This window comes from Chaetodon auriga, chromosome 10, assembly GCF_051107435.1.
Source record: "Chaetodon auriga isolate fChaAug3 chromosome 10, fChaAug3.hap1, whole genome shotgun sequence".
In the NCBI taxonomy this organism is placed as follows: Eukaryota; Metazoa; Chordata; class Actinopteri; order Chaetodontiformes; family Chaetodontidae; genus Chaetodon; species Chaetodon auriga.
This window is the reverse complement of record NC_135083.1, coordinates 12118589-12380426: the sequence shown is the minus strand read 5'-3', so window position 1 is coordinate 12380426 and position 261838 is coordinate 12118589. Positions and strand designations below refer to the sequence as shown.

The 261838-nt window shown below is 42.6% G+C and overlaps 15 protein-coding genes and 1 non-coding gene across 19 annotated transcripts; 15 read left to right on the top strand and 1 right to left on the bottom strand.

The window, feature by feature from the left end:
• Window positions 1-63340: 63340 nt before the first annotated feature.
• ngfa (nerve growth factor a (beta polypeptide)) lies at window positions 63341-65372 on the top strand. The gene is made up of 2 exons (XM_076741821.1): window positions 63341-63413; window positions 64379-65372. The coding sequence occupies exon 2, from the start codon at window positions 64390-64392 to the stop codon at window positions 65278-65280; it is 891 nt and encodes a 296-aa protein (XP_076597936.1). The 5' UTR covers window positions 63341-63413; window positions 64379-64389; the 3' UTR covers window positions 65281-65372.
• A 5310-nt stretch (window positions 65373-70682) lies between these two features.
• Window positions 70683-83772, top strand: LOC143327279 (tetraspanin-2-like). Its single transcript, XM_076741544.1, has 8 exons — window positions 70683-71050; window positions 77622-77724; window positions 80068-80165; window positions 80268-80342; window positions 80432-80515; window positions 80616-80672; window positions 80800-80883; window positions 80970-83772. Exons 1-8 carry the CDS (start codon window positions 70982-70984, stop codon window positions 81033-81035), a joined length of 636 nt encoding a protein of 211 aa, XP_076597659.1. The 5' UTR covers window positions 70683-70981; the 3' UTR covers window positions 81036-83772.
• A 2891-nt stretch (window positions 83773-86663) lies between these two features.
• Window positions 86664-90618, bottom strand: slc25a55b (solute carrier family 25 member 55b). The gene is made up of 10 exons (XM_076741548.1): window positions 90545-90618; window positions 89554-89722; window positions 88901-89026; window positions 88473-88528; window positions 87875-87965; window positions 87675-87793; window positions 87373-87568; window positions 87126-87283; window positions 86913-86988; window positions 86664-86823 (listed from the first exon to the last, which is right to left on the bottom strand). Exons 2-10 carry the CDS (start codon window positions 89574-89576, stop codon window positions 86664-86666), a joined length of 1005 nt encoding a protein of 334 aa, XP_076597663.1. The 5' UTR covers window positions 89577-89722; window positions 90545-90618.
• Window positions 90619-104461: 13843 nt separating this feature from the next.
• camkvl (CaM kinase-like vesicle-associated, like) lies at window positions 104462-141526 on the top strand. Its single transcript, XM_076741113.1, has 11 exons — window positions 104462-104827; window positions 131508-131614; window positions 132778-132909; window positions 133254-133328; window positions 134191-134329; window positions 135627-135747; window positions 136418-136493; window positions 136666-136802; window positions 137108-137186; window positions 137281-137368; window positions 138963-141526. The coding sequence occupies exons 2-11, from the start codon at window positions 131520-131522 to the stop codon at window positions 140439-140441; spliced, it is 2421 nt and encodes an 806-aa protein (XP_076597228.1). The 5' UTR covers window positions 104462-104827; window positions 131508-131519; the 3' UTR covers window positions 140442-141526.
• A 451-nt stretch (window positions 141527-141977) lies between these two features.
• uba1 (ubiquitin-like modifier activating enzyme 1) lies at window positions 141978-156613 on the top strand. Of its 2 annotated transcripts, none has more exons than XM_076740753.1 (26): window positions 141978-142180; window positions 145287-145403; window positions 145485-145543; window positions 145671-145839; window positions 147204-147338; window positions 147433-147539; window positions 147641-147731; window positions 147852-147984; window positions 148065-148162; window positions 148275-148421; window positions 148790-148966; window positions 149162-149269; window positions 149371-149451; window positions 149956-150108; window positions 150693-150858; window positions 150984-151180; window positions 151612-151676; window positions 151942-152137; window positions 153363-153437; window positions 153545-153734; window positions 153879-153964; window positions 154050-154142; window positions 154400-154591; window positions 154986-155087; window positions 155186-155286; window positions 155380-156613. In XM_076740753.1, the coding sequence occupies exons 2-26, from the start codon at window positions 145287-145289 to the stop codon at window positions 155513-155515; spliced, it is 3174 nt and encodes a 1057-aa protein (XP_076596868.1). In that variant the 5' UTR covers window positions 141978-142180; the 3' UTR covers window positions 155516-156613. The 2 variants fall into 2 exon arrangements, with proteins under 2 accessions (XP_076596868.1, XP_076596867.1); XM_076740752.1 differs by lacking the exon at window positions 141978-142180 and adding an exon at window positions 143618-143857.
• Window positions 154714-154832, top strand: LOC143327708 (small nucleolar RNA U6-53/MBII-28). Its single transcript, XR_013077752.1, has one exon. It is a non-coding gene; the product is annotated as a small nucleolar RNA U6-53/MBII-28 (small nucleolar RNA).
• Window positions 156614-157131: 518 nt separating the features above from the next.
• On the top strand, window positions 157132-162964 carry arhgef3l (Rho guanine nucleotide exchange factor (GEF) 3, like). 2 transcript variants are annotated; one of them, XM_076740292.1, is made up of 13 exons: window positions 157132-157312; window positions 157667-157715; window positions 157834-157884; window positions 158468-158524; window positions 158674-158781; window positions 158869-159030; window positions 159337-159399; window positions 159532-159628; window positions 160193-160269; window positions 160457-160714; window positions 161436-161606; window positions 161871-162063; window positions 162449-162964. In XM_076740292.1, the coding sequence occupies exons 1-13, from the start codon at window positions 157275-157277 to the stop codon at window positions 162694-162696; spliced, it is 1572 nt and encodes a 523-aa protein (XP_076596407.1). In that variant the 5' UTR covers window positions 157132-157274; the 3' UTR covers window positions 162697-162964. The 2 variants fall into 2 exon arrangements, with proteins under 2 accessions (XP_076596407.1, XP_076596408.1); XM_076740293.1 differs by having other exon boundaries at window positions 157837-157884; window positions 162449-162963.
• A 156-nt stretch (window positions 162965-163120) lies between these two features.
• Window positions 163121-168972, top strand: usp21 (ubiquitin specific peptidase 21). 2 transcript variants are annotated; one of them, XM_076740294.1, is made up of 12 exons: window positions 163121-163246; window positions 163690-164095; window positions 164496-164552; window positions 164657-164774; window positions 164875-164989; window positions 165141-165260; window positions 165365-165429; window positions 165513-165700; window positions 166847-166925; window positions 167023-167130; window positions 167826-167940; window positions 168118-168972. In XM_076740294.1, exons 2-12 carry the CDS (start codon window positions 163940-163942, stop codon window positions 168221-168223), a joined length of 1227 nt encoding a protein of 408 aa, XP_076596409.1. In that variant the 5' UTR covers window positions 163121-163246; window positions 163690-163939; the 3' UTR covers window positions 168224-168972. The 2 variants fall into 2 exon arrangements, with proteins under 2 accessions (XP_076596409.1, XP_076596411.1); XM_076740296.1 differs by having other exon boundaries at window positions 163137-163246; window positions 163904-164095; window positions 168118-168346.
• A 382-nt stretch (window positions 168973-169354) lies between these two features.
• LOC143326603 (rho-related GTP-binding protein RhoA-C-like) lies at window positions 169355-173142 on the top strand. Its single transcript, XM_076740297.1, has 5 exons — window positions 169355-169421; window positions 170013-170168; window positions 170830-170950; window positions 171055-171185; window positions 171280-173142. The coding sequence occupies exons 2-5, from the start codon at window positions 170013-170015 to the stop codon at window positions 171451-171453; spliced, it is 582 nt and encodes a 193-aa protein (XP_076596412.1). The 5' UTR covers window positions 169355-169421; the 3' UTR covers window positions 171454-173142.
• A 192-nt stretch (window positions 173143-173334) lies between these two features.
• rbm10 (RNA binding motif protein 10) lies at window positions 173335-183561 on the top strand. Its single transcript, XM_076740811.1, has 23 exons — window positions 173335-173480; window positions 174077-174144; window positions 174228-174771; window positions 174842-175012; window positions 175101-175170; window positions 176585-176658; window positions 177598-177684; window positions 177825-177885; window positions 177995-178153; window positions 178731-178891; window positions 179120-179217; window positions 179465-179552; window positions 179677-179878; window positions 179996-180099; window positions 180185-180266; window positions 180372-180463; window positions 180585-180773; window positions 181227-181421; window positions 181645-181701; window positions 181882-182079; window positions 182192-182239; window positions 182358-182413; window positions 182749-183561. Exons 2-23 carry the CDS (start codon window positions 174128-174130, stop codon window positions 182837-182839), a joined length of 2844 nt encoding a protein of 947 aa, XP_076596926.1. The 5' UTR covers window positions 173335-173480; window positions 174077-174127; the 3' UTR covers window positions 182840-183561.
• A 360-nt stretch (window positions 183562-183921) lies between these two features.
• lrrc23 (leucine rich repeat containing 23) lies at window positions 183922-186367 on the top strand. The gene is given in 8 exon segments (XM_076741404.1): window positions 183922-184133; window positions 184752-184861; window positions 184949-185067; window positions 185167-185310; window positions 185547-185677; window positions 185772-185908; window positions 186034-186238; window positions 186326-186367. Coding segments are annotated over 8 exon segments (972 nt in total). The 5' UTR covers window positions 183922-184049.
• Window positions 186368-187254: 887 nt separating this feature from the next.
• Window positions 187255-194824, top strand: tktb (transketolase b). Its single transcript, XM_076740937.1, has 14 exons — window positions 187255-187607; window positions 189576-189693; window positions 189795-189908; window positions 190012-190109; window positions 190846-191037; window positions 191463-191590; window positions 191676-191872; window positions 192103-192267; window positions 192562-192718; window positions 192800-192930; window positions 193016-193099; window positions 193208-193304; window positions 193477-193596; window positions 193877-194824. The coding sequence occupies exons 1-14, from the start codon at window positions 187501-187503 to the stop codon at window positions 194047-194049; spliced, it is 1881 nt and encodes a 626-aa protein (XP_076597052.1). The 5' UTR covers window positions 187255-187500; the 3' UTR covers window positions 194050-194824.
• Window positions 194825-197409: 2585 nt separating this feature from the next.
• On the top strand, window positions 197410-208324 carry LOC143327177 (extracellular matrix protein 2). Its single transcript, XM_076741403.1, has 9 exons — window positions 197410-197538; window positions 197633-197848; window positions 198241-198262; window positions 198648-198763; window positions 200436-200568; window positions 200644-200801; window positions 200951-201087; window positions 206817-207143; window positions 208156-208324. Exons 1-9 carry the CDS (start codon window positions 197410-197412, stop codon window positions 208322-208324), a joined length of 1407 nt encoding a protein of 468 aa, XP_076597518.1.
• A 5309-nt stretch (window positions 208325-213633) lies between these two features.
• Window positions 213634-231370, top strand: bgnb (biglycan b). Its single transcript, XM_076740579.1, has 8 exons — window positions 213634-213850; window positions 221688-221952; window positions 224830-224942; window positions 225567-225780; window positions 225921-226031; window positions 227365-227458; window positions 229658-229796; window positions 229892-231370. The coding sequence occupies exons 2-8, from the start codon at window positions 221703-221705 to the stop codon at window positions 230087-230089; spliced, it is 1119 nt and encodes a 372-aa protein (XP_076596694.1). The 5' UTR covers window positions 213634-213850; window positions 221688-221702; the 3' UTR covers window positions 230090-231370.
• Window positions 231371-232342: 972 nt separating this feature from the next.
• Window positions 232343-240239, top strand: b4galt3 (UDP-Gal:betaGlcNAc beta 1,4- galactosyltransferase, polypeptide 3). Its single transcript, XM_076740578.1, has 8 exons — window positions 232343-232633; window positions 233203-233296; window positions 233387-233943; window positions 234047-234282; window positions 235207-235397; window positions 235493-235615; window positions 236529-236633; window positions 237678-240239. The coding sequence occupies exons 3-8, from the start codon at window positions 233661-233663 to the stop codon at window positions 238033-238035; spliced, it is 1296 nt and encodes a 431-aa protein (XP_076596693.1). The 5' UTR covers window positions 232343-232633; window positions 233203-233296; window positions 233387-233660; the 3' UTR covers window positions 238036-240239.
• A 3729-nt stretch (window positions 240240-243968) lies between these two features.
• atp6ap1lb (ATPase H+ transporting accessory protein 1 like b) lies at window positions 243969-256765 on the top strand. Its single transcript, XM_076741169.1, has 7 exons — window positions 243969-244171; window positions 251503-251540; window positions 252183-252265; window positions 253575-253813; window positions 253918-253968; window positions 254057-254300; window positions 254650-256765. Exons 1-7 carry the CDS (start codon window positions 244038-244040, stop codon window positions 254884-254886), a joined length of 1026 nt encoding a protein of 341 aa, XP_076597284.1. The 5' UTR covers window positions 243969-244037; the 3' UTR covers window positions 254887-256765.
• The last annotated feature ends 5073 nt before the right edge of the window (window positions 256766-261838 follow it).

The window sequence follows — 261838 nt, the reverse complement described above, 5'->3', positions numbered from 1 at the left end:
TTCAAAGACCTTACAGCATGTGAACCACATCACCTAAGTGTATATTTATACGTACAATACATTCTCACAAAGTTAGAAGAAGTGAGGACAATCCAAGGTGTGGACATTGTGCTGCTCCTCACTTCTGCAAAGAGCTGCTTCGGGTTTCGAGGTAGATGTAGCCAGTGAGAAGGTCCTTATAAGTAATATTACTGCCAATGCCAAACACTTGTGTATGTGTGTGGGGAGGTGTAGGTGGGTGGGTGGTGGTGGATATGTGAGCTGAGAATAAACTGAGACAGAAAGCATGAAAGCTGAGTGGTTACTGAGCTGAAACTGCTAAGCAAAGAGAATACCAAATATTAAGAGTGTCATGAAACCTTTCAGCAGCTGCTTTTGAGCTGCTCTGATGTCTTGAGCAGATGGAGTCGACCCTGGAGATGTTCACACTCTATATCTTACCTTCATATTCTTTGCTCCACCCTCATGCAAACACACTCTCAGACAACACATCAACAAGTAGTGGAAAGAGACTTTGGCTTAATTGTGTGGGATGTCAGTGTTTGCTGCTCATGAGCATCTGCTTCCTGTGCATGAAATGAAATGAGTGTCACATGACTGGACTAATCTGACATCAACATAGGCAACGATTGGCAACACCCAACCTGCCCCACCCTCACACTAATTTCATTTTTTCCCTGCAGGCTTACCCTAAGTTTAATCATGTGCATCGAGTGCATCGTGACTAGCTGCAGCCTTAACCTGAACTCGTTCAGTGTCTTTTTTATATTAACACCGGAGAGCAAAAAGTTTACTTTGCAGAGACCAGCCTTTTGTTCCAGATGGGAAGAGAGACATATGTAGTTTTAACAGCACTGAGAAACAGTCAAAAAAATTCAATACATTTCCAGTAGCAGAGATCTAAATGCCTTAGATCAGGCATGTCAAAACCATTCCATAAAGGGCTGCGTTGCTGCAGGTTTTATTCCAATCAATGAAGAACACACCTGATTCGACCAATCAACTGTTTGAAGACAGAGATCTGCTGATTAAATGAGTTGAGCTCAGTGTGTTTGGTTGGAATGAAAACCTGCAGACACACGGCCCTTTATGGACGCGCCGTCTTTAGAGTGTCAAACAACCAGTGAATATAACTTCATACAACTGCTTAAGTTTTGTCATTACTTACAATTACTTGTACTTGTCATTCCATGCTACTTTAAACTTATTCCAATACATTTCCTGAGGATTTCAATTGTACTTTTCACTCCACTGCATTTATTCTTCAGTCATTATTATTTTCGGATCAAGAAATGAGAACAAAACACATTATCGGTATCTAAAATGTGATGCTGTTGTTAAAATTACCTCCAAATTGGCTACAATTAGTGACACATTGAAATGCTCCTGATTTATTTATGCATCAATAATAATTATCCGTTATTGTAATATAACTCTGACAGATCATTCTGCTGCACAATAAATACTTTCACTTTTGATATTTTAAGCGCATTTTGTTGATTGTATCTTCAAGTTTTCCTTCAGTAAGACTTTGAATGCAGCAATGCTTGTGGGTATTTTTACGTGGTGGTATTGCTACTTTCATTTAAGCAAATTATGTGAATACCTCTCCCACCAACATCCCTGTTGAATATTTTTGTCTATATAACATTGACACTGGTTCTAAAAATGCCCTGACACTGAACTGAAGATTGTTCAATGCAGTAGTGGAGACATGCATCTGTGGTTATCATAATAATAAAAAGAACAATGCAGCAATGCAGGCAGAAGAAATTAAAATCGGGTTAATTAAAACAAAGATTGCAGTGACAGTTAGATCCCTGCTCAGGGTCTGTGTGTAAAATTTATAATCAATTTCACAGGCATGATGACAATGATTGGTAAGGACTGTGACTGTGACTCTGATACATTCAGTGTAAAGCCTGTTTTCCAATTGAGGCCACATTGAAGCTGTCTTGTATTAAAAGGGCCAGTCAGTCCATGGGGAAAGAGCTCAGGGACAGCCAAAGGGCCTTTTAATGTGGTTTCCACTCTCCATGTTAAATATAGGACCACCCCAACTCCCTTATTAACCTAGGAAATTAGGCTACCTTGCGCATTGCACTTGAATGCCTCAAACTGGAATGTGGCAGACTGAAAGGCATTGAAACATGTCCAAAGAGCATGTGAGGGGGAAGTGGGTCATTTTGTAGAAAGAACAGCTCAGCTGGCTGAGGTCATGGACATCTGGTTGCACTTGAGAAAATGGGCTGGTTTGGATCTTCTGCAAAGGATGAACAGCAGCATCCATTTGCACAGTTCCTGGAAAAAGGGTGAAGAAAATGTCTTTAAGAGATGGGGATCATGTATCTGGCAACCTGTCCCATTGTCTATTGGTCAAGATTTATGTGTGGTTGTAAGCCCTGACCTCACAAGTAGACTGCATGTGCCTTAGTTTGCACTCAGAAAGTGTTTCAGGCCATCTCCTCAGGAAATATTTACATTTCCCTCAGTACCACCCATTACACTATTGAACATTTATTTAATAGAACATTTATTTTGCTTGTTGTTTGTCTAATTTGCTTTGTATCCAATTAGGCTATGCTGCTGCCCATCCGGCTGAGACTTCAATTTCTTTCCTCATAGGGTGTTGTTGAGCATGTTTTCTTGCCTTCACAATGGGTCTAAGGTTGGTGCAATGCCAGTTTCCTTGTGTGAGCCAGTTGTGCTTGCTGAGCAAAGCTGGTTCTAATAGCAAAGAATACGACTAAGAGTCTACAGCCATAGCGGCTCTGTGAGGCTGTATTTAAATAGAGTGGTGTTTTGAGCTAAATGCTTACATACGCATATTAGCAATACTTACATTCTGATATGTAGCACATGCAATCCTCTCAGGCTTAGTTCAGCAAATTATTTAGCATATTAGCATGCTAGCATTTGCTAATTAGTCCAGTACAGCTGAGGCTGATGGTAATGTCAGTAATTTGCAGATTAAAATTGGGACCTAAAGATGGCATTTGATGAGAAGTCAGATGACCACTAAAGTTATTGTGGCCTGAGGGGACATGAATGTGTCTACCAAATTTAAGGCAATCCGTCAAGCAGTCGTTGAGACATTTCACTCAAAACCACAAATATCAGCCTGCTGGTGGCATGAGAGGAAAAGTCGGGAGATCATCAAAGTCACTGAGATTCACCCTATCTGCATCATTGATATCTGTATCAAATGTCAGAGCAAAGAGCAGTCATGGGGTCATCAAAGGCGGCATGAATGTGTGCACACAGTTTCATGGCAATCAATCCAATAGTTATTTAAATTTAGACCAAAGTGATGACCGACTGAGAGATTTTGCCAGTGAGGGGGAAGTGCTAGCAGCATTGAGCTATCCCGCTAGCATGGCTTGAAAAGTAATACTATTATTACATGTGTTTTTGCTTTGAAGCTTCAAGGATACAGCTTGTAGCTTTAGGAGGAGAGTCAAATGATAATGATATCCCTGAGCATGTGTGAACATATGAATCTAAAAGATATGTTTCATTGTATGATGGGAAAACTTTGTGGAAGGTGTGGTGGGATAGTGCCGAGATATCCCATCAGTGTGGCTCCGGAAATACATGTCGGTTGAGCACACGTCCCTTGAGCTGTGGGGAAAGTTTAAGTGCTTCTCTGGTGATATTCCCTGGGAGAGGCCTTAGGGAATGGCAGGAGGACTAATGTCAGAGAAAGAAAGAGATCTGCAGACAGACCTCTTTTACTCACAAGGGAACAGCAGTAGGAGTTCAATTTATATAGTGACTGAGTCATGCCATGCAGGATTTATATAGAACATTAAAATTTTACAGTTGTATGCAGAATTTTTTTTTCAATGAGGAAAGTCTATCTACATTTAAAATAATTCACATGCCATTACCGTTATTGCAATAAACTGACCAAGCTAATGCAATTTCATGCTATTGTGAGACGCCATAGACAAAAGTCTTTGTTATTGCCCTCCAGACATCTTATTAAATCCACCAGTAATCCATATGATGAATTAGATCCAGATTCTAATCACTCCACTTTTTACAGGCAGTCTCCTTCCTGTTACTCAGCCAGTGATATGTCCCCATCCATCCCACATCCTTTTCCTATCCACATGCACATGCAGTAAAACCACACAGGGGTGCTGTAATCTGAATATTCACTAATGAAGAGGGGGTCCATATGGACAAAGCACCTGTGCGTGTTGACAAATTAATCAACTGCTCATATTAGCATAACTATAGATATCAGGGCTGGAGTGCAGCTGCACATGACAGAGGAGGCAGACAGGAAGAGGGGGAGAGAGGACAGAACCATCTGTAGAACAAAGCCTGACTGGCCAGAAGCTGCATCAGGTCCTGCTGTAACCCCGGCAACAGGGAGCGAGATGGGGGAGAAAGGGTGAGGGGAGAGGGAGGAAGCTCGGCTGGCTGTGGCACTCTGTTATTGTTTGAGCCTGATGATCATTTCTGCACGCTGGGTAGAGACAAAGAAGTAAACAAACAGTGGGCGTACAGGTAAACCATGCATGTGCACAAACACAGAAAAAACACAAATATACAGAGAAGTTCCGTCTTTGCTTGGTTGTACTTTTTTTTATATCATTTTTAAACTGACTTTGCCACTTAAAGCATCTGCATTTTCCAGGTTATATTGGATCCAGCAAGGGTTCCAGTATGACTGGAGTGTCATAAATATTAAGATGTCGTGGCAGGCGATATGTTTACATAAAAGATACAGTCCCACCAGAGATCAGCTGTAGCAGCAGGAGAGAGGGGCTTCCCTGTTTCACGCACCGACCATCAGCTCCATTTAGATACAGAATGAGGACAGAAATAGAAAAAAACCTTCACATTTGCAGGAGAAAATACTGCAAGGCTGACGTTGATTGAACTGTTATCCATGCTGAAGCTCTGGAGACCGGGGCAGGACTTTGATGAATTATAAAGCCTTGTAATTATCTATTAATTAGAGTGTTTGTCTTTGTTTTCTGCCCTACTTAGACTGTACTTAGAAACCAAATCTTTCTCCGAATGGAGAGTCAGAGCGAGTAAGAGGTACAACCATGAGAACAGCTGCCGGATAATTGCATTACACTATGTCAGTCTATAAAACATAAACTGGAGTGCGTTTGTTTCTTTCCCATGATGGCAAATCTGGGGAAGCCATGTTTGTGGGAGTCTGAGGTTTACAGAAGTAGAAATGGGTGAGCCCCGTCACATCCCTCCCCGTCTCCACGTCAACATTGCTCACACTTTAATTTCTCACATCATATTCTCCTCCTCCATGTCTCTCACCTCCGCTCATCCCTTTCAACACCTTATAATCTTTTTCTCATCTGCCTAGTTTCCTGTCCTTACTTTCATGAGGACTAAGGTTTCAGCTGTATATTACATTTTGTAATACATCACTTTCCTGGGATATGTCCTTACTTGTCACTACTCTGGAAAAGCAGGTGCAATTAAAATCAAGACATAAGCGCTCATTGGCTGATGAGATTGACTGATAATGTTATGTTATGCATTATCTTATGATGTATTTTGATACTGCCAAATCAGCTCAGTTATGTTTTTCTGATTTAACCATGCACGCTGCTTATTTATGTATTTTGATACGTTTGTTGATGGAATATTTTTATAAATGGAGCATATTTGCGCCCATCTGTGTTTACCGTTTACCTCTGTTTGACACGTTCCTCTCTGCACTGCTGTCTGACTCCATCTTTCCACCAAGGCTCTGATCAGGAAAGCCACGTGTCCCCAGTTGGTCCAGATGGTTGTTGGTACACGCAGTGAAATACTGTATGCTCCAGTGCATCCACAGAGGCCTACTGTCCTCCACATTACAGAGTAAATTTCCTCCTCTCTCAGCGACAACATGAATCCATTTCAGACATTGAATAAAACATTGCTTGAAATTCTTTTGGTTGCTAATTGTGGGTTTTGTCTTTGCAAAGAGGTACACAGATGATTATGTTAGAATAAAATGTAACAGGAATATACATTTAGACTTTCCCTCAAGCTGTATGTTAAAGCAGCTAATATAATACATCTGCTTTTAATAACAGATTGGGGTCAAAACAGAAGACTGCAGCTTATCGACTGATGTACAAACGGTGCATTCACTGTGTTTTTCCAAATCAATAACGCGTGGAGCTGAAACAGAGCGAAACATTAAGGCTGTTTCCCAAAACATCACTGAGCCTGTACTTCACTGAGAGAAGCTTTTCAGATTCATCATGGCAAACAGCAACTAAGAAGATTTCCATCAAAGTTATGTCAAATGACCTCCAATAATGTAACGTGTCAGAAAAATTTAAATCCTATCATTGACTGCCTCATAGAGCCATCAGACTGTGAAGCTTTAAATACATCTTGGCTAAAGAATTTAAAATGCAAAAGCATTGCGATACCTGTTGAATATAGTGCTAGGCAAAGATAGGCAGCAGCTGCATGTAACAGTGACCTAACTAAAATAAGATTGTACAACACAGTAAAAAAAAAAAAAAAAAAAGTGTAAAAAAGTAAAAAAGCTTATGGGTTTCTCTACTCCAACATGCCAATCTACCTTCTGACCTTTTCAGCAGACCCAACAAAGTTTGTGCAGATACACTTGTGAAAAGTACTTGAGTCAAGACGCATTAACAAGACTCTACAGTCATGCTTGTGGCTCTGTGAGCCTGTAATTAGGCAAAGCAGTGCTTTAGGCTAAATGCTAATGTTGGTGTTACAGCGTGTCACGGAAGAAACAAGGGACTGAACCCAAATGCAGACAAAAAAAAAAAAGGAAAAAAAAAAGGCAGAGCTGGTGCAGTTCAATGCATTTATTTGAATTAAAGTAAACAAAAACTTATGGGAGGGTGAGGCAGGTGAGGGTCAAAAGCAAAGTAATAAATCCAAAGGCAAACAAAACCCACAGAAAAATGGAACAGAGTCGAAGATCCAAAAACAAGCAGCAAAAGGACAAGCTGGCAAAGACAGAGGCAATGGCAATGCTAACATGCTCATAGTATAGTAGGTATAATGTTTACCTTCTTAGATTAGTGTGTTAGTATGCTAATATTTATTAATTAGCACTGCACCCATGTGAATTTGGTGTGAATTTAGTCATAAACCAAATTGTTGGATAAATTAAAATGTTTAACCTGATGATGGCGCTTGAGGAAAAGGAGATGACCAAAGTTGGAGTCTTGGTTCTCCAAAGAAAGGGTTATAATACACAGCGTTATTTGGAATGAACAGAGGCTAGCTGCAGGACAAATGCATGCTGCAGCACTGCAGGGAGGGATGGCTTCCACTGTAGACCAACCATCAGCCCCATTTCCATATTTCTCTTTCTCCTGCTGTGTGTTTTACTGATAAATGAAAAGGGGAAAGGGAGGTGTTAGAGCCACAGGATGTGTGTGCGTGTGTGGTGTGTGCTTGAGTGATGGTACCATGGGAGGTTCAATACCTTTTCAAAGCCTGCCTTGACTCCACAGAGGCAGAGGCAATAAGTCATTAATAGAACTGAGCTGACACACACACACTTTTGTGGCTGGAGCTCCTTGGTGGCCTTGCTGGCCTCCATGTGCGCTCTCTCTCAGGCCGTTCATCCTTGGTAAGTGGGTCAGCCTGTCTTTGCCAACAGCGACTGTGCGAACATACACTTTTCTCCCTTAGTTTATTTTTCTTTTGCTTCTTTCACCTCCGATCACAATCTTCACCTCTTCACATCAGTGTATATTAATCTTGAGTCTATTTTTACCATCAACTCCTGAATTTTCAGACCTCTGCGGTACATCTTGTGCGTTCAACGAATGAGCGCGTGAAGGTGTAGAGGACGTTTAAGTAATCCATGGACTAATTGTTAATTCCGCTGAGCCCAAGGTCACACGGGAAACATTGCTATCATGCAGATTCAGCAGTCTTTGGTAGAGACAGTTTAGTTTCATTAACATACTACAACACACATGACGAGTCAGCTTTTTTGTAGCCCACGAGTTACTAGCTTGTTCTTTGTAAAACCCACTGCAGTTATCATGTTTATGCAAATGAAGGTTAAACTAAAAAGTGAATTGACTTCACGTTCATTCCCTTTATCCATCGATACAGTCAAGGTTAAGTTTGCATGATGAGGGTTCAGAGCAGGGGAGGGGAACCTTTTTCCTATCAAGAAATTTCTGTTTTTATAACATCCGTCGAGGGCCATGCTAAATTATTGAACACATATATCACACTAACATCTGCGATGGCTGGAGCTGCTTCTCTTTGGCGAGGCGTCTGATGTCAGATGGTGGTGATGATGATGCTACTCGCAGCTGGTTTTCCAGGTTCATGTTTCTTGCTTCATAATAATCTTATTTGTCCTTAGTAAAGTTTTGAAGCTAAGATCTCTGCTTTTGCTGTTGTTACTCTGAAACTGTGAGTTTTATGACTGTGGCGACTTGCAGTTACAATTAGCACTGATTCCCTGCTGCCAGACACTTGTAAGGAGGGAGGTTTCCTCTCTTCTGCAATAATAAAATAACTTTACAGGACTCAGGATGGTGATATTTCACACACAAGTCATATACATCTGGCTTACTGCTTCCCTGTAGAAACATCTAGTTGCACTCACTGCGTTCCACAGAAACTGCACATGATTAATGCATACAATAAAGAGATGACAAGTAGATTACTACTACTACTACTACTAGAACTTTATTCCTGTCCAGCATTTTCAATGTCACCCGTATACTTGGAATACACCGAATGGTTTGTCTTCTGGTTGCAAAGTAAGGTCCATTGAAATAACCTGGCTAAGTCGTTCCCAACTGTAGAATAAGACTAAAAGAGACAACACCGTTAATATTAAAAGTATGCTTAATTCCTATGTTATTATGTTCATTTTGTTGTAATTTAGTTTGCCTTCTTTTAATTCATACATTATACATTTGAATTATGTCATACGCAATGATTCAAAGCGATTAGTTCTGCCTCATTTTGTTTAGTACTAGAACTCCTAGTTCCTAATTAGGATCCACTACCATCAAATCAGAATGAAGAGGCTTCACGAATAAGAGGACAATAGTGAGAGAAGGTGCAACTGCTGTGTATCTTTGACCACAGGGTGCCCTTCAACTGCTGCAGATTAACATGCACATCAGGACTGACTCAGGAGCCACTCCAAATACCAGCTATTCTCCTGGGCTGTCAATGCATGTGCACACAATGAATGTGCAGCCACACACACATTCACACACTGAACACATGCACGTCATGTAACTGCAGTTCCTGTGTGTGTGTGTTTGTTTGTGTGTGTGTGCTGTCCACTATTATTTTCTCCTCCATCATTCATTCTTTCCCCTTGACCACCACTCACTCATTCATCAGACTCATTTTCTTTCCATCTCTCTTCATCCCTTCATCAGTGGTCTTTCTGAGAGGTGTTGCCTTGATAAATTATTCAGTTTTGGCATTTAGAAATCTCTGCCCTTGTGAACAGAGAACTCACATTCAAATGTGTGTGTCATATAAACCCTGCCCTCAGCATGTGTTACATCCCCTCCCAAAAGCTACGTGTCATCTTACGCTTTTTTTCCTCAATAAAATTAGCACATTAAAACTACTCACTCCAATAACTGCGTGTTCTTGCTGAACATCAACATATTTTCTAGAAACATCGCTAAAACAGTAACAAGAGAGGCACATCTAAGAGAATACTTGAGACATTTTTCAAAGCATTCCTTCTGTATGCAATGGAAATAAAGGACAGGAAGGCCTGGCACTAATTACAGTAAAAGGGAATATTGGGGGAAACTATATTTCCAGTTGGCTTCTTTCAAGGGAGACATTTTGACAGTTAATTCCCATCTCACATAGTTGTCATGCAAGTTGAGTTTTACTGCAGAATAAACTCATCTCTTATTCCACAGATGTCTCTTCAACAGTCTGACTATTACTTTAACTTCATTGCTACAAAGCCTTATTACTCTCAAACCGTTCACTGTCACAGCTTTGTCATTTCTACAACAAATCTATCAACAGATTGCCAACCTGTTTTTAAATAAATAAATGTAAAATAAAAACCCAGACAGTTTTTAACTCTCTTATCACTGCCCCTTTTTTTTCTAAACTCTCTTTGTCATTTGGTACATTGTGTGCCTGTGATTTGGTGCTCATTAATTAGACACACAAGCTTTCTGCTCCCTGTTGTGCGAGAGGACAATGTGATGAAAGAACTAACCCAATTTCTCACAGCTTCCCATAAAAGGCTGCTGATGTGCATGCGCGCATACACACATGCACACACGCATGCACACATACATGATCACACGTATGATTATTGTCAGCTCTTGTAGTGTAATGATTTATCCTTCAACATGTATGTAAAGTATGTATAACAAATCTGATACAAACTCATGCTGCAGTAATGACAAGACTGTTTTTATCAGCCCAGTAATTGGAATTATTAGAGAGTTGTGCACGTCTATAAAAATAGAGAAACTTCCAAAACAGTCCAAGAACTTACTGTTAGATCATGAGTGCAGCATGCTATTTTAGTGAGTGTCATCATTCAGAGATGATAAAGTCAGTGCATCTGTGCTTTTCACTCACCTCTAGTGGACTAAATGCCACTGTCCTGGGACCCAATGCTATTTCTATTCAGAGAAAGAGGAGGACACGAGGAGAGAAGAGAGGAGAAGAGAAGAGGAGAAAAGAGGAAAGAAGAGGAAAAAAGAGAAGAGAAGACAAGAGAAGACAAAAAGAATAAAGTTATATTAAGTGTGTAGGGTAATTTTGGTCTGTCTTCCCCTTCAGAACAGGGCAAAGGGCTAATAGCACTGAGACTGCGGAAAGCCAGAGCAACTGGAGGAATCAGAGCAAACAAAGATGGCCGCACAAAGACCCACAGAGACACACACACAGACATACATGCTGTAGAGACACATACTCACTCACCACAGACCTCCCCAGCTACCCACTTTGACAGATGACTTCCATGTGCTTCTAGGGGATGTGAGACAGTGTGAATTGAATTTCAGAGAAAAGAAGGAAACACACACACACACACACAAATGCACAGAAGTACACACTCAGTGCGCACAGCCCATAAACAGAATGACATTGGCACAGTTAAGTCTCAATTACATTGCAGCTATGGTGTCCTCAATCTCTATGAAACCATGTGTCATTTTGTTCAAGACTCTCAACCCTTCCTCCATTTTTCACTCTTCGTCCCCTTCATCCTTCAATTAACTCACCATCTCATCAACTCTCCTCCCATTCCAGGCTTATCCTGGATATATCTTCTGCGTGTGCGTGCATATCTTTGTGTGCTCTTTTGGATGCATGTGATTTTGCGCATCCATACGTGTTCACATGAGTGTTTATCCTAAGGGAAGAACCGTGTATGAAATATTAAAAAAAGCAATCTGAGGCAGAGCGGAACTGAAGCTGCAGGAACTATGACTGTTCTCGGGGAAGTAATTTCAGACGCATGTAGCGGAACGGAGCCCTCAGAGTTGTAATTCTCATTGTCATATTTCTGCCTGACCCCATTTACATAATCACACAGTGGCTGAAGACCTGCATTGCTGAACACATAAGTTATATAGGGGGCTTAACACACCTGGGAGAAACAAGCTCAGGTTAGGCACCCTAGATGTAATGTGGGTTGGGGACTTGCTCTGTCATGCAAGTTCACTGTTGAGATGAATCATCATCCTTTGCAACAAGTTCCTGTTGAATCTGTTTGGTAGGTGGAGCGCTGTATTATGCAATACACCCAATGCTTCTTATCCATTACCTTTTTCACATATGCTCATCTTTTTTTGTGAAGTAAAAGAATAAAATGCCTCAAATTTGGCTGCAAGTTTTTTCAATTTTTTTGGTCACTTGGGGGCAGCAGAAGCAAGCTGTAAAGAACGCTGACACGTTATCACCTTTTAAGTTGATCCAGCAAAAAGCTTTTATGGTGTTAACAAGCAGTTGCCTGTCTACATCCAGCAGACTTGGAGGAATATTAGCATTCATTTAGATTCGTAGCAACCTGGCCAGTGTAAGTCCAATTTTCAGTCTTCTTTTCGCTGTTTCTGCTCTCTACTAACTCCTGAGGGAAATATCTGGCTCTTCAGCAGCAGCAGGAGCAATTTTCTCCGATGTTGACCAAATTTGTCTGTCTGTAGTTCGGCGCTGGACAGATAGCATGCATTATGGCTTTTAGAGCTTTTTCACCTGGAACTGCTGCATGCTGCAGTCAAAAATGTGGTGAGACCGAACCAACACATTAACACATTAATCTATTATTTTTCCAGTCTTATGCACATTATGTATGTCCAGACTGGCCAACAAAGTCATTACAAATATACTTGACTTCTGTGCCTGTTAGTGGGCAGTCACACTAACTACAGACACATCAAAGGGACACCTGAAGCTCATTTGTTCAGCCCTGTGTGCTCTTACCAAGCAGTGACCTTCAGGAGGACAAACCAAACCATGGAGGGAAGAAAGGATCATGGAATCAAGGCTGGAGGGCTAGAAGGAGAAAGAGATGAAGGATGTGCAACTGGGTGGGAAGTGGGGGGGGGGGGGTCAGTCATTCCATTAAACTTCTGACTCTCTTCTGGCCTGTGATGGCCTTTACCATAGCAACAATGCCCGATAGAGGTATGTTAATAATGTAACAGACAGGAGAATAAAGCTGCCAATCAAAGAGCTTCAGTCCCCACTGCACTGAGTGAATTATTCACCACAGGCACTGATTAGAACAGGGAGCGAGAGCGAGAAAAAGGGACTGACAAAGGTGTGGAGAGCGTGACAAAGGAGAGTGATGTGACTGGAAGGGGAGGGGGGGATGCAGACAGAACAGATGAGGGGAAGAAAGAAAGGTATTCGCTTGTTACGTAACTCAGGGGTTGAAAGGAAAGAGCGGTGAGTTGTGGCTCATTTCAAATAGCTCAAGACAAAAAAAAGTCTTGTTGAAAGAGACAGTGGCAACCTCATGGTACAAGACCGCTCTGCTGGAACACAGTGTTTGTTGGGCTTTATATGTTCCCGTGTGCAAAAACTTGTTGTTCTGTAATGTCAGATTTAGAGTACCATGGAGATTCACCTCTGTTAACCTTTTCTTGACTGCTACTTCTGGCCTCTGTCTTCATTTCCTCTGCGTGCTCTGACGGTTGCGGCTAAATGCTAATCACTCAAAGGTGGAGAGGCGCACAAGCCCACACAAAGGAAGCATTTGTGACATGTCATCTTGTAGTCACTGATAGGAATGTAGATCTCAGACAAGCAGCTGCAAACACTGTGAAAGACAATGACACATGACATAGTCATTCAAATGAAAAGCATGGGCACTAGCCTGCCTGTGTGTGTGTGTTAGACAGTGCTTCCTTAAAGAATCTCATTTACAAACGGATAAAAAGGTGTAAAGTAAAGATAGTTGATCCCTTTTCCCTACAAACTCAAATTCTATGAGATTTTCTTTCCTGTTCTCCTCCCTGTTTGTCTCTCTCTGTCTGTCTCCCTCCTTCACACACAACACCACTTCCTGCCCTTTCAATTAGCAATGCTTGAAACACAGCGCTTCCTGGCAAACCTTTAGTCATTAGGATGCAATTAGCGACTTAAACACATTGAGCTCATGTATAAATTTAGCCTTTATATGATCACTTCATGCTAGCAAAGGCAATGCAGGGATGGAAAGAAGCTGGTAATTAGAAGCCTGTGGCACAAAAGGAAATGTGCCACATAATCATTTACACGTGCATGCATACAAGAGAGACAACGAGGAACACACACCCACACACCCACACAAATGTATATTTTTCCATAGGCCGAGGTAAATTTATACTTTTAATTATCAGATCTTCAGGTTTGCTCCTCTATGAGAAAACTTTGAAACAATGCAGATATGTAGTATTTCTATCAGGAAAAATATTTAAATGGTTTTTATTATTGTAAATATTCTGGAAATTGGCCCAATATGTATACTTTTGACTTTACATTTTGAAACGTTTTGCTTTTGATTTGACAGTCAATCCAGGGTGTGAGTTATCTAACAGAGCAGTGATTCCTGCCCAAGTTCATTAGTTTTGACGTTTCTGGTTAACTAACATCTAACACAAGTGTGTGAAAACACACCAGTCCACATGTGCCGTCTAGGTCTTTCCTTCATGATTGTTTTTTCCAGGATTGTGGGCGATGAAACATCATCTCTCCACATGTTGGACATGTGTGCGTGTGTGTGAGTGTAAGTGCGAGATAGATAAAGAGAGAGTTTGTGTGTGTGTGTGTGTGTGTGTGTGTGTGTGTGTGTGTGTTTTGAGGGTGGAAAGACACTGCTGAGCTTTGTTTTTGTCATGATTACACATGGTGGAATAACGCCTCAGGTAACCAGATGGAGTCTCTCTGTATGAGAGCTCCACAATCAAGTTAGTTTTTGCAGTCCACCATTTATTCATTGTCTAAGTATGGACACACAGCAGTGAAGCTGACTGTCAAACAGCCCTTCTTTGAGTAAATAAGTCAGATTCTTGACAGGGAAAGCTTATCAAAATCATACAGTTAGTGAAATAATTGGATGAACAAGAAGAAAGATAATAATGTGTTTGATGGGGGTATGGTGAGGGAAATACCCAACAGCTTGACATATTATTAATACCCAACTCCAGACAAGGATTGTTGTCCATGACCAAAAACAATATTACATCAGTTTAGATTTGCTGTCTTTCAGCTTTTTCCTGTTTACTCTCTAAGCAGGAAGCTGACGAATCTCAGCATCTGTGGGGGGTCCGTGTTTGTAATTGTATCTCTGTTTGGTGAGGCACATTGCAAGAGGATGTCATATTCCCACAATCCTTTTCGTGGTGTTCATATTTACTTATTGTTCTTTCATTTATGTTGGATATGGGAGGTTGAAATTGGAAACATGTCTTCCCTGTGATTGAGCCACCAATGTGGGGAAAAAATTGGTGTATGTGGTGAAGTGTTTGTTTGGCATTTCAAAAGCACATCAAGCATTTAATTGCACAAAGAGCATGTTTCACAAACAAATTGCTGAGGCAACTGAGATAAAACCTGAAACAGCTCTTACAGGTTTGAGAAGTTTTACTCTGCAAAGTTATGGGGTAATTTAACATGTAACATAATCCCCATAATATACCAAACCACAGGTCCAACTCACAGTAGCTGGGAAGCTGAATCCAGATAAACATGAACACAATGATGAGGTCACACTGATCATGAGTTTTATGGTTAAAACCCCCTCCTTTCAACCTTTAAAAAGCCCCACTTTGAAAACCCTGAAAGCATCAGTGTATACAGATGAGAAGACACATGTCAGTGATACTCATTTCATGGCCAAATCTGGTCTGCAATAGGCTGCTGGGCGGCCCACTGACAATCTTCTAATTCACACTGACATTCACAATTCACTTGGAGATCTTCTGTTTGTTTATACCAATTAGTCAGGGCTGTACAGGGGGACAGCTATAGCAGTTTTATATGATGGAGTAAATGAAGCTGTTAGTAACAGAGTGAAGGCTGATCTTCATGTGATGGCCTTTCAGGCTGTACAAAGTGCAGGAGGATCAGACAGTGAGCGATGCAAGCAAAGGCAGCTATTAGCTGAAGAGGAGCAAAAGCTATGCAGAAATGAGGATAATTCTCGTGTCACAAACGTATATCTCACATTACAAGAGCTTAAATATGCTGTTCATTTTGTCCCTGGTAGGATCAGTTTATATTTATGAATCACTCCAACATGCATGATGCGTGATTGCATGATGGAAGAGGTTCCAGCTATGTTTGATTTTGTCTAAACTCCTTTAAATGTATCCAAGGCCTTGACAGCTAAAGCTATTAAATGTGGAAAAAAGAAAAAGATTTATCTGTCATAGAGGCCCAGTGTCGATCCTTGTAGTTAATAAGATAAAAAGTCAGTTAATTTGAAAATAAAGAATTTCAAAGAAAGTGACTTATTGCACTTTCATGTTTCATTTATTCATGTTCACCTTCAGACATTCACAGGAAATCTTGTACTCTGCCCTGATGTTGGGTAACACATGTATTTATGTGTTTATGCTGATTCAAGAGATTCAACAGGCTTGATCGATCTCCTGTAAGAATATTCCCATTAATGAAGTGATAAGAGGCTTCATTAGTGAGGCCTGTGTTATGACAACAAGACAAAACAGCTGAGCATATTGATGCCGCTGCCCCTGAGCCTGATGTGTGCTTTAATTTGGACGAGCTTCAGTTTCCTGTTAGAGGCCGGAGTGTCCCCCATGAACACAGACCAACACAAATACAGGTTCCAAGCCCTCTCTCCTCCTTTCCTGTCTCTCTACAGCTGTTCTGTCCAATAAAGCTTAAAAGCCCTGCCCCAAAAAGACACACACACACACACACACACACACACACACACACACACACACACACACACACACACACACACAAGCACTTGAACATTGTGAGTAACGACTTCAGTGTGGCTGTCTGTAGATTTGCCTTGTGGTTGACAGAGTAACCCTCTCTCACTGAACTATTAGCACAGCATCTTAAAGGGACTCCAGAGACTCATGCAGCCTTAAATAACACTCACACACTCCACATCCTAAACAGATCATTTAAAACATGCAGCCCTAATTCAGCATGACACTAAAACACACAAGCTCAGTCTACAGAATTCGATTATGATCCTTGTGGTTTAAGAAGTTTGATCGAGGTCTTAGACTGACACTCAGATGAGTTGTTGACTATACTGTGTTCCAGCCACCTTTTTCCACTGAGGTTGGCATATCGACCTCTGCTGCCCCCCAGAGGTCAGTAAAGGGAACTGAACCTGGTGCACTTCACCAAAAGTAGAGAAATAAAGCGGAAAGTGTTGCACATCACAGCAAGACAAGAGCAAATGAGGAGCGACGTGGTAAAAAACAAAATTATGACATTAAACAGAGAGAGAGGAGAAATAAGGAAGCCAAAGGGAGTACATTTAAAAAGAACAACAAAGAAAAAGAGAAGTAGAGGGAGACAGCCTGCCTTTGTACTCCAGTACAAAAGAGCAGACAAAGAACCGTGGACACCTGATCACCAAGGCCTTGGACCAGAGAGGGAGAGAGCCTGCAGGAATAAAGAGAGAGACGGACGAGGCCATGAGGTGCATTTGAGTATACAGGTATGTGTGTGTCTGCGCAAGTGTGTGTGTTATCTGGGGAAGGGGTGAAAGCCAGGAAACAGGTCCCCATTGTGCAACATGGAGTAATGAGGGTGGTAATGAGGGTTTGGGTTTCCAGAGCTGCCCATTACAAGTGCACCATGGCTGGGCCCAAGAGAGGCAGGGGACTGAGGGAGCACAGGAGGGGTGACGGGTATCAATGAAGATAGGGGAGCTTGATCCAGATAGCAGTGAACAGCCGTCAGTCTCAAACTACCACACAGGGAGTAGAAGTGACACTGTGGATTTTGATAATAGAAGATAATGATGATTTAATATGCTGAATGCACATATTTATTATTTACATGTTAAATATAGCTATTCTGTTTCTGAAAAATCTGAAAATTCACATTTCACACAAATAATGTTGCCACTTTGTGTTTGATTGGCATTTTTCTTTCTCTCTGTGCTTTTCTCTGTAGTATTACTATTGACCACCTGGGGGAAGCAAACAACACTGATGCTGCAATGTTTCCTCCCAGGCTCTGAAGATAGGATGATGAACCTTGATCTGCGACATCAGGCAGTTTTGGATTATCTAAAGACTTACCACTATAGTTAAGTGCAGACATACAGCTACACTTATGGGGACCCTTGCTGACATAGTATGTCAGCAAACCCCAACCTTAACCACAACAAATATACGCCTGACTTCCACCCGTGCCAAAATTCAGAGGTGGAAGAAGAACTCAGATGTTTTTCTTGTGTAAAAGTAGAAATACCACAATGGAAACACTAAAGTAATGTAAAAGTACCCCAAAATGTGCTGAAGCTAAGTGTTTGAGTACTTAGTTGCTTTGCACCACTTCCAAAACCTAACCCATATCTAATTCTAAACTTAACCCTAAAACCTTATATCAACCTCAATTACTCTTACAAAGAGGTGAGAACTGGCCAAAATGTCCCAACTTTTAAATTTCACTCAATCCTCATGAATATAAGCAGATAGAAACTGATCATCTTTATTCTCGTTGTGCAGGGGTTGACATAGGGAACACAAAAGCCAATATGACAGGTTTATCGGGAATAAATGAAGAGCTGAGAGTGATGAATAGATAACAAACACACACGCACACACACCTGCAAACACTTTGTGTGCATTTTTACGGTAAGACAGAGGCGCAACTTCCTCTTCCACTTTAATAGTTAAACAACCCCTATAATGCAAACAGTATATTTTGCCTAATCTGACAGGCTGAAAGGCCGCGGTGGAAAAACAACAACACGTTAATAGGTAGGTGAGGAGGGATTTACTGTATAATACATGTGTGCTTTCTGTATGTATACACGGTGAATTAGAGAGCTGTCATCTTTATGAAACAAGTCTATGGGCAGTCGGCCCTGTTGGCTGGGATACAATGGAAGATTCAACAGCAAGTCTGGTTAATCTGACCTTTAGTGAAGTCAGTCCAGCAACATGACTCTTTGATGGCTTTAAAGTCTCCCACCCCTCCGTTCCCTCAAGGTGTATGTCTTAGAGAGCTTTAACATCCCAGCTTTACAAGTGTTTCCAAGGACACAAATACCACCTGATTCATCTCTGTGTGTATCCATCAGAGCTGTAAAGCCTTGGATGTCACCTTGTCATCCCCTGGCCTGGTCGTCTCACTGTGTAAACTCAGGAGACTGACACAGAGACCGGGGGAGAACGAGCTAGCAAGTGGAATGTAAGCATTTGAGAAATGTGAGAACTTGCCTGCGACTTGCACTCTGTATGCAGTCCAAAGCACCATTATAGTCTGTGCCCGTGCCTTTGCGTGTGTGTGAATGTGTGAGTCGAGCAGTCTGAAACCTCAAAGTTTATCTGACTTGTTTTTACAAAGATCTCAGTTGCTCCTGGTGACCACATTAACGCAAAACAGCAGCGATCACCGGGAGAGTCTGCTCACTTCGTGTAAGACTCCAAACATGAGAGTTTTCTTTAGACTTATCATTTTACAGTAACCCCCTCCCCTGTCTCATGCTACACTTTTTCAACATTAGAATTGATATGTTCAAGATGAAAAAAGGAGGAAATGCTGTCTTGTCATGACACTTTCCATCGCAGTTAAAAAAAAAAGCTGTGAGTGTGTGCAATTTATTATATCTTGGGGACAAAATCTGTTCACATCATCACATGTGGAGACCTGTCTACCATATGGGGACAAGAATCCAATCCCCATAAGAGTGACAATTTATTTTGGGGATAAGAATTAGTTTCAGGCCTGCTTGAGTGCACTCACACGCTTCTATCTTTGTGTGGACTCATTTGAATTTTAGACCTTGAGACATTTTTAGCAGCGATAGAGCTCTAAGGATGGCAATGTCATTCGGTTGTTTTCTCTTATATGTCTGAGAAACTATTGGATGGATCACCGTGACATTTGGCACAGACGTTCATGGCGTCCACATGATGATTTGTTATGTCTTTGTTGCTTCAGTGACTTATCTACTGCTATCATCAGGTCAAACTTTCAGTTTTGTCCAAACTTTGGTTTGCAACCAAATACCTGCAAAACTACTCCCGTCAGCCTCAGCTGCACTTTGTGTTTAGTGGTAATTAGCAAATGTTAGCATGCAACAACACTACCATAAGATGGATAAACACTACCTGCTAAACATCAGCGTGTTAACGTTGTCATTGTGAGCATATTAGCATGCTGACATTAGCTTTTAACTCAAAGCACACTCTGTTTAGGTACAGCCTTACAGAGCTGTTAGCAGTAGTGGAAGAAGTACTCAGATCTTTTACTGAGGTAAAGGTAACAATACCACAGTGTAGAGATACTCTGTTACAAGGAAAAGTCCTGCATTCAAAGTTTGACTTTTGTTCAAAAGGCCTAGCAGTAATATATACTTACATAGAAAATATATATTTTTTTAATTTGTAAAACAAACAGAAACAGACTGATGATTTGCGAAACACTGAAACTCCATATTTAATTGAAAATTGCACAAAGACAATGTATCGAATGCTGAAACTGAGAAATTTGATTGATTTTGAAAATCCTATCTTCATTTATTTCACAGGACAGTTTTCCACTTTGTCTCAGTCCATCTTAAATGAGGTCTAGACCAGAGAAGGCGGCAGCGGCGTTTCTGGATCTGGTTTATATATGGTTTCCTCTTTGCATGGTCGAATTTCATCTTGCATTTGTGGTTGCAGCGACAAACTGTTCGCAGACGATGGTTTTTGGAAGTGTTCCTGAGCCCATGCAGAGATGTCTACAACAGAATCCTATCTGTTTTCAATGCAGAGCCGTCTGAGACCTGAAGATTGCGGCTATCTTCTATTTTTTTTTCGATCTTGTCCCTTGTGTACAGAGATTTCTTCAGATTCTCTAAATCTGTTAATGACATAATGCACTGTCGGCAATGAAATCCCCAAATTCTTTGCAATTTTACATTGAGACAGATTATTCTTAAATTGTTGCACTATTTGCCAGCACAGCCTGTCACAGAGTGATGAACCCCTCCCCATCTTCACTTCAGAGAGACTCAGCCTCTGTGGGAGGCACTTTTATATCCAAGTGACAAACCTGTTGCCACTTAACATTATTGACTGTGAGATGTTCCACCCGGTGTTTTCTTTCAGCATTTCACAACTTTTCCAGTCTTTGGCTGCCACTGTCCCAACTTTTTTGAAACATGTTGCTGGCATCAAACTCAAAAAACAATTAAACTTGATGACATTTGATATGCTGTCTTTGTGCTATTTTCAATTACATATGGAGTTTCAATGTTTTGTAAACCATCACATTCTGTTTCTATTTACGTTTTACACAGCATCCCAGTTTTTTGGAAACGGGGTTGTATATCAAAACACACAATTTATCATAATTTATTTATTGATTATATTTTTGTGATATTAATCTAAATCTGAAACACGGCTTTAGTCATCAAATAAATGTGCTGGCGCAATAAGTGCAACATTTAAAGTGAAGCCGAAATAGAGATTAACAGAAAATGGAAATGGACATTTCAACTTCAACTTCCTTGAAATTGTACTTAATACAGCACTCAAGAAAAGTTCTTCATTAGACTCTTGACTAGTTGGAAAGTGAGTACAGTTTTGCCAGACTTGAAAGGGTGAGGTCTGGAAATTACTTAAAACTCAGTGTCAAGTTTAAGGATTAGGTCTGGGTTGAGGTTGAGCATCCGGTAATAATAGTTAAGGTTGGTACTGTGAGAATGAATGGTACCAACCATCAAGAAGAGTCCCCAAAAGTATACAGTAGAAGTAGAAAAACACATAAATCTGTTGCTATTGTCACGTGCGGGGACAAAAATGACATCATTAGAAGGCTACGCAACTATTTTTTTGAATCAATCATTGTTTGGGCATCCATCAGTGTGCTGCAAAGAACAATAAACAACACATCACCGACCATACTAACCATAAATGTCGTCTTTGGCAGTCTACCGTAGAACGTACAATATAACATGTAGGCAGAGATTTTTCCACAGCGCACAACTCCTACTGCATAGAACAACATTATACCACAAAAAACACAAACAAAATACGATCCGTCTGTATCTCTTCATCTTTCCACAGCTATGATTCAGAATCTAACATGCCACTGTAATTGACCACAAAACAATAACTAAATTGCAACTTAGATGAGCAGAACCATTAGTTCAGCAGAAATATCTGAAAAAGCGGAGAGAGCCAATCTGAAAACAATTACCGGGGACAGGAGACAGACGAGAAGAGAAACAACATGCATTTCACTATATGGTTATTTGGCTTTTTGGTCTCTGTCCATAGGCTTGTATTTCTAGAACTCCAAGCAAAGCTGACTCCGAGCAAAGCTGACTGATTTGTGTTGAGCTACGAGGCTGACTGGCTGGACGGATGTCCACGTTTGATCTGAGGGAATTATTTTATTATCAGTTTTCTGTGCAAAAGGACTCCAAATTCTTCCTTTTTATTTTTTATTGTGTGGGGATTTGGAAGTCCTCCCAAATTACATACTGCCTTTGTGAATTTTGCTCTTTGAATGCATTCCTCGAATGGCTCTAAACTGTGAAATCTATGATTAGCCAATACGCTCCAGATGTGTGTCTGCAAGTTGAGCTTCGCCACAAAAGATTAGCAAACAGAGAAGACAGCAGCCTCCCTGTCATGCCTCCCTATCAGCCTATTAGCTCTCAAATATACCCCTGACACTTCAAGCACACACCAGCAGCACATCTCCACACTGTAAATTTCCCTCTCACTCATTCTTCTCTTCACACACACACACACACACCATTTGGCCCAGCTCCCGGTCATGCTACTCCTCCACTCAGGGTCCTTGTGGCAGTGGGGCTGCGCTATCGAATGCCTGGGTCCTGTTTGATCCCATCCAAGATTTCAAAGGGAGACACCTGATCCCCGCCCTGGGTGAGGTGGGTGAAGTAGGAGGGGGGTGGGCATGGGGAAGGACGTTGGGCAGGGAGTATTTGTAATAGATGGGTATAGACAGAATCCTGGTCCCCTCTCTGCCTTTTTCTCTCTCTGTCTGCCTCTCTCTCCCGAGGATCTTATTTCAGCGGGCAGGTAAAGATGGACAGGCAGGTGGGTTAGGGTTGAGCTGGTGGTCTTCTCATATGTCACATCCTCGACATCAGAGGCCTCATTTATCAACCATTTCGTGTGTAAACAGTACATGCACCCTCTTACCTTTTGTGCTTGAATCACAGACACAAGCTGCCGACTTTCAATTGTCAACTATGGTTCAAGATATGGGTATTTGTTTGATTTACTGCTGTAGTGCCAAGTGAGTCCCACACACGCTTTAATACCAAATAATATATTTTGAATCTGGAAGCAGCATCCCAATCTTATTCTCTGTGAAATACATCTTCTTCTGTCCTTCTCAGTTGCTGCTTTTTTCCCCACAAGTAATCCTACATTAAGTCTACTAACCTTTTTAATAGGATGTTCTTGACAATATGTGACATTTTGGGGCCATGGTTCATTTACATTATGACACATGCTCAAGCAATTGCATATATGCAGAATGTGTTTATGCTAAATACTAACTTTTTTGTGTACAGGCAGCTCTTAAGATTATCATCATTTTATTCCCAATGCAGCATTTCCTTCTTCCTTTTCTCTGTTTCTCAGCAATTTCGCGTGTGGAAAGTGTTTTTAATGAAATTCTTTAGTCAGGGCAAGGTCAGGTTGGACGTGTTATAAATGTGGACCCTCGGGGCCAAATGTGTTCTGGAGCAATGGTAGGAATTTTTACAGTTTAAAAACAGGCCCAATCGCCTTCCCAGCAGGTGGAATTTCTGCCAGTGGATGCGGCTGTTTCAGACTCAGGATTTATGAACCTGAAAGGACTACCTTTGCCACTATTGTTGACACAAGGCAGTAATCTGAAGTGCTGTCTTCATCTGTCAGACATGTAAACAGATGAACAACACTTTGTTTGTCCAGACACAAACACAAACGGTGTGCAATCATACAGCATATGCAGTACAAAATATGCTTTACTGTGTCCACGCCTGAATTGGTTGTTTCCAGCATTGTTGTTGACACTGACATCCTGAAGGTGAAACACCATCATAGCTATAACACTAAAGGCAAATTACCAAGTTTGAATAAAAATGCTTTTGCTGGACACAGACTAATTGTTTATCTCTTGCATTCCACTAAATTCATCATTACCTCCACCCAATTCCTAAATCATAAACAAGGCATGAACTTGTCTGCCTTATAAAGCAATTGAAAAACCTTGTCACTTAGTCCAGTGGTGCATAACTCACTGTTCTAATAAACTACGGCCTAAATGTTTTTTTAAGGACTGAAGTGAGTCCTGAAAGGATCACAAGGAGTCCTAAAGAAATCCATAAAAGAGCAATCTGCAGTGCACATGAAAGAACTCCAAAAATTATTTCAATTGAGTAATCAGAGAACATAATCCACCTATGTGCACAGCCATATTTCAACCATTGTTAGAGCCTTGGTCTGTAAAGGGATCCTGAGAATCTGTGGTACTATGATTCCTGTAGACTCTTAAATCAGCCATGCATCCATAAAAATTCTGGACGGCAATCAAGAGGAAACCTCTGATGTCAGAACCTATGTGCATGTGTGTGTGTGCGTGCCGGGGTGGGGGGTGTATTACTCACGCTGTGGGGACATAAATCTGTTTACACAGTACATTGTAGGAACTCGCCTTCCTTATGGGGACAAAATGCAAGTCTCCATAACGTAAATCATTACATTTTAGGATGAAGACTTGGTTATGGTTATACTTAAGGTAAGTCTCCAGGAAATTAACGTAAGTCTATGTAATGTCCCCAAAAGTGATGGAAACACGATGTCTGTGTGTGTATGCACGTGTGTCTGTAAAAGGTAAATCATGCAGGGTCAGACCCAGAGGTGTCTCTGGGGCAGGTTGCACCACAGTGTCATAGAGTCAGAGACGCCAAACATGCACCTGTGTCTGGAGCTGTGCCTGTAATCTGCACACAGCTTTCAAGTCACAAAATTGCTCTGCCTGCTAAAGAGGATTTCCCCTGCAGTTTTAATTTTATCAAGGACAGAAGTCAATTTTACATATTTGATTTAGCAAAAAGCAGCTGAAAAGCCACATGTTAACTTAATGGTTAAGAAAGCAGCTTACTAATACAGGGCCGCATGTTGGGATCCATGGTGGTCTGCTTCCTTTTCTTTATGAGGTGAATTAATGAAACAGACAGACTCATTATATGAGACCTTTACTTCATGGGTTTAGTCAGCAGCAGCTAGCACCATCTTTCATTTGTACAGTGCGCATGCTCTTTTACATGCAAGCACACAATCACGTGCACGCACGCACGTGCGCACGCACACACGCACACGCGCACACACACACACACACACACACACACACACACACACATTTGTAGCATTCCTGAAAGGTTAAGTAATTATCTGTGATTAAGCAGTGAGAAAGTTCACGCAGTGGAAATCTAATGTTACATCAATTAACCTGAACTCCAGCCAAGCGATTCCAACATTTCTGCTTCAAGTAATTAAATTAGCATTTACGTCATTCACACTTTGCCCAGGCGTTGTCTCCACTTTAGAATTTCCATATGTAATACCCATAAAGCAGTTGGGTTTTACACAGTTCTGCTTGTTTTGCTAAATAGGGCAGTAACGACATTACTGTGGTTAAGCATGCAAACGCCTCAGCTTTACAAGACCCCCTCTGTGCCATTAGCATTGTACTTTACCATATCACCACCAGTCATGCTTGAAAGATTTATGGTAAGAGCATGACAGCCTGCGCATTCATTACAGCGGTGTTAAAACCATTTGAAATGACTGAGGGTTAATAAAAAGTATGATCCACAGTGAGGACAAACAGATCTGTCTGTCTTTGGGGTTTTATGGTGCTGCATAATCGCTCCTTGTAAACAGTTTATTTATCCAATTAAAGGTAACGAGCCACACTGAACAAAAAGAAAGTTGGGGATACTTTTCCAAAACTCATCTCATAATTTGTCATTATGGAACACGTTTATATCCACTTTTGCCTTGTGAGCCCTTATTGTCTCCCCTTATCTCCAGCCACATTCCTCCAGATGGGACAGGGTGTGTTTGGGTCTGCGCTCCAAGTTCTTGTGCAACTTCAGCACATCACCTGGCATATCAAAAGACATGATTTCCTTCATGTTATCGGGCTCTTGAGTCGAATGGGCTGTCTGGCTAAACAATAATGTCGCTGGCAGAAAAATCAGCGGTGACAAAAATCCATGTGATTTCGATTAGCTGGGAAAGCGGTAACTTCCCTCCTCTGCTCCGACCTGTGTTATGGTTTCCAAATTGAAACTCAAGCCCGCAGAATGTCACACAGCAGCACAATGCAGCGTGCTGCCCATGCTGTGCTCAGCATATGTGGGCAGGATTGGTTTACTAGAGTCCGATGTTTTATTTAGCATGTGTCAAAGTGGTTGTGTGTGCGTTTGCTATGTGTGTGTGCGTGTGTGTGTCTGTCATGAGGGCATGTACCCGTGTGATTAAAGGAGCATCAAGGAACACTAATCAACAGTCTATTACAAATGTGACTGATGAACTTTGGGAGGCTGCTGTAGCCGAAACTTGCACAGGCCGCATTGCTTTTGTGTGTGTGTATCACCGCGTGCAAGCACATCTCCGTGTATCCATATGTGGATGATATTTTATTCAGCAGATGTCACTGCCCCTGGTCACACTCATCTGAACAAGAAGACACACAGATGCAACCTAAAACCACGGGCTTGGATGGCTCTCTTGTAATAACCCTGACATCATTAAAAATAAAGGGTGGAACATGACAATTACCACCTATTAGAGTCTGTCTTCAGTCACACACAGGCTGCAGTGAGTATTTAGCCATGGCCAGTGGTTTGAAGGCCTTCTGTTTAGACTGATTTGATCTAAAATATAGCTAATTATTATAATTACAGCTTTTTTTATAGAGGAAATTTCAGATAATGTTCTTTTCAGCTTTTAAGGTATGATGTCTGAATTATAGCGTCTCTGATTACACAACTGATTAAACGGAGATTTGCAGGTCACTTGAAAGCTTTTAAATTTGATTCTCTCTACTCACAAAGACATAAATAAACCTAATTCAAGATGTAACCCAGCCATAAATGTGTTTTATAAGCACATTCTTCACCAACATGTTAAACGGCATAATCAGAGCAGGAATCCTTCAGTGAGCCGACTTGAGAGGAGGGAGGAAGTCATTTGGTCTGAAAGCTGCGCTCTCAAGCCAAAACGCTACTCAGAGATGAATCTCTGGGTTACATTAGCTCTGATCTTTGTTTATCTCACTGTCCACTTCAAAATTGACTCTGATGGATGTTAGTCTCTGGATATATACCTCTCTGCTTGCATTTTAATTCTGCTCTTTTCTATCACCAGTCTGCTCTCCACCCGTGAACCCACACTTTTTCCTCTCCAGTTGCGCTTCCTTCACATCAGTTGCTTTAACTTGCATGTTTTCACTGTTCATCTTCTGCCAAACGCGGGGTGTGCATGCAGCTGACACTGGAAAGCCATTAATGTAGGCACTCTAAGAGTTCTGTAAACACCTTTCCTACCTTTAAAATGTAAACACTTTAAATGGTTCCAAGTGTATTTCCCACACAGTGTTTGGCACTGAATAACAGGAAGTAAACTGGAGCCAAGCGGTCTCAACGTCCTCTCATCCACTTCAAGTGCATAGATAAACACCTCTTTCTTCATTTTTGCCTAATCTGTGCTGGCATTGATGTGTAACATTATTGCGAGTGTCCGGTCATATGGTAACAGTGAGCTACCCACTCAAGATGTATGACAGCACTTTTTAGGCTTTGTTTAATTGATTGCCTCTGAGAGCATTGTGGCAGTGATTTTCCATGGCTATCTACCCGGCCGCAGACATCAGGGCTAAGCTTCCATCCTTGTGTGAGTGTGAGACAGAGCTATAAACTCATGTTAATGGCCATGGACACCTGTGAATACTTCACTGTAGGGCCTCTCTCTCTCTCTCTCTCTCTCTCTCTCTTTCTCTTTCTCTCTCTCTCTCTGTTTCTCACACACACAATCGTTCATATATTTCTGCTCCAAGCTGCCCAAATCACATCTGCGTCTGTCAGAGTGGGTGTACATAGTGAAAGTTGGTGGTTTTCCATGTGAATATTCTTTGCGGATTATTCTTTGTGAGTCATCCCCATATGTGCGCAAGCTCGCACACACACAATCTCTCCTGCAGACTAGCGATGGAGGCCACCTGGTCACAATCAGTCAGGGCCAGGGGTTAAAATCATTGTGTCTTTAGTGTGATGGAAAAGGCTCATGGAGGGATTGGCAAGGCAGGAAGCAGGATGGAGTTGGACTTGACAAAGCCTGATTCAACCACACTTACCAAGTTTGAACATCTTCAAAATGCATCATCACGAATCTGCCTCTGAAACTTGCCAGGCGCTCAGCCATGACGGATGTGGTTACTATGTCATGCCATTTTTGTGCAACAGCATTTAAGGCTTCAAAGTCATAGCCCCACTTCCATTGCTCTGACGTGTTAAAAAAAGAAATAGCTGTGATCAGGAAGGAATTTTATAGCTCACAATAGGATAGATGACACATTTCAAAGAGCTTCCTGCGAGAGAGAACGGGCAAAGATTAACTGGGCACCAAGCTGTCTGATATTTACTTTAAAAATGTCTGACATGTTACATCATCAACTCAGGAAGTAACGCTAATGTCACAGACTATGGTATCTGCGGCCATGACAAACCAGGTAATCATCTGCAGCTGTCCACAAACATTTGGGATTCTTTCAGGATTTGTTTTATCAAATCAACAGTTTTAAGAACAGACCAGCTTATTGAAACTGACAACTGACAAGAGTGGACAGTGGAACAAAAGATGGCAGCCATGGGGTTGATCCAAACAACGGCAGCAATTTCCTGCCACCTCTGGCCGCTTACTGACCCCCCCCCAAGCCACAAAAGTGTCAATCTCTAGGTAAAAGCTGGAGCTCGTCAAAGAAGAAGAAAAATAAAGGTGGCCTTGAGAAACGTGTTTTCTTTTTGCAGCTCTGTCATGTTGTAAATGCTTGTAAGGTCGGACAAGGGCCAGTGGAGTCCATACGGGTTTCTGCAGAGCATGGACTGTTTATGACAGCACCTGCCTCTCACCATTCTTCTCTGTCTACACACTGAAGCAATGCTGATTAGTTGTGTAGTTTGGGCGTTGATTGAGAGTGTCTGTAGGTGTGCGTAGACACTTAGCTGTAATTGTGCTTTTTAAAGAGTTTGGCACAACTGACCCATCACTCTGTTTTTGTTTGCCCTCCTCCCTTCAGCAGTGCTTAGAGTTTCAGAAGTAGCTGGAAGTCATTGGCTTAAAATAGCTGTCGGTCCCTGTGTTTCATCCTGTACTTACATACTCCTCTGCCTCTGCCAGACGGAGCTCAACCGCCATCTCTGATGTGGCCAAATCAATCAGTGGGATTGTCAGCTGGTTTTAATGGCTGCCTTGTCTCTGTGCCATGTCATTCTTTCCTAAAGTGTTTCTCTCTTTTTTTTTTTTTTTGTCTGTCTTCTGTCTCTCACTCTCTCTTCTTCTCTGTCTTCATTTCTTCCTCTCTCTCTTGTAGCTCCTTTTTTTCAGTCAAGATGTAAAACAGAGCTGGTCCCGATGGCAACACATGAGTAGGTTGTTGCTACAATAAGCATCTCTTGACAAACAAAGAAATAAATGTGTGGAGGCCAAGGCTGTTCGCTGCATCCCCGCTGACATGTGGCCGACGCTCTGCAGACCCTCGACGTGGCAGCAGGAACACGTGACAACAAATTCAACAAGTTGCAGGACATAATGCAAACAGGACATTTGTCACTAAGACACTGTTTTGTCAGGTTGGGCTGAACTTCATTCACTATTTTCTTTCTTTTGAGCCTACTCAATTACTTCCTTAAAATATAGCCCCTTCTTTTTCACTGCACTAAGAAGTTTATATCCCAATGTGCTGAGCATACACAACTGTACGAGACTGTTCAATTTTACTTTGAGGTCCTTTGTACACATTTCCTGCAACCAGAATTTACACAAGGGCATCATAAAGTCGAAACTTCAATCTTGTATCTTGTCCATGTTTTGAAACCCCCAGTTAAGGACCGTGAAGCTACCTTCATCTCATCCCTGCGAAGGAGATTCTGGATTTGTCTTCCAGTTTTGGCAAACAATGGTGTGCTTGAGCAAGATGGAGTGATTAAGTATTACCTGGGGTGCTGCTGAAGAGCTGATCCTGAGCTTTGAACTCCCCAACAATGAAATAATGAAAAAGAACAAACACCCACATGAGGATTACTTATATGCAATATTATTTTTGCGTTTAAAACCACAAGCCACAAGTTTTTTGAAAGAAGTTTCTGAGTCATCTAATAACCAAGGTCTGGTTTGTCGTTCACAGGGCTACTGGTGCTGACGATGTCATATAAACACATGACTCACACCAGTACATCATTATCGATCATTGCACTTCCCATTTCCATCTCTCTCTTTCACACACAGACATACTGCGCAAACACATACACACATGGACGTGCACGCTCATGCACGCACGCACACACACACACACACACACACACAAAAGCATGTCTAATTTGTGGTTTGGTTTATGGTGATGTCATTTTACAAACATTCAGTGCTGCATGCTTGTCTAGATTGAGGAGATAAAAGCACAGGAAGTTGGTAAGAAACTTTAAATCTTGTCCACAGGCAGAGGGGCTTGACTCTAGAATTACATACACGATGATGCATTCTTATCTTCATGAGCACAGACCTCAAACAGTAGCTGTCTACAGCCATGAAACTCTAACTCATGCTGAACTCTAGCTGACTGGAGAGTCGAGTTACAGGCTGCTCTACTGACATCTGAAGCATTGCAAAAATGTTAATTTACATACACAAATTATGAAAGTAAGCCTGATGGCTGAGCATCATCAGAACCATTGAACGCTCCTTACAATTTTGGTCTCACTTTTTCTTCACAGTTGAGATGTGGTTAAGGGTGCATGGCTGAGTGTTAAGATTTAAAAAAAATAAAAAAACAACAGCTTTTTGATGAAGGGTAGGAAGGTTTTGGCATAGTGGCCATACATTGATTGAGGAGTGGTCTTGTGTGGTCCCACTGGGTTAGGATGGACCTAGTCAGAGGTTTGTGGATAGAGTGGAAGAGACATCTTTATGGCTCTGAGGGCCTCTCTCACCGCGAGATAATACTAAACACCGGGAGAGCTCGGTTCAGCAGACGGCCCCAGATCATTACATGTATGGATTTAAATGGGTGTGTGTGTGTGTGTGTGTGCACACTTGTGCGCATGGGGCCTTTTAAGAGTAGATTCCACTGGCAGCTCCCCATACTTTGGGAAGAATGCGTTTTGAAAAGGCAGCCATTGCTGAGAAGTTAGTTGAGCTTTCAGTCCCTTTTTACGAACTCTAAGGGCCAAAGAGGTAAAGTAACCGTAATAGCTTAAATCACACAGAATCAAGCACAGAATTTGGTCTTTGTCTAATAAGAATGTTTTCTATGGCAAAGAGTGAGTGGAAAAACACAGCAGCAATTACTGTGCAAGTTAAGCTTGGCCATAAACGCAGGCTGGAAATGCTTACTGCACATAGTGTAACACGGTAAGCAGCTCCACCTTCATTGCGTAGACACAGGATATTGAAATCTCCACAGAGTCCATGATGAAATGATTATGAAACAGTCCCCATCTTTGAGTGAAGTGATGGAGCTGTGTGCCAAACGGAGGGTGAAGCTGTGACATCTTTTCCCAGTTACCGAGGCTTAGAGAGCAGCCATCTAGCTCCAGTGACCTGTGCTGATTAGAGAAGTGTCTGGCACAGAAGCAGGGTGTGTCTGCCAAGCGCTAACCACCCAAGAACAGTGCTGCACACACACACACACACACACACACACACACACACACACACACACCAAAATTAAATGAAGACTTGTTCTTTTTTTCTTTTTTTCTTTTTTCTTTTTTTTAGCAGACAAGTAAAAGCCGACTTCCTGAAAATATAACAAATTTTGGGAACTCCGAGCTTAACTGGCAGCTGCAGATCGGAGTGAGTCTGGGTTCCACATCATTTCCAGTCATTCAGGATCAATTAGGAGTTTCATTCCATTCTGATGATGTTTCCTTCACTCTACATGGGATTGGATTCGGTGAGTTGCATCTTATGAACTTTTGTGATAATAACGACTTGTGAGTTGATGAGTATTTTCCGCAGCACAAAGCAGGCTGGTGAATTTTACTGCTGCGTGACACATTCGACAAATTACTCCAACTGAGCCTCTGCTGAGATGACAATGGTTTCTAAAATACGTGCAAGTCGGCCCTTATCCCAAACCACTAAGATGGGATAATCGCAGATGAAGATCTCACTCATCATCCCGCATCTTTTCCATGACTCTCCATTCTTTGTTTCACCATTGCAGTGTTTTCTGCCACCCCACCCCTCATAGTCTTCATAGTATCCTCATGAGTGCTGGCCCTGCCTCTCCCACTCGAGGAGAAGTACATCAAAAAGCTCCGAAGAAAGCAGACAGATGTGTTTGAAGGGAACATCTGTCCAGAGCGTTCCTCATGTCAAATGAGGTGCCAAGTACAATGTAACTCAAAAAAAGTGGTTCTCAGAGGATTGAAATTTTTTTTATCTTATCACTTGGCTTTATGTACGCACACAAGGAGCTCTCTCAGTAGACAATTAGATACCAATTTCCTCTCAAAGGGCTCAGTTTCCTGCGCTTTGGACCCACATAACTGCAGCTAGAGTAGCTTTGGATGCTGTGTGAGTATTTTTTGGCCAAATGTGCAAATATGATCCACAGCCATCTCAAGGCCAGAAGGTGGGAGACTGGGGAGACTTCTGGAAAACAAAGAAATGAGTTGTTCAATATTACTTTGAACAGCATTTTGGACTTAGAGGTGAATGACGGCTCGAGGGACAACATTTCAACATTTTATTCAAAGGTTAGCATTCAGAAATTATTATGCTCTGACAGAATACATCCCATTGCTCCATTCCACTCGGATACAGCTGGCCTTTAAAGGATGATCTCGGCTTGTGTTTTCATGGTTTTGACCATCATTTCTGTTGGTTATGATAATCTAAAAGTAGCTGATGAGAGCTGGGAACATGATGATATCATTACAACTACATCTGATGAGGCAAAAAACATCATAAGTAAGATGATCAGAGATTTTGGAAACAAGCCAAACTGAAAATGGGCAAAAATGTTTGTCATAGTCTCTCCATGTACAGAAAAACTGCTACACTGTTTATTTAAACCCTCTTCTGATGATTGACTTGCTCTTCTTGTTGCCCTGTCAGACCTTTTTTTGTTGTATTCCCTGACCTCAGCAATTAACTTGGTATGTACAAATTTATTATTACCAACAGGAATGATGGTCAAATCCGTGAAACCCAAGTTGTAATGCATCGCAATTTTACATTAATACTGATTAATACTGGGCTCAGTATGAGTGCATCTCCAAAAGTCCCAAAGTGGCACATTTTAAATTGTAGAGTTAATCAGGATGTGACTAAGGGAATAGCACACCAATGGATCACTGCTGAGGTAATGTCTGTGTTCTGTGATCCTGCCCTGCTGGGAACAGTTTGCTCAGGGAAGTGAAAGTAATATAACAGGGAGAAAAAGGAGTCAGACACTGTGTTTGATTTTTTTGAAGATGTAAAGTGATGCTTGGAATTAAATTCTAATATGCTCATATAATGTTTACCGTCCTTGTGTAGTGTGTCGCTAACAGCTGCCAATAAGCACTAAACACAGTACAGCTGAGGCTGATGGAAATATTAGATTTGCAGGTGTAACACGTAACCTTTCCCCAAGTGGGCAATTTATGATGCTGATCCTTGTTTTAGTATTGAAAGTATCAACATCTGGGGCTCTTCAAAATATCTTAGGCCCAAGATACATTTCAGTTTGGTTACAGATTCACTTGATTCGCTAGTAGCAGAGTCTACATAAGAGCAATAAGACCACGAGTACAGACACAGACAGACAGACAGACAGACAGACAGACACACATACAGACACACATACAGACACACATACAGACACACACACACACACACACAACACCCATTGGGAACAGTGCAGCATCCAGACAAGGTGAAAGCATCCACAAGCTACAGCTCCACGTTCAGTAGGCTGCACTAGCTGTCTGTCAAAAATCTTATGTCAACAAATGCAATAGTTGTTGAGATATTTAATTCTAGACCAAAGTAGTCAGACCTAACTTCACACACACACCAGAATGAATGAGTTTACCCTTTTCCACCAGCACGCTGACAGACCAGCCGCATGAAATATTCTATGAAACTATTTGAGACTTTTATTGGTTTCTAGACTCTGTTGATTTATGTTTATCCATTTATCCCATCAATTTAGCAGGATTAGCCTCATGTTTATGCCCCATGATTTGTGCTGTGATGCTGCAAGATGTTCTCTGTGCTCGACCTTCTGTCACGGCCAGTCTTTGTTAGCTGACATGTTGTGAAAACCTGCGCTGGAGAAGTCCCTGGACTCAGTGAAGCTCTCCCTGTGATGCTTCGCAGCACCAAACAAATGACATGCCTGAAAGCCAATCCAATACACATAGTATTTTTGTTGATTTGTGTTTTATGGTTTAGAGCTCCCTTTAGCCCTTTATGAAAGACCTTGTCACCAAACGCCCTCTTGCTCATTGCTCTCTCACTCCATACTTCTTCCTGTTCCCTTTCCAGCCCTTCTCATTCTGTCCATCCTTCACCGTGAAGCTGTAATGACTTCAGCAGATGCTTTTTTGAAGTAGCAGATAGCTACTGTGTGGCAGTAGATTTATCCTGTGTTCTGGGTTTTTGTTTATGGCTGCAACTAAACCTTGTAGACCAGTCCCAGCCCTCCTGTCTGTCATACTGCAAGCTGCCACACACAGAGGAATCATTGACCTTTTGACTTGCTCAACATAGCTTATGCACCACAATGAAACACAAATCTGCACTTTTTTTTGTTGAAGTTGCCTATTTGAGTTTTAATATTCTTAAAATCTTGGAGTGATCTGTGAATCTTTCCTGGTGGTGCATTCATGTGCTCAAATGAAGATCTGACAGCAGAGCTTCGCCATTCAGCTCTACATGACATTACATTCAAACGCTGTGATGATTGGAAAAAATATAACAGCATTTTAGGGGTACGTGTACAGTGGTAAGGGTGGTGGGAAGTCCCAGGAGGAGCACCAGAAAATTCCTCTCATTTTCAAATCCCAGTGTTGACAGGTATGCTTCAGAGTGAAAGACAGTTTTAGATGACCTCAGATGTGCAGCATTGGATGATCAGGTCTGGAAAACCTGCACACTAGCAACTTCAGTCAGCAACGAAGTGACTGCAGAGTAGCAATGTTTTCACAAAAAACACTAACGGTAACAGTAAATATCAGGACAAGGAGCTCAAACAAGAAGATGACTATGCTCACAGTACTATGCACTCTACAGAACTGTTGTAACAAGTATCACTTTGCACTGGAATATACTGGTTCCCCTTCAGTTGATTCACCAGAACACCAGCCTCTGTAAATAAATAGACAGCTGCCGGGGTTGTTGCTGTTTGAGGACTTAGAGCAAGGCAGAAATGTGGTGGGTGAACCTACATGTGTGAAACGTCCTGATTTCAGCACTCTCTTGCAAATGCATAGGCTGGACATCTGCCCTGCCAACCAATCCCACAACATTTTGAAAATTACGACAAATGTGGACAAATATCACAAAAGCTCAAATATGGCTGCATGCTTTGGGAAATATCTGGAACTGAACCTTAATTACTGGAACCTGAACTTAAACATTCAAAACCACTGGTATGGTCCTTTAAATCCTGGAGAAACTGATTCCATTTGATTACAAAATGGAGATAATGATAGCAGTAATACTATACTGACAAAAGACAGACTTCCTAAATTACAGTCTTTACAAGAAGACTGGAACAGGAAGACAACATTTTTCTGATTTCAGCAGAAGACTTGTGCAGTATAAGAATAGTTGATTCATCTGTTTGTTTGGAAACATTCAAGAGTTATCTGAAGTACATGTTTTTAAAGCAGCAGCGGCATCAAGAGCATCTAACCAAAGAGTTCAGGGGAAATTCTTAATATTACAGATGCCGCTGTTTATGTCAGTAATTCACTATGTCCTGGACCTTTCCAGTAAACTCTGTGCTTTGGTTAGATCTAAACAATGACAAACATGGTCTTGAAGCTTGGGTATGGTTGATCTGGTGTGTCTCTTAATTGTGTATAAGTGTGTGCTGGTGTGGATATGAATTATTTGTCCCTACTTGCAATTTATCCCAGTCTCTTGGTGGCTCCAGAGTGAGCTGGTGAGCTCATGCCCGTTACATTTTGTGTGTTGTGTTGGTATTTCCCATTTAATCCCTCTTTCAGGCTCAGTCTGACACTGATCTCTTTTGTCTAAGCATACCAAAGGACAGCTCAGGACAAAGGAACGAGCCTAAAAGCCCATTAAACCCTCAGATCAAACACACTGTTCGTTTTCAATATGTTTGTGTGAGGGACAAAAGTCCATCTGGAGTCAAACTGTTGTGCAATGTCCTTCCCAGGCTCATCTCGTGATTTATTAAACAATGTCTAGTGGTTGTCTCAGTTTTTACTTGGACATCTTCATCAAATCAGTAAGTAGGTATTGTTGAGCTCGATCACAGCATTGTTGAATTAAAAGACTCTGCTAGCGATATTCTATATTTTTGTTGTTGGATACAAATTCCTTGAAAAGACCTGAAGGGTGTTAGCTTGTGCCTCTCAAGCTGGAAATGCCTTTTGCTACGTTGCCCCGAGTTGACGTGAGTTATAAAAAAGTTTGCACTGGACTTAAAAAACAACATCACTGACCATAATCTGGGGTTTGTCCAATATCAATACTATTTTCTCTTGATAGGGTCTTGACATATGAATCAGTGATTTTACTGACTTGTCCTGCCTGACCTCACGCAAACAAACGCACACAAAGCACAAAGAGAGCAAAGCGGCCGAGACGTGTTAGCAGGCTGTTGAGGACAACAATCTGGTGAGGAGATGTGGATTTTTATCCCTGATGAGTGTGGATTGGCTGCAGCTGTTGCAGCTGATTGGCACAGAGAGCAGGTGTAGGTGAACCAACATTGCGGGGAAACACCCAGTTCAGGCACACACATGCACACACGCACACATGCACACATGCACATGCACACACAGACACAAGGACAGACTAGCATGGCACACAGGGAAAGGGAAAAAAATAGTAAGGATGCTCCGTTGACTTTTAGATCTGATGTGTGGTGGTATCTCTGTTTTCCCATTACAAGAACAGAAAATGGTAAAAAGGAAACTGACAAACACAAATTACCTTGCAAATACTGCTGGGCGACGGTCAACTATGGTACAGGAAACACATCAAACATGAGAAGTCATTTGGCACATCGCCACCCAGAAAAGCTCAAATCACAACAACAACAACAAAGTTTTAGCCAAGACAAAGGAGCCTGGAAGAAGCATATGGAGCCCAAATAATAGTCATAGAGCTGAAGAAATAACACGATGCTTTGGTGAAGATACAGCGAAAGGATTAATGTTTTCTATGGTTGACAACAATGGATTTCAGACGTCAGTGAATATGTTGCAGACAAAAGATACAATTCCACCAAGGCCACACTTTAGTCACACAGTGACAGCAGCTCTGCACCAAGAGACAAAAGCTAAAGTGACACGGAGCCTCAGAGAAGCAGAATTCATCTGAATAACCACAGACGGTTGGACTTCACCAGCTACTCAGAGCTCTATGACAGTCACAGCTCATGTTATGACCAGCGAATTGGAACTGAAAAATCTTGTCCAACACACGCAGCCTCTTTTCCAATCACACACTCAACGTAGCTGAGGTTTTGAAATCTGCTGCTTTGGAGAGGAAGCTCGACATGGTTTATTGCTGTTGGACAATGCACAAAATATGGATGTAGCAGTGACAGAGGCTGGACTGTCCCCGCACAGGAAGTGTTTTGCAAACACTTAAACCTCGCTTCACCAGTGGGTTTGAACATGGGCCATGCCAGCCGTCTGCTTGGTCAAGTGAGGCCTGTAGCAGCGTATTTTCACCGCATTTAGCAATAAGGGGCATGTTCTCAAGTCATTTTTCTTACTTTTTAAAAATATCATGATAGATATTGTATTTTGACCTTAATATCAAGGTATTATCGTACCATGAGTTTTTGATATTGTTACATCCCATAGTATTTATTTGGACCAAGTCATACAGAGGATGTAGACAGGCATTTTCCTGCTTGCTTTAAGTGCATTCCTTTCTCTCACTGTGGTGTCTCTGTCAAGCTGCAAGGGTTTTTTTTTTATGTCTCTGATCCATTAAAGACCCCAAAATTCAGCCAAGGAGGCTTTGCATTATCCTTGCTCTCCCTTCAAGTCAATATGCACCTGCAACATTCACTCACTCAATAAAATAAAATCCTCAGCATGTTTTGAAATAACTGTATGTTAAGCATTTCTGATTTTTGTCAAGCACGCATACCTGCAACCCAGTTATGTGCTCCTTAGACTTAAAGCACCTTGGATGTGATGCCACTGAGATTGGAGAGGGAATGTGACAACACATTCCTTCACAGAATGGGAGTGTTTTTCGACAGCTGGTTAGAGGTAGAGGTCATGCCTAAAGGTGTGTGGGGGTGGTAGTGGAGCTTTTCCTCAAGAGTATGATTGTCGAACAAGCATACCAATCTTATTATCTCTCCTATGCATTCCAACAAAGTACAGTAATCACCCTCGGGGTTCTCACACGGCTTTCACCTGGTTGTAAAACTAATCAGATTAGTCAGAGGTGGAAACACCCTGGAATCTCCATGGTGTCATAGGGTTGTCATAAAATAATTTCATATGTGTTGGGTATAAACAGCCAACAGTTTTCCAATTATGGCTGTTTCCCGCCCTGTAAGGAATGCCCTTTGTTATGTAAACTGTGATCATAGGTGCACAATAACGTGCAAGCCACGTCCGGGCCACCAAAGCTTCCTGTCTGCCAACAGAATATGAATGAATTCAGAAAATGTGTGCATCTTCCACTCCTCATCAGTGGAAAAGATCTAGTCCATTCAGAGAGTGATCACTGATTACCTCGACAACCTCTGGCAATGAGCCAAAAAGTCCACGATTCATAGTTCATCCGTTCTACAGAATCAGATTCCTCTCCAGCTTCATCCACTGATAGTGCCCCGTAAAAATAACATAGTACACAATACCAAACAATAATAAGCTAATTAGGTCTAAATACATTGTTTCAGTTGAAAGTTTGGACCCCACAGAAAAAATCTGGCCCTTGGACAAATGCACCAGGACACCTGATGTACATGGTGACCTGGTTTAACCCTTGAAGAAACCTGTCGGGTTTCCAAGGGGTAAAGGCAACTTTATTCAAACCTATTCTAACCTTATTAAAACACAGATGATTCCATGTGATAAACCTTTTACCAACTTTTTGTCACTTCCAACAAGTCTGTGTAATCTCCTATTTTGGCGATCACACAATAGGTGTGGCCATATCATAACGGCATTAAGATAAAAAGGTGACTGGATCAATGGTGCCAACACAGAAGCTGTTAACCTTTTGAATGGGTGTGCCTGAGGCTGGTACAATGCTAAGTTCTGTGTAAATTAAGTTTCACATGAAGCTGTCAAATGTCGTGTTGTTACCAAATGCTGAAAAACTTTCCACTGCTTTTATATTTGACAGTGTAATTACATTTTTAGGAAACTTTACAACTTGAGGTCAAGGAAAAGATTCATGACACTGTTATCATTGGATTTCACAGTGTACTAACTATTATGCAAATCTCACTTAATGACAACAGTCATAAACATTCAGGCTGTTTATTTCTTGTTCACGTCAGGTTTCAAGACACTTCTACGCCAGCCTTGTGCAAACTTCTTTCATCAACCGTCGTCATGCACCTGCACAGTCATCTGACAGCAAAAGCTGATTAGTATATAAGAGACAACGCCTATGTGTATACAGCTATACTGAAATACAAAATAGGCGGTCTTTCAAAGTGAGAGGCAACAAAAGCAAAGCAAAGCTTGAGAAAAAAAATCTAAGTACTTTGTGAGCAATGGCAAAAGCCCTTTTCAGACATGGAATAAGTTAGCTGTTGAAATTATGTTGGAGTTTTTTTTGTCATTCAGATGTTTGACTTTTATTTTTAAATAAATGTACCTCACGGCTTCATTCAGACATTTACAGACCAAGCCACGTGCTCACAAGATATTAAGCATCCGGTGTACAAGTGGAAGCTGAATCAGCTGTGTAAAATCAGAGGTGAGTTGAAAAGTAAATGGAGCATCTCTTATTTTTTACAGGCTGTATCAGAGATGGATTTATGACCACTGTGGGAGTGAGGGATGCACACCTCAACTTTCATGTGAGTCTCAAAATAAATTTCCATCCTTTAGAGAAATCTGGTACCTCTTTTAAAAAGTCTGACAGTGGACAAGCATAAAATCACATCAAGTTGGGACTCACATTTCTATCGAGATGATGTCTCTGACACTGATCTTATTAATGTAAAGATATGTATTGTATATGTTTTGGAAATTTGCTATATCTGACCCACTGAGACAGCCATTATGACTTACAGCATGTTTATGTGTATAGGGTACATATTTTCAGTTGTTTTGGCATTTCAGTTTTGGCTGCATTCATTGATTTTCGGCGAGAAGTATCCACAACAGTGTCAATGATGACATGGCAAACATCTTCGTAAATACTCGTCTATTTTGACATCAAGCTGATTGGAGCAACATTAATGTTCATTTTCAGTGTGGTTTGTGTGCAGTTGTAGAATCTAAGTTCAATAATCACTCTTCTTTTATCTCTGTTTTTGGTCTCCATCAGCTCCTGAGGGAAATATCTGGCTTTTTAGCTGCTAAATGCTCTACAAAGATGACCAGCCAGGCGCTCTCTGTCCTGCACTGATCAGTGTGGAAAATACAGAGATATACGTTGACATGACATGAAAAAAGATATCTGCAGTGCGTGATTTTTAAAAATACTTCTGATAGTTTTCACATGTTGTTTGTGTTTTGTATGATTCTCAGTGTTTACTGGCAACGGCACAAAGGAGCAGGTAACTGCTTGCGCAGTCATAAGTTACAGGGCGTTAATGACCTCAAAAATGGAGTCAAAGTGAATGGGAAAAATTCTTTGACAAATTGAGAGGAAATAATTATCAGTGTAGCGTAATGTGTAGACATCAGAGGACATGTTCTGACATGTGCTGAGGTAGAATATGAGTCACAAAAGTTTCACGTTTTGGGGAAAAGCAGAAGCTCATGAGACCATGGCTCATCAGTATGGAATTCACGTGACAACAATTTCTGGGGGAAAAGAAAAAGAAAATCAGAGATGAGGGGAGTTTGTGGGAAGAAGTGATGGAAATTGGATTTTGTTAAAAAATATGAGTAAGGTTCATTGTGCTTACACTATCTTGGGCATGACTACATGATTGCTTCTGGAAAATTAACCACAAAACAGATTTTGATATGTGGTTGAGGACGCGAGCCAAGTGATTTCCTGTTCATAGCTGGTTCCATTTCTTTGCATTTATTCCACATGGGAGATGTACTGTATGCAGAACCATGCATCCTGGGTTTTCCCCAAGATTTATAAGACTTCATGAAAACCATTAGTGGCTCCCGTCTATGATTGCTTTTATCACTCTATATGGGTAATATACTGTATGCACTTTTGAAGGATATGCAACCGCAACAATGTGTTTTGAGGCAGAGATCTAAGCCTAAATGTCTATGAGTTGTGTGCTGTGAAGCAACAGACCCTGAGGCTAGGGTTCCATTACAGGACACAATGCCCTCTGTGTGCGAGAAACAGCCAGCCACTAAAAACTTTGCTATATAGTTGGGCTATTCTGACACTGGTAGCCATGAATCTACAGTCATAGATTTCCTTTTTCTTGTTTTATCTATTTTTCCAAGGGTAAAAGAACATTAACAAGACAGGCTGGCCAAGTGAATCCTTAAATCCAGAGGAAAGAACTAACCGCAACAAAGGTTGGAGTTAAGAAGGTGAGAAGATGTATGTATTAAACATGTTGATTATATGAGAGAGTTTATCATCCATATTAGAAAATACATTTTCAACTAGTCAAGTCATGTGACATAACAAGGAGTTCAGCTGTGGGATGCACAACAGCACATGATCTCGCTCTCATCCCTTAACTTTGGCATCGGCCCAGATGTGAAATTAAGACAAGATGTTGGTAGATTTAACATTTTGCCGAAATCTCTGGGAACGGGTTTCAGTAGCAGTGGGGCATGTCACAGAAACAATGGTGAGAGAGGCTAAAGGTTAATACACTTACTTACCGAGCACACAGAACCACAGTAACAGACACAGACACACATAAACACACAGAGACTTTGGGTTTAATGAAGTGCTCGGTTTCCACTGAGAGGAGATTAGGGTTGGAGGGCAAACTGTGGGAACAACTGGAAAACTCTTCAGCTTGTGAAAAACGTCTTGAGCAAATGTGATGAGCAAATGATGCACAGCATGTTTTTTCTATAGGCCCAGGTATGCTTTGCTGTTGCTCGGAATCCATCTGTACATATTGTGCATGGCGAGTGTGAGGCGGGCTGTTTGCTAGCCTGTGTACACCGCGTGGTGGGACAATAGCTGGATTCTGCCCAGCGAGGCCGTGGGAGGAAGGGGACAGAAGAGTCAATGAGTGAAGAGGCTTCTGGGATGCGTCAGCGCAAGGCCATGATGAGGGTGTAGGAGGACGAGCCCTCTAACTCAACAATGCGCCGAGGAACAGCCATTCAGTCGCCTCGCAGGAAGACACGCATACAACCATAGGCACACACAGTCAACAAAGGTGCAGGTGAAATTAAACCATTCATCCACCTTCCCTGTGACATATGGATAACTGGGCCAGAAAGCCTCAATCAATGACGGATGCTTTGGCGTAGGTTTTCATTTGCCATTAAGGAAGAGAAAGAATGAATGCTATGGGAAATGTTAGAGGACAGATGTGTCATCAATTACTGACTAGAGTTTCGTGTGCGATCTCATAATGGCCATTAAGTATTGAGAAAATGGATGACGAGTCATGTCCGAGGTCAGATGTAATAGCGTAGTGAAGGATTTTCATTATTGTTATATAATGTGTGCTTGCATATTCATTCTGCAGGGACACTTTGCTCAAATCTTATCCTTCACAAATGCGTCATATACCTGATCTTTTAGTGCATAGCGCTGAAATTAAAAGGTAGCTTATGTGACCACACCAGAAACCAGTGAATATTACTTCTTTTGAAGTCTTTCTACCGTTCATTTGAAGGGCAATGGAAAAGAAAGCCACCATTAGAAGCAAGTTGTAATGGAAATGATGCACAAACAGCCCAGTCGCGAATGAAAAACTGACACTGTGCATTTCTGCAAGCCATGGCTATGTTCAATTTGTTCATTTCACATGTATCATATCAACGTTCCTATTGGTGTCCAAATGATGTAGTTCAGATTTGTGTGGTCTATGAGCTATCCAGGGAAGACTTGAAAGAAGTGTTGATGATTTTTTTAAACGTACATTTTCAATGCTTTGAGTAAACACTCGAACCCAGAATGTCAGGTTTTCCTTTGACTTGATATCCCATCATTTGAATGACTGGTGATCTTAGCAAACACAGACAAATGACGCTGAAGTTTAGAGAAGTGTAACATCATTCATGTAATGAGTGAGGTGAATGGGGATGTGTGCTTCAACACGAGCGTGGCTGTGTGTTCCAGCAGGTCTGTGTGTCCCTGAACAGCATCTCTGTGCCAGGGAGAAACCTGTCCAACCGCTTCCCTCAGATGTAACTGAGACGCATATCAAGCGTGGCTAAGGATTAGCCTGTTGTTAAGTGCTTGAAAATGAATGTGGTTCTTACGCTGGTTCGCTGTACTGGTGCTCTATGACACATTGTCTCAAACCATGCAAATACTGACGATTGTGTATTATTTTGGAGAATGCATTTTGATAGCTATGCACTGAGTGGTACTGTCAGAACAAGGCTTGAGGTCTTTGCAGGCATTTGCTGGAATTTATAGAGCTGTAAATTGAAGACCACACATTAGGGTTGGATTGTGACTCATCCCAGTTATAATAACACACACACACACACACACACACACACACACACACACATGCACATGCATGCACATGCACTGTAACAATTATTAGCCATACATTTTAGAGCACCAAACCCTGACAAAACCACAAACAGCCTCGTGTTCATGTTTGTGAGAAGGGAGTGTAAAATGTCTTATTTTTTAGTAAACACAAACACACCACAAATTCATTGTCATTACTGAACACTGATATACATGTTAGAAATTACAGAAACAACCTAAACCGAAACTTAGACAAAACACAGAAGTTGAGAAACCTGATCAGCAATCCTCTTTTTCAATCACCTGCTTTTAGATCTCGGCCTGAAACAAGGTCAAACGTATTCACGCAGGTCCTCTGAAGCAGCATCAGAAATGCCTGAAATATGAGGATATTGGTGCTCTCTTGACCTGCTCTGCACCCTCCCAGCCCAAAGTGCTCACCCCTTCTCAGCATTTCTCGCCCTTAACCAACCCCAGAGTGGGGTGCAGGGTCAGAGTTCCACTGACTGGGGTTTCCCCTTTCAGACTCGATAACAAGGGCCAAAGCAGTTTTGACAGTGACACGAGCTTGTACACACACATGCACACACACATACATCAGAAAATGTTATGCACGGGGCCTCAGGTCTCGCCAGCTTTAGGGAAATGCCCACTTGGGTTTGAACTCGTCAGTTGGGGTCAGAGCAGAGTGAGACCCTTCTCAAGTTTTCACCTGTGTTATGTCTTCTAGGGCCCATTTGCACCCAATGAAGTTTTCTCATCAACACCAAAACAACATCAGTGTTTCAGCTCAAAGCAAAAGGAATTTCCATTTTCCCAGGAGGAGGAGAAAGGGATGACACTGACACACAATCCTTCCTTTCTCTCATTTTTCTTTTTCTCTCCCCCCCTCTCTGTCTGTCGGAGCAGAAGGGTGGGATGTCTGTCTGCTCAGCGCCAGGGGCTCTGACAACGATACGGTTCAGGTCAGAGAGAAGCTGTGAAAGAGAGAAATGCATAGACGCAGAAAGAGGGTGAGAAGGAAAGACGCAGAGACAGGAAAATAAAGATGCATAAACAAGAGAGAAATGTCAGAGAGGGACTGTTGTGATACTGGAGCCTGGAGGCCCAACTGAATGCAGGGTGTGGCTGATCTCTACCTCAGGGTGAGGGGATATCATTGTTGCATGGTTTGACTCCATTTTCCCTTTGCCATTTAGCAAGTGGCACGGATGAATTCTTTGTTGCAACAGACCATCACAGTCCTATTCTTGTAAGTCCATGAATTTCATTGAACTGTGCACATTTTCAGAGTTTGCTTTGCAAAGGAGTGCATGCATCTACAATATCGACACATTTCTGAAAATGGTCAAAGAGTTGTTTGACTGAACTTGCCTTCGCGAACATCCTCTGCACCAAGGACGGCGGTGGTTTGACCTCACATGGCTGAGTCCATACCCAAGGATATCTATGCCAAGCTCACAATGACTCAGGTGTGGAATAACAATGACTTGGGAAACTTTCACTGTACAAGGCAAAGCTTGACCTCACTATGACGTCAAGTCTCAAATGAGCAGAGGCTGAATCATCTGAAAGTTTATTTCCACTGATTTGCGTGAAACAGGCAAACGTGGATGAAACAGTGAATGGAGGGAGAGGAATAACAGCAGCTAGGTGTAAATTACGAGCAGCTGTGCACTTTCTTTTCTTTTTTTTTTTTTTCTTTCCACGGAGCACGTGGTAGGGGAGGCACTAGGACCTGCAGTGAGCCACACAGGAGGGAGGGAGCAGCTTTGGGACTCCTCTTGCTAAACTTTTAGAACAATCCATTTCCCAAAGAGTGTGGGAGGGAGACAGACAGAAGTGAATGGCCCAAGACCTGGATTCACAGCTTTAAAAGCAAGAGCGGGATTTGGAGTTTGGGATAATTCTGCCCTTTGCCTGGAGAGAGTGAGGTGGAATATAGCAGACTTTATCTGGAAGTTGTCACTCATTGGGGAGAGAAGAGTAGGAGCATTAACAGGGTGGTGAGTCCTACCTTTGAAAAGTCTAATTAAACATGGTGTTAATGTGTGGGGTGTGCGTGCATATATGACAGAGAAATGGAGGAACAGAGGAGAGAGGAGTCTCTCTCTGGAGTATCACACTAAAGTTTTCTTCATACCTGTCATTAAGTGAAAGTGGGGTCTCTGAATTGAGATTGAGCTCAACAGCAGCCAGTTAGTCCTCTGTTGGGGGGAGAAAAATTCCAGCTGACTACTACACGCAGGAGGCACTAAGAAAAGTCTAGTTGGGTGATGATAGTGAAATTTTTTTGCTGTCTTTCAACACTTTCAGTCAGATACAGTAGTGTTCCAGGCATGTATGGATGGAGAGAGGGAACGGAAGATGAGAGGGTTTAGCGAGAGGGAGAGAATAAAGGTGAGGATTAGAAAAAAAGGGGGTTCTCCAAACTTCAATGGGAAACAGTTCACTGCTGAGAAAACTCCTGGGACATCAGGTTACCTTCTTTCTCTCGTTCCCTCTTTTTTCTGTCTGTCTCTCTCTCCCCCTCTTTTTCTATCTGTCTTCCACTCCGCTCATGTTACACAACCCTTAAAGGACTTGTAGATTCTGATGAGCTCCAATGTCCAACATGAAGTATGCTGCTGAGGTTATCCTTGTGTCTGGGTGGGGCCTGGTGCTTGCATGTGTGCAGCTGATCAACGTTTTACTCTCTCATATGTAGATTTGCGTGTAATTGTGTGTGTGTTTGTGTGTGTGTGTGTGTGTGTGTGTGTGTGTGTGTGTGTGTGTGTGCATGCAAATGTGTGTGCTAAACACAGACCTCATGCCTGCCACTCCTACCAGGGAATTCCTTTCTGGCTTTGACAGGGGAGGAATGTCACAGCAGACCAACATTTACGCGCACAAACAAACATTATACACCAACGGCTTTAAGGCGCAGTAATTTGATCAGCAAAGCTACATGTGTTGTGTTATTCTGATCTGATCTGAATCTGAAAAATATGTAAAAAAAAAAAAAAAAAATTTGGACAAGTCAGCTCAGATTTTTATCACAAATCTGTACATTGTCTGCTTCAACAGTATTGCGTGTGTACATCTGTGTTGGATAAGAAAACGTATGAAAACTTTCAACATAGGCCAGAGAGCACAGCTGTCTCAAGGGAAAGGTGCTCTGTTCTGTGCAAAAGTAAATGTTCTAAATTGTTTACGAGCTTCAATTTTGCTGCCAGTGTGTGCCGGAGGGGAGCTGACTGTGTTTTCATCACCTCTCTGTTGGTCCACAGAGGAAGTGGAAAGAGAAAGCTGCAGCAGTCTGGCTATATATCTTCCACGACATCTCAGCAGATACTGTACTTTGTCCATGTGGTTAACACGAGATAATTCAGAGCACATTCTCTTAAAGTTGAGCTGAAATTTAAATGCTTATATTTTGTGGCCTTGTGCTGTACAGCTCAGCTTTATAAAGCTGATGTCCTGTGTCCTCTTAAGAGGAAAAATAAAAAGATTTACCAAAAGAAAATAACATTTTATATTTGCTGGTTTCATGAACGCACTCATTGGCTTTGCACATACAATTAAGCCCTCTATGTAGAAGTAGCATATAGCCAATCAAAACATTTCATCATGACAGTTCTGTCATTGACTGACAGGTGCTGCAGGCTGCAACGCCAACAACATAGCAACAAATGGTGCACCACACCAAATATACAGCATATCTACCAGTAGATCTACCACATATATCTTGTCTCACACTTGTTGAACAAGCTGGCAAACATGAGAAAGTGCATTTAATATCATTTTGGAGGCTAAATACATACTAACTAGTCAGCTTTAAACAACTGGAAAACTTCTGCTCAGAAGATTGATTATTTTCAATGCAGACCAGGTCCTTTTTCCAATACCACCGCTAACATTTAGCCAGCCGTCTACATTTGAGTCTGTTTACAGTGTGTCTTGGCTCTGCTGCAGGCTCACCTGTCTGTCAGACATGCAGAATGAGCCAGAAGCTTGGGGACTTAAGGGGAATTTGTCATACAGTTTCAGTGACCCGTTCAATATTATTATCCATAATAAATGTCAAATAATTTTTTATTTTTTTGAATTGCAGAGATGGATAATTTATGTAACTAAGGTCAGGGTTTAAAATGGAAAGTGTTATATGTTCTTCAAACCTACAAGATCACTGAATGGCATTGCTAAAAACAGCCTCAGCCACATAAACTAGTGTATGTCTGTGTATAGAGGGCAGATGGACAGTGCTGTTTTCCCCTGCAGACAAAGATGTCTGTGATTATTCATGACCCTCTCAGGTTTCCCTTTGAAGCTGAATTACAGCTTTCCCTATGTTAGCACCTGTGTGTGCATGTGTGTGTGTGTGTGTGTGTGTGTGTGTGTGTGTGTGTGTATGTGAGCGACCAAGAGAGAGACAGACAGACAGAGGGAGACAGAGAGAGAGAGAGAGAGAGAGAGAGAGAGAGAGAGAGAGAGAGAGAGGGTTCATATAATTATTATTATATTGATGAGTTACTCTTGAGCAAATACTGAGCTGAACTGTTATTTTTATTGGGTTTTTTTGCCAAAACAAAAACATGAAATTGTTATAATCTCCTCTAGCTCACTCTAGCCATATTTTAGGGGGCCCCTATAGCTCAGTCGGTAGGTTGTGCACCCCATGTATTAAGGCTCCCACCTGTGGCTCACTTGCTGCGTGTTGTTCCCTCTCTCTGTGCCCCCATTCCTATCACACCCTCAGCTGTCTCTATCATAAAGGCTAAAAAGCCCAAAAAAATAATGTGGAAAAAAAAAGAAAATGACCATATTTTGGCTTGGATAAATGGCCCAACATGAATACAAACTAAACTAACTCAAAATACAAAACTAAGTCTAAACAACCCATTAGTACTAGGTTTAGTAAAGCCGGTATTACATCAGTGGACCCTGTGATTTTTAGTGTACTTTGTCCAGAGTTTTATCTCAAGCTACATAGATATATTTATGAATAAGCCTTTTCACAGATGTACGGGGGCATTCATTCATTGATAGACTCTGATCCTACCTTTGCTTTTCAAATTATCTTTGTTATACAATTGTAAATATCCGCTAATAAGAAGTCAAACACCTCAACAGTCAACATATTAGTGTCAGATTTCCAAATGCTAGATGTTCATTGCTCTCCAGTATGAAGACGTGACTTAAAGCCATCATCTCAACTGGCATGCACATCTAGGAGCTTGTACACACTCAGATTATGACAGGAAGACGATCCACCCTGTAACCACATAAAGATGGAAAAGTGTTAGCTGTCTAGACTGCAGGGTTGTATAGGACACCTGGGCAGGGGAGAGGCTGCAACAGCACACCTGGACTGTCAAATTCACTGTGTTTAACCTGAGGCCCTAAAACCTGCCTACAGAGGTTACAAACACAAATATCACTAAAAAGACATGGTTAATTCCAAAATATCATTTTAATGGCCCTGCAAAGCCTCCCATTATTACCTCAACGCAATGCACTGCACGGGATTTTGTGTCCTAAAGTACAACATCTCCCTGTAGCTGTAAGAATGTAAGGGTTGAGGCATCTATTCAGCAAGTTCATTATATCCTATATTATTTATTCATTCACCTCAGAGGGCAGATCACTTTCCAAAAACAACAAAGTGGGTACAAAATGATGGATATTTGTAGAGTCATTTTGGATGGAGAGCCGTGCTAGTGGTAACACTGTCAAAATGGATACCACAGTACAGCCACATGTCAAAATATTACCCATAATGTGGTAAGATGTATGAACGTACTTGTTCATTTGAGTTGTAATTCAGCAATAGACTGAAATGCATTGCTGGATAAAGTACAGAAAAAACATTTTATTTTTTATTATCTTCTGTTATTTTCCACTTGAAATGTATGTATTTTAAAATGAAGTTGACGCATGTTGCCACATGTTTTTCTTACAGCAAGAACAAAATATAAGCATCCATTTCAGTGTCAGTCCAGCCTTAACCTAGATGACATAACAGTTACCTTCCAAGAACAAAACATATCATTAAGCAATGGAAAGAATCTGTGAGAAATACGTAGGTGATGTCTGAACATCTAACAAAGCTTCCCTGTTTGGGAAAATGAGGAGATGATAATTCATGGGTCAAGATGTAAACCCAGACAGTGTGTTGGTTATCTTCTGGGTCACTAGAGCTGCAGTGTGACACAGGTCAATGCACAGAGTGGGGTAAGAACATCTGGTGTAAAGCGAACCAGCTGAGGCGCTCTGTCTGAAATCAGTGGGAGAGGTAAGAGGTCAGAGTTCGGGCTCCAGGTGACGTCTGTGTTTGTGGAGGAAAACGGGGACCTGGAGGTCACCGCAGGTCAGGATCCTGAACCATGTGGCACAGGAGCGGAGAGCACAGAGAGCGGAAAATACGGAAACGTGACGTCACCTCCTGAGTTTCTTTCTGCAGTAATTCTTGTTGACATCTCCTTTACAAACAACTTCTCACAATGTTTGGGAAAAAATTTATTCAGCAGAAATCACGGCTAACATTGTTTGACATTTGTAAGTTACTGGAGGTGGACAGAATTGTTGTCAGACATGAGCAGGATTCTTTTGTCCGAGCACCTTTTCCCCCATATGGGCCTGGTTTTCAACTCCTTTGCGCTGTCCTAAATCAAGAATAATACACCGCTATGTTTGGACTTTTCTATACAATGAAAACTGAATCCAGGACTGTTAATGCAAGTCAGTGTTTGACTGCTGCAGATCTGATTTTGACAGGTGTTTCATCAAAGGGCTATGTCTGCGTGCTTCTCTTTCTCTGTCTGCGCACATGTGCATGTTTGTACCGTATATGCTTCAAAAAATGACAACTAAATGTGCAGACATGCCTGCTCATTCCACATTAAATGCCTCTATGACTTTCAGCTATGACTCGCTCTCCACTCATGCATGTGCACGCAGCACAAACGCACAGTAGCTGATAAATCACCAAATTACGAGGGCTTTTCTTCCTGCTACAATAACTGTGTTGCGGTCTTAATCTGTTGATCAAGTGCACGTTTGGTGTTTTGAAGTGTTTCACCACGACTCCTTTTTCAGTTGTGTGTGTGTGTGTGTGTGTGTGTGTGTGTGTGTGTATGTGTGTGTGTGTGTGTGTGTGTGTGTGTGTGCGTGTGTGTATATTTGGATTGATGACACTGTCTCACTCTCACTTCCCCATTATCCCGATTGGTAGGTTGACTATAGCTTGTCTGGACATGAAACTCTCCCTTGTTGCCACCAAACTTGATCTTCTCAATTGTTCACATTCACTTCAAAGCCTCAAATAAGCAAATTGGATAAAAATTAGCACTTGCTAACAGGTGATTTGTTCTAAATATATTTTTTAGCCATACAATAATCTGTTCTTACAAATTCCTGTGTAATTACAGAGATCAAGCTTACACCAACAAAGAAAGCAGAGAAAAAATAGATAAACCACACCAGCAATGGAGGAATGTGGTTTGTACATGTGTATGAGCAATGCGCATGAGTGTACATGTGTATGTATATGTGTGTTTGCGTTGGATACTCATCAAACACACACACACGCCTTAGCCCCAAGGATACAAGTGAAGCCACTTATTATGCACTTATTCGGATTATGTTGATTTGGGAATGCGCAGCATTCAAGAGGATGAGCCACTGGCTAGTCGTAACAGATTAGTCTCCTACACAATGAGCAGAAAATTAATAAGGCGTCATTCTTCTTTTAGTTGTTTTAGCCAGACAGGGTTTCAAAAACTACCAAGGCACAAGGGACATTACAAGCACAAACTCTGCCTTCAGACGATCCGTTTTATCTGTCATGGTGTTTTGTTTGAGTTAAAACTTGAGGATTGATGGTGCGTTACGAGGAGTTTTGGGAAGGATGACGCTGTAGGAAGCCATTTCTCTCCGCAGGATTCTCGGTTAAGCCTATGCATCAAGTTGCATAGTAAATATGAATTCATCTAAAACCCTGCTGCAGGTCACATACACACACAAACACACATGCAGAGACGCTGGAAAGTAGCCCCTCTATCTCTTTCACCATAGCTCTGCTCGCAGCTGAACATGGCATGCTGCTAACAGACAGAGGATGGGCCTGGGAGGTCCCATGCAGACAGGTGGTTGACATCAGCAAGGGGGGAGGGGAGGAGGAGGGAGATATGGACTGAGGGAGGCAGAGAGACACAAGCGGAGAGAGAGATGACAGAACGATGTGAAGACCACACAGAATAGAAAATGGCCGGGTCAAGTCTTTAGTGAGAGGGATGAGGCTGTAATCTAACAAACGCTGGGAGTGACGACAATCGCATTTTTACACTCTTAAGAGGATTCAGTGCAGTCCTGACAACACTATCTCTAACACCACAACAGAGTGGATTATGCAAGTCTCTTTTATATGATAGCATAGAGAGCACATGCTCAAAATGGTTAAAGTAAGCTTACTGAGTGTGACAAAGGATGGAAAAAGTAAATCCTTTACCTTTAATTTTTGAACAATAGTTGCTGAGGTATTCTAGTCTCAGCTGAACAACATTGCTATTCATTTAGCCAAGGCCCTTGTAAACAAATCAAATAATAAAATTAGGATTTGAGGTTACTGTAAAGAGGCTGTCAGTTATGCATGGTGGCTCTTTGAGGCCACACGGCAGCAGGATGTCATCAAGCGAATGAGGGCTTTACCTATTTTAATCTCTGCATGCTTCAGAGGTGCCACGCTGGCTGGTTGACTTTTTGCCTCAGACAACAAAAGAAAATTGAATTAAGTTCGAATTGGTGTAACATGGATTTGATTTGTTAAAGAGGACGGCATAGCTCAATGCTAGCTCGCTGCCAGAACACTTTCAGTTTACCGTAACAGCCTCTTGAACACTGTCTACACTTTCATGTTAAATTTAGTTTATCATCACAACATGCCTCAAGATGGGACATGACCAGAGCCTTTCTCTCATTGATTTGCTTTCCTCCCCAGCTGCCCTTCGTATGTGGACAGTATTTATATGTTTACTGTTTATCCCAGACTTTCATTACAAAATACAAGCAAGAACATTAAAAGAATATTGCACATGCATATCCCAATGTCTGACGCAACATATACCGAACTTGCATCAATCTGCCCACACCCATGCTTATGGCATCAGATGAGAGCGTAGTACAAATGGGGCGTAATGGAAAACTTGGGTGTTTGAGTGAACACATCTGTCTATTTACGCCCACATTTCACTTTATGTTCTGTACCAAATTTACCTGCATGACTCATTCACAATCGCTCCTCCGCTGTTTTGTTTACAACAGCATGCATTCAAAGTGTCACATGCAAATCTATATGCTCGATTTCATCGAGGGTGCAAGCTATGAAAGAGGCATTCAGAGCGCAGCTAGCAGTGTAAGATGAATCAAACTCAAGATGATGATCCGAATGACTCATTCTCGCATTAGTCAGTGATTTTTACCACAAACTGACGACTGAGATTTATTTCACCTAATTGGTGTTTGCAGTTTCAATCACATGCGTGCTGATATTTGCCATTATACTCTGCAGGAGGTTTTGTATCAACATGAGTGAACCTCTGCTTGGACAACATAGGTGCTTTTCAAGTTCTGCTCCAGTGGATGCCCTGAGAGTAAATGAGCAACATGAGCTACGACACCTCTGAGACAGTTGTTTTCCTGTCTGCTGGAGCAGAGATGGGAGGAAAGTTTTTTCTGTTAAAGCTATTGGAAGGGAAGACACAGCAATGAACCTTTTGTGTGTCTCTTACTCCTCAAGTCTTTGAAACTCTTTGTAGCCTTAATTCCTTCCTCCATCCCTGTCCTTGAACTCCTCTTTGTCTCCATTCTGCTCCCCTACAACCTCTTTCTATCACATGCTCCTTTATTTGCTTAATTCCCAAGACATCTCATTGCCCATCTGTAGCCCACCCTCAATTACATGTTGCCTCTCCCCATCCCTTGATATCAGTGATTCCTTCCTCTCCATCCCTCCGTCTACATCTCTCTCCTTTGCCAGACAGGCATTCTTGCCTCTGGCCCTCCCCCTCGCACATCTCTGCTGTGGGATCTTAGATTCTCACCAGGAAGGGGGAGTTATAACCACGACCATGCCAAAAGATTAACCACTTGTCATGAGAAGATTGTTGGATGTCAAGGTCATAAAAACAAGTGGTCTGGAAAACATGTTAATCATTGTGTTCATCCTGCCTTCAAGGCCTGGAGGACTGGCCTCCCACATCTGCTGGTCCAGTGCAGGGAGAGGGTGGGTTGACTGGGGATGGGCCAGGTTGTGGGGAGGGGAAAAAAAGGGGGAGCAGACCTTTCAAAACCACAGCCACAAAGCTCTGGTTGTGGCTTTGCCTCATTGCCAAAAGAACCTCATGCCTGGAGTTCTGCTGGGGTCCAAGACAGCAGCCGAGAGTTCATTATAAGGACATTAAACAGCGTCACATGACTGAAATTCATTGTCTGTAAGGACCTTTCAAACGTTTGAAGTGTAGAATAAAAGAGTGAGAGCAGGTGTGTCTTATACACAAATGTCTGCAAAGTTCAATTCTGTTGAATTTTGCCCTGAACCGTGCTGACCTTTGTGGGCGTAGCCATTCCCTGTTGACCACTGCCTGAACTGAAGATGGACAAAAAACGAATTACTTGTCTTTCTGAATTTCCAGAACTGTACAGCAACAAATTGGCCTCATACCAAGACCAGACCAAAAAAGAGCATCGGAAAAGAGAGCAATCTACCACGAACAACATTGGTGTAGTAGCTGAGGTGGTACCATTTAGTATGGCGGAGAGTTTCAGAGTAGTAAATACTGCAGTAAAACAATGTAAAGCACAGCACAACAGCCTTGTTTTTTTATTGTAATGTGAATAGACCTTTTTTTTTACGAAGACACGATAACTCTCAGTTTGTGATATAAATCCAATTTACTCCAAGTTTTTTGTATTTGCATTGCTGGTGGGAAGAGCTCACTCATGTTGCCATAGTGCAGGGGTGGGGAACCTTTTTCGTATAAGCCCCATTTCAATTTGTATAACTCCTTCAAGGGCCATGCTAAATGACATGATGGCTGGACCTGCTTCTCTTTGACGAGGCATCTGATGTCAGATGGTTGTGATGATGATGATGATGATGATGATGAAGCTACTCACAGCTGGTTTTCCAGGTTTGGGTCAGTCAATCTTGAGTGCAGCCAAGTAAGAGTCAGTTTGAAAAGACCTGCTCATGGCAGCAGATATGCAAACTTCAGTGCACGTCTCCTCAGAATGGAAACTCCTCAGGACATACATACAGTTTATAGAAGAGGAACGGAGGGAGGTTGCTGGACCGAGCTTTCAGCTTGACTTTGCTTTGCAGCTCAATGAGTTCATGCTGTAGGTTGTCAGGCACATCAGCTGGTTCCACATTTTAAACAGCGTTGTTCCTTTTGTTTAGTTTTCATGTCCTGAAACCTCTCACCAAAGGCCTGAAAGAGTTTTCACACTCAGCAGCACATTCAGATGTCATAGCAGGCTTTTCTTACATACAGAGGAGGAAGATGCACAGTTTCCAGTTGCACTTGCAACAGCTTTAATTTCACTTTAGATGATTTCACAAGCTGGTTGAAGATTGTGGTTCAGCTCTGAGAGGTACTCGGTAATGTCCACCATCAATGCCAAATCACACAGACACTTGCTATCCCTGACTTTCCACGACAGGTTTTCCTTCATATCCATCAATTCTTCAAGACAATCTGTCACTTTTGAACAGTTTTACTTTGTCTGATGCTAGCAGCTCCACAGCAGCAACAAGGCTCTCCTTGAAAAATTCTCCTTCTGAAAGAGGTTTCAGCTTCTTAGCTGTGAGCTGGCTCACCATAAACCTGTCTCTGTCAGACTGTGGTCTTCTGAAAGCTGCTTGTTAAGCACCCAAACTCCACTGAAAAACGTTAACTTTATCCAAGCACATTTGTCCTTGCAGTTCATCTAGTTTAGCATGTTTGCAGCTGTAACGACGTTCAAGATCTTTTTCATTGCTGCAAAGGCATCCCCAGAAACCAACTACTGGCTTGCCTTCTGATGATCGTTTGTCGATTTCTCTTGGAAAGCACCACATCATATCGTCAATGACACATAACTGATATGTGCATGTTGCCTTCACCCTGACCGTGACCCAGACAGACAGAGTGTTAGTATACCGTTTTCTTTTAGTGCAGAAAAGAAGTAATACAATAAATAAATAAATAGTATTTCTGAGTTGCTTTGTGGGCCGGATCAAACTGTCTCAGAGGCCACATGTGGCCCCACCCTGCCATAGTATTTTATACATACATGCATTCATACATACATATACTTTAGCCCACCTGGTCATGACCATCTTCAGAAAAATTTGTATTACATAACACAAAAAAAGTAGGATTTTTTTTCTGGGAAAGACCTACAAACTGTTATTATTATTAACAAACAAAACACAAAAAAAAACAATGATTTTTCTTGGTGTACAAAGAACTGCACTGTCTCAGGATAACATTTGCTACTCATCCCTTTCTTCCAAATGTAATTACTGATAAATTTCACTCTCAGCCAAAACCTTGTTTATTTTGGAAACCTTTTACAAACACCACAAGGATTCAATTTTCTATTGTGATGAATCATTGTCTGACTTACTGTAGGACAATGTGCGACAAGAGGGAAAGGCTGAGGTTGCGCTGCAGTCATGTCTCTGCCTTGTTTCAGGTTTGGAGCAAATATTGTGGCAGGAGTTGACTTTACCACATGAAGCATTATGCATAGCTGATAAAACAGCTGATAAAAAGCTGATAAAAAGATCTCCTTCATGCCAGAGAGATACAGTAATATGCCAAATTTGTGGTTCCTGGAACTGTGTTTCATTAACTTGGACAGGAATGAGCGCCTTGTCAGTGTTGAGGTGCCTTTGAGCCTAGCTACATCAAAGAGATAGGAAGCCATTAACAGTAACATTTGCATGTCGTTGCACCTATTGTCTGACAGGTACATGGATAAATTTAATGGGTATGTGTTTACATTCAGCTAAACTGCTCTGACACGCCTTTTCTCTCTTGACTCAGCGCATTGATATCTACTTTTCTTTGGCAATTTGCATTGCTGAAAAAGTGAAAGTGGAGCCATATGCAGACACAAGTCTCGCTGTTTTTATTATTCCAGCTCCAAGATAAATTCCTTCCATTGGGAAGTGAAATCCTATTGTCTGTGTTTTGGCATGTTTTTAGAGAAATCACTTAACAGCTTCTGAAGCAGTAGCCAATGGCTGTATTTGTAGCCCACTACACGAACACAGAGAAAACAACAAACAAATGCACATACATGGTCTAGGTTTGAGATGCCAAGCTGGAAAAGAGATGGAGAGATCAGAACTGCAGTGAGATGGTCTATGGTTATGATCAGAGAATTGAGGAAGGAAATGAGACGAACCGCCCTTGCTCTGGCACACATGCACTTGCCCAGTGTTGACATGAAATGTTATTGCTGTTAGACCCAGAAATCGCCATGTCTCCAGATTCAAGGAGCAGAAAATGGAGAACCTCGAAAAATGAGAGACAGATCGACAGACAGACAGAGAGAAAGAGAAGCAGAGAAAGTCACGAAACAGCAGGATGAAGACACTGGCTCGCTGCCAAAGTCTGTTCCTTTCAGTTTCCACACCTTGGCTCCCTGCTTCCCTGATATTCTCAAGATACCCTGAACCAATACGAAATAATTTATTTTACCGCAGCTGATGAAAAGGAACACATGTGTAAAATGGTGGTATATATATTAAATCCTAAAGGCGCCAACCATGTATATAAAGGTACGCATCCAAATCAAAACAAGAATAATCAAATACAGGCTTCTTGATACCCTGCTCTCACAGCATGGCTCCATTTACGGTTTCATTGCAGGTAAATTTGTTTGAAATGGTTGCTCATAAAACCTGGGGCCAGACATTTATTTCAGAGGTCTTGTTGGCAGCGTGTTAGTGAGCTAGTGAGCTGGGAGACGTTCAGTGGATGAGTGAAGTGCCCGCTAGTATCAGCCAGCTGAGGTGAATAAAAGGTCGGTTTTTTGAGAGCTACTTGTTTTTAGAGAAATACATGTGAAAGTTGGAAATGCGTTTACCTGCATGTTACGCCAGGCATATTTTATTGCTGCACCCAGTAAACCCGTCAAGTTCCTACAAGCTGATGTCAAGAACTGCACAGACAGTATGTTCTTTTATCCATCTTGTAGCGGTTGGTCAGTACCAGCTTGCACAGTAAATGTTGCTTTGTTCTGCATATCTTGCATCATTTGTCATCGCGCACTGAGGAGTCAAGTGCTTTACCAGGTTGTGTGTGGCTGGCAGTTTGACACTGCCTGCCTCTCTCTTCCTGTGTCCTGAGGCCACTGCTGCAGAGTTTACTGTTTGAAGTATCGCTGATGCACAACAGCTCTCTTGGTTCTCAGGACAAATGTCTTTTAAACATGAAGACGAGGGAAAAGGCCGGGACAAAAGCTCATCTTCTTCCTTGCCTCTTGCTTCTGACATTCTAATTGTCTCATGGCTAAAGGGTGAAAGCCTGGAATTTAAACTACGGATTGAGAAACAAAGAACAGAGTGCCAATAACTCTTACATGTAAGTACAATAGTATCTTCCATGTTACTGATATAGATATTATGTATAGTCTTTACCATCCTCACAAACTCAGTGACGTGAGTGATGTTGGACTTACAGGAAACAAGGATGATCAGGCTTTGTTGGTTCAGTGTTCACAATTTGACTGTCATGCATTTGCACGTGATTTTAAAATTGTCTACATAGAGAAACCACAGCAATTTGAAGGGCAGTTGCATGGAAATGTTCATTTACTCATATTTCTGAGCAACCATGAGCAGTGAATTTCAAACTGGTTCTGGTTGAGTTTATATTAAATCCCATCTTCATACACTTCATTGATGATCTCTGTCTCTGCAAATGGACCAGGGCACTTTGTAACATCAAATTAAGCAGAATTATAAACAATGCACTATTGCAATTATTTTTTTGACTTTATGCTTTTTCAGGTTTTTATTTTGTAGTGTATTGACTTGTGCTGTGTATCCTTTATCTAAGCGTTTTAAAGTGTTTCAAAGAATAGCCAGCGCACTGACAGCCTCTCAAGAAAGTTTGGAGAGTGTAACTTTATTGTGCTTTTCACAGACGCTGCATGACATCATTTTGCGTGACAAAAACTTGATTCATGGCAGTATCTTGGCTTTTGTATTAGTTTCACATGGCAGCTTGTCTAAACTGTGACAAGCAGATTGTCTTCCCATAGATGATAAGCTTCGACTGCAGTTGTGAATGAAAAACTGGACAAGAAGAGGAGGCGCTGCAGTTGAGAAGTGTAAAGTTAACTGTAAAGTGAAAAGACATCTGATGCACATTCTGGTGCCAACCACCTGAAGAGGCTTAACTGAAGAGTTTCATTCTCCAGAAGAAAGAATTGTTTGAGTTTTTGTATCATTCAAACATTAATCGACAAGCATTCAATACCATTTTTTAGTAGAGTAGAGTAAGTAAACATGTCTTCAAACATTTGGGTGCGTGTAAAAGTGAAAAGAGAGCAAGTTGACCTGGCAGTCATCCCTCTTGATAATTATTTCCAGTGGATGACAGCAGGAGGAACTGCACTTCACTGAACTGATGAGAGGCACAGAAAAACTGTTTGCCTTTCTCTGTCTTTCTCTGCATCACCCTCCCTCTCTGCCTCTGCAGCTGTCAGTCTCTCTTTCTCACCCCCTCATAATCCGATGCTGTTGTCATCACAGCGAGAGTGAGGTGTGTGTTTGTTTGGGAGAACTGTTGACATGACGCTCCTGCACATCTTTTAACAAGGACCTGTATCTAATGACTAATGTATCACACAGATAGGAAGAAACCTCTGCTGAATGTAAACTAACCTCGGATTGATGGCAGGCAACACTCTCCTGAGCTGCTCGTGTTTTGGCTCACCTGCCGTGCTGTCATTGTGTCACAGTCAACACACTGTACTGTAACCACATGCAGTAATTTGGCAGCCTGTGGGTACCAGAGTCTGATCAATGGAGCATCTTGTGGACTGGCAGACTGAATTAAAATGTGTTACTGGCTAACACTGCATAATCAGTACCAGTAAATGTGTGGCTGGGCTCCACTGCCTTGGGCTAAGTAATTACTCTCTGTCTGAAGTGTTTTACTCTCCTGCTGCCTCATGATTGGCTTTCTAAGTCACAGCCTAGCAGCTGCATGACTTATGTCTTCTTTCCACATATTTTCATCAAACTTTTGCGATCTCATTTTACCAGGTAGTGCCATGTGGTGACGTGGCCGTTTCAAAAGTGATGGATGACTCAACCGAAATGGTCTTGATTTACAGTTTGGCGAATCTGGGGAACTGGCCTCTTGTGAGAAAGGGAATCTCTTTAGAGCCGGGGCCGTTGCAGTAAGCCACAGGCTGTTTTCATAAACATCCTCCTTGGTGCAAACTGTACGAGGCATGAATCATGAAAGGATATCGAACAACTGCTTTGTTTATACCAGTGTGTATTAATACAGTATGTTGAGTGTCTGGAAATATGAACCATACTGTGTCTGTCACTTCTTTGGTATTTGCTTAGACAGTTTTGGAATACCTTCGCCATTATTTGGCTGGCACATGTGAGTAGGGCTGTCTCCTACTAGCTCTCTTGTTATCCCATGTGTGTTTGTGTATTCTGATTTTTCTGGCTGGCTACGAAAGAGGAAAGAAGCTCACCGCCCTGTGCACGTCAAAGTGCAGCGAGCCCCACAAAGCTCTCTGAGACTTCCTGTTTTATCAGTACCATATGGATCACCTTTCCCCCACAGTTTGATATAGGATGTATGTTAGTATGTAAAATCCTTTGGAGCATTTCATCTCACGTTTTCTATTGCAGGCCTGGTCGACACCCTATAAAAGTGGCTGAAATATCCAACTTTCCAGTGTATCTAGTACACAATCTCTGTTGGAACATGTGCTCTTTCTGCGAAACCAAAACACAAACAAACAGCTTTCACATCCAACGCCTAGTCACCGGAATACAGGAAAACCACAGCGGTATCTCGCAATCTTGCATGGCGGTGCATGTCCATGTCTTTGCTAGTTTGCATACAGTATTTGTGTGAGAAGGCTGGACGGATCGCCACACAGATTCTGATCCAGTGCTGAAGTAATCCTTTAAGTCAGAGGTGCTCTATAAACCGCTCTGACCCCTGCACTCCTGCACTGCAGTGTTTACGCTGGCTCCACTGGCATTAAACACAAGCCACACATTTTTAACGTTAGGATCCTCCCGGCTCACCCTGGGCCATGTAAATAGTGTGCTACCCGTCAGACGGGATCAATCAACTCGCTGCCTGTTTGGACCAGCTCCATATGTGTGTGATTGTCAAGGTGTGTGTGTTTGATTGTGTTTATTGAAGTCAAAATATGTCAGTTTTAAAGCAGTTTTTTGAAAGTCTCGAGCAATAGCTCACTCCACTGTTTTGCAGGATACAATCCCAAATTGACCCCTTATCAGTGGTTGAAGAAGCATTCAGATCTTTTATTTAAGTAAAAGCAACAATACTACAATGTTAAAGTACTTCATTACATGTTAAAGTCCTACATTTAAAGATTTTACTTAAAATAAATGCATACCTATAAAAGGTAAAAGACTCATTATGTTGAATAGTACTTGATTATTATTACTATCAACAATTGTTTGAGATATACTTTTCTTCATGTGCTCTTAGGTAATTTAATCTACAGTAACCGCACACGTGTGTCACAATAGGATATTTGTCTGTCTTAAAAATCTTAAACCGTAATCATATATAAATGTAGTGGAGCAAGAAGGTAGCAAACAACAAATAAATAAACAAAATAGCATTAAATGGAAATATTCAAGTAAGATATGAGTTACACTATTAAATACAGTATATGTTAACTCTCCACAACTGCCTTGCAGACAAGCAACTATAGAAAATGTGGTCCAAAGAACATAAATCTCAAGATTCTCAGCTTGTGGGAAAATACCTGAAAAATGATTTAAGGTGCTAAACTTGTCTCATGCATCTGAGTTGCTATTTCTAATGGGAACAGGGCCAGTGAGAGTTTGATATTTCTCAGCTGCTTGAAGTCCTCTTTGAATTCTGGTCTGTGCAGGCAATGCAGGCAACACTGACCTCTTCTGGTTATCAGGTGCTACACTGAGGATTTCAGTGCAAGTCACTTATCTAGAAGACCGGAGTTCCACAGAATATAAAATAAAAACTAGATGATGTTTCATCTTTGCAAACATGAATCACTAATCACTTCTACGCTCCGCCTCTCACAACAAGGTTGTAAAATCAAACACGTTCAGCTAAACATTTACAACACTACTAAACTTTCCGGCACGTACCAGTAAGATGTGTTGTACAGAACATTGCAGATAAGTCAAAAACACTGACACGCCAGTTTCAACTCACCTCAGTGACCTTCTGAGTGTTTGCGTGGGGGGGGGGGGGGTGTATCCATACACATCGCAGCATCCACGTATGCAGACTATTCATAAAAACAACGTTACATGCATTCCTACGTGCACATGTGTGACGTGTGTTTCTAAGAAAGGCACTGTTGTGTGCGTACACATGTTCACGTCCCCCTTTTCATGATGCATGTTAAAGTGCTTTATATTCAATATGTAACATCTAATGAGGTGTGAAATGCCGCACATTCCAACATATGGCAAGTCTAAGCACCAAGAGTTAAACATGGTGAGTGTGTGTGTGTACTTTGCATGAGATAAGGTCTGATAATGGTAAATTGTGTATGTCTGTAAGAGCAGCGGTGGTGGTCAGGGGGTGAGATGAGAGTTTTGCAGCGCTCTAAAATGCATTTCTTCTGCACTGCCAAACATCTTTATCGCGCTGTCTTGCACTTCTTGTACTGTTTTATCTTTTGTTGAAAGTGAACAGTTTCAAGAAGAAAACAGAAAATTTCCAATGTGCTATCTCATGGATAGAAATAAGTTTCATGTGTTTTCTTTTGTTTCTCTTACTGGAATCTTTGAAACTGGTGTACAATCACATGATGAACCTGAAATCATGTTGGTTTATATATAAGGTTAAGTTTGTTGGCTTCATATTTTTGATGCAAGATCAATTCCTTGCTGTATTTATTGATGTTTGATATACAGCACTGTCTTGTAATCCCATGCGTGAAGTATGTCCTGCCCATGAGTTAAAGATTAGTCGTGATAAATGGATTTTAAAGTCAGACATGTTCATTACATCTCGAGTATATTTGAGACAGTAAATGGATTTAGTAAAATACAGATTGCACAACATGGGATAAACTTTCTATGAGAGGCTGAATTGTGAACCCATACACTGTGTTAAGTATTTGGTCTGTGTGTTGCAGGGCTGTGGTTCAGGGGGTCCAGATGGCAGGCATGAGGGGCCCGGCCTGCACTGGAGTCTGGCTCTAGAGTCCACAGGGGCTCCCACTTCAACTGGACACATTCCACAGGTATCGTAACACTCAGCACAGCACCACACAAAATGAGACACATTCAAGTTCAAGGAGCCGACATTCATGTGATGGTGAAAATGGACAAAACATTTGTTTGCCAATCAACTGACAGAAAGTGCTGTGTCACTAGATCTGTAGGACAATACTGACTCTGCTAGAACCACACCTCCATCTTTGATGACGTATGTATTCTAAAGCTGCAAGTTTTATTAGTGAATCTATGAATGTTCATCAAATTAATCAAATATTTAGCTTTTAAAAGCCAGTTCACTCAAGGGAGTGACCATTTACAGTAAATGATTATACAGTTAGATTTGGTGGAAACCACATGGCAGGAGGTGGAGAGAGCTGCAGCAGTGTAACGGTGACAAGTGTGTGGATATAATGTCTGCAGTGTACAGCTGCATGAATATGATTGGACGTTATTAGCCACACAGATGTGAATGAGCCAATCATTGTAAAACATGTTGACAAGTGTGACTTCAGTGCTCTGCCTACTTCTTTTTATCTATTTATTTATTTTTGATTGCAGACCAAAATGAATAAGTATAATAATGTCATGATAAATGCCTTTAATCATATCCATAAAATGTTTGATTTTATGTGAAAAAATAGAAAAAATAAACCACACACTGATTCCAGAAACTGTTTGATGTTCTTCCCGTGCATGCGTGGGTTCTCTCGGGGTGCTCCGGCTTCCTCCCACAGACCAAAAACATGCTCATTAGGTTAATTGGTGACTCTAAATTGTCCTTAGGTGTGAGTGCGAGCGTGACTGGTTATTTGTCTCTATATGTTGCCCTGCAATCGACTGGCGACCGGGTCAGGGTGTACCCTGCCTCTCGCCTGTTGACAGCTGGGATAGGCTCCAGCCCCTACGCAACCCCGAAAGGGATAGTCGGTATAGAAGATGAATGAATAAGGATGTCATTGTCTAAACTATCTTGTTGTGCTCGGCTCAGGACGTGTGCCCATGAGGTCGTCACCACTGGTCCTGCTCCTCCTGATCGGCGTCCAGGCTGTACTGAACATGGGAGGTGGACTGGCCTGGAGCACCGGGACAGCCAACCACAAAGTAGGACAGCAGACGGCAGCCAATCACAGAGCAGGACAGCAGCAGACAGCAGCGGGGGACCACCTTTCTGAACACCATTCTTCACCAGAGCATCGTAGGACCAGCCACCACAGGACCAAGAGGCCCCATCGGGCAGCTTCACACACCCATGATAGGAGCCCCGTCGTCGGGCACTCTAGGTCGGCTTCCACCCCTGACCCTTCCATCCCAGTGGTGGACCCCAAGCTCTTCTCCAAGAGACGTTACCGCTCCTCACCTCGTGTTGTCTTCAGCGAGGTGCCCCCGTCACATGATGCCCTGGAAGGTGAGGGTTATGACATTGAAGGGGTGAGGGGGGTGAGGGTACGGCGCAGAGCAGGATCGCACACCATGCACCGAGGAGAGTACTCAGTATGTGAAAGCATAAATACCTGGGTGGGCAACCTGACACGAGCCACAGACATAGCTGGGAATGAGGTGACAGTGCTGCCCAATGTTACAATCAACAACGTGGTGAAGAAACAGTTCTTCTATGAGACCACCTGCCGATCCCCCACACACAGAGGCTCCGGGACTGCAAACGGAGGAAGGCCAGGGGGACGGGGTGGCAAACAGGGCTCCAAATCAGGCATCTCAGGCTGTCTCGGCATCGACAGTCGCCACTGGAACTCCTACTGCACCAACACACACATATTCGTAAGCGCCCTGACCATCTTCAAGGAACGGACAGCCTGGCGTTTCATCCGCATCAACGCCGCATGTGTGTGTGTTCTCAGCAGGAAGTCTTGGGCGGGCCGACTGGCTCACTGACTGGGGAGGGCTACTCCTGACCACTGAACTATGAAACAAGCACACACATTTCTACTAAACAGCCACTGCAGCTTTATTGCCAATACTGTAATCCTCTTCCCCACCTCCAAACATATACACACACACTGACCATAGCATTCAATCCACACACACACACACACACACACACACACACACACACACGCACACAAACAGCTTCATCTATCCAACCCCTTGGCCCCTGACCCTACCTCAGTCCGAGAAGTCCTGGTTGTTTTTAAGTTATGAGGACTGCATGTCATATTTATGGTTTATACAGTCAAATATGAAAATATATACAGTATGTGTATATATACAAAATGAATTCAAGCTTTTAATGTTGTTGTTATTGTTGTTGTTGTGTTGTTCATGCTGTTATTTATTAAACACCTCAGTACTTGCCTGGTGTCTTGTGTCAGTTTAAGATTGAGTTGTTGTTGTTCACATTTTGGCTTTAAAGCTGCTCCAGTCAATATTTTTGTATTAATAATGAATGAAATGACCAGGTGAAATATGAAAGAGGTCGGCAGCTCCCCCCAATTCTAGATCTCTCTTTATTTATTCATCTTCCAGCCCATTGTTTTCTTTTTTCCTGATTTAGTTCAGTCTCTCTGCTCTCATCAGCTGTTTTCAGTGAAAGCTCTGATGAACTCACTGTATGGTACATGTGCAGTCCAACATGCAGACAAAGACAGGTAGAATATAGCTGGTAAACACGGTGGAGCATTTAGCCGCTGAAAAGCCAAATATTTCCCTCAGGAGTTGACAGTGAGTATTGGATTTGCATCCATCAGGTGGCCCGATACCCAACTCCAGATTAATGTCAATGTGTAAATATACAACTGTTTGCAATCAAGCTCTCCATGTCAACTTTATGAGGTAATAATATGAGATTGTGCTTACCGCACAAAGTGGCAAAAAATAAAAATAAACAGCAATTAATGCCAGATTTTAAAGGATGGCACCGCAATTGTGCTCTAAACACATAAGAGCCCCATTGGGAGTCGTAAGATTTAAGGGTCATGAAATGTTAGTGGGGTAGGAAATAACTATAATAACTTTTCCCTAAGATTTGCTTTTTCCCAGTTATTTACTGAGCTACATTTCCAGGCCCCTATAAATTATTCAAATCGCACAACCTGAGGAGATTATCCCCTTCAATCAACCTGCTCACAAGTCTTTGCTTTGTTGCTTTTTACAAGCAGAAAAGGTTGTGAGCCACTGTTCTGAACGCAGTCAAATCCCAAACTCCCGTAAAGCAAGTCATCTTAAAATTTCAAGACCAGACATTTAATCAAACTTCTTCTCCTTCCTCTATGTTGTTCCTACCGGTGGTTGCTCTCAGCATTACTCCAGGACAGGGACAGGACAGCAGCCAGGGTTGACTTCAGAGGAACGCAGCACAGATCCTCTCTTGCATGCTTGTACATCCATAGCTCAGGCTCTCCCCAGGGTGAAGGAATGTTGTTCACACCACGCAGGGCTGAGAGTCCAGCTCTGCATTTTGTACACAGAGGAAGATGGATTGGCTGTGGTGGTCCCAGCAGTAAGGAAGAATTCATGTCACCTTGGAAAAGTGGTGTAAACACAGCTGTGGGAAATGCCTCTATGTGAAGGAAAGATGGGGGTCACACGTACGGATGGGTAATAAATTTGGCCCAAAAAAACACATAGGTGCTGAACTGGGTTGAGAACTAGTGACTGCGACTGCCATAGCATATGATTTATGTCATTTTCATGCTTGTCAAACCATTTAATTCCTCTTTCCGTGTGTTTCTCCACTCACTTATCAGTATTCTGGTAAAAATAAGGGCAGTGATGAGCAAACCACGCAAACCAGCTGACACACAGTGAATATGGGGCCTTCACGGCCTCTGAGGGTCCAGCAGGCTGGGACAGTTAAGCTAATTCAGCCCAGTACACTGAAGATGATCTATGTGTTAATTGGAGAGTAGGCGCCAATTACTGACATCCACAAAAGATGAGAAAAAGAGCACACAAAGAATATGCTGCCCTCTAGTGGTCAAGTTGAAAACCTGATAAATGTTGGAACCAAAAGAATAAGAGAGGAGAAGGAGGACGGTAACTGAGCTCTCTTGCTCTCTCGGCTTTGCTCTCTTCTCACTCAAAGTTGAATCCTGCTCTTCTCCTCACATCGTCATCCTGCCCAGGTGTCAGGCTGTGCTCTCACCCTCACTAATGCTGCTGCTTCACAAATCATACAGTACACAACGCTGTTCAGCTCTGGGTGTGTTGCCAGGAAACCTCATTGCAGCAAGGCTTTCTGATCAAAAGCTATTTCAAAAGGTGACCTCAGATAACCTCCCACTTTGGCAGGTGCTGCAAACAGGTGGTGTAGCTTGTTCGCCCCTTTCTCTCAGTTTGTGCTGCTGTAGCTGTGAATTTACACAACTTACAACTGTGAACTTAACCTGCATGTAAAAAAGGAGAGGTGAGGTTGATTACTGGCTGCAAACTATGCACCTCCACAGACTTCCAGGGGATGACCACTGCATTATTTTCTTCTTGTGATCTATCCAATCACTTACACCTTTCATGATTGTTTCCTTTTCTTCCCTTAACAAGTGCAGTCAAAGAGACATTAAACAAGTCACTAACGCCTCTGTGACAACTTCTAAAATACTGTATATGCACAAAGAGCGCAACTGCTCAGGCGACCGCTTTCCCTGAAAATAAATGACCACACGTGTTCGCAGTGTGACCGCTAGATGGTGCTATACTGACACAATTAGAAGTCTTTTTCCCAGCTAAAGTCTCCTGCCAGTTTGTTGTCATGAAGTGCTATGATCACAGCTTCATCAATATAGATTCAAAAACAGTTCCACTAATCTTCAGTTTAGCTTGATTCAGCTTGATTTATCCCCTGACAGCCTGAGACCATTGCTGACCCTCACAGCCGGCAGATATCACAGTCTGTCATCAGTAATGACCTCAGAGCTGAGGAAAAGGTCCAGGCCCTGACCCAAACATGGGTGTAACAGACGATAATAACAACAGCTATGACTGGTCCCACCCATTCGAGAGAGAATGAGAAAAACAAGGACTTAATTACATTTTCGAAGATGTGTACAACAACCAGCATGACAATTGAAATTTTTTAAATGTGTCATTTGTGTATATATACATATATGGTCACTGTGCTATCTGTTGCCTTAAAGAACAGAGCTATTGCCTGCAAACCCCTTGATGGACACGTTAAGTACCATGTTGAGCTGTAAAATGATCATGTTAGCCATTTGTTATCTATTTTCGTGCAGGTTACGACCTGCACGCATTTTTCTTGCTCACATGTTTGGAACCACATAGCAGCTGAGCCATCAACAGTCCAGCAACAACCAATAAGCAGGGACACAGTGGTCCTGTCCCAGCGGTCTTATCAGCCTTCCCTATTTTGGTGCTGCTCTGGTTAGCGTCCAAACTAAACCTTTGTTTTCTCCCAGCCCTTCACAATTCCCTTAATGAGACTCAAGCAAGCACAAACTAAGAGCTTTAGATGGTTCAGTTTGGAGACAGATAAACATGTGAATGGCTGAAAAGAGCAACATGTTGCTTATTATTCACTTGAAAACTCCCTCCCTCTCTCTCCGTCATGTCATCCCTGTTGATTCCTTCTTCTTCCCTCAGCCTGGCAGACCGCTTTGTTGCTCTATAAGGAGATTTTCGAACCAGTGACTAAATTCCCAGTGATAAAATGAACTGCTCTTTGGATGTTCCCCCTGCTCTCCATGGTTGTGAGGAAAATATTTATGTTGAACATGGTGTTGCTGCTCTGTTTCATGCTCCCAGTCACTGATGACACCGAGGGAAGAAATCCAGCAGAGGGGCCACTCTTTTCCACTTCATAAATAGTAGATTTATTTTGTGTCTGGTTTGTGCTTGGTTAACGCTTTGCACAAGGATGGACAATGTGTTTAAGAATAAGAAGTGCTTTAAATTAAGAGGTTAATTTTACCCAGGGCCAGTGGACGATTACTCAAGTAACCCAGCATGGGCAAAATATTAACCCAGTGGTTTATAATGTCACGTGAACGTGTGTTTTTCCTCCAAGAAACTATGACTTCTGCTGCGATAAAAAGCCTGAAGATTAAGCTGAATGAGGACAACAGCGGATGATAAACATTGAACTGAAGCTCTTTATCTCATCACTCCAGAGCTAAATTTAGTGCTATGGGGAGCAAACAGACAGATGCAAAAAAAATAATGTTTTAGCTCTCAGTTCATCTTTTCAGAATTAGTCAACTTATCAAATTGATATATTAATAAACAACTTCATCTTTTTAACACTTAATTGTGTTTATTTCTACAATTTTCCATGAGAGGTTTATATCACCGCACCAGCGTCTGGTTTGAGTGCACAGGAAAGACTTGGGAAAGGTTGTGCTACCGCAGTTAGGAAATGCCTCAACACCTCACCAACAAGGTTTATCTTGTAAAGGGAAATTGAGTAAATCCTGTAATAATGTGATTACCAGGCGAAACAAGTCTTTTGACACAACTAATTTCAGCTGCCCTCACTGCAAGCTACTGTGGAGTAATTCTGTCCTCAAATACGCTGGTTCACATACTTGATATGTGCATGACGACATCTTTGTTAGCCTAATATGTCCCAACCTCATGATTAACATGGGGAAAAATAGCCTACTATATATTGCAGCAAAACTGTGAGGTGCTATAACTGGATAGGAATTATATCCCAGCTGAAAGATATCTGAGGCTTACTATCTGTGCTGATGTGGAAAAGGTGTCTGATGAGAAGTGGCACTGTTTCTTATCTGAGGGGTTAAATCACAAACTCAATCACTTCCACTTGAACTGCTTCTTTATTATTTCCATATATTGAAGCTGTGTGAGGAAAGTAACAAAACATGAAGGGGATGCTCAGCGTATGAAGCAACCCTTTGCCATGGAATTAACTTGCCAAAGAATAGCTCAACCACAAATAACTCCAAATTCCATTGCAATGTTTATTGTCTGTCGTTGCTGTTAGGCATGGCATGTACACTGGTTGTGGTGTGTAATAACCATAATAATAATAATAATCACCCTTTGTGGAAAGAGAATGCACCAGCAGGTGAGACAACAGCAAAAAAAAAAAAAAAAAAAAATTAGAAAAGACATTACATTGCTTGATGCATTCTTTTTTTCACACTGGATTTTAACTACCACAAGGTGTCATGAGGTTACAAACGTGCAGTCAAATAGAAAAAGGACATACTGAACATTCAGAGGACGTCAGTTTGTGCGTAAATAGTGAGTTTTTGTTGCAGGGGAAACAACACTTCAGCCAAACACTTGCCGTGTAGTCTCGGTCCCCCCTTCAGCCCCCCTCTGTATTATTGAAGGGGGCGGTCTGGAAAGAGTTTAAGCGGATCCTGCGGTGTTTTGTGCGCGCGCGTGCGTGCATGTGTGTGTGTGTGTGTGTGTGTGTGTGTGTGTGTGTGTGTGTGTGTGTGTGTGTGTTACAGGGAGAGAGAGAGAGAGAGAGAGACAGAGAGAGAGAGAGAGAGAGAGAGAGAGAGAGAGAGAGGCTGCGGCGACTGTGCTTCTTGATGCACAAGTGTTGTGACCGGGGTGGACCGTTATTGTCACAGTGTGCAGATCCAAACCGACCGTGCGATCATTCTTCGGGGATAAAAGCAGCACACAGACGCATCCAGCCGACATGGGGAAAGTGGAAGGAGGAATGAAATGCGTGAAATATCTTTTGTTCGTGTTCAACTTCATATTCTGGGTAAGTGCATGTTTGGAGGTGTCGTGGTGTGAGACGATGAGATGTGCAAGTTGTGCGTAAATGAACACGGAGCAAGTGCAGCAGTGCAGACCTCTCACTCAACACAGCTGGCTCTCACACCCACGTGTTATTTTAGTAACGATGCTGAGATTGTTCGAGTTTTCTCGTTCGTCCTCCTGCCTGGACTCTTGTGTGCTTTGTTTAGTTGCCGTCCGGCGTGGGTTTACTCTGCGTGGCGCGGAAAGGTTGACGGCCAGCCAGAGCTTTTTAGTTTTGGCTCACCGGGCTCAAATCAGATTTTCCACAGAGGAAAAACCCGCCCCCTTTTACCCGGGGAAGCGTGTTTTTGAAAGGAAGACTGAATGAAAAGACAGAGAGAGAGAGAGATTGAGAGACAGCATGGAAAACAAACTCAGCAGTTGGCTCCCAGTGCCGCATAGCTTCATTAACAAACTGATTGATAAATTACACGCGCCCTGAGGCTCGAGGTCCCCCAACTGCTTCCTCCTCTAAATTTTAAAAAAGCAGCACTCACACAAGAGTCACTTTACATGAGCTAAGCTGTCAGGTGCATGTGAAAGGTGTGTGTGTGTGTGTGTGTGTGTGTGTGTGTGTGTGTGTGGGTGGGTGGTGGGTGTGTGTGTGTGTGTGTGTATCCGTCCTGCACACATGCTTTGCACATGTGCCCTTATAAATTCTGACATCCTTGTTAAATTCCGTTCATAGGGCATGCTGTAAATGAGCACACTGATTTCAAGTTTACAACAAGTTGCTTGGTATTCTGTGTGTGTGTGTGTGTGCGTGTGGAAAGGTGCACTTTGGATTATATATGCCACTACTCTCACTCCTCGGGGGGGACGTTCCTTTGTGTGTGTGTGTGTGTGAGAGAGAGAGAGAGAGAGAGAGAGAGAGAGAGAGAGAGAGAGAGAGAGAGATTTTCCAACAAGCATCTGTGGAGTGGATCAGGCGCTGAGTGCAGGGTGAATGGATCCATTGTGACAGCGGGACAATAGCATAACTTCAGTCTGCTGCTCCTGCCTGGCTGAGCAGCAGGGCCTGCAGGAGCCCTGAACGCAGCAGCCCAACCGGTCCCACCATTAAGTTGTTGTCTCTCCACTTCCCCTCATCCACAATGGATGTGGCTGTTGCTGAAAACTCATTTTTTGATACATCTGAGCGCGGACACATGCGGAGAAGTGATGCTGAGGGAGATGACAGACAGGTGGAGAGAGAGGATGGGTGATTGCCGGAGAGACAGGTCAGGACAGGAAGGAAGATAGCAAATGTGATAGGAGAGAAGAGGGTCATTGGGAGATTGAGAGGGATATTCATGTGCGTGTGCGCTCACATGGCAGAAGAGGGACAGTTGGCATGAACTTGACCCAGATAAAGAGGGAGAATAGATCAGTAGGAGGATAGAAGGATATTCTGTGGATATGTTGTCTGTCAGTGTGTTACATGTCATACAGATCCACAAAACCTCCTGAACAGACACCCCTTCACCTTTTGGTGCACATTCCCTGACAAGTGAACTCAGACCACCCTCCGTTCATCATCACAGCATCCCCTCCCCTGGGCCGCAGCCCTACTATGTTGATGGCGGAGTGAGAGGTGATGAGAAGAGTGTGTGTCATGAAAGCGGGTGGAGGAGGGGCAGATATGTTTCCCTTCAAATCCTCTGCCATGAGCCCTGAGAGGACAGTGGAGCAGAGGCAGGCTGTGATGCTGAATGTCAGCAGTGAGACATAGTGACACTGAGACACTTGAAATGCTTTCACCTGAAGAATGAAGAGCGTCCCACACTTTGTTAACAACCCCCCTCATTTGACAGAACATGGTCATGAATCAATACTTAGAAAGTGGCTCTGTGTTTATAAACCTTTCTGACTTCATGTCACAACATCATGATGTAGGGAGATTCCTGTGGGTCATTAGTATAACGCAGGACGAGCTCTTGTATATATTACTCTGAGAGCTGCAAATACAACAGCTTGCAGCAGAACATCAATACCTTGCTGGCTTGCCTGGTCTGTGTTTGTGTGCCATAGTTCACTGACTGCCCTATTTAGTCAAAAATTAAGCCTGTGAGGTAAACAGTGTGGTGCAAACGTGGGAAAGGTGGAGCACGAAGCGTCTTTCCCACAGACATTCCCCCAGCGTTCTTCCTCCTTATTGAAAACAACTAATAGGACACGTTTTGTCCTGATTCTTATTGGCTCAGTGATTCATTTGGTTAGTTCATGAAAAGTTTTTACTTTAATAGTTACCCGTCCAACAGAAAACAATGTCTCTGTCCAGCTGAAAAGCTCCTCATCTTGAAAAGGCTCCTCAGTGTTTCTCTTCGATCCTCTCCATTGTTGGAATTGTTTCAACTTCTACAACATTTCATTTCCGATTTACTACCAGCTAACAAATGCAAAGGATTTTTTTATTTATTTATTTTTTGCATCTATTTCCATAAAGAGCGACTTCAACTGTTTTTTGTAATACAGCCATTGAATGGCCAATGTCTTACTTCTCTGGGGTCAGTTCAGAGGGCAGGGAATAGGTGTTCAACGTTCTGTGATGAAACCTGTGACTAGTGGTGTGCACCAAGGCAGGGTCCTGGGTCCCTTCTTGTTTCAATTGTATATCATGGATAAGTATGTCTTTGTCATTTAATTTTTATATTGACAGTGCTGCACTATTGGTTTGTTTATATTTAAGCAAAACTGGTTCAAAACTAAAAGTATGTTTTGTTTTTTTGTTTTTTTTATGTATTATGAGTAAATCAGGGTAATGAGGATAGGCTGTGAAAGTGGTCCGAAAAGCTAATGGCAAAATTAAATCCCTGCCAAACAGTTTCAGTCAATGCAAGACTAGTGCAGGAACTCTTGCACGCTTATACTTGTATTTCCTGGATGGATGACTTATCAAAGGTGTAGGTAATAAATTACAGGCATCATGTTACAGTAGATGTAGAAGATGTAGTAGAAGTAGAATTAAAACAACAGGATAAGACAAGATGAAACAGCCATCAGCTAAAAAGAGAAGACACTTTAGGAGAAAGCGAAATTAAAAAGATGTGTCTTAAGATTTCATTTCAAGGTGTCACTATACACTTTTAGGATAAAACATATTTTATTTGTCATTTAAAGGACCACTAGTCATGGACTTTTTTTTGTCCATAACAAACAGCTCAGATGTAGTCATGTTTTCATTGCTGAATCATCTACAATAAAATAAATATAATAAGGAAAATTAAAGAATAATTGTAAAGTGTTTTGTCAGATTGACAAAAGGAGTAACAGACTGATTTTTCTATTATACAGTACCAAACTGTCACACTGAAAACTGACACACAGTGCGGAGATTGATTTTTCACATTTTAACGCCTCACAGCCGTCATTCAGAGGAGGCAACAAATGGAAGATTTCTGGTGACATGCACTGACTTTAAAATCAATACTGACACGAAATATTGCTCCAGCTCTACAAACACACTCGCCTGTGCTGCGGAGGTTGATGTGTGCCACTACTCACCCCCACCCTCGCCCTGTGGCAGGGTACAATGGGATTTACTCCACCCATAATTATCTCACTCCTATTTACGCTTTCATTCTGCCCATCATTTTTAATATGTGCTTGCATCTGTTTTCCCAAACATAAACCAGACAGAGGACTATTTTTGCTTAAATCACTCACCAATTACTGTTTACAAGTTTACAGTTGTTTTGCTTTCATATATTTCTTTTGTTTTAATTTACACTACAATTTTTTTTTTCTTAAAATGAGGTCTAACCTAGAAAATGGATAGTGCCACAGACTCCCTGACCAAGACCACAGCTCTGTGTCAGCTCAGCCCTTGTTCTCATGGAAATTCCCCTCACAAAACACTATTTAACTGCGCCGTTAAAAAACAGGCCTTACACTGTGAAAGAACCTTAATAAAGCTTCAACAGAGAGATTTCCATCTCTGTCTAGAAATATCCAGACATACAAACTATCCTCAGAGGTATCAGGATGGTAAGAGGAAGCAGGGGAACTCTGTTATACAGAGGGGGTCCTGTACATGAGACAGGTTGGAGTTTTAACTCAACAAGATGCTTCAGTAGTCTGAAGAAAAAAAACATGATGGCTCCTCTAACAACTTATTCTCTCTTTTCTTCTCTCCCTTCCCTCTTTCATTCTCTCTTTCATTGTGTCTGTCTGTTTCCCTCCTATTGTGTGCCAAAGCGTATAGTCACAGGGAGACAGTGGGTCTTTGTCCTTTGGGTGAGGCCGGGAGGGAGCAGGCGGGGTGAGGTGGGGTAGAGGAGGGGGATGCATGAAGATAAGTCAGAGAGTGGGGGGTTAGATTTGGGAGGTAGAGAGGCTGGGAGAAGGGAGGGGTGTGTCTGGTGTCAGACGGGGTAATGATGGCAGACAAAGTGGTGGGGGGTACAACAGGGAGGTATGTCAGCAGTGGGGTTAATGGGACCTTTGGGAGCTTCAGGCTCATGAGTTGACAATGTACTTAGTACATCAGCTACTGGCTGCAGTGCTGGATGGAGCCCCCCTGCTCTAAAATGAGACCTGTATCCGTCTATGCATCTGGTTTGAAACAGCTCTTAAATGTAGCCATAATAGTAATGAGGTTTGGCTGAGCTCTGAGCACTTTTCAGCTGTGAAAGCACCACCTGCTCCTCCATTAACAGTCTAGCTTGGGACAACACCAACTCTTAACAACTGTGTGTATAAATCCACACATTTCAGTGGGCAGCAGTCCTCACCTCACACTTCCAACAACGCCTTCGCACCATGAGGTGTTCTGATGAATACCAGTGTGAAATAGATCCAGATAGATAGATCTGCACTAATCCAGTCTGGTTCAGTAAGTCAACACATCTACAGCCTTCACTTCACAGTGCTTTATCGGTTTGGACCTGCTAATCCTGAAACCCCAAGAGCTCAGCTGTCCCATACATCACCACACATGACACTAAATCCTCAGTTTGGGAGGAAGCCGGCTTCCCAACACCTGTCCTGTGCTGATGCTTTACAACTCAGCTGCTGGCTTTACTTCAGACCAGCACCATAAAATATAACCTGTGGACCTGGAGTGGAGGAGGAGTGGTTGGTAGAGTTTCAGAGTGTAGACAGTGAGGACGAGGATGAGGTGCGGATGGATGAAAGAGGTGAAACAGGAGAATTTGCAGTAGCAGGAAAAGGTAGAGTGGATTTGGTAAACAACAGGTTACAAAGTAAAATTGAGATACGGACGGGGAACAGTTTACTTTGGCCTTGGCAGCAGCATTTGTTTCTCTAAATAAATTAACTAAACAGAGCTCAAGGACATAGAAACAGTCACACTAACAGTGGTCTACCTAGATTCTGAGATCTAGGACACATAGAGACCACGTGACAAACACTCTGAATTACTCTCCATTTAAACAAATCATTTTATTTCTCTGCACACATACACACATGTAGACATGTTGTTTTGAAGCACGACTCAGGAGGTTTTTAGACTGGATTATCCTCAGGGTGCCTGGGCTCAGTGATCATTAAAACCTCTCAGTATTGATCTGTCATTGGAGCACCCACCACAGTCTCTGCCCTTGAAAGCATCTCAGATCTGTAAAAAAAAAAAAAAAAGTAATTACTTCAAGGTTTTCTGACCACATAGAGAATAAAAGTTTTTCGCTGCAGTCAGTTTGCACCAAAGCAAGAGCAGTGAGTATGATTTCAGTCGATGTATACCGATGGTGGTTTAGATGAAGGAAAATATGAGCAACATGTAACCACATTTCCAAACAAACAGGAGACCCTGTTAAAGCTCAAGGTGCCATACTGCTGCCCACAGCCAAGCGGGTCATTTTCTCCCCACTGGCAAGCCAGAAATGGCTAAGGGGTGTTTCACAGTTACATAACTTACATTTTGCTGAGATCTATTGGTTTAGAACACTTAGATGATCCACCCATGATGCAGACAGATATTAAGACCCATTGTTTTAACCCAAAATGTATCTTTTTTTTTTTTTGCCAAACTCTTGAAATACTGCTGTTGCATAAGTGTTGTAGGGCTGGACTGGAAACTCCACAGCACCATTTGCTTTATTTATGTGGAAAATCACATTTAGGAAGAGCAAAAGAACAAGCCCTCTGAAGTCCTGAAAAACATGCTCTCTTCCACTTTTAGATTGAGAGAGCGTTGTGTGAAATGCTGAAACCAGTTTACAGCAGGAGTGACAAGAGAAGCATGCTTCATTATGAAATGCAAAACATGACATTGGTTGCCTACTTTACAGTTACTGACTGTATTTTGGTTGCAAGCATATGCAATTTTAACGATTATTGCATCTTTAACCAGAGGGTAGAAAAGGAGCATGAGGGAAAACTAGTCAGGGAACAGCTGGAACACTCTTAGTTAGGGTTTGGTTACAATTAAATCCTGCATACACATGAGTCTCAACAGTGCGTGACAGTGGACCACTTGTCTACAGAGGTCCTTTATTTGTCTGAGGTTTCCTTGCATTTTTTTCTGAAATAAGTAGTCATATGTAGCAGAAGTTTATTACAAGACTTTCTGTCCTCTCTCTCTCTCTCTGCAGTTGATGGGATCCTTTGTTCTGGCAGTGGGACTGTGGCTGCGTTTTGACCCAGAAACTGTGTCTCTGCTCAATGGCGATAAGGCCCCAGACACTTTCTTCATCGGTGAGTACCACAGCACACCTCAGCTAATCTCCACAGCCAATGTACACACAGGGAGCGTATTGCAATATGCTGTATCACACCCAACAACAAGGCTGTTGACTCAATGCATGTGTTGAACATTTTATTTCAAACTTGTTTAAACTGTTAAGCTGCAATGGAAAATGGAAATTTATGCCACATTCTCCTTAATTTTTTCTGTATTGGCAATGAATTACATCTCGACACCATTGTGTCTTTTAAAAAACAAATCCAGAATTTCGTCTGTAGAAAGTGGCATCTATTATGATAATCTCATTTTTAGATGTGCTGCACACACTCATCAAGATCACGTTAGTCTCATCACAGTCAGGAAAGGGGCTTTAAATTATTTACATGTGCAACTCCCTTTGCCTGTAAATAAATGTTTGTCTCTATGTCAGAGGGGAAATTCCTACCACAGGCTTCCATCCATGCACATACACACAAATACACACTCCACAAGCACATACACACACACAGAAACTGGGTGTGAGGGAAAGTATTCAGTACTCCTATGCAAGTCAGTGTTTCTCTGTATGTGTGTTTGATGGGTGTCCCAGTACCAAGATTGCCACAGGCTGATTAATGTCCAAATTTGATTCTTTTTGGATTATTGTGGATGTGCGTGCTTCGTTCACACCGGAGATGAGTGTGAATAGCAGGAAATGACTGCTGTGCAAAGAGCATAAATGCACGAGGGAAAGCACAGGGCTGCTAACCACCTTTCAGTCACCCTGCCGCGATGCAAAGACAGACAGAGCAGGAGGGAACGCACTGAGTGCAGAGACAGTTAAAAAGGTGTATGGAAGAGGACAATCAGATGGGTTCCATGGCAAAGAAGGAAAAACAAGATTGGATGTCAAATGAAATGACAGTGCAGAATGGGAAACAGGAACAGGGAGAGGTGTTTAGCTGTCCCATTGAGGTCTAGCCTTCTCCTACTCTTTGCCCTCAGCAATTAGTGTGATACTTATGATAATATCAGTTATTTTGACAGTCTCCAGACTAAACCGTTCTCCTCCGGGTACTTTATTTGCTTCTCTGACGCCAGTTTAGGACTTAGTGTAAGGTTGTGTAATGGCTGACAAGTGTTGCAGAGAGTTGCTTTCTTACAAAAGCCTATAATACCGTAAAGGTATTTCATCACTTCTTCCTGTGTGTGTGCATGTGTGTGTGTGTGTGTGTGTGTGTGTGTGTGTGCGTAAATTACTTGGATGTTGATGTGGTTTGACCCTGGATGGGTGGCTGCTGTCAGGTCCCCTGAGAGTCTAGTGCTACACATGGCTTTGACAGTGAGAGCACTGTCCCCACAGACACAGCTGAGAGCGCTCAACAGTTGCTATGCCTCGCTCCCATGGCATCAAGCCCACACCAAATATCTCTTTTCTTTGCACTTTGAAGTGACGTGTTGTAAGAAAATGAACTGCAGACTAAGAGCAAAAGGGAAAACAAATACGGTGTTGTTCCCAAAACCAAGTCGAGAATCAGTGTTGGTCAGCTGATCGTTTGACACCTTAAGCTGCCAATGAAACTCTGCTTCCAGGCAACAGAAGAAGTGATGCATCCAACTCAATTACTGTATCACATCAAGTGTTTTTGTTGACGCAACAGGATCCAATGGACTGTCTTCCTCTCACATTCCCAACTGTGCCCACATCACCTGGGGGTTGATGGGTCCTCCCTCACCCCGTCCTCTGCGGAGCTGTCGCCAAGCAACAGACCCCACCTGTTCGAGTGCACTGGTGGAACCAATCTGTTGTTGAATTCCTCCCCACAGATCCAACCCGTGACGTACCTTTCCTAATGAGAGGGTTAATGGGAGATCAGGGCATCTAAGAGGACACGAGGCATCCCTATTAGAGCTCTCCCTGAATTAGGCTACTGCCAACAGGGGTATTTCAAAGGAATCTTTTATGAGGCGAAAAGGCACAATAAAAATGTGTCCACTCCTAAAAAAGGATCAGACAAAGCAGACATCACTTTGCTGCCATTTGCTCAGCTGACCACAGAAGTAGTACAGTCTGATATGTTGCAGCCCAGACTGTGAGTGTTTCTACTGACATCCCCAGCTCCATGCCGCCCCCTGCTGGTGACTCTTTCCATTTTAATAGTGAGATGAAGAAGCTGGGAAAAGCATATCATGTTCACTGAGATGTAGTTAGGAAGCAAACCACTGAAGCACAATGCATGCACCTTTTAAAGCTGATCTGTCTCAATTATGTTGATGAATAAACTGTATATCCAAGCAGAAGGTATTCTGATGGTTGTTTGCATCATTGTATCACTGCATCTAAGTGTTGACCTTCTTTTCCCCTGTACCTCCAGGTGTGTATATCCTGATAGGAGCTGGCAGTTTGGTGATGTTGGTTGGTTTCTTTGGCTGCTGTGGAGCTGTCCGGGAATCTCAATGCCTGCTGGGTTCAGTGAGTACATTGCCAATAGTTGGAAAATACCTTTAAGCAGACATATATTTCACCTATACCCAATGTAGACATGCACTTATTATCATCTGTGGATTTTTTCAGTTCTTTGCCTGTCTGTTGATCATATTTGGTGCTGAGGTGGCAGCGGGGGTGTTTGGATTCTTGAACAAAGACAAGGTACATTTATTATTTTACAGCCTGACCAGCGCAACGAGCGTGATGAATCCCAGCGGCACCACGTCATTCACTTGTCCTCTCTTACACAGATTATTGAAGATGTTCAGAACTTCTACACAACAACCTACAATGAAAACAGTAACAGCACATTGATCATTTCATACCAGAAAGTAGTAAGTACAAATAAATAAATAATAATGTTTTTAATGCATAAAAATTACATATTAAAAGGTATTTGCTTCTGTCATTGAATATTTTTCTTCCCACTTTCAGCTGAACTGCTGTGGAACCGTAGCAAGCCCCTGCCCTGAACCCAAACCAGATACCAAGGTAAGATCTGTCACTAGTTCCAGACTCATAGGCGGAAATTAAATCCTGGCCCTTTGTTTTCCAATGACTGTGCAAATCATCATGATTCATGACAGCTTGACACTGCTGACTCGTCTTTGGTTTGCAGGACTGTGAGACAGGCATCAAGGACTTCTTCAACAGCAAACTCTACATCATTGGGTACGTGGGCATCGGCATCGCTGGAGTCATGGTGAGTCAAGGCTCTGAGAAGAGCTGAAACATAGTGTTAGACACTTTGTGAGTGATTTTATTAAAAGTCTGTTTTCCTCTTAACAGATCATTGGGATGATCTTCAGTATGGTGCTCTGTTGTGCCATTCGCAACAGCAGGGAGGTCATCTAAGCTGGATCCTTGATCTCTACCCCTCACCACTCCTGTACTCAAACCCAAAAGACTGTACAGCCTTCAGATCAAATGTCAACCTCTGCCTGTCATTCATCCAGGGACCCAGGAAATAGACCTTGCTCAAAAATTTCCTTTCCATTATGGTGCTCAGTCCAGCTCACCTGACCCCATCTTCCACTATTTCCTTTGAATATTGCTCCAGTCATTTGCCGTCACAAGCAACATCTGCAACCTCCACCATTGATAAGACTTAGAGCATTCAGATATCCAGTGGGAACAGTTTTTACGATTTATGATGTTGACCTTTCCAATGGCCATTTGGCAACCACTACAAATTTTAACCCACATACTGTCGCAGTAGTGTCAGTGATTTTTCACACAGTCTTGACACTGACCCTTTGGCTGTGGGAAACCAGAGAGAGCAACAGGAGGTGAAAGCAGCTGAGTTTACTTATCTGTGCACACACGACACACACACAAACACGCACAGACACACAAGCACAGCAATGTTGTGTTACATGAGACCGCAGCCTTAAAAAAGGTTGTCTGGAATCTTGTAGGGAATCCTGATTGGTGGAATCAGAGTAGGATGTCAAGAGAGGGAACGGCCAGTGAGGGTTTCAAGGATCATGCAGCCCCAGCACTCCTCCTCACACGCTGCAGTATAAACTGTACACCCCACACAGATTGTGCTCTACAAAAAGCAAACTGTTTCAACATTTTGGAGAACACACTGTTAATTTTTTTGCCAAGAGTTAGAGCAGAAGATCGACAGCTCTCTCTTGTCTGCACTGCAAATATGAAGTTACAGCCAACAACCTCTGACTTTGGCTTAGCACAAAGACTGGAAACATGGAGTAACAGCAAACCTGTCTCTGTTCACAGGAAAGATGGATTTTGTAACCTCCAGACCTTTTAAGATGGATTTTGTTACCTTTGGATGGAGCTAGGGTAGCAGTTTCACCTGTTTCTGGACTTTATGCGAAGCTAAGATAACCAGCTGCTGGTTGCAGCTTTATATTTACCTCACAGGCATGAGAGTGGTATCGATCTTCTCATCTAACTCTGGCAAGAATAAGATGTATTTCCCAAATGTGGAACTATTCCTTGAAACAGCTACACCAGTGATTTTAGAAACGGTGACAGTGTTGATAGAAATGTTAAGTGTCAAGCAGATTTCAATTAATAGAAAAGCTGCCTGGAGCAGCAGGAAAAGTACATCCAAATATCTAAAGCTGTACACCCTGCATTTGAAAGTAGTCAGCAAAAATGTAGTTCTTGTGTATACCATACATAATTTGTAATTATGGAGTTCAAATATGCATACATACTGGTGTGGTGCTGGTAAAGATAAACCAGCTGAACTACAAACCAAATTCACTCTTTGTCTGAAGGGAAAAGCTCCTTTCAGGTGACATAAATACCACTTCCTATAATTTCTTTGTAATATGCTCTGTTACATAACAGTACCCTTGAGTCTCTTCTGAGTCTATGTTGAGAAGATCATGTGGACATGTTTACAGGCTAAATATACCAGCCAGTCAAATGGGCACCGAGGCTGTAAAATTCATTTATCAAGCCTGGCCTTTGATCTCTTCAAACTTCCATCTTTTCTTCCCTCTGTGCCTTAAAAGTACACCACCCACAACAAAACCAAAACTGAGAATCACCCCCTGTATCCCTCTCACCCCATCAACCTCAGCAGATAAGAAGGGTTGCAAAGAAATGCCCAGCCTGGAACCATTTCCATTTCTCCAGGTCAATCCAGGCCACTGTTTATTCTGCAGGGTTTATTCCAAGTGTCAGGACTCCGGTATGTAAATATGTGTGTGAGTTTTCTTCTAGTTGTACATTATTTGTGGCTAATGTGATACGATTTAACACGCTGTGTGTAGAGAGAGGCTTGCAGTAGTTGTACAGTGTTGTAGTCATGACAGTGGTTGTGATAGTCAAAGCAAATCCACACAACCGAAAACAGCTTCTTAATGTGCCTTTCTTTGATAACAAGCTATTTTTGAACAACGGGCTGTCTGATCGTAGCAAAAGATCGTAGCAAAAGTGTACATATGTTTGTAGAGCTGGACTGCAATTAATTGTCATACGCATTCGACAGGTAGCACAAATGGCTGGACTTGCCATCATTGTTTTCATGTGTTTCAAAGTGTCGCACTCAACTGTGTCATCTCTGCCAAGAAAGCTGAAGTAATGAAAGCAACAATTTCTCTTTCAAACGCCTCTTGGTACTAAAAAAAAAACCTGTTCTGAGGACTTTAAACAATGATCTTACTGTTTATTATGTCCAAATGATCAAACTAAGTTGGAATACAAGCCCGCGTCAATATTGCTTTGATTTTTTTGTACATTTCAGTGTATGAGACACAGGTGAGGAGCCAACCAAGGCTTACGTACCCATTCAGGTTGTTTGGATGCCAGTAGGCTGTATTTAATCTGAGGAGTGAGGCCACACAACAGAGTCAGACTGTCGCTTCAGAGGCTCTGGTGAGTTAAATTAGGATGAACTAGGAGCAGTTTAGTGCCACTCAATCCACAAAGCTGCTGTTGTGTTCCTCAGTTATGTTGAGCAAATCTGGAGATGTAGAGTACTGTGCACGTAAAAAGACACTGTGTACACAGTTGAGCCTTTCGTAGTTGATTGTGTGTTAATTTATTTTAATACCATTCCAGGCTTCTCAGGAAGATAGGTGTTTGAAGTTTAATAAAGCTTTTAAAGTTTTTTTTGTGTCCTGTGTCGTATTATTTCATCACAGATCTGTACATGCACCGATATTATTAGTGTAAGGGTATTTCCAATTACACTTACATCTGGTAATAAGGATTTGTAATTAGTAAGGTGATGCAGCAGCATGCCAACTGGCTTCTGCCAGGAGCTTTTACCAAGTAGTGTGTTTATTGGGTTATCTGGCTGATAAAAAAAAAAAAAAAAAAAAAAAAAAAAAAAAAAAAAAAAACAGGTCTTAGAGCCGTGTATGTTACAGATTTGTTGGGGTTGTGGGTTTTACTTAGCACATATGTTTTTGATTTTGACAAGATACCTGATTTGGGATTTTTCTAAATTGAATAACTTGTTGAATCTCTTGGCATAAGACACATCTCTTGATTGTGATATCAGCATCAGTCTCCACCATTAAGCACACAGACTTAGTCACATACTCAGCATTGCTGTATGGTTTCAGGCCCTGAAAATATACCAGTAAGTCCACACACTCCCAGTCCTCTCCATTACTGCAATAGAATCTCCACACCTCACCAAAGGTAATTTATACAGGTTGATACTTTCATGAGATCTTACATGAAAACAGAATATGCAGTGTTGACATGCAGACAAGAAAAATAAAAGATGTTTTCCCCTTTTAATTGGGTTAAAAGCTCTTTATTTATAACAGAAGCTAAAGAGTAATCCCCTCGGCACACATCAATCAGTTAAATATGTAGTAATTTCCAAACATCGCAGTGTGTACTTCAGTTGTAGGTCTACATTTAGAAGGAATTGGGTGATCCCCAGGAGAGCCAGCACTAATGGGTTGTAATGCATAAATATACAGTATGAGGAAGTGTGCCAGACATGTGAGGATAAGTTACATTTAAGCAAAGCATGGCTTTAATGTAGCTTGTGAAGAGTATATTGTTTTTTCAAAACACATTCAAACTGACACGCTTACTTCAGCTGATTGTATTTGATATATCCACAGCGATGAAGCGAGTTTCCAGGTTTAGTTGCAGGAGTTTCACGTCAGAGTTTCATCTTTCTGCATTTGATCTTACAGGACAGCTGAAGTTTAGTTGGGGGGACAGATATGCACACGATGCAGCAGAGGCTTCAGGACTACCCAGGGTAGAGTTACCCAACCCTGCAGCATGAGCACTTTTACTGCCACAAGTGAATCCATGCCAGTGATGCATGTGTAGAGGCGTAAAGAAATACCTTATTAGCTTTCTTTAGAGACAGTTTTTACCGTCAACACTCAACCTGCTGCCATTTCTAATAATCCTACCTGAGAATACATGACTGAATGAGTTCAACCTTTGTTGATTGCATAGTAAAGTTTAAAGTCAAACACCACAATTGAACACTGCATTTAAAAATATTTATTCAGCATTTAGAAATTTGTATTTACATGCATAATTCCAAAATGAACTTAGAAATAAATAATTATCTTCTCAACTGGGTGAAACACTTGTTAAAGCTGCTCTCGATCTGAGAAAACTTTGAAACTTTCACAGTTTGAGAAAATTAAAAAAAAAATAAAATAAAATACAAGATAAATATTTACAGTGGTAAAATTGTAAGAGGTGCTTTGACCCATGAGATTTTCCACAAGATAGAGAGGGCAGTCCAACATTGCACTCTGTTCTGCATCTAAATGCCTGACATGATACAACGGTGCAGGCTCCTGTATCTCTAACTGACAAGAAATCCTGACCAGTCACAGGTAGCCAAAGTCAACCATGAGAAAGTGGCTCTATGTAGATATACTGCACTTTTTTCAGAAGACTTGGTCCCAAAAGCACAGCAGATCCCATCAATAATCTTGTCCATCAGTCTAGTTTACCACTATCAAACATTTCTTTCACCACAAAAAAGCAGCTCTCCAAAGTCAACTGCAGAAGGCCCTGTTGAGATTGTGTATGCTGCCATGGAAAGATTCACCCAGTGCCCAGTAGAAAAAAACCCAAACACCTCAACCACAATTGTTCTGAAAAATAAACACCAGAAAGCATCTATGGTCAGCTAGCGTGTGACAAACTAACGAAGCAGGGTCTAGATAAGGAGCCAAACGATTCAGAAGGACGAGAAATCACTCCTTGTGACAGAAAGTAAACCAACACAGAATCCCTGCATGGCATCCCGATGGGCCGGCAGTCCAAATGTTCCAGTCATTCATGAGCTATGACCCCTTGGGTGTTCCAGATCTTTTTCCAACCAGGTTGTTAGAGGACAATATCTGACAATGACCTTAAAAGAGTAGTTCTGCTTTAAAAACATGTACACTATATACATAGACAGGGATCAACATCCGTGGCCTATTTTCACATGCAGCCCTTTCAAACAGGATTGAAGCTATTCAAGTAAACCTTCAGTGTTGTGCCTTTGTTAATGCACAGTAGTTGCTCCCTGCACTCTTTTGCAAGAGCATGTAACAGCAAGTCGTAACCTAGTGGTTACCAAGATGGTACACATATTAGGGTTACAGTGAAGGGTAATTGATATGGGGTACATTTAAGGAAAGGGGCTACATCTACGGAAGGAAAGGTACAACAGGAGTAGTGTCAAGTCTGATCCGGGTGAAATGCTGATATACGTTGGACTATCAAGTCCCTCAATGAGGGAAGCAATTCTTTTCTTGTAATATGCTCAAGTGAAGCCCATATAGACAGGCAGGTTTCAATTTCAGTCTCTTTTAATAAGAGGTAGTCGTGCTAAAGGCATAATTTGAAACCATTCTGAAATGAAATGGCATCTCCTTGGTCCCCTTAGCGTTTTACACTGAAAGCCTCCCACAATAAAGAAGGTACACAGCAATAGAGAGCTGGGTCCATGGCTATGCCGAGGGCATAGCTGCCTGTAATTTAATGAGGTGCCAGAAAGATGAGGAAACAGCTTGTTTATGCAGAATAGATGTTGTAGGGAGTGTACCCCAGCACGATCTCTCCAACTCCTACAAAGTACACAACCTGGGCAATGCCAAAGAGTGGGGCAATAACCAGGGCGCGGCAACTGGCTCCCTTTAGGAACGCTCCGGGACCCTCCTTCCTGAGGATCTTCCTGCAATGGAAGAAAGAGCACAAGGTTAACATGTAACTATGAACCCTGATGAGGGAAAAGCATCTTTGATAACTGTATGACTAACTCACCTAACACAGTCCACCACTCCATTGTAGGTTTCCTCATTAGCTCCCTTTTTGAGTGATTGTAGTCTCGTCTTTACCACTGCACAAGACATACACAACTTATTTTAGTTGAGAATTTCCAAATTCTGAACATTTTAATTAAAAAAAACAATTCTGATGTTCAGTTCCCAGTACCCCAAACACTGACCAGTTATCTGCATAGATGGAGTCACTCACCATCACAAGGGCTGACAGTCACAGCAGCAATGCAGCCAGCCAAGCAGCCAGACATGAAGGACCAATAGAAGGGTACAGATGGGTCTTCAGATGAATGCTGGCCGAGCTGGTGCAGATGTGCAAAAAGAGGGAAGTAGACAACGGAGAATGGGATGTCCCTGAAAAGGCAACAAACAAGCATATTCACTGCATTAAGAAACTGATGACCAAAGACGGAAAACCAGTTTAGCAAGAGGAAGCATCAAACCTCATCAGTGTGGCTCCGAGTCCTCTATACAATCCTGTGACTCCTTTGGTCCTCAGCAGCTCTCTGGTGATCTGTGTGGCAGACACTCGTGTGACTTGAGGCGCAGGGCTCGTGTTGTAGGAACGGCTAAGAACGGCACTGGTCCCTGCCATCTTCAGCGTCGCTACTACACTAGGCATCACCCTCTGCTGGGCCGCTGGCAGACAAAAGAAACGGATTGTAATTTCACCAGGGTGCAAAAAGCACATCTCAAAGCATTATTTGATGCTGGTAATCTATTCTGCTGATTTCCTTGTGATTACCGAGCCTGCCAGCATCCTGCAGCTGGATCTTGAGCATCTCCATGGGTGTGGTGACAATGACCTGGCACATTCCTGCACAACAGCCTGCCAACATCTCCTTGAACACCGTCAACCTGCCACTGAAGACACAAAGATGGGGTGAAAAACCAAGCATGACATTGCAGTACAATGTCTGTGTCCTTTTCAGTGCTACTACGTACCCATCTCTGCTCAGCTGGTGGCGGAAAAAGTCATTAGCAGCTAGTTTGATGGCCTTCTCAGGGGTTACCAGGGTCAGATTCACTGCAGCACCTGCAGAAACAAGCAATTTAATTCTAATGAAATGCACAACTACTCTCACTGAACCACACACGTGCAGTAGTTGCACAGCAGAGAGAAACAAAATTTAAAAAACTGAAAAAAACAACTTATTTAATTTAACAAGCCAGCTATAACAAATTTAAAGACAGTAAGGTGTCTGAAAAAGAAATGAACTCTCTGGATCACAGAGGTTGTCAAACTGATAAAGAAGCAGTGGTTTCATGTGAGGCATAGCGTCCATGCAGGCTGTGCAGTGACTCATGGTCATACAAGATGGACCACTGACCCACTTGTTAGCCAATTTAAATGGAACTTGACCCAAGAGCTTGACACGACACAGAGATGACACAACATGGAGGATGGGAAAATATGGACAATCAAAGAATATCAATGATGTCAAATACATCTATGTGATATTCATGATATTCTTTTCCAGAACATTATTCAACAGGCACACATGAAAAAGGAGGTCAGCATGGACAGTGTGACTAGTCTTACCTCTGTACATGCCAAAGTAGCCTTCAGATTTAACTGTCTTTATTAGGCAATCCATCCTGAAGGGAAAAAACAGATTAGAAGTGCAAATTAGTTTTAGGAAGCACTTCATGCTTAGGCAAGCATAATTTAGTGAGTATAACACAATCTGTGATGTTGAGTGTTTTTACATAAAAAGAATTGCTAAACTGTGAGATCTTGGGTCCAACAGCTTTTGCTCAGCTCAGTTTGTCAAGTTTAATCATTTGAAATAAGTCTACAATCACACTGATACCTTATTTAGGGTATCACTGAAAGGGAATGATGAGTCAGCTAACAAAGAACTGGCAGGGTAAGTTTAAGGGCAGGTTTTGGCAAAGCATCTGAAAGGGGGTGGGGTTGGGGGGGGGGACAAACTATCAGCAATCTGTTTCTTTTGGTGTGTCTCATACATGTTCTTGTAGAGTTGCTGCCCACTGCGTTGGTTCTGCAGGCGGGTCTTGGCCAGGTCGATTGGGAACACACAGGTGACTCCTACCAGGCCTGCAATCCCTCCATTGATCAGTTTGGCTGGGAGGCTGTTTAAGGAGTGAAAACAGACAAAACTATCATGCCTCTTCTCACTGCATTTCCTCCAGTGGAGTAAGGCGGGGCACAGTCAGCGTGAGGCGACAAAACCTGTTGAAACTGAACCGAAGCTGGACAAGGACTGGTCATCTAAACACAAGATCAAGGATGGTGTCTGCATAGAAAAGTAAATGATTGTGCTTTTTAAAGTGTATGTGAGGCATTAGCATTGCAGCAGAACTTGGTATAGAGTGACTGCTTCTGGGAATCTAATCATCCAAAAATAACTTGTCAACAGAATAAATCAAACAACACACACATATGTGCAGGAGGCAACACACGTCATTAGCCTTCTGTGATTTACCAAGTCTAGAGAAACAGCAGAAGGAAAATAAGAACTGTTTGCGACATGTAATTAATGGGTTAAACAAATCAAAGCATGCTTTATTTCTATTTAGTTGTCTGAGCATCCTCCTTTGCTGCTGTGTTATGCTGGAGGGTTGGCGATATTGTTCTGACGGACAGAGCAGGCTCATACCTAATTTGATGTTGCTGGGCCATGGTTCTTGGTTGTTTTGACTGCAGAAGTTGGTCAGATAAAAGGAGGGGGCCGCAGAGGGAGAGCAGGCTGAGAGTCCCCGGGAGACACTGAGCAAGACAAGAGTCCAGAGACACTTGGGGTTATATATATAGAGGCAAGTCCAGCCCTGCAGAACCAGAGATAAATTCAACATTACTCTCCACCCACTGCACTGCCAGTCAAGAAATGGAGCCAGGGTCAGTCCTCATGCTACTGAAATCAAACCACAATCCCAAATGGCTTCAGAGAATACACCTGCCTGCTGTGTGAGGGAATTAGTTCCAGAATTAGTCCTCAAATAAATCAAATAAAGTATATAAATAAAGTTAAAATGTGCATATTATTAAATTTGTAGCACTGAGAAGATTTGAGTTAAGACAATCATGCAGGTTAGATGACAAGACCACAGCTGTGCAAAAGGTGCTGTCTTACAATATGTGGTTAATTTCACTGGTGTAGATAAATCTATTCTGCACATTGGCTCTAAAATGTGCATAAATGGATGTTAAGATGAGATCGAAAGCGCCCCTAGTGGTCATTTTGTTTAACAGCGTTATTACATAATCGTGATCTTTGGGGGACAGGCGTCAAAAACAGAACAAACACATTTTATTTGACTAAATAGTGAGTTTTTGCAATCACATTTCAACCCAAAATTGGTGACCCTATCTAATACTGCAGGTTCGTTTTTTTAGTTGACAGCCATTGAGGATTTTTTGATAAAAGCTAAAACTTCTAATCAGGAAGTCTCACGAGTCTCAAAATAAAGTCAAACGATGCTTTCGAAAGGTGACTGCGTCTCCTCTGAATATAATGTCATATTTCACATGAACAGGCCTCCTCTACACAAAAATGTCCACTTTCTGCACACCTGCCCTGCAACTTCAATATCATGGCAACATTATAGTTACAATGATGTCTTGTAACAGCATGCATGAGAAGCGCCTACCTTGAAATGAAGACAAAGATGTAATATTGCAGTAGCAAAGCGTACAGCTGTCTCTCCCTCCGCTCCTCTGTACGACTGAATGGAATGAATGGAAAGAGCAGGAAGGGACATGCAACAGCGGCGGGCGTTAAAGACGCGACTTCTGCGCCAATGTGAAGAGCGCGTTTGTGAAGTGGGACGGACCAACGCGTCTCGGGAAACCTATTAAACCAGGTGAGCCTGACGCAAGACTGCCTAAAGGTTGTTTCATTGCAGGGTTGAGAATTTTATCGCTGACTTGTCAAACACAGGTGTAACTAACCAGTATTCCAGGTACAGGGCTCTGGTATGCTGTACGACTGTATGACACACTTACACGCTTAACACAGTTATAGTTAGACCTGGTCCTCTGTGAGAAAGCGTATAAGTGAGACAAGAGAATCTCATTTATCTCCATGTTTTTCTTGTAATTTCATTCATTTACACAGGCAGTACAATTCACAGTGAAGCTATTAAGCATGCTCAACAGTGTTTTATTGCAGCATCTTGCCTAACAAACTGGAGAAAACAACGTGACCAGCTTGGGAGCTGCCTACAGTAACATCAACAGGCTGTCCAACAGCTGTATCATTTGGCATACATGTGCATTGCAGTGTTCATTTTGTCAACGAAAATCCCGACGATAACTATTCGTTGACGTATTTCGTCTTGACGAAAACAAAATCAAAGACTAAAATGTGACTTAAACCAACTACAATTTTCAGTCAAGCGACTAAGACTAAAACTAAATTTACTATTATTTTCAGAAAGCGACTAAGACTAAAACTAAACAAAATTCTTGTCAAATTTAACACTGGTGCATTGCTTGTAGCATATTGTCAGATTTCCAAAGAGGCCTGATTCTGGTCCTTCACACTGCCAGTGGCCGTGGTGCATTGGTCATAGGAGGTTCGGCTGGTGCGGACACAGTGGTATGAGCGTGTGTCACAGCGCCTGCAGCTGCACCGGTGGGCCGCAGGATAATGCAGCTGTGGGCTGACATCCTGAGGGCAGCCCGGCACATAGGCAGCTTGGTACACCACGGAGAGAGGCACACAGCTACGCTGGATCAGGAAAGTCCTCCCGAACCGTCCCCTCAAATTGGTGTCCTGAGAGAGAGGAGACAGGTGGGACCTGGTAACGTCATTCTTGGTTAACGTACAGCAGTGATGTCTGTGACAGTATTAATTGCTGGGTTTAGGATTGCCTGTGCTTGTGGAATGTAGACATTAGGCCTACCTGTGTGAAGATGATTCCTAATTTGCCGCTTTGCATTTTTATTTGTCTAATATATTTAGCTGTAAAATGAAGTAGGTGGCTTCGAGGTGCGATAGGTTAGCACAGGTAACAACATAACATACCTGGCAATTAAGTCGCAAGGTTGACACTGAACGTATGTTTACTGACAACGTAATTCATTTGGCTGTTAGGATTTGCTTTTTGTCTTCTCCCAGTGTTTTCTCTCTCCCTTTTTCCCTGGTGTTTTTTGTCTGTTTGTCTGTCTCCCCTGTCTGTCTGAGACTGGATGGGTCTTCCTCCTGCACTGCTGCTCTGCCTAATTACCTGCAAACCTGAGGTGTGTTTGAGCCTGAGTGCTGGCAGTTCTTAGGAGAGGCTTTCTGGACATGTGGCTGCCAGTTCGTCCTGATCTCGACCGTGTGATCATCCTACCCCTAGTGTGAGTGTGATTGACTAAGAAAACCTTTGAAAACCCTGCATTTAAGATTTGTCCTGGAGCTTTCAGTGGATCATTTTGTTGTACTTTTGGACATCATGCTTCTGTTGCTCTTTGTTTCAGTGTCTTCAGTCCCGCTCTGTGTGTCTCTCAGCCACAGTTTTCCAGCTTAGTTCTTTGTTATTTCCACTCAGTTTTGAGTGCGCTGTTGGTTCCTTCCCTTTTGTAAATAAATTGATTTTTGTTTTTGACATTGTCTCTGTATTGGTCTGCTCATTTGAGTCCTGAAACAAAACTTATTTAAGGAAAAACCTTAACATTGGTTTCCACCACACTGGCCAATCTTGCAATGCACTATCCACTCGTAGTGACCACAGCATTATTCATCTCTTTATGGGTTTGTTTATGCACTGACAGCACTTGGTTAGTGATCTGTGCTCTATTTTAAAACAGAAAAGGTCATCAGCAAACAAGATCTTTCCCTAAACTCAACTAAAGTGCTTTGTTGCCTAAACCTAAACACAGTCAGGATGCAAACCCAGGATTCTCGTGTCACAGTCCTACACTGTCACACCAACCACCTTCCTGCTACTCCAGCGCTTTACATAAAATATAATGTTTCATTAACTAATTTTGAAAAACAATTAAAAAGTTCATAAAATAGCATTTTAAGTTGTGTGTTATGAGACCTATCATGTCTGCATTGATCTTACTGATCAATCACGTGACATAATTTAAAGGTGTAGGATTACGTGGCATCCAGCAGTGAGGTTGCAGATTGCGATGAACTGATGCCCCTCACCTCACCCCTCTCTCTAAAATAAAATGTTCAGGTGAAGATGTTTCCATGAAAAAGGGTGAGAGAGTGTGTAGCTGTTGTCACCTGGGTATAACAGTAGCCGCTGCAGATGGTAGTGTTGACAGCCACACACTGGGCACAGTCCTGCCTCTCAATCCATAAGGTGTGATTCTTCAGCGTGCAGACACACACCGTCCAACCCGTCAACGTAGACAGCAGCAGGCACGTCAACACTATCGAAGGCATGCTGAAAGTGCAGAATGACGGCAATATACATTTAATGAAGAATTTAATAGTGGAGGAAATTATTTCAATTTTCCAAGAAATCTGTGCTCTCTTTCTCAAATGAGATGAACTTTCTTTTCTGGATTCTCCCCTTGTGTCCACTCACCTCCCCAACCGTCCCCTGTTCCTCTCTTCTGTGAATATCTGAGATCAAGAGCGTCCATCCTCTTTTATGGAAACCCTACGCCACCCGACTGTCCCAGAACACTTCGCTTTATAGCATCATGTGATAAAAACCACAAGCAACAACAAGTAATACAACTCCGGCCCTGAACCTTAAACATCTGTGGCCGGCCAAAACCGGTCCATGTGGTTGATTCCACACGTTTTAGGTCATGAGAAGTCTGCCAACTGTATGGGTTTTGTTTTCAGTCACAAGGTGCTCCAAAACTCCTCAGAAGCGAATTCCCATTTTTAAAAAGTGACATTTTGAAGACACTGATTCAGGCCTCCTCGCAGTATTAACATAAAGGCCTAGTTGTGCCACTTAACAAGTCAATCAAAGAATCAACAGACAAATCAGTGATGAAAACATGAATCAGTTACGAAATGTGAAAAGAAAAAAGAAAAAATAAAAGACAAAGAAATTGACAGAGTGATTAAATTTAAACTAAGTTTAAACACAGTGAAATACATTCATTTCAGTGACTGCCATGATTACTCTACTTTTACACACCGTGATTAGTAACCTGATTAGTGTGAGACTTTTGCCACTGTTCTCTGCCTCTGACCTGGCCCATTTCTGTCATTCTGTTTTTGCTTCATGTTTATCGTGTTGGTTAAGTTCTGCAGCAAATCCATTAGATAATTAAACAACAAAGTGAGTCATGGACAGTTCACCAACAACCTTCCCAGACACAGATCCCGCTTTGTTGAGACAGGTAGATTATTATTTGTGTTTGGGTTCAAGAGACCAGACTGCTATTTAAATCATAGATCTACAGTGACATGCTGAAGAATACTGTGCAGAGCAGGTGTGTAGGTTAAAAATCATAGTACGACACTTTATGAGTCATTTAATGAATTTAATGGAAAAACATATAAAAGTATTTTTTTTTTTCCATTTCATGAATTTAATGGCAAAAATACAAAAGTATTTTTTTTCCCATGTAATGAATTTAATGGAAAAAAATGTAAAAGTATTTTTTCTAATTATAAAATCACAGTAATTCATCAAATATTTGACATTTAAATCCTGAATGGGTAAATCTACTCATGTGATCGTTCTCTTGCAGAGTTTGGCTGCAGGTCTGATATGGGCTTTTATTTTGGTTGAATAGTGGGACTGTCAGGCAGGTTTGTTGTGCTGTGGTCCAGGGCCATAATTGTAAAATATACTGTAGGGTACACATCCGGACGAGTATTCAATGTTCAAAATGTTATTGTAATATTGATATGAAAAATATAGATAACAATTGGTCACTGGAGTCAATATAGCACCCATTTTTTCTCAAGCCACATATCTTCTGAATGTTCTGACCTTGAAATGGACAAGAAGAAAGAAAGTATACTCCATTCGAGCGATTTGCGAGTGCCACTCAATCTAACATCACTAATGTTAGCTGTCATAGTTTGGTTACCTGGAAAGTTAATCAGCCACACATGGAACAGGTGAGCAACAGTGGAGAGCTGAGGAAAGGAGAGGAGGAGAGAGGAGATGAAAGGAGAGGAGGAGAGAGGAGATGAGTGGAGAGCAGGGGAGAGGAGGAGAGACTAGTAGAAAGGCATACGATGAAACACAGAGCAATGAAATACGCCATTAGACATTATTGTAAAAAATAAAAAGTTCATCCCATGTGTTTGTGAATTTTTAAATATTTTCAATATTCAACCCTTTTCCTTTTCTTCTGGTCATGGCGTCTGCAGGTGATGTCAGACTGTGATGTCTGTTTCGGGTCATACTGTACGGGTAACTCTACACGCTGTGATAAAGCCCTGCAACTGGGTCAGACAGAAACATGAACACCTTTTGTTTTATCAGGGCCACAGCAATGACCTCAGGTCAACAACTCATTTTTTTCAGACTGTTTGCCTGAGACATCTTTCACTAACAGTTTTATTTGATTTGGCTTAATTATTATGACACCTAACAGAAGCTCACAAATGAAATTAAAATACACACACACACACACACACACACACACACACACACACACACACACACACACAGATAAGAAGCCATTAAATCTCCGATAGACAGCCCGTCTACGCCCCCTACAGGCAGCATCCGTCATTGATGAGCGCTCAGAGGGAAAACGGACTATTTTTTTCTTTTACTAAATGCGATGTGAGTAATGTACCTCTAGGGCCCGTTCAGTAGTATTTAAGAATATGTTGTAGCTTGAAGTTGTGTTTTAAGCAGTAGACCGTGGATTCACTTGATGTCACTGCCTGTCATTGACTTTGACGTCTTTATATGTTGAAGTTTGTAGTTCAGTTATATGGAAGTGAATCTCCCTCCCTGTTCTGTATGTATGGACTTAACTGCCTTAATTGCTTGTAAAGGCCTCATGCAGGTTATTAATACTGTGAATTGATTGATTATAGCTTGTTTTGTGTGATGTTAGTTTTTCTATTGAGCGTTAGTTGATTAATGCCTGATTTGGGAGATTATTATTATTATTATTATCATCATTTCTTATTATTGTTTATGATTACACTGTGAATTATTTGATATATGATTCTTTGACTGGAATCAAGTCCAGCAAAAATTGTGTGTTTTATCTTTTGTTGTTTTGTTGTGTGTTATATTGTTTGTTTATCTGTGTCAGTGTTTAAAACGTTTTGGGTTTTTCTGAGCGGCATCTTATGTCTGAAGTTCTTAACAATGGAGTTTCTCTTTATTCATTTTTGCTCCTGCTGGTCAAAGTGGGACTCTTTCCAAGTGCATGGGGACTGAAGTCAAGAGTTTTCCAGTGGGTGGAGAAGGACATGGGGACGGTGATAGTGTTTTCACTGGTTCCCAGCACTGGTTGTGGCTGTTGAAGTCAATCGATTCGAAAGGAATCGGTGAATGGAACGTGAACGTGCGCCATAGACGCTCCGCTGTGACAACGATGAACGAGCGACTAGACCAGTGGGATTATAAGAAGAACTGGTTCATTTCACAAGCACAAATCTATTCAGAAAGAAATACTTTCAGTTTCAAACCTTTGCTAATTTTCAACACACGTCAGCGAAGTGAACGTTGAGCCAACGTAAAAGTCGTAAGGTAAATAAGGAGCTTTTTAGTGTAGCGTAGCGAATCAATGCTCATACTTACATACATATGCAGGAACACATAAGTTCAGGTCAGCTGGGAAACCCTCTCAGCTGACACACACAGCCAACTTTAGCTAAATATCTTATGTAAAGGTTGTTGTTGGTGTCGTTCAATTCACGTCAAACTATCAAAACCATGACATAAAAATACTTCATTATACTAGTAAATGTCCTAGCTGCAATTAAAGTCTTACTGAAGTAAAAGTACAGAACTATTAAAATATTGTTGAAAGTAAAAGCACCCATCATGCAGATTGGCTACTTTCAAAGTGAAATTAGAGTATTATTATTATTGCTGCATTAACATTAAGCAGCATTTTAGTTTTGGAGCTGGTCACAGGTGAAGCCAGTGATCACAGCATTACATATTTCAAAGCAGGTAAGTCCACAACAAAGCATCACAATTTCTTAACCTGCCATACCCAATATATCCCTGAGTCTAATATGATATATAAAAAGAGATTACACGTGGTGAGTGGGACAAGTGGTGATTGGCACTCCTGGTACTTGTCATTGAATTAATTACCAGTGAATCAAAATGATCGAAAAAAAATGATTGAAAATGTGGGGGGAGAGTAGTCTGAATTGGGTTCTGGAGCTGTGCTCCACCTCATACATCGCACTCATTCGCCAGCCGCGAGCGATTCCAAGTCAGTGAGCGTCACATCCACCGGTAGTGCTGAGAAGTTGCACCACCAGGCTTCTCCTGCTACAACTGCTCACATTGACCCATATTTTCTGTTCACTCGCTCACCCGCATCAGGTGACACCCTGCAAGGGCAACCATTGGCTCTTGTCTCAGACCTTCCCCGAGGTGATTGGTGGAGTGACGTACACTCAGCATGTGACCTCTACAATGAGCTTCCGCCCACGGCAGGAAGTCAGGCGACAACTGCATATAAGCAGGATAAGCATGCGAATGATATGTTTGTTGTGGTGTAGAAAATATAAAATATTGTATTTTGACGGTGAGACTGACTGTGACAAAATTCGAATTATCATTATCGTACAATTTCTCGTTTTTCATTCTCTGTAGTTTAGGTATTTCTGGATGATTCAATGCCATGGACGCCCGTGGCATGCTGGGAAATTGAACCCGTTTGTTCCGTCTCTGTCTAATCTTGCATATATCCTACATCAGCAGCGTTTTTACATGTAGCGTATTCTTCCAAAAACAGGAAACGTCTGAATATGGCGACCCTTTAGGATTACGAAGAAGCTAAATGCTTCCCTCGTTTTTATGAAACTCGCTCTACAAAGATGTCAGTTTTCCGGAAAATAATTATTTTAACGCTTTATGGTACCAGTAAAAGTGCTACAACAAAATACAAACAACATTTATAACGAGTTTACATTAAATAAAACAATTCAACACCTTTCTTCATGTTTTAACAGTTACGTTACAGATCAGTCATTCAGTCTCCCACACGCTCCCTGCTGTGACTCCATTTGACCAGTAGATGGCAGACAAACACAACCTCAAGTTACGTTCTGAGTCATAACTGGGAGGTTGTGTGGATGCATCTTTTGATGTCATCAGCTTTCCCCCCACAGGCAGCTGTAAACAGAACATTATAACTCACCTGAGCAGAAGTATTTAATAACACTCCTAGACCCCAAGGATATGTCATTAACTAAAAAAATAAAAACTCAACATGACTGGTGTAAAATGAACAGATGTCACATTTGGGCCGTTGCCCATAGGTAAGCTATTTATTGTCCTTTCACATGAAGGAACTGAGGCTGAATCGTCTCAGCTCCGTAGGCGGCAGTGAACATCCTGCTTCCTTGGTCTTACAATAAGTGTCCAAGGCAAAGTCCTCTTCATATAGAGAGACAACAGCAAAGAGTAGGTATACATGTTGTTTGACAAAGGAAAAAAGGACCGTTGTGAAAGAATAGTGGACTTGTGGTGTGTCAAGCTTTCCAATGAATGAAACTGATTGCATGAAATATATCGGACAATACGTAACAGCTGGTTTTCTGTTTGTTTTCTGCACAAACCAGTTGCTTGGACATTCGTTTTATCTGTCACTCCAGCAAAGAAAGGTAACATCTCTTGAAACTGATTACAGACCCGATGTCAGTATCTTATAAGGAAAACAAAGGCGGCATATTTTATATTGGGAGGGAGAGAGGTTTCTGGGGCTTTTTTTTTTTTTTTTTTTTTTGAGTAACCTTGGTACACCTCAGGAGGAAGAGGAAATAGTTTGACCCAAATCACCATTGGTGTCCTTGAAGGCACATTCTTATTAATAACCTCTGGAATCTGGAGACCACCTCTCCTCCTCCCCTCTCCTCGCTCTCCTCTCCGTTGTGAACTTCCCCATCCTAACTTTTATTCTACCTGCTTTTTTTCAGTTTTCATGCACCTTTCCTTTCACTCACACAGGCCCCCACAGGGCCTCAAAATCAATCTCACAGAGCTTAAAATAATCAACCTAGTTGTGGAAGAGGGCTTACCAGTAACATGTACAGTAGCTCACTTCCTCATTCCTTCCTTTGAGTGTGAGGACTGCCAGCCACCCGAGGATTCATGCAGGTTTTATTAATTTCATGTATGTGTGTAGAAAAAATTTCCTTTATTTCTCACTCATAGGAATCCCTTTATCGTATTATAGATTCTATTGTTTTATTTGTTTGTCAATGGGGTAACAAAATTGTGTCTGTATGTACTTTAAGTTAGTCAGTATATGTTGAGTAATTGCAAGTTACAAACAGGGTACCAGCTGACCTGTCTGTCCTTTCAAAACAACAAATAAAAAAACTTTATGATAAGTTTTAATATACCCTGTAACTACACAATAATTACAGCCAAATGGGACGAACAATAGAACACAATTTTACAACACAGTATGTTACCATCATTTTAGATGCATAAACATGACTCATAAAACCTGCCAATTAACTGAAAAGGGAAGGAAATAAAGGTTACTGGCGCTGCGTAATTGGTGACCCCTGTCTCAGTAAGTTGTGACCCCCAGAAATATCATCGATCACCCAGGATAAGAATAGCATCTGGAAGCTGGCCTGTGGCAAAAACTGAAAACGTCTCCTCTTCACTATTTTGGGTAATTAACAACAGAGTTCAGCGATGCGTCCAGCTGAAACTTCAAACAGTCCCTACTGCTGCCTGTTACAACCTTTAACTAATGAGTTCTCCTGCCATTTATGCTGCCACGATGAGAAAAAAAATTGGAAAACGGCAGCGTGACCCAGGTCTGGTCTAAAAGACACATTTAATGAAATACAATCCACTGAAGTCTTGCTTCTCTCCTTTGTATTCTTTCTTTCCTTTTTCATCCTAATTCCATTATGTCTGGTGAAGTTTTTTTCAGACTGCTATTGATTTTTAAAGGTATGCAAATTTTTCCCAGCGCTGAAGTCAAGGAGGCATTGCCCGCCCTACATTTCTACTCAAATATAGCTGCACCAATTAAGGCCAGCTCTCCTATGCTACATTAAGCATGTGGGAGAAATCATGTTATATTAGTGTTTTATTTATCTCCGTGTGTCGGACTGTACAGGCATGTCTGTCAGGAACTATGGTGAGGCACTGGACACTTAATTTGATTCAGCTTGACTGTGAACGTGATTGTAGAGATACCAAAAATCTGATTCATTTGTTGCCCTTTACTGGTTAAAAAAGAAATGGATCAGAGGCTTTAGTTTAGCCCTGACTGTGGGAATAAATAATCAGTCTATTTATGCTTTCATTATTCTACTTCTCTCTTTCTTCCTTCTCTATCGTCGCTGTCGGGGGAGGAGTGAAGTAATTACAACCTGCCTCTGACCCACACTGGCCTGCAGCCCACTGAGGGGGGCCAGTGGAGGGCCACAAAAAGAGAAGAAAACACAGAAAAAAAGATGCATTAAGAGATGAACTGAGGAAAACATGACAGAAAAAGAGAAAGAAGAGATAGCAGAGGGAGAGAAAAAGCAGAGCGGAGAGCATCTGAGTGAGGGATGCTGATGAGTGACAGGACGTGGTAGAGGAGGGAAGGCGAGATGAGAGGATAGGGGGCGAGCAAGATGATGGCAGTGGGAGAAAGGGAGGGTAAGCTTCCGACAAAAGGAAGTGGGAGATGATCCAGTAAAACACATGGTGAGTGAGTACATTTGTGTGTACGTGCACGCATTGCTGCACACGCTTGAGCAACAGCACGGTAAGGGAGTGCAAGCAGTAGATGGTCACAGCCCTAATAGCATTATATTACTTGATGCCAAATTTAAAATATATGCTAGAAGGCTAGATTGCAGGCTGTTCGGGATTTAATTCTAAATTAAGCCTCTAAAGAGAAAATTTGCATGTAAATCCATGTACCAAACCATTACTCTATGTATGCACAACAATTAGAAGCATTTAAATCAGAGTTAAGACAACTGAGTGGGTGATACAGTAGCTCATAGACAGAAGGGTGTTTGAGTAAGGATGATAATTATTAAATACTTCAGCTGGTTTTCTATTCAAGCCTGTGAGCTTTATAATAGCTGATGTATCTAAACTCACATACGTGCACACGCATGCAAGCATGCCAAGCGTGGCAGCAAGGGAGAGCAGAGAAAGCAGAGGAATGGAGGTAAAACAGTGTGAGCCGAGAGAGAGAGAGGGAGGGAGAGAGAGAGAGAGAGAGAGAGAGAGAGAGAGAGAGAGAGAGAGAGAGAGAGAGAGAGAGAAAGAGAGAGAGAGAGAGGGAGAGAGAGGGGAAGCAGAATGTGACAAAGTGAGTGAAGGAGAGCCAGAGCTCTGAGCCCTCCTTCTAGATGGCTGCCGGCCTTGAAGCCTGCCGGCTCCGAATGGCACATTTGGCACAGGGATGTTTGCTCTGAGTCCTCAAAGCCAAGAAGCATTTTCCTGTTATCCCAACAGCTGTGCTATCTGTTGTGCTTTAATGGCACAGTTTAGATGACCTCTCTGCCTCGCTGGAGAGCAGGTCCGGCAGCGGAGGTTCTGTCTGTACCGCTGTGCTTTCTAGCTTAGTTCTGATGCACTCATGGAGGTGAAGGTGCAGTGCTTATCATTACAACCGTAGTGACTCATGTTGATGATTCATAATGAAACACAATGGTCATCTCAAACCACTGTGCCTATCACTTATGAATTCTGCACTGATGCTCTCTTGGCCATACCCACCTGGAACCTACAACCTTGTTGAGAAGACAGTGTCATCAACTATATCTGCTACTTGATGACCACATGTTACTTCATCATTCAAAAAGCAGTGGTCGAAAAAAACAAAACACAGTACTTAAGTTCCACGACAAATCAGAGGGGACTTTTCATTTTATGTCATACGTTCATCTGACAGCTATAGTTACCAGTGACTGAACAAATTCATTTTTTTACATTAAAAAACAGATTATACGTTTAGAAAATACAACACATTGTTCAAAATGAAACCAACTTTTTGGCCTGTGAGCACCAAAGACATATTTTATTAACCATTATATAGACAGGCAGTCTGGTTGAGCAACTATACAACACAGTATAGACAGACAGGACATTCAATACATAGACAAAAAAAGAACACAGTTCATAAAACTGCCAAAATGGTTGTCAGATTTTAAATACTATAGTAAGGATATACAGGAACAGGAACACCTGACAGTACAATGCAGTCCAATACAGCCTTGGCCCTGCTTATAGGTATGAATCTTAAATACAGCATTAATTTCAGACGTCATTGTTAATCCAACTTAATGGTAATTTTTAAGGCTGTAGTCACCCCCACCCCTCCACCACAACAGAAAGTTTATGAGTCTAAATCATGTGATTACTATTTGCCAAAACATGCACAATAATTGTGGTGTAGAACCAGCAGAAACCTTCACTGATGAGACTACATGCTGATATTTCCAGTTTTCTCGTGTCTCTCTCTCTCACACACACACACGCATATTTATATGACTGCATTTTCAGCAAATGGAAGCTGCTGCAATAGACTCAAGGTCTCTTGTGAATGTCTGTGGGAACAGACTGTAAGCACCTGCACAAGAAAGAAAAACCATAATGCTACACTTTGTGTGTGTCTGTGTGTGCTCATGTATTACTGATGCTGTGGGGACATTAATGTGTGTACACAGTCACATTGTGGGGACTCGTCTTCCTTGTGTGGACAAAATGCAGGTGCCCATAATGTAAATGAGTGTGTGTGTGTGTGTGTGTGTCTGTGTGTGTGTCTGTGTCTGTGTGTCTGTGTTTGTCTGTGTGTGTGTGAAAGAACAAGTCCCCTATGTGCTGGCAATATCTCTACTGAGCTACTGAAGGAGGGATGGTACATGTGGATGCGAACCCTTGTCACCCTTGTTCATAAGAACAATGGCAGTAGCAGGGACATATCACTCCTTTCTGTTGCTGCTAAGGTCCTTCCAAAGGTGTCACCTCAGAGGCTCATGTGCAACATCGTCGAGACGATGCTGCCTGAATGGCAGTGTGGATTAAGAAGAACAGGAGCATCACTGACATGATCTTCACAGCCCAGCACCTCCAGGAAAAGTGTCGGGATCGGCACCAGAACCTGTTTGTGGCCTTTGTTGATATCTGCGACACATCCAACAGTGATGACCTACTCAGGTCCGGCTGTCCCAACGAATTTGTTAACATGACTGCTCAAGTGATGATAGGAGGACAACAAGCCCTTACTTGTTCGGTGGTGATGCAGTGGTGTCTGCTCGAGCCATTGCTCTTCAACATGTTCCTCCTGTGTGTCACCCAATACCACTACACCACTGCACCACTACGACCATACATGCCCCACCTGCAGTAGAGCTTGTGAGTCCAGGATAGGACTGTCCAGCTTTCAAAGATCTCATTGTTAAAGGAGTGGTCATCGGATTGTTTTACAAACAATGAGGAAGTGTGTGTGTGTGTGTGTGAGAGAGAGAGGGAGATTTGGAAGACTATGAGAACAGGAAAGAGATATCTGTTGCTTCCGCATCAAACTCAACTTGCTCTCTCTATCTCTCCCTCTCTCTCTGCCTCTCTCTCTCTCATCTCGCACACACACACACACACACACACACACACACACACACACACACGCACGCACACACACACACACAGAGGCACATACAGTCCACTAACAAGCATGTGCACAGGCATGCAACCTCACAGACACAGAAACCCAGTAGTTAGTTCCTGCGTCATTACAGTAGCCATCTGTCAGCATGCAGGCACACATACTCTGACTTGGCTGTGTGTATGCATCCGCCACACACACACACACACACACACACACACACGCACGCACACGCGCACACACACAAACACACACACACACACACACACTAACACACATGCACACACACGCACACACACACACACAGGGCTGCATACATTGCATATGCACAAGCATACACATTCACCCAGGAAATATCTCGCCCCGGTGACCCGTTCTGTCCTGCTCACCCTGCTAGTAGTCTGATGGATTTTGCATAAAGCATTAGATTTACGTGGATCAATTTCCTCTCCCTCTCTCATTTCTCCTTCTCTCTCCTTTCCTCTAGACTTTCTCTCCATCCCTACCCTCATGAATCTGCCTGTCTGTATCTTCCAAAGACTAATGTCATTGTCCACCAGTGTGCATCCAGTGTGTGAGATGAAATGATGAATGTTGAGGTATAATCCCACGGTTTAATCTCGACCACTCCCAATCCGCTGCCTGCACACACCGGACAGCCGGAGCACCTCTTCTGACAGACACGCAGGCAGACAGTTTTGCTTTTTTAGCACAAAAAACACATGCAGGGTTTGGAGAGGGGTGGAGGACATACATTTGGGCCTCCAGCAGCTGTTAATAATGATCTCACGTTATTCAAAGTTGCCCACCTGCTAGGCATAGAGAGAGAGAGAGAGAGAGAGACAGACAGACAGACAGACAGACAGACAGACAGAGACAGAGGGAGAGAGAGAGAGAGAGAGAGATGAAAGATTATTTATTTCTCATGGGTGGGAGACAGTGAGTGAGAGTGAGTGAGTGGGAGGGAGGGCGGCAGTCAGAAACAAGCAAACTAATTCTCACCGAAGAACAGACAGTCGTGCCACAGCGCGAGCCGCGGTTACTTCACCTCTCTGACGCTTTTTTGCACACCACCAAAGAAACGTTGTTAGCGGTTTATTGTTTTTTTTATTTTTTCCTCTCGAATCCAGGTAGCCTACCAAGTCGGACCAGAGTTTCCATTTTGGATAAGGGGGTGGGGTGGCAAACACACGCACCCACACTTCTCCAAGCCGCGACAACTCAAGGTAAGGCAGGCGAAAAGCGTGGTGAATTAATTTCGCGTGAACAACTCGATTTGATCCCCGCTGGCGGTGGAAAGCAGTCGATAAAGAGATGAAAAGAAAAGAAGAAAATACAAAAAAAAGAGAGGGGGGTGGGGGGGTGTTTTGTGCCGTGCCGCTTCTGCTGCTGATGATAATGAAGGTGATGCGCGCTGTGCGTTCACCGCGCGTAAAACAGCTGCAGTGAAAACCAACAACTGGCTCGGAGAAAGCAGGAAAAGTGTGTGGCTGCTCATCGTGCCAAAATGAAGTTAAACGAGATGCAGTCGGTTAGCCTATGGAACAACTGACTTGTTGAATTTTTGAGTGCCTCCAAATGAAGCACCACTGAAAAAGGAAAAAATAGAAAGAAAGAAAGAAAGAAAGAAAGAAAGAAAGTCCGCTGTCATCAATAGAGCGATTGGAACGAACTTATTGTGCTTTGGTGCTTTTATCCTTATTGTAGCCGAAATAGTAATTGTTTAATATTCATATTGTGGTATAACAGTGAAAAGATGGTTTTAAGATGGTGCTCACTCTGTGAGCGCGGAGCAGGTTGAAAGCTTTCTAACATTTTCTGACGCTTTTAAGGTTCCTCATCAAAGAGAATAATTTTACAATAACAGCTGCTCCGCTTAGAGTAATCATTTTGTACCATTGAGAAGCTCTCCCAACAGAAGTATTGGCTGTTTCTGTACTAGTTTGCAGTCATCTTTGAAGTAAAAGAAAAGCAAGGCGTTTACATTTTCCTCCTCACACCTTCTCCCTTCACTGTCTGTGTCTGTGAAGCTGCTATCTTTCCAGTTATTCACTTGTTAATTATGCATTAAATAGTCCAGAAGCATGGGCACACGTTACTTTTTCCATACTGGGTCAGCATATTGACTTCAGGCCTATTCTGAATCGAGGCTGGTGCTATTAGGTTTAAAGAGGGTATATGAAATAACCAATAAAACACTGAACTGCTTTGCTGTTATTGTATGTGCCGAAGAATACGTTAAGAGCGTAGCTTTAGAGGTAGAGCAGTATGAAAGTGGCAGAGGAGCTTTGAATAATTTTATATAAGCATATCATAATGGATTAACTGTTTACAAAGCCACAACACAGAGAGACTAAATGAAATGTCAATTTTCCAATGAAAGCAGAGTCCACCCCCTACTGGCCTCATTAACTTGCTTTATATGAGCTTGTGCAATTTGATAAACAAGGAGAGCAGAAGAGAGAAGAGAAAACATCACAGGAAATCTAGTGGAGGCTACTACACTACTGCACCCCAGAGAGAGACTAAAGGAGGTTGCTGAACCAAGAAAGCGAACAAAGTGGCTGCAGAAAAGAGGCTGGGGATGACAAAAGGGGGGCAGGTGATAAAAAACACTGAAAAAACATGGTTGCTCACATATTCATCTCATTTGACTTGTGAGAGCTGCTCTGTATTTCCCACCACGGTCGCTTTTAGCCTTTGGATGGTGAAGAAAAGCTCACTGTGATTTTATGTAGGTGCCAAGAACCTTCTATCAGACAACATTTCAGGTGCTGTGTCTCTCACAGTTCACACCTGTCTGCTGAGCTGTCAGCTTCACAGTATGCACTGTCACATGACGGTTTCAACCAGATCTGTCCATCTGTGTGTTACCTGTACAACTACCTACCTCCATCTCCATCTACAAGTCTCTGTCTCCCCTGCCTCTTCGTAGCCACTGTCCTTTAAGCCAACCTGTAAGCTGCAGTATTTCATGTTTGAACTCATCCCTCGAGACCTCATTTAGAGTTTGTGGAAAGGCTGCAGCCTAAAGGACAAAAGGCTTTCAAATCATTTGTGTGCTTTTTCATTGCGTACTCTGTTCATGGCAAAAATAAATAAATAAATAATATGTGCTATCCTTGGATTTCCCTGGACAAGTCAGATACCTGACAAGCTAACACACAACAGACAAACAAACAAAGCTGGTTTCAGTGATATACTGTATGTGTGTGTTCAGGTGTGTGTGCATGGGCTCTATGTTGTGTAACTTGCATTTTTTTGTGAGAATGGAGGATGCAGCTCAGGTTATAACCTTCATCTGCACTGTTAAGGCTGCTGCCATTTAAAAGTCTGGCATTCATTTTGGAGATTTTTAGCAGACTGACCTTTGATGTGCACTCAATAGTCAGAAACATTTGGAGGATGAAGTATATCAGCAGGATATTATTGGACAAAGGGATAGATAGATAGATAGATAGATAGATAGGTACTCTATGAACATTTTTGCTATGATGAACTATTGGTTTTCTTATATGAGAAAGATCTGGAACACATACAACACATGATTATTTATGAGTATGTATTTTCAGCAGATGTAAATGCAGACAAAAAGCATTTCCCAGCATTTTCTACATTACAGTAACAAATTTAGAGGACAGGAAGTTGTGACGAAGGTATTCACCCTCTCGCGTCATTATACTGATGAACAAGCTGAATCAATAGTAGGTAATTCTGCTTTCTTGCTTCTCAGTTTTATGTAGTTTTAATTTAATAGTAGGGCGTATTTATTCAGTGAATAGGAAAATGCTGACACAGTTTTAGGGTCATGTAATCAAAGATCTATAAGTGCCTGGTTTCTATGTACATGTTCACATTTCTATGGTTTGAACTCAATTAAATGGAAGAGTGAGTTTGACTGCTTACACCAGCGTCTCAGTAGGACTTCTATCGATCATTAAACAGTACATCAAGGGTGATGAATGTAGTTATTACAACACTGATCCAATACAAATCGGTTTCAAGTAATGCCTTGAAAATGGAGTAGCGGAAGAAAGGATGAGGATGGAAGGGACGAGTGATGCTCATGTTTACAGTAACATTGCTGGTATCGATCAGCCCACATATTTCTCTGAGTTGACTCACCACAGTCTGAACTGAGAGGTTGAAGGAAATGTAGGAATGCAGGAAAACCTGAAATATAAAAAACTTTAATATTACGTATCGATTGCCAAATGGAAATTGGTCAGTTCTTGGAAGAAAGAGCACAGCATGGCTGGTCCAGGCCCGCTGGATAAAGGCCATTTTTACAGATTATGATTTCATCAATAGGAAATCTAATACCAGGTTTGTGTAGATGCTGGTGCAATGCGGGCATCAATATCCCATTATATTATAATGGTATATCACAATAGCTGATAACAGTGGATGTAGTAAATGGCCTCTGATTCTTGTCTGGTTGAGTGTGAATGTTTCCTGCTCAGATAATGCTGCTGAGACACAGGGAGCAGAACCCCAGTCTTTGCTGCAATCTGCACCACCACCACAGCAGCCAAGTTAGGTTACAGATGGTAGTAGTAGGAGATTAGCAGGTGCATCAATCCATCAACATCATTTTTCGAACCCTCTGTGTAATGTAAAACAGCAGTCGCTTCCTGCCACCTGATTTGGTGGCCGGTAATGATCCTTATGTGTCCCAGAGGCTTGGAGATAATGCTGTTGTCGAGAAGGATTGAGCAACATTGGCCAAGCTGGAAAAGGTAGTGGTTAGGCAGTGTAGCCGGCAGTGCCAGAGTAGAAAATCAAATGCTCCTTGCTTATTTCTGCACACATGCCACTTATGTTACATAAGGATGAGCTTCAGGATAAACTGCACACACAGCATATGTTTGTTTATTTTTTCCCTTAACTGAGTTTGGTGCCAGAGGTTTCTCATGTCCTGCCCTTCTTGCTCATCTTCTGCCTTCTTGCTCTCACACTCTCCCACCTCATCTGCTGCCTCCCTCATCCAGCTGAGCCTTCTGTCCCCTACTGAACCCCCAAAGTGCTTTCTGTATCTATGAATCCATCTGTCTATCCATAGTGTGTAATCTTGATATGATCCATGAGAATCATGGATCATATCAAGAGATAGCACCACACCAAGAGTAACAAGAGTAAAAGCTTAAGTTAGCATCTCTAACATTCAAAATTTTATGTATCTCATTCCCCTCCCCAATATATTATTATAGTGCATTGTGCAAAATGAAAAAGCCATTTCATACTCTTGTTTTCCTGAGATTGCTGTGTGTGGTGTAATTGACCAGATGATCATTATATCAGAAGGATGTTTCAAATGACTTGAATAAACATAATGAACGGCCTGGAAAATGAACATGCGTCTATTTAGACATTTGGTTAAATTCAATAATACCATTCAATAACTCCCACTACAGAAGCCTGGAAGAGTAATTTATAAAAATATTTTCCAAGTGCGTGATGTTGCCAAAAGAAAATTTTACCATCTATCATCTCGGACACTGAAGTTATGTTGAAAACACTGGATAGCAGTAGCAGAGCTAGCCTATAGGAGGTACATGGGGACATTTCTGGAAGATACCTGGATAGTAACAGAAATAGCTATCATTTCCAGCCACAGCAAAAAAGAAAGACATACTGCTCTGTTTTTCTTTGCGGCAGCCTTACCTTCCATTCAATCACATTGCCAGCAATTAGATGATAACAGTTTAGCTCATGGAAGCTAGCCGTTGTAACTGAAAGAAACAATGAATAACCCAGCTTGTCACCAACAATGACTGCTGGGTAAGTGTTTTGGTAGCTGTTTTAATATTCTTTTTTAATCCAATTGCTAGTAATTAATTGTAGGACTAAGTAGCAAGCTGCTAATCTACAGTGTGTAATTAGCAGAGCTAACATAGCAGCTTCGATGTCAAATGTTTGGCTTGACCTTCAGCTACACAAAAGTACAGGCTTAGCCATTGTATAGTTGTATGGTAATTAGAGGCTATACAATATTGCATTGTACATGTGTAAGCCAGACTCTTGCTGGTTGTTGAACTTTCCCAGCATTACACAAAACAATATTACATCTAAAGCTACAAAAACTGCAAAGCATTTAAAATGGCAGGAGTCCCATGGTGAGGTCACTGCCAAAATTTCATCCACTGATCCTTGGGCCAGGGATCTGTTCACCAAATTTCCAGCCAAATTCACTTGTAACTTTTTGAAATATTTTGCAGACAGAGAGACAAGGATGGGAGAGCACATGCACCAACCAACTTCACTGGCAGAGGTAACAAAAGAACCTCAGCATGTGTTAGCCTACTACACCAACACACAGAGACATGAGCAGCTCTCTCACACACAAACACACTCACAAGTGTGTTGTTTTTTTTTTTTACTTGTACTGTTACAGTGGGACAATAAATACCAGAGCCAACTGCAGAGAAACCACAAAACTACAAACTCTGATTAAAGCAATGAATCAAATTCTACCAATGAGAGCAACATGTACCAACACAACAACACAGCCAGGGAGGGATTAAACTCATGAAATCCTCATGAAATCTACATCATCGCAGCTCAACATCAGGCCAGGATAAGATGGGTCATCACAAAGCGCTGCATACACATGGGTACACGCTCACAGAAATGCAACCACAATTTACTGTAATGTAAAGTGAGATGTGCTGAGTTAGAGACCCACAGCGTTGGGATGCTGTGTAAAATATGAGGAAAAAACAGAATGCAATCATTTGTACATGAACTGTGTAGGAAGTGTCCACGTACCAATGTAGTAATATGCTTTATACATACATGTGTTGCACAAAGTGGTGAACCTCGCCCCGCCCTTGCTTGTGAACAAATAAGTCTTTTGAGGATGCCCCTTTCACACCCATTCATGATACTATCACCTGTTACCAATGAACCTGTTTACCTGTGGATTAGCAAATGATCATATTCTGTTTTATTTATGTTTTACAGAGCATCCCAGCTTTTGCTGGGGTTGTATTAAGAAAATCTGTTAGGTTTCTAATCATTGCTATGCAAATTAATGTTTTATTTTCGAGGGAGTGAATGAAGAAAGCAAATGTCAGTGAAATCCCCACGATATTGTATATATTATTCTACCCCCTTGAAAGGTTGTAGCACATAAATAACACATTGAAAAGACTTGTTTCCAATTTATGGTGTGGTTCTGTGTTCACATATGTAGCTTCATTTTACATTCATGAAGTATATTTCTCCCCAGCTGATAGCAGCACATCTAATTTACACTGAATTTCTTTCCAGCATTTCAAAAGTTCACTTAAAATTACCTTGACAGCCGGATAAGAAAACATAGTTATTGATTGCTGACCTTTGCTCAATAGTGTCTGACTTCTGCTCTAAAACCTACAGAGCAGAAGAGTTGAAAAGACGGCAAAGATATTCTTCCAAAGCCAGGAAGAGGCTATTGAGAAAGCTTAATTGTAAAGATAAAAAAAGGGTTTTTTCCGCGCTTGTAGGATACCGAATTAACCAGTAATCGAGTATACCTTGAAAGTACTCTAAATATGCGCAAGTAAAAAAACACTGAATTACTAATGAGTTATCCGTGAGTTATCTCCATGGCTCTCTGGTGTTGAAGGCAGGAGACAGAGGGAGCAGAAGTGACAGAGAATCATGGAGGGGATAGAAAGAACTGATAGATTAGAGGGGAAAAGAGCAATGGAGATCGAGAGACTTCATTAAAGTTGTATTCATTACCAGAGCTGTATATGTCTTCTCTGTCTCCATGTCATCATCTGTCATTTCTCCATATCCTCTTTTTCTCCTTCTCCTTCCCTTTTTCCGTTTCAGCTTCATCTCTTAGAGTCTCTGTCTCTTTCTGTCACCTTTCCTTTTCCTCTCAGACCATCTCTCACTTCCCTGTGCCCCTGTCTGTCGTCTTTTTCCACCTCTCCTATTTATCTCTGTCATTAGACTGTTGTGTGAAGGACTGCAGTGGCCTTTTGTGAGACAGGGATTAGGAACAGAGAGAGGAGACAGTGAAACCATCCTGACGTAGTTTTCCTTCCTCAAAATAGCCCTCTGAAGGCACATCACCTTACTCTAACATACTCCACCTGGCTCAAGTTCACATCATCTGAGTCCACTCACCTATTAATGGGGGTTTTTCCTCATGCTGGTCCAGACTGAACAGAGCTAAACTCAGAACAGTAGCCATGCTTACTCACCGTTTCTTTGAGTTCAGCAACAAAGTCAAAACTGGGCTACAATCTGGGCCAGCATACAGGAGCTAGGACACAGATCAGAAAATGACATAAAAAGGTACACATGAAACCCAAAAAATACTATTTACACAACTGAATCTAATCCTGTTTACTATTACGCTGAGAAAGGTAAAAAAAAAAAAAAATGGCAGGACAAAAGTAATTATAACTTAAGTATCAAGGCTATCGTTATGAGTAGCAGTCAGTTATTGCTTGCTTGGTATATTTGTCATTGGGATTTATGATTTGTTCTTCCTCCACGAGCCCCGGCCACATCACCCCTTACGTAACACCCCAAGCTGTTATAAAGATGGATCCAACAAGCCAGTGCTTTATCAGTCCTTCAACTGTGGCTCCCCATCCAATCATAACGATGGCTGCCAAAACTACTACCTCTCATCTTCTGGTAGCCGGTCCCCCTGAATAGCGATATACTGTAGCTAAGGCAAGCTAAGGACAGCTGCAGCACGACACTTTTTAATTGAAAACAATTATGGTGGAGACTTTGCACCAGAGGGAATGGTTAGTGTAGAGGGAGACAGATACAGGCAATTAAACATACTGGGAAAATGAGGTACATTTGCAATGCATTTTTCATTCTACTAGCAGGGAAGCGAGTGTCTCGGCTTCCTCCACTTTGGTTGAATGTATGGATGGTTGAAGAGATGAATATACTCCTTGCTTTTGTGGTGCTGCTTCGAGAAGCAAAGACAGAAATAGGAATCAGGAAGAGTTTCTAGGCTGTTGAGAGTTCAGCAGCTGAAACTCCCTGCCCGCTCTATAGCAAAGACAACCACAGAGAGGAGATATGAGGGTGGGGAGGAGAAAAAGAGGTCGGATCTGATCCGGATTTATTGGCTCAGCTGGTCATAAAGGAGGCTTTATCCTCACATTGCATTATGCAAGCCAAGATCTCTGCTAGCTACAGGTGAACGATGACTGCTGCAGACTCTCGCAGTCTCTCTGTCTCTCTCTCATCTTCTTCCTCCCTCCTTCCTCTCTGTGTGTTTCTCCCTCGCTCAGGATGGATGAGTTTAATACCAAGGTGGTTAGAGACAAAGGCAGATTTCCTCGCTGAAGTGCATTCTTTGCTCTGTCTGACTCGTGGAATAAAAATCAAGCCTCTCCTCCTCTGATCTCACCACATCGGCTCCATTTCTTCACCCTTTAGTCTTTGCCTTTTCTTTATTTCCCCTCTGCTCCTCCCTGCTCTCTTCTACTTCTCTCTTTGTCACTCTGTACCATTAGGCATCGCATTGACTGCTTAAATGCATATAGCCATCTCTGAGAGACAACCAGGTTTTGAAAGGTATTGACACTAATAGGTGTGCTGAGTCTTACTGACTTTCACTCAGTCCTTCACTTTCAGCCAGATGCTTGGACATAGAGTACCGTCCCAGCCTTGGCACACCAGGTAGGATCTAAAAATGCTTCCAAGACAGACAATGTGATCATTTCTGAAAATCCCCTTTTGTGAAAATACCAAAATAGATCTACCATCTGGTGCATCACGAAGCACAAACTCATAAGTTTACAGTTTCATTGACGACAAATCGGTAACATGCAACTCAAGCTCTTATTCCAGTAAAATTGCCCTTTGTAATTGATATATGCACATGTTCAAACACTAGTAGTTGGATAATTGAATATGTCAGCATGCTTGATGGATTATCCGCTCAGTAAATTCAAAACCCTCAGAAATAGTGACAGGTGGTCTATATACTTGCCTCCGACGAGACGTGGTACTGAGAAGCTGCGAAACAAGTGTCATTTAGGGAACAGGATTATGTGGGGTTGGAGGAGATAACCGTTCCAGTCTACCACGTCAAAAAAAGAGCCAAAAGCAACAGCAAGAAAAAAAAAATGGTGAGAAAAGCAGCTAAATAGGAGAAAAGCTAGAGCATGCTCTGCCTTTGCTCTGACCTGGTTCCAGTTAATCCGCCTACTTTACACGATGAACATTACCTCCACACTGTATTTATAGAGCCTTTTGGTGTGTGTTTGTGTGTGTAAGCCGGTGTGTATATGAATGTGATTTTTTTTTTATGTGTGGCTATGATTGTAGAGTAAATGCAGTTAGTCCATGTCATATAGGGCCAGGGGGTCCGATAGGACAGTTTGAGGACATGAACGACCCATGTTTAAACCCCTGTTTGCAACAAGCGGTAATCCGTCAGGCTGGATGTTGGAGCCATTGTGGAAGCACCACAGGATACAGCTCCTCTGATAGTTACGAGATGCTCTAAAGCTCTAAATTGAAATTACTTATAAAATCTTCAACTTCTTTCTTGAAACACAATGTCAGTAATTTACTGCATACTATGTCAATATGTCATTAGTGCTTACAGAATATATTAAGCTTTAAAGCGGGGGAATGCTTCGGGACATTTGCTGTGTGACATTCAGAAAAGTGTCAATCACATACTTACACATGCCTGGTGGATTACTTTGTAAAGTGAACGGAGTATTTCTGCTGTTTACTTTGCAATCTTTGCAACATAAATTAAAGTAATTGCCTCCGTGATCATTTTCCAGAGTTGTAAAATTAAGTCTGTCTTTGGCATCTGCTAAGCCTTTAAACCCATTAATCTATTGCTCAAACTGGACTTCCTGAGTCAGATTTTCAGTGTTTCACTTGAACCTGAAGCAACAGGCCCCCCACCAGTGCAGCCCCCTGAGCTATTTAATGCATTTTGATGTCAATGTCTGCTTATCCTATCACACTCAGTGGACAGTGTACTGCGACCTGGATTACATTTTTTTTTATTAACATACGGAAAGATTTATGTATAATATCTGCAAACTGTTTACTGTCAATATGTTTAATTTGTTTTCTCCACAACATCCACTCTTTGGCAAGTAAAGCATGATTGATGTTTTCACTGTTCAGTTTTGGGACCTAGTTTGGGTTAGGGAACGTGTGTTTTCTTGGTTCCATTTTTAACAAGACTAGCCATGTTAGCGGCTCAGTAAGGCTGTACAATGGTACAGCAGTACTTTGAGCTAAATGCTAACATCAGCCAGCTAACTTTAGTGAATTAGCACTAAACACAAAGTACAGCTGAGACTGTCGAGAATGCCATTAGTTTTGCAGGTATTTAAGTATTGGAGAAATTGAAATTTTGACCTGATGGTGACACTAGATAAAAAAAATGAAGTGAGCAGCAAAGTTGTTCCAGTTTGTCCTGAGCCGGACATGAATGTGTGCACTAAATTTCATGGTAATCCATCCAATAGTATTCAAGACATTTCACTGAAAACCGCAGTTACCTCCCTGTGACATCTGCACAAAATGTCAGTAATTGAAAGAAAGTACTTCCCTGCATTTAGCAAAGCCAATGAGTTCTATATAAATCCAGTTGCCCAGTTTCTGAATTAACTTTTTTTTTTTTGCTTGAGGACCTGCAAGCCGCAGCCCCATGGACACTGAACTGTAGTAACATATGCGCTATTGATTCTCAAAGGAGCCAGTTAAAATAAAATTTTTATTTCATGACCAGAAATTCATCTTATTATTATTTGATAACCAGAGACTGCTTTCTCCTCTACTGAAATAGTATCCCAGTAGCAAATTCTACATAAGCTCACCTCCAGCAAGCTCCACAGGTATACTGGATGCTATAAGGTGTGAGCGCTATACCCACACACTGTTTAAAAATAGAGAGGGCCTTGACAGTCCTACACGAAGCTTCACAGCACAGACCTTTCTGTTGAAATGGTCTCTAGCCTTATGACTCTTATCCAAAACTTCAATCGCTACTCCTTTCTCCTCCTCTTCTCTGCTCCTCCTCCCTTCTCTTCCTCTCTTCTCTTCCTCCAGGGAGGGGATTTTGCTTCTATAAGTCTTCTATCACACTGAATATTTCACAAAAGCCCTTTTTCTCTGAGCACACAAACACACATCGCCGACTTTCTCACGGAAGTGTTCTCACTTTCATTCCCTCACGCTCTTCACATCTGTCATCTTCCATGGTTTGTCTCTGTCTTTCATTCTTCCTTTTTCTTGGCATCTTTATCTCAATCTTATTTTCTCCTCTGAATGTTCCTCATTGTCTGGCACCAGTGCTCACTCTTCATTGCTCTTCGCTTTGCTCTCCCCTTCTGACTTGCTCTCACCCTCTTTGCTCCTTCCACTCTCATTTTTAATACACATCTCCTACACTGATGTCCTTACATCTACCCTCTTATGACTTTTCCAGGAATGCATTTGAAATATATATGCCTTAAAAGGATTTAATACTAATCGATACTATCTCTGCTTGGCCTCTAGGCTATCTTCCTGCATTATGTATAATGTATAAAGCGCACACTGACGACACAGATAGCGATTGGTTGTCAGGTCAGTTCAGCCACTTTGTTGTAAATGAATTGTGTCATGGTTAACTTCAGTGGTCATTAAGGTTGATCTAAAGGTTCCACAGCTGTTACTGTACACTGTTGAAGTAGCTTTTATCCAGGATTAGCTGCATGAACATGTGGTTTTGGCTGTAGGTCCAAGACTTTTCATTTGCACTAGCTATTATAACACTGCATATTTTAATGAAAAGCTGTTGTAGTTAGAGGTGAACAGCAGAATCATCAGATGGGTGGAGTCCATTTTGACTGATAGATCTCAACTATTCTTACCAACCCTGTAAAACAAATGCAGCACATCCTCATACCTAAACGACTGAATGCATGTTTCCCAAAACAATATATATGACTGTTGGACACGACAACAGTGGTCTTTTTCCAGACCAGACCTTCGTCTTTACGTCATTAGCACTGTGAAATGGTCCTAGTTTGCTTAGGTTTAGGCACCAAAACCACTTGGTTAGGTTTAGGAAAGATCATGGGTTAAAATAAGTGTGTTGTTGTAATGTACGTGATGTAACTTAAAGTGGGTCAACTTTGACTTTCAGCTGTAAATGGGACACAAATAACGCTTCATTGAGTTGAGTTTTGTAATATATGCTTATTCTGAATTTTGATACCAGCAGCACAAGACAAAACCAGCAAAAGTTGTGGAATGCTCCAAAAACACCTGTTTGGAACATTCCACAGGTAATCAGGTCCATTGGTAACAGGTGATAGTATCTTGATTGGGTATGACAGCGGCATCCTCGAAAAGCTCAGTCTTTGGAGGGATTGAAGGATTGTATGAAGGATATTAGTACATGGGAACACTTTACAAAGCCCTTGTTGGAAAACACAGTTTGTTTTCAAGTGATTGCATTTTGGGTTTATTTACATCTTACGCAGCATCAGCATGTACTTGAAAAGTCGACCTTTACGGTTGTTGCAGGGATGAGAACAGGCTCTGATATGAGGTGTGCATCACTTGCATTGTACTTAATTCTTGATTACTGGTGATGTTTTTGTGGAGCACTTTCTCTGTAAATGTCTGTCTTTAATTGTAATGTCTCCTCTGTTGTGGTTGTATTTGTCTAACAAAAGGACAATAAACTGTTATGACCACAACTGAGATCCAAGTGCAAGACACAGATGAGAGGTGGCTTTGGTGATAAAAGAGTTACTTTATTTTAACCAAGAATACCAATGGGGCTGATGGTGGGGAATGAGGTCCAGATGCAGCTAATGGAGGGTGGGAGTGATGAGGGGAATCATAGCTGGCAGAGATGGCATGCAGAGTTGGAGGTTGGAGGCAAGACACAAGGAGAAATTAGTGAGTCTGTAAACTAGCTTTGGCCTTGATGTGTGCACACTGTAGAGGTGAAACAACACTCTGGCAAAGAGCGGCTGAAGAACTGGGGTAGATATGCTGCAGGCTGATTGGCTGATGGGAGGCAGGTGTGCAGACTGGGTGGAGTGATGAGCTGATTGCAGACAGGTGCATCCCATGACCAGAGCCAGGAAGGAGGACCACACCCACATCAACACACACAGACAAGATATGAACAAAGAAAGTTACAGACAGGGGAGCGCTGGGAACACAGGGGAAGATGGGCATCTTCAGGGGATACAGCCATGGCTGTAACACTAACGAATTAACTAACTGGTCAGATAATCAGAAATTTTGTCAGCTGATGCAACTTTTCATATGAGTCCATTCTTAATGTTAAATGAGTCAGTGCATCAATGAAACTATATACAAATTTTACTCATCTATGAATTATTTATGTGATATGCAGGATAAGTCTATATTACAGCCTTTGTGTGTGCGTGTGTGTGTGTGTGTGTGTGTGTGTGTGTGTGTGTGTGTGTGTGTGTGTGCGCATTTGTCTTGTTGATTCATCCCCTAGAGTTTTAATAATGTCCCTTTTGTCTCAAAATTAGATTCTTCATTTTATCATCATTGTTAGTCAAAGCTTGCTTTACTGTTTGCGTTTTGCGGCGCCTCTGAGGCTGTAATCCAGACACAGTCGCTTCTCTAAAACTCTCCCAAACTATTTCGAGGCCTCTCATATTGAAGACAGGTATGCTTCTGACCATGACAACTAGACATCTATTTCCCGTCAACTCCTTCCATTCATCATCTTTCTCTGATTGTGATGGCAAGATAGTTGTACAATGCAGCTGGACACATTGAACAGAAGTCCCGTTAGAGCATTTGGTTAGTATTTTATACATAGATACCACACAACAGCATACTGTTAAAGTACACTACAGCTCAGAGTGCACAGGGGCCTGCAGGAGCCCCAGGCTAATTACACCACAGTCTACACTCACTGGGCACCTACTGAGCCTGTAAGACTGAATGGGGACTGTGAAATTATATTGTCAGCCACATTTTTGTCTATTTGAGGAGTGATGAAGAGATAGAGACTACCCACCAAGCAGCATCAATACATTCCTGTTTCTCTGAGGTGGAATACACTCCCGCCACATTTTGACATTTTGGAAACTCAAACACAGAGGATAGATTTTAACTTTGGTGTAACACGTTGAAAAAATGAAGAGGACCAGTGGCCACAAGTTGGAATTAACCAACAGGGATATGATAAACACAAGACTGTACATATAATCTAATATGACCCAGAACCATCCTTTTGGAAGTGTAATGGTGCTCCATGATAGTGACTTAAAATTAAAAGTCCTTTTCGTATGTGATTACATTGTTCTGTCTGCCCTCTGGAGTGCCAAAATAAAAGTGAAGCCAGCGTTCCCTCGTTTCTATTGTTTATCAATTTGTAAAATCAGAACCTAAATACTTCCTCATATAATTTTGCCACAGTGTTCAAAGCTGTTTAATGTGGTCCCTTATCAAGCTGTAATGTCATGTCAAAGGTCTTCTCTTCTCAGATCGACACTGAACTTCCTTCCCTCATCATGCGTTGCTTTCTGCACAAATTAGACCACGGCTCTCTCTCTGGATGAAACTGCAAATCCATGATAGGAAGCAGCTATGAGTTGACCACTTATGCAAAACAGTGGTTGGAAAGTAATTCTCTGACCTGTGTGTGTGTTTGTGTATCTGTGTGGGGAGGCGCCATCTGTGTGTGATTACGTGTGTGTGCTGCTGACATGCCCAAACTGGATCATACCCAACAGCAATTATTCCATCCTCCTCCTCTTCTGTGCAGCTCCATCTCTCTCTTTTCAGTCTTTATCATCTTTTTTGTCCCATCTCCTAACCTTCCCTTTCTCTGTCTCTCCCACTCTAACTTTCCCATGAGGCCAAATGACCTAATTTTCATCTTAAGACTGCTTGGGCAGGCTTGTTTTCACCACACACACAAGCATGCACACGCACAGGTGCTAGTGCAGAAGTAGCACGATTTGCAGCAGTAAGGGCCACATTGTGAGCATCTCTCTAAATGCCTGTAATGTAATGAAAGTGTGGCTTTTGCTCTTTCTGCTTGACACAGACTTGAGCAGACATGGGAGCACCTACGATAATCTGTTATGACGTCTACTATACACATGTATATATGTAACATGTACATGTGTTTATAATGGTGACAGCTGTGTCCTTTGTCCCTGCGATGCTTATGGTTCCCTTTTTTTAGAACAGAAGTGTGTGTGTGTAAAGCAGAAGCCTTCAGGGTTCAGGGTTCAGATTACTGCAGATGTGACATGGTAAAACAACCACCTCTCACAAACTGGCAATCTCAAACCTCACATAGCAGAGCCGTGCTTCATACCCCTGAAATGCGGGCGGCTCATGGGAAGATGATTATAATGAGCAGCCAAATTATGCTGAAAGAAAAAAAAAACACAGCTGTATTGTTAGAGGTCGCTTCAGGTTGAAATACCCAACTTTGAAAATTCAATTATCCGACAGCCTTCAAATTCAATCTGGAGAGAAATAATTCCTTGTATATGCGCTTCCAAAGATGAATTAGCAACCATTTTCAAGCATTCAGTGAGCACATATTATGCAGAATACTGCAGCTTAGTCTCAACATCTACCAAAGGATAAACGGCATTTACTCTGACAAAATGGTTCCTGGAACGAAATCCACATTCACAGGTATATGTCGTGCAACAGGTAGTGTTGAAAAACACAGAGCACCCAAACACTTGACAATCTTTGCTTGCTGTTCTATAAAACAGAGGAAACAGTGGCCAGGATGCAGTTCTGCAAGTGTTTTTTTTATTATTTTCTTTTCTTGTCTTGCGTGTGATGTGATGCAGTTCAGGCTCACAAAATGTTGTCCTCCACATTCCCTGCTGAAGTTTTTTATTGACGGAGGTCTGCCTCAACACAGTCAATAAAAATGTCTGCGCACCTGTATGAGAGAGATGGGTATGCTGAAGGACAAGCGGGAATGGACAAAAACAAAATTTGAACTAGTGCACTTATGTTGGCATTTAGGGACATTTACGTTGCTTCTCAGGCAGCGGAGGTGTAACATACAGATTCAGCAAAGGTAGAGAGAGGTTTATTTTGAGGAGGAAGTGAAAGAATGGAGTAAAAGAGGTGGAGATGGTGGAGTTTTCTTTGCTGCTGATTACCTAGACATTCCGGCTGAGGAGAAACAGTGCTAGAGGGTTATATGACAGAGCGTCAGGAACTGTGAAAGCTTGTGTCTGTGTGTGCATCTGCATGTGTCTCTCACTCTGTTTACGTGTGGATTTGTGTGCGTGTGTGCATACACACCGAGGTGTGGATTGAACCTCTCAATTGAAGTCAGGGTTTTTGGAGAGGCACTCTCTGCGGTGTGTGTAAGGGCCATGTTTGGCGACAAAAGGAATAAATTAATTCAGTCGTGATCAATGGAGATACACACACACACACATACACAAATTCATGTATGCACACATACACACACACACACACACAGAAATGGATGCTGGGAAAGAAGGTTTTACAGTTTAATTTATTCCCCAGAGAGGGCAGACCTAACAATGAGACCAGTGGCTAAACACATGTACGTGTGCATTTAAATGTGCACCCGTGTGTGAGTGTGTGTGTAGGTGGATCGTGGGTAGGCGCATTAGTGCATCTGTATGTGTTTGACAGAGAAAGTGAACAAAGGTGTGTGTGTGTGTGTGTGTGTGTGTGTGTGTGTGTGTGTGTGTAAATGAGAGAGAGAGAGAGTGCTCTCTCCACATGAGTATTTCTCAATCATCCAAAAGTGGATGAAGTGTAACCAAAAGTGCCCCCATAACACACACACGCAAATTAAGTTGGTGGGTAAAAGTAGCATCAGCTCGTGGTCCTGAGGGGAGTTACATTTTAAGTCATTGATACATTGTGTGTTTGTCTAGTATGTGTGAGTGTGTGTGTGCGCACAGCTCTTCAACCTCTGTGCTGCAGATTTCTGAGAGAGAAAAACCACTTGACAGCAAATGTTGTTTATCTCCACTGACCCCCCCAGTCACAAACGCACATATATAATACACACACACACACACACACACACACTAGACACAGCCATCAGCTTTCCACATTTCTTCCCCTGAGTATCTTGTAACTTCTCACACATTAGCCACATTTGCTCCTTCTTTCCATCCTTTCGTCTAATCTCTCATGCCTGCCGAAAGCCTTCATGTTGCATCCTGCGAGGTGTGTGTGCGTGTGACGGGGCTGACAGGAGTCGTTCAATTCAGCGGTTTTATGTTTGACACGTGAGCCACGTGTGACATGGTCGTGTTTGCCTGGCATGGCAATTCTTTCTGCACCACAAACTTTTCGCATGAAGTCTGTTTTTCCCAATCTGCATGCATGAGTGATGCGTGAAATACAGTTTTGTTTTTTTTCCTTGTGAACATTGTGTAAATAGAAGATTCATAGACAATAAAGACATTTGAGAGAGAGCAGCACTGTTTTCCTCGCACTTAAAGACGCTGTAGAGATACATCAGGATGAAGAACAAGGTTTAGGAACAGTGAGACAGTATCTGTGGCTGCAGAGTTTGGATTGTCTTCTGGTTTTAAATGAGCTACAACTGCAAATGGAATATGACAACAACAACAACAACATCTGACTTTCTGTTTTCAAATGACTGCAGGGGTGTGTAACATTGATTTTCGATAGATGGTCAGAATTACTACCTGTTGTCCAGGGATAATGGTAATTTCTAAGTTGCTGCTCTGATATTCTTGATCGATCACGGTTTTCTGTTTGTACAATTGTCTTGAGACACATAAACTGATGTATGGGCAAGAGATCCAAGAGGCAACTGGCTCCTTAACACTGCTTTCAAGCAGATGTGCTGTGGCTATTTTAATGTAAGGCTGACAAGCTGACAATTACACATGAGCATTTTCAAAAATCTGTTCTTCCCCCATCCTCGTTATAGCACAAAACAGGCAATTTCAAATCAACAAAGCCCACATGGCAAGGTATTTTCAGAAATCTTCATTTCCATGGATAGAAAATGGCAGCGTAGTAGGGATAGAGGGCCAAAATCAAGAGAGAATGGTGGTGTTTGCTAATTTTATCCACATTATTGGGAACAGTCAAAAAGACAAACTACCAATAAAAAAAAATCCCTCAAACAAAAACCTGGCTGCTGCAGGAGGCTGCACAGGTGCAACGCTGCCTCACGGGGTGGATAAGATCAGTTAAGCATTCACCAAAATGCAGAAAGCTGTGCTATTTCACACTTGGGGTTACACAAACTTGCAAACAATGGAGAGTATTGATTGTTAATTGTATTGAATTCACTGTTGCACACTGGCAGTATTTGCTGTATGTCCTTGCTCCACGCAGAGTCACACAATTCTCTGAAGGCACATGTGCTCACAGCTCAATAATGACTGGTGTTCATATCCGGGATGTGAGACAAAATCTGGGTGAGTCAAAGCATTAGGAGCACCTTTTGATATAATGCAATCCTGTGCAACAAAAATACGAAACTATGGCCTCAAAAGGAAGTTAAATCAACGCAGTCTAAAGACAAACTGAACACTAGAAGCTTCACAAACATGGGTTTTGGTGCAGGGCAATGATGATGTATGATGCATGCCATTCTACACAACAGCTTTTACTACACAGGATAGAAAGTATAAGACAGACAAGGCACGGCAACATGGAAACAATGCAAAACCACATAGAAGAGTCATTGAAAGGAGAGAGAGAGCTCGTGCTGTCGTTCATACATATTTCTACAGCATGTCTCATGAGACAGAGACGTCTAAAATGTGTAAATGCATGTATATGCTTTATGCAATAGACTTGCATAATATATTTATGATTGCTTTCCTTTTCTCCTCCCCATCTCTCTCTCTCTCTCTCTCTCTCTCTCTCTCTCTCCCTCTCTAGCGGAGCTCTGTTTCTCTGTTTTGATTTTACATCCAAATTCGAGAGGAAGAGCTCGTTATTGCCTCCGTCTGTGCAGTTTTGTACATATGAGCATACTATATCCAACTTATCTGCACGGTCTTAGATTTAGTCCAAAAGTTACTTAACACACACTCTCAAAAAGCGCACACTACCCACCATTCGGTCTGTGTATTGTATACATGCAGTGTGTATGTGTGTGCCTGCAGGTCTTGCCTCAGGCTATTCTGGTGTCAGAAAAGATCAAGCCCGCCAGCCAGACATTGCATCATTCTACGTAAGCTACAGACACACACACACACACACACACACATATACTTACATCCAAATAAAAAAGCTATTCTGTGGCCCTTCTCCCTGAGGACACACTTACTGTGCAAGGCCTGCACAGATCCACTCTCCTAATGAGGGGACAGGAAACAGAGGACACACAGGATGGGAGAGAGGGAGCAGAGAGAGTGAAAGGTGAGGAGGGAAGCATCTCTGACGATACCTTCAGGGTTCGCATTACTGCAGGAAAGAATGTAAATCTATGTAATGTCCTCTGAAGTGATGGACACACCAGTGTGCATGTGTGTGGGGTGTGTGTGTGTGTGTGTGTATGTGTGTGTGTGAGACTACATGAATTTGGTAGATTTTATATGTGTCTGCATCTGGAAATGGGTTTCTCTCTCTCTTCCTCTCTCTCGGCAGATGTGATAAATTTTCATTAGAGCGTTTCCTTATTAAGCCCGTTCCCAACCTTTGTGTATGCCTTGCAGTCTCACACACACACACACACACACACACTCACGCACACACAGATGAGAGCTGCTCTGTGAGCAATAAGGGTATTAGTGTTTATAACAAGCTTGTAGAATACCCCATTCCGGGAACTCAGAGGAAGAAGCAAATGTAATGGGTGTTGTCGCAACACACACACACACACACACACACACACACTAGTCATTACATGGTATCCACACATGTGCAACTCTTAACACTAAGGTTTGTGTGTCACAACAGTAATTCATTCCCCGTCTTTGTCACTCTTGTGTCCTGTAGTACACTTGATTTCAAGAAGCACAGTTGGCCTTTCATCTGCTTCTCCTCTTCATCTCTCTCAGCTCTTCTCTCCTGTGTACCCTGACACGTCCTCACAACTCTTATTTGCCCCACTTTCACGTCACGGCATCCTGATAAGGCCTGGGACCAACCTCAGGCGCCGCTCAATATCGAACACACACTCAACTCAGGCAATGAGCTCGGAAGGAGTCAATGGACTGATTTCTGTTTAAGGCTATTATATTTTTAATGGAAATGTGTTTTGTAGGCCAAAATGATATTAATGACAATATGAAAGTGCTTTCAGCTGTGTCTAGAATATTCATTGTGCTATTATTTTCTAATTACACTCGGTGCAATTCTTACATAAGGTTTTGAATCTAATGAAATTTTAAACCCTAGATGCTGGGTAGAAAGTCAGTTTTGGCCATGTTTTTTCTATGTAACTAAGTAATTTATGTGTGGTCTTGATTGATCAATAAGGAAATAAGGCTACAGCTGTCCTGTCTTGTTAAACACAGATGTAGAGATACACACGGATTTGCACACAAGAAACACAAATGATTATCAAGGTGACGGCAAATACATGTGCAAGTGTTCTTACTAATCTTATTAAAAGCGGGAAACTGGATGGTGGGCTTAATTACTCCAAAGAGGGATTTGGGGACATTACACTGAAGGTGCGTGTCCATGTGTGAGTGTCTCTGAAATGTATTTATTTAATTTATTTTGCTCATATACACACACTAAGGGGATAGTGCAGCTGGATAAGTGGTGGTAAAGTACAGGAATGGCAAACCTGTCCAGAATCTTCCTCTATGTTATTCCCATTAGTGTTAGTAGCAACAACATCAAGGGTTGCCACATCAGTCGTAACCCGTGATGCCCCCCCACCCCACCCCCACCCCCCATCTCGGTGAGGAATTGCCATGATTAAACCTCTCGGACTAGAGTTGCACTAAGACGACGTTGGGCGAGGGAAAACGATGAGATGAAAGCCACTCAGAGGCAAGGAAAGGTGCAAGAAGGACAACGAAAAAGAAAGGGGAGAAAGCAAGAGAGGCAGGGAAAGACAAAGAGGCTTTTAAGTGAAGCGATCCCGCTGTCTGGTTGAAAGGATAACATGTTATTCCTGTAGAATCGCACACCTGTGTCCATGCTGCCATGACACAGGCGGAGTGACACGTCAAACACTAATGAGGGACACATACATTATGTTCTGTATGCTCTTTGTCACGTGAGGACACTCGTATACTGAGGAGCACTGAGCTGTATGGTGTGTGTGCTTACATACTGTATGAATGCACATGCATGGTCTTTGTGGAGGCTGTGCAGTTGTGTGTAAGTGTGTGTCTGTGTGTGTACATGTTTATAACCTAGGTGGTTAGCACTCACATGGAGTCTGACATGCGAGGCCTGTCATCTCTTGTTCGCACAGGCGGAAGTAACCTGAGGTCCGTCACAGATCCTTTGCTGCTCTGACTCTTCTCCTGAGGCAAACATTGGCATACTTGTTAGTATATTTTTCACACACACACACACACACACACACACACACACACTCACACACTCACATGCGTACTGTTGTAGTTCATCTTATCATACCACGGATCTAGTGTCACCTCTTAACAAAGCCGATGCGGCATCATTTAATCACATTTTGCAGATATCAGGATTTGGGTCGTGGTGGTGCCGATAATGACAATGTTGTTGATTTATCGATGTGCATCGTCTGTGTGACAAGGACACACTGACGCACCTAACCACTTGACTGATAACACAGACAGACAGTGCAAAAACAGCTTCGCGCAGCAGTTGATGAAATATTTACTTTACATACTGTACATTTGCAATTATTCTCAGCTTTCTGTAATGGAGGCACATCAAAAGCCAAACTAGTCACGGCAGCTCGCCACACAGAACATATACTACTACTGTGATAGGCTTGCTTTTCCTCAGTATGTCATGCTGTTTGCATATTGTATTTAGCAATGAGCTGCAAAATGCACCATTATTCTCTGTTTTTTTTCCCTGTTGGACTGAGCATGGGCTTAATAGGGTAGGATGGCTAAAGAGATGAGTGCCAGTAAATAGCAGATTTTCTTAGAATAACCTTGACGCCGAGAACCTCTGAAACACTTCCCCTCTGAGCTGATAAAAAGATATTCTATTCCATTTGATTCATTTCTGAGCTTTGCTGCAGCCTAAACACAACACTTGTGAACAAGCACACAGACACACTCAGACACGGAGACATGCAGAGGCAATTTGATTTAAGGTGCTGGAGGTAAAGTGTGATGTCTCAGATAGCTCGATGTGCCTTCACACCTGAGTCTGCGTGTGCCCGTGTGCATTAATGGGCATGCGTTTCAAAGACATGGGGAAAATATGCTACAAATGAGAAAACTGTCAATAATTCTTCATTTTATATCCCGTGAGAGCATCTCCACATCCTTTTTCATAATGATGTAGGCAGACTTTTATTCAGATTGTATGAGTGAAGTGAGTCACGATCCATTTGATATTTCACAGCTTAATTTTGGTTTTGTCATGTCAAAGTGACCAGTTGTCTGGACCACTTTTGACAGTCAGCACTGTATGAGCAGGACTTGATTTTTAAGCATCCAGCGTTGCTCTTTTGATTGTACGTTCGTGATAAAAATATTCAACTGAAGGTGTCAATAATCTTGGATGATTTATTGACACACAGTGCAGTTTTTGGCATTTGAGCATGAGGTTATGGATGAGGTGAGTGTGCGCTCAACGATGGCTGTGTAAAACTGAAGTTGGAGGCTTTGTTTCACCATGAATCTTTTAAGCTGTCTGCGAAACAAACAGGGCTTATTTTGGTAATGTGGTCTGTATTGATGTGCAATTTCAGTGTGTTGCTCCCCTGAGACGTGTTTGGGAGTTTTGGGGAGATTGTCTGTGCCTGAAATCTATAATGAGTTCTTGTGTTTTAGATATGTTGAGCTGGAGGTTGTTATCAAGGCATCAAGTGACTTTTTGAGCGATCTGCTCACGGTCATGACAGTCTTCATATTTAAGAATGGTGACTGAGCTGCGGTGGGATGTGAAGGGGTTAAGGTAGAGGGAGAAGATGCTCTCGATCCAGTGGCATATGCAGGGGTCAATATTCATGTCCGCCAGTTTACAAAGAGATTGACCGGTTTTATTATATGGAAGGTCGAGCTGAAGCTGATGAATAGGATGCAGGCGTAGGTGTTAGGTGACTCTAGGTGTTGAAGTGTGTGGTGGAGGGCTAAGTTAACAGCATCCTCCAGACCTGCAAGCAAACAAGTAAGTATCCATCAGAGGGGCAGTGTTGGAATTGAGGTACCGACACAATCTCAGAAACACTGACTCATTTTTTAAACACTGAAGTTAGACGAACCCTCACTGCCTTTCAGAAAGCTCATTCGGCCTTGACAGTGACATAAACATGACCTTTAAATCTGAAATCCATAATGTTTACTTTTTTCAAAATATATTATTAATATCTCAATCTGGGTAACAGAGTATGGTGAAAGCACCCTTTACGTTTCATCCTGAAAGGATAGAATTGACAAAAAATGCCACATTTACCAGTTGGACATACTTCATCATTACAGAAAATAATATATAAACAGTCACATCACCTGATCAGTCAGTGACAGGTTCGCTATGTACATTGAGGATAAATTAAATATTCCAACAAACATGACAGTGGTTGCTCACTGCAGATCTTTTTTAAAATTGTGTTTGAAAACATTAGTAATTTCTGCCATCCAAATGTCAAATCTCCCAGAACACAGTGCCAAGTCGTGTTGATTCAAAGCAGCTGTGATCTGCTGTGTGATCAGTGTTGATGCTCATTTTATCTCTGATACTGTGCCACCTTCACTAGTCTAGCAGATATTCAGAATGTATGCTGTGAATTTGTTTTGAAGAGACTTTGCCCTGTCAGCATGCCTTCAAGTGCTTTTCTGACTTCGGGGACAGCCCTTCATACACTTATTAAAATGAGTCACACAATGCATTATCACACATAGCCTGTTGGCACATACCTGCATGCACCCACATGTGCTTACAGACACACACACACACACACATTCACCTGTGAAAACATTCACACGCACATAGTTGTGAAGCTGTGAGGTTGAGAGGTACTCTCAATCTGCCTCTGCAGTTCTGTGTTTTACACTTTGTTCTCATGTGCAGTATTTTCTCTATCCACCTTTTCACTTAGTCACAGTGTACCTTTCTCCTTGCCTTTCTGTTCCCATTGTTTCTCACCTCTTTCCTCATCGCCCATCTTTTCCACTCTTCCTTTATCATCTCTTTTCTTCTCATATCCTCCCATCTTGCCTCCTACTCTCCGCCAACTTCAAGGTTCATACTGACTCAGTATTCTGCAGGTATGGTGTTTTTGAGGCATCTGAGTTTTTAGGGTGAGAAACAATCACTAGTGACACAAGAGAAGGAGGACAAACATATATTTGTATATAAAAGAAAGGACAGACCATAAACTCATCTTCACACCTAAAACACACTGTTATCTGATATTCTTTATGAAAAGCATCCAGGGAATTAATAATAAAAAGAGAAGTAAGACTAAAGTTAAACCCATCCTGACTGTGGAGAAACGGGACGAAGGTTTGCCAAAAACATTGATGTTACTATAAAGACTTAAAGATACATGCAGTGACTTTATAATGGCTCCAGCAAAGCCCCAACATTGTTCCCAGGTCACTGCTGATGTTGTGAAAATCAACTGTGGCTTGTGGTGAGCTTTGAAACACCAACAGTGGGGGCACTCTCACAAAGTTGGGGAGTGTCTCTTTAAAGTTAGTGTGGTGGCCAGCAGGGATAGAGTTTTAGAGCAGGCAAAAAAAAATAAAAAACGTAGAGCCACAGTGCTCAAGTGGCAGCATCTTAAAAAGTTATTGGTGGGCGTATCTGCCGACCCTTGCTGATAAATGACATTTTGTGCTTGGCAGTTGTCACTATATTTCAGTCTGCACATGCTGTTCCCACAGGGATGGATGTGTTCCATTCACGTCACACCGGCCTTCACCTTCACTGTCCTGGACCTTGTTATGGGAATGTTGTTGTGCTTATATAATCTTCTGGTAAAACTAGGCCTTTTCAATCCACCACTAAATTCCCCACAGTCTCACTGGGGCATTACACTCACACAAGGACGCACATATGGACACACATGCACTCACTCACACACACGCACACACACACACGCACACACACACACACACACACACGCACACACACACACACACACACACCCTTCTGCTCAAACTCATATCTGCACACGTGACATATCTTCATCAACCTTTGCCCTTGCTCAGATCCGCACACGCTCATGCATGCATGCACATACACACACAGTGTATCCCAGCACTCTGGATTAGGGGGTGCAGATTAGAGATTAGGGCCAGCACTGGGATTACACAGTAGTCTGTTGCCCCTCCTCCACCATAGATCAGAAGCACCTCTGGCCCTATCACAGTGGTGATGCTACACACACACACAAACACACCCACACACACACACACACACACACACACACATAGAGAAAGAGAGTGAGGATTTTTACATCATTGATATTCATTCTTAATCCTAAATTAGTGCTGGCAAAATGCCGTTACCTCTGAGAATTCAATTGTCTTTTGATTCTTACTCCTCACATCATGTTCTCTACTTCTCTCAGTTCCTCTGTCTTCCTCTGAAGTCGTCTTCACGGCATTACTAACTGCCTCTAGCATTGCTCACATTAATCAAAGCTCCCTCTCAAATGTCCCATTCCCTCCTACCACATATTTCCTGACTTGGTCAATTCCATGGATATGTCTTGATTCTCCCAAGCCCCCACAGAGACAGAAGATAAACTGTAAGTAGGTATCTCTACTGAGGGAGAGTCCAACCAATAGAAACGAATCATCCAACAGGTTGAGTTTTGTCAGGTATTTAGGACAGGAGATAGGATCTTGAGGATAGATGGCTGAACCTTCTCAGGGAATCTGTCTCCTACAGTAGATGGAGTGTTAAAGGATGTGGGTGAGGATTGCCTGAGGACTGTGGTGAGATGGTATATCGATTGCTGATTCACTATCTAGATCCTTGATTTTCTACCTGGGCGTTTGGGACCTCCTGTGGGGTCACAAGTTATTTTAGGGTGGATATGATAAGAAGAATGTGCTGGTGAAACACACACATATATATATAGTATACATACTGTACGTAATCATTGGAATGGACTTTTTTTTTTTTTTTGCTTATGAAGTGCATTTTCAGGCACAGTGCTAACAGAGTTATAGTGAAAAGAGGAATTAAAAGTCATTCTGAGTGAGCAAGTTTAAAACCACTGATCTAGATCAGAAGACAAATCCAAGTTTACACACACACACAGACACACACACACACAAACTCCAAACAAAAAACAAATTTTCCTGTCATTAATATCCAGTGCTGTCAGTGTTACACAGGGTCACCAGTGATTGCTGAAGAAGCCAGCTGCTTTTGGGACACAGGGACGCTGCCCTTTATAAATAAAGTTTAACTTGAACTTGACAGACGTTGCACAGAATCTGCAGACTTTAGCAGAGTTGAGAGAAGCTTAGTGGGTAGCTTAGTATCTGTTGACAAGGCTGGCACGCAACCAGGCTGCCAGAAGTGTTAGAATCCAGATTTGTTCAGAAGTTGACTTGGCTGTATCTGTGGTTCTTCAATGTACTGTATATTTTCATGGCTAATAGTAACGGCACTCCTGGTGTATTTCACTCTAACCATTGGAAGCTTTCGTAATGTTTCATCAGTACCTCTCCTCTTTAACATGCTTGCCCGTGCTGCTCTGCAATCCCTTTATCTGTCTGTTACCTAAAGGTGTCATCAAATTATTGTAAGCTTCACTTCAGCCCTTTGTAGAGCAATGACTGAAATGTCTTTTTCTTTATTTCGTAGGTGAATGCCGTCATGCCATTTGGGTGCCTTGCCCTGCGAGATGGGCGGACTTACGATAGCTTGTCTGATGTCACAGACAAGTACGAGATTGGACAGGTCCTACGAGCGTAAGTACCATAAAGCTCTATTGTCTTTCTCCTCGCCCATGTAGAATTCATGGGCTCAATCCAGTATTCCCAAATAATCTTTCATCTTTATTCTTTTCATGAATTATTTCAAATTGAATTGGATACATTTCCCCTGCAGATTTGGTTTGGCATATCAAACGCTCTCACTGAAGGAGTGACAGAAGGTAATAGCATGAGGCTCGTGCGTAACAGACTAAAGAGACACATTTTTCAAATTTTAGCCAACCAATTGTCTGTATATTTTTTTTTAGCAGTTCATGAAACACACTGTTGGAAGTCTTTTATTTTAATTTTTTTTAGGCAGTTTGAATATTGTGTCACGCCTGAGAAGAATCTTTTGGACATATTTTCAAAGAGCTGTGAAAATCACTCTTGCTCTTGATTGGCCGGGTACTGGCTGTTTTCTTCCCCTGAACACCTCTCCTTGACACATTGAAGGCACACACACACACACACGTGCGCGCGCACACACACACACACACACACACACACACACACACACACTCACACACACACACACACACACGCCAATCAGTGTAAGAAGCCATATGGCAACATCAGCATCTGGCCTGAGAGATTTCTGCTCATCTTTTATATAACACACACACGCACACACATTAAGTCAGAATTAAGTGCACACATTTGCTGGATATGTGCTCATCCTTATTTTATGAAAAACCAAGGAAGATAGAGATGGCAAGGCTGTGTTGAAGCTAAAATATGTGCTCATTGCTTTGTTTTCTAGTAAAGAAATTTTCTGATAATAATATTTATTGGGCAGTAAAGATATTATGTGAGACATAGGTTAATTTTTAATTTTGCATCACACAGCTTCTCAAAAAATCCATTTGGGTGAAGTGCCCTATGCCTCAAAGGCTTAAATCCAGATGATACCCAGTGGATGGCAGCAATCGACCCATTTCCTGACCCTTTTATTTTACCCAACGACTCTCCCTCCAATTAAATTCTTTCACTGTATTTCACCAAAACAGCCAGTGCACTTTGTCTCCCTGATTTGAATCTCATGCTGTGTCTCTCCAAAGCATCTACTCTTCTTTTATGCTTTAACATTATATTTACCTTTTCTGCCTTTCTCTGTCTGTCTGTCTTTTTTTTTTGTTGTTGTTGTTGTTCTTGCGTAGGAAGGAGTTCTGCGAGCTGTGCCTGGCCAAGGACAGACAGACAGACAAGGTGTTTGTCTGCAAGAAATTCCTCAAGAAAGACGGCAGGAAAGTCCGCAAGGCTGCCAAGAACGAAATCATGATCCTGAAATTGTACGCAGTCAGTCTGTGGACAGATGGATGTATGATTGAGGGGTGGAGAGAGGGAGGGGGGAGGGGAGAATGAGCGAATGTTTCCTTATTTGAAATTTCTGTTCATATTTCCAGTCACACGATCCATGTAGTAACCCTCGATAATTATGTAAGCTCAAGTGTTTGTAACTTCTGCTTTGCACTGTTTTTGAAGTATCCACCCAGCTAAAGAGATTTGCAACCACATAATCTTCTTTCTGCATAAGACTATTCAAAAGCCAGCGAATGGTTAGCATCTTTCACGTTCATGTGTGACCCTTCACTTTCGTGAGGTTACAGTCTGTGAATCCTTTGTGCGGTTCCAGGGTCAACCACCCAAACATCCTTCAGCTGATAGACACATTCGAGACCCGGAAAGAGTACTTCATCATCCAGGAACTGTATGTGTTTCTTGTACTGTTTCACTATTTATCTTTCTTGGGTAAGCATTCATGACTATGTGTGTTTTAGAGTGTGTGTGTCTTAATCGTGCATGTGCCTCCATGTACCATAGCACACACAAATCCATCAGTTGGAGGGTAGGGGTTGAGTCTGCTGTCTTATTACTGTGTGCTCTGTTGCTCCCCTTAGCAACAAAGGAAGGTGTTAGATTTTATGAGATATTTGCTCTTAGTAACACTCCACATTACTCAGTGCTCCTGAAACTCTGCTATGCCATAATAGGGTCTCTGCAGAGAGCTCGGGATCGATACGCCAGAGCGGGCCCACTCCGCGTCATTTGTGACAAGTGCAGTTTCAACATTTGTAACTTTATTTCAAAGCAGTAACATTGATTGAAGCTGGGAGGACAAAGTGTTTCCCTTCTGATGCTGAAATAAAGAGAGACAAACTGCACTCAGAGCAGCTGCAGTCATCAGTGTGTGTGCATCAGTCTGTTTGTGTGTTGGTGTCTGTTTGTAGCTCACTTTTTTGGCCAAGCAATAGTCCTTCTGCTGAGGGCGATGCGTGATGATCACCCGTCATCATTTATACACTTTCCAGAGTTAACCAAGTCTTTTAGAGTAATGACCAATACTCTAATTTTAATTGCTCAGCAGTGCTTGCTTTAGGCACATAGAAGCAGATTGCTTTACTAATGGACAAGAAGAGCGCAGGGCTTTTGATAATTGTGTTACCGAAAGCTCACAGAATTATTGTGTTGCAACAGGTGGTAAACAGTCTCATCAACTAACATTAGTTTTTATTAGTATGTTTGGTGATGTATGTGCTGATGTTTTTGTTTGTGTGTTTGAATGGATGCAGTGCCACAGGAGGTGATGTATTCGACTGGATTCTGGACCAAGGGAATTACACAGAAAGAGACGCCTCCAATGTCATCAGACAAGTCCTGGAGGCTGTGGCGTACTTACACTCCCTCAATATAGTTCACAGGAACCTAAAGGTACACTCTCTTACTTCCTCTCCTCACATTATGCCATGGTGTGTGTGTGTGTGTGTGTGTGTGTGTGTGTGTGTGTGTGTGTGTCCCATAAACAGATTTAAAAAAAAAAAAAAACAGGTGACGTACTTCTCAAAATACCGTAAGATTGATAAGAAAAAGATTTATAGAGTTGGAGTAGAGTTTATCTTGGCTGTGTTTGCTGCCACACCCCAGAAAGCAATTTCCAGTATATGTCCAGAAGAATCTCTACGGACACATAAAAGCATTGCACTCGCTGCCATCTTAGTTAATGACTCGACATTTGATAATATATTTAACAAGGGAGTAAACACTGTCTTTATGGCTTAATGCAGTCTCTAGTGATACGCACACTCATATGCAGGCAGATTCATATCTTTAGCCCTCCTTATCAACTCATGAGGATGGAATTACAGCATCTCTTGGGCTTCAGACTCCCCCTACTGGTAGAAGCTGCAATTATTTTCCAGTCTTTATGGTCAGGACCTTTATATTCTGTGCACCCATGAAACTGAATTAAAATTACATTTCAGGTCAGTACAGAAATAACGTTTCATGAATACTTCCTTGAATCAAGTCGGTGTGTTTCTGGTCATTCTCTTGCCTTCTTCTTCAGTACCTTCATTGTTAAGAACTGACATCAGATTATTTTTAAGACATCTAACAGTTTTACCACTGTAAGGATTAAACTGATGATCCATAACTTCTTGCTGTCAGTTTCACAGACTTGAACATAAAATAGAACAAAATTCATATGTAGCACATGTGCTAAAATGCCTCACACAGGCTCCCGTAAAAACAATGTTTGTAAGTGACAGCATAATAAAACCTGCTATACATCCAGCCATCATCCTCCCACCCAGTCACCAATGGTTTTAACAGCATCAGCATCCACCAGTGTTATATGGAAGACCCCTGACTTATTTTGAGCATTCAGCACTTTTTTGTTATGGAACACCATTGATCTCACTGGCCACTTAACCCGTAAGTTAATGTGGTGCAGTCTGTGCTTGTCACCTGTCAAGAGTCTGCCAAGTAATAAAAGAAAAGGTAATTGCTCACTCTACCATGGTGTTGCAGAGGAATTTTCCACATGCCCCAAACTGGTTGAACAGCCAAAGGATGTGGCATCATCGCTGAGATTTCTTTTCAGCCTGCAGGGGTGTTAATTGAATTTCCACTGGTATCAATTCCCATGTATTCCCATGGCAGTCTGAATGGGACTTCAGTCTGTGTGTATTTGTACAAGAGCACTTATTATTTCCTTTATTTTGTTTAGCTGGAAAACCTGATGTACTACACAGAAAACAACCACAACAAAGTAGTTCTGCGAGATTTCTACCTGTCCAGGTTTGAGAACGGGCCCATCACAGAACCTTGTGGAACACCAGAATACCTGGGTAGGATACTCTATCACTATCTGTGGTTCTGTATTTTTTGTATATATCTTTACTTCTCCGTTTTTCTCAGTCTCTTGTCCACTTCCATGGCCTTCCATCAGCTGTACCCTCTGTTGTGAATATAGGCCTGTACTTTACCTTTCTGAGTTCTTTACAGCATTCTACCTTTGGAGATCATAATCTCTCAAAGGTAAACTCTTACGGTGAAAAACCAACATGAAATCCAGTGAAACACATACGCAGAATTGACAGCATCTAACTCTCGCCCTCCTCCTCCCACTCCTCCTTTCTTTTCATATCCTCTGATCTCCTGTGCACTGTCTCATTCCTCTCTCTGCGGTTCATGCGAGGGCAACTTGGAGTGCAGAACTATGCTTTGGCCTGGTTCTCTCCAGTGAAAGGTCAGGACAGTTATTCATAATGCTGAGCGGAGTAATTAGACAAATAAATAAGGAAAGGGAACAGAGGCCCTGATGGGAAAGGAATGAGAGAAGGAGAGAGTGCAAAAGGGAGCTCTTGTCTGTGCAGGGTAGAATTATGAATTATGTGGTGTGATGGTTTATAAATGAAAACTGAGACCATTTGAATCTCTCTCTCTCTCTCTCTCTCTCTCTCTCTCTCTCTCTCTCTCTCTCTCTCTATGCCTACACTTCTCTTTGCTGTCCCTCAGCTCCTGAAGTGGTGGCTCGTCACCGATACGGTCGTCCTGTGGACTGCTGGGCTGTGGGTGTCATTATGTTTATACTGTGAGTCTTCATCAGCTATAAGCAAAGATGTAATTCAACAAGTGGGACAGTACAAGCTGAACTGCAGATGAATTCATTGTTTCATTGATAACAGACATTTTCATTATGTGTTTGTTGTATTTAAAATAACTTCCTATCCTTTGTCTCTTTATGTATGTTCCCCTTGTTGCAGCCTGTCAGGGAACCCTCCCTTTTATGATGAGACAGAGGAGGAGAACACAGATCTACATAATCGCATCATCTTTTGTCGCATTGTTGCTGGTGACTTTGAGTTTGATTCTCCATACTGGGATGACATTTCACCTGCAGGTGCATAGCTCCACCACACGATGGCAATAAATACCCAGTTGTTAGCATTGGATGTGCTGGTACTCAGAAAATAAGTCTACTATGTGCTCTGTAGCCTAAATTTAAACTAAAGCATTAAGTAAAATGTCACATAGCTCAAAATTCCCATATTGTGTCTCACCCTTCACAACCAAATGTTTAGTTATCTTTAAGAAGAAGAAACTTAGGTTCTCCATTTTATAAAAAGACAACCTATTCATATTTGTTCTAAATTCTTATCATAGATGATGCCACTTCAATTGATCTTTTGTCTGTTTCTCTCTCAGCTAAGGAGCTCGTCTGTAGACTCATGGACGTGGACCAGATGCTGAGAATCACTGCGCAGGATGCACTTTGGCATGAATGGTAATTGTGTGCACATAACCACAAGAGCACAAACATTTTGGCACACGTCAACAGAGTTTGCACCCACTTGTAATCTGTCTGTCACCTATGCCAGGATTGCAGGAAATGGTGCGTCAGAAAAGAACCTCAAGGATGGTGTGTGCGCCCAGTTTGAGAAGAACTTTGCAAAGGCCAAATGGCGGGTATGAATTCACTCTCACTCTCTTTCTGTTGCAGTAAATGAAGTTGATGATAATATAGCCAAATAAGCAGCAAAGGAAAATCACAAGAAACAGGATGAAGGCTAATAATAGAGATGACTACAGTGAATAATACACCAGTGATTATGAATAATAAGATGCTCACACATTATACACTTTTAGCTCTGAAAAAACTCTGCAGAAGTATTTTTAAATTTGCAAATGATGTGGCGATGGTCATAAGGATGTCCTGGAGTTGTGAATGCAGAAGACCAAGAAGGAAGAATTCGAGATGGCAGTGCCTACATCATAAGTAACAGTTATAACCCTCTTCTCTCTTTCCCCATGTGGTACCCAGGAGTTGAAGGTATTGTAGTTCATTATGAGGGAGAGTGGAAGGACAGAGCATGGGCTGAAACTCACCTTCAGTCTGGCATGATTTAAAAACAAAACATCTCTCTAATGAGTATCCTCATGAATTCAAAAGAGGTTTCTCCAAGTAGATTTGTCTATAAAAACCAATCAATGAGAAAACGCTACCAGTTGAAGCTCAGTCAGCCTTGAGATGTATTGATCATGTTTGGACCGGTGAAATTCTTCTCATAAGCTCTGTTCCTGCCCACTGTCACTCTGACTGTCCCAGAAGAGATCCATCCACTCTGCCCCACTTTTCTTCATTGGATTAGACCCAGATGTTCAAAGTGGCCCACTCTGCTCCTTTCTTACTCCTCATCTGCACTAGTCTATGAAACCAGATTGGTAAAAACAAGATAATGATCAGTAACAGGGAAGAAGGTTTACTCATTGCTTGTCTAGTTTTTATATTTGTGTAGATAAGGAGAGGGAGAAATGGAAAGGATACAAGGGATATAGGCCACTGTGGACTGTTGAACTGCAGTGATTTGAACTGTCAGGCCCTCTGTCATTCCTCTTACGTGAATCCTGGCTCATCTCCCCATACTGGTTTCAATGTTACATTCAAGTCATACTTGAGGCTACTGTATACTGAAGCTGCTCAGTCGAGCCATATTGTATTCAGTTACATTTCTATGTCCAAATGGCTTTTCACTTCCAGAGAATCAATTCCCTGGTTTAGAAACAACTTCTAAGCTCACGCATTTTCCCTACCTGCTTTGGTGTTTGCAGATCTTAAGGAGTCAGATGGGTGTAAGAATGAAAGAGAAGGAGATTTACACTTATCTGGGCTCTTGCCTTTTCCAGTCAACAAGCAGTCAAGGAGTGGTTTGTGGAGAGTGAGTCTTGAGATTGATTTAAACCAGGGTACAGTATGTCATAGCCTCCTGGAAGTAAACCACTGGCACTAATCTTACTGCACTGTTCACTTCACATAAATCGCATCTCTGCGCTTAGTTAGATGATGCTTAATCACGGTGCCTTGACAGGCTTTTTGTCAAGTGCTTGTCTTCAAAGCTTATTTTTTATGCTTTGCCATAACCAACTGTAGTGTCAGAGTTTGTTTTCTTTTAGGGATACAAGTCAATAGGTGTGTTAATGGAAAAAGCAATATACTGTAAATCTAATTCTGTTTACACTGCTATCCTTCTCTCCTTTTTCTTCTCCTCTGTCTGTTTTGCAGAAAGCGATCCGTGTCACCACCTTCATGCAACGCTTGAAGAATTCAGAGGCACTGATTGACAGTTCAGCCGAGGTTCAGGGCAGTGAAGAGGCAGGAGATGGTGAAGGAGGTGTATCCCAGGGGACAAGTGATGAGGGAGACAAAGGGACGAGTGATGGAGGGGTGACGTCCAGTAGTGTGTCTTTAGAGGTCACTGTTGAAAGCACACCACCAGGTATGGATCAGGATGAGGGAAGGGGTAAGGTCAGAGAAAAACAGGATGTGGTAAAGATGAGCATAGGCCCATCTGTAGGAACTTCCCCATCAGATATTCAAGAGTCTCTCTGTCAGCACAGAGTCGCACAGGACCAGCCTGATAAGGTTGGTGCAAAGAAAGCACCAGGTGAAGCAACCAGGAAAATGGCTGCCAATTTGGGTCAAAATAAAGTTGCTCCAGAATGCAAACCATCCCCTGTGATGACGGCTGACCAGTCCAAGCTGTCAGATGGTTTTTCAGGCAGTAGCCTTGACAAAAAATGCACATCGACCTCCCCTGATCCCAGCAGCAAACGTAAGATGGCTGCAACGCTCCATGGGCCTCCAACCACAGGCTCTGCTGGTGCAACAGCCTCACCAGAGAAGAGGCCAGCCATGCAGAGGGAGCAGAAGGATGAGACTGATGGTAGCTGGTGTCAGACACAAGTACCTGAGGCAGTGGCTGAGAGGTCAGTGGCAGCATCAGTCACTCCAGCAATAGGGCCAGGAGCTGGGGTGGATGTAGGACTAGGAGTTAGGTTAAGGGGTGATGCTAGCCCTGTGGGTAGAAGGGATAGAGATGCCAGGAGAACCGACAGACACAGCGCTGAGTTTAGCATAGCAAGGGCAGGTCCTGCAACAGGACAGGGTTGTTATGCAGTAGGCAGTTCTGCTAGTTTGGGCCGTCATGCCACACCGTACAACCCAGACATTGGGACTGTAGGGATGGGGATAGCAGGGACGTATGGGAGTCCATACAGCTCCCTATATACAACTGGAGCGGTGGGGATGTACGGGACTGGGCTACAGCATGGAGGAGGTGGAGGCAGCACTACGAGCGACTGGCAAATGGACAGTGTGATCGAGCAGATAGAAAAACAAATGGCTGCCGTGCTGGAGAAGATTGAGGGAGACATGCCCTCGCTGCTAGAGCAAATCAGTGACTGCCCCGCTGAACCACCGCGTGCCCGGAGCACACATGCATCACCTGCCACCTCCCGCGCACGCTCCTCTCAACACCCCTCAGCTGGGACCTCGGCCACTCCTCCACCGCTTCCAACCTCTCCCAGGCCTGCGCTACCATCTCTCCCTCGCCTTACTATCCCTCCTCCCTCATATCCCCCACCCTCCCCACCCACGCAATCCTCACCCCAGGCTGCAGGAGAGCAGGAGGACAGGGATGGACAGAGGGATCCTGCCCGTTCCAGCCAGTCCCCCAGAGCTGGGATGGGCAGGGGCCTATGAAGCAGGTTGCATGATGCAATACACAACACCCAAACATCGGATTTATAGTTTAAACTGGAGGGTTTAAAGACTCTGTATCACCCAGAAGCATCATCCACTTGCTCTGTGGCTGTGCGTTCATATTGAGAATACTGGAAAAGAGAAATCTCCTTTTGGCATTCAAATACTCTCATGACTAGAGTTTATTGAGAGTAGTGTACTGTACCTCTCTCTCGAAAAAATTTTTTGGATTGCAAGTCCAGATTGTATGCATGAATGCTCACCACACAACCTCCTCATACTGGAATCAAGTACTCAGCACAGTTTGCAAATTATGAATCTACACAAGCTAACTGTCAGCTATTAGTGAGAGTTAGTACCCAAGGAAATGTTCTGATTTGCATTATTCCCTACAAACTGTAAATACACACAAAGACCTGGGTTGCTCTACTCCCATGCTGTGTGATTCCTCATATCCAAACAGGCGTTTACTTTTTTCAAATCGTCCCATTGCATTATTTTTCATTCCTTTTAATTTATGTAGCTATTCATTCTATAGTGAGGCTGCAAGATCGTGAGCTTGCGGTCACACAGTTGTAAAGAAATATGCCAAATGGAGCTGATGAAGCCTTTCCATTGGCCGCTGGAGATTGAGACTTGTTTTATTATTTGATGTATTTAAACTTGAACTGTCACTAAATGCTCCACACCTGTTAAAGGGCTGGGGAAAAATCTTTAGACGCAAGATACTGTATAAAGGCTTTGCAGTAAAACACACACACACACACACACACACACACACACACACACACAATTTTCCTCTTCTTTTTTCAAAGAAGAAGTTTTTCCCAGAAAGTTTGTTTTCATTTTTCTCCAGTTTTGTGGACACAATCATTTGGTAGGCTGCTGTTTATTGGACAGGGCTGTCTAAATTTTCTCCTTTTTATCATGTATAAAAGCCTTTATGAATTCCATTCTGCTTTTGGATATACTGGTATCTAATACCAGGTTCTGTGCTTTTTTCCTGAACAAGTCTATACATCCACTATTCTGTCCCTATGTAACTTGTGCTGTTTGCAAGTCTTTCAATAAAAGTACAAAATCTAGCTTGATCATGAGTTGTTTCATTTATTTAAATCACACTTGAAACTTTAAAACTGTTTATCTTCGGTGTAAATTAAATTACAACTCTACTTATCCAATGCTAGGGTTTAAACAATCCTCATCCAATGATTTCTCACAAAGGCTCTAGATTAGGACGTCATGCCTACAAGTACCATCTGGCCTTGCGTGAACATCGGATCAGTCTATCCTTGAGAAGGCGCAGGGGTGTAAAACGTATTTGGGGTTCTTAACAGTTAACATGCGATAAAACCATGTAGTAGAGTAAAATCAAACACATTTACCGTTGTAAATGGTGTGGTTGAACAATAAAGATGAATAATAAAATGAATGCACGATAATTCGATCAGATTCACTTTTCCGTGAACCCTCTGGACTGAAATGATGGTTGTGCCTGTAACGTGCACATGTTGCTGCTTTGCTTTGCTTTCAACTGAAATAGAGTGAGGGGAAACGGTTCGGGAACAGCCGGGCAGGCAGCCGTCCAGCGGAAAAACTCACACAGAGCCCGCCACCCTGACACACTTTTCAGTTTGCAATCAACGGCAGATCTGAATTGTCACGTTGTTTGTTAGGTTTCTTGCTTATATACAAGCCGATTTTAATACTACAGATCAGGCCGAGTAATATCGGATGTGGTAAGTTCTGCACACTTGTGTAAGCTCCCGTCTTGGTAATGTTAGCCCCAGCTAGTTGGCTAACGTTAGCTAGTTAGCTAACATAGCGGCACAAGTATGAAAAAGTCGTTGGGTGGCTAGATAGCTAGCGCTCACAAGCTAACAACTACGCAGTCGTTTGATCTGCGTTATTGGTAGTCTGAAACGTTAGTTGCCTTCGGCTATCGTGACCATTTCAGTTGGCCACCTTAGCTAGCCGTAGCTAACAAGCCACTGTCGCGTAACCATTAACGTTAAACTGGCATTTGCACATTTTATGGGGTCAAGAGTGTTGTGTTAATTATTGGTATGTGATAAATAACGTCAACGGTAGCTTGAAAGCTAGCTAGTTGGCTACAAACATTAGATGGACGCGATGTTGAGAGGCAGAGACTAGCTAACTTGCATCATGCAATGTTTGATAGAATCTACTAGCAAAATTACATCTCGATAGATGTATTTTGGTGACCGTTACGATAGAACGACAAGCGCTGTTACCACAGTAACGTTAATATTGTCTCGTGTCTCCTCTTAGCGTGTCAAGTTAGAAGGAAGCCTGTTAACGTGAATGATATTCATACGTTTGACCTCGGATAGAATGGTGGAATACTATTTTTATCATTTCGCAGCAGGGAGATGAGAATGGGGATCCCCTCGACATGTGTACCCGAGAATATGCGGCCCACTCTTCTCCAGGGCCTTTGTCATTTGCCAGGCACCCCCTCCCCCAATACTCCTCCTCTGCAAGGAATGCTCACCCCTAACCTCAATGTGACTGAGGGCCCAGACGCTCAGCATCAATAGCTAGCAAGTAGCCCACTTAATGTAGTTCCTGTCTGAATTATCATTGCAGTACCCGTAGACTTGACTAGTGATGCGTTTTTCTTCACTCCGGAAAAGTGCATGTTCAAACCACTTGACACCAATTGGTATTTCAGTGAGGATATATACAATTGGATTATCGTCTGAGATGTGTAATTTCTTTCGATAATACAGTGTAGCGTGTCTGGTCTAAGTTCTATGTGTACGAGACGACTTCCCGCAAACCTATCACTGAAACAAAGATGCTGTTATTGATGGATTTTATTCAGCACCGCTAGACGAGTCTTCACTTTGAAAAGACTATGAAATATTCAGTACTTGGAATTTGACTTTCGTGCACGTGTGTCAGACATGCTCTGTCCGCGTTTGAAGAACTGCAAGACATTTCTTAAATAGATTGTTGGAGGTCCTGCAGCTCATTGTACAGTGATATACATGGCATGCATCTTCTGGTAGCATGGGGCGGGATCAATGTGCGTTGGCTTCGGCTCCACAGCCAATGAGCCGAGCGCGTGGTTGAGCAGCATGCTCACAGCCACCCTTTCCTGTTGAATATTTTAGCCCATGCGTCACAGCTCCTCCGCCCCTTTCTCCACCATCTGCCATTTTGGTTTTGTTCCCGTCTGCAGTCGCAAAGCCAGCAGCGCAATTACATAGAAGAGACTCTCGGCACAGCGACATAGTGACTCGACAATATAGTGCAGACCATCCTAATCCCGCATCGCGTTTCTTTTCTGTGTACAAATCGTCGAATTTACAACCATCGATATTACTGACATCTAGACATTGCGGGAGAGGAGCGGGTTCGCATTGGGAAGGGACCGAGAAGGATTATTGGTAAGAAAAGAAATATCAATGGAGCACGAGTGCAATGGCTAGTCTTTCATTCGCAAAAAAAAATGCTTAGGTTGAGCGTATAAATTGTGTGGTGTTTTTTGTTGCTGAAACATTAAACCGCATCAGTAGATGAGCTGTAATGGCTAGCTGTCAGAAAAATCACCGTTGCTATCTTTTGCGAGCAGGTTGCAACATAGCTACAGCTGCTAGCTTGTAAAGTTGTGTTCCGCACTGGGGGTAACACAGGCCTAGGCCGAGCTGCTAATGGATCGGCTGGCAAGCTGGTGTTTTCTTCCTCTAAGTTATTAATGTTCCGACTCTGTCCACTGGCCAAGTCACTTAACTGATTAGTGGCACGCAACCTACGTAATCGGTTTCCTCTTGGTCTTGTTAAATGATTTTTGATCCACCTTTCTTAAACGCTGAACGCTTTAAAATGGGTTCTTACTAGCTATGGATCGGGGTGTGCAAATGAACTACAGTAACAGTACTAACCGGGTGGCTCGGTGCTTTGCTGTATCATGCCGGATGCCTTCGTTTTCGTTTTTGACAAACAGCGACATTTCAAGTGAACCTTACAGTGAAATGGAGAATTGATTTTAGCCTGTTGTGGCACTTTGATCATTTGAATTTATAGGATGGTTTACAACGGTAAAGTTTTGCTTTAAGGGCGCAGGTAAGTTAGCTGCATTGGATGCGGAAATTGTGGCCGATCTTGTTTGCCGTGGGGTGGGAATGTGTTCCAGATCCTGCGGCCTGTTTCACTTCCCGAAGTGACTGGGTTTGGTCGGATTACTCCGTTAATCACAGTGTGTTTGATATATATATATATTTTTTGTAATTCTAAAAACCGCCCTTTTAATCTTCACACCAAGAGTAGTTCCAGCGGCATTGTATGTTCTGTGTCCACACCTGCAAGCTGCTGTGAGGTGTTGCTCTCTTTACCGCAGTGAAGTTTTAATGATTCAGCTGTTTTAGTTGAAACGATGTTGGCGGTCCTTAAATACCGGTACAATACACAATGGAAGTACATAAACAAGCCAGCGCTGTCTCTGAGTATGAAAAGAACTGATAATGCTGCTATTCATGTCTCTTCCCAGGCAGTTAGTTTTCTAGCAGATTTGTGTTTGGCCTGCAGCCAGCCCAGCTGCTCCCTAGACTAGAAATCCTCTCTTCAACATGAAGGGGATTCAGTAGCATTTAGCTTGGATACTCATCATAATGGAACCATAGTATTATTTGTATATATATATTTTTAAACTTAGTTAAATCTGAATTCGCAGCCATTGTTGCCATGAAATACAAGCATGTGGTCACTGTGTTGCCTCTGTCATTTTTCTATTAAATCGATGAATATTTCTTATCTATCTATATGATTTGATGTTTTTTTTTATATAATTTAATGTTTACTTTGTTGTCTGATGTGCAGATGTCCAGCTCGCCGCTGTCCAAGAAGCGTCGCTTGTCAGGAACAGAGACGAAGACGGGATCCCACTGCTCCTCCTCTAACTCTGTCAGAACTGATCTGTCCCACACACCTGCCAACGTAAGCACTAACAAATACACTTAAAACCTTTTGATAAACTCGTTACATCGACTGATAGCAACCCGCTGTTTGTCTCCCCAGGGCATGGCTAAGAATGGCAATGATGCTGAGATCGATGAAGGCCTGTACTCCAGACAGCTGTAAGCCTCATCTCTGTTGGATGTTTGTCCTTATACAGGAAAACTGACAAACTTTCAGAATGTCTTGTTGGGTTGGTTGTTAAACAGTGCGTAGTTGTGCTGATCGTACTTTTTCTGCTTTCTGTAGTTACGTGTTGGGCCATGATGCTATGAAGCGCATGCAAAACTCCAATGTCCTCATCTCTGGTATGAGAGGCCTTGGAGTGGAGATTGCCAAGAACGTCATCCTGGGAGGAGTTAGAAGTGTCACTGTGCATGACCAAGGAGTTGCAGAATGGAGAGACCTCTCCTCTCAGGTGTGTGGAAGCATGCACAGATATTATCATTTCACACTCGTATATGTTTTAGTTTTTCTATATTATTATTCATTTTTATTTTTCCCTCCACCCAGTCGTGGAGACATGGGATCAGTCAGGCACTGTACTTTATTGGATGATTGTCTGGTGCTCCATAGTCTTTAAGCCTGATTCCAAAGTGCAGTGTGGCACTATCTGTTATGACTCACTCGTGTTGTATTGTTGCCCTCCAAAAAGAGTACTGCAGCCACCCCCACCCTTGCTAACCATGGGCTGACCCAGATTTATCAGTGGTTGGCCTCTCCCTGGGTCATAATCATGGTAGAGCTAAAGCCTGTTTTAGACCATCATTGAAGTGGAGAGATTGTCTGTGTCTCTCAGCCTGAGACCCTGACTTCTGATATGTCTGTTAAAGGAACTAGCAAATAAATGTGTGAATAAACTGCTTAGGTGCATCAGTGGGGACCTTACAGAAATCTATGATTGTGTTTAGAGCCATATGTAAGCTGTGTCTGGGATCAGCCAGTCTGAGTTTAACCTTGTGCGGTGAAACATTTCTATTTCAGCCCCTGGCATTTGCCTATGTCCTTTCTAATTGAAGCTGAATTGAATAGTCTATTTATATTTCTGTCATCCATCTTTTAGAGGAGGTGGCCATTAATCAACCACTGAATCTCAGGCCATGTCTGCAGTAGGCTAAATTTTGAAGACCCATCCCCTCCTCCCCAAATTGGCCTATCTTCCACGACAATCCAGTGTTGTTTACATATGAGAACAGATGTTTAAAAAAAAAAAACTCAGCAGTTTCACATTTTCTTAAACAATGACATTCATGCATAGACGTGATCGAGTGTTGTGCAGCAGAACTGTGAGAACGCAAACTGTCACCTCCAACTCTCTGATTGCTCATTTGAATGTCAGTCCAGCCAGTTAGTTATTTAATTGTAATTGTACATTTGGCTGTATTGAAACACTGAATGAATCATAATGTAAATTAAGGTGAAAAAAACATAGGTTTAAGCTGCTGTTGCCAAATGGAGTGACTAAATTGTCAGTCTTTACCAAATGATTGCTCCATCTGTCAGCCACTGAAAGAGGAGATGGCAAATATTTAGCTGTTTTGTGTTTTGACATTTCAGTGTAGGTGACAAAATGACTTGACAACCTTTATTTGAACAGGAGCTGTATTCAATTGTAAACATAATTTTTTAGATTTGTGTCTTAATTTGGGCATGGTGTCTGTTTTCCTTGCTTTCCATATTTAACTCTTCATCCACTGGTATTGGCAGTGATTACTTAATTGGCTTACTATCAGTTCATTTCTGACATTGTATATACCTGTGTGTGTGTGTGTGTGTGGTCAGTTTTACCTTCGGGAGGAGGACCTGGGGAAGAACAGAGCAGAGGTGAGTCAGCCCCGCTTGGCTGAACTCAACAACTACGTCCCTGTGACTGCTTACACCGGAGCCCTCACTGAAGACTACCTGACCAAGTTCCAGGTAAGACTCAGGTAGAAGCTAGTGGGGAAACTCATCCAACACTCAGAAAGGAAAGAAACGTTGGTGCTTATTTTTGTCTGTGTTTGAAACCTAGGTGGTAGTACTGACTAATTCCACTCTGGAAGAGCAGCAGCATGTGGGAGAGTTCTGCCACAGCAAAGGAATCAAGCTGATCATCGCAGACACACGCGGTCTGTTTGGGTAAGAGGCTAACCCACTTGTTCATTTACCATCCACATGAGGCGTATACCCCACCTGTCTGTCAGTGTCTAATATTTATGTTCATACGTTGTGTTTTGTAGCCAGCTTTTCTGTGACTTTGGTGAGGAGATGATTGTGTATGACACCAATGGAGAGCAGCCGCTGAGTGCCATGATTTCCATGATCACCAAGGTTAGTCCTTACATCAGACTCAAGAGTGTTTTTCAAAGCACTTGCTGCTTGTAGGAATAAGGTCAGGCTATAAGACAAGCTTTTATTTTGACACAAAGCATTCACTCTTGGTTTCTCCAGGACAATCCAGGGGTTGTGACCTGTCTGGATGAGGCTCGTCATGGCTTTGAGAGTGGAGACTATGTCACCTTCACGGAGGTTCAGGGTATGACAGAGCTAAATGGCTGTCAACCAGTGGAAATTAAAGTTCTGGGTAAGACTCATTTCTGTTCAGGAAAAGACAAGTTTTAGTTATGACTGCCTTGCATTTGACAAGACATTATCTCTGTCCAGGTCCCTACACCTTCAGCATCTGTGACACAGCTGGCTTCACAGATTATGTAAGAGGAGGAATCGTCTCCCAGGTCAAGATGCCCAAGAAGGTTGCTTTTGTAAGTGGCTGCCATTTTCCACACCAAGTGAAGGTCACTGTAACATAGTGCCACTTTTCTAAACTTGCTACCTTTTCCCTCGCTCATTATCTTTTATGTTTTTCCTGTACAGAAATCCATCTCTTCCTCCATGGCTGAGCCAGAGTTCATGATGACAGACTTTGCCAAGTTCGATCGTCCAGGACAGCTGCATGTGGGCTTCCAGGCTATCCACGCCTTCCAGAAGAAACACAACCACCTTCCTGCCCCTTGGAACCAGGTAATTCTCACTCATATTGGTGTAAATACCACAGTTAAAAATACAAATACAGAGTTACTGTGATTAATATAATGATATTGGGTAAACACAACCATTGCTCCATGATAATATAATACTGAGTCTCACTTTATTTTTCTTGAGACTTATTAGTTGTATTATTCAGAAACTTGGAGTTAATCACTTTGTTTCAGTGTGGGTCTTCTAAACGAAATAACTTATATCATTAACGTGCAAAAATTAAAATCAGTGTACAATTAACCATTAATAAGTAACACTGTATAGCAGACTTCACACTAAAATAGTAATTGTTAGTGGGTTGTCTGTCATTTTGTAACTTGTTGTTACATGCTGAGCTGTATGCTTTTCAGGCTGATGGTGATGAGCTACTGACGTTGGCCAAAGAGGTGAACTCAGCCCAGACGGGCTCAGCCAAAGTGGAGCAGTTGGATGAGGCTCTCCTCAAAAAGTTGTCATATGTTGCTGCTGGTGACCTGGCCCCTGTCAATGCCTTCATTGGGGGTCTGGCTGCACAGGAAGTGATGAAGGTCAGTCGCATACTGTGTATAAACTGAAGTGGATTCATTCAGATTTGTTTATTAAACCATGGTTTATTCACCCTTTGGCACACTGCTATGTAAGGGAAGGCAGTGGGTTTCATTGTTTTTGTGGAGTAAAGCTACTGTTAGGTGTTTAGACATGTTTGGAAACATTTTTTTTTTACATGGTCTTTGTTCTTTTAGGCATGCACAGGGAAATTCATGCCCATAATGCAGTGGCTATACTTTGATGCCCTGGAGTGCCTGGCTGAAGAGGACGGATGCCTGCCCACAGAGGAAGAGTGCACCCCTGTAGGTGTTCAGAACAAATCTCACACACTAATAATCTAGACGGACACACATGATAACAAACGATGGTGTTAAACTTGTTTTTCTGTCTCTTTTTCTCCCAGAGGAACAGCAGATACGATGGGCAGATTGCAGTGTTTGGCACCAAGTTGCAGGATATGCTTGGAAAACAGCGTTACTTCCTGGTGAGTCTGCCAATGGAAAACTTTCCAACACCACCTCGGGCATCCTGTTGCTAAGGGAGATTGAAAGGATAAGTCTGGCCAAATTCTGAATTTCTCTCATTGCCAACTAATTCCTTGAAAAGACAAAACCAGCAGTGAGTTGATCCTAAAAAGTATTGTCTGTGTTGCCAAAGCCAAAAACTACAGTGGATTTTATGAAAGTATTTAGGAAATGGTTTATATTAAAAAAAAAAATGAACCTACTGTAATATTGATGGCCTATTTTTAAAGATCTGTGTCTTCAGTAGAGACAGATGCAATTTCAGCTGAGAAGTCAAGTATTGAGAGACAGAATAACGCACTATATCCTTTAACAGTCGCATTTCTCTGACATTGCCACATCAAAATGTTTCTGACCTGGTGTACTGTTAGCACGCTGTATTTCTCTACTTACCACTTCAAATGGACAATGTTTACAGCACAATTGAACTGCTTTACTCACTGAGAGACGCTTTATCGTTCCAGGTTGGAGCAGGTGCCATTGGCTGTGAGCTTTTGAAAAACTTTGCCATGATTGGACTGGCAGGCGGGGAGGGTGAGGTCATTGTGACAGACATGGACACCATAGAGAAGTCCAACCTCAACAGACAGTTCCTCTTCAGACCCTCCGACGTTACGGTCAGTATCATCTCTGCTCAGCGTTGTCTGTTGGTAGATATGAAGTTGGCCGTGTATTGATTGAATTTGATATTTCCGAGCATTGCTGCACATGGATTTCCTGTTCATTGTAACTGCTTCTGAGTGCACTTCATCTAACTGCTGCTGATAGATGATGTCATGGTACTGCATTAGATGGAGGAAAGTGAATGCCTGGGGTCATAATGCTCATTGTTGATGTATTTCAGTAATGGTTATTTCATGCGGTGAGAAACTAAATGCGATGACATTTCAAAGTACAGACTGGTGTTAAAACACTGTTGTCGTTAAATGAAATTGCGTCGGCTGTCTAACATGCAGGCGGCTGAAATAATTGTTGGAATATTTGGGCTAGACCTGCTCTAGTGTCAGGAGATAACGTTTGTTATGATTTGGGACTTTATATAAATGAAATTAAATGCCTTCGATATTAACTGTATAACAACTGTACCAGTTTTCTATGTGTCTAAACTTCACATGTCTTTTTGGTGTTTTCCAATGCTGATGTTAGAATCTGTTCAGAAAGTGAAAAGGTCACTATTGATACTATTTGTGTGCGTTAACAGAAAATGAAGAGTGACACAGCTGCCGCTGCAGTGAAGCAGATGAACCCCTCCTTCAGGATCACGGGTCACCAGAACAGGGTGGGCCCTGACACAGAGCGGATCTACGACGACGACTTCTTCGAAAGCCTTGACGGAGTGGCTAATGCACTTGACAATGTTGATGCACGTAAGCAACAGAAATTTCACTTATTTTTTTTTTGATTTAACAGCAAAATGTTTGTGAGAAAATCAAATGTATCACCCTCTTCATTAAGCTCTTTCCTCTGCCCTGTGTTTGTGACCATGATCCAGGTATGTACATGGATCGGAGGTGTGTGTACTACCGTAAACCCTTACTGGAGTCCGGTACTCTGGGTACCAAAGGCAATGTCCAGGTTGTGATTCCCTTCCTCACAGAGTCATACAGCTCTAGCCAAGACCCACCTGAGAAGTCCATCCCCATCTGTACCCTCAAGAACTTCCCAAATGCCATTGAACACACTCTGCAGGTCAGTAGCCTCCACTTTGTTGGCCCTTGTTTCAGCCGACGGGGTCCTACCTACCCTTACCTGTCATTTTCATTTCTTTAATGAGACATTGCCTATTTATTAGCAACCGAACATGGTAATGATAGCTCATTTAGCCTCTAGTTACAGGTTTGTTGTGTGTTTTCATAAGAGCACAAATTATGTAATTGTAGAATTATTGATATCGTGTCATAACAGCTTTTGGTCAAATGTATGTAATGATTCTAATATGAAAACACTGTCGTGAGTTGTGTCACAATATGATTAAATGGAAAAATTAGTGAGTCATTTAGATGGTGACACCACTCACACTGTATTAGATAGATAGATAGATAGATAGATAGATAGATAGATAGATACTTAATTCATCCCTGAGGGAAATTCCCGTGTTCATAATACTGTCCTCTGTTCAGTGGGCCCGCGATGAATTTGAGGGACTGTTCAAACAGCCACCAGAGAATGCCATGCAGTACCTGACGTGAGTTTCCTTCCCTGTCTTTCCAAAGTGACCGCGTGGCATCACTGTGGTTGCCTACATATACACGACATGCTCTTTACATCATGCAAGTTGTTCAGATTGGCAAAATTACTTCTCTCTGCATGATGGTACTTTAGACTATATTTAAACATCGAAGAAACAAAATCTCATGCTTAAAATCATCCTGCTGGGGAAACAAATAGATGAATGAAAAGAGACAGCTCTTCACACATTTGTAACCAGTTTCTGATCATTTTCCTTGCAGAGATCCAAAGTTCATGGAGCGTACTCTAAAGCTTCCTGGAGCTCAGCCTGTGGAGGTACTGGAGGCTGTTTACAAGAGTCTTGTCACAGACTGCCCTCACAGCTGGGCTGACTGTGTAGCCTGGGCACGCAACCACTGGCAGTGCCAGTACAGCAACAACATCCGCCAGCTACTGCACAACTTCCCCCCAGATCAGGTACATATTGAGCTCAGTGCATGATGAATATTACATATTTTTCATGTGGACTCAAAACATAGCCTTGTTCTCTTTTGTTATTTTTCAATTAATCCAAATAATTGAATGTTCAATGGAGGGGATTGCAAGCGTTCCTCAAAGGACAGATTACACACACACACACACACACACACACACATTCTACAGTGGTATGTTTGCACTTTTGGAATTATAGCTATTGTAAAATGATGCAACACCGGCGTGTCCCACAGAATGTAACTGCTTTCTCCTTCAGTTCTCTTTCCTCTACGCACATGCCTATACTTGTGGCCTTGTTCTGCATGCATACGGGCATTCTTTTTCTTTCTCTGCTCTGTTGACTTAAATCATCAGCAGTCTGTTTTCTAAAGTCGCCTAAAAAGTACAACTCGCGTTTTGGATTTTTTTTTTTAACCGGGGATTCCATTTCAACAGCGGGTGACCTGCATGTGGAAAAGTCTTGTTGCTGATAGCCTTGTTAGCTTGTTAAAACCAGTGTTTCCTGACTGACACCTGCGCCACTTACAAGCTTTTACAAAACAAAGGCATTGACAGGCTTGCATTAAATCTGTATTTACAGGAGGGAGAATGTCTTTGTGTGTTTCTCTGCATGGCATGAGTGATTTGTCAGAACAGGGGGAGATTGGTCACTAGTTAATCAATCATGTATGGCATTGTTCTCTCATATGGATAAAAGTGAAAATTTACCTGTGCAGCCTGCCCAAGTTAAGTCTGTGTGTAAGAAATCAACATGTTGCAGGCAGTGTTGACATTGTGGTGGCCAGGAACAAATAAATAAATTAATGTATGGGAAACCTTGAACACGATGGTATGAAGAGGGCTTTAGGCCTGCAGTAGACCAGTGATCTGTCATGGATGATCCTGCCTTTGCTTGCATCTTTCATATTAGTTGATTGACTCAGACATCAGTTTTGTCATTGAGATGCTGCAGATGCATAAATAGGTTAGGTTTTAAGACACTGGCTGTTAACCACGACACCACAGTTCACATCCGGCTCGAGATATCTGCTGCACATCATTCCCATCTCTCCGCACCCCATCTTTTCTCTTATTTTCTCATGCAGGCATACAGTGCCCAAAAATATCTTCAAGTGATGAGACTTCTAACGGACCTTCATTATATAATCTACATTTTCTGGTTTTGCATTTTAGTGGACCTAAAGTATTTATTATTTGTGTCCCTCAGCTCACCAGCTCTGGTGCCCCCTTCTGGTCTGGCCCAAAGAGATGTCCTCACCCCCTAGAATTCAGCACTAGCAATGTAAGTATTGGTTTATTAGGTTTCGTACGTGCGCCTGCTTGACCACTATCTGCTCTGAACTCATCTATCCAGTCTGATTATACTGAAAGAAGTGCTGTCCTTTCTAGGAGCTGCACATGGACTATGTACTGGCGGGAGCCAACCTGTATGCCCAGACATACGGCCTGCAAGGCAGCAGTGATCGTGCAGGCGTGATTAAGATCTTGCAGGATGTCAAGGTGCCACCCTTCACCCCTCGTTCAGGGGTTAAAATCCACGTGTCTGATCAGGACCTGCAGAATAGCAATGCGTCTGTTGGTAAGATGACCAAATGTACAACAAAGTATTCAGAGTTGTAAATATGTTTTTTTGAGATGTTCTAAAGAAATTTGCTAGTTTGAAACTGAAGTCAGGGGTCATTATGGATGCTGTGAGACACACAACTGCCCTCTTTGTATACAGATGACTCCAGACTGGAGGAGCTGAAGGTCCAGCTACCCTCCCCTGAGTCTTCCCAGTTCAAACTCAACCCCATTGACTTTGAGAAGGTACAGTCTTTCCTTCATCTAAATTTGTGTGTGATCGCCTCAGCTGTGCCTGTTTGTGTGACGGTGGTGGGTCCTGTCTTAACAGGATGACGACACCAACTTCCACATGGACTTCATTGTAGCAGCGTCCAACCTGAGAGCAGAGAACTACGACATTCCCCCCACAGACAGACACAAGGTGGGTCCACATGGTTTTAGACTCGGCACTGGGTTCAGATTAAATATTGACTTACTGACTCTTGATATTTCGTGGCACATGCTCTAGATCTATCCCACAAATTCAGAAATGTATCTTAAGAAATCTTTCAAGCCAAACTCAAAAGTGTATTTTAACATTTACAGATGTTGTGTTCTTCTGCTGCAGGTTTAACCCCTTGAAATTAACTTCTTTCTTTCTTTCTTCTTTACGCTGGCACTCCTCTCCATCCAATCCAGAGCAAGCTGATAGCTGGCAAGATCATTCCTGCCATCGCCACGACCACGGCCGCAGTGGTGGGCCTGGTGTGCCTGGAGCTCATCAAAATCGTCCAAGGACACAAGAAGCTGGAGTCATTCAAGAACGGCTTCATGAACTTGGCCCTGCCTTTCTTTGCCTTCTCGGAGCCCATCGCTGCTCCCAGACATAAGGTGGGCAGCTGCACGTGTGTCACAGCCTGTTGTGAGCTGCTTAGTTGTCTCATTGGAAATTATTTAGCCGTTCTGTGTCACCTCAAAAATGCTCCCCAAATGTAGTTGCTCGAGGTTTAGAGCTCCGATGATGATCCAGCCATGCTAATACTGATGCACCAGGCATGATGTATGTCTGCCTGGGTGCAAGTGAGTTCAACTCACCTTCTCACGCTGATGTTATCAGTGTGTGCTGAGGAGAAAAATCAAACCTGGTCTTTTTTAATAGTGACTTCTGTCCTGCTCTGAATGCATTTATTTTAGCAAAGAACGGCATTAACCCGGTGCTGTTTGACCTCTGTCTGTGACTGACATCATCATTGACATCAGTCCTCACTCTTTATTGTTTTTGCAGTACTATGAAATTGATTGGTCGTTGTGGGACCGCTTCGAGGTCACAGGGTTGCAACCGAATGGGGAAGAGATGACACTCCGACAGTTCCTGGACCACTTTAAAGTATGTTCTCATCACCTCCCCCCTCAGCTTTAAGCCTCCACGCAGTTTCTGGCGTACAGTTAACCAAAGCCTGTTTTTGCTCTCTTGTTCTTTGTCAGAACGAGCATAAGTTGGAGATCACCATGCTTTCTCAGGGAGTGTCCATGCTCTATTCCTTCTTCATGCCTGCTGCCAAACTCAAAGAGAGACTGGACCTGCCGTGAGTATACTGTCGACATGCACCTGCCTCTTTCTTCAGCACATACATTTTGTGTTTTATTAATTTTCCGAACTGTATTCCTCTGTCGTGCAGGATGACGGAGATTGTGACGAAGGTGTCCAAAAAGAAGCTGGGCAAGCATGTGAAAGCGCTGGTGTTTGAGCTATGCTGTAATGACTTGTCAGATGAAGACGTGGAAGTGCCCTATGTCAGATACACCATCCGCTGAGCTCCACACTGAACCCACCCACAGGGGGGTGGGGATTACAGGGGGGGAGACAGGGGGTGGGTGTTCCAAGTGAGGAGTTGAGTTAGGGGATTTGGGGTGGGTGGATTGATCCAGGTCAGCTCTATTGGATCAATCAGTTTTTTTTAGGCCTGTGGTTTGTGTAAACCTGTGCCTGAGTGTACATAGCCCCAGTAAGCTGATTTAAGGACCTGTATGTGTGTTAGGGATCCAGTTGGTGCTCGGCTGTGGGAACGGGGGTGTCGTGGGAGGAAGGGAGCACGTATACTGGTCCTCCTGACGTTCTCAGTAGCAGAACCTCCCCGCTGAGTTTAATTCTAAGCCTTAGTGTTCTCTTGTCACTCCATAGCCCAGCTAGTGTCCCTCTGAGACGTCCTCACACTCTTACTAGCCTTCAGCACTAAAGGAGGGATCTTTTAATCCAGCCAACTGTCTCCCCTCCACTCTACTTGCTCTCTTCCCTCCTCCAACCCCTGTCTCGTAGACCTGGTCCCACATTACTGTTTTTTTTTGTTTTGTTTTTTTTTTTCAAAGATGCACCTCATTAAGTAAAAGAAGTTCAGCCAAGAATCCTGGAAATAGTTACATGTGTATTGAGAATCCATTTCGTCCCCAGGTCATATCACTGCCCTTTTACCTGAGACCCCAAATTTGAAAACCATGGAAGCACCGGAAGACACAGCTAAAGCCGAGTCAGCAGCCTCTGCTGACTGGAATAATAATCAGAGTATCTCATGGCAGCAGAATAGGAACCTTTGCCGGTTTGAGGCGCCTCTAAAACCCACCTCATCCAGCACGGTGTGGCTTTGGAGGGGCTCTTGCACATGACATCAGTTTTCTCTCTATTCTCTTTATATTTCTTGTGTTTTGTTAATTTCTATTTTATTTTTGGGGGAGGGTGGGGCGGGAAGCCGGGGATGGCGACAGACAAAGTTTTGGTGCACACACCTTGTAGATCATAAACTGTCTTCTTTCTACTTTGTTAACTCCAAATGACATTACAGTATAAGAACAAGGCAATGAGATGTATCTTGAAATGGGAGCACTTAGTGTGATAGTGAATAAACATGTAAAAACAGACCTGACTCTGTGTGGTTATTTGACTGTTATGCTTCTGGTACAAGGGTATTTTGTATCGATGCTGGTGTAACACTTTAAGCAAACTAGAATTGTGCCAGACATTGATGTGTTTTTCCTTCCTGTTTCATCAGAAGTTTCATTATAGAGCGTATCCGGGAAGCACAGCCTGAATCAGCTTAACGCCTACCTGTGAACTCACAATGAAAAACCCTAACCAGATTGCTTTGTTAATGCAGAGGCTGCAAGAAACAAAGAAATTACACTTCATGAATACTTTGGTTAAGAATTTCTGCTCACTTCCTCTTCCGCCCGCTAGCATTTTAATCTGTTAAGTGGCTCCTTGGTTCTTCAAAGCGGTGTTGAAGTGATCAGGCATTTGACAGGTTTGAGTGATAAGCTTGAACAGATCGCGTTTAGAACCCTCCCTGAGAAGAGCGGATACATGAGTATGTGCAACTCTAAAGGATGTGGTCAATTGTGAGATGAGGAAGAAAGTGATGAGGAAGGAGAGCACTGAACTCTGACAGTCTCCCTGCAAACGACTCGCTGTGTGCGACACAGGGAAAAAGCACCGGTGTACGTTTTGATTTTTTTTTTTTTTTTCCAACCTTTCTCATTTTGAGAATGTGTTTCGTTTCTGTGAGGATGCACTGAAGAGAAGATGGAAGCGGAGGAGACCGGTGAAACAAGGACTTCCTGGTATGATACCTCTTACATTCATCGTTATCTGTTTCTACATTGCAGTGTCGCATGCTGTATGTTAATGGTGAGAGCATTTAACAGGATTGAATACTTAAACATGTCAGAGGCATGAATGGTATTTGAAGTTGGTGCACATCAGCCAACATGGTGTTAAAACAAACATTTGATATCGCTGAGCAATCACTACCTTTCTACAACGCTTTTATATAACTTGAGGCACAAAAATGTTATTAAATTAGTCACAAGCAACCTGGATCAGCCACTTTAAAGTGTTTTTTGGTTTATCTCAAGTAAAATAACTGAGAGTGTGCATGTTTGCTTTGAGCCCAGTAACTCTTTCGCCCTTTTTAGGCCTGTGGCTCCAGGAGAGACGCAGTCCATCCTCTGTGACCATGCCGGGGTAAGTCACATTATCTGCCTTATCTCTTTCACCTCCTTTATGCTGTCTAAAACCTAAGCGAGCACTCTCCTAAAAGCTAACCCAAGAAACTCACTTTCACACAAATTTCTGCTTTTAGAAGAAGAGAAAACAAGACCCGGCCCCTGAACCTGTGATCAGAATCATAGAGGTGAGCCATATCTGACACCATTGCACTGTGTTCCAGTGGTGCTTCTTCATCGTCACGTCTCTCTCGGTGTCTCTCTCTGTAAGAAGCGGAAGTTAGTTAACCTTACCTTTGCGACCACAGTATTGAGTGCAGTTCTGATGAGAGGCGTGAACATCATGTTCAGCTGTGCAGCCACAGAAGCTCTCTGAAACCTAAGCTGTGTTTGTCTTTTATGAGGTCTTGTCACATTTTAGCCACTGTGACTTTCCACTTTTTGAGTTTTCCTGTGTTGCTCTCATCTTCATCATGTGTGTTATCATGTATAGATACATTTTTACTGCCAGTGTTTAAATACATTTCACTGCACTGAATATACAGCTGATGTGGTTAGTGTGGCAAAAACGAGTCAGACATCTTGCATTTTACTACAACAGCACAGTTTCAACCTTCTTCCTCTTTGAAAGTGTCACACAGGAAATGAGAGATCTGCACCATGCACCATCTCACTCCTCTCCACATCTCTCTCTTTCCACTTTCCTGAACTCTCTCATGTCTCCCCTAAGTTCAGTTCTAACTTATTCTGTTGCGTGACCTGTTTTATCAGGATGAAGAGGAAGACGAGCAGGGCGAAATGATGTGTGACCACATGAAGGATTCAGAGGTGATTGTTTTTTGCAGAGGCCACATGTGTTCAGCTGTCTCAGACCTTCTAATGTAAAACCAGTAAACAGTCTGATGAATGACTGTGGAGCATTTTGTTCACTCCTATCAAAGCTGGATTCTTAAGTTTTGATGTGGATTTAATTTTAGGAGCCCAGCAATAAAAGGGTCAAACCTGTGGCGAAGTCCAATAGCCTAACAGGGGTCATCACCCCAGTAAAGACCCCTGCTCTGAAACGCATTGGACAGTCCATTTCGGTAACCGTGCACAAACACCCTCGCACGCCTGTTGTCACACAAATGACTTTTGCATGCAGTTGTTTAACCACTCTGCTCTTTTCACAGCGGTCTATCAGTTTTCGCACGGAGGCTCGCCCTTTGCCCCCAGCCCCGCTGCGCCGGGGGGGCACGAAGGCCTCGTCGTTTCCACGCCGGCGCAACAGCCAATGCTGGAGCGACACTGTGGAGAGTCACGACCTCACTGCAAAGGAGATCAAGCGCCAAGAGGTGCGAGGGGGGAGCGTGTTCGGTTTAGTTAGGCTGCATGGCAGCTAAACCTTCTGCAGGCGTATTTAATCTAATGCAGCTTGTTTTGGGGGTTTGTGGGTCAAGCTGTGGTTGCAGGTTGACTAGCGCCTGCAACTCCGCACGGCGATTATGAAAGAGGATGTGAGCTGGCACTCGAGGCTCAACTTCCTTTATTGAACAATCAGCTGTCCGTCTCTGTATTTCATGTCGTGTGCAGGCGTGTGTTTGCATCAACACGTCAGTGTTAATGTGTCCACTTGTTGAGCAGTTTTCCCTCCTCTGCAGGTGATCTATGAGCTGACTCAGGGGGAGAGACAACTCATTGATGACCTGAGTCTGGTCAAGAAGGTACTGAACACCACCGCTATGACTTTATATCAGAGCAAAGCCTGCTGATGCACACTGAATATGTTTGAAAGTCCACTTCCTGACATCTCCCACTTTGATGCACTTTTCCCTCACTTTACTATGTGCTGCCAGGTGTACTATGAGCCCATGCTGAAGTTGGACATCCTGACTGAGAGTGAGCTTGGACAGATCTTTGGTACACTGGACTCTCTCATTCCCCTTCATCAAGGTAATCCATCTCTCCGCTTTGCACACAGTCCCCATTCATGCGTGAACACCACCTACTCGTTTCCTAATCATGTGACGAGGCAAGTAGGCCCGAGTGATGATTAAAAGTTAGAATTTGTTGGCTATCAGTGTAATAACAGTCATAGTGGTTGGCACAGTTGAGCCCAAATTAATGATTTGAAATTCTAATGTTAAATAAACTGGAAATTAGTTTTTGAAGGGCTTGCTTTACACATATGAGCTTTCCTTGATAAAATACAATTCACCACATTGAACATCAATTATTACAATACATTTTATATATATATGCCATATGTTGATGTACAGGGTCTTTAACCTGTTAATGTTATGATATTGATTTGAACTGTATTGTTCAGCCCTAAAGGCAGAATGTCCAGTCATTCACTTATGTTTCCATGTTACAACTGAGAGTTTTTTTTGTTTTTGTTTTTTTAAGGAAATAAGCTGAATGAGTTGATCTTCTGTGTTTGAGCCGTAGTAACGCTGGCATCCAGTCAACAAAAATCAATGAGAACTCAACACTTTTGTTTTTCCTTCATACCAGATCTTCTGGGTCGCCTGGAGCGGCTGAGAGGATCAGAGAACACCGTCGGAGAGGTGGGGCCTACTCTCATGAACTGGGTGAGTATTACCATGGAAACCAAAAGAGACTGAGAGAGAAGAAGAAAAAAAGGGCACAACCCACCTTCACTCACTCCACTTCCTGTATTTATTATGTTCCTCTCTAAACCAGAGTCAGAGTTCAGTCTGTGTGTGTCTCTCTTGTTATATCTGACTTTGACGCCTTTGCTCCTCTTCCTCCCCGCAGTTCCCTTGTCTGGGGGCCTATGTCACATACTGCTGTAACCAGGTGGGGGCTAAAGCCCTGCTGGACCAGAAGAAGCACGAGAAAAGAGTGGAGCACTTCCTGCGCCTGTGTCAGGAGTCTTCGTTCAGCAGGAAACTGGACCTGTGGAACTTCCTGGACCTGCCTCGGAGCCGTTTGGTCAAATACCCCCTGTTATTGAAAGAGATACAGAAGTGTACACCTCCAGACCACCCGGATGAGGACTCACTGCCTGATGCTGTGAGTTGGTGTCCTGCACATTCATGTGCATACAAACATCAACATCAACACACGAACATCTACTCAGCTGAGATAATGGCTGAATCCTGAGTGCACTTGTTGAAATGGCTATAACACATTCCACTATCTGGACTCTGTAATCCTGATCCCTAAGTGGTTTTCAACAAGGCTCTGAATAATTGCATTATACAATGTGCATGCAGACTCTGTTGCTTTAGATAGACCCAGGTTTCCTTTAAAAGTGCTAATATAATGCTTCATAATTCATCAGTAATCTGATCAGTGGTCAGATTTATTCCTTAGTAGCATAAAAATCAGCACTTGTCTGTCTGACACTGTGGATTATAACACACAAATCCAAGTTATTAAGGCCTGGGACTGTTCTGTACGTGTGCTATATCAAATATAAATCAATACTAAATAAATCTTGTAGATCTAGGCTTTAGAGTTTGCTGCAAACCCTCTCTTATTTTTCCTTATTATGAAAGCCATCAGTCAAGTGTAGAGAGTCCAGACACTTCTGTTCCTTTTTAAATCTTTAGTGTTTTACACGTTGGCGCCTCCCAATGGTGGCCGGAGAAAAAATGTTTTATAAAGGATAGAGTTCAGGAGACAGTCATCCTGTGATGTAACTTGAAAATAACATCACATTAGAGGCTCATATTTGAAACAGGATGCTATCACCAACATGACACATATTATACACTCATGCTTTGTTCAGTTGGAGCTGATCCAGAGCATCGTGGCAGAGGTGAATAAGAAGACAGGAGAGGCAGAGTGCCAGTTCTACAGGCGGGGTCTCAGCTACCTCGAGGAGAGTCAGAGACTACCAGAGATCCAGCAGTCACGCTTCCTCTACTGCCACGGAGAGCTCAAGAACAACAAGGGCCAGGTAGCAGCCCTCTGTTGAGACTGACTGACCTTTGAGTGGCTCACCTGGGGCCTTTGATCCATGTACTCACAGATTCCCCAGCCCTCTATATGAGTGCTGTATTGTAATAGTAATTTCTATGTAATTTCTAAAAAGCCCAAGTTGTTTTTTTGGTAACACTGCCAAAGATGTGACTGTCATATCTGAATAACATGATTTTTTTTGTGGTAAATATTCTCATAAAGCCATGTCTCTCCCTTTGTGTGCATCTGTCTGCTCTGTCAGCGACTGCATGTCTTCCTGTTTGAGCTGGCTTTGGTGCTGAGCAGACCGAGTGAGGACAGAGACGGAGGTCAGGTGTTCCATGTGTACAGGCAGCCTCTGCCCAATGCCTTGATAAATCTGGAGGAGATCCCAGATGGGGAGGCAGGTGGAGGGGGCACCTTCAGAGGAGCCTTCACTGGAGGAAATGATAAAGGTAATCTACATGCAACTGATAAAATTTGTATTAGCTGCTAAATTGTATGAGCACAGTGGTTGGGCAGTCATGTAGAGCTGCAATTATTTTTAATTATTCTTGTTTAGTTAATTGATTGATTGATTGATAAATTGTTTGTTTTGTCCAAGCAACAATCCAAAAGCCACAAATATTCAATTTATAATAATAATAAATGAGGGGAAAATCAGCAAATTGTCTAAATTTAGAAGTTTTGGCCATGGCCCACTTCTTTTATTTCAGGTTTATTTGTACCTTTATTATTCAATTTTTGCTGGTGGAAGGAGGGAAGCCATGCCACTCCATCAAATGAAGCGAAAACCACTCAATAACCATCTGTCTCCTCTCTGTGTCTCCATCTCACCAGTGAGGAACTGTTTCCGTGTGAGCAGCAGGGGGCGCTCCAAAGCTCACCCTTACAGCCTGCAGGCCAACGACTCCTTCAGCAAGCAGCAGTGGATCACCTGTCTGCGCCAAGCCATCGTCCAGTCGCGAGATAGGACAGCTCAGACCAGCCAGTCGCAGCTCTCCCCTCACCCTGATCCCGCCCTGTATCACATAGCCGAGCTCAGCCTCAGCTCGGACACAGAAATGACAGGCCACACCAGTCGCTGACTGATCACCAGGAGGCCTGGCGAGTGACTATAGATCTGTACATTGATGCTGGAGGACATGAAACATGAACTGTCTGTGAGAGATGATTGTGCTTAGACACACACGTGTAAATCCTTAAAAGGAAACTATTATTTTCATGCATTTTCTGATGGATTGTGTGATTGTGTTGATGTGCGCTGTGCATCTTGGGAGCAGTATTATTGAATGTGTAAAATGTTTTTTTGTTTTTGTTTTTGTTTTTTTTTAATAAACTGACACTTGAAAATTTTTTGAGGTACTCGTGGCCAACTACACAAATAGAAGTCTAAGTATAGCAACAAGATCTAGAAAGAAAAGATTAGTGATGATTATCCTCCCCCTCTGTCTCCACCTCTCTCTTTCTCTGTGACACCGGTGGCAGGGCAGGGGAGAGAGGTAGACTTTCAGTTCTAGCCTACAGACACACGGTGAAACAGTAGATGTCCCCTTATGCATTTTTAACAGCTCAGCAGGTGATGGGAACAGCTTGGTAGGGACAGTTTGTCCACAGATAGAGTGACCAAGTGATCAGGTGAGTCCGAACCGCTCTGTTTATTCGCAAATGCTACAATATTTGTCAGGCATTATTTGCAAACTAACAGTGTTTCCAAGATTTTTTTAATGCTTTACCTGCACAGAAACAGCAATGAGAGTGTAGATTTGACTTTGGTAAAATCTCAGAACACTGGTAGTGAGATCGGCCTGTTCTGGTTTATCGGTTACATACTTGAATCTTTAATTAATTGACACTTGATGTAAAGCCGCCAAAAATCTCTTTTTGTTAATTCCTACTCTCGAGCTGATTCATTGATGTCTGCATTCAGTAAGGTCTCTGTCAGACCTTGACTTTCTGAGCTGTTCTGAATGCTGTAATTAGAGAGAGAACTGTGAGTGGATCAACTTGATCTATTCAAGATAAGGATTTACCTTAAGGGGATGCTCATTCACAAATTAATCCTGTTCTTTTTCCTTCAGCCTTGAATAACATTGCTCATCGTTTTCCTGGAAAAAGAAGATCATTTTAAAAAGAAGACTCTCTCTGTCTGTCAGACAGCTTATGAATTATCATCACCCTCTGCTCACCTTTGACCCTACATTTGGAAAAAGCTCAGGTGGTGCAACCTACCCGGCCTGAGCCTGCAAACCACTGAGGTTTCATCTCTTTGGGAAACCTTCCTATCTGTCTCAGGAACCCTTTTTGGTGAGGTTTACCAACAGCAATAGGATGCCTGGAGCCAGTGGCGTCAACGTGGAGGGCTCTTGTGAAGCCCTGTGTCGGACCCTGGTGTCTCAGAAAGGCCTCCAGAGAGAGACGGCTGACATCTCCCAGTCTGTCCTCTACACCTCACTGATGGGCCTCCTCCTGGTCACTGATAACGAGGTGTGTCATACAAACCTTTTATTCAGTTTGTTCTTAGTGTGGAAGTTATGGGACACCCATGAGACAAATGTAAACACAGACAGAGAAGTGGGAATTAATGGAGAGTACACATCAACCCACACGTGTTTAAGCACCTGTCAGCACTCCATAGTCTCTAATAGGATGAATGCTTGAGGCTGACCTCCTTTTAGACTCTCTTGTTATGTTAATGAGATAAGAAGGCTAAATCTGTCTCACCAGTGCGGTACATACACTGACATGGCAGGGTTAAGGCAGACAGACAGGGGTCAAATAGTAGGACATGCATGCATTGAGCTACATGTGTATGCAAACTGAAATAGGCGATATACTTGCAGATGTAAGTTTGGATCAACAGCTTCTTGTGCTGTCTGTCTTCCAGAAAGAGCAACTCGCCTTAGGAAGTGGAAGGGTTGGCCTTAGAAACATAGGAAACACAGTAAGTGTTTAACAGTCCAGGTCCTTTAAAGAAACACCTCCAGTGTTTTTAATTGTTTTTGCACAAACATGCTCACTTTCCCCCATGCTTTATCTCCAATTCAGTGTTTTCTGAATGCAATAGTCCAATGTTTGTCTCACACACGTGGCCTAAGGGACTACTGCCTCCTGAAGCCCTACAGGCAGGAGAAGTTCTCCAAAGAGGATGCTAAGCTCATGGAAGGTATGTTCCTCTCCCCTGCTGTTTCCTCCTCTTCCTATTATTTGTTATTCTCATGTTACTCCTTCACCTTTTCTCATTGCTCCTTGTCTTCCGGTGCCAGCTTTCTCTCAGGTGCTGTCGGGCCTTTGGGATGAAAACGAAGCGGACACAGTTGTAAACCCACGACAGTTTTACAGTCTTTTTAAAGAAGCAGTGCCATACTTCAGTGGTTACAGGTGAGAATATAGATGATGTTTTTGTCTTCCTAAAGATCAACTGCATCTTCCCATGAGACTTTTGTGCGAGCAACATCATTGGTGTGCAAAGGCAATGTATAGCTGCATGTAACAGTGACAGGAAGAAGACATTTCTCTGTGTTTAACCCAGTCAACAGGACGCACAGGAGTTCCTCAGGTTCCTTCTGGACAAGCTGCACACCGAAATCAACCGCAGGCCCTACGCTCGGCGGGCAGGGAAGGAGCCCGAACAGAAATACGCCAGATTTAGGTGTGCATGTTGATGTGGAAACGATTATATCCTTGAAACTTTCACAGCTTTCATGTGACCACATTTTGCTCTCTCTCTTCCACTCGTCTCTTATTCTCGCTCAGGATTTCGGAAGAGGCAGCTGCCATGTGGAAGAAGCACTTGGAGAGAGATGACAGCAAAATAGTGGGTAAGGACAGCCATCCAGTCTCATCTGTATTCTAGGTTCACTGAGGGCGAGCGATGCTAACTCTTGCCACTCTTCTCACACAGATCTGTTCTCAGGCCAGCTGCGGAGCTCGCTGCATTGCTCAGTGTGCTCCCACTACTCCAATACATTCGATGTGTTCTGTGATCTGTCGCTGCCCATCCCCAAGAGGAGCTCTGCCGGGGAGGTCACCCTGAGGGAGTGTCTGGACCTCTTCTCTCAGGAGGAGAAACTGGACAAGGAGAATTCACCAGTAAGCTAACACAGAGAGTGCAAAAGCAATAGATTACAATAGATCAGTGTGTCTCTAACTTTTGGGTCAAAGGTCAAGGACACTGTCAGTTACAACACCAATTCCAATAAAGTTGGGATGCTATGTAAGACGTAAATATAGCAGAATGTAATCATTTGTTGATCCTTTTGGCATATACATATATACAGAGTGAGCTGTATGAGTTGCTTGTTCATTGCCAGTGTATTAGGTGCAGCAGATGGCACACCTCCAGTTTGGAGAAGCAGCAGGAGTATTGGTGTAGGAAGCTAAACAATGTATGACTGTGGACGGAGGCAGCAACAACACACATTTTAGCCACCTAAAAAAAGGCCCTGCTAAAGCTGCCAACATCGGTGTAAGTGTATGCTATATTTAGAATTGCTACCTTGCTGTTGGAAAGCCCTTTCCAATGGGAGGCTGATCGCTCTCCCCAAAGCCGCAAGACTCCTTTGAAAAAAACAGTAATTTTACCACGCGGAACATGGAAGTTGCTGGTTTACTGCTGCCTGAATCAGCTAGTTTGTGACTTTAGTGTTTTAAAGGGTTAGTTTGGATTCATGGAAGTCACACAATAACACAAACAAACTAGCTGATTCAGGCAGTAGTAGACCAGCAACTACCCTTCTATGCGAGGTGAAATTACCGTTTTTGTGAAAGGAGTCTGGTGGCTTTGAAGAGAGCATAGATGGATATATCAGCTTCGATTTCCTGTCGGAACGGGTGTCTGAAGACAAGGTAAAGCTGTGAAAATAGCCTAAACATAACGTACCCTTACAATGATATTGATTTTTTTTTTTTTTATTTGTTGCTGCCTCTGTCTCCAGCAGTGTATTGCTTAGCAGCCTATACCATCACTCCACTGCAGAAACACCAAACTATCCCTTTAAGAACTTCTGAATTAAAAGTATTTTGTTATGGCAGGATGAGTTATGAGCACTCCAAACAATGTTAGAATAGTTTATATGTGGATAAATAAAACTATAATACAAAGTTAAATAACATCAGTGGTGGATCACACTTTCCAGCTGTTTTCATTCATTTCACTAACTTTGTTGTACTAGTTAGTTACATACAGTGGATCCTGTGTATTTGCAAATGTTATATTGAGGTGTGTGTGTGTTTCAGATGTGCGAGAGGTGTAACAGGCATACAGAGTGTACCAAGCGGCTGTCCATCCAGAGGTTTCCCCAGGTTATTGTAATCCGTATCCTTTGCAATAATTCTTGCTTGGTGCACTAACCTTATCAGCAAGTGATGTCCTGGTGCAGGAAGTTATGATGATGCTTAACAGTCTCCATCAGATCTGAATCGTTTCACAATGTCACGGTGGTCTATCAGTAAAAGCACGGTGTATGTGTCCTTCCCACTCACTAACCTGGACCTTGGACCTTATGGACCCATTGACTGTGGTAACACAAACACACCTTTATTTCAGTTTCTCCTTGTACATGTCTCAAATACTCCTCCATCTGTGTATTATTTCCTTTTAGGTGAATGCTTGGTATGTTCCTGTGAGCCATTTAATTTAGCTTCAACAAAAGGAAAACAGCGAAAGGTAGAAATAATATAATGTGCAGGAGAGGTTAAAGAAACAGAGGCCTCACTGAGGTCATGGCTTCAGCTGAAAGAAAATGATCCACGCATGGGTGAAAGTAACTGTTTTTAACCTTTTAACACCAGTAGATAGACGACTCAAAAACAAGATTTTCAAAAGCCGGTTATATGGAATGTTATTTTGAGTTGAGCAAAACAAAAGACGCTGCAAGAAAGAGATGGGAAAGATTTGCAGTAAAGGTCTCCAGCTTTACTTGAACTGTGGATGTTATGGTTTCATGGCAAGATGGGCTACCGGAGCAATGAAGTCACTCTGTCATTGATGGGCTGAATTACAATCAATTACATGATTGACTAATTTGATCATTAGCCCTTTAAAATACAATGTAAAATAATGGCCTATGTGCTATTTGTTGGGTAGATATTTTAGTAGTTTTTGAATGTGACAGATGAAGACCCTATCTTACAACAGATTATTTCATAATTTGCAAACTTGTGAAATTGACAGTTCTGAAGACCACAGTCAATATGCCAATGTATGTCCCCACAGGCCCAATTCTGTATGACTTATATGCAATATGCAACCATGCTGGGACAGTGAACATGGGCCACTACACAGCCTGCTGTTCAGACGAAAATGGATGGTGTTTCTACAATGACTCCAGGTGAGACTCACCCTGCACTTCAATAATTTTGTTTTAATATGCAATACCCTGCTTACTGCATGTCATACAGAGTCTATTTAAAATGAGTACTGTGTGGATGTGTCATCTGTATTGACATGCCTTTTCTATAAACCTGGAGCTGTTTCTCATGATTCCTCTCCATGTACCCATCGACAGTGTGACTCCAGTCTCAGAGAACCAGCTTCAGACAAATCAAGCCTATGTGCTGTTTTACCAGCGCAGCAACAGCACCACCACCACCACCACCAATGTCAGGAAATAGACCCGAGACTGGCTGAGCCAGGCAGCCAATCAGAGCAACTTTACCTCCGGTGTCCATAGAAACAAATAGAAGCAGCAGAGTTGTAACTCTATGAACTTCTTAATGAGCTCAAGTAAATGCTGAGGAGGAGGGAAGAGAAGTTGTGCTCACTTTAAGGGGGCTTGAAGAGGCGAACTTCCCTCCAAAATAATGGAGATGCTTTTCAAGAGTGTGAGAGCCGAGACAGCTCAGACACACTTAAGAGTCTCTCTGTCCAAGTGCTCAGGCAGGAATGAGAGGCATACTTGAACATTATGCAGAGCTGCTAATGTACAATCATTGTAATTCATGCTTGCAAACGTAATCCCAAATATGCAAAAACAAATCATGGGTGGAATAGAAATAAGACAACGTTTCATGATTCAGTTGTGACATAGAGCTTACTGAAATTCTCCAACTACACGTGACTCTTTAAAGCTTTAAGATGTAATTATCTGTAACCTATGTGTCTCTGCTGTCTTTTTTTTTTTTTTTTTTTTTATCTTTATCTCAGCTCTGAATGGACAGTCAACACTGAAACTTGAAAATATTCAAAAGGGCTATATTTTCCCTCTAACCAAATGATAATTTCTATGTATATATATATTCCTATATGTATGTATATATATTTTTTTTACATTTGTGTCTACTGCTATTGTACATATGGACAAATTGAATGTATTGCATCACTGAAATCTGAAAGTCAATAAAAGATCAGTGAAAATGTCTAATGATTAGACTTGAACGTGTAATGAATAATAATAATAAGAAGAAGAAGAGGAAAAAGAAGAAGAATATATCACAGGCAGCAACATAAAAAAGACACATAACGAACGGATAAAAAAAAATTATCGAAAATAAGAATAAAAAACCACTTGAATAATTCTTTACAGCCTGTACCACGAAAGTCATAGCTTGTGAAGAGGTAAGTTTTTAAGAGTCACGGACTTCTTGCTCTTTTTCTTCTTCCTCCTCTTCATCGTCGTCCTATACTGTTTCATTACTCATTTGTTAATATTTGACAAACAGTACTGTAGTCATGTTATATCTTACATACACGTAAGTCAAGCTGCCGCAGCCTGCTGACGAATGACGTAATTGCGCATATGCGTATGAGCGGTGGGAGGAGTTTTCCAGTCGGTCAGGAAGAGGAGAAAGGCGGACACAGAAACATCAAGCGGTAATCATATTCAGCGATAGCTTTTAAAACTTGAAGCCGGTTTTTGTTTCAGTCACAGAAGTATCACGGTAGTGTGATGAACGCTGTAGTTATAAATTCAGAGAGAATACCTTGAGTGACAGCAATTCAGACCACGGGAAACACCATTAGCTTTCTTGCTAGCTAACGCTAGCTGGTTTGACAGGCCCAGACTAAACTGCACAGCCTTTCAGCAGGAATGGGAACACCGCACGGAAATGTTATATGTTTACACCCTTTACCTCCGAGGCAGCCTCCATGTTTGCCAGCTGTGTCGTTTTGGTTAATATTTATGTCGCACATCAGGATATGATCTGTAGGATCTGAGGAGGCCGGTGTGCTGTTGTTCCTAACGTCTGTGCTGTTACTTCTAACGTTTAGTGCTAACCAGGGGAACTGCTGCTGAAACATAGCACGCAATGTAATTTCACCATAAAGTTTAAAAGGCTTATTCATCCTGTTATGCACTGTTGGAAAAATTATGTTTGGATGCGTCATTCGGGGATAGGTGTGACTTGTAATAACCTTGTTACGTTATAAAGCAATAATCTTGATTTGTTCTGTTTTCTATAGATGGCTGCTATCAGGAAGAAGTTGGTCATAGTTGGGGATGGAGCGTGTGGGAAGACCTGTCTGCTCATCGTCTTCAGTAAGGACCAGTTCCCAGAGGTCTACGTCCCCACTGTGTTTGAGAACTATGTGGCAGACATTGAAGTGGATAGCAAACAGGTAAGACATAAAACACTGACTGCAGACTCGGGTCTGCGGAGCTCAAAGGGTCCTTGAAGAGCAATGATAGTTTCTATGTAATTTTGTTTTGGTTATCATGTTATGAGAAGTTGTTGTTTGGTTTAGAAAGTGCAAGAAAATGGTGAAATATGTTCCAATGAGTCCTAAAAAATAATTTAACTGCTTGCTTGTCTGTTGGGTGACTAATTGATTAATCGACTAATTGATGCAGCTCTACTTCAGATTGCATGTGTTGTCCCACCAATGGTACAAAACACAAATGTATTCAATGTAGTATCACAGGAGACTAAGAAAAACAGCAAATGTTTATATTTACTGTTTTTCTTTTTTGTGTTGATCCGTGTAAAATTAGTGTGCCCTAAAATGACTACAATTAGTTGATTATTAAAGTAGTTGCTGATTATTATCTGTGTATCTATGTAATTGGCACTGTTCTACAATGACTCCTGAAAAGTACAATGCAACCAGACATGGTTTTCCTTCACAGATATACATTATATCATGATAGGTATTAATATGTGCATGTGTAAGAATTGTACAATGGATGTGCTTAATCATTTGAAATGCTTACCTGACCCTGTTTACATATCCATGTTTCATGCATCCATCCTTACATGTTATTCTCTCTCTCTTTTCTCAGGTAGAGCTAGCACTTTGGGATACAGCAGGTCAGGAAGACTATGACAGACTGAGGCCTCTCTCCTACCCCGACACTGATGTTATTCTCATGTGCTTCTCCGTAGACAGCCCTGACAGTTTAGGTATTGTCTTTGCAGCAGTCACACCACTATGTATTGAACACCTTGTGATTGTGAAATTGATGTATGTTACTAATCACTGCATTCTTTCCTTCTACTCACTGTAGAGAATATTCCAGAAAAGTGGACGCCTGAAGTGAAACACTTCTGTCCAAATGTTCCCATCATCCTGGTGGGCAATAAAAAAGATCTGCGCAATGATGAGCACACCAGACGAGAGCTTGCCAAAATGAAACAGGTCAGCCTCCCCCCCCCCCCCCCCACACCCCATGCACACATGTACACATTTGTTGGTATAACTGCGATAATTTAAACCTTTCTGTTGTTTCCAGGAGCCAGTTAAATATGAAGATGGCAAAGAGATGGCGAACCGCATCAGTGCCTACGGCTACCAAGAGTGTTCTGCCAAAACCAAAGATGGTGTGAGGGAAGTCTTTGAGATGGCAACTAGAGCAGCACTGCAGGCCAAGAAACGTAGCAAGAAGGCTGCCTGCCTTCTGTTATAAGCTCTGGGAGAGGAGAGAGCTGCCGTTAAGCACAGATGGGGAGGGCAGCGTCCATTGAGATTTTACATGGGGGAGAATATAGGGGAGGGCCCTGAAAAGTTTTGCTTATGCTCAATTTCTGATCACCTGATTATCCTCAGCAAATTAAAGCAGGTCTTAAATGATTTGATAGGCGTCTACATCTTGGTCCATTAGGTTTTGTGCCATTTTGCTTGTGTCTATCAAAAACTTTCTGATCTAGATCTAAGTCTGAAGGGCAGTTAGTGTGGGGTGATTTGAAGTTGGGCAGATGTAAACAGGTTAAAAACGTGCCATGATTGGAATGAAGAGAGAAAAGGTCCTTACCAGGCCAAAGACAATGGGGACATGAGAGAGAAAGACAGAAAAAAAGACAAACATATAAAATGGGTTTGAATTAAGACCATGTCTAAGTGGATTTTACACAGTATCGCCTACATGTAGTGCCTTGAGAGCAGTGGTCAAGAAGAGTAAGTTGTGGGGTAGGGATTCATAACTTAGATGGGGTATTATTTTGTCATTTGTAGTGTCCACACATCACATTTGTGAATGCTTTCTCCCTGTCATTGGCTTGGCTCCTTCAGGCCCATATTCTGACTCAGGCGCTATGCAGGGGTATGCCTAAACTAGATTGTATGAGATCTTTTCCCATACTGGATTACTTACCTGTACTTTAGTGCGTTTGTGAGTGTGTGTGTGTGCGCGTGTGTGTGTGCACATGTGTGCAACTGTGTGGTTGATTTGTTTTCTCCAGTGCAGGTCTGCATGCGGTGAATGTGTGTATATTTGTGTGGGTGTGTATTAACATATGTGTCTACGTACTGTATGCATGGAAAGGCCTTCTGCGTCACTGACCTAACCCCTTGTTCCCATGCCAAAGTTACCCCTGATGGCCACATTTTATGGCTCATATGGGTAATGGAATTAATAGCTACTCAGAGTGACATAGAAACCTTCACTTTACTGGAAGACATTGTACTATACCTAGAGGCACAATCAGGTTAAACATATTTTCAGTTTTTAGGACCTTTTTTGTGTGTACCAGAGATTCATTTGATTGTGGTAATCAGTGGGTCAAATCATGAGTGGTGTAGTTGATAAGTTGAATATTCTTTCAGATAGATGATAGGCTTATCTTATTACTATAATGTCCATTATGTACTGTATGTCTTACAAGGCTTTGTAAGGACATGTTATTGATGTGTATTTCAAGTTTGCCTTTTACTCAACTCTCCCCATTCCCCCTTTAATGATATTGTCTTTATTGTACTATAACTTTTTATTGTTGATGTCTCTAATTTTCTTAGTATATTTTAATCATTTTACTTAATCCTGCTGTTATGATCAGCTTATGTCAGTGAAATGATAAATTGTAACCGTAGTATTGTTTTGTTGAATTAATTGAAGGTCAAAGTTCGGGTGCAAGGCTCTGGGGGTGGGCTGCTAGAGCGGCTTTTTCTTTTCTTGGTTTGTTTTTTGTACTGTGACATATATTAGGATTTCTGGATTTTTTTTTTTTTCTTTCGAATAAAGCTGATATTAGGGGTTTCTGTTATAAGGTATTTATGTGTTCTTTGATCATTCATTAATAATTACAGCAATCGTACCTATATTTCTGGCATTAATTTACTTTTTTCCCCAAATAAAAAACACTCATAACCCTTCAAACAATCTGACTCTATGATTTTATATGAAGATATCTGCAGAGCCTCATCATATTTTGCCATACATGTCCTCCCAGTTCATCACTCATGTAGTACTTCTCTCGGTTTGGCCTATTTGTCTGGTCCAATCATCGTCGACATTACTGTGCTCGCTCTCCAAGCACCAATCACATACCAGAGTCAGATATCCGTCCCTCCCACTCCGAAATGTTGTCTTGCTGTGGCCATTTTACACTTGGTTCCCTGAAAAATAATCACTCCTGGCTCACGGAAAAATATAATACGCTTGTCACCGGTGCTTCAGCGTGACACTTACAGAACTACTTTTGGTTGCATGTTCTGCGGGTAAGTGTTGGTCTTATTTCACATTCAGCTGCAGCTGTTGTTTGAAACGGCCGACAGCTGTTCGGAGGCAGCGTCTCTGCCCGGACTAGCTAGCCAACGCCAGGCCAAAACAGTTAGCTCGCCCGCTAACCGAGATGACCGCCATACGTCATTGCATTGAATACTTATTTTCGGGTTGTAAGCATGAGCACGTGCATCGCGTACACACGTGCTCATTAGTGGTGCAAGGGTATGCCTCTGTGTATTTGTGGCTTTTGGTGAGTTTGTGAAGGAGGGAGTAAAGTGACATTAAGATAAGATAAGATAAGATATTCCTTTTGTTAGTCCCACAGTGGGGAAATTTCCAGTATTACAGCAGTAAAGTGGAAAGCAAAAAACAGGGCATCAGTAAAAAAAGACAGTAGTCAAAGTTGGAGAAATCAGTATTCAAAAATGCAGCTAACCTGAGGACAGATACCTGCCTCGAGGCCCCTCGTGCAAGTATAGACTGTTTCTATGATACAAGTCATGTTGCACGTAACAGTTAGTCTGCAAAAGTCAGATGTGCCTCTCTTGATTATCTCATTCAAAAGAGTAAATTGTTGATGTACTTCCAGGGTATCTAATGCTCTAATCAAATAGAAGAGGGGCAGAGACAGTGGATCAGCATGGACTATGAGCGGAGGTGAGTTAAACATTTGTCTCATACCACCCCTCCAGAGAGTGCATGTGTCAAACGTGTCTCACATTGTCTCTCATGGTCACCAGGGGCGGGCGAGCTGACCGCACAGGTCGCTATGGTAACAACCACAACGATCACAACTTTCGGGACATGGACTACCGAGGCTATGGCCAAGAGGATGAGGAGGCAGGAACCGGATATGATGTCAGAGTCGAAGGGGACAGACCATTCAGCCGTGACGAGCAATCGCTGGGTGTCCCTGACTTCTCACCAGGTCATCTCCAAGATCGACCAGGGTATCACCAGAGAGGAGACGTGCGAGGGGACGTTGGGCGTGAGGGGAAGGGTCTGCTGTGGCCACCTTGCTCTCAGTCGCAGCCTGATCTAGCCTTTACCATGCTCCAGAGAGAGGAGGAGGGATCCAGGTGCGAGTTTGAGCAGCTACGGACTGGCCTGCAGGAAAGGGGTCGGGGGAAAGGTGGAAGAGGCTTTCTCGAGAACAGTGCCCCTCATTCAGGGAGCAGGGATGGCAACTGGGGTCGTGTAGGTGTCCATTCTGAGCAGATGGAATTTAATACGGCGAGACAGAGAGAGGAAGACAGGTTCTCTCGTGGGGCACTGAAGAGGAGGGTAAGTCATGGCAAGTTAGTACTGGGTGATAAATAGCGATCGGTTGCTAAGTCGTGACTGTTCTATGCAGGCTTTTCCAGTGGGCGCAGAAGAGCACAGCTGTGGGAGTGCTGGTCCAGACTTGTCCCTTGAGGAGTTGGATCAGAGGGACCAGGACTACCGTGCAGATCTAGACCACAACCAGAGGCCAAGCAACATCATAATGCTTCGCATGCTGCCTCCCAATGCCACTGCCAATGAGGTAAGTGTATGCATGTGTGTTTGTCTCCACAGTGATGTTGGAAGGGTCGAGTTGTTATTGAATGGCATTAATACCTCTGTGTTCACAGATCCGGGCACAGCTTCAGGAGCAGGGGATCCAGCCAAGAGAGGTTCGCCTCATGAGGAACAAATCCTCAGGTGAGAATTTGTCCATCGGCCCAAATTTGTTTTCTTTTCTTTGCTCTCCCTTTGTGTCACACTCATCCATCACCAGCTCTTTCATCTCCATTGCTCTTTCAGGTGACTTTCTCTTATCTGCTCGTTCCCTCTTATTAATAAACGTTCTCCCTTTTTTTCTCTCTTCCTATCTTTCGTCATACTCTGACAGCGGGATAGGTAGTTGATGCAAAGTACACATATTTATATACTCATACAGGCTTTTGCTTAGATTCCTGCTGTGATTCTTTGGTCTGCTGGTGTCTGAATTCTCGCTTGTACCCACAGCAAAACACCCATGCACGCTTCGAAGGAGAGCCCTATCCATGTTTGCCTTTTAAGATCAAAACTCATGCATACAGCTATAGGTTATAAATCTTCACTCCATGGCTTTAATTTTCCTCTTCACCTTGACTCTCTAATTGCCTTTACCCTTTCATGATGCTGCCTCATCCATCTTGAAGTGCGATGTGTCTGACTGGATGTAGAACAGCGCTCACAGACTAACAGTGTCAACTGAGAAATGAGCAGCGGAAGCAGAATCTGTTTGATTGTGTGTGTCATTGTAGCTATTTTTGAACGTGTGAGTGTCGGATTATAGTACGTGTTGCAGCTACCTCTCAGCTATGTGAGCGTCATCCATACCACCCAGAAAAGCTTGTCTTTTTCTAAAGGTTTCCCATTAAGGTCATTGTCTCACTGGCCTCCCCCTCTGCTAACTCACTGGTTGTCTGTAAGGCGTGCCCATCTGACTCAGGCACACTTACAGTCCCCCGCAATGCTCTGTCTTTCTCACCCCTACATCATTGTTTCTCTGTTTTATAGGACAAGTCACTCTCAGTTTTAATTGTGTAAATGATGACCTTTTGTGAACTCATTAGAAGAAAGTTAGAAATCTAAATATGTTGCGTAATGTGTTGTCAGTCCGTTATAGTAATGCATGGACAGGACATGGAGTGTTTAAGATGAGGCATTACACCACAGTACCACAAAGTTCAGACTGCGCTCTGACTCTCGGAGTAGCAGAGGTATGCGTGCGTGTACTTGTGTGTCTGTGTGTGTCTGTTCTGCCTGGGTGCTTCATCATTCAAAGCCAACGAGCTCAGACTCAAACTGATGAGTGGGTAGGATTCTCCCTCTCTTCTCCCTCTTTCCTTGACCCTGTTGAGATACTTGACATTGCGTCCTCTCACCCTTGCAGAGAATTTGACAGCGGCTCTCCAACTGGCTGTCAAATGTGTTATTTCCAAGGGAGAGAGGAAGTAATGGTATATTTTATTAGTGCTGATACAGGGTCTCTCTCTCTCCTCTGGACATGAAGCACTAACCCCTCACTGCGTTGTTGTTATGTTGTTGTTGTTGTTGTTCGGTTACCATGGCGCTGGGCGGTGTCCAGGTCAGAGCCGAGGATTCGCCTTCGTCGAGTTTAATGTCATACAGGAGGCCACCCGCTGGATGGAGACCAACCAGGTCACTCTCCCCTACACAGACACACATACACATATATACATGCATACAGTGGGACATATGGGTTAATATCAGGACAAATGTAGAGTCACATCATGCCCTGTCACGTGCACATGCTGCTTTCCAGTATGGTATAAACACACAGAGTGGAGAAATATTTTTTTGTCCCTGAGGTAGGTAGGTAAGTCTTTTTACTTTGAGGGAAAATTCATCTTTTCTTTCTACTTACACAGAAGTCCACAAACAGGCAAATTCATGTTACATCATGCTGACGTCTGTCTGTCTGGGGCCCAACAACATAGTTTTCATAACTGGACCCTCCCAGTCACATTTGCTCATCTTTTGTCCAATACAAGCTCCTCTTTTAATGGAGGACTCGTCTTTCTTCAGTGACATGCTCTGACTCTCTCTCCTAAGTTTACAGTACCACCTCTGCGATAGCATGACAGTGTGAATAGAATTCCTCACATGGCATATTGTATGTTGAATCAGAAGCACTGTAGTACTTCATTTCCTCGTTTTCGAACCTTTCATATCTGGGTCATCTACCATTATTACATCTGTAGGATGGAGCTATTGTCTATCTGGGGGGTGAAGGCGGTGACAGAGGGATGGGATGTGTGGAAAACTGTGAAAAGGTTTCCCCTTAAGGGGGGAGGGATGACACAATTGAGCAAAATACATTGTGTCCTTAAAAATGGACACCCACACACTACACACCACCTCAGTCCGTCCCAATTTCCTAAAGCTGAAGGTTGCAATTCTCAGGTGTCCTCCTTCTTTCAGCCTCAGTTCTGCTTTCTTTCTCTCTGTCCCCCTCTCCCTCTCGTCCCTTTCATTCTCTCGTCTCTTGTGAGATGAGGCCTTTCTCTGGCATGTGTGGCCTAATTATTGCTGATAATCATTCTTTGTTCCCCCTCCCTCTCTTTCTTTTTCTTTCAGGGGGTGCTGTTGATTCTGGGACAAAGAGTGTCGATGCACTACAGCGACCCAAAACCGCGTGCCAATGAGGACTGGCTCTGCAACAAGGTTGTGTGTTTACATTGTGAAGCACGCATACATGAAAATCAGAATTTTTGTGTTTGTATTTCATGCACGTATATGAGTCGCTGCAGTAGCTCATTCATTTAAGACGTCTTTTAACAGTAGGTCATGTAACATTTCAACAGTGTGGTGTGCAAAACTTTAAAAGGAGAGAGAAGTGCTTCAAATGCAGTGTGCCGAAATCAGGTAACGTTTAACCCAACTACTGTAAATCTCAGTTATTCTCCGCTTTACAATAACACAAGCTCTCTCTCACCATGTAATGATAAATTAATGGTGCACTGTCTTTCCCCAGAGGCCGAGCTGAAGTTGCCCCAGTTGCAGAGGGATTTGCCTGTCGGTCTTCAAAAAGAAGGAGCCCAAGGCTTACTGCCCTTGCCGGCGCCCTACCACTCATCTGGACCTGCTGTCACCTCAGGACAGGCTACACAGCAGACAGATGTTGCCAATGACAGTAAGTCCATTCATTAACATTTCCCACCACGCCAATCTCCTCTTCTATTTAGAAAGATCTACTTTTTGTGTATGCGTCTGTCCGTCCGTTTCGAATGTGCTGTCTCAGGAGCGCCTCGAGGGAATTTCATTAACTTTGGCACAAACATTCACTTGAACTGATGGATGAACCGATGACCACACAAACCACATTTTTGGTCGTAATTCAAGAATTCATGCATTAATCATGACAAACTTTCACATAAATGTCTCAATGGATAAAAAGTGATGGCGATTTAGATCCAAAATGTTAAAGGTCAACCTGTCTGTGGCATCAGAAGGGCAGATTGTGACCATATTTCACATGTGGTTGGATACTGAATAGGGGACACTAATCTTGGGTGTCCGCCTTGAAACTGTGGTGGTTGTATAGACACACAAAGGCAAGGTGGTGTTTCTAGTTTTGCTTTTTAATTGTTATACACCAAAAGTGAGCATCATGGGATCCTTGTTTACATAACACTGTGTTTTACCTGGTACCTGAATTGTTAAATCTTGTGTTTAAGAATATAATACTCTCTCATCCTCTCCTACATCAGCTCTGATACTAAGAAACCTTGGCCCTCACACTTCACTGGAAGCCATCTTATCTGCTTTGGCTCCATTTGCCACTCTCTCCCCCTCCAATGTTCGCCTAATCAAGGACAAGCACACACACCTCAACAGGGGCTTTGCCTTTCTACAGCTCTCTACCATAGTGGTGAGAAACATCAGAAGACACACACACACACACACACACAGACACAAGTGCTACGCAGATGTATTTGAGAATTGTTATTCACTTATATGAACTAAAATGTAAGTATTTTGTCATTTTTGTGTAGTGGTGACTTTGAAATAAGCCTTATCTTATACATATGTGCATAGAGTAATTACACTCAAAGTACACCCACACTAACTCACACGTCTCTTTGTGTTTTATCAACAGGAGGCATCTCAGCTGCTTCAGATCTTGCAGGCTCTCCAGCCAGCTCTCTCCATTGACGGGAAGACCATTGTGGTGGAGTTTGCCAAAGGCTCCAAACGGTAAACACTCACACACCTAAACTAGGCGGAAAAGAAAACACACGAGCGCTGCCCATGATTGCTGTTGCGCAAAGAATAATTTTGTGGGTTCAAATCAGAAATTGCCATGTCATATTAACACTCTTACTGCTACTTACAATTAGTAGGCCAAAATACAGGGACTGTTGTATTTTAGTAACACAAGAGAAGCTGTTTTGAAATGTGGGTCACCAGAAACCCACTGAAACCTGCCTCTTTTCCATGCCAGTGATGTGTTCCTGACGGATGGCAGCAGAGTGAGTGCTGCCACAGTGGCCAGTACAGCCATCGCTGCTGCACAGTGGGCTGTCACGCAGGTAACCTGTCTGAATGACAAACAGGAGGTTGCAACATATCTTTAATTCCAGAGTCTATGTTTATGATTGTAGTCTCGTGCTTTTGTTTTTGCCTGATTTTTTAAAAAAAATCTCTCGCTCTCAGACTGCTCAGAATGGATCGGGTGGAGGCCAGAGTGTAGATACAGTAGTGTATCAGCAGGGGGCAGCAGTGGCATACAGTCAGGAAGGAAATGAATTTTCTGGGCTAGATGGCACAACTTTCAAGGCCCAGGTCGATGCTAGGGTTGCCTCTTTGCCCAGTGCAGGAGCAGCCCTGATGGGTGCATACACAGGAGGAGCAGCAGGTTGGTGTCACATATGATGAATATATAGAGACACTATGTCCTATGTTGTTGTATAAGCTCGAAATGAACTTCAATTGAACTTCAGCCATCTGCTTGTATGCGCTTTCCCGTGTGCAGCTACCATTTCATCCGAAGCAGTGACATCTGGATCAGCAGTGGTGCAGCAGCCTCTCGCTCAGACTCCTCTCATCACCACAACTTCCACCACACCAGTCACACAGGTACAATGTTACTGTTTGCCTCTTGTATTATTGCATCATTACATGCCATTGCTTTCTATTTTTTAAGAGCCATGTCTCTCCATAGGTCGAGATAGTGGGAAAACCACAACCAGCTGCTCCCAGCCAACCTGCTACACCAGGCACAGAGCACGAGCTCCAGCAATACCGTAAGGCTTTGTGTGTCCAGTGTTCTGTACAGTCTAGTCTTTTAGGATCATTTCAAGTTTTTACATTTGATACATGAGGTTAATGACCTGTGCCTTTGACTGTAGCTGTTCCAGATGTGTCCACATACCATTATGACGAAAGTTCTGGCTACTATTACGACCCCCTCACAGGACTCTACTATGACCCTAACTCCCAGGTAAATAGTGGTGAATGTACTGCAATCTAAATATTAGACTAGCACCTTTTGAAAGACATTTCTCAATGTGCCCCCTTACTCAGCGTTTCAGTCTGGTTCTGTGTGCGCGTCCTCTTTGCAGTACTACTATAACCCTCACACTCAGCACTACATGTACTGGGATGGAGAGAAGCAAACCTACGTTCCTGCTGCCGCCGGCCAGTCAAATGCAGAAGGGGCCCCCATGAGTGCTGCCCCGTCAGACTCACTGTTTGCTTCCCCTGGCAGCAAGGAGAAAAAAGACAAACCCAAGAATAAAACTGCTCAACAGGTACTCTACATAGTGGACACACGTTCAAGTACTGACAGATGTACACAGATGTGATTTAAATATAGATTTTTGCTTGCTTTGCTCTTTTTTTTTTGATTTGTTCAGCTCTGTGAAAGGGTGGACACAATAACTTTAAACTGCTATTAAATTTCAGTATGTATGATTCAGCACTTCTTTTAGTGGACAAAATAACAGTGATGCCTTACAGTATGATACAGCTCAGTTCCATCATTATTTACACCTCTTACATACACCTCTTCTAACCAAAATTAAAAAATGTCGAATTCATCAAGGTTTTTATCGAAGGGCTGCTGAAATGGAGTGCACTGTGCTGTGCAGGTGTTTTTTGTGTTGAACCATCCCTGAAATATGACACTTGAAAATTGTAAATCTTCATCTGTTCTGTCCTTTTGCTGGCTAACATGCATCTCTTGGGGTTTATGTTATTAATAGATTGCCAAAGATATGGAGCGCTGGGCTAAGAGTCTCAATAGACAGAAGGAGAACATGCGTTCTGTCTCCTCCTCCCCTGCTATTGGATCCACGGCTCTACCACCTGGTTACACCAGGGCACCTGGCCACAGTCGCCTAGATGATCGCCGAGAATCTGCGAGTGCTGACGCAGGCTATGCTGTTCTGGAGAAAAAGGTACAGACACAGACACATGTGCTTTGCTGTAAACACCTGTGTACTTTCAAGGCAGCAGGGTATCATTGTGACTGAGGACGGGGTGTCATTAACCAGAGAACTCATGCTTAGGCTTGTACAACTGCTCATCCTGCGCCAATGCATGTAATATGACAATGTCGGTGTAAGATCAGGTATTATTGAGTGATGGTAAACCCACTACTTTTGCTTTTCTGTCCTGCAGGGGGCACTGTCTGAACGGCCCCAGATGTTTCTGGATCAGATCCGACAAAGTACCGAAGTAAGGACCCGGTCACAGCGATGTACTTGTCATGTATCTGTGTCTGTCTGTTTTCTTTGCAGTTTTTCTAACACTCTGTCTTTTTGCAGAGGATCTCACAAAGCCTCTTTTTCAAGCATACTGTCATTATCTGTGTCGATTAGCTCCTCAGCCGTTGATCATTGCATCTTATTTCTGTAGCGTTCCCCACCTCAGCCGCAGGGTCTGGTCCCGGCCTACAGTGGAGAAACTGACAGTGAAGAAGAAGGAGGAGGGGAGAAAGATGAGAGGGAAGGGAGAATGACAGACTGGGTTAAGCTGGCCTGTTTGCTGTGTAGGAGGCAGTTCCCGAGCAAGGAGGCCCTGATCAGGCACCAGCAGCTCTCTGAGTTGCATAAGGTGGTTACACAGACAGTTTAGATATGCGTTTCACACAGTAACGCTGACCTGTTGTCAGTGTATGGCAGTAATCGTGTCTAAACTTGCACCTCTTTACTTGTCTACCCCTCAGCAAAACTTAGAGCAGCGAAGAATCCAGCAGGAAGTTGCAGGCAAAGAGGTTGGTCGAGCCTCAGGGTCTGACTGTACATTACATAGAGTAATTGTTTGTTCATGATTGAAAGCAGTGAATGATTTCATTCTCCTGTCTCTTTTTTTTTTTTTTTTTTTTGTTGCAGGCACTTGCTGATGGACCTGAAACTCCTGATCCTAAGAGGAGGAAGTTTAGCCCCATGTAAGCAGCAGTGAAGTAACAAGACTCTCCATGTTTGTGTCTTACAATCATTTCAGGTTTCCAATTGGTGTCAGAAATGGCCATTTACAAAATACCGGATATTACCGTGCATTGTTCCTCTTGTACGGTCGAAGTCAGGGTTTTCTATTCCAACTATAGCTACATATGTGTTGCGATGTTCCTGTTTGTAATAGTCTGTACTGACTGTTACTGTAAAGCTGGTTGCTTACTCCATACAACACACAACTGTGACAATACATGCATTTGCCAGCAATGGAAGATGTGACTTTATTTACTTACAGGTTTGTGTGTTTTATTCTCTTTTCTATCTTTAGTGATGGTATCACAGGCACAAGTCTTGGTGCCAGGATGCTGCAGGGAGGTGTGAAAAAGGGGCTTCTATTGCGCAACATGCAAGTGGAGTGAGCCATCACCCTGAAGCCTCAACTTCCTGACCCAGACGGGACAATGAAAAAGCCCAGCTCACAACACTTCACGATTAACATCATATAGATATCTATAGATAAACCTCTTACTTTTGGTTTGACATCACGATTACCTCAACAGTGGTAATACACTTGTATGAACTGATCCTGTAGCAGTGGATGTCAGGATATTGCACAGAATGCACTTTTTTGCTTTCTTCCTGAATGATGCAGTTTTGAGTTCTCACTTGCTTCAGAGCTTGTGTGTGATAAACAAGCTTTATGTGGTTGGGAAACATTTGCTGATGGAAAACGAAAGATCAGTGTCGATCTTTTACGGCAGCAAATTGGATTTTCTAATATTACTGTCTATGCACCATAGATTTTTTTTTTTTAATTTAATGCTACATGCCTTGTCATTCAGTGAATGACTGATCTGGGCATGAACTGTGTATAAAGAGAGACTGTGGCCTCATGAACTGGACAGGGTCGTGCTAACGAGTGTAGATGAAGAGTGTCTCAGTTTGTCATATTGCAGGTATGAATTCACAATTTAATGCATTTATGTCTGGAGAAGTTATTTTTATTTCTGTATTCAATCATGTGACTGTGTTTCATCAAGCATATGTAAATTAATTCTGAATAACACATTTACATCATTGTTGCTGATTGATGTCTTGTGTGGGCAGGCCAGTAAACTGTTGCTAATATTTCGACATTTTAACTTGTAATTTCCAAAGGTGTGTTTTTTGCAAATCGGTGGTTTAAAAAAGAGGAACACCCTCTTCACTCTTTTTCTGACGTCTGTAATTACAGCTTCACCTGCAGAGACTGGTTAGCGGGCTCCTCCAGTTTCCATGGCAACATCAACAAACGCAGTTGAGGTTTAGCTCGTGGAGGTCCAAAGTTAGCTAGGTTTATCGAAGAGTTAGCAGAAGCTTCTCCTAGTTAAGTTTGCCTAGTAAATCAACTCTGGTCGTTATATTTCGGTATCAGTTTGATACTTGCAAAGTTACAAAGCTGAATACGGTTTAACGAGTTAGCTGTCGTTCGCTAAGCTAATTTTGGTTTTCAACGGTCAGTTCAAGTTCGAGCTAAGCTAACCTTGTTAGCTCTTCATTGTTAGCGACACCCAGTGCAGTTGAACTACCAGCCGGTCCGCTGCAGTGACCTGCCAGCTGCTTTTAGTGAAAATAAGCCAAATTGACGGGATGTCTGACATGGATGAAGATGCGGTCTTGTCGGATGTAGAGGGAGAAGAAGAACTCCATCAAGGAGTGGGAGAGGACGAGAAGGTATAGTTAACGATACCTGAGGGGCACGAATCATGCTATGAGCTTGGTAACTGGAGGTTGGACTCAAGTCCATTTCGTGCCCTGTAAGTTTGATAAATGACACTTATTTTGACTGTGTAGTACCACAGGATCATGTTTTAAACAGGTGGAGTAAACAGTCACTCCACAACTAACGTTACCTTATAAATCCCAGGTTTCATCCCAGTACCGACCCCAGACACTAAGAAGGTCCTCGATATAAACTAAGTCCAGATTCCCTCATCGCATCCCACCCTTTTCTCTCCAAGGTCCCAGAGAGTTATGGATTAACCATGTGTCAGATGTCCTCACGAATCCATTAACTGTTTATTTGGGAGTATATATTGATAGATAATTAATTCATCCCCAAGGGAAATTCACAACTCCTTTTAGCCCACAATATTAAATGAAAGAATGGGCTCTCTAAAAAGGTGATTGTATTACATAATCCGGACACTGTAGCGTGGAGTCATGCTCATGCCACGACTAGTTAAGACATTTATTCTGTCAATTGGGTTGTGTTGCACATTTAACCCTGTGTGACTTAGTACCACCAACAATTTGGATGAGTGTAATCCTTTGATGTGTTCCCTCTCACAGGTACAGGTTTGGCATTTGACCCAAGAAACCATAAGCCAGGGGCTCTCATTACTGTGCCGAACAGGAAATGGACTTGGACATGCATTTGTCAAACTGGACCTAAAAAACAGGTAAGGGGGCAAAAATACATGCAAAGCAAGATTGGCTGCCTTTGCCCTGTTAAATTTAGATATCCTCCTTTAATTGTGGCTTTCCAGGCAACTGAATGATGTATCTGCAATCAGAGATTACATTCACCTGCGTTTTCTGGATGTATCCAACAACCATCTCAGCGATCTTGCTCCTCTGGCATCTCTGACCCAGCTGCTCTGGCTGAAGGAAAGGAGCTCTCCTCATTATTCATTCAGAAAAGCATATTTCTGAGGCTGTCAGTATTATTCATTAACTTATGGGAAATCTTGAATACAACTTCTCTAGGTTGATAATAATGCTGTGGCGTGTTTCAAAGGGCAACCCTTTGCTCAGCTGACCTACCTGCAGTGGCTAAGTATGGCAGGGAACCAGCTCACGGACCTGGATGGTCTGGTCGGGCCCGCCTTGGAGAGTCTCAATCTTACAGGTTGGTCTCTTGGTTTTTTGTAATGATAAGTGATGCTTCTATGATGTCATGTGAATGACTATTGATGGACAGTGCAAAGTTTCCTAAAGTGAGGTCAGCCAAATGAGGAATATTATTACTTTCAGTCTTCCATATAACAAAATTTTATGCATCAGCAAGATTTTAATCAAATATCTGGTGCCTAATGTATATATTTGGAAAAGCACCGACTTGACATTTTTGAACCTCTCTGGCAGGTAACAGTATTCAGAGAGTGAATGGTCTTCAGAGTGGCTGTTTTGCCAACCTGGTTACTTTGGAGCTGAGGGGAAACCACTTGGAAACCACTGATGGCATCAACCTTCCCAACCTGCAGCGGTTATATCTGGTAATAAAGAGCATTATCCATTAGTATCAGCCTTAATACCCATGATAAGACCTAGAGAACAGACTGCCTGTAACTGTTCTTGTGCTCTGTTCAGGCCCAAAACGCTATCAAACGTCTAGAGGGTTTAGGAAGATTAGAGCGTCTCACCACCCTTCACCTTCGAGACAACCAGCTCGATAGCTTGGATGGCCTCAGCCCCAACATGAAGTGTCTCCAATACCTCAATGTCAGGTATACAGTTGCATCACAAAAGGACAGATGAGAGCCACAATGGTGGTTCCAATCATCATCACCCAAATGAAATAAAATGATATACCCCAGATTACATATCCCATATACTTCTGTCTCTCCCTTAGAGGCAATGCCATCTTGGATGAGAATGCCCTACGATGCCTCGGCCTCGTGTCAAAAAGTCTACGAGCTTTGGTCATTTCTGAGAATCCTGTGGTGGAAACGACAGACCACCGGCTGAGTGTACTGATCCTCCTGCCACGGCTCGAGCGACTTGACAAAGATCTTGTGTCCCCTGAGGAGAGGACAGAGGCCAAGGAAAGAATCAAGGTAAAGTTAAGAAACATCATAATTCTCTTTGTTGCACAATCAGACCAACCTTTGCAAGTAGGTCTAATGGCATGTGTGTCATTTCAGGAACTTAAAGAGGAGGAAATATCTGACCCATGAGATTTGTAATGATGGACAAAATGAGGAAGTGTTTGACTTCCTTGAAAACACAGGACTGGTGTGTATAGGTGTGTGTGTGTGTGTGATGGTATATAAAAACTAATGTATATTTTGATAGTTTCTTGTATAATGCACTCTGTATCATCCATACATTTGTAGATTAGGGTTACCTGTGTCTTGTTCTTACACACCAACTATTGAAGCTTATCTATTTCTTCAACAGTAAAAGTTTGAAAACGTGTTTCTGATGCATCCTATGATGTGTGCAAATGCAGATAACCAGGTGAAATTAAAAAGCAACGTGTCAGTGACTAAGGAATAATAAATGAGGGAGTATATGAACCTTTCGTCGCTGACCAAACTGTGCAGTGTTTCCCTGAGCTAGGATGAGAGGGCAAAATCTGCTACCATTTCCTTGTTGGCAGTCATCCAGCTGCAGCTTTAAAGGAACAGTCACATATACGGAATCTGAATGGAAAATCACCATATGTACATTATACGGGGTTATACTGTTCACCTGAGTACAAAGTATGCTCACTGCATTATATAATGCGGTTGTGTCTGACTAATAGTAGTAATCTGAAGTTGTTGATAATTTTTACACATCTTATCATTACACTGTTCCCACAAGCAGGAAGTCAAGTGTCCACCGCACTGAAAAGATTGCACATTTTACAAGTCTTAAAAATGTTGGGCGCAAATTATCTCATTGTATTCCCCCATAATTTCACATTAAAGTCATAAAGATGCATAAATTTATCTATATTGTGCCCCCCTGCAATGATAATCGTGTTTAATGTCTTATGTCCATATACAGGTGACTTGCTCATTAAAGAAATGATAAGAAGTGACGTCGAATCTATATCTTTTATGAGCCAAACAGCATTTCTGAAAGCGGAATCTCCTGCGCAACTTGCACCGCCACCGCTCCATCCAATGACTGGGTGAGGTGGGAGTGGCTGTCAGACAAGACATAAGTCCCCCTCCTCTATCTCGTTCCTCCTCCTCGGCTGTACTTTCACCGGGCGGTTAGCAACAGCGTGGCGCAGCATTAAACTAAAGACACCTGGAAACTGCTGCGTGACTGAAGTAACCAAAATATATCAATATACCGATAATTTTCAAGAAGTTATCCAGGCACCATGACTAGCTACCACAAACCCGATGAAAAAACCCTGCAGGGGCTGAAAGACGTCGCTAACAAGCTCAGGATCCACTCCATCAAGGCAACATGCGCCTCTAATTCGGGGTAAGTCATTCCAAGTTGTGTTAGATATAATTATTTAATATCATACGACCTACATACGGAGAAAATACACCATATGTTGTAACGTTACTGTACTTCACGCACGTTATACCTGCGGGCCATGGTTGCACGTGCTGCAGATTATCTTCACGCGGTGGAAAGCGTAGCGTCGACAGGCAGTTAGCGAGTACTTATGCTAACTGTTTCATAACTAGAAGTTGCTTTGTGTGTGAGACAAGTTTGTCCGGGTCTACAGTCTATGCTAAGACTAGCCTATGATAACAATTTGCGGGTGTTTTGAAGGGGCTGACATAAATGAAAACAAATGGCAGCGTCTGTATCGATAAACGGATGGTCTACAATCAGTGCTGGGGAATTCATGCGATTTAACAACTCAGTTATGAGTAAGGTCGCTTGATGAAACTCATTAGCACCGATATGTTTTTGCTAGCTAACGAGGACTCACATGATGACGCCAAAGGATGCGTCTCGTGGTCAGTTTGACGCTCTAATTTAAAGTCGTAGCTGCGTCCTAAAGCGCCAGACAGACGCGCAAATGCATGGCAGTAGTATTGCGCTCGGGGATTGTGTCTCAAATGTGATAACCACAAAAATGCCTGGTCAAAAGGGCACCTGTGGCATTGCTTCATCGTCGCTGCCAGAGGCTTTGTGTCAACCTGACGTCCTCCTCTCCACTGTAGGAAATGGCTCTATATGTTGAAGCAGGTCCAAGCAGGAATAGTCCAACATTTCCCCTTGACAGGAGTGTAACTTAATGCCCTCTGTGACCTAACTGTTAGAGATTATTGCTGCCTTTTGCATGCCATTATTATGATTGACAGTTCATGCATTATATATTTGCAATTTTGTTATTTCGCAATATATTCCTGTAATTTGGTTATTTTATATTTTCTTTTGTTTTGCACCCGTTTGCATTCAGAACCTGAACCAGAACACAGTGAAGAGAAATAAAACATGATTTTTAAATGTGCCGTCAAGGACCACACCTTGTAAAACGTGGTATTTGTTGCATCCATCCATCACCTGGCCAGGCATATCACATTTAGATTGACCCTAGCACATGGTTTCATTGCATGTGCACTGCGTTCACCAAGAAATCCGGCATTGTGCAGTTTTTGCCTTGAGGCCACCGCAACCTCCAATAAGGAAAGGTTTGTGGGTAAACCAGTTATTGTCACTTCCTTGTGTCAGCTGGCGAGGAAATGGATGGCCTATATCCTGAATGTCTGATTATCAGGCATCTGATCTGATACCGTCGTCTTCCTTAACAAAGAGTGTCTGAGTTTTGACACCCTCCGCTCAGCACCTGTTGTTCCTCATTATTTGAGTGATATGGAACATTGCACTTGAGTATCTGATTGCTTTCATAAATTTACTTAAGTTTATTTCTCAGCAGGTTATCGCTCAGCAAAAGGACAAGGGGTAAACAAGCCGCTGGGTTTTTACTCTGAAATGTAACCGTGACCATGATGTTTGTTTGAATACGATAACTGCGTGTTTACAGCATGATTTTAAATGATGCCATTTGTAACTTAACCCACATAGGGAAGCTGAGATGCCGTTGAGTAATGTGGAATTTCTAAATGTGGATTACAATACTCAGCTCACTGTGCAGCAACTAACGGTTTCACAATTTTGCTTTTTGTTTTTAGTTTTTCTAAGGGCTCTAGAGTGTGGTAACATAACTGATGTGATCATGTTGCAGGTTGATAATCATTGAGTGATCTTCCTAATCCCTGAAGATAGTTAATATTTATCCTCCTGGAATGACTGATTGTGGTACAGATTGTGTTTTTAATCATCAGACTAAAACCAAATGCAACGATTTCTGACTGTAGCAACACATGCATGAATGTGCATGGTGTGTGGATTTTTTTATTTATTCATTTATAAATAATAGCTGGTTGTCTATGAATTTATCAACAGACTGTCCCCTTTTTTTCCCCTCAGTCACCCCACATCATGCTGCAGCGCAGCAGAGCTCATGTCCGTGCTCTTCTTCCACACCATGCGCTACAAAGCAAAGGACCCTCGTAACCAGTGCAACGACCGCTTTGTGCTGTCAAAGGTTGGCATGTATTTCTTTGTTTGAGAAGTTGAGATTCTTCAGTTGGTCAGCGCACCTGAGATTAGGTAACACGATGGTATCCCCCCCCCCCCTGTCTCCAGGGTCATGCTGCACCTGTCCTGTATGCTGCCTGGGCAGAGGCAGGTTTCGTGAAGGAGTCTGATTTGCTCAACCTGCGTAAGATTGACTGTGACCTGGAGGGCCACCCCACACCCGTAAGTCAAGAATCTTTTCTGCTATTGGTGTTGGAGAACAGAATATGATGTACAATCACTTTATGTATCTAATTAACTTTTTTACATTCTTCCTGTCGATCAGAAACTCGATTTTGTCGACGTGGCTACAGGATCTCTGGGACAGGGTCTTGGGGCTGCCTGTGGAATGGCCTACACTGGCAAACACTTTGACAAATCCAGGTATGTGTACAAAAACTGCATGAATTCTTCAAGGAGGTTCAAGACTTGTATTAATCCTAATTTTTAAAACTGATACATGATAATCTGGAACAACTTTTATACAGTTTCATTCTCTGCCATGAGTGTGAAGAGCATCCTTTATATTGCATTCATTTTAAAGTAGGTTACTTGAGGCCAGGCTTCTCTATAGTCCAACTATGCTGTCTGTGTACGGGTGAAACGTCATACATACTGTGCTGTTGACTCAGCATTGTTTAACTAGAGCATTGCTTACCAAGAGTGTAATGCCTTGACTGGTAGGCACGGCACTTCTAAAGTGCCGTCTGATGCACTGTAATCTGTTTAATGGCTAGTGTAGTTGTAATTGTTAAATCATTCCCTGGCAGGATCCTTCAATGATGGCAAAGGTGTTTGCACTGCTGCCACAGAGTAGTACTCAAGGTGGTAAAGGTATTACTGATTTATGCACTTTGAGACCAATAACTCAGCTGTTTAACAAGCTTCCAGTGAAGAAGCCTGTTTTTGTTTCTGTTTGTAAAAGAAATCAGATTGAATGTAGTGTTCCTCACTCAAGACCAGAGGTTTATTCTTGGGCAAAAGTTCTGCGGTCTGATGATCTGATATTTCCTTTGAGCTGTCCACCTCAAGGCTCAACAGACTTTTATTCATGAACCACTGTGTAGCTCATTGTTTGTAGCAACAATGCTAATATCCCCCTTTCTACGTTGTGTTGTAGCTACCGTGTGTACTGCATGATGGGTGATGGAGAGTGTTCAGAGGGCTCAGTGTGGGAGGCCATGGCCTTTGCCTCTTACTACCAGCTGGACAACTTGGTTGCTATCATGGATGTCAATCGGCTCGGCCAGAGTGAGGCTGCACCCCTGAAGCACGACATGGAGGCCTACCGCAAGCGCTGTGAAGCCTTTGGGTCAGTACCAAACTGAGACCTTTGTCTAATTTCCTTGGAAACACTTTGATGTGAGAGCCCTTTTTAAAATGCCTCCAAATCAAAATGTAGCAATTTTTTTGTATTTGTGTGTATAATCAAGGCCTTACTATCTACAGATGAAAAGCTGTTACTGTGGGTTTAAGTGTTTTTTCATATTACTGTGAAAGTTCTCGGTTTGAAATTTCACTTGGCCACCTCTCGCACATCAGTTCCTCACATGCTTTCTGGAGCTTTCTCTCCCCACCTTTGGCCTTTTGATCATTCTTTCATCTCTCCTCCCAGTCTCCCAGTTAATAAGTTTGATCCTTAACATGTCTGTTCAGAGGTTAATACGTCCCGGTGTTTGTGGTTAATATTTATTGTACTCTGTCGTATGCTGTTAAAACTGAACCATGTTTGTGTAGGTGGAACACATATGTTGTGGATGGACACGATGTGGAGGAGCTGTGCAAAGCTTTCTGGCAGGCTCAGCAGGTTAAGGGCAAACCCACCTGCATTGTAGCCAAGACATTCAAGGGCAAAGGACTCAAAAGTAAGTGGTGTTCATATCCTGGATATTTTGTTTACTGAACTGTTGTACTCTTTGAATTTTAAACCTTTTCATTCCTCATCTGTAGATATTGAGGATCTTGATAACTGGCATGGAAAGCCCATCCCCAAGGATAGAGTCGATGACCTCCTGAATGACCTGCAGGCTCTGATCCAGGTCCCCAACAAGACCCTGTGCCCTGAGCTGCCGAAAGACGACACAGCACCCGCAGACCTCAGCCGCATCTCCCTGCCTTCACCCCCAGCATACAAAAAGGGCGACAAGGTACCGTTTTAAGGGACACACTTGAAGCATGTGTCATAATGGGTACAAAGTCCCTTCAGCAGTCAGTGAATTGGATGTAACTTCCCTGATGTTTTAGCATCAAAGTCTCTTGTTGCCTTAATGGATGGTTGCCTCGCCTTGCGCTGTATCACCAGTTTTTATAACATTTTGACCTACATGCAAAGTATTTTTTGTTTTTGTTTACACTTTTTTCCTCCCCGCCCTGTCAGGTTGCAACAAGGCGTGCATATGGAGTGGCACTGGCCAGGCTGGGCCAGTCAAGCCAGAGAATCGTGGCCCTCGATGGAGACACCAAAAACTCCACCTTCTCAGAGACCTTCAAGAAGGCCTTCCCTGATCGCTACATAGAGTGCTTCATTGCTGAGCAGAACATGGTATGCAGTATTCCAGTTTGCTGTCACCTCTTTTGCAGTTGTTAGAGAAGTCAGAGATCGTTAACTCCAGCTTATGAAAGAAGGATAAACTTGGCTCACCCTACAGGCTTTGCTGCCATAATCTGATCCAAATTTGTCTCATCTGTTACTATTCATTCTCAAGCATGATAATCCCAGCCTCTCACTGCTACTTGTTACTTCTGACCAGTTTACGTGAGACTCCACACTTTTGTTAATTGCCTCCACGGTCATTTGGACAAGCCTCATTACTGATGCCTTTGCTTGCTGCCGCAGGTGGGAGTGGCCATTGGCTGTGCCACCCGTGACCGCACAGTTGCATTTGCCAGCACCTTTGCTGCCTTCTTCTCCAGAGCCTATGACCAGATCCGTATGGGAGCCATCTCCCAGTCAAATGTCAACCTTGTCGGGTCCCACTGTGGAATCTCCATTGGTAAGCTTTCTGCTGGAGTCACCCGGGTTCTGCAGGACAGAGTGAGTGAGCCCTGTCCCTGACTGATCTTACTGTCTTCAGGTGAGGATGGCCCTTCCCAGATGGCCCTAGAGGACCTGGCCATGTTCCGTGCTATCCCAACATGCACTGTTTTTTACCCCAGTGATGCAGTGTCCACAGAGCGAGCTGTTGAGCTATCAGCCAACACAAAGGTAGGTGTGCCACCTTGTGGTAGAGTCTGTACAGTAATGACAGAGTAATGTTTTTATGTTTGAACTTGTCACTCCATATTTTCAGGGTATCTGTTTCATCCGTACCAGTAGACCAGACACTGCAGTCATCTACTCTCCAGATGAGAAGTTTGATTTGGGTGTAGCCAAGGTAATGATCACCATTAAGAGCATACACACACTAATGCTTGGGCATTAAGTAGCCATTGGTGACAAAAAAAGCAGTATAAATATAAAGTAAATGTGTGCTCCTCATCAGGTGGTGCGCCAGTCTGACAACGATCATGTGACTGTGATTGGAGCTGGTGTTACTTTGCATGAGGCCCTCACTGCTGCTGATATGCTGGCAAAGGAAGGTAAGCTCACACTGCGCTCTAGTGGATAAATGTATGTATTGAAGCCCACATTTCATAACCACAGTCTGCATCTCTCATGTATAGCAATTCAAGGAATGGAGTCATAAGTTGCTCACTTAGCTAGCATGGCCCAATGAACATCTCTAATGATTTTTCTGATGAATTCCTATAGGGAAGAACATCCGTGTGATTGACCCATTCACCATCAAGCCCCTGGATGCCTCTACCATTCTGGAGAGTGCCAGAGCCACAGGGGGACAGATCATCACTGTGGAGGACCACTACAGGGAGGGTGGGTTGACTTCTGTTGTTGTGCTCAAGTGTCCAGTTGCAGGGTTCTCTGGTCATGTGCCAAAGAGGCTTGAGAGGAGGCAGAGTCTGATTCTTGCCAAAGAAGTGCTACTGGTTTGCTCCCATGACTGAGATTTTCTTAGTAGCAGTGGAGATTTTTCTCCATCTACCAAAGTTAAACAAGAGCGCATCATCATGTCATCTCTTAGTGTTTTGTACTCATTGCTTCATGCTGTGTGGATGTCCTAATTAAAAACCTGCTTCACCACTTCTCTTTCCAGGTGGTCTTGGTGAAGCAGTGCTGTCAGCAGTGGGCAAAGAGCCTGGCATTGTTGTGACCCGGCTGGCAGTGTCCGGTGTTCCCCGCAGCGGAAAGCCTCAAGAGCTGCTCGACATCTTTGGCATCAGCGCCAAGCACATTGCCAACGCCGTGCGTCAGACCTTTGCAAACTAAGGACTGCACCTGATCTCCCGCTCACTGCTCTTTTTCATCACAACCAACTTTCTGTTCAACTTGCAGCTACCTGGCATGATCACACGAAGACCTGTGAACTTGCGTGCACAAGTGCTATCTTGTGGCTTTGACTCAAGTGCAGTGTACTAACCCTGTGTTGTTATCACTATTACAGATTGGGAGAATTGCAGTAGGAGTGCAGTGTTGTTGAAGCCTGTGGTGTTAATATTACTCCCTTTAGTGCCCTCTGCTCCCAGTGGGTTCTACTGCTCTGCAACATTCCTGTCTTGTGTCCTGGTGGTTTCCAAATGGTGTCTTTGCAAGGGGCTCAGGCATAAGCATCACTGAATACAGTAAATGCGGTACATTGGCCAGTCATACCAGCAGCCTGTCCGGGTTCTGGTCTGTTATCAACTGTCCGACCACGACATCTGCTCCGCATTTCTCTCACATTCCTCACAACCATGCCTCATGTCTCCTCACTTGGCTGCCATTCATACCTCCTTTTTCTTAGAAGCAATGTTACTGTTTGTCATGAATCTAATTTACTAGATCACTTTATTTAGATGTGTTGGCTCACAGCTCATAGGCTTAGCTGTGCTAGAGAACTCTCTCTTCAGACCCAGTGTGAAAAGTTAACCTGTTTAGTTATAAACTGAGCATTCCTCTAATGATTCCTGGCCACACAGGCATCGCACAATGTTACTGGCATTCCAGGTCACGGGTGTCATCCTGTTATAGCTGTGATGTGCTGAATTAAAAATGAATAACCCAATGCTGCTCTCTGCTTGTTCTTTCACTCTGTGGGTGGCAGTGTCAGTCAGGCCACTTCTTTTGTCTAAAATATCTCAACTGTTGGATGGATGGCAATGAAATGTGTTCACAGTACCCATAAGATGAAGCCAAATGACTTTGATTCTTCTCCTCAACTTTTGATAAAGTGCCACTAGCAGGTCATAGTTTTCACACGTCTTTATATTTACCAAATTTTGTACAGATGTTCATGGTTCTCAGACAACATTCTGACTTTTCCTCTAGCCCCCCGTAATGGTTGATATTGTTGGTTCTTAGTGAAATGTCTCTGCCTTTTCTAGATGGGATTTCCATGAAATTTCGTACAGATACATCTTGTGCCCAGAAGATGCATCCTAATGACTTATAACTGGGGCCACCACAAGGTTTAAGTTTGTGGTATCAAGTGAAATGTCTCATAATGAGGTCAAAATGTCACTGTCCAATTTAGTTTTTGAAAAAAACATCATAACATAAATCCCATTCCCAGTTAGCCTTGGCTGTAGCTAATGTTTTACTATTAATATAACATATTATCATAACATATTAGCATGCCAACTACCAAGTGTTGGCATGCTAATATGCTAAACTAAGCTGGTGAACATCAGCATGTTTGTATGCTGACTTTTTGTACGCTGGCTGTAGATTCTGAGTCTTATTTTACCTTTACTAAATATTTGTTACGTGGCTTTTGCAGACGTGTCATATGTTGTAGAGCTGGCAGTGGTCGGACTGTCTGAGACACCTTTATACTGAGTCGGAAAACATGGTAGTAACATTGGGCAGAGATGGTAAAAAGCGCCTTGTGTTCTAAGCAGTGACTGGATTATTTATGTTGGATGAATCGGAGGCCTCTGCACCTTCTCCGCAGTGGAAATTGTTAAACCAGGGTGTTGTTAGGCTGAGGTTACTGCAGGGGATGATTATGGTCAGTGGATTACTGCATGTTCCTGTCCAGGTTTAAATGAATAGCCTTTGGACACATCACTGTTTGTCTTGAAAGAACACATCAGGACCTCAGTGTTTCAGTGTTTAGTGTCAAGTTGTCCAGGGTGCCATTTGGAATATGTCTGCATTCTGCTGTTGTCTCTGTCTCATCAGCTGAGCTTCAGGAGCAGAAATACAAAACCAGCCAAGAATTGACACATAAATTTGACCTAATTGATCGAATCAGAAGTGGTCATATCGGTCTTGTTAGTCACAGAAGCTTTTGTCTGCAACATGCACACACATTTTAACAGATTTAGTGTGTGTGTGGTTACTGAGCAAATAAAGAGGGTCTGTCAGCAGGTTTCACCACACAGTGAAAATCCCAGTTTGGCTCAACACTCAGCCAGTGACACCTGCTTGGCTTAGCGGTGAGTGTGCAGCTTACACACTGCAGGGTGCATCAGTGAGCATTAGCATAGGACAGCATGTAAAGACGGCTCATTGTTCATTTCTCAGAGGCCTTGTTTGTTTTCACACATACATGTTAGTGGCCAAACACGGTTGTCTCCTAGCTGAACTGTCTACCAACTCTGTCTCCAGTTGGAAAAGGTCCAAGATCAGCGTGATTCAGCCAGGAGAAAAACACAAGACCGACAGTGGATCACAAATTCGTGTGTCAACCCACATGATTATGTCCGAGTGGAATCTATCACAGGTGTATGAAACTTATTGTGTTCCAGTTTCTATCTTTTGCTCCCTCTCTGTCTCTCCTGCCCTCCACAAATATCTGCTTTCCACCAATGTTAGCAGACAGTTATGAAAGGGTGAGGAGACACAGAGGAGCAGGGCGGGTCTGTGTATTTCATGGGACAACGAGCAAGGGCCTTTATTAACAATGTGAGAGGTTTTTTCTTTTTTTTTTATACCTCTCCGCCTCCTAGATATTCCTTCCCACCCTCCAGCTCTTCGTTTAAGCACTCAGTCTGAGTTGGGGGCACGTGCAATATGGTTTAGTACAGCGTTTGGCTGACCGACAACAGCGCTCCCTAAAAGTTTTTGTAATCTCAAAGGTTTTTCTGGAGATTTACCCTCTCGTGTAAACTCTCATGCTGACCTCTGCTGATTCTTCCCTTTGGCGTAATCGTCTGCACGTTCTGTGGATCTACTTCATCCTTCATGCAGCCCTGAAGATCTAAAAGTTTTGAACTTCTCTCTGAACATCCAACCATGCAGATGTCAGGGACATGCATTGTGTTCATTTTTCTGTGTGGCACTGTTTCATTGGGGCAAAGCCTGAGTCCTTTGCAGGACATGGATGCATACTTTGAAACCTCTTCTGAGACACCTGCATTAGAAACAGCAGCCGTTCATCCACCAAAAGCTGAGATAGGAGTAACCTTGTTGGATACATATGTTTCAAGTGCAGCCCTCCCTGTTGGTAAGTGGATGTTTTTGTCTTTCAAATGCTGTCTGTTTCTGTCTGCATGATCTTGGCTCATAAGTGCTTTAATACCTGGAATGGTTTGAAGTTATTTAGCTTATACAGCAGAGTTAAAAACCAACATCTTTGTTGTTTATTGCTTTTTTTTTCTCTGCTTTGTGATTGATGAAGAAGAAAGCGAGGATGAGCGTCTCCACATGGAAACAGAGGAGGAGAGGGAGCATCAGGGAGTTCATTTCAGGAACCTGGAGGCCGGCAGAAGAAGGAGAGGCACCTGGGGGAGGAGGAAACATGCAGCTACGGTGGAGGCCACAGCATACAGAATAGTACGGCACTTGATTCTGCCATGTGAACGTCAAGTTGCACATTCTATGTCGTACTCTGCACTGTGACTGAGTTGGTGTGTGTTGATCGTTGCAGGCAGGGTTGGCGCGACCCCTGATGGGCTGGAGGAGGCGTGGAAAAGGAGAGGAGAGGACCAGCGCTCTCATGGCTGTGCTCAAGGAGCTCCACGCTGAAAAGAGGCGGCTGATGGATCAAGGGAAAACACAAGAGGAGGAAGAAGATGAAGATGAAGATGAAGATGAAGATGACGATGACGATGATGATGATGATGATGACGATGATGACGATGACGATGATGATGAAGATGATGATGAAGAAGAGGAGGTTAAATATTTTGTATAAATAAAGCTTTGTTGCTTTGCTTTAGTTCATTAAATCACTCATTTGAGTCAGTGAAGTGAATTTAATTATTATTGAATTTTCTGTGTCAGGAAGAGGAAGAAGAGGAGGAGGAGGAAGAGGAAGAAGAAGAAGAAGAAGAAGAAGAAGGAAACGAAGAAGAAGAAGGAAAAGAAGAAGAAGCAGAGGGAGAAGAAGAAGAGGCAACTGAGACCCCCAGCAATCAAACAGACACACAGTCTGGCTTCACAGAGTCTCCTCTGAGCGAGTGTCAAACTGCTGACAGAGAAATCAGCTGCAGGGGCCTCGGCATGACTCAACTGCCAATCATTCACACCCTGCAGGCCACAAACCTGGACATGGCAGGTGTGTGTGTGTACAATGTATTCCTTACCTTGAGGGGAGTCACCTTCCTCATGGGGACAAAATGCAGGTCCCCATAATGTAAATCATTACATTTCAGGGTGAAGACTGGGGTTCAGGTTCGGGTATCATTTAAGATGGACTGAGGCAAAGTGAAAAACTTTTAAATGAGGATATCATCTTCAAAAACAGTGAAATTTCTCAGTTTCAACATTTGATATGTTGTCTTTGTGCTATTTTCAATTAATTATGGACTTTCAGTGTTTTGCAAATCATTACATTCTGTTTCTATTTGTTTAACACAGCGTTCCAGCTTTTTGGGAAATGAAGTTGTACTTCTACCACATGTGCTGGATCATATATCGTTCTGTGCTGTTTATCTTTAAAGAGAACAACATCAGTGTCATCGCTCCACAAGCTTTCTCTGGTCTGCCGAACCTGGACACACTGGACCTGAGCAAGAACAAACTGGATGATGAGTCGTTTAGACAAAACCCCCTGTCTGTGAGTAACGCTGCTCTGTGTGCATGTTATCAGCCACCAACCCACACAGCTGTCCTCTTCTGCACTGTCAGTCTCAACGTGCTCATCTACGAGTACAACACACCCATAAAGCTGTGTTCTGTATGTTAAATGTACATCTCGCCACTACATTAGGGCTCAGTGGAAGAGTATCTGACAGTGCCATGTGATGCAAATTCACAAGAGCACATATATCATCTAATCATCTAACTGCAGAGCTGCTGCAGAGCTGGCTGTCTCAGACCTGCAATTCTAGACCTGAACTTCCAGTCCTGCCTGAGTGCTGCAACTGGAAACGCTTCTGTTTCATATTGCTGCTCTTTATTTCTTATTTTGCATTTCATACTAAATATAATGTGAACTTGAGCATGTTTTACACCATCATGAATGCTTTCTCTTCGAGAACTGTAGAGAGGAGCAGACTTCATAACCAGACTTTCTTTGTCAAAAAGAGGAAAAAACAAACAAACAAACAAACAAAAAACTTGAAGTTTAGCTTACTACCTGTTTTATGGTTCCACACATTTGAACTATGTTCTTAAGATTGATTGATTAAAATCAAAGAACATTCACACTCATCATTTTCCTGATGTGCCTGAAATCAGATAAGAAAGATAATTGAAAAAATCATATGCAAACCCTTAGAATATGAGCTATGAGAGCTGTGGGCTGATTTGTATTTTGAGCATTTATATGAGTAGTAAATATCGACTGAGGTTAGATAACAAACACACAGAACACAATCAGCAAATTGAAGCTAAAGGCTGCAGTAAAGCTCACGGCCTGCAGGTGGTACAAAAGCAGCAGACTCTACTCTTTTTACCAGTAAGAGACAACGCTGACATGTCTACTCCTTGCAGGTCTAAACTGCAGCTGCTATTTTTCCTGTCCTATAGGAGGCTTAGGTCAGGATGTATAGAATCGGCCTGATGACCCAAAAAAAACTCCCTTTTGTGAAGAACCTGCAGCCTGCCGACTGTGAATGAGTGAGCTTGTGAGTTACAAGCCAGATTTATAAGTCACTTTGCATCTAATTAAAATAAAACGCAGGCTGCATCCTGTATCATTACAGTAATAAAAGAGCACTGAAAATTGCATTAACTAATCTTTTCTAAGAATAACCTCTGGTCTAACCTCTAAATGACCACAAGCCAAACACAGATCCTGACCACACTCAGGCAGCCTACCACACTCTGACCAATCATTACACGCCACCATCAGCATACTCTCATAGTATTGGCTGGACAGACCTGTTGGAAAACAGCTGCAGCCAATGATGTGGAGAATAAAAGGAAATTATTTTTGGAGGAAGATTCTTGATTTTCTCCTCACATCCCAGTAATGACAGAGGACTGATCGACTGGCTGGAGGGATACTGCAAAAGATTCAGTCCACTGCTTTGACTTGACACACATCAACCGCAGCAGCTTCCACTGAGGAGCCACACAGAGTGGCTTTACTAAAAATAAGACATGACAGATGACATGGAAGAGATGCACAGATTTGACATTCTCTCATTTGGTGTATTTCTGTGAACTCTGTGTCCTGCTTGGCAAGTCGGATGGAAAATTATGGATTTCGAAAGCAGTATCCATTTTGTATGGTTTATCTCTCTGGCCCGTTCACCCTTCTGTTTTTGCTGCGTGTCCTGTAGAACTTGACCTTTCTCAAGAGGCTGAACCTAGATGGCAACCAACTTACCAGGATCCCAGCACTGCCTCCATCTCTGGAGGAGCTCAAGGCCAACAACAACAAGCTCAATGCACTCACCCCTCACTGTTTTAAAGGTAGGACTCGTACATGGAAGAGACACTGCATCGTGTATGAAAACAATGATCATATTATTCAGTGTTCCTTTCAAGGTTTGATGAACCTGTTGTCCCTGGAGCTGGAGGAGAATACTCTGCATGAGGCCAGTGTGTCACCGCTCACCTTCAGACCTCTAGAGAGACTTCTGTACCTCCAGCTGGACAACAACCGCTTCCGTTCCCTCCCTCTGGGCCTTCCTCCCTCTCTTCAGGTGCACTGGTATCACTTTATTGAATCCTGTAGGGAAAATCCTCCTTCCCCACTTCAGACAGCCAGACACTGACATGAGGACAAAAGCAATGCCACCTTGAGGCCCCAAATCAGACATCCCTGCCTGTTTGTGTCTGTCTTTTCATGCAGGAGCTGAAGATGAACAAGAATCTGATTGAGGAGGTGACACAGGAGGCACTGGGGGGCTGCGTCCATCTGAGAGTCCTGGACCTGAGTCACAACCTGCTGCATGAAGGCATCGATACCAGTGCCTGGGCCCATCTCAAGTAAGTCCATCCCTCCATCCATCCATCCATCCCTCCATCCATCCATCCAGCCATTTTTTTGGATGGATGGATGGATTTTCCTTTTTTTTAAGTTTTGCAATTCCTCTACCAGCCACTAGAGGGTAGCCTGGTGTTATTGTGAATTCTGAGCACTTCAATTCTCATTTTTGATTTTTAACACATTTCCATCAAAAGATGATTGATCTTCTCACGGGTCAGATTACTGTTCCAAACACCAATATCAATAGCTGGGGCTGATGCACTGGTGCACACATAGAAATGCACATAAACACACACACACACACACACACACACACACACACACACACACACACACACACACACACACACACATGCACACACACAGAGTCCAGATCAGCACTTTTAGCTCTTTTATCATGTCTGTCATTTCAGGCACAATTCTGACTGATTCACAGACAGAACATGTTCTTCTTCTAGTTACCTCTTTTTCTTTCTCTCTGTCTCTGTCTCTGTCTCACTCACACACACATGCACACACACGCACACACACAAACACACGCACACAGCATGCATGCACACATATCACAGAAGTTATGACAGCTGACCTTGTGTACTTGTGAGGGAGAGCTGGAGGGCAACTGTGTGCCTGGATGGGTGTGTTTATGCTCGTATGTCTCGATGTGTCTGTGATGGCGTGTGCGTGCGTGTGTGTGTGTGTGTGTGTGTGTGTGTGTGTGTGTGTGTGTGTGTGTTGTTTAAATATAGTGAATTCCAGTGGGTTTTTTCTTTGCTCCCTGGGATCCTTGTGAACCACAGTGGGAGCTTCAGGGAAAACGGAGGAAAAGAGAACGCTGAAGAAAGAAAGAAAGACAGGAAAGTGCCTTTGGGTTGTACTGTATGACCTAATGATTACATCTGAGGGGATATAGAAATATTAAAATTGAGAAAATATCTTTGGGGGAAAATTGACTGAAGAAATTATGATTATCTTGCAACTGAAAACAGTAAAATGCCAAACTTCGTCCAAAGAGCGACAGAGAGATGAAGAGGAAGAGTTTCAACAAGGCTGCTCTCCGAGCCTTCGTTTCACATCTGACTCTCGACCTCATTAGTGGTGAGAGCAGCCGTCTTCCCATTGGCACAGCCGACTTATTAGCTGGTCCTCTATTTTAAAAGCTTTCTGCAGCACCACATAGACAACAGAGTGTGAACAAATTAAACTGGACCTGAACTTCACCAACGCAGCAGGAGATGACACCTCAGAGGGCAAAGGTCATTAGTGAGACCCAAGTGGCGTAAACCGAGACTCCTCCCTGTAGTTGGATTATATATTATTCCGCAGACCTTTAATTATTAAATCCACTCTGAACTGCCTGTGGAGGAATGTATTCATCATGTAGCTCAGCAGAAGTGTGGAAAAATAGAGAGGGACTGAAAGAAATGGAGAAGCAGAATGAAAAGTCAGTTGCTGACTGATAAAATAAACTGCAGTGTGCTGGATCTGGTTAGTGGAGCGCCTCTGTTCCATGTCATGGAGTCATTGTTATTCTACTGATGGGGTTCAGTGATTGGGGGCTACTGTGGAGGATACTGGAGGCTACAGGGAGCTGGGGAGTGTAGTTTGGACCTGGGAGCTGCCAGCTTCTCACCTCATTATCTACCTTGTTAATATATCTCATCTATGGCATTGCAGAGCAAAACATTGTACTTTTTATTCAATTACATCTGACAAATTTAGTTAGTGGTTACTTTATAGACTCAGGCTGTTACAAAATATTATCAAATGTTAAGAGAGATTAAGCAACAGAGCACCACTTAAAGTAATTCAAATTAGCCCCACTTTTACCAGCTGCAGCATTAAAGTGATACATTGATCTATCAATGATTGTAATCAAATGATATAATACATAAAAATGATCTGAAATAGGCCATCTGCATAATGAGTATGAGTACTTTACTCAGACTAAAGTATATTTTACTTCAATAAAATTTTGAATAGAGCACTTTTATTTATCTATTATAGTAACTATTAGTAAAGTAAGTAAATCAGTAAAATGCTACTTATACATTACAGCATCAAGAATTCTGATTAAATAATATCACTTTTTTTCATTTCTGCATAGTGAATACTTGTACTTTCAATACTTTAAGTACATTTTGCTCATAAAACTTCTGTACTTCAGATGGTCCCTCCTCAGGGGCTCAGCTAGCAACTTTCATCAACACACACATTCATGTAAACACACACACACACACACACACACACATAGACACAAACTCGCCTATTTGTTGTCTTCTCCCGGCTCTTTATGAACCTGTCAGTTCAGATAACGGTCCTACATGCCTCCACGCCCGCTCTTCGTCCAGTCGATCAAACCTTAGCGCTGATCACACCACTGCTGCCGGCCAACAAACTTGACTCTGAACTCCGCATGATTACTTACACAACCAGAACATGTTTTAAATTACCAGCATGGATTAAAGCTTCATAAACATCTCTTGTTCCAAAACTCCAAAATAATTGTATTTCATGGGTAATGTGTTTTCAATTGCAGTTTTTATTTCAAGTCATCAAACATTTTTATTGGGAAAATGATCGCAATCTGGACTTTCTGCTTAAATTACCTAATACTACAGGGTGTTTTGCAGTTTAACGTAATAGCCTTGTAAATGTGTCATCTGCTTAAAGATTATCCAGAAAAACTAGAATGGGAATATAAAGTAATAGGTTGCCTAGAAGTGGTGCCTTATTTTATTTTGTGTTTAAACACATAGCAGTTTGGGCTCATCAAATTATATTTTTGTCCATTTGGTTTTAATTAGTTATGTCATTTTGACAGAGAGGATGCCGTTGGAGAGGATCTCTGTGTAGCTTCATCAGCGCTGTGGACTCAGACTGACTGCATGTCGGCACAGGTTCAGCGATCATCACGCCAAGATGTGTCTGTCATGCTCTGTTGTGACATGTCCAAGCCTCATGGGACGTGTAACAAAAGCTCTCTCATCTTCAGACAAGCACAAATTGGTTTCATAATAAGCTTGCATAAATGGAGAAACAAACACACACACATGCACACACCACCACACAAAAACACCCCAAAGATGCTCAAGCATCACACAGATGTCAAGTGAAAACCTCTAACTTAAATGAAGCGATCTTTTGGTTTTCATTTAAAGGTTTTCCTCTTTGGTTACAAACAGACTGTATTTTGAATAGCTGCCTTTCCAGTCTGAAAAAGTACACATGCGTTTCTACAATATGTATACAAATACTCACAATGCATGAACAGTATAAACTAACGCTGCAGGATCTTTGTGCTGAAATTCATCCAAATGTGCTTTAGTCTGTTTTCAACAGTGGTGACAAATTGCTCCCAGATATCAGCTTCATAAATTCATTGCACACAGAAGCCTGCACCATCATGTTGTGATGTAGCTAAAGCCGTATCCTGCCATCATCCATCCATCATTCAATTTTAAAATCCAGTCTTTGGTCTGTCTAGCCTGCTTGTAGCTCTGCCCTGCTACATTTCCTATCTTGGTTAGATTGCCAAAGTGCGTAAGGCAGCTTGTGCAGAGCTGGCATGGTGGGCGACTGTACGTATATGTGATAGTATACTAATGTCTCTGTATCTGCATGTGTGGGAGGGCGATACAAACCCCTCTGTGTGCTGGTTCCCATTAGAACCCACCACCCAAGCCTATCAGCTTGATTACTCCTTGCTCGATTTTTGCACACAAACACATTTGGTGTTATACAAGTGCTGTGTGCCTCTCTATAAATGCTCTCGAAATGAAGTAATAAATTAATGTTGGAAAGAGAGCGTGTGCGTGTGCCTGCGAGGTTGAATATGCGTAGTATCTATTTGTGAATCTGCATTTTCAAATTCACACATTTGTGTTTGTATGTACATCGCTGCATCTGTGTTTGTGTATGTGTGAGTGCTTCTTCTTCGCATCATGTTGCACATACTCAGGGGTGCGTGTGTGTTGGCGCGCATGCATGCATGTGTGTAGGTGCCAGTGAGTGGGAGTGTAGAGAGCTCTGAGAAGAGAGGACTGTGTGTCCCTCTGCTCATTAATACCATGTGGAGCTCTAAGCAGCGGCGGACTGCTGCTGAGCTTCCTGGCAAAGATTTAGAATACAAATCAGCAGCAAACAACTGGTCTGACCTGGTCCTGCTTAATGCATAGAGTGGTATTTTTGAGGGAAAACACATTTTCATAGCAATCATAACTGCCACAATATGCATGGGTTGAAAAAAAAAAGCCTGTTGTGTGTTCAGTGAGTGTTGGCTTGTGTGTTTTGAGTTGTGTCATTGTGCTCAGTCCCCTGTGTCTTAACTTTGTTTTCAATAAAACATTTATGGTCGTATTAATGTGATATTTTACCATGCCTCTGTTAAGCAGAGAGGCATATATCCAACCTCAGGCTGTCTGAAGCCTGTAGTGGACCAAACTGAGGGACGACTCATGCAAACCGACCTTTCCTGTGCTACAGACAAATGATCGGAAATTGCTTAAGGTACTACCATTTTGACTGATTTAAGGATTGTAACCCCTTCTCACTGTTACACATCATCTATCTCGTGAAAACCCTAACCTGTGACCCAAAACCCTGCAAAGCCACCAATGATTAATGTAGCCTCAGAGTTGTAAAGTTCAAGGGAGGAGAGTTAATGCAGAGGCCTTACTGTAAGTCACCTTTATGAGTAGCAGAAATGCTCAGGCACTGTGCATCAGTCAACCAGATGCCAGTCCAATCGTCTCCCACATCCATAACCCTTTGCTTGCTCTCTCCTCAGTGTTCTCCATTTCACTTCACTTTCTGGTCACTGGCTGGTCACCTCAGAGAGTTCTGGGCCCATTGGCTGTTCAGTGTGGTCTATGAATGGTGGAAGGAAAGGAAATGAGGTTCCTCTCCTGCTGTGAGCTATGCTGTAAACTCACAACAGCTGTGTGGGATATTCCAACAAAAATACTGAACCCCTGTACTACATCTTCGCCTCAGACCCCTGAAATCTGCCCTCCCCCCTCTGTGGCTGTTCATTCTCTTTCCTGCAAACCAAACATTTTCATGCCCCTTATCTGCCACTCAGTCACAAATCCCCCCTCAAAATGCCACGGTCTCTTACAGTGTACCCCCAGGCCCCTGCTGCTCCCCATGATTCCCCCACAGCCAAGCCTCCCACTCTGCACTCCTTCCTCCCCAACAGCGCTATGCAAGAGTCAAGTCACTATATGACATGAGGTCAGCAGTGAAAAACCTTGGAATCAGAAAGGAAGTGGGCCATTAGGTGTAATGTTTCCATGATCACCATCTTAGTTTATCAGGTCAGCATGTTCACACTTTATGTAGAACTAAACACAAGGTACAGCCGAGGCACACGGGGATGTTGTTTTTTGCAGGTATTTTCATAAGATAAAGTATTTAAGAATTCTTGACCTGATTACGGTGCTGGATGAGTGAAGTCAGGAGATCACCAAAGATGTTACAAATCAGGGCATATGAATCCAGACGGTATATGTTGAGATATTTCAAGTGAAAGCTTGCTGGTGGTGCCAGAGGAAAAGTTAGCAGACCACCAAGTAGGATTTATCTTCTGGGGACCATCAATGTCTGGTTAGGCAATCGATTAAATAGTTTCAGTCTGGATCAACGTCTGGTCTGACAGACTGACATCGCTGCTAGAATTGCGAGAATTCCAGCAGGGAATTTCATGATTCCTCTGTGTTGTTCCTCTCAGGTCCCTAGAAAACTTGGACCTTTCCTACAACCGCTTCACTTCTGTCCCAATGGATCTGCCTCGCCATCTCCGCAAACTGAGCCTCAAACACAACGACATCAGTCACATCCCCGCCTTTGTGTTCCATCACCTGCGGCGCGGCCTGCAGTCCCTCCATCTATCCCACAATGCTCTGAGCAATGAGGGTATAGAACGAGCCTCTTTTGTCGGAACATACCGTTCACTGGGTGAGCTCCTATTGGACCACAATCGTCTGGGGGACGTCCCTCGCTGCATTCGACAGTTTAAGAACCTGCAGGTGTTGAGGCTGGATAACAACCAGATCAGGTAGAATCACAATTTCCATGAAGTCAGTTTATAAGAGTCTTTAAGAGTGTCATAATGCCAGGATAAGCTCAATGCTTCCCTGCCTGTTACCCAATCCTGCCCTAATAACATTAGCTCTGCTAGTTCAGCTTACTTTGTAAATTACTCTAAGGAGCTTGGCAAAGATGCAAAGAAGGATATCATGGCACATTCAGTGTCTCATAAAAATAAATGTATTCTAACCAACATTTTCAACGACAGTCCTCATCAGCATAAAGCCCAAAACAATGACTGTACCAGACACTGGTCGCCAAAGCAACGATTATGACTGAGATTTAGATGCCCTTCTGTTTTTAATCACACTCAGCAGCCAAAATCCATAAATGTACTTCAACCAAAAAACTTAGCAAAAGTCAGTCAATTCACTGCTGTAGAGAAGTCATAGAAGGGCCTGAGATTTCCTTAAATGACGTAAGAATCAATGACATTGCTAAGTTGAAGTGAAAGCAGGAAATCTTTTTTTTTAAAGATCTCAACAGCAGTCTACAGCCAGACTAGCAGCTCAGTGAGGTTGTCTTTAGGTACAGCCATGCTTTGAGCTAAATGCTAATATTAGCATGCTACCACGCTCATAGTGACAATGCTGACACTTTACCATCATGGTACATGGTGTGTTAGCATGCTAATAATCACTAATTAGCACAAAGTACAAAAGCAGTTACTCATGAACTCCCATATTGGACAGATAAAAATTTTGGCATGTCGATGGTACTTGAGTAAAAGTCTGGGAATCACCAAAGTTATTGCAATCCATCCTGAGGGGGATGTGAAAGTGTGAACCAGCTTTTATGTCAATCCAATCAATAGCTGTTGAGACGTTTCACCTAAAAGTACCAATGTGAACCTCATAGTGGCGACAGATGAAAAGTTAGGGGGTCACCAAAGGTGCAGAATTGAGGTACAGAATTGTAATGTAATCATGTAATCCATGAAGATGTAGTATGTCTAAATTAAATATTTGGTGTGTTTGCAGGCTGGTGAAGCAGTGGGGAGTGTGCCACCCTCGTAATTCTGGCTCCACCTTGGCTTCTGTCCACTTGGAAAATAATCTGTTGGAGGTCGAGAGTATTCCCCCAAATGCTTTCTCCTGTGTCAGTGATGCTCAGGGATTGGTCCTCTATCCACAGCAGAGGTACTCATAAGACCAGTAGACCTCACAGAGGAACAGACATACATGGACAGATACATACCCACAATATAGGCAAGTGCATAATCATGTGGGACTCATAGAAAAATAGCATTATCAGGTAGTTTAACTTAGTTAGTTGGCGCTACCATTTAATCATCTCCAAACCCATCCTTTTCATTCAGATTCTGTCTTTGACTAGAAAATAACGAAAGATTTTGTATGTTTTAAAGCTATAATGACACTTCCTCATATTAAAATGTCTAAAAATGCCTGCACCTACTGTATGTTATATATTTTCTTGAGTTGTGTACTTACATTATCCCAAATGTTCAAACCCAGAGAAATCTCTAATTCTTTTCATGCTAATGGTCCATTTAATTTGGTCCGGGGAAACACAGCTAACATCAGAAGACACGAGAGTTGGCTAACGTGACTAAACATAATGTGAATAAACTTTTATACATCACATCGTCCGTGAACATGATTTCTGTTTGAGTCGTGTCAGATAGATTTTCATCTGCGATTTTAGTTGCTCGACAATGAAAACATGATCCTCATCAAACTTTGCCTTTGTTTTCATTGTTTTGACTGAGGGACCCCTATAGCGGCAGAAATTACATACTGTGCCTTTAAAGCAAACATGTAATTTACACTGTAATGTAACTAAAAATTATATAAAATGCTCTTGGAAGTGTAAAATGATAAGGATGCAATGCAGTGGAATCCAGATTGCCGGAAAAAAAAAGAAAAATGGTTTTAATCTGTATTTTCATTGAAGTATGAGGCATTAAAGTGATAGTTTTGTGAAAATGAAGACTAAAATGGATTAACCCACGTCTGTAGTCTGCGGCTTTCAGGAGGAGTCTGTAGTCAGAGTAAGCGGAAATGAATTATGGGTGTTTGGATGTGACGGAGATACCGGCTGGGATCATGAAGCAGTCAGATCTTGGGACTGCAGCATGGGGGTCCCTGTGAGAAAATGTCTGGTGACACAGTGTGAACCTAAGGGGCCCATTAGGAAAGAAAATATAAACATCATGCAGGTTCCTTATCACCAGATGAGTTCCAACATAAACATCCACCACCAGCCGCTCAGCAAAAAAACATAGTCAGTCTGACTGTGAGGGGACCTCAGCCAGGGCCTCCAAACATGTTCAGGTGACGTCAGCCATTGTAGGAATATGTACAGGGACTGGGGTGCAAGCATGGGTGCATGAGATGAGTGGGGAAGCCCATTATTTGGGTTAGCAGGAGGGAGGAAGGCAAAGAACATGTTAGTGCCGAGTGGAGCGAAAGGACAAGCAACAAGCTGACTTGTAGGACACAAAACAGCAATTGTTCTCGGAAAGCAATGAAGCCAATCAGTGAAAGATGAGAAGAGCAGTAGTTCGTGTCTAGTTGAGCCCAATAAGACATTGCTTGAAGAAAGAGAGGAAAAGAGATTTAAGAGAGGAGGGAGGAAGGCACGGAGTTCTGTGTTCAGAGTCATTTTCCCATTCGGGAACTAAAGCCACTGGAGCTCTGGTGTCCTGCCAGCCTTATTTACAAAGTGGCTTCCCAGATCTCAGTGTTCTCTCGTTCTGTCTCTTTGTATCCATCACCACGAGTGTCTCACTGTCCATCTTCTGCTGTTTGTCCCTCTCCCTATGTCTTTTTCTCCCTTACATCCTCCTGCCCAACTCAGAATAAGGCAACAATGCACCATTCTTCTGTCTCAGCATATCTATGATCTCAGGCCCCTTCAGAGATGCTTTGAGCTCTGCGGTGCAAGTGTGACGTGAATGAGAGCCTTGTCCATAATGTTCCTGGGCTAGGTACAAGACTTCATGAGAACATAACAGAGCCAGAGGAAAAAGCTCAAAGGCTGCTGCACTCTCTGTTGTTGTTTTCTCTGAAACAACAACTCTCCTTCCTGTTATTCCTCTCATCTTGTATTATTACCCAGAACTCATTTCAGGAACGTGAAGTGATTATGAGACATAGACCCAATGTAGCCTTTGTGCGTCTCACCAAATCCTGCTGCAACAAACATGACTTTGGTATTTGCAGTCTCACAACAAACTAAATATTTTATGAGAACTGATGCAAGTGCAAGCAATTCAGTGTTTGTTAATTTGTTAATCTGCCTGTGCAAAGACAAAATGCACTTGGAAGTACATCACTTAGACTAATGAATGTAATTAAAATGGTAAAATGTTAAGTTGTGCTCGGTGTGTGAAGTCGTAATTTACAGGCGGTGCACTTGCTGTGTTGATTAACTGGCTCCAGGTATAAGTTTTCGACAGCAAGCAGCGTTTCTGCGGCTCTAAATGAAGAACAGAAGGTCCCCTGCAGACACTAGAGTTACAAGGGAGGGAGGGAGGAAGGGAGGGAGGGAGCAGGGCTGAGGCAGAGAGAGAATGAAGCTGGGTTATTAAGAGGCAAGCAGATGACAAAGTTAACAGGCTTATGAGAACAGAGTACATGCATGGTCTGAATATGTGATATAAACACACCCACCCACACACACACACACACACGCACACACAAACATACACACACTTATACTTTTCACTCTCTCAGCTTGGGCGTGTAATCACATGTTAGATTTCTCCTTTCAGTCTTGTGCATGTGGTGCAGTCTCCATAATTGTACAGTCATTTTACAAACAGCACATTACTGTCTAAGAAACTACACGTTCACATTTATACTGGAGTTCCTACACACGTACAGGCAGAGCCGAAGCTTTGCACAAAAACAACCAAACTGCGCCCGGCCTCTTTCTGCAGTTTCCCATCTTTGTAGTTTTGCACAGATGGATGCTCCGGCTTTGATCTTAAATCTTTCAACCTCCCCTCCACAGCTTGTCACATGGGGTATTTTCAAAGTTGACAGGCTTGCCACTTCAGTGCCATCCATCAAACTACGTGTGACATGACTAAACTGTTAAACTGACATCCCATCACACCCAACAGATGTTTCACGTCCCGTCGACCCGAGGCCAGAGTCCATTTGTAAGGGGTTGACCGTAGAGCGACGTAGCGCTTTTCTTCTCCCATGCTCTGCCTGTTCTACCCGGCGACAGCAGCTTCCTGTGTTTGTTATTGGAGGAGTGGGGGAGTGCTGGCTGATAAAATAAAAAGCACCAGTACACACAGAGACAAAAGCGGCTGTAGAATTTCTCCTCCTGAGTCAAATGGGCATCACAAGGAGAAAGAGGACAGATCCTTTGCTTGAACATGAGACTGGTTCCAGTGTTAAGGGTCAACTGTGATCAACAAGAATGTGCTCAGCGCAGTGTGTAGAATTACCTGCACAACCATCAGCCCTAGTGTGCACACTGTTGTAGCCAGCAACTTTAATGACTATGAAATTAACTTTTATTGGCCTGAAATCGAGATCCAAAAACACAGAAACAACACTTTCGTCAATATCGTTCTCCTCTCTCTCCTGCACACAAAGGCGCGCACACACTGACTGCATGGCAGCACCTACGCAAGAGCTAACAAGTGGGTGTGCTAATCTCTAGAGACACGTTAGCTGAACACTCGTAGGACAAAAAAGAGTTTAATTTGGATGCCAAGCCCTCTAGCTACAGACCAACACCATAATCAACTGAACCACAACGAGAGAGAGCGAGAGAGAGACGGGCAGACGGAGTGAGAACCGGAGAGAAGGACTGAATCTACAAACCGAGAGAGAGAGGAAGCAGAGAGGGGAGGAATGTTATCTGCAAAGACCTTTATCAAAACTCTGTCCCCTGCCAACACCCCTGCAGGGCATTGATCTGGTCTGCATGCCTTTTCCGCCACTGTGGATACTGCACTCTTTGAGAGAAAGAAAAGCAAATAACTGAGCAAAAATACAGGCGGGTTTGTCAGTCTCATCTTCTTTTGATATGCGTGGTGGGGGAAAGGATTAGGACTTGCCGCTCCTGAAGCAGCAGAGCTCACAGACAATGTATCGATAAGCGCAAATGTCTGCGTGGGGCCGAATTTGCACATAACCAGGGAGAAGTTCTCAGATGGCGTGGCTTGCCAGACTCGCTGCCTCTGCTCTGGGTGCTGGCAACACGGAGAGGAAATCAGAGTCAGTGAGAAAAACACTTCATCCTGCCAAGACGAAATTTAATAGAAAACCGTGAGAAGGCACAAAATCATACGTTTTATAATCACAGTGCTAGAAATACATTTTCTGCTACATTTTGGTGGAGCTTGGTGGGATCACCATGTCCTCTCCCAGTACTAATCAGGGAGAAATGTGTGACTCGGTGTTGTGTCGTTAAATAGTGATTTAAAAAAAAAAAAAAAAAAAGTTAACCGTGAGTCAGCAGACATTAAAAAAAAACACTTGCAGGGAAGTTTAAATGACTAAAACTCCCCAGAAAGAATGAGGTGGCGTTTTTCTGTGTCCAGACGCTTTACACAGACCAGCAATTTGACAACAAATAGGATGTATATTATAAATATACAGCACTGAGGTTTCTGCCGCCCTCAAGTAATATACAAGATCAACATTTTCTAAAAATGAAAGGTGGTTAAATAATTTATTTTATGTAGCTTTACACTGCAAAACCTCCCTGTCACTAAGGTGGTGTTGAGAGAAAACAGTCCTGGATGGAACCTGTTTTAATACCACTGCATGAAGACACAGTTTTGATGCTCTTACTTTAAGACTTCATTACAGGAGCCACAATTATGACTTACTGTGGGTCCCTGCGCTGCTACTGTAGGTTGCAATTGCACTGTAGTGAAGTCTGTCCCAGATGTTTCAGACAATGTCATGTTTATGGCTTGTGTTTTAAGTGGCAGTGCGAAAATTACAATGTCTTTTATCTGAAATGCCTTCAAACGCAATTAATTACAGACCTCGGGCACGGAGTTCAAACACTGCGCCGTCTCCTTCTCTTTGTTCTCCTGTAGGAAACATCAACATGATATTACTATGGGGGAAATGTTTTTTGTACTTAGAACAATCTCATCTTGTGGGTGCAAAAAAAACATACCACCCAAAGATATGATGGAATGTAAGATTTTCTAAAATGTTCTTGTCATTGTATTTAGTCTATTCATCTTTCTGATACTGTAAAGTTTTATGCAACTTTTGAATGATGCAACTTTATGAACTATCATAAGAGTACTTTTAACTTTGCATAATACAAGTTATATACCTCCACTATAGTTGCACAGAAGTACTGTACTTTGGCCTCTCCTCCTCCTCCTCCTCCTCCTCCTCCTCTTCCTTCCTCCATCCAAAAAGGGGAGAAAGGAGGCTGGCTTGTTAACTTTATGGGCTTGACCCCCCCGGCTCTCAGTCATTTCCTCGGTTTGGACTGCAGAGAGCACACACGGTGCCCTGACACGGTTTGCAGTGGCACACAGTGGTGGAGGAGCTGCAGCTGGGTGTCAGAGGACCACGGGGAAATACTGCAATAATCCCTAAATGTGATGAAAATATAGGACAACATTTTTCCAGGATAATCTGACGCACAGAGGGAGAAAAGAGCCTTCAACCTACTATTTTTGGAATTTGGAATTAATATCTTATTTCTATCCATAAGGTAGGGGAAATGGGTTATTCTATTATATGTACTATTCAGTCTTGTAATTGGCCTGGTGCAACTTTTTCATTTCCCCACCTAGGCTGATTTTATTTAACAATATAATTATATATAAATAAAATTTATGTGACATGTTGAAACTTAAACTGTAGTTATATCATAGTAATACAAATTCAGGTTCTAATAGCTATAAACGCTGCTGCTACATATGTACTTTCATCTTTATCCATTTGATTTACTTTGTTTAACTTTTTTATTTTCGCACTGATGTTGTTTGTATTTTACGCCACATAATCTGTCAAATGTTTATCAAATTTTTTTCCCCGCCTCACGATTATCATAAGAATATTATCGATATCATTGAGCCACATAATGCAGCTCCTGGCATCTTTATGCGCATCTGATGCTGTTAAGTTTTCCCTCCGCTCTCACTCTGGAATTACACTAGATGGCGCTACAAGTCTCCAAAGACTGCTCGGTGGCAGCTATCATTGGTGGATGAGATACTGATAAAGCAAAACTTTTCCACTCACCTTATCCTCAAATCAATGCGTCCTTATGCTCACATCAGACTGTAAATGTAAAGCAGGGCATTCGTAGCGGGTCTTTTACATCCACCCCTGCATCATCATTTAGGGAGAATAATTATAGTGAAACGTACCAATCAAGTCAACCCCTTCTGGTACACATGCCTGCGCTGCCCTCAAATTCAGCCTCTACGCTCGCATGCTGTGTCCAGATTGAAATGCGTTGAGAGAGCTGTGGCCTGCGAAACTTTATTTGGTGGGAGGATTATTATAGCTTGCTCCTTTCCTCGCTGTGTTTTATTTTGTCGCATAATAGGATACAGATAAACATACAGTTCTTTATGGAAAGACCTCTTCCCCGTCTGTGGCCCCATTCTGTCTTGTGCTGTTGGCTTCAGGTCCAGCAGTGCTTAACTACCACGTATGAGCCATTTGTAGGTCTGCCATTGGATTTAACTGAGTCACCTTACTGTACAAAGACAGTGTTTGAGTGTGGAGTCAATGGTCAGACAGTCAAACTGAGAGTCTAAATCAGTGTTTCCTGACCTCCCAGCCCACCTGCCTATTAGCCAGTCTGTGGGTTGACCACTTTTCACCTGCAAGTCCGTTCCGCCTGTCTGTCCATCCACCTGCCTGTCTCAACATCGGTGTTTTGGATCAAATCCACACTTCTCCTATAGCTCCATACTGGACCCGCAGACGGCTGAGCTCTTTCTACCCTCATTGATCGGCTTCAGTTTGATGCCAATTCAGCGGTTAACTGTTCCCTGACTCTTGCACTTTTTAATTCAAGTCAGAGTTCAAGTCGACCTCTGGAAATGTTTCATTTTCCATGTTTTGACAGTAAAACTTGCTGATTGTTCCATTTTGGTTTTTTGAAAAAGCAGCCATTGTTTACAGTCTCTATTCATAGCCCACTTATAACTGGCAAAAACTCTGGAATACTCCGCATACTTTGAATGAGGCTCATCTGCCCACAGGCATCCTCAGGTCAGTCGTCTCCCTGCTGTTGTCTGATTCTGCTCTTTTTTGTTCTTCTGTATTACTCTGCTCTCTGTTCCTCTCTGGTTAGGCCTTGTCTCTGCAGCGTTGAGCAGCTTGCCACCACATCCAAGCTTGGCGGCTACAGAGAAGCTGCCAAACTGTTCCTTTTTTTAGGGATAGCAGTCACCAAATTACAGCCGCTGGGGCAGTTAACTCCACCCGAACGCTCCTACTGGACCCGCCTAGCTCTAACTTCTACTGTCTGAAGAGTACATGAATTTGGGTTGTGTGTGTGTGCGTGCGTGTGCATGTGTGTGTGTGTGTGTGTGTGTTCGAATGCATGGAGTGGTGAGGGAGGTCAACCAAATGACCAGATCATTTTGTAGGTGGACTTTAGATTTGAGACCAAAATAGGTGGTTCACATATGTGTGTGTGTATACATGTGCGAATGTGTTTGGGCCAGCCTGCATGCCCACAAGCAAACATTTGTGTGAGTTTTACATTTGTGTTTTTTTTTAGGTGTCAGAGTTTATTGCAGCTTGGATCCTGCTCAGAATAACATGATGGGTTGGGCAAAAATACAATACTCTTACTGAAAACAAACGAATATCCCATGGAGCAACGCCTGCCAAAATTAGATTTATTCTCTGCAACACAATACTAAGCCATGTAAAATATTTTGTGCTCCGTCAGCACTGTGATCACTTTGAGCCACCATGTGATGTTAATCGCCACTGAGTGTTGACGTGGCGGCAGCAAATATACCAACAGTGTGGCGCCAGCTGGCACTTTTGGTAAGCTCTCTGCCCCACCTTAACTCTGCTCACACGACTGCCAACACAATGTAAGGAGCAGAGCTGATGTTCTCCTGAATACGAATACAAAGATAAAATGAGCCAGCAGTTCACGTCTTGATTGATATTGTGAGGCTTAATGGATTTTGGCATCTCCAGCTTTGAGGTTTCATGGTGGTGCCAACATGCTGAAGACACAGACAAGAGCAGCATAAAACGTGCAGTAATAAAAGGGGTTGTGTGCATATAAAATGGATGATTTTACAGTCGCAGCAATTAAAACTTTCTCTGTGGAGGAAAGGTGGCATCAATTCATACGAGTCAAGAGAAAATGGGGGTGGTGCATCTGACTGGGTGGGAGGTAACAGTGATTGCCTTTCTCTCAACTGCAGTCATGGGAGACCAAACATTGGTGTATCTTGAGGAAATGATTATTCTTGGCTACACACAGAGAGCATATAGCTTAAATGTTTGTTTAGCTTGACAAGGGCAAAGGCTGCCTTGTGGGAACTCTGGCCACATCAAAGTAATTGTGGTGGATGTGATGGCTGACAAGTACCCAGCACTTGATGGATTGTGCATATAGGAAATGTAAATCTAATCTCAGACACTGGGTGTGGGAAACTCAAACAACTGGTACACTTGTTGGGTGGATTGTTCACCAGATGGTGCTTTCAGCGACACCGCTGTGTTTTATTATCAGCCAGCATCTATCCATCACTAAACCCTTTCTCATGTCTTCTCTGTTGCTCTGTCTCAGTCCGTAATCCTATTTACATCTTTCAAATCCAATAGTAAACCACTGGAATTCGTATCTTCATAAAAGTCTCTCTCCTCTGGGGCCTGTTATGACAGCTTCAATCACCTTTAGAGGTTCAGACTCTCTTATTGTGTGTGTGTGTGTGTGTGTGTGTGTGTGTGTGTGTGTGTGTGTGTGCGAGAGAGAGAGAGAGAGACAGAGAAAGAGATTTACTTACTGGGCATGAGCCGACACACCTTTACACCAACAGGGAATTTCCTCCTGTTTCTTCTCTTTGTCTTTGATTGAAGGAAAATAATCATTGCTGCAGAAGAGAGAGAAGCCTCCATCTTGTTAAATGTTTCTGGGGGGGAGGATGAGCTCGACTGTATGGCCGAAAGTATGTGGACACCTGAACATTACACCCAAATGTGATTTGGCCATCGCATTTCGAAAGCACGGGCATTAATCTGCTTCCATAACAGCCTCCCCTTGTCTGAGTGGAGCTTTTTATTCTTAGAAGATTTTTGAACCTGGCTGCAGGGAGTTCTGTTTGCGGGGGTCGGAGGATCTGATCTGAACTAGGAGACATAGCTTTAACAATGAAAACCAAAAAAAAGGCATGCATTTTCACGAATATTGTCCACATACTTTTTGGTCATATAGTGCAGCCAAGACATTTCTGCAAACTGCTTTGTCTGTGATGTAAGTGTTGATTAGACACTTCCCTGTATCTTTTGCAGGTTCAGCTCTCACATCCTTCTCTCCACATACAACTCCCACTCTTTCTTTCTGTCTGTCTCCTTCATAATTGTCATTCTACTCCTATACCCCCCCAACACACACAAACACACACACACACACACACACACACACACACACCACAGCACCTCGGAGACAAACACAGCGAGCGAGACGAGAATAGCTGCCCATCCATCCATCCATTAAACCACTCTTGGCCTTTGGATGGGAGGAGAGCCGAGGCAATAACAATTAAGACTGAAGCCTTTGGTTTGTTTCTGTCCCACACCGGATGTTTGAAGGCTCACAGCTTAACTGTAGGGAGAGAAGAGGAATTCATACACACACCAGGGCCAGATTAAAATGGTTATTACAGCCAGTGAGGCTGCTCGATTGTGGGATGTACTTTAGCCTTATCGTCATGTTGTGTTTATAGTAGCCTTACACGTCATTCCCGGATGATGATAGACTGTTCTTGTTCCTGTCTCCCTTTTTTTCACTCCTCCATTATTCCCAACACCTCTGTCTGCAGATCTCCATCAACTACCACATCTCGACAAATGGCTGACAAATCATTGGTTTGACAGATGAAAAATGGCTCCACAGATGAGAGCATGGGTGCCACAGTTCTTGATTTACGATATATACTTGGTCTATCCCACAATGTTGCAAAGCACAAGTTGCAGAAATTGTAGGTGTATAAATAAGTGTGGTGGTGTCTTCTCTGTGCATCCCAGCTCTTTTCTGTGTTGCGTGTCATTGTGTGATACTGACCATATATGCCCTCATTATGTCCTCTTGGCTGCATTCTTCTGGCCAAGCCAAGGCCAGTGGTGTTTTTTCTTTTCTGCAAAATGGTATAATTTGGCAGCTATTTTTATTGCAGGGAGCAGACTGCAGGGGCCAGTTATTCATGCCTCCAAGTCAGGTCCACATCATGCACAGGCTCTTTGTTTTACTGATTTTAATGTCCCTAAACAATGCTTTTATTTCTTTGAATGGAGCAAAAACGCTCTCCAGTTGCAGGGGATTGCATAAGCAACTTTAACAGACTGAAAATGGATCTTTTTTTTTTTTTTTTCTCATGCACAGTCCTGAATAATTCAGGACTCAAAACTCAGCTTGAATTTTAGGTGATGGATAGTCGCTAAGTGCTGATGTGTTGTTAATTCATCGGCCACACGCGGTGATGTACGTACCTCTGACCACATTCTTCTTTGTGGAGTGTTTTTGTTAAGGCTCTACTTTTGCAATTTAAAAGATCAGTATCCGTTTAGAGAACATTTTTTTTCACCAAGTGTGGAATGAAAGGCATTTCCGCAACATTAAAAAGCCCTTTAAACCCCACTCGCAAGCTTTATTATTGCAGTCTCTCTTTTAAGCCATTCAAAGTTGTTTAAAATGTTGAAAGGGAACGGCCAGTGCGTCTAAAAATATCCTGGGACATTAGGTGAAAAAGGCCGGGTGAAGATCAAGCAAGGTCGCGTTTAGTAGAATAGGTTTGAGGCAAGTCAGCAGCAAACAGAGCGAAAATACACGTTAGTTAAATGTTACTGTCACGTCTGACATCTCCCGAACACACTGTCCAAAATTTCACCCCAATACATTCTGGTGGAAATAAATGATGCGCATCTTCTTCTGTCAGCCTCTCTCTGAACTCTCACTCCTTTTGATTGTTATGTCATTCCTCCCTCTCCCACTCTTAACCTCCTCTCCCCGCTCCTTCCTTTCATCCATCTCTTGGCCCGATAGTGCTGACAGCCAAACTTTGCCTCTTGCTTCCAGTTAAATTGCGATCGTGTTGCAACAGGATTCTTAAACTTCCCTGGAAAGTCAATTTGCATGCTAACCGTTGGCATCACTTTCCAGCTGTAGGATTACAGAGCTGGGGATCAGAGGAGGAATTAACACGACGCGGTTAGAGATTATAGGGTTTTAGGTCACCCAAGGGTCCAATTCTAGGCTTCACTTCATAGGATTAGCTTCAGGTTAAGGGTCACGATTTCCTGCTCTAAGGATCAATTGGCCTGGTAATAATTAGTTTTTCTAGGAATTATATTTTCGGTTGAATGGGAGGGTTGGCTGCGCTGAAGTGTGAGGTCAGTGCAGACAGGATAAAGGAAGGAAACAAACGCAGACACGCACATGCTCACATGTCTGGTGACCTCAATTAGCAGTGTGTGTCTGTGTGTCTGTGTGTGTGTGTGTACAGCTGTGACATCATGGAGTCTGTGTTTCATGACATGCGGACGCACACAGACACATGTACATGCACACCCAGTTTCCCCTCTAAGTGAATGGTGGCTTTGTTTGACTGCTCGGTTGCAGGAATAAAGTTTTCCACCTCTGAGGTGATGTCCTCTAGACTATCTGATTGGCCAGTGAGAAGAGACTTACACTCCTAGGAAAGGACTCAGTGTGCAGGAAGCAGACAGTGACATTTTGTCACTGTGGTTTAAGTGACTTTCTTTCCCAGAGTCGATTCCTGGCGAGTTTCCCAGGGGGGAATGAGTCCATTTCTCCTCACCAGCCTGCAGCTCCTGGCCTGCCTGTGAGGTGTGGTATAAACAGCAGCGCTTTGTAATTAAGGATAAGCAGACCATTTCATAATATTTCAATGTCCATTTATTACTGGCCATTACCCTTAGCTATGAATTTAAAACCTTCGTGCACATGGCTGGATTTACCTATTAGGGATGCCTGGGGCAAGGGTTTGCTGTTCGGCCCCTGCTGACGGCCCCCACCACACACACATGCATGCAAGCACACACCGACACACACACACACACACACCACTTCCCTCTCTGTGGATTGTGTATGAACTCTGTCACCCACATATTCTCATTAAGTCCAGTGCACACAGCAGGCTATACATGGCAGCATCATTTCTTGTCCTGAAACCAACCAGTACCTCTGTGCTGGAATAATTCTACTTCAGGCCTCATTTAAAGAAATGTAAGATTTATACTTTAATTTAGTTGAAAGATCACTTCTGACAGAGCACTTATGTTTGATTCAAAAAAGCTGAGCATAAAACGCCTTTCTTAGGTACTTGTACCTGTGATCTACAAATCTGAAATCAACTGAAATTGACAGCACCTGCTTTGTGATTTCCCCCTATAAAATGCCAGCTCAAATGAGGGTTTAGTCAGGAATATCCACGAACCAAAAGAGAACAACAAACTTTTTGGGGAAATGAGATCACAATGATGGTCAAGGCGACTAAAGCCAGGCTACACGTATTATTCAGTGGACTAAATACAGTAGTGGGTTGACAAACAAAGCCAAACGCGCAGCCTTGGAGTGTGTCGCCAATGCACCGAACAAAGTGGGGCAGAAAAACAAAACTGTGGTTAGGATTAAAAAGAAATGGTCTGACCTTAAACTACAAGCGAAAAAAAAAAAAAAGAATAGCCACGCGTAACTGCAGCATTAAGGTGAAGGGAGGGGAGCCTGGCATGCCTGAGCTCTCCCAAATGAACCAATGCATCACTGCAATCAGTGGAGAAAGTGATTATTGTTCATGAACCTCAGGCAAAGTTCAACACATGCTCGGACTTATATGAGTGCCAAGCTGCAATATCTCTACATAGCCACAAGGAAAGTCACTTACGCCAAGTCTAGACTTTGCTTAGAGGGAAGATAAGTTCCACGTCAAAGATTTTATAAATAACTACTTATATGTGGCCTTTGCATTCTGAACTATAATAAGAAATTCACAATTAATCAGTGATCAAATATCAACAGATACCAGCTGAATCCACACACTTATGGGCATATTTCCATCTAATCTCACTGATATAAATGGGGCGGACAAAAAATTAGAAACACCTCTCTGTATGCAATTCAATAGCACCAAAATGATAATTAAGCTGAATCGATACCTGTCTTAAAATATATATATATATATATATATATTACAACCTTTTGAATGTAGGATTCATTGTAGGGCTGCTGGATTAGACTGCATTAGTTCCAGCTTGTTGTTGAGTGTATCCATTCATGCACAATAAAACTGACTCTGCACTCCTCCCCTCTTCTGTTTTCTCAGGTGTGTAAGCTAAAGATGTTGCCACATTGCTCCCTCCTGCTGTTGCTATGCATGGTGCAGCTGCTCTCCTCCTCCTCGGCCCTGCCCTTTGAGCAGAGAGGCTTCTGGGATTTTGCCATGGACAGCATGGACAGCGGCGGGATAATGACGATGATGAGGGACGAGGAAGAAGGCTCGGCGGTAGACGAGATCCTCCCCCCTGACATACCCATGTGCCCCTTCGGCTGCCACTGTCAGCTGCGGGTCGTCCAGTGTTCTGACCTCGGTCAGTGAGAGTGTGTGAAACAACAGAGAGAGAGAGATGCATGTCTGTGATGCTTCGTCATCATTTGTAAGTGTGTGTCAAGAGGCTCAGAAAGGAAAGCAAATGAGCTGAATGACAGAGTGAGTGAGCGTGGCCCGAGCCTTGCATGACTTTCATAGCTCCAGAGAATAAAGCCCCCCCTTTGGTGTATTATCTAAGAGAGGAATGTCTTTCTCGCAGATAATGCTGGTGTATTTTGACAAGGAGAGGCATGTCTTTGAGGGATTTTATGTTCCAGACTTTGTTGTAGATGCTGGGTGGGAAAGAAAGGGAGAGCGACAGTCTGAGCAGAAAAGGAGAAAAGACTAAAGGAAGGGGGAAGAGAAAATAAAAAGGACGGAAAGGGAGAGAGAGGGAGGCAGAGAGAGAGACACAGTAGTGGACAAAAACAGGGACACTTTGATGGGAGGAGATGAAAAGTTTATAATTTCCTCACTGTCTTTAAGGAGCTGTTTTATGTTGTTTTTGGGATGCGGAAAGGATGTTTAATGTAAAGCCAAAACAGCAGGGGAGGACGGAGGGAAGGATGGGTTAGTTTAAAGAGATTTAAAGATGGAGGAGATGATTAAAAGGAAAGGACGATGGAGAGATAAAAGTTATGTTTATGTGCACCGCTGAGGCGTTTTTGAATAGAAATAAGGACGTGAGGATTATGAATATTCACTTACGAGTTCCACTAGCAAAACATGCAAACAGAAAAGGACACAAAAACATTCAGCTATTTCTTGACACATCAACAAAAGCTTAAAATATGATTTCCATGATGCTTTTACAGTCTGGCTTAATTTTAGTCATGTTTCCATATAAGCACACACTACAGTTTCATGACTGTGGATATTATAAGTGCATGCTATTCTTCCTCTGTCTACTCTTAAAGGACCAAAGGAACTGAATTCAGCCTTACTTGTGGATATAAAGATTCCTCACGTTATACTGGCTATATAACTCTAATAAGCTGTCTGTGTTTAGACATAATGGTTTCGTCGAATCATCATTTTACAAGCTCTATATATTTACTGTCCCCGGCCTTTCTGCAGCGGGTAAATATGGAAGCGTATAATTTCCGAGATGTCAAGTGCTTATTTAGAGCAGATGTATTTTGGCGGTGGCGTCTGTCTCCTCTCTGTGTGCATCCCAGCATGATGTCGGCTGTTTGCGCTGAGGGGCGCTGGGGTTTGAGAGGGTGCTAGTTTTGTCAGTTTGTGGTAAAGGCTTTGAGATTTGTGGTAGATATGGTTGAAGTACTGTGGTTTGGGGTTTAGAGGGTTAAGAGATTCAGTTAATCAGCGTGTCGGTGAAAGTTTTCTCAGGTCTGTTTATCGTGTCTGTTAGGTTTGATGCAGGCATACAAATTTGAAGGTTTCCAGTTGGCAGGATGCATGTCGAAAGCTGCAGGTGTTGACTGGAAGGTAAATATTTCCTACCACATGAATGCACCCGGGAACACTCTGCACTTTTGGAGTCAGGTTGCTCTCACAGCAGCTGTAATAACTTTATTACATTTGAGGAAAGTAAATCATAGAGACAGAGTTGGTTTATAATTTAAACTTTCATCCACGGCTTTAATGAATTTATCTTTGCTCCCTGAAGCTTGAGTTCTTGGATGAGGCTGCGCTATAAAGTTCCACATCTCTCAGCGAGGACGTGAAGACGTGGTTTGAGCGGAATGCCAGAGGGAGCTGCTGAGGGTTTGATCCTGTGTGGTGACATGGAGGGTGTGGCACAGTACAGCCAAAGCCATATATCTAAACTTAACTCTAGATGGACAGCTCTGGGTAAAGGCCTGTGGGTCAGATGTGGTTGGTGGCAAACTGGATCCCAGTGGGACAGCTGGCGCTTTCTCACCAGCAGGTCTGGTTGCATCATGGTCATGGTCCAGATGAGGTCGGGCCTGGTCGGGATTCGCTTACCGTGGGCTGTCTGCGCCACTGACCACATCTGATACACTTGTCCACGTGGCCCTGTGATGTGGTCTTGTCAATGACCACTGGTTGCCATGTTTGTACGTGTGCTGAGTCATTTTTCCAGAGAGATCCCTGTGTGGAATAATGCAGGTGTATTTCCTAACACTGTCCACTTGTAACCCATTCTTAGCACTGCATGGATTTATTGCTTGGTAAACAATACTCATAAGCAACACTAACCGTAACAGCTTTTGGTACTTACGCTTGTCACTGAGGGTGTTAACTAGCACTTAGCAGGTGTTTCTGTCACAAAGAAACCAAAATGAAAACACCCATGTTTCCAAATGGGATGACAGCCTCACCACTCACACATTAACACACACAGCTTGTATTTCTGTGTGTGTGTGTGTGTCAGGGTTGTGCCCGTCTCCCTTTCATTTCATGTGTGATTTTGATCATTTAAGTCACATCCTTTGTAACTTCTGTCAAATGGAAACCAGACGGAAAACATCTGGTGTCCCCATCTGCTGTGAGGGGAATTTGCGTGTGTGTGTGTGTGAGAGAGAGAGAGTGTGTGTATGAATGTCGGTTTGTCAGTGACAAACCAGTAATGTTGGTTATGTGCTGCTTTGACGTCTCTGTGTGACCTCCATGCTTGTGTCTATGTCCACCTCTCATTAAAATAATAGACAAGGAGGCCCAAAGTGCTCATTTGAGATTGTGTGGGAGTGTGATTGGGTGAATTTTGGGGCCTGATGGAGGTTTTAAAACACGCAGTGACTATTTATTTTCCAAGGTCTATGTCTGACTAAGATATCCTAAGAGCTTGCCCATTGAAAACAAACTGGTTTTTAGGGTGTTGGTTCACAGTCATCCATGGAAGCATTTAATGGAGTGTGATTCCCCTCTGTGTTTTTATTGGTCTTGTCCTCAGGTCTGACCGAGGTGCCAAAGAATATTCCTCGGGACACCAAGTTCCTGGACCTGCAGAACAACCATATCACTGAGCTCAAAGAGAATGACTTCAAAGGCCTCACTAACTTATATGTAAGAGACACACAGTCTGGTCACAGTCATAATGTCCCACTCAGCATTAGCTCAGCACCTCTCAAGAATGTGTAACCGGCTCAGCTCAGCTTGTATTGGCTTCGGCGGTGTGAAATATCATTATGACCCTCCGTCTCCTCGGAGATTTAGAGGTTCATTTCCTTTCTTTTTCGCCCTCCACCGCCCTTCGCTCTGAGAGCTTTAATTGTATTAAGTTTGAGCCCAAACCAAATGGGAGTATGCTCACATCCTTGCCTCTCTTAGGAAAATGGCTTTGCTCACTCCTGACCCGCATTCAAAAGCGCTGACCAAGAGCAATATTAAGTCTGGCAGCGTAGGAAACTCCAAACATGACATTATACAATGACATCTCTATTAAGGTCTGTTTACCTCAGCCTACATCTGTCTCCATCCTTCAGCCAGTACAGGTGAGGAGACTGTCTGCTAAGGTGATGGACTGCTGTGAACTGTTTTCATTCACACATGCAAACACAAGCTCTATTGCATTTATTATTTTATGTATTATTTTAGCTTTCTTTCTTTTAATTTTCCTGCTACTGAGGTTTTCACACAAATCAAATAAAGTGCTTCTCCGTGATTTTCCTTTCTTTCTTTTTTTGTTAGGGTCTGTCTCTGAGGAATAACCACATTTCTAGAGTCCACCCCAGAGCATTTTTACCTCTGAAGCACATGCAGAAGCTCTACTTCTCCAAGAATCTGCTGACGACTATCCCCAAGAACTTGCCTGCCTCTCTGGTTGAGTTGAGGATCCACGAGAACCGCATCAAGAAGGTGGCAGATGGAGCCTTCGCAGGACTGGGCAGCATGAACTGCATAGGTCAGAAACACTGATGACTTCAACAAATTTAGGCTATATTCGGTGGTGCTCACCACTGTATTTACCACTGTATAGCAAAGGCATTGGATTAAAGAGACTGAAATTCATTTCATGCCGCAAATATTCCCTTCATCTTGCAGAAATGGGAGCAAACCCCCTCCACAACAGTGGTTTTGAGCCTGGAGCTTTCAAGGGACTGAAACTGAATTATCTGCGTATATCAGAGGCCAAACTGACTGGGGTGCCAAAAGGTAACAATTCATCTGTGTGGCTTACATGGTTACAGTGGATGCATCACACAGTTTGAGGCTATGTTTACAGGAACAGTTCACCATTGTGAAAAAAATACTGAATGAGAAAATTGAGACCACTTTCATGTCTGTATGCTAAATATGAAGCCAGCAGCTCATTACCATAACACAAAGAGTACAAACAAGGGGAAAAAGCTAAACTGGTGGCTTTTCCAAAGGGAAAAAGAAAACACCCACCAGAAGCTCTCTAATGGTGTTTGTTTTAAGCTGCGATGAAGGATTTTTACATATAAATGAACATCCATTACATTCAAGGCCTCGCCCAGAAAGGTCACACAATGCTGATATCAGTGCTCGGTAAATCTCTGTGTTTGGCAGCATTTTTAAATCTGCTGTCTGTGGCTGCTTCTTCCATTAACCAGCAGAGATTGGTTTGCAAGAGCTAAACAGGCGAGCAAGTGCAGCAAACAACTGCATGCAGACATTAGTTATAACAGCGCCTTCTGTTGTCCAGGCAGTTCAAAACTTGCATTTTGATTTCTGTACTGTATAGCAAACTTAAACTGATCTGAAAGAACTGGTAAACCCAGGAAAAACATAATGCATGCTGTTCTATAGAAAATGTACGGTTCTGTTGAAGTGAATGTTACTACTCTTAATGGGACACCAGCTGAAACAGCATCCTTGTATAACTCCCTTGGTCTGTGGCTTAATGACAAGCTGTGCTTTATCTGTCATGGACTATGATAATTTGCATGCATCCTCCTGCCTCCACCCTTAAAACTCTTGATGCAGTCTGTCGTTCCACCCTTAGGTTCATAAGTTGGGGTGGATTTACAACTCATCATTGTTTATTATATGAGAAAGCTGGGTGGCAGTCGTTGGCAGTGAGAAGAACATAGCACTGCATTCTATTTATTTACATCACATTTCTGGACTGAGTATATTGTGTGTATTTTTAACTCTACATCATGTTCGTACTGCACTGAGTCCCAAAACTATCTGGTCCTTGAAAATCAATATATTAATACTGAGGTTAGGAAACTGGCTTTTAAATATCATGCTCAACAAAAGTGGAACAATTTACAGAAACATGCAAAATTAGACAGGTTGCTTGATTGCCAGTGACTCCCAAAATGACATATATGACCACTGAAGACAACCAGTGATAGACGTACCACACCTTCGCTTTCACATGGTTAACATTGTGAAACGGTCGCCATTTGCTCTGGTTAAAATTGAACCAGTTCTTTGGTTTAGACAACAAAACTAAATGGAACAGGACAAAACTCCCCGCTGAGTGAGCCTTAAAGGTATTGTATCTGTCTCTCAGACCTCCCAGAGAGTCTCCATGAGCTTCATCTGGACCACAACGAGATCCAGGCTGTGGAACTGGAGGACCTGAGCCGCTACAAAAACCTGTACAGGTATCTTTCACACTTCCTCATCAAATTCATTTCAAACCATAACTAATTCCTTGCTCCATGATGGATTTGCTTGTGATTTTTAAAAAACTCAGGATCGAAACTTTTCATGTACCTTATGGTTGGTGTCTCTGAGTCTGCCTTTTTCACAGCAGACATTTTGACTTGACTCTAATCTGTCTTTCCTCTCTACACACTTATAATGTCCAATGTGGTTATTTATGATCATATGAGTATTGCCAGGCTGCTGCAGCCCTAATTCTCACCCGGTTTAAAAGTACACAATTCAAGAATTTTTGAATTTAGAAATGCAACATTCAAACTTTGCCCCTCCTCACTGGCTCAGCGCCACCTGGAGCGTACGGTTACGATATGGCAAGTGTACAGACCCACATGCTTTGACTCAGATAAGGAGATGGGAGTAGGACAGAGGTTTAAATAGTTTAATAGTCTTTTCTCAATCAATGTAAGAGAATCATTCCATAAAGCAGACAAGCAGGTCAGAGGTATCAAGTCCAAAAGAGAATCCAGTTCCAGGTCCGAAAGGGAATCCAAGCAAGGCAGAGTGGCAGGGCGAGGGCTGGAGAATGTGTCTAGTCATGCAGTCCAGAGCGATGTGTGACCGTGGCTGACCTGCGCCTGGCAACAGTCTTAGGAGACTGGCAGGTACTTGTTGGGAGGTCTTCCCTTAAGCACAGATGGGACAAGCTTCTACATACTCTCAGGTGTCTGACCCATCCCAGGCCACCAGAAGTGTTGCTGGAGGAGTTGTAGGATCCTGGTGGTTCCGGGGTGGCAGGCAAACTTGTGGCCCCATTGCAGTACCTGGGACAAAACAGAAACAGGGACAAAAAAAGGCGGTTCGAAGGACCATTACCCGGGTCTGGCTGAAACTGCTGCACCTTTCTTACCACCTCCTCAATCTCCCAGAACACTGTGGCCACAAACCACAATGCAAGGAAGACTGACTTGGGCTCAGAGCAGGACTCATCCAGAGTCTGTTGTTGGGACAGGGCGTCAGGTTTCACACTCTTGGATTCGGGGTGATAGGTGAGCGTGAAGTTGAAACAACTGAAGAACAAGGACCACCATGCCTGATGGGAGTTGAGTCTCTTCACGGACTGGATACATGAGGGATTCTTGTGGTCCATCCAAACAACAAGGGGTTGTTCTGAACCCGAAAACCAGTGACACCACTCCTCTTGCGGCATCTTCACTGCCAGAAGTTCTTTGTCCCCGACATTGTCGTTCCATTGCGCTAGTGATACATTTTTTGAGAAGAAGGCACACGGGTGGAGTTTTTGGTCCACACCCAAGTGTTTGGATAACACCACCCCTACGTCGGTGTCATATGCCTTCACCTCCTCCACAAATTCAAGGGCTGGATCTGGTTTAATTAGGAACGGGGGAAGAGGTGAACAATCCCTTTAATTTGGAGAAGGTGGCGTCGACAGAATGAGACGGAAAACACAGGAGCACACAAGGCAAAAGGGAGGGAACCTGCAGATCCCCAAACGTACTGCTTGTATGTACACTGCAAGCTACTATTGTAGGAACATTACATTTATTCTAAAGGACAAGCCAATACTTTAGCAAGGTAACAAAGCTAACTGCTGGCACATACCTGTCCAACAAAAAACAGGCCTACTCAGTGTCACTCTTCATCACCATCCTCTCCTTCAGCGCTCACCAGCGGGAGAAAGCCAACCCCAGATTCACTTTCATTTTGGAACGAGCTTGGTGTTTCGCCTTGATATATTTACGTTTTTGTCTGACATTTTCGTAGCTCCCTCTTGGATGCGTTCTGTTCAGTGTCTGGCACCGGGTCCTTACCTTTTTATACAGTCCGGATGTCACACCCTGCATGCTGTTATTGGCTTGGGGATACACACCCACTGCCCAAAGGTTGCAGCAAACGTCACAGCCACAGGAAAATAATAATGAAATAAGAAAAGACAGGCAGAGGACATGGTCTCTGCAGACACTTACACCACCACACACAGCTAGTAGGCCATAAGTGATGACTGACGGGCATGTTTTTCAGGACAATCCTGCATAGTATACCTTAGTATCCAGTGATATTTATCAGGGAATTTGCAGTTCACACAAGTAAAACACTTAAGCTAAATGTACCATGCAGCTGCCTAATTTCTGATTTGATCTGCCTATTTCACATCTCTCCCCCGGTCTCACTTTTTCCAGGTTGGGCCTTGGTTTTAACCATATCCGTAACATAGAGAACGGCAGTCTGTCCTACCTCCCCAGACTGAGAGAGCTACATCTGGACCACAACCGCCTCACTCGTGTTCCCAGAGGCCTCCCTGATATGAAATACCTGCAGGTGAGTCTAACATGCTCACATTTTGTCTGCCATCTGATGTTGAATGTTTCAACAATGCTCCACTCACCCTTTATCATGCCACTTGTACTTTCTAGGTGGTGTACCTCCATTCCAACAACATCAACAAGGTGGGTGTGGATGACTTTTGCCCTCGAGGATTTGGGATGAAGAGGACATTCTATAACGGCATCAGCCTGTTTTCTAACCCTGTCAACTACTGGGAGGTGCAACCGGCCACATTCCGCTGTGTCAGCGACCGGCTGGCCATTCAGTTTGGCAACTACAAAAAGTAAAGACAGGGGGATACTGAGAGGTGGAGAGAGTGAGGGGAAGGGGATGGAGGAGGAGCAGATAATTTAAATAACGAAAAAAACCTGAGAGATGGCAGGAGTTATTTGAGATTATTATTATTAATATTATTATTATTATTAGTGTTTTTGGAGAGGATGAATGATGGAGAAGATGGGCAATAAACTGATGTAATAGAAAGAGAAGTGAAAAATACAATCACATAACTTGAAGGGAGTGGAAAGCAAAGCCCTTACAGTACTTCACCTGAGTTTTTTGCATTTTTGAATTTAAGGTTCTGAAAGTTTTGCCATCTGAAATGGATGAAACAGAGGAGACTGTCTGAGAAGAATGTTTTCCCCCCAACCTAAATCCATGAAAAATGCGTACTGAAAACTTGTGAAGCATTTCATTCCATATTTTTTACAAAGTAGTGCTAATTGTGATAGAAGTCATTTTTGTCTTATTAACATTTTTAAGATTACAAGTAAAGAAATAGAAAAGCAATGCATTATAGATTTTTTTATATATATATATACATAAAAAGGTGCTCTGTATGACTTTCTGTGTGTGCTGATTTGGCAGATACATCACATTGTCCCTGTTTCATCGGTCCGAAGCCATTTGGCCCTCAACTCTGTGATTTAATTATACTGTATTAATAAACAACTAGTTACGGATTTGGGTCTATTTTCCACGATTTACAGACACAAAAGCAATTGCACAAAAAGTAGAAACTATTATTCAAGTTAAGCAATTCAAAAACATTTGTGTATATACAGTATCATGGCAGTTGATTTTCAGAGCTCAACATTTTTGTTATTGACCAGAGATAATTGAACCACCAGCCTGCCTGTGTGACAAGTCTATTCTGTGCCTTAACTAATATGCTGTCTGTATGATACTTTAATACAGTATTCCTTGAGGGGACGCTGAGGTAGTGGGGGTTTGCCCCAGTTTGAGAAAACACACATCCGCTTTGCTTTGAGACAATGAAGGCAGTGTGTTTACATAGTGCTACAAACAATAGTAGTGTTAATGCATTTTTTGCACAGTTTTTCTGTTATGCTTTATCTGCTTCAGGGTTATTGGAGGGTTAGTCTGTTTGCGTTGGTAGACCTATGTGGAACTACTCTTGCCATAAGTATTCTGTCCTGTTTCTGTTCTGTAATCTGACAAGCTACTGCTGCATGTGAATAAAGACATTTTTAGCCTGCTGCACAAAGCCAGAGAACAACTGATGCCCCTGGGTTGGATGCTGTGTGAGAAATAAAGGAGAAATATCACTTTGTGTAGAGAAATTTTGGGTCCACACTTTATAATTTGCCATTTATAGTACAAGCACGCACAGCAAGCTCACATTACATTCGATGCATGACAAAAACTGATGCTGCAAAGATTTGTGAGATTTTACTACTGCATTTTTCAATCAGAGTCTTAAAACTGACTTATTTTGACAAAGAGTTTTTTAATTGATGAGAAAAAGAAAATCTACAAAGTGTTTAATTTATCTTCTCTGGGTTTTAGATGTTTTTGAGAATTATTTTTAGCCACAACACATGTACTGACTGGTCGTACCACAGTTTCTTGTCACGTTCCTACAGCATTGTGAGATTCTTTCATCTCTGCTGTGGCATTCAATCCCACAGTTTCAAGCTCTTTTCCGGAGTTCACTCACTCACACTCACTCACACACACACACACACACACACACACACACACACACACACACACACACAAAGAAGGGCTGGGTGAAGGCAGAATCTGTGGAAAATTTCCCTTAATGAAACTGCACAGACAAAGAAGAAAACTGTTCAAAAAGTCAAATATTCCCACTGCATGACCATAGACATGTTAACCATGACTTCAACATATTCATCCTGACAAAACACACTTAAATATGACAACATACAAATTCAAATGATATTGATAATATGGTGATATTGTAATAAGTCAAACAGCATATCTGTTTGACTTATTATGTTCAACAACTCCATAATCAAACTCTTTCAGGAGGTTTGGTAATATTTCGAAGCTCCGGGTTTAAATCCTATTTGGATCTCTTAAAGACATTTTGCAGTATGATGGCCGAACCAACTTCCACACTGGCGTTCTTAACTCCATTTGCATCCAGATTAATGCTAAATATTTATTTGATAAGGAAAAGTTTGGCTGAATTTATCAATGAATCATCGGTGGCAGAATCATAATTCCCCATCCATTTTTCAAATATGCCGCTCAGCGCGTCACCGTCGTGCGCCTCAGCCCGTCTGATTCAATGATACTGGAGCGATGGAGCAGAGCGCACTTGGCTGTGTTGACACTGGACGGATATGCGGCGATGCTATTGCGTGCGAAAGCACTCGCAGCGGTCTCTAAGCAGCCACGGAGAGATTTCGCCTCGGATGAGAGATTAGGAGGAGAAAGAGCGACCAGTATCAGGAAAACAAACGGTATCTTTTAGTCCATCGCGTCTGCTCGGTGGCGGCGGCCCATCGATTGTCGGACAAAGCCGGGGGCTGGATTTGAAACGTCGCAGGGATGTGCTGGTGAGTCGGCTGCTGCTGCAGAGCTCGTATGGAGCCCGTAATAAAAAAAATAGGGAATTAAGAGACAACCTTTGTGGTCGACAGGAGGAATTTTGTAGCCAGTGGTCCTGTCGAAAAAATACTGTAGCTCCATCAGTGCTTGCGCAGGCCTAACGATAGACGTTGATAGGCTAATCAGCTGGATTGAAAGCTTTCTGCACTGATAACCATGGCGCTGGTTCTGCTTTTAATAGCCATCAATTCAAGCTTCCTGTGTCCGGAAATTCAGATCCAGTCATAAATCCTGGCGTGCAGGGCTTGCTATATGTAATGGTATGGACTAACAGGGGGATGTGATGTGGGATTAATAGATCTGCAGCCATCAGCATCTCTTCCATGCACGCCCCTTGGAAATGTCACTGCTGAAAATAAGCCCTTCTAAATAAAGAAGCAAGCATGACATTTGTTTGTAGCTGCTTGTCGTCCCTCAGCTTATTTTAGCTTACGTTAGACTCCACAGTGGTATTGAGACAAATGTGTTCCTGTGCTGTTTCTCACTCGGGTCTTTCTTTTTATTATTGTGATTACAGAAAGCTTGATGATGAAAGGAGGAAGAGGAGGAGAGATGCGGAGTGAGCCCTTCCTGGCTGAGGACGGGTTTTAATTAGACTGTTGCAAATCGAGGTACCCTAAATCCAGAGTGATATAGTGCAATTCTAATAATTATAAGCGATACATAAAATTAACTGATAATATTTTCTTCTTCCTTCCCAGTGACGTCTGTGGTCAGGAGGTGATGGCAGTTCTGACTGAGCTTCACCATCCCTACTGGCCCTTCCCACAGATGGATGTGCCCCTCCTGCACGCCTGAGCCTGCACTCAGCGCTGCCTCCTTCCCTTCCTCTCCTTTTGCCTCTCCTTGCTCATTTCCCACCTCCTCCTCCTCCACCTTCCTCCTCCAGCTGCCATTTGCTCCCCCCATCTCTCCTCCCATCCCTCCATCCATCTCCCCTACATTGAATTTCACTGTACCTCTGCAGTCTTTATTATGGCGTGCTGTGGGCGCTCTCTGGACTCCCCGTGCACACTAGCCTTGCTGGTGGGCTTCCAATTTGCCTTTGTTCTTTATTTCTCCCTTGGGGGCTTCAGAGGTCTGGTGTCTGTGCTGGTGCACACCACGGAGCCGGAGTTTGATTATTCTCGACCTCACGACGTCTATACCAACCTCAGTCATCTGGGAGTTCCGCCTCCCCCGCCTCGCAACTCTGGCACTGGACCCCCTGCCACAGGGCCGCCGCTGAGAAACTGCCAGATCCCCTCCCCACTGCTTGGTGAGAAACAGAGGGGTTAAATGTTGCTGTTATATGCAACACATGCATGCACAGTAAAATACACAGTGAAGAATTGTGTGGCTTTTTTTTCCCTTTCCTCCAGTCGGACCGGTGTCTGTCCATCTGTCTTCTCCTCTGTCCATGGAGGAGATCAGACAGAGGAATCCATTAGTGTTGCCAGGCGGACGCTACCGGCCCCCAGACTGCGAACCCCGCCACCACACAGCGATAGTGGTCCCGTACCGGAACCGGCAGACCCACCTCCGTGCCCTCCTCTACCACCTCCACCCCTTCCTGCAAAGACAGCAGATCCACTACAGCATCTATATAGTACAGCAGGTCAGGTTATGTATGGGTGCAATCCTGGAACAAGACTGATGCGTTTCATATGTAAATATATACATGCGTTATGTAATACTCATAGTACTGATCTAACACTCTTATGGCCTGTTTCCACTGTATTACTACTTTGTAGTATTACATAATTCTGTGTATTATCAGTATGTTTATGTTGTAATACTTGGGTACCACTAGTGTTATATTTTTGTTGCACTGGTGTATTTCAGGTATATAACCAGTCCATCACTGAGCAATATTGGGATATTACTGGTGCCCTTTTAACACCTTTGGATTATTGGTGTGATCTAAGATGGTGTATTATTAGTGCAGAGAAAAACCAGTGCATTACCTGTGATATACTGGTTTAATACTGCGATACAAAATATAGAAATCAAGTGATGCAAACATCATTAAAAGGTCAACTCCCAAATAAAACATACCAAATGTCTTGTGGTACGTATCCATGCACATAGTTTTGGTTCATTTGCACAGGTTGTAAGATATGCCTCAAAAATTCAAAAACAACACATTTTTCCAGAGACCTCTGAAGTCTCTATCTTTGGCTAATTCACTGGGAAAAATAACTGTTTCACTGGAGCTACTCTCTAGGGGAGACACAGTGAGGCCCAGAGACAGGTAACTCAACACCTGGGCAAATAAAACCCAAATTTTCTGCATGGTTATGGTAGATGCCAGTAGGAGCTAAATGGCAAAATATAAAATTGTTTTTTAAAAGGAATTTATTATTACAAATAAGGGCATTTAAATGTTATAACATCTGCAGCTTCCATCCTCCAACTGTACTGTAAAGAATCAAAGAATCATCTTTTGTTCTGCAATAATGTGCCTTAAATCACAGCTCTGAGCCAATCAAGTACTTAAAACATTCTGTATTTCCTTTATATTTTTCACTTCTGACTTCAGTGGGGGAACGGGACATTTAACCGAGCCAAGCTGCTGAATGTTGGGGTACGGGAGGCCCTCAGAGATGAAGACTGGAGCTGCATCTTCCTGCATGACGTTGACCTGCTGCCTGAGAATGACCACAACACCTACACCTGCCACAAGCAGTCCCCCACACACCTGTCTGTGGCCATGGACAAGTTCAGATACAGGTAGAAGCAAGTGTGCGCTGATGAACCTCTATAAGATGTATCGTGCTGTGAGGCATTATTGTCAAGATTGCACGTTTGTGATGTGACCCTCCCAGGCTGCCATACCCACAGTATTTTGGTGGGGTGTCTGCAGTGACCCCAGACCAGTACATGAAGATGAACGGCTTCCCTAACCAGTACTGGGGCTGGGGCGGAGAGGATGACGACATCGCTGCCAGGTGAGGAGGGTGAATGAGGTCAGAGGTCACATCCTGCATGATGACAGAGTGAACGGTGACCTCAGTCGACGTGTGTTCATCAGAGCTACATGCATGCATTTCATCCTCTCTGCTCCTGTATTTTTTTTTTCACTCACTCATCTTTTTTCCTCATGTTTACTGTTTCTGTACCACATGTTTTCCTTTTCTTTGACTTTCATTTGATGTGTCTTAACATCATCTTTCATCTTCACGTCCCCTCCCACTGATGTGGCTTTGCTGTGTCTCTTGCAGAGGGCTCAGTGAGTATGTTCACATGGACTAGCTTGCAGTTTTGGGCTGGGCTGTGTGTTTAAGAGTTTTCAGGCAGTTTTCATTCTCATCTCATCCCTGCGCTCCCCTCACTCCACTCTCTGGCTCTTGTAGCGTTTGCCAACCTGTTACGAGAGAAACTAAATGGAACCAGAAAAAGAAAATCTAAAAGCTTGTACTAATTATGACATGAGGCATAACAACAAGAATATTAATCCTCTACTTTTTGGTAACAGTTTGCCTTTTGTGCATGCTGTTTCCAACCTAAACTATGTCATAGTTTCACCATGTTTTGATTGACTTAGATAGCTGGGGAGGTACAGAGGCATCAGAGGCAGGAGTCACAGTGTTTTTCACCACCTGTAGATCATAAACATATGTTATTCTCATGCATCGCCCACAATTCTCTGTTTGCTTTCATTTTTTCTGCTTTTAAATGAATCCCTTAGAGGCTAGATCTACTCAGACTAAGTATTGTTGTTATTTTGTGTTGTAGAGAATAGCATGGATAGGCTTTGTTGATCCAATAATATCCTGACTCTGAGATTTAGTTTTCCAGTTTAATGCCTGTGAGTTAGAATGTGCTGTCCCTGTTAACTCCTGTTGTGTGCTGCCCGCTCAGAGTGCGTCTGTCAGGCATGAAGATCATGCGCCCTCCGGTGGCCATTGGTCATTACAAGATGATCAAGCATAAAGGAGACAAAGGCAATGAGCAAAACCCACGCAGGTACACACAGACACACTCGTAGACACACACAAATCATGTAGGGATATGTTGTTTTTCCCTTTGATATCATTATGTACCACTAATATTTGTTCAGGCTTCATTCCCATTGCTGACAACAGGCATCAGAGTGATGTTGTTTTCCACACTTTTGGCCCAACCTGTTCTATCTCCAACCCTTCACGAGTTTTTACAAGAATGGTTGTGCCTTCTTTTGTTTTTTGTGAGGTTGGCATTTTCCTCTGCTCACTCTCACGAGCCAACAGTTTCTCCTGCCTCTGGCAGCATGCTCATTTGTTTTCAGATTTAACAAAATAAAACGCTCAATTTTTCTCGTCCATGAGGCTTCAAAGACAGTTTCTTGATTATAAAAGCAAGTTCCTACAAATCAGCTTTAGTACCACAAGTCACATTTAAATGAGAGTATATTTCAGACTTAGTTCAGACTAACCTTGTTCCCTATTGTTAAAGCACTAATTAGACATTTTAGGATATAAGCTCAGTTGTTTTTTGCAGAGAAGATTGATGCCACTCTCATGCATGTCTGTGAGCTAAGCTGAGCATACAGACTGGAAACAGGGGGAAACAGCTAGCCTGGCTATATCCAAAGGTTAAAAAAGAAAAAACACCTACCAGCACCTACAGAGCTCTCTAAGACACACTTCACATTTCGTTTTTTTTTTCTATCTGTACAAAAGCCCATGGTAAAAACGGCAGGTTGTGGTTTTACAGAAGTCATGTGCTGGAACTATTGTTCGTAGTGACTTTAAAGGGAAAGGACAGAGCCAGGCCTGCTGTTTCCCACTGCCTCCAGTCTTTATGCTAAGCTAAGCTAAATGTTTCCTGGCTGTAGCTTCATATTTAGTGCACAGACATGAGAGTGGAATTGATCTTCTCATCTAACTCTTTGCAAGGAAGCATATCAACAAATTCTCCATAATGTTAAACTGTTCCTTTAAAGTTTGACCCTGAAACACTCATGCATGCAAATTTAATTGTATGCTCACAATAACATCTCACACTGTGATATTATGTTTGTGTTTCTAGATTTGACCTTCTGAAAAGGACCAGACTCAACTGGCGCTCTGATGGCCTCAACTCTCTGACCTACGAGCTCCTTTCTAAAGAGCTGGAACCTCTCTACACCAACCTCACCGTCAACATTGGAGAAGACCCTCGTCTGCCTTCGGGGAAAACACCCATCCATCTGAAAACAGCAAGCCCAGTCCAGCAGCGTAGCACCAGCAAGCCTGGAAGCCCAGTCAAACAGGAGATGAGGCAAGAGAGCAAAGGGCCTGTGGCAGCAAATTTGACTGTGGTCAAGCCAGTTGTTGAAAAGACAGAACCTGCCCAGCCGAAGGCAGTCAATCAAACAACACGGGAGAAGACAGGTGTGATGAAATAGGTTGACTCACATCTGTAGCATAAAGTGGTTTCCACATTTGTTTTGATCTGAGAGACAAAATGAAGAAAAGCAGTGTAGATCTGTTGTGATGTGGGACATAAAGTACGCCATCTTTTTGTGCTCAGCGCAGATTAGGGACAGTTATGCAATGGATCCAGTGAAGATGCCACTTTTGTCTACAGGGGGTGCATTCAGGAACACGACTGAGTCACCTCTTGCTTTGTCATCCACTGAATGTGACTCTGGCTCTAGTGACTGTGGTCAGGCTCACGACCGAGTTTGGGGCCAGGAGAAGAACGGCGTAGGACTCAGAGGTCCAAAACAAACTGAATGAAAATGAGACAGAAAGTATACATAAATCTGTGCTCTTTTCCAGACATCGCAAGTTGTAAGCAACCCATGTGCTGCCAGCAGACCTGCAGCTTCATCCAGTTTGCTCCCCAAAAAACTGCTGCTGTCAGTCCACCCCACTCCACGGTGGGTTTGTGTTTCTGTGCCTTCTCTCTTTTATGCGCATTTTATAGACTGGTAGTTGCTTTTAGACACTGACCTGGGGTTAATTTTACCTCTCCTGTGTCGCGGCAAAGAAAGCAGGGAGGCTAAAGCTGATCCTAGATTAGAACAAGTGATTTGTTCCAGGACTGCCGTTTTATATTTGTGTGCATTGATCAAACGCTGACCAACTCCATAGTTCTCAGACTATTCTAGAGTTTATATTTATATAGAGAGACTTCTTTATTTGTTTACTGGTTTGTTTTACTCGTCCTTCCTTACAGTCTGGTGCCTCTCTCTCTGGCATTTAGTTTCTAGACAATCAAATCATATGGGAAGATAACTCTGTATCCAACCACTAAACAAAGTAAGGAAAAATTATCATGACTATCTTTACACCTGTCAGATAAACGTAGACTTGGCATGATAGTTGTTGTCTGCTTTGACTGTACTCTCGATACATGGATAGACCTGTGCTTCTGGTATTATCTGTGATTTTATTCTTTTTCTTTTAGATTAGTCAGGTATGGAGCAAAAGTCAAACTTGCAGATAATATTGTAGGCACGTGGCTGCACAATTGTCAGCTTCAGGTTGTGTTTTATTAAAAGAAAAGGTGATAGTAATGATGAAGCACTGTGCATAGATCTAGGTCAGCTTTTTATTAGAAGGCCTGACATCTTCACTGAGGGTCTTTCGGTATATTATAAAAGACCCCGGTGCATCTAAAAGCTATAAATTAACATCTGCCTCTCTCCTTGTCTTTCTTCATTTGCTAGAATGAAGCTTTTGTGTCTTGAAGGACAGGAGGCAAGGAAGAAGGAAACACGCGTATTAGGCTGAAAATTAACTAATTTCATTCTGAGGGCCAAACTTGGACCTGCATGTAGGTAATCTGTGTTACTGTATGATCAAAAAGCCACTTCATCTCTTAGATATTCACTTTTTGTTTTCCATGTCAGCCATTGGAATGTATTACTTTGAGTTCTCATCCTAGTTGAGCTTTTGTGAAGGGAGAGGTGAGCTTAGTTTGTGGACAGGGACTTGAATCTAATCACTTGTAGGGCATAAGTGGTCTTGCTGCTATTTGAGTAGGGAAATGGTTAACTGTATAATTAATCAGCTTGAAAAATGACATACTGTAACACTAGTTTTCTGGTGTAGAATTGTGTTTTATCATACTAACAGGTAATGTATTACATATGCTAATTTGAATGTATTTAATTTATTAAGTTATTTATTGAGTCACTGATAGAGCTATATGCAGATTTTTACAGTGCATATGTGTTTTAGGGGTTGAAATGCCCTTCTCCCTTTACGCTATATCTCCGTGTTTCTCATGTTAACATTGTGCCTCATGAAGTATACTAGGATTGAAGGCATACTCCTGGGTTATATGTGAGCGCCCTCAAGTGGTACTTTCTGGCATAGCGCCAGCCGAGACAAAAACCGAGGACTGAATGAAACTGCAGTGTTGTGACATGAATGTTAATCATCAACGTTGGCCATTCACAGGTTTCAGCCAATCAAATCTTTGCATTGCTCTGTGTGGAGGGTTTCTTGTTTGCGTGGAATCACATGATTGATCCTGCCATCTTAAAGCTGTAGAGCAACTCTCTGAATTTAACTGGTTAACAGAGGCAAAAACTACGTGGCGAGTGTTTTATGAATGGATATAGTTTTATAGAAAGAACCTGTGTTTAGATATGATAAACTACCTGTTTTAAGCAAAGAGTGCTGTACAAACAGATTGTGTTGACAGAGTACACTGAGAGATAATAAGGCCTCATTTCTTAGCTTTATACTACATAATAATTTAGATGCATATCGATAGATAATATTTGCTCCATTTATCATATTGCCTGGGACAATGCCTGTATGACATGAAGCAGTGACACACTGGAAGCTTTTAAGGATGTTATGTAATCTCAGCAGATTAATCAGCGAACTGTGTGCTTACCTGGAGATTGTTCTATATTTAATAAATAGGCTAGTTTTTATAAAGGATGTTTTCACATAAATGTTGGAAATATATACTGTGTAGTTGAATGCAAACTCAGTAAAGAGGACTGGAACTTCTCAGTAACATTTTTTTTTTATTTATTTAAAGAGGCAATGAGTTCATTCTATCATTAAAAACATTCGAGAAGTGTTAATGTGATTGCCGAGAACCACCTCACTGAAAACATGTTTATGTGTTCATGGCAAATGAGACGTATTTAATATATTACATCACTTTTAATGAAGGACCATGATATTTGCATCATGTGATGACGCCTGTTGTCACATTATGTTGCCTTATTTACTGATCTTGTCTTGAAGATGAAAAATTGTGTGTGTGTGTGTGTGTGTGTGTGTGTGTGTGTGTGTGTGTGTGTGTGCGCGCGTGTAGAGAGCAAGGTCACCAAAAAAGGCAACAGAAGCAGTGAGCTATGATTGACAGTGCTGTGATGGAAAGCAAATATATCTACCAATAAAACCACATAATCATAAAACGTGTCTCTTCCCATGTTTTCTATCATAAATGTACACGCTTATGCAATGACATACATGTGAAGCCACACACACACACACACGAATACACACTGTGTCATAAACACATTTAAATTCTTACAGTGATGCACTTACACCCCCCGCCCAACACACACGCATACCACCACTCGAGCCCTCTTAATGAACATAGGCTTGAGCATTTTGATTAATGCTGCCACAGCTTTAACGTTGCAGAGATCAGACGCTCATGCTAGCTGGTAGATTAGCGGTCATATATCATCGTCATCAACACATGCTGTAGAGCAATCTAAAACTGCACTAACCTGTTACATCACCCTGTCTATCGCAGGCCTCAGCGCTCTATGTGGGCATAAAGAGCAGGATTAAAAAGTTGGATATGAGATCATACCTATAAATAGATAGTAACCCCCCAGCTCTGTACGTTCGATCTGTTTCATAATCTAAAATGCTGTATGACTCACCAAGAGAGGCAAAAACAAAGTCATGAACTGGGGGGACAAAACGAGCACCTTACAGCCAATCCCAGTGCAGTGCCAGCACAGACTACTGCTTCAAATAGGACCAGTCGAAGCAACATCCCTGATAGTCTTGAAAAAACCCGAGTATCAACAGCCTCACAAATGTAGCATACTGTTTACACTTCTGACAGGTTTTTCTATTATTTTGTCCACCCCTGCATGATGCAATTTCCTCAGAAAACAGAACCTATCGCTTAAAGAAGGACTACGTAGCTGTAGTTGAACAGTAACAACTGTGGCCAGGTGCCAGTGATGAGATAATGGTGGCTAAAATGTAGAGTAATGGTAGCACAAGTAGAGTTTAATAAGAACATATTAATCGCAAGATGAACTGTCTGTACCAACCCCCCATTATGTATACATGTGTATGTTAATGTTGTGCCTAATGTTTGGAGACATACAGCGTAATATCTTCCTTTAAAGTCGTCACACCTGGACGTCTTTCTGGGGCATGTTCTGTGATGCCGTCACTCTGTGATGGCAGTGGTGACAGTCTACTTTGCACTTTCCTTCCAGGAGACTGACACACTGGCCTGCTGAAGTGACCGTGGCAGGCAGACGCAGAGGGCTGAGACAGTCTTTAGTCACCTCCTGTTACTGTATAGGCCTAGAAGTCACAGCTGACCTCTCATACCCTCAGCAATACTTCTGCCTTCGGAGCACACACGCATGAAAACAGACTGATATATATATATTTATATATATAATCCTACAAACCATTGCACAAGGATCATATAATGAGGCACATTAGTTACACAAAAATAGACGCAGTGAGGAAGTTTAAGTATTTATTGTGCTGTTAAATGCTGTCTTTCAGTGTTGTACTATTGTATCTGGTGTTTTTGGATTAATATTACTGCTGCATTCATTTGGATGTTGCCTTTTACTGCTGTAGATGTTTATGGTTAAGCTCATTTAAACTACTTTATAGACAGCTGTGTGGTTTGAGCTTCAACAGTGCGTCATATTCTATAAGATCATCATATGTTTGTAGTGTCACTGCACTGTGAGAGCCACCAGTCAGTTTTTAATGGTTTGTTTAGAGTAATAAGAAGTAGGAACATTTTCTCAAAGTCGAGTCTGCTTTCATTTCCAAAGAGAAGAAATGTGTCATGCTGTGCAACAGTTCAACACATATGCCCAAAATACTAAAAACATCTTATGTTTTAATATTTAACTCAATGTTAGATGTTAGGATGTAACTTCAAATAATCCTTGGAACTATCAGGTCATGGCTATACAGGTGTCTCACATACTGTATGTATTCCATCTGAGTAAGAGATGGGTAACAGGTAACTTACATATTGTTTAAAGACTTTCGTAATCATCCATAATATCTTCATGACATTAGGAAAATCGGTTTTATATCAAAACTGGTTGTGAGGAGGAAATGTAATTTAAGGCAGAAAAGCGACAGGAGGAATCTAACATTTTGCTCTGCAGTCACTCCTCTAGTGTGAATCACTGCCACGCATCAATGTGAATATCCATGATAGTAGGTCACAACATTTGGTTATATAACCACTCTTAATGTTCTGCTCTGAAAATCATCACATCATCGGATATGGAAAATAAAAGAAATGAGAGGATGTATCAAGATCCCGAGGCGTCACACGCATGGGGGCTACATAATAAGGAGGCAACGGGATCAGCCGTCAGGGTCGTCAGGGTTGGACCCTCGGCCCCGTCTCGTCCCACGGATGCTCAGCTGTTCCTGTCATCCATATTTGCAGCCTCAGTGGACAATTTCCTCAGCCGCAGGCCCTCGGAGTGCTCACAACAACACATAGATCAAGTGAATTAATTCTGCTATTGTGGCAGCGCACTGGAGATCTAGGTCATGCAGTCATGGCGCTGTATTATTTTAATTTTTCTTTTTTGTGGCCACCTAAAGTCATGTCAACATCCACCTATATCCTCCTCCACAATCTGACCTTGACATTCCCAGGTGATTTTCCACAGAGGTGTGCGTGCGTGTGTGTGTGTGTGTGTGTGTGTGTGTGTGTGTGTGTGTGTGTGTGTGTGCGTCTGCCCCCTGTGACAGAGTGTATGCAGGCGTCTGTGCCAACATGTCTGTGGATACGTGAGAGAATGTGTGCGTCTGCATGTGTACGAGTGTTATCAGTAGGTTAGCGCAGGTATGATGAGATGTGTTATGAAAAAGAATGAGCTGCTGTCTATACTTAGGGCTTGCCTGCGGCTATGTGTGCATGGGAGAGAGGAAGAGAGGATAGAGAGCACAGGAGTGGATGTGGGAGGGTGAGCGGAGTGAGAGAGGCAGAGGGAGGATGACAGAGATGGGAGTAGGGTGGGAGGGAGGGGAGGGCGCAGCGAGGGGACTGTGACGCACGCTGATCGGCTCTGCTCGCTGCTGATTGGCCGCTGCCGCTGCCAGTCGGAGGAGCTGGGAGTCGGGCGCTGCTTGGAGAGCAGATTATGAAGCGGAGCTCAACCAGCGGCAGTCTCCTTTCATTGTCTCAATGGCTGCACACGCATTCCTCCTCTGCTCCCTCGCCTTGCTGTCTGCTCTCAGCCGGCCCGGGCTCTCCTTCACTGAGGAAGAGCTGCTGCCGGGACTCACCTATGACGAAGTGCCTGAAATCCTGGACAGAAGGTAAATCCATCCTCTCTACGGCTGTGAACAGAGGAGGGATGTAGGGGAGGGGAAGGGGGTGGCGGGGGAGGGGTACGGGGAGATGCATGCGGGGATGCTGATGTTCTCCTAGGGTCTGTCTTTCTCTCTCTGTTGTCTCCTTTCCTTCCCTTCTCCCCATCTCACCTTGGGTGCATCAGAAATACAGGCAGCCTTGGTGTGCCAGAGTGGGCTGAGCTGCGAGGCTTTGTTTGTCTCATTGTAGGGGACTGCATCAGACGCTGCTCATCGATCACGGATGGGGCTGTTGTCTCTGTACAGTAGTGTTGGTCAGGCAGAAGGGAGCTAAATAAGGCTGGGGCAGTGGGCCTGCAGGAGAGGTACAGAGAGAGAGGAAAGGAGAGAGGAGAGAAGAGGGGGAGCAGCACGGAGGGAAGGTAAACAAGGATGGGACAGGGAGGAGAGGAGAGGATGCATCAGGGATGGTCTGTTGGGGTCTGTTTACTGATGCAGTCATTGAGAGAGAGAGGGAGAGAGAGAAAGAGGGGGGAGAGGGGAATTCTAGCCGGCCATGTCTGCATAATGCACATGCAGTCCTGCAGGTCAAATCTAAATAAAATATTCAAGGCTCAAACCTGGGTGCACTCCCAACAGTGTCACAGGATGGGAATGAGCCGGCAGCCGGGGCCTTTGCAAGCACCAGTTCCTGCCTGCTTACAGACACGTCAAGGCAGTAATGTTGTGCCACAGCCGTGTAATGATCTTGAAATTATGCCATGCATGGGGGCTCACACCGGTCCTCTATAGCGCAAGTGCTTCAATGCCATAATATGCTGCAGTTTCTGACACAGTGGTCTGTAATCATTGCTCAAATGACTTGCTTTGTTATCGCACTTTCAGGATGGTGATACACTTTGGAGAATGAAAGATTGTTACTGTCATGCTTTCATTTATTGGACAAATAGTATCATCTGTACACATGTTTGCAAGTCTAGGGCACAGATAACTTGAATTTAGAATTCAATATAGGAAGTCTCATGGGATCGCTCTCATTCCAGCTCAATCTGCTGCTGGTGAAACCCTAACAGATCCCGATCTTAACTTTTCACCGCAGTCACTCCGACAGAGAAGGGCGACATTAATTTCTCCAGGGGTTTTGAGCCTGTTCCCTGGAACAAACTTTGCACGTAACTCTGCAACGTAACAGTTACGGTCCCCAGTCACAGCGCCGTTCTCAGCTCTGACACACTCCAAGATGCTGTTATATAAGAGCAGACTTTCATGCCTTTCATTTCAGAGGCCTTGTAGGGTGCATAACATTGCAGAAGCAAAGGTACAGTGAGTGAGACGCCTCTGCTGATGACAGACATGGGGATGCTGGAAAATAATGAAGAGAAAATGTTCAGTAGTAAATGTTCAGTGTGATTTTCTGTAGTAAATGATGTGTGGTGCTATGCCAAATACAGAACTGTAGGATTCATAGCCAAGAGCTTTACAAAATCATTTAAAATACTAGCCAGAGAAGACCGACTCGACGGTTATTATATTTTTCTGCCTCATTCACCGCGATCCAAATACTTTCTAGGAAATATGTTAGAGGTCCATTTTAGAGATGGTGCTGACTTTTACCTGCTAACAAATTAACTGCAATTCAAAAGGGCACAAGTAATTCAACAAATTCACCGTGTTTCCACATTTTTATGTAACTGCAATAATCTTTATGGTAGTAATATTTCTAAAGCAATCCAAGCACACAAGGACAAACGTATTTCCGCTGAAAATGAATATGATCCAAATATGGGTACAGATTAGGGGTCCAAAGACAAGTTGTAATTTTGGAAATGACCTCTTCACTCATCCGACTCCAACGACAGTACAGGCAAAGATAGAGAATGAGAGGAAAACTACTGCAAGAAGAGATTTTGCAGCCGTTGATTGCAGATGATGAAAAATACTGATGCTGTTTTAAGCTTTTTCATTGCAACGCATGTTTCTTGCTAACAGAGAATGAGTAAGGTACGACATTTAAAAAGCAAAATTAGATCTAAAAACTAATCAATTTTTATATATACACATGTTTAATGCACAATAAAAGCTTCAATCAATTACCAGTGAAGTGTTTAATTAACCTGGTCCCGTGAATTTCTAAAATCAAATCAATTCCACATGACCCAATTTCGAGAGTCTGCGACATGAAATTCTGAAAATTAAATCACTTGTAGGATTTGGTAAACTACAGGTAACAACATGAAACATAGTTAAGTTTTTGCGGTGTTTGTTTGCACTATTAAAGGTTCATCAGTGTATAGTAAACATGTTCTTAAATTCATCCTAAAGCTGTTAAACACTGACAAACTGACCCAAATATAGACACAGATTAGAGGTCAAAGCATTGGATTTCCAGTAGACAACTGATCGGTCCCTTTCAAAGAAAGCTTAAAGGGTTAACAAAAAAAAAAAAGTTAATTTTAGCAGCATTCACATATGATTTAACTTCCTGTATGCACTGTTTATTTTACAGCTAGGCAGATTCAGAAACCAAACAGAGTGAGAAAAGATCAAGCCAAAGGCGAATAATCATGACTCTGTGTGTGCAATTCCCCGTTTGAATGCAGTCATGATGTTCAGGCGTACACACTGCCACTGAGGCGTATGAAGATTTGGACAACTCTAGCACTTGACCCGAGGTCAAATTTGAAGCTGCAATCAAAGCTACACTGAAATAGAAGCAGGCCTCTGAGAGGCATCTTGGTAAACTCCCAAAGCTTAATCTGCACTAATAAATCTATTAATAGGCCAGCACCTGTACAGTGTGGGATTAAGACATGTTTGCCTGCTGTGCCATGGGTACAATAATTAACCCAACCATTGAATACTTTTAAATGAGGACAATTTGGACATATAACCCTAAAACAATACAGTCTGAGAGATTAACATTACTTTGCATAAGTAGTTCACCCTGTACATTGTGAAATACTATCATAGCTGGGTTTGAAATTTCATGTAGGCATAATATAAGGAAATATGAGTACAAGAACACATCACTGTTGTCTGATACACTATTGATATACACCAAGCTCAGGTGCTACCTATCGTGTTCTGGTAATGTTTTTAATGAAAATTACAGTTCACAGTGCGCTAAATGAATGGCAAAGAAAATAGTTAAGTACTGTTCCCAGCAGAGCTAACAACTAGCTATTACTCGCCAACACAGTATTCCTATAGTAGGACGCAGAGAGGCTTGCATGGGCTGATCCTGGCTCACAGAGTCCGAGTGCAGTGGCTCAGCACTCTGTGGCAGCAGAGGCGAGGAGGATTTGTTTACAAGTTTGGGGAGCCGGCACCACACCTTCTCTCTGCTCAGCAGCACACAGCAGAGGCACAGATGAGGGATGATCATCGTCCATCCATCTATGGGCTTGAATAAGGATGTCCCACGAATATACTCAGTGAACTTGTATTGATCGAGGTACCATCAGTAGCACAGATGATTCACGTTGTTGTTAATATTTATGAGTCAGACACTTACTTATCCAAAAGTAATTGTGATAACAGGATGCTAACAGTCATCGTAATGTATTCAGGTCGTGCTGGTATTTTTGACATGCATTATGTGTAGGTGGATGTTTGTACTCTTGCCTGTGCACATTTTTGAGGATATATGCAGAGGGAGCGAGGTGAGCCAAGGAGTGGCTCTGGCATGGCTTTGATTATATAAAGGGCCTGTTCAGCACCCAGGCACCGTGTGACAGGCTGAGCCAATGACGGGGCCGCAGCAGTCCTGGGTTGCTGACCTCGCGAAACTGGCACAGGAACAAACGACTGGGCTTTAGTTAGCACTCACACACTCATGCTCGCACAGACTCCTCTGGCTCCTTTCAGCCAGCTGAGGCCTGTGTAGGTGCAGAGGAAGGAGTGCTTATTCACTTGTGCTTGGGATGGGCAGGGGTGAGGGGGTGGGGGCGGTTGCATATGGAGCTTGTTTGCAATGACACAAATAGTTGTTAGTCGGCGACTGTGGCTGTGCACCGTTTACATGAATTCATGAATATAGAAATCAGATATGAAATTAAGATGTCTCGGGGGATTTTTAACCTTTATGTTGTTATAAGGCTTGTAAAGTTTCACGTATCAGTGCAGGTGATAAGTGAGCAGCGTCCAAGCATCCACCACGCTGCTGAGGTTTCAGTCACAACTGCCAGCTGCCAAAGGCGTAGTGCTTTTGGCAGCTCTTTCATATACAAACATGCTTACCCAGCATTCACCTGGGCAAATGTAAATATTTGGATTTACCATATAAGAGGGACTTGTGGACACAGACATTACGTACAAGAAAGTTCACAGGAATGTCTTCACGTTCAGTACGTGCCAGCATGTGCTCACACACGCACTCACACTCACACGCAAATGTGAGGGGGTCCCTGATTTAGCCAGTGTTGACGTTGGAGCTGGCACCCGCACGAACAAGAAGAAGGAGAGCTCGTATACAGGAAATGACATCACAGTAGCTGCCTGCTGATTGCTTACTCACATCACCACGCAGCCATGATTGTCTGTTCAACTGGACTGAAGCTTAATTCAGTTCCATTTGATTTATTGAGAAAACCCACCTGATCATTGTCCAGCTGTGTGACAGGTGACCTGACACAAAGTCAAAATCAATGCTGTACAACCAAAGAGTAGCCTGCACCTCATTCCACGAGCTTGTCTTACTGCACAATGTGATCCCGTGTATGACACCATCTGCCTTTTCAGACACGCTTTGTTTATTCCTTCGATTGAGAACATGAAGTACTATTATGGGGAAAAAATGTAACAACCCATGATTTTAAAAATGAATGCTCTCAGTACAACAATAGGATTATCACAAGAATAATATTGACATACTGGTGGAAGTCCAACATAATAAATTCACTGAATGTAGGTCCAAGAAGCAAGTCTAATAATGACAGAAAGTAGATGTTTATGCTTGATTATATTTCACGAGGGGATAACAATTACACAAATTCAACTAAACAACCATAAACTGTTCCATTCAGCCTGTGAAATTTATATGCTCACAGTCAAAGTTCAAATTTCCTGGATGGGCGTGCTGTAAATCACAGTTTAAGAGGTCTTTTTAGATGGATAAATTAGCACCTGAACTGTCCAGAATGCCATCCGCTCTGACATCAGGCCTTAATCTCTTCATCTTGTTCAGGGCCTACGTCTCTCCATATTTGGGCTCCAGTGGACCTGGCCTGTGCTTACAGCTAATCCTAATCCATCTGGCACTAAACTACACAATATTGCCCAGGTGGAAACTGCACCAGACGGGTAGATATCTGCTCCACACTGTTGGTACTGATATGTCTGGCATCCTGACCTAAAACTATCAGACACAGGACCTGCCAATATCTTTCATTTGTTAGCTGCTGCTCAAATCTGCTCACCTTTGTTGACCTTTAATTGCACAGCCCATCCAGAACCAAAAAGGAAAATCTTAAAAATGTCAGAATGGACAAGAGGGATGCATAATTTCTTCACTCTGAAAAAAAAAAAAAAAAGATGTAGTCAGCTGGCTGTGTCTGAGATATTGCGCATGAGATCCATGGATGACATGGATGAGTGAGCCAACAATACAGCCCTTGAGCCAGTCAGTGAAAATGTCATAGTGACGTGAAAAGATCCATCCATTTCCTTGAATCTGGCCAAAATCCAGTTGAGATTTTGTGCATGAAAGACAAATGAAAAAATGTCCTAAGATGCACAACCCCATACTCTCCCCACATTATGGAGAAGGGATCTTAATGAGAACGTAGTTTTCTTTCTAAGGTAAGCCCACAGGCCTGATCATGTTACAAACTGAGAAACCCATCACAAATCACAAGACTGTACTCCACTTTGAGTAAGAAGTAATGTAGTAAGAATACAGATTTTGGGCAGTTGAATGGTCATATCTTAACCCTTCTTATTACAAAATACAGCTTGGGGTTACTCTTCATACATCACTTAACTACAGAGTCTGGGGTAGCTCCACCACGGACTGGTTCACCGACTGAGAGAAACAAAGTGTGAACACTCCTCGACAACAGTAGTCACAGCTATTGACCGGCTTTTGTCTGTTTAAATTGGGTATAAATATTCAGGTCTTCCTCAGTCTGTCTTGTGTATCTTCTAAAAAGGCTTTTCCTACAAGATCACAGCATTACTATTCAACTAAAGATAACAGAGACGGTATCCCAGATGAACGCCTTTACAGACATTGCTTTTGTTGTGCTGCAATTCATAAAATGATTTGAAACGCTCGTGACTGAAGCTGATAAACAAACAGCCTGGTGATATCACTCAGAAGACAGGTGCTAGTCGTCGTGCTCACTTCCACAGGTTTTAAGGTTTACCTTTGACAAGCCCATTATAACTGGCTATTGTGTAGAGATTAGCAAGCCAACCCAGAAGATCACTGCGGACAAGCAAGGACAGACCTCACAGTCAGAGCATTGGATGGACTGTAACAACAAGCAAAACTGGCCATGTCAGCTCCGCTCAGTAAGCCCATTGCAGGCGTATTACGTCTTTGATTAGACAGTTAAAAGGATCAGGCTAAGCTTCGAGAAGTCCAAGGCTATGCAGGGTTGAGTTGGACTGAGAGCACGGCAGCTAGGGCAGACACGTGAAGGAAAAGGAAGTGGTTTGTCCTGCGTCCCCAGTGCCATATGTAGGTCAGTCCTACTTCAAAGATCGGCCATTTAGTAAAAGCAACACACCACACAAAGGCAGAATTCCTGCAACGTAGAAACTCAGCAGACCTTCTTACGTCGTAATAAAATTCTTTGTGCAAAGCATTCTGGGTTTATACTGCATACATACATACATACATACATACTGCATGCACTGTCCACAGTCTTTATGGATCATTTATGGTGCAAAATGTGTAATTTGATAAGTCTGTCAATATTTGTCTGTTCATTTTAACATTCACTGCAACCGTATACGTACACTGCATTTATATATGATCATACTGTGGCTCTATATATATTTTGTAAATGGCATGCCATACACAAAACATGTAATTTAGATATGTTAGTGCTTAAAAGCATAAAGCTTTTTACATGGTGCCTTAAAAAACATGTTTGGTATACACTAGTTATAGCACATAGTTAGCACTAGTTAGCACATAAGTATAGTAGTATGTTAAAATGTGTATGAAAGTGGGAATAATCATTCTTGACTAAATATACAAACACTGTCTAGACAAAAACACGAGTTTATAAAATTCATTGTATGTAATATTCTTAGAAGTTAGAGTATTATCAAAACAACAACAACAAAAAACGTCAATATCCTTATTGTGTCTTCTGTCTTTTCCACAGCAAAGAAAACCCCAAACAAGCAACAAGAGTCACATCAAGTAAGTAACAAATCTGGTGTGACACAAGGCCTGATTCAATCAGACCTGCCATGGTAATTTTCATGCTGATGTGGTGGATAAATAGTCCTGACAAAAGCACTTCATTCGTGATGCTGGAGACATCTTTGCTACTTTGTAATGCTAACAGATTTTGAAGTGTGGCGTGTGCGTGTGATCCATACACCTCAGCGGCAATTCAGATGTGCGGCTATATTTGGACTCTGTGATGAAAAAAGGCTGAAAAAATAATGGAGACATTCCTTTAAATTTCATGATCCCAAATCATATGTTGCTGGAACAAGATGAACAGTATTTGTAAACACAGAACAATGCGACCGTAACTGTGAAATAGACTGCTGATGAGTCACTGTGATGACGCAAAACAACTGCAAATAGATAGGAGCCCGAGCACCGAGGTGTACACAGGATCTTCTTGTGCTTGTGTGTGTGTGTGTGTGTGTGTGTGTGTGTGTGTGTGTGTGTGTGTGTGTGTGCGCGTGTGTGCGTGTCTGTCTGTACCGTGTGTGCAATCGGCTAAACTTTTATGATTATGTTGCAATCTGCAATGCAGCATTGCAATCAGCTTAATATGTATACTGATATAATCTTTCATGGTGCAGTAATGTGTGTACATGTTTTCAGGTCAAGATGGTGGGTACGGCTTAGAGAGTGAAGAGGTTATTTTGACGCCTGAAGATGAAAACCCACTCAGGAGAATACTGCAGGTACACGCTCTCTTTTCCTCCCTCACTATCTCTGCCATCTATCTCACCCACTACCTTTATCCGTACACACACATGCACATGCGCACACACACTCTGGGATGCACGCAAACAAAACAGAGCATAGTTACTCAGACATACTGCATGACCTTGGATGTGGGAATATTATTGGTCTGACATTCATCAGAGGTAAAACATCCTTGCCACCCACACATGTGGGACCAGTCTGAGGGAACATTCAGTGAAACTAAATGCTGGATGCATCCAGGCACAGTTACATGTTCTTCATATAGATTAACTGATTCCATGCAGTAGCCCTTCCAAGCTACTATATACAGTAAATGTTATGGGTATTGTCATCTTCGTCACAATATATTTAACATTAAACAAACAAACAAATACCGCTTCTTAACTTCTGTGACCGCCACTTTATGTGTCTTGTAAAATAGTGCTGGATTAGCCCAAATGCCCTCCAATGAGACGTGGCCTTTGAGCGAAGAGATTAAACAGCTAGAGGGGGCAGTTTCTATCTGCATGGTGCATGGTGCAGTCTTACAGTCTTACAGCCACCATGCTATTATATGCAAATTCAGAAAGCTCCTGTTTTCTGAGGGCAAGCCAAATCTGCTCATCCCTTATTTGAGTGGTGGTTGGGGCACTGAATTTCACATTAATGACATTTTACAGTCAGAGTGACAAGTTTAAAACAAAGGTGATTTTTGTGAAATGATACATAGCAGCATATATAAGAAGGAGGTACAGTAGGCTGTGCACCAAAGCAATCCCACTTTGGATAATTTTTTATAGAATAAATGAAGAGTTGCATGGTAGTGACAGACACAGATTGCACTGACGCATGTTGTACGAAAATGATCTCACTGAATATACTGAAGATTGGGATTGTATGGTCTCTTCTGTTGTATCATGGTTCAGTGGCTGGATTCTCCAAAGTCTGCATCTCTGGACTGAATTCCAACTAGTTTATCAGTTTGCCACTCAGTTTTCTGTTTTATGACTGGTATTTATACATTTTGGCCATTTGAAGTCTCATTCCTGGCTATAAACTGATTCAGCAGCAGAATATGAGGGACAAATGCAACATCTTTGTGATGCTTTAGGACACGCACCTTTTGTGGGCCACATCCTCTCATGTATGCAATGGGGCACAGATAAAGTCTCTGAATGAAAATGTGATCACCCTCTAGAGGACAGTCTAAGAATGCAAGACTGCTGCTGCCCACACTTTGGTTGCCATTTTCCTACAGTTTCTTTATTTCTCTTGTGCTTAATGCCTTTCTTCATATGTTGACAGCCTTTTAACTGGCATCAGCCAGGGATGTCTCACAGTAAGAGGAAGCTGCTCCAGTCTCTGATGGGGCCTTATGGCCCACTGAGCGTGTCTTACAATGGGAAGACCTGCATTCTGTTCAAGGCAAAGCGCTTGGCTATCCGCTACAGGAACCACACCTTCATTGACCTGACTGAGAGGGTCTTCAACCCCAACTCACCTGTAGACACTAAAGGCTCCATCTGCACCAAGGAAAAAGCTACGTAAGTCAAACCCATGGACAGACAGGATCAGAAGAATGACAAGACAAATATAATTCTTGTATGAAATCAGATGTTTTAATAGTTGTGGTTTTGTTTTGCCACAGGCTTTCATTAAGGTTTGGTGATGTGGAGGACTTGCGAGGTCTAGTAATCAGGTAAAATGCTCATGTTTACTTCAAACACTGCAGATGTGAACATGTACGGACTGTGCGTGTAGCTAACTGTCATTGTGTCCTCAACCAGGCTTCAGATGTCAAACACGTTTTATGAGGCAGCTGGTCAGAACTGGTTCACACTAGACAGTGTTCACATCCACTACAACTGGACCCAGGAGGCTACGTTCAATGCCAGCGAGGTCTACGCTCCTGCCACCTCATCCTACCATTGCCAGCACGTCAGCAGCCTGCACAAATATGACACCCTGCTAGTGCCCAGCTCCCACACTGACACATCCGCTAACTGGCACATCACTTTCACTGACTTCCAGGTACACTTTCGCACAAGGGGCGCAGCCTCTGTTGTGTAATTCTTCCGGCAATGTCTGCACATTCACTGTTATATCATAGCCTTTCCGCCCTGTTTCCTACTTGTGTGCATGTCTGTATGTTTGCCAGCCATTTCTTTTTGTGTTCCGCCTGTTTGGGTTTCAGTCAGTCAGTCTGTCTGTTTACAGTCTGTTTGGCAGTCTGTCAATCTGTCTGTGCACTGTCTGTTTAGCCATCTGCTAGGCTGTCTCAACCTGTCCATCTGCCCAGCGTGTCTGTGCCTGGTAAGCCAGTTGTCCTCTTTAGTTTAGCCTAATCTCATCGTTCCGCCTTCTCTCTGTGTTCTTCCAGATCCAGGCCTTCAATGTGCAGTCAGACAAGTTTGCGTCGGCCAGTGACTGTGCCACATTCCTGACGCCAGCTATCCTGATGGGCTTGGTGACGTCTTTGATCCTGCTTCTGGTCTTGGCCTATGCCCTGCACATGGTGGTACACCTCAAGCACATCGACCGCTATGAGGAGCACAAAGCCACCGTCTACTTTCCCCGTAGTCCAGAGGCCGAGTTGCCAGACAAGAACAGCCTGTGAGGGTAAAAGAAGAGCTGGAGGACGGCAGGGGGAGAGAGGGGGAGAGAAGGCTGAGAAGCAAAGCTGAGGGGAGTGCAAGTGAATACAAGAGTGAAAAAGTATCCTCCACAGAATATTTGTTCAACAAAAATGACAACTTTGCCTGTTCATATGAAAACCTTTTAAGTCTTAACTACTTTAAGTAAATACAGACCGTGATTGGATACTTTTTCTTCTTTCCTCATTGACCTGCATCTTGGCATCCATATTTTGAATAAGGCCTTTGGATGTTCAAGCCTCTCCCTGAGAGATGGTTCATGATCCTTATGTCAAAAGTCAAGGACGGAGCCGGGGCCCTGAAGGGCAACAGCATATATAGGCCTTTACCCCAGTCAGCCATCAAAACCACAAAAGGCTAGCACCTGTAGCTAATACAGCTAACATCAGATGCTCCTGATTATGCGTATGTATTACATGGCTCACAAGTGTCATATTGCAAGCTTCCATCACACACATTGTCCTTCGAGCTTTCATTACAGTGTACTTTGTCTAATACTGCTGCAAGAAATATATACTTCAAACAGTCGGTTTTATAGCTGAAATAGCCGTATTAGCTGCATGCCATAAAAGGCTGGTCTATCGGGGCTAGCACGGTGTTTCCTGATGAAAAGGATTACAGAGAGTCTTGCATGAGTTGCAGCTTAAAATAAAATAGTATGGCACAAAGTAGAAGAAGCTTGAAAAGCTTTTGAGCGTAAGCGAAGGGAAATATTGGGAACCACTGGTCTAGCATCTGGCTGGAGTGAATGGACCAGCACTACTGGCCCTTCAGAGCCCTTCGTCTCTCACCCCACCCCCTGAACAAGACTGCTGCTTGGGACTTAACTGTGAAACGGCCTTTTACAGACCAGCCAGACAAAAGGGGGGGAGGGTTCTACAATCTAGCACAACATTGGTTAGCTGCGAAAGCACTAACAACAAACTATCAAAGACTATACAAGGAACTATGCTGCACAAGACTGCCCGTCTTAGGGCATGGCAGGAATGCGGGTCTTGCGATGACTTGACTCTCTGAGAGTCAAGCGTTTGGACAAGGAAGGCCATGGGTCCTCCATCCACACCACTGGGTTTGACTGCCAAAGTGAAGCTACAAAGGAGTTGCCATAAAATATGGTGAGAGACAGAGTGAGACAATGTGAAAACGAAAGTTAACCATTACAGCTATGTACAAAACAAAAACACATACATGTACAGAAGTGTCACTCTGCGGAGGTCTTTTTTTATATACAGTGTAATCATGAAATACTATTAGGTCCAGGATGACTATGCTAATCCTCATAACCAAAAGGATATTCAAAGCTGTAGATACATTAAGATCTCTATACGATCATAGCTGTTTACTATCTTCAAAATATTGCACAACTAATAAACATAGGTACAAGTAAGACATTGTGCTATGAGGATTGGTGAAAGTATCAATGCATATGATTTTTTCTACAAAGTATTAACATATTACACTGTCTGTCTGTTTGTTTTAAGCTGGGCCAGACAATGTAAGGTCCAGTCTCATCTAACTGTAAATTACAGTACAAATTCCTACCATAGAAGGACGATACTATGGAATGCCGTCCACCCACTGGGACTTTTAGATGCCATTATTATGCCAGAAGCCACACTAGCAGCAGTAACAGCATCAGTAAGTCATTACTACTGATAAAAACACTCAGCATGACAGTAAATAGATATCTTAACATTCGATATGGCAGTTCTGTCAATCTGTAGCAGTGTGAAATGTGTTCTTTGGTCATAAATGTATCCTACAAACTATGAAATGAGTGGAGGCGGTTTGTCCAAGGACCGACTGATGTAGATTGAACAATAAATGATATTCAGAGGAAAAGGTCTGCTGTGTTTATATGTTAAGTAGCCGTGTTGAACTGCATGCAGGAGTACAGTGATCACACATTTTGCAGGTTTTCCTTTAGGTAATTACAATCAAACTGATACCAAACCTATTTTAGGTGCATAATGTATTTCCCCAAATTTTGATCATGTTGTTAATTGTTACTTTACCTGCAGCTTTCCTAACCAATGTCCAGGTCTTCTGCCAGCTCTGTCTCCCCTCCTGAGTGCCATCTGTTCTCTCCTCTCACCTCTCTGACCTAAAATGCCATTATCCCTGACGAGAACAGTTTACTCACCGGCACCTGTCCAATCAAACACTTTCATGCATACCTCATAGGCAATCACAGCCATATGATAAACTGCAATCTGAAACCAGAACCATAACGTCATCTCACTTCTTTGGCTCATAAAATACTGTATCTGAGACCCAACACCATGTCAACGATACATCTTTTTATTTGCAGGGCGGATATAATTTTGCCCTTGCTGCCATGCTCTCAGGACATTACTCACCTTACTCCAATGCGATGTCATACAGCATGTTCCCTAACTATTGGCAATAACTACCTATTGATTATTTAGAATCAATAGGTACAACCCCGCAAAACTCACAATCCTACACGGATTTTGATCGCTCTTGTTTTGCCAATCAGACACGCTTGTGTACGATACTGACACCTAGTGGCTACAGGTGGTCATGGCAACTCAGACTGACACCTGTAAGCGGTGTTGGATAGTAACGTGTTTTAGTAATGTGATTACCTCAAAACAGAATTACAAACGGAAATTCAGGATTACATAACGGTTACTAATTCCACATATTTCGATATCTCTGGGGACCAGTTGTCTGGATTGATGGTTGATGTGAGACATACCGGAAACGGACCGGAAGTGAGCGGAGGCGGGCGCGAATGACGAGGAAACGCCATGGCGGCACATCCTACAGGTAACCCTGGCGTTGTCGTGGCTGAACAGGCAAGCAAATGGTATGAGTTTTCTTGGTTTTATAGAAAAAAATGGATGGTGTGTGAACCCTGCGTGTTCACTGTGAAAACAGGCCCACAGCGTTTGCTTGCTAACATTAGCCCAGTTCGTTTGTCTGCCCAAACCACAAAGACAAACCTCAGCAATGCTTGACCATAAACCAGAAAACCCCCAGGGGATCTTATCAAGACTCAAAATTTCTATTAACCACACTGAATATTACAGACCAGAATGGTTATTGAAAGTTTATTAGTGAAAGTTGCATCCACACACTGCCTGTGATGTAGGCTGTGGTGTGTTCAGGTGTTCAGTGGTGTTTCTTTCTATGCATTGTAATAGTAAGCACTATAATTGTTTGTTGTTTGGCAATTTAATGGACATCTGGTGACTAGTGTTTGATAGACTGCGCACACCAAGAATATTATGACTGATCCTGCATAGACCTTGAATATTGGAGCACATTTGATGTCAGTTTGGTCAGTATGCTAGTGGTTGAGGTATGTTCATGTGGACCAAAGTACTGAACTGATAGACATACCTAGATAACAAAATTTCATTAGGCCCATTGAATAATGAGGAGAAACAATGACACCACGCAGAATAGATGTACATGGTACCAATTGCAGAGCTTTATCTACAGCAAATATGTGAACTTTTCAATTGTAAAATGCTGTTGTGGTACACTGTTGGATCAGTCTTGTTGTGTTGATTGTATAGTTAACTTCATAGAAAGTAAACGTAGATAATTTTGACTCTTAAGGTTACACAGATGACCTGACATGTCAGTTTGCTCTCTTACCCAGTGACTGCATTGAATGCATGCAGCATGTCATTCTGTAACACATCCACCAGAGGGCAGAAAAGCTATGTATTCAGTGATGTACACTCCAGGGAACGAATGCATTCTGTGCTACAAAATACTTGTATAATGAACATTGCTCACAGGTGGTCAGATGTGTTGATATTCTCCTTAGAGAGAGACCAGATACAGTGGGGTTTAGTGTTTTATAGTGTTATGTGATATAACTTATTTATATTTTCAGCAGATTACAACACATTCCATAAAGCTGTTGTTTTTGTCACTTTCCAAAATGAATAAATTATAGGTCTGTAGCTATGCAGCTATAGCACTCAAGTACAGAAGCCATACAATAAGAGAAACCTGCTGTGTATTCTTCAAAAGGTTGTATGGAAAGTTCATCTACCCCTTAAAAGACAGTCCTTAATTTTTTGACCATATAGGTTTGAGCTAAATTCTCAGACATAATTACATAAATGGCTGCATTTACTATATGTAGCACTTTTATCTAAAGCACTTTCCAAGGCTTTTGCCCCTCATTCACTTATTCCTGCACACACTCACACCCTAATGGCAGCAAGCTACTATGCCTGATGTTGACAGGAGGAGGTACTCTTGAGCCTTTGATTTAATGATGAAAAATCATCATTTTGTTCATTTCTCAACCAGTCATGGTTAAAAATGTGGACCTGTTTAGCTCCAGAAGTACCTCACATAGTGATGTTTGAGCGTGCCTCACAGCAGGACTCACAAAGTGTAACTTCATACGAGATGCTCTAGATGTCAGTGTTTGCTTGTGTCACAGCCTCTGTCGGCATTATCTGGATGCCTTGTAACTAAAATAAATGAATTATAATGCATTCACATTGGCCCATAGTGTGACCAATTGTGAAAGCCAAAATAAAGTCAGAATTCAGAAGAGGGAACCGTAGCCAGCACCAGTAACTTGTAATGTGACCAGAACTCTATATCAAATTGAATGGCAGCGGCTTGCAACATGACACCACCAAAGCCTCATATTAAATTGAACCAATAACGTACAAAAACTTTGAAGCAAGAAGAGAGGAGATTAATCAACAGCTTTGAAAGGCAGGAGCAAAGATTCTTTGTGCTGACAGTGAAGCTCGAGCCTTTAATTTGACCAAACTTCCCCTCAGTGATCCGTAGTCCTTCTCTGAGACACATGGACGGAAGAGTCATGTTTAGTGTTTGTTGTTAATCTCTCCCTGTGCAGAACTCCAGAGCGAGGATCCTCAGAGTGTTCCAAGCTGGGGATTCGGACTTTGTGGCCGCAGCCTGTGCAGAGACAGATAGGCCTGCCTGTTTTATATGTAAAGCTGCCAGCCAGAAAGCACAGGCCCGCAGGGTACCCCGCACAACTCCTTTGTTGCAGCCAAACTGTGACGGGGTCCCACTGTCTAAGCTGCTTTGCATTCTGGGAGCACAAGAAATGGGAGGCACACGGTGGATGGTAGGTGGGGAAATTTGGACCTTTTTAGAAATCCGTGTTCACACGCTTTTTACGTAGCTGGGGCCTGGATGACAGCATCCTGTTTAAAGTAACTCTGGCAGGAGACAAGTCGACTTTCTCCTCCTCCTCCTCTTTTCTTCTTCAACTTTCTCTTCCATTTGTCTTTTTATACTCCTTGTTTGGTGTGTCCATTGTGGTAAATAGTTAGAGATAATATTGCTCAGCTCCTCCGTGGCTGGGATTATTCGGCACTGTCAATCACTGATTTGGCCCAATGGGGCACTTTGATGTGCGTTAGGACGTGGTGAGTTGACTGTTAATTGAACATCACAGTCAAGCCAATCACAGCCTCCGACTTCCTCATCCTCTATCAGCACAGCCGCTGTGAATGGCCTCATTTTAGCCTCTTGGGCATGTTATCATTGCAAATGAGCTGGTTATCAACAAGACAGCCTCGGCTAAACAAATAAACAGTCCAAGGGTGGTTCAGACGAGTTTCCCTACAGTATGTGCCGCTGCACAGTAGCGCAGTCATTTTGTTTAAAGATGTACTGGTTGTTTTGTGAATATGTTTATTTTGTTTTGGTTTTTGGCTACAGATAAATATTTGCTTTAACAAAAGGTTGAAAATAGAATGCTCAGACAATTGTGCCAAGTGTTTGGGCTGCATTTCAGACTCTGACGTAACAGTGATAAACTATATAGGCCTAATGACTGAAAGTCTACAGTGCTTTGTCACTTGATTTGCAGCTCTGTAGCACAGCCTTGCTAAAGCAATACACAGAGAGGAGATGGTATGCTATCTGGTTCTACTCAGTCTCACTGTAATTTCCTGTAACATGGGGCAGGGCTCTGGTTCTCTAGGCAAACAGTTCGCCTTTGAAGAATGATTTGAAAATATACATTTTAATAAGGTGCACTGAGGCACGGCCAACGAGACACAAGGAAAAGATAAAAAGGAGATTGCATATCTGAAATAAGCTGATGATGGGAGGGCGGGGGGAAATAAAGGAGAGACAGAGAATAATGGGGATAAGGAGAGGACTTGTAACAGCAAGGTGTTTTTTCTTTAATTGAAGTGTCTGGGGAATGTAAAATGTAATGGCATGCTTTGGGCAAATCAATTGTGAACATGTTGTGAATGTAGAGCGCTTTTGCGCCATTTTTAATCTGCTCCACAAAATAATGCAAATATCGCAGACGTCTTCGTCGGCTCTCTGTTATTCCTCCACATAATGAAGCCACCTCTCCCATCAAGTCTTTTCTTTCAGGCAATGAAGACAGCTGCTGAGTCATTTCACACTGTTTGTTTGAAGATAGAAAAGAAAATCGACAAGTTTTCTGCTTAATACAGAAGTCAGACTGTCCACACAGTTTGTACGTTGGATTTTTTTGGACATCCCTCATCCTGCCGTCACCCCTCTCTGTCTTTCTCTCGTTTCTCTCTCATCTCTTGTTTCTGCCTCTCTAGTCTCTTTTTCCGACCCCTCTATTTTTAGGTAGAGTGCCTTTAATTATGCATGTTGTCATAGTGCTTTTAGCATTACTGTCGTTTAAGAAGATGTGTGTGTGCGCGTGTGTATCTCTCTCTCTCTCTCACACACACACACACAGCACAATCCCTGCTTTCTGTTTGTTTACCCAGCTTGCTTTGCATCTGAACACAACCTCAGAGTGAGGACACCGTGTAAAGTGTCAGCTATGAAATGCTTTGGCCCTCAGGAGAAAGGAGGTGCAGACATGTCGATTTAGAAAAAGGGAAAATGCATACCTGCATCCATCCAAAGTGTGTATCCATACAAGGCGACGCACTA

Bases quoted from the DNA above. Each gene is read 5' to 3' on its own strand.
- usp21 (XM_076740294.1), top strand. From the start codon at position 163,940: ATGCCTGGAGCCAGTGGCGTCAACGTGGAGGGCTCTTGTGAAGCCCTG. The intron at 164,775-164,874 runs GTATGTTCCTCT...TTCCGGTGCCAG, and splicing joins GGATGCTAAGCTCATGGAAG to CTTTCTCTCAGGTGCTGTCG. The intron at 165,261-165,364 runs GTGTGCATGTTG...ATTCTCGCTCAG, and splicing joins CAGAAATACGCCAGATTTAG to GATTTCGGAAGAGGCAGCTG.
- bgnb (XM_076740579.1), top strand. From the start codon at position 221,703: ATGTTGCCACATTGCTCCCTCCTGCTGTTGCTATGCATGGTGCAGCTG. The intron at 224,943-225,566 runs GTAAGAGACACA...TTTTTTTGTTAG, and splicing joins AAGGCCTCACTAACTTATAT to GGTCTGTCTCTGAGGAATAA. The intron at 225,781-225,920 runs GTCAGAAACACT...TTCATCTTGCAG, and splicing joins GGGCAGCATGAACTGCATAG to AAATGGGAGCAAACCCCCTC.
- ngfa (XM_076741821.1), top strand. From the start codon at position 64,390: ATGAGGTCGTCACCACTGGTCCTGCTCCTCCTGATCGGCGTCCAGGCT.
- LOC143327279 (XM_076741544.1), top strand. From the start codon at position 70,982: ATGGGGAAAGTGGAAGGAGGAATGAAATGCGTGAAATATCTTTTGTTC. The intron at 77,725-80,067 runs GTGAGTACCACA...CTGTACCTCCAG, and splicing joins CCCAGACACTTTCTTCATCG to GTGTGTATATCCTGATAGGA. The intron at 80,884-80,969 runs GTGAGTCAAGGC...TCCTCTTAACAG, and splicing joins TCGGCATCGCTGGAGTCATG to ATCATTGGGATGATCTTCAG.
- rbm10 (XM_076740811.1), top strand. The intron at 176,659-177,597 runs GTCACTCTCCCC...TTTTTCTTTCAG, and splicing joins GCTGGATGGAGACCAACCAG to GGGGTGCTGTTGATTCTGGG. The intron at 178,154-178,730 runs GTAAGTCCATTC...CTCCTACATCAG, and splicing joins GACAGATGTTGCCAATGACA to CTCTGATACTAAGAAACCTT.
- camkvl (XM_076741113.1), top strand. From the start codon at position 131,520: ATGCCATTTGGGTGCCTTGCCCTGCGAGATGGGCGGACTTACGATAGC. The intron at 131,615-132,777 runs GTAAGTACCATA...GTTCTTGCGTAG, and splicing joins ATTGGACAGGTCCTACGAGC to GAAGGAGTTCTGCGAGCTGT. The intron at 134,330-135,626 runs GTACACTCTCTT...TATTTTGTTTAG, and splicing joins TAGTTCACAGGAACCTAAAG to CTGGAAAACCTGATGTACTA.
- b4galt3 (XM_076740578.1), top strand. From the start codon at position 233,661: ATGGCGTGCTGTGGGCGCTCTCTGGACTCCCCGTGCACACTAGCCTTG. The intron at 235,616-236,528 runs GTGAGGAGGGTG...CTGCCCGCTCAG, and splicing joins GATGACGACATCGCTGCCAG to AGTGCGTCTGTCAGGCATGA. The intron at 236,634-237,677 runs GTACACACAGAC...TTGTGTTTCTAG, and splicing joins AATGAGCAAAACCCACGCAG to ATTTGACCTTCTGAAAAGGA.
- arhgef3l (XM_076740292.1), top strand. From the start codon at position 157,275: ATGGAAGCGGAGGAGACCGGTGAAACAAGGACTTCCTG. The intron at 161,607-161,870 runs GTAGCAGCCCTC...CTGCTCTGTCAG, and splicing joins TCAAGAACAACAAGGGCCAG to CGACTGCATGTCTTCCTGTT. The intron at 162,064-162,448 runs GTAATCTACATG...CCATCTCACCAG, and splicing joins CACTGGAGGAAATGATAAAG to TGAGGAACTGTTTCCGTGTG.
- slc25a55b (XM_076741548.1), bottom strand. From the start codon at position 89,576: ATGGCCCAGCAACATCAAATTAG. The intron at 87,966-88,472 runs GTAAGACTAGTC...TTGTTTCTGCAG, and splicing joins CTACTTTGGCATGTACAGAG to GTGCTGCAGTGAATCTGACC. The intron at 86,989-87,125 runs GTGAGTGACTCC...TGTCTTGTGCAG, and splicing joins GACTGTCAGCCCTTGTGATG to TGGTAAAGACGAGACTACAA.
- atp6ap1lb (XM_076741169.1), top strand. From the start codon at position 244,038: ATGGCTGCACACGCATTCCTCCTCTGCTCCCTCGCCTTGCTGTCTGCT. The intron at 244,172-251,502 runs GTAAATCCATCC...TCTTTTCCACAG, and splicing joins CCTGAAATCCTGGACAGAAG to CAAAGAAAACCCCAAACAAG. The intron at 253,814-253,917 runs GTAAGTCAAACC...GTTTTGCCACAG, and splicing joins TGCACCAAGGAAAAAGCTAC to GCTTTCATTAAGGTTTGGTG.
- LOC143327177 (XM_076741403.1), top strand. From the start codon at position 197,410: ATGGAAACAGAGGAGGAGAGGGAGCATCAGGGAGTTCATTTCAGGAAC. The intron at 198,263-198,647 runs GTGTGTGTGTGT...TTATCTTTAAAG, and splicing joins CACAAACCTGGACATGGCAG to AGAACAACATCAGTGTCATC. The intron at 201,088-206,816 runs GTAAGTCCATCC...TGTTCCTCTCAG, and splicing joins AGTGCCTGGGCCCATCTCAA to GTCCCTAGAAAACTTGGACC.
- uba1 (XM_076740753.1), top strand. From the start codon at position 145,287: ATGTCCAGCTCGCCGCTGTCCAAGAAGCGTCGCTTGTCAGGAACAGAG. The intron at 148,422-148,789 runs GTAATTCTCACT...TATGCTTTTCAG, and splicing joins TTCCTGCCCCTTGGAACCAG to GCTGATGGTGATGAGCTACT. The intron at 153,735-153,878 runs GTAAGATGACCA...CTTTGTATACAG, and splicing joins GAATAGCAATGCGTCTGTTG to ATGACTCCAGACTGGAGGAG.
- tktb (XM_076740937.1), top strand. From the start codon at position 187,501: ATGACTAGCTACCACAAACCCGATGAAAAAACCCTGCAGGGGCTGAAA. The intron at 190,110-190,845 runs GTATGTGTACAA...GTTGTGTTGTAG, and splicing joins AAACACTTTGACAAATCCAG to CTACCGTGTGTACTGCATGA. The intron at 191,591-191,675 runs GTAAGTGGTGTT...CCTCATCTGTAG, and splicing joins CAAGGGCAAAGGACTCAAAA to ATATTGAGGATCTTGATAAC.
- LOC143326603 (XM_076740297.1), top strand. From the start codon at position 170,013: ATGGCTGCTATCAGGAAGAAGTTGGTCATAGTTGGGGATGGAGCGTGT. The intron at 170,951-171,054 runs GTATTGTCTTTG...TACTCACTGTAG, and splicing joins AGACAGCCCTGACAGTTTAG to AGAATATTCCAGAAAAGTGG. The intron at 171,186-171,279 runs GTCAGCCTCCCC...TGTTGTTTCCAG, and splicing joins AGCTTGCCAAAATGAAACAG to GAGCCAGTTAAATATGAAGA.